Source organism: Quercus robur, chromosome 9 (assembly GCF_932294415.1).
Source record: "Quercus robur chromosome 9, dhQueRobu3.1, whole genome shotgun sequence".
Taxonomy (NCBI): Eukaryota; Viridiplantae; Streptophyta; class Magnoliopsida; order Fagales; family Fagaceae; genus Quercus; species Quercus robur.
This window is the reverse complement of record NC_065542.1, coordinates 47,761,203-47,970,600: the sequence shown is the minus strand read 5'-3', so window position 1 is coordinate 47,970,600 and position 209,398 is coordinate 47,761,203. Positions and strand designations below refer to the sequence as shown.

General features: G+C 37.2%; 4 protein-coding genes and 1 long non-coding RNA gene across 22 annotated transcripts; 1 reads left to right on the top strand and 4 right to left on the bottom strand.

Moving 5' to 3' along the window:
• Positions 1-7,790: 7,790 nt before the first annotated feature.
• Positions 7,791-179,331, bottom strand: LOC126698785 (probable disease resistance protein At4g27220). Of its 9 annotated transcripts, none has more exons than XM_050396221.1 (11): positions 178,876-179,331; positions 178,611-178,792; positions 154,169-154,253; positions 152,431-154,027; positions 86,372-86,663; positions 28,428-29,330; positions 26,745-27,482; positions 21,654-22,391; positions 19,336-20,073; positions 9,110-9,997; positions 7,791-8,252 (listed from the first exon to the last, which is right to left on the bottom strand). In XM_050396221.1, exons 4-11 carry the CDS (start codon positions 153,651-153,653, stop codon positions 8,184-8,186), a joined length of 5,589 nt encoding a protein of 1,862 aa, XP_050252178.1. In that variant the 5' UTR covers positions 153,654-154,027; positions 154,169-154,253; positions 178,611-178,792; positions 178,876-179,331; the 3' UTR covers positions 7,791-8,183. The 9 variants fall into 9 exon arrangements, with proteins under 9 accessions (XP_050252178.1, XP_050252182.1, XP_050252177.1 ...); XM_050396225.1 differs by having other exon boundaries at positions 152,431-154,023; XM_050396220.1 differs by lacking the exon at positions 86,372-86,663 and adding an exon at positions 89,396-89,421 and having other exon boundaries at positions 28,428-31,019; positions 153,854-154,027; positions 178,876-179,329.
• Positions 61,803-65,365, top strand: LOC126698788 (protein PIN-LIKES 6-like). 9 transcript variants are annotated; one of them, XM_050396231.1, is made up of 8 exons: positions 61,803-62,243; positions 62,524-62,578; positions 63,751-63,822; positions 63,904-64,038; positions 64,120-64,236; positions 64,629-64,730; positions 64,890-64,969; positions 65,061-65,365. In XM_050396231.1, the coding sequence occupies exons 3-8, from the start codon at positions 63,820-63,822 to the stop codon at positions 65,098-65,100; spliced, it is 477 nt and encodes a 158-aa protein (XP_050252188.1). In that variant the 5' UTR covers positions 61,803-62,243; positions 62,524-62,578; positions 63,751-63,819; the 3' UTR covers positions 65,101-65,365. The 9 variants fall into 9 exon arrangements, 7 of the variants coding, with proteins under 7 accessions (XP_050252188.1, XP_050252191.1, XP_050252189.1 ...); XM_050396234.1 differs by lacking the exon at positions 63,751-63,822; XM_050396230.1 differs by lacking the exon at positions 61,803-62,243 and having other exon boundaries at positions 62,277-62,578.
• On the bottom strand, positions 114,353-142,263 carry LOC126698786 (uncharacterized). The gene is made up of 6 exons (XM_050396227.1): positions 141,056-142,263; positions 139,159-139,893; positions 125,786-126,523; positions 123,529-124,266; positions 117,101-117,988; positions 114,353-114,703 (listed from the first exon to the last, which is right to left on the bottom strand). The coding sequence occupies exons 1-6, from the start codon at positions 142,139-142,141 to the stop codon at positions 114,635-114,637; spliced, it is 4,254 nt and encodes a 1,417-aa protein (XP_050252184.1). The 5' UTR covers positions 142,142-142,263; the 3' UTR covers positions 114,353-114,634.
• On the bottom strand, positions 148,955-150,518 carry LOC126698787 (uncharacterized). Of its 2 annotated transcripts, XM_050396228.1 has the most exons (3): positions 150,233-150,518; positions 149,754-150,157; positions 148,955-149,672 (listed from the first exon to the last, which is right to left on the bottom strand). In XM_050396228.1, exons 2-3 carry the CDS (start codon positions 150,153-150,155, stop codon positions 149,127-149,129), a joined length of 948 nt encoding a protein of 315 aa, XP_050252185.1. In that variant the 5' UTR covers positions 150,156-150,157; positions 150,233-150,518; the 3' UTR covers positions 148,955-149,126. The 2 variants fall into 2 exon arrangements, with proteins under 2 accessions (XP_050252185.1, XP_050252186.1); XM_050396229.1 differs by having other exon boundaries at positions 149,754-150,518.
• Positions 179,332-183,611: 4,280 nt separating the features above from the next.
• Positions 183,612-185,662, bottom strand: LOC126698784 (uncharacterized). Its single transcript, XR_007646585.1, has 2 exons — positions 185,368-185,662; positions 183,612-183,933 (listed from the first exon to the last, which is right to left on the bottom strand). It is a non-coding gene; the product is annotated as an uncharacterized LOC126698784 (long non-coding RNA).
• Positions 185,663-209,398: the final 23,736 nt, after the last annotated feature.

Below are 209,398 nucleotides of genomic sequence, written 5' to 3'. Positions count from 1 at the left end.
CACGAAAATAAAATCTTAATCGACCCAAAACGAAGGTAGGAGGCCAGCGTACCTTTTAAAGGGAAGTTCTTGTATCCCCTCTCCCATTGACCATCTTTGAGAGGAGAATTTCACCAAAATATTGAGCGTAGCCTTGAGTGATTTGGATTGTTGGAAAACCACAAATACATTAGAAACCTTCAAGAGGCTTTGAAGTATTTGAGAGATTGGACTTGTGTTTGGCGTACTTGACTTGTGTTTGGAGACCAAGAAGAGAAACAACTAATGTGGTTTGTTGCTAGTAGGAGCTGGACACTCAAGTACATGTACATTGCATAACTGGAAGTTTTGTAAGTGGTTATATATTGCAATTTAATTTGGATTTAGTTAATCACTTCGTTCCGTTAATCTGGATTAAAATCTTTAAAAACCTGTACTGGATGTCTAAACATGAACTTTCAATAATAAGTTAATAGTGATGGAAAAAGTTGACATGGTTAACAATGATAAGAGAAAAATTTTTTTTTTATTCCATTAGATTTCCCCATGGACTACCAATTGACCATAATTTTTTTTTTTTTTTTTAAAGGTAAATGAATACTATATTTATAACAATTTCACAACAAATTTTAAATGATAGATTATTATTTGTTATAATTTTGATTCACTACTAATATCATATTTTCAACCATTGGTAATACTCTGCCACCTTAATTTGTTGTGAAAATATTTTCACATACATGACTAATAGAAAACACTAGCAATCACAGCAACATGACCATTAGAAAATATTGAGCAATATCCAAAAAGTGAGGAAGCCGGAAAGGGCGGAGAACGGGAGAAGTGAACAACTAAAAGTCTAAAATAGGGAAGAGATTTGACAGTGGCACCGAAGCGGCCTCATAACTCATTGGAGTGCTTTGTTTTCTTCTTTATTGTGAGTAGCAGTGTAGCACTGCACCAACCACCGCCAATATTATCAGAACAATAAATTAACTGCACCACTCTCTCGACCTTCATTTCTCTCTCATTTTCTTTTTCGTTGATCTCACTCAATGATTACTTTTATAAATTTTATAACACGAACTAATATTGGTCTTCATCCGACTTAGACCAAATAACGGAATGTGCGAAATATTTTAAGTGGCACTTCGGAAGTGCCAAAATTCACAAAAAAAAGAAAAGAAAAGAAAAAGAAAGGAGATTTAAGTTTTGTTGAGAAAAGCTGTAAGGTTTAGAAATAGATTTTCGTTTAAAAAAACAAAAATAGTTTTGAACAGGCTGGTTGAGTTTCAGAATCAATAAGCCTAATTGAGAAATAGGAGAGTTGGATTTGGGCCACGCTGAGGAAAATATTTCAGAATGGAGATTTTTAATTTTTTAAGGCCACATGAGCTTCCACGTAAAAGTCCCATTTGGCATTTTTTTTTAAAATTTTTTTATTATCATCATTAGTTACGTTAACTTTTATCATCTACCCCTTAATGATAAGAATTATATTGACAATGCCAAAATGTAAAGGCTAAAATGACACATTTAAAAAGGTTAGAGACTATTATGACACATTCGACAAATGTTGGGGTTATAATATTTGAGGAATTGACTTTAATTATATTATATGTCAATAGGAAGAGATAAAATTAAGAATATTATGAAACAGTTTCTTGAGTTAATTGAAAAATATTTAATTATTTTCACTAATATAAGAACATAATCATATTTTATATTCTTGAAAAATATTTAACTTTTTTTTGAGGTGTTTCAAGTGAAGGAGCTGAAAAGTTAAGCTACATTAATCCAGAATTGATTTGGAGAAGTCAACCATGGATTGGAGGTTCGTGCATATCGAAGAAGTCTACTAAGAAGAGTAGTCCAATTGGGTTGGAGATGGGATTTGATAGCAGGTCAATAGGTTCTATTGTGAGTAGTTACTTTGAAATTAGGTAACATTACTTGTACTTGTAATCTCAATCTTTGTTAATGGATTATTTAGATTGTGGTGACTTAAATATCACCTGATGGGGTTGATCTTGTTGAGATTTTTTCCATCATGACCATAACAATGTGTCAAATTTATATTATGCTGAACTTTACTATAAACAGTGGCGGAGCCACATGCATGCTTGGGGGGCTTTGGCCCCTCCAAATTTTTTATTTTTATTTTTATTTTTTACAATATAGGTATATTTTATAAATATTTAAAGGTTATATGAAAAAAAGATTTGACCCCCCCCCCCAAAAGAAAGCATTGATAAAATAATCTAGTAATCATTCCAAAAAAAGGGTTTAGAGTTGATATACAATTGCAATAGAATGAAATAATTAGGTAGTAAGTTTTGTGAGTAAATAGTAGAAGTGTGGAATCCCTAATTTTTAACTCAATTTCAAATCCTATTAATGTGTCCAAATCATTCCACATTGATAATATATGCAATTTGGTTGAAATTTTATATTCTCAAGATTTTATCAGGGAAAAAAAGCTCATATGAGACTTCAATTATAACATTATGATTTTGATTTGTCAAACATGGATGAAGTTTTGCAAATAGTTTATATATTGAAAAGGAAATTATGAATTTGCTATAAAAATAATAATTGATGAAGTTTATTATGTGAAGTATTATTGTTGAGCATGACTTTGATGGAAGATACAATATTCGGGTTTTTTTTTTTTGGTTCTATATATTTGTATGTTGTATACCGAAATATACAATGTTTGTATACTTATTAGAGTTTAAGAAGATTATAAGTTTCTCTTGTAAAAAAGATCTTGTGTCTAGGTGTGTATGTATAAATATTAAAGTTGATAATTTTGTCTATTTGTGATTCGAGTTCATTTTGACAAAATAGTTCAGCCCTCTCAAGTTATAACCCAAACAATATGGATTCTCATTTAAAGACAACAGCCTAAATACCAGGTTTGTTAATAATTTATTGAAAAGGACTTGTGAATATATAATATTTCCAAATCTGATAAGGGGTCTTATTCTTCTCCTATTGCATGGGATTCGTTGTGTTGGCCTCTTAAAGAGGGTGGATTGGGATTTAGAAAGTTTTGGAAATTTAATCAAGCTTTGCTTGCTAAACTCGCATGGTGGCTCCTAGAGGGTAGAGATTGCTTTTGTATAAATCTCCTCCGAGCAAAATATAAAGTTAGAAATAATTGGCTTAATCATAAAGCCTTTGGTAGTATTTCTCCAGTTTGGAAAAGCTTAGAGGGTATAAAACAACTCATCTTTCAAGGTGTGTGTATGTTGATTGGAAGTGGGGATTCTGTTCGTATATGGGAAGATCCTTGGATTCCAAATCTCCCTCACTTTCGGCCAAATTTGTGTGAGAATGCATCTATGGATGGAGCTATTGTTGTATCACAGCTGCTGGATCATAGCACGACTCGGTGGGATTTTTCCAAATTGAGGGCTATATTTGATGATGCAACGATAGCCTCAATTTGCCGAATCCCTTTACCTCTTAATGTTCATTATGATAAATGGATATGGACCAAATCTGTGTCTGGAGAGTTGTCTGTTAAGTCAGCTTATTGGCTTGGTAGATGCTCTAACCGTCCTCCAAACCAAGACATGCTGAAAGGGCAAATGTAGAAGACCAGAATTCATGAAAGGTTGAAGATGGTTTTATGGAGAGTAGCTGCAGATTGTCTCCCCACGAAGGATCAAAGGCTGAGGTATGATGCCAATGCAGACACCATTTGCCACCTATGTAATTCTAGGCAAGAGTCAACTATCCATCTTTTTATTAATTGCCCTCTAGCTAGAGCTTTGTGGTTCAGTAGTCAATGGGGAATAAGAATTGATAATTGCAAGCTGTCCATTCTGGCCCAATTCATCCATTTTCTGCTTGCTCCTCCTTTCCAAGAAGCTAGGGAGGACTTGCTTCTTTTCGGGGCCTTACTTTGTGATTTGATTTGGAGACTAAGGAATAAGGCTCTATTTGAGGGTAGAGTAGCTAGCAATGAAGATTTAAGAGCCAAAATTGTTAGATTGTTTGCGGAGCATCGTAAACTCAGATCCTCTCCTCAAATTCAAGGCAATAGTGTTCAAGCTAAATGGGTGAAACCTGAGAATGGTTCTTTTAAATTAAATGTTGATGCTGTTGTAGGTGCCCATCATTCTGTTGTTGCAATCATGGCTAGGGATTGGAGAGGGGAGTTGGTATTTGCTTGCTCCAAAAAAGTGAACACCACCCTCCCTCTCCAGGCAGAAGCAGAGGCTCTTTTATGGGCTTTGCAATTTGCTGAGCCTTTAAATTCAGCTCCAATAATGTTAGAAGGTGACTCTTAAGTTTGCTTCAAATCAATCACAGTGCATGGCATGGTCATCCCATGGGCTATTGAGAATGTCATTCAAAGTGTAAAGTATCTGGCATTCAATCTCCCTTGTTTGTCTTTTAGGTGGGTCCTTAGAGAAGCCAATGGGGTCGCCCCCTCTCCTGCTAAATGGAGTTTGTTGTATAGTGTGTTTGGCTCTTTTGACTTTTGTAAAAGCCCTTCCTGTTTTGTTAAGATTATCAGTGAGGAGGTTGGGTGCCTTGTTGGTTTGTAGTTCTTTCTCTTTGAATAAAATTATCCATTCATCAAAAAAAAAAAAAAAAACCAAACCGTTTCATAAAAAAAAAAAAGATTAAAAAACATATAAAATAATAATCTAGAGATCTGTGCTAACAAATTTATTAATGCATAACATGAATGGTTGGCCGTTGACCTAAAGGCAAACGAAGAAACAGATGTGATTCGTTGACCAGTGGTTTTGGCCCTTTTGGTTTGGGTATGACTTTGACTCTTGGAGCCCATTGATGCATTTGGGGGTTCCAAGTGCACAGATTTATGTAAGGTTATTGTGAGTTGTGATGATTTTGACTAAAAAGAGAAGAAAAAAAATGTATTGCACGAGATAGTAGGTCGGTGGTGAAAGGTGTTCTTTGAAGAAAAAGAGAAAGATCAGAGAGGAGGAAGAAGGCAAGGAAAAAAAGAAAAATGAAATAGGGTGGTGAGTTGAAAAGTATTATTGGAAGAGAAAAAATAAATAAATTTTATTTGGGATTTCGTCTTCCCAAGTGACCAATCTGTAATGACATCATTTATGTTGTTTTATATGTGTAATTCTAATTTTACCAGTCACCTCACACCGTACATATGATCTCTCTCTCTATATATAACCAATAAAAAGAAAAAAAAAAAAAAGTCTATTTGGCTAAAAAAATATTGGGTGGCAAAGCGTTTGGCTATAAGAAAAATACTATTTGTCTAGGTAGTACGGAATTTGTTTTATTTGGGTATAAATATTGGAAAAGGAATATTCCATATTAATCTATTTGGTCAAAAGGTGTGAAATGTTAATTATGTTGAAAATTTAGGGAGGAAGTGTCATTTTTGAAAAGTCGAGTATAATGAGTCTAATTTCGCTATAATTAATTTACCCTATATTTTACTATCGGTTTATGCTTATGTTTTGTTTTGTTTTGTTTTTTTATTATTTTATTTTTTGATCTTGTTCTCACCACTCAGCTGCGTATGTTATATTATATAATATATATGAACATGCATGGCACATTAAATCCTAATAGAATTTAAGAATCAAGATATAGCATGCATCAAATCAAAAAAAAGAAGAAAAGATATAGCATGCAGAATATATAACCAAGATATAAAAGTTAAGATTTGATACTATATTAATTCAATGACTTGCTACTTGCCATATAAATATTAGCGACCAATAATCCTTTACTCCATCTGCAAAGAAGTAAGAGGTTATTGTCGAAGTTCCAATGGCCGTTTCTCTCAACCCACTCCATTTGGTAATTTGAGTTGAACTTGAACTGGAAAATGTTTTTTTTTTCCACATCCACAATCCTTAGATTCGAGCCCATCTTCGAGGCTGATCTTAGTGTGGTCTTTAAAGCTCTCATATTCTGGTGCCGATCTGCTAGAAGTCGACCAAACAGACTTAGTGCACACTTATCCAAGAGGTTTGATCTGCTAGTGGTTTAGATAAAGATATCTTCTTCTTCTTCTTCTTCATTAGTGAGTTGGAGGTGTTGTATACCGTCAATAACTGTTTGATCCATATTGAAGGGTTAATCAAGACTCTATATTCCAAAAACATTCAAAAAAAAAAAAGAAAAAAAAAGAAGGACAAATGAAAATTAAGATATCAAAATAACATATCTATATTTGTGACAAAGGACGATGCAAACAGTGGAAGTGAAGACAAAGCATGAGCTGTAAAACAATATGATCTATCAAAGTCACATCCCAATCACACCACATTGGCAAATATTTTTCAACCCCTACAATTTTCAAAATTTACATCTTAAACCACAAAGCATGGAGGCAGATGTTTCAGTTCTAATATTTATTAAGGGGAAATTACACTTTACCACCCTAAACTATACTCCGGATTACACTTTGCACCCTAAACTATTCGAATGCACGCTTTGCACCCTAAACTATTACATTTGTTACACTTTGCACCCCGATGTTAATTTTATTGTTATGTTGGATGGAAATCTTGAGCACATGACTTGCACATGTGTATTGCTTAAGTGGCACAAAGTCAAATGACCAAAACCCCCTCTTTCCAATTAATTAAAAACAAAAAGTTATTTCTTTAATTTTTTACCCAACTCTCTCTTTCCCTCTCTTGTGCGTGCGTAGCAACTCCTCTTCCCAAATCAAATCATCAATGGCACCACTACTGCTCCACTAGGACCACCACTGCAACGAATGGCCAACTTGACCTCTTGAATATAAATGGTTAAATGGTCTTTACAAGAGCCACTAAACATGTCCCTGAGGGAAAGTGAAAAACAACCTTTTCCTTAATAGTTAATATGTGGCTTTGCCAATTCCACGAGGCTGCCAATTTTATGGCACTGGATCTTTAATTAATATTAACTTGTAAGCCATATATCAGCTTTTTGATAGCCACTTACTGCAAAAAGGAGTGTAGACTTACCTTGAACTTAATTATAATATTCAATGGAAAGACATAATTTCAAATGCTCACTTGATGGTGGAGTGGTGGTGGTGCCATTGATAATTTTGTTTTGGGGATTTAGGGTTTCACAAATTTTGATTGGAGAGAGAGAGAGAGAGAGCTAGGTAAAAAATAAAGAAATAAATTTTTGTTTTTAATTAATTGGAAAGAGGGGTTTTTGGTCTTTTGACTTTGTGCCACTTAAGTAATACACATGTGCAAGTCATGTGCTCAAGATTTCCATCCAACATAACGGTAAAATTAACGTCGGGGTGCAAAGTGTAACAAATATAATAGTTTAGGATGCAAAATGTGCATTCGAATAGTTTAGGGTGCAAAGTGTAATCTAGGATATAGTTTAGGGTGGTAAAGTGTAATTTCCCCATTTATTAATTAAGATCAAATTATATTATATAATATAATATATGCAAGACCTTAGACTTTAACATTTTTTAAAAATTAACTCAAACTAAACGGTATGATCCCCTTTTTAAAAGCACCTCAATCAACCTTTGTTGTGTCTCAATGTCTAAGGTATGATCCCCAATAACTTCATCTAAAATAAATAAATATAAACATACTAAGCAAGATCATTAGCAAAGCAAATAAAAGATAACTTAGAACCTCACCTACTCAAACTAAACGGTAGGCTAGTATTTGTTTTTCACTTCTGGTTGTTTTTTTTTTTTTTTTTAACTCCTTAGATATGACCTTGGGATCCTGCTATATGGTTTTCACCTCTTAGAGATGAGCAAGGATGAGTACAAATTCACTACTTGATTAAAGTAATCCATCAATTTGTCTACTAGACTACAGTTTCATTAATAAAAATTCATATGATTTCTTGGACTATATAATAGCCTTGTCTTAGCTCCAAAGCCCCATGACAAACCTACTATAAGTCCATGAGTCTCATCCTTATCCGTAACACACCAATACATTAAGGTGAACTTTTTGATCCATCCAATAATGTCTACAACTCTAACGTCGCAACCAAAAACAAAAATCACTACATCACTCGTTCAACAATAAAAGTTATATTGTTTTAGAAATCAATCATTAATAAATTAAAAGATCAATCTTCCTTTGAGTCATTCTTGAAGTCATTTTAAGTATTTTTCTCTCCATTTTCACTTGAATCTGTCATCCTCCAAAGCTATCACCTCCAAAGCTATCACCAGTATTTTCCTGTCTCCCCTTACTTGAATCTTACATTGAGTCATCCTCCAAGTCATCAACATCATTTTCCTCTCCGGCCTCACTTGTGCTTGCATTAGTCTACAATAAAAGAGGTTCAAATTAAAGCCCCAAACGAAAACTAATCCAAAAAAAATAAAGAGATGAAAGAGAAAATTAATCCCAAAACAACATATCACTAGATCATGATCTAATCAACAAATATCAAGTCTTTTCTAACCAAATTCCTCAAGAACAAAAATAAGAAGATTTTTTTTTTTCAAACCCAAAAACAAAAAGATTATAATTTTGCTATTATATATAGGAGAAATGAGCACTTCATCACCGTAGAAGAAAAATGAGTTCGAATATAAAATAGAAATTTTTTTATATGAGAACAAAACTTCCACACTTTTTTTTGGTAAACAACTTCCACACTTATAAAATAAAGAAAAAAAAAATGTATACCATATGTGCATGTCTGTAGATAAATATATGAAAAATAAATGTATACCTTATTTATTTGGATAAAACTTGCCAAGAAACCAAAAGCATAATACATGGCAGCGGAAGCAAATTATTCCACCAAAAGCCTTCTAAAAATGATTGCCATAGTGAATCGTGCGTTTGTCAATAACTTTTTCTTTTATCTTTTAATTTAAAACTAGTTGAATTCACTTTTGTTTTAAATGTATAAACAAACTCAATATTAAATAAACTAATTTAAAACTAGTTGAATTCGCGTTCCAGTGCATTGCACCTTTTAACGACCAGTAGTGAAAAAGTTTATTAACAATTGCGAGTGTTATACATATTATATATTATTAACGTTATGTTACCGTGGAATTTAGGATATGTGACCATTGGGTCCGCATCATGTCACTTTCCTTGTGTTAACTCCAACAAAAATGCTTTTAAGAATTACATAAAATAAAAACGTGAGAACATAGTCAACATACCTTCTGAGTGAATAGTTGTCTTAAGCATGGATCATTGTTTTTCTCCCAACATCTTTTTATGAAGGTATTCACATCTTCCACCGGGAACAGACCTTCTTGGTATTTCCACCAAATGTTTCCGTCCAGTCTAACATGGCTTAGCTTCTGCATGCTTAGGACTCCATTAGAGAAGATCTTCAATTCCGGGCATCCGAACACATATAGAAATTCCAGTGATGGGAATTTCATGGTGCGATTACCCAAGTGGAAGAAGCTTCCCAGAGTGGGTAAATCATTAAGCGACAAATCTGTCAATTGATTGAAACAAATCTCATCTCCTGCTTCACCTTCTCCCTCGTTTGTGACTATTTCTCTCATTCTTTTGCATCCAGATAAAGTCAATGCTTTGAGTTGGACCAAACTTTTGACGGTTGAGGAAGTTGCTAAACTAATCAACCCATGACATTCCGATACTTCCAAAGTGTATAAATTTCGGAAACACATTGAGGATGGCACTAAATTTTTTAATCTGCCGCAATATGATACGTGTAGAGACTCCAAATTTTGAATGCCCCTACCTTGTTGAGAGTTTTCCTTCCACAAATGCATCAACTTGGGCATTTTAGATAGATGTAAAGTTGTCAAACGTTCGAACATCTCAGCATATTGTCCTTCGTTATCGACAATTCCACATGGACAAATTTCTTCCAAGAAAAAATTAGAGATGTCAAGCTCCTTAACATTGTACAAACCGTGAACAAATAACCAAGGGAATGCTGTTGACCTATCTTTGCCGTACAGCCCGAGGACTTTTAGTTTGCAAGAGAGCTGTGCTTTTAATCGATCGTATGTCTGATATATGGTATCATCCCAATTTAATTTCAATTCTTCAAAGTTAGACAATGTATCCTGAGAAAGATCAAAGCATTGATCAAAAGAAAGGAAAAGTTAGTATTCTCTAAGCAAGTTTAGGATAATATTCCCAACTATTTCAAGTAGGGATCGAATGTATCTAACCAGTGGTGAAGTTAGGATATCAACTCAATTGGGGAAGATTAAATGACAAAATTGAAAGTATAATTAAATTGGAAAAATAATAATGGGTATGAATAACAAAACAGGTACACAATACTATGATATGCTATTGTCATGCAAATCTCTATGATATTGTGATTGTCGGCGAGTCCATCGACAAGCAAAGTCTATGTCGGCGTACTTCTAGAGTCATCGTGCTACTCGATGATTTCGGTGCGAATGTCGCAGGATTAAGGATGTTCTGTCTTTTATGCTTGAACATGTGGAAACACTTCAACATGCTGCATGATGGACTTGTAGAAGAAATGGGGCTTAGGATTTTGATATGATTAGTTTTAAAATGAGTTAAAGGGAACAAAAGAGATTAGGTGGTGAGGTGGCAGTGTCTCATTGGTCTCTTAGAGATTACCTAAAATCTAATTAGGTAGAAAGTGATTTCATTAAGATAAGAAGGGTGGTCTTGGTTTAGGCGTGTTGAAAAAACAGATGGTGCTGGGTGTGTTCATGAATCCATTTGGGTATTGCGAGATTTCTCTCTCTTCATGACTCTTTGTCAGAAAAAGTTCACTTTATTCTAAAAAATTGAGTTATCGTTCCAAACACAATTTTTGTGTTTTCAGTACTTAAAAAACTAACCTGAAAACATGGTGACAAACACACTTTTTTGTATTATGAGAATTGGAAAACAAATTTTGAATTTACTTTTTGACTGTTTTCACATTGTTTTGAAAACAAAAAACACCAATACTCTAACCAAACAGGAGTGCGCCCACTATGAAAAGACAAAAACTAGTATGATGATAGTTGTTTCTTTCTTCGAGTAAAGGGGCTTTATGTATGTGTTATTAGGGGCAATTTAACATCAGATAATATTATATATGATTTTGGGGAGGTCATGGGGCGATTGCTTATATATGATTTTCTAACATCATTCACTAATATTATATATGATTTTCTAACATCAAATACTAATATGTCATGATTGATTATGTTGGGTAATGATTACATATAACACCATCTCACACTAGAGTAAACCCCACAAATGAATTACTGAGCTGTATGTGAGAGAGGCATAGTATGCAACTCGAGGGATTTGGTTTCAAACAAGATCACTCATGCAAAAAAGTTTTGAGTACAAATATGCACTAGGTGTTTTTCTTTTTAAAAGGAAATATAAAAAGTAAAAAAGATCCAATTCAACTAGAGTTTGCCACTTGTGGTTTCAAAAGTGTGTTTAAAAGTTGAATTTTTTACCTTTTCTTTTTTAATTTTTAAATATGATAGATTTCAATTTATAGTATTGATTGCATTATTATAGTTCCTTATTATCAAGTCAAGGCACCTGGTGATTTTTTGTGTATGTGGAATTTTAACCTAGATCTTTTTCTTTTTTTCTTTTTTAATAATAACGGACTTTATCAGTTGAAGTGGTTGGAACCTACTAGAAAAATTGTAAGCCAAAGACAAAAATAACCAACAAAATATGATGTTAGGATTTAAATATCTTAGTTTGTATGAGCAAACATGTGAATCAAAATTTGTCTTGTTATAGTCTTTAGAGTTTATAGTATGTTAAGACAGGTGCCCAAGGTTTTGTTTCTCAATGTGCAAGAATGAAAATTCGATTCATTTCGATTGATAAAAAACTTATAGTTTTGATCAATTGAAATGCGTTTTCACTAAAATGGATTTTTAGCCTAGCAGCCCCTCAAGTGATTAGGGTTTCAAATCTATTTTTCTGAATATATAAAAAAAAAACCCTAAGAAACGTTTTTAAGAACTTTGGAGCTACTCATTTGAGATCTAAAAGATTTTGTGCCTACTAGGGGTGGCATTAGCTTTAGTCCAAGGTGTTCAAATGAACTCCAAGAGTTGGCAAAAAAAAAAAAATTTTAATTTTCTTTTGTTTGACCTTCTTAAATAAAATTTTGAACACCCTGAGTCCCTAAACAAATGATACATACATAACATTTTCACAACAAATCCTAAATAAGATGTTGTTAATGGCTGTTACAAGAGTAGGCAAAATAGTAATTTTAGTGGTGGATTAAAATTAGAATTGTAACAACTTACCACCTAGAATTTGTTATGAAAATGTTGTGAATATAGCACTTCTCAAGTCTTTGACCTTAAATCTTTTTTAAGTCCAACTCAAATTAGTTTGAATATGATCCTATTTGCAATCTATTCTTACAAATAAAAGTTACAAATTTATACTTCTAACCGAATTTGTGAATGGAATAGCGCTTTTTTTTTTTTTTTTTTTTTTTAATAATTTAGAAACTTTTATTAAACTAAGCAAATTGAATATACATATGCGAGAAAACTTGTATAAGTTCGAGGCCAGCTACAAACAGCTAGCCATAGACTGAGGCTACCACAACGTAGCTAAGAAAAGACACCTACTAAAAAATTAAATCCGAGATGCCATTTGCTTTTGGTATTTATTCAGTAGACCCTCTACACCACTCAAAATAGTCATTGGGTGAGTTTATTTTTGTTTAAAGTAGACGTTATTTTGGGCATTCCAAATAGACCATGCCACTATCGCCCAAAGTAATAGGCCTTGTTGGTTTAAGCTCTGCACCATGAACCCGAACAGCAGGAAGAAGTCGCGAGCCTCATTGGAACACTTTTGAATCTTTCCCTTAACCAAGGCCCATACATTCTTGGCAAGGGGACACTCCCACAAGATATGCCCAGTAGTCTCGAGTGTTTGTTGACACAAACCACACCCCTCCGTAACGTGAACCTTCCTTCTACGCAGATTGTCCCTAGTAGGTAGGTTGTTAGAGCATGTCCTCCACATGAAGGTTCTAACTTTTAGGGGTACATTTAGTGTCCAGAATTTCTTCCAGGTTGGCTTGTTCGACCGGGCCTTCAAGTGCTCCACTACTTCTTGCTGCTTCAGTCAGAGTGTGACATGATAAGCGGTCTTAACTGAGATGGTCCTTGACTTATTCTCCATCCATATAAGGGAGTCCCTAGCTTGTATATTATTGAGGGGTAGAGCTACAATCTCATTTCAAGTTCTGGTCGTGAATAGTGCATGATCCTTGCCTCTATCCCACTGTCTTGTATCAGCATCTATCAAGTCACTAACCTTCAACTTAGGATCGGGTTCACCGTTGAAGATAGGGTTGTGAGACAACCACTTGTGCGTAGTGACACCAATACACTTACCATCGCCTATTTTCCATTTCGAACCAGCAATGATCACGTCCCGAGTAGACAGAAGACTCTGCTATATGAATGAAGGATTATGGCCCAGTGGGGCCTCCAAGAACGTGCTGCTAGGAAAATACTGAGCTTTGTACACTTGATAAAAGAGAGACTGAGTGCCATGAATCAATCGCCATGCTTGCTTAGCCAACATTGCGAGGTTAAAAGCATTGATGTCTCAAAACCCCATACCTCCTCTATTCTTGTCCGTACACAACTTCTGCCAGCTCATCTAATGGATCTTTTCTCATCGTATTTCTGTCCCCACCAATATTTGGCAAAGGTCAAGTTGATGGCATCACACATTGCTTTTGGAAGCCTGAATAAGCTCATGAAGTAAGTTGGTATGGACTGCGCAACCATCTTTGTAAGTATTTCTTGGTCAGCCTTGGAGATGAATTTCTCCTTCCACCCTAACACTCTCTTAGTAACTCGTTCTTGGATCTCCCTGAAGGTGGTTGTCTTAGTTCTACCTCCAACTGTCGGCAAACCCAAATACTTCTCGCAATCCGTCATGATTTTGGCTCTAAGCAAATTTTTGATTTGAGTCTCAAATTTCTTGTCTAGTGTTTCAGCTAAAGAAAAGGGACGTTTTCTGTCAGTTAATGGCTTGTCCAGAAGTCGATTCATATTGTGATAAAATATGTTAAGCAACACTTGGCACTCTTGAACCGTGGCTTGACAGAACAATAGGCTGTCATCGACAAAGAGCAAATGAGAAATGTTTACTCCATGCTAACAAGATACAACTCCTTTAAGAGACCAGTTCGCTTTAGCCCTTCGAAGCATTGCGGACAAGCCTTCACCACAAAAGAGGAACAAATATGGCGAGAGGGGATTGCCTTGCTTGATTCCACGGGTGGGTTTGACCAAACCATGAGGCTCTCCATTGATAAGGATTGAGTAAGAAGCAGTGCAAACCGTTTCAATAGCTAGCCGTATCCAGGTATCATTAAAGCCGAGTTTGGTCATCATATTCCATAAAAATAGCCACTCAACCCAATCGTAGGTTTTACTAATGTCCAGCTTCACCGCCATTTGACCTCTCTTCCCTTTCCTCTTATTTCTCATCTTGTGTTACTCAAATGCTACAGTGGTATTATCAGTGATCAAGTGATTTGGAACAAAGGCACTTTGAGCATTAGAAATAATATTAGGCAATATAAATTTAATGCGATTAGCCAAAACTTTATAAAATAACCGTGATACCACATTGCCTAAGTTGATGGGGCGATAATTTGAGATGTATTGGGGCTCATTCTTCTTAGGGATAAGAATAATGTAGATATAGTTCATCTTGTGTAGGAGGTGGCAAGAGTTCAAAACAGAAAGAACAACTCTAACCACATCATTCCCTACAATATGCCAATATTTTTGAAAAAAGAACAGGGATGTACCATCAGGGCCCGGTGACTTGGAAGGGTGCATTTGGAACAAAGCTCACTTTATTTCCTCCGGTGTGTAGGGTTGTAAGAGTTGGCGGTTCATATCTGGGGTTACTAGTCTATCTACTGGGTCTAGAACAACCTCCATGTTAGTTGGTTGAGACAAAGTAAACAAGGCTTTGAAGTACTGCTTCGCTACATTTGCAGTTCCATCATCCATGTTACGCCACTCATCATTGGCATTATAGGTCTCTACAATGTGATTTTTTCGTCGCCGTTGGCTTGCCCGTTGATGAAAGAATTTGGTGTTCTTATCACCTGCAAGAAGCCAAATGGACCATGACCGTTGTCTCCACGCCTCTCCTCATGGTATAATAATGAGTTTATATCAACCCGTACACCCCGAATGGCATCATTGTTCTTTGCCTTATTCTGGTTGGCCAGTTCTTCCAGTAGCTTGTGTTTTTCCTGGAGTCTCACCTTAGCATTCCCAAAAGCTGTACGGCTTTACTGCACCAGAGCTTGTCTACACTGCTTAATCTTTTCAAAAAGTTGAAACATTAGGCTCCCCTCACATACTGACCCCACCCATGCCTCACGGATGGTGTCTTCACATGCTAGGTGGGTCACTCATTTTTTCTCAAACCTGTGTGAGATTTTCTTCTTTCTTGTAGACATACTCGGGTTGTGAGTGCTAACCATAATTGGGACATGATCAGAGTAAGAAAAGTGTAGATGCATGACTTTAGCATGTGGGAACTGTTCTCTCCATTCCAATGTGGCACAAGCCCGACCCACGCATGCTTGAACAAAGTTTTCGCTCTCTCGTCCATTACTCCATGTGTATATGCTTCCCTAAAAGCCTAAATCAATCAAAGAATGGTCAAATAAAGCTTCCCGAAAGTCCAGCATAGGATGTAAGGGCTTTGGGATACAACTCTATTTTTCTTAGGACACCAAGATTTCATTGTAATCCCCCACACATAACCATGGGACTGAGAATCTAGAAGAAAGGTGGCATAAAAGCTGCCATGTCTCATGTTGCTTGTGCTCTTCGGGTTGACCATAGTGCTCGGTGGGGCTGGCCACCAGCCTCCACCGTTGATGCAATTTTGTCTAACTCATGTCCCTCAGACCGAGGACGTTTTTTGGCTTCCTTGGTGCTTACAATCTCTATGCTAAGTTCAGTTTCTAGCCTTCCCCTTATTATGCCAACCTCATCAAGGTTCATGTCATTATTATGCATGACATTGTTCGTGGGCCTTAGAAGCTTTTTCCACGTACCCTTCTTAGTGTCTTTTGCATGGGATACCTCCTGTGTACATGGTTACACTGTTCCCTTGTCATGTAGCACCCCATCCAATCCCATGGGGACTATAGTTGGTTGCATGAAAGAAATAGGCACACTGAAAAGGCCACTATGCATAGTTGTCATGTCACTAATAACTCCTCCCATGTCTATAGGCCCCAATATAAAGCTAGTTTCCTTAGGTGTAATGTCAACTTTGAGTATATTAGGAATGGGATCCCGTGAATCTCGCTCAGTCCTATTCTTTTGCGAAAATTGCGTGATGGCCATAAAATCTGCTGAGATATTATTCTTACCAAAAGAAGCATTATCCTCAGTTAACACTAAGGTTTGGTTGGTGTTCGTCGAAACCTTAGTGGCTTCATGGCTGTTTAGTGGGACCCTATCATCACCGGTTTCCTTAGTCGAAGTAAAATGTGTGTCTGTTGGGTCATTCCTCGTCCTAGTTTCTATCGAACCACTGCTTTCGGTAGCTCTCCGACGAAACCCAGCTTTCAGCCAATCCCCATAAGGTAGGTCTTCCCCCTCGATAACCAGGACATTGCATTCCTTGGCCTCATGACTGATTTTACCACACTTGAAACACAAACCACACAATTGCTCATATCAAAACGCAATCCAGGTCTTATCTCCCTCAGGGTTGACTATCGGCCCGCCTCTACGAATCGGTTTGTCCAGAGGAGTCACCACACAGACTCGGAGAAAGTGCGCTTGGTCCGTGGTAAGTGCCTTATAGTCGACTTCAACAACTTAACCCAGGTTGTTTCCGATCTCCAGGCCCGCCTCTACATTGATGAGATTGAACGACAAACCCTAGATTTGTACCCAAATAGGTAAGTCAATGAAAGTGACTGAATGTGCCATCATGCCCCGTTCCCATCGCTTCAATAACAGGATCCGATTATCAAAGCTCCAGGGTCCGTTATTCACGACCCACAATACCTAGCTCTCTAATGCAAACTTAAATTGAAGTAAACCATTGCCAACCTCGATTATCTTGAGGTCCGATCTTATCTTCCATATAGATCAAAGGAGCTTCTTGGTAGCTCTCAGGTTTAGCGAATAGGGTGCTAAGCATTTTCTGAGAAGGCTGAGAGAGCACTCTTCTAGGGTTTTATCCCTTCTGTCAGGCCTTACTATGATAACTTCACCTTCCTTTGAAGTTAAGTTAATCTATTGCAAACAATCAATAACTTCAACGTCCATCTCAGTGTTCAAGGTTTTAGCCCCTTGGTCTAGTAACTTCAAAGAATAGTGAGATGTAGGAGAAAGAAAAGGGAGGAAGAAAGAAAAACCACGAGGAAAAAACGTGGTGAAGAAAGGCGGCTCACCCTAGGTGAGAAGGAAAGCTCCTAGCGAGAGGAGAAAAAAAATTGACTTGTGAATGGAATAGCTAATTTTGAATATGTTTTTAATTTGTTGTTTGTTTAATGCGGACTGAGGCATGGGCTAGTCAATTCATCAGTGATTAGCGAATGTTAATACTAAAAGACAATTAAACAATTAGACAATGAGTGATTCTAAAAAAATAAATATAAAAACATTAGACAAGAGGCATAGGACAAGGGAGTGATTGAGTGAAGACAAAAGCAAAAGTTAACACAACAAAAGTTTCCTTAATATAATTACAAAGACCAATAGTTGTTAAAGTTGAGTTGAATTGTTAAATAAAAGAATTGTAAAGAGTAAACATATAAACTAATAGATAAAAATTATAAGCAATAATAATTAGAGTTCACTTAACAACAATAATTAATATGTTTATTATATTTTTATATTTTTAATTTGAGATTGAAATCTTATTCTAGTCTAATCTGAGTATATATGTGTGTTAAGTTTCTTTCTAGAGACTTGAACCCGGCTCTTACTCCCCCCTTCCAACTTCCTTCTATAATTAATAAGTTCATTATATTAAGAAACAATATATCAAATGAACTTATAGTTTATCTTTTATAACCTTGCTATTACTATGAACAAATTTGTAATAAGAAAACCATGTAAACCGCAAGATTCTTTTCCTACTCAAGATTCTTCTTCTTAACGAACCTTATAGAAAAAAAGTCCTAGAGCTGCCTCTGGTTCCTACTGCTTCCAAAATTGCTACCAATGTTCATTCTCATAAAATCAAAATCAATGAATCTGAAGTTGCTATAAATCAGTCATCAAAGATGCTAAGTCTAATCTTCAAGGGAATATTGCATTCGAGGATTAGAGGTTCACATTGCAGCGTATTGCTATTAGATGTCTGTGGATCTCAGAACTTAATTTGATAACTATAGTTAAGTTTACAAAGAATAGAGTTATCCAGTCTGTAAACATTTATTTAATAGTGGACTTGTTCACCTCGGGATTGATAAGGTCAAGTCCTCCAAAGTTTTTCCTGTGTAATTAGTTTTTTTTTTACAGGTTTTTTCCTTGATCATAATATCATATGTTTAAAAAAAAAAAAAAAAAACTTTTCCACTCTATGCATGCTATTGATGTTTATCTTATTTTTAAAGGCTATTCATAATAAATATAATAATCAACTTGGCCTTAAATGTGATTGATAATCATATCTGACAGTGGTCTAAACCCAACATGTGATAAATCGTATGCAAAATTATGGTTAGAATGGGTTGAGATACCCATCAAAATTGTTCCCTAATTCATATGCGTCAACAACTTTTTTAATAAACTAAAACAAAAAATTTGAAACTATCACAAGATCAGCAAAACATATTAGTCAAACTTAAAATTCTGAAATTATTTTAGAACCAAACTCAAATAAAAGTTCAGAAAACTAAACAATAATATGGAATCCGACCTACCAACCATAATTAATTTGAAAATTATCTATTGACTGGTAAAATGAAAGGCTTCTCTATATAAATTATCAAACACAAAAATGATACCCTAATTAGTTTTAAAGAAGATGGTTTCATATAAGGTTTTAGTCAGTTGGATATCTCAATTATGTCCTTCATTTTCCTAAAAAGAAATCTGAAAAATATCGTTAAGGTAGTCATGAACGTATCCAATGTATCTAATTTCTTATTCTGAACATTTACTTGTTAGTTCGTATAGCTTCAACACAGCTCCGGTACAGCTGGAATCTGGGCTACTAATCCTACTACTCTTTTTTTTTTTTTTTTTAAGTTTATTATAGATAGCCTAATCGAACTATTTATATGTAGTCTCACTAGTCATTTTAGTATTAAATTTTTTAATTAAATTTAGTTTTTTGATTATTTTATGATAATTACACTAGCTAGTGTCATATACATGTTAACAAAGAGACAAGTACAAATCCATACCTTTTCAATTGGAAAGAGGGGCTGCTGAATCTGAACATGATGCCCCAACTCATCTCTTTCTTGGAAACTTAACTCATTCGAAGCAATAATCTTCACTTTGTCACAATTCTTTATCCTCAACCTTTTCAATGATGGCCATTCTAAAATGTGTTTTCCTGGATAAAAATACTTGAGTTCAGGCAGCGATTCAAGATCTAGAGAGGTTATTCGTGGGAACACAAACTTAATTGCTGTTTCCACTCCTTCTTCCAGGGCAACAATTTCCTCCAATCCACAATCGTGTATGTTTAGCTTCTTAAGTTGTTTAAGACTTTTGGCCACCGAAGCTGGAAAGAGATTTTTCATACTTTTACAATTAGAAACTTTAACTTTATGCAGATTTTGAAATGTCAAAATTGCTTGGAGATCCAAACTCCATACATGCTTAAGCTTCGGAAGATTAGATAAACACAGGACTCTTAACCGAGTGGATACCATATCACAAATTTCATCAACAATTGCCCCTTTAATTTCAAATACCTCTTCTACAGAATTGCAATTCCGTATATACAAGTCTTCAAGATTCTGGAGTCTTCTCAACATATTAGGCGGAAAAATGTTAATTAGATTTTTACATCCACCAACAAACAAGCTTTTTAGTTTGCAAAAGGAATCTGGTACGAGTTGATGATTGTGCCACAACATCTTCAAGTTATCCATGTCATTGATGTGTATAACCTCCAAGTTAGGAAATGCAGCCTACAGTTCTCACATATTTATTGACTGAGTCAATAACATAGCCTTTATATTCCCAAATAATTGAGAAAAAGAAGATTTATGTTGGGAATAAGAAATAGAGACAGATAAGGGAAAGATTAAAATTAAATTGTATTCTAAAAAACCACGTGGCTAGTACAACATGGAGCAAACTAATGAAAGCATTTTAGAAAAAAGAAACAAACCACCCTTTAATTGAAGAGAAATTTTGTGGGAGTACAGAGGTTAGTTTCTTCAAGTTCAATTCTTTACCAAATGTGATGGCTGTACTCTCGAAATTCAGATAACCAAAAAAATAAAAACAAAAACAATTGAATTGTTTGATTTTTAATTTTATTTTTGAGAATCAATTGAATTGCTTGATTTGCTTTTGTAAGATTTCGTGAGTTTAGGGCAAATTATTTAGGTAAGAGATTCTATATATTGTATGAACTGGCTTTAAATCACATAATGCGAAATGATTAAGCAGTCACAAATTTTTATAAAATTATTTGGGATATTGTTTAACAATTGATTATATTAGTACTAGTATAACATCTACTCTAAACAATAGTCTCTAATGCAATGAGTTCGAAATAGTTGAACTGGTATGAGTTAATTAACCTTAACTCACATGATTGAAATGCATGATTTCCCCTATACTAAGTTTTTCTCCCTTTATTCAGAGAAAAAAAAAAAAAAAAAAAAGGTTTGTGTCTCTTTGTATACTATATCCCTTCCTAACCCTTGGTAAGCTCTCAACCTTCATATGGAAAAATAATAATAATAAAATAAATATTACCTCCACAATATTTTTAGAATAGCAACAAAAATTATGGTATATTCAAAAAGAAAGAGTAAAAAAAAAAAAAAAAATCAATAGAGAGCCATTTTAGGAGTGGTGGTGCACTTTAACAGGAAAGAAAAAAGTCATTTTTTACGGAGGCAGTGTATTTTTCTTTTTCTTTTTTTTTTTTTTCTTTTTTTTTTTTTTTTTTTTTTTTTTGTGAGAACCTGAAGGAAGGGTTTTGATTGTACTGCACGTTAGGATAGCTGTAAAAATTCGGTGGTGTAAAGTGTAACCGAAGTAAAAAAAAAAAAAAAATGATTGGACCAGGACTCGGTGGTGCACATTTAATGGGGTGGGGTAGGGGGGAAGCATATTTAATGAAGGAAAAATTAAAAGCAAGTAAACGAAAGAAATTGATAAAATAATAATAATAATAAATGGAGCAGTTCAAAAGCACCCCAAAAGAATAAATAAAAAAATCATTTTTAATATACAGAGCTCCATTTAGATTTATATGAAGCATTTTTAATGGAAATCATTTTAACAGGAAAAAAAAAAAAAAAAAAATGTCAACCGAACAATGTCCATCATGTATAAAAGCAATATAATTCAAACATTTTAACGTGGTTTAACAAAAAAAAAGAAAATATTCAAACATTTTGGTGGAATTATTGGTGTACCTAGACCTATTGATTAACAAATTGTTACAGTATTAGTTTTAATTTTTGGATAATTACACTAAGTGTTATATGCTTATATACACATTAACGAATAAACAAGTACAAGTCCATACCTTTTCAAACAGAAAAAGGGGTTGCTGAACTTGAACATGATGGCCCAACTCGTTTGTATCTGAGAAGCTTAATTCATTCGATGCAAAAGTCTTTACTTTGTCACATTTAGATATGTACAAATACTTTAGTGAAGGCCATTCTGAAGTGTGTTTTCCTGGATAGAAACACTTGAGTTCAGGTAACGAATCAAGATTTAGATGGAATAGTTGTGGGAACACAAACTTTGTCACTATTTCCAATCCTTCTTTCATAGCAACGATTTCCTCCAATCCACAATCGTGTATTTCCAGGTACCGAAGTTGTTCAAGACTTTTGGCCACTGAGACTGGAAAAAGACTTTTCAAACTTTTACAGTTAGAAACTTTAATATTATGCAGATTTTGAAATGTCAAAATTGCTTGGACATTCAAACTCCATACATGCTTAAGTTTCGGAAGATTGAATAAAGTCAGGACTTTCAACTTATTGGATACTGTATCACATATTTCATCAACATTTTCCCCCCTAATGTCAAGTACCTCTTCTACCGAATTGCAATCCCTTATCTCCAAATTTTCAAGATTTTGGAGTCTTCTCAACATATTAGGTGGAAAAATGTTCATCAGATTTTTACATCTTGCAACGCCTAAATTTTTTAGTTTGCAAAAGGAATCTGGAACGAGTTGATAATTGTGCCACAACATCTTTAGGTTATCTTTGTCACTGATGCATATATCCTCCAAGTTAGAAAATGCAACCTACAGTTCTCACATATTTATTGAGTGAGTCAATAACATACCTTTATATTACCAAAATAATTGAGAAACAGAAGATTTAAGGTTTCTTTTTTTTTTTTTTTTTTTTTGAGAATGAAGATGATTTAAGTTGGTTATAAGACAGAGACAAACATGGGAAAAGTTAAAATTAAATTATATTCTAAAAAACCACGACGCCAGTACAACATGGAGCAAACTAATGAAAGAACTGAGGAAAAATGAAACAAACTAGCGATTGCTCTCAAAATTGAATTTGGTTATGTAAAATCTCGTGAGTTTGGGGCAAATTGTTTAGGTAATATATATAGACACACACTACTACTACTACTATTTAAAGGGCTTTCTCTCTTTAGGATCCTCATTTTTTTTGTTTAAAAATGCCTCTACATCCCTAAGTTTAATTAGAGACAAAAAATAGGGCCACTATCTTGTTGATTTTCAAATTTATTTTATCCAATTATAAATTGATTATCAAAATAAAAATTATATATATAAAATAAAAATACATTTTTTTCTACAATATAGGACCACTAAATAAGAGCATGATAAGGCTAGTGTGTGTGTATATATGTATATATACATAGACACACTATCCATAAGCGCATGATAAGGCTAGTGTGTGCGTACTAAAATACTCTTACACAAATTATTAGACTCTCTAAAATACCTCTATCTTTTAGTTAAATAATTTTAAACAACAAAAACTGTTGTTTAAACACAATACATATTTCTACACATTTTTCACCCATTTCCACAAAACTTAAACAACGACACTAGAAATCTTTTACCAAACGGGCCCATACCTAAGTTTTAGGTTTTTTTTTTTTTTCATCTTTTCTATTAAGCCTAAAATTTAGGACATTATCTATATATATATATATATTTTAAGAAGAATCTTTATCTCATTTTTAAATATTATCTCATGTTATTTTACCTCTTTCTTTAAAAAAAGATACACACAGTTATTTATATATTACTTTTAAACATTGAAACACTAAACCAAGAAAACAAATAAATAAATAAAAGTATTATTGCACGCGCAAAGCGTGTGTGATAAGCCTAGTATATATAATATATGAGAGAGAGAGAGAGAGAGAGAGAGAGAGAGAGAGAGAGAGAGAGAGAGAGAGAGAGAGAAGTTGTTAATGGTCCCAATTTTTTATTAAATTATTTGGTATATCATTTATGAAATGATTATACTAGTATCACATCCATCTATACATTTGTCTGCTAGACTCTTTTTTTTTCCTCAAAAATTATTAAAATATGCTACTAACTTCACATCTTGAACCCTTTCCTCTCTAGATCCTCAAGCACTTTGTGCATAAGACAATGTCAATCTAGCTCTAAACTCTAATGCAAACACTTTAAAATCTTTTAATAGTAATTTAATATTTCCTTACGTTATATATACATCTTTACTAAATATATGATAATTTTCATTATTAAAAATTACTCCATAGAGTTCATAAATAAGTAATAACTGCCCAAGTTCCACGTGATGTGTTTCTAAAAAAAAAAAAAAAAGTTCCATGAAATGTGCGGTAAATCTTTAATATTTGAATGAATTATCGCCTTGCTTATGTATAATATCTATTATGTGGTATAATATTTAGAGAATTAATTTCAATTATATTATATTTCACTAAAAAAATTGGAGAAATTGAATATTGTTAAAATTAATATAACTAAAATGCAAATATTTATTTATATCCACTAACATAAGATCGAGGACAATCACTTTTATTTATATTTTTGGTTGTGTGTTACTAAATTAAATATATATATATATATATATATTTTTTTTTTTTTACTATGGCTTTTGAGTGGAGTTTGTGGTATGTGTTTGTGTTAGAACCCCTTTATCTCTTCTTTGTGTGTGTATGTGTGTTTGTTTCTTAAAAAAAAGATGTCTTTATTGGTTTTTTTTTCCAATTGTTGGTTATATGTATATATATTATATGTCATTAAGAGATGTTAGGAAGTGTAAATTGTTTTGGAAAGGACAATTGTTACAAATATTAACATTTTACTTTGATAAATTCACAAATATTTTTATATTTTGGCGAAATTAAGCACACAAATATTTTTGTATTCTAGTATCATGTGTTATTATATATATATTGCTTTTTGATGAGGAGTTATGCTATACTTTCAAATATATTTTTATAATAAGTACTCCAAATAAATTATTTCTTATATCAATTTTAAAGAATAACTATATAAATCTATTTATAAATAATTAGTTAACCATATACATATAATTAATACATTGAAATAAATATATTTATCCCATTAACATATAGCAATTAATTAATACTTTGTTATAACTGCAATATTTTGATAAGATGCATGAAGGCTAAATGAAGAGAATCTCTTTATGTTTAACCGAATGCTCTACATACAATTGTAGATTGCTATAATTGAGTTTTGCGCCGTTTATTGTAAAATATATATATATATATATATATATATTTGATTTAAATATAAAGACTTTCTACGTACCAATATATAAGACACTCATTTTTCTTTTCTTATACTTTGCTGAAGATTCTTGATAATCAAAGAAAACATCGTCCAAAAAAAAAGTTAATCACTAACATCATTTAAGAAATTTTTTTATGATGCTCCCATTCACTGGGCTACCTCGGTTAATCAAGCCTCCAATGAGTCACTCTTCCTTGACTTATTATAACCTCCTACTCTTTCTTGGTCCTCCATGTATCAATTCCTAATGATTTCCTACGCCTAAGAATATTCCCAGCTCTCACTAACGAATTTTGCTTAAAAACATATATACTCAAACAATTATTCTAACAAAAACAAACCACAACTATCAAAAAGAAATCTAATGTACAGCAACTTGGTAGAGGCATGGTGGTGACATATGGGTTAAGAGTGACTTACTCAAGAATCAAGACTATCACTTTGTATAATATAATCTCTCTCATCCATTAACAAAATTTATCAATCTCGTCAGTTTTCTTGCAAAGAGAAAAAGAATTGCTACACTAAGGTCAAGATCATGGTGACATATGGGTTAAGACTTAAGAGTGAGTGACTCAAGAATCAAGATTATCACTCTTGTATGATCAAATTTAGGACAGAGTGAATCTCAAATATGCTGTAAAATACAGAATCGACCTTCATTTTTATGCTCATTCTACTAACGGTATGATTTAACCTTAACTCACATGATTCTCCCTATGCTAATTTCGTCTTCCTTTGTACATCCCTAACTAACCATATATATAGTGAGCTCTCAATCTTCATATCTCTCAATCACAAACAATTAACAACTGTAATATGAAAATTGCAGAGAATCCAAAAAAAGAGAGTTGAAATACTAAATCACACCTAAAATAATTGGCAAATGGCAATGTATATGATAATGAATAGATTCCAACACCCAAAAGGAAAAAAAAAGGGGGGGGGGGGGGGTGGGAAGTAAATTTTATTGGCTCTAAAGTGATGTGTTTGAGGAATCCTAGAGGAAAAAGAGGAAGAAGTCATAAAATTTGGAAAATTATGGGATGTAGCTATGTCATTATTTTAAACCGTGAGTCAATGCTATATATTGGAGATGTGAAAAAATAGAGGGGAGGTGAGAAACTGAAAGGTTCAAGATTAGAAAGAGACGGAGGAAGCAAGATTGCAAAACAGAGGCAGAAGAATATACATAGACAAAAGGATGAAAAGTATAATGTTTTGTAAAATTTAGGGATAAAAAACAAAATTTTGTAAAAATATAGGGACAAAATTGATATTTTATCTTTTTATTTTTATTTTTTAATCATATGAAGGAAGGAATTTTTTTTTTTTTTTTTTTTGATAATGATGAAGGAAGGATTTTGGTTGTAGTGCAAGTTAGGATAGTTATAAAAATATAAAATCAAAGTTAAAAAGAAATGATTGGACTAAGGACTCGGTGGTGCACAATTAAGGGGGAAAAAGTATATTTCAGGTGGGAAGAATTGAAGGCATGTAACCGAAAGATATTGGTGAAAAAAAAAAATTTTGGAGCAGTACAACCACCCCAAAAAAAAAAAAAAAAACATTTTTACTATCTTCATTCAGTTTCGTAGAGGTTAAACCGCAGAGCTCCATTTAGATTTATATCTTCATTCAGTTTCGTAGAGGTTAAACGGCAGAGCTCCATTTAGATTTATATGAAGCATTAAGTGGAAATCATTTTCCCATTAAAAAAAAAAAAAAAAGTGGAAATCATTTTAACGGAAAAAAAATGTCAAACAAACGATGTCCATCAAGTATAAAAGCTATACAATGCAAACATTTTATATCCATGTCAACAAAGAAACAAGTACAAGTCCATACCTTTTCAATCTGGAAAAAGGGAGGCTGAATCGGAACATCATGGCCCAACCCATCTGTATTTGGGAAGCTTAATTCATTCAAAGCAACAATCTTCACTTTGTCGCATTTGAGTATCATCAACTGTTTTAGTGATGGCCACTCTATAGTGTGTTTTCCTGGATAGAAACATTTGAGGTTAGGCATCAATTCAAGACTTAGAGAGACTAGTTGTGGGAACACAAACTTAGTCACTGTTTCCAATCCTTCTTCCATAGCAACAATTTCCTCCAATCCACAATCGTGTATTTTTAGCTTCTTCAGTTGTTTAAGACTTTTGGCCACCGAAGCTGGAAAGAGACTTTTCATACTTTTACAGTTAGAAACTTCAACTTCATGTAGATTTGGAAATGTTAAAATTGCTTGGGGACCCGAAGACCATACATGCTTAAGATTCAGTAGATTGATTAACTTCAAGACTTTGAACTGAGTGGATACCACCATATCACATATTTCATCACCATTTTTCCCTCGAACTTCAAATACCTCTTCTACTAAATTGCAATTTCTTATCTGCAAATCTTCAAGATTCGGGAGTCTTTTCAAGATATTAGGCTGAAAAATGTTTATTAGATTTTCACAGTCATCAACACGCAATTGTTTTAGCTTGCAAAAAGAATCTAGATCGAGTTGATTGTGCCACAACATCTTCAGCTTATATATGGCATCGATGTGTAGATTCTCCAAGTTAGAAAATGCAACCTACAATTCTCGCATGTTTATTGAGTGAGTCAATAACATACCTTTATATTACCCAAAGAAGAAGAAGATTTATGTTGAGAATAAGACATAAAGACAAACATGAGAAAAGTTAATTAAATTATATTCCTAAAACCCACGAAGCAAGTAGAACATGGAAGAAACTAATAAAAGAAAGGGGGAAAAGGAAAACAAAACACAACTTTAGCACAAACCCATTGCTACCCCACTGGCACAAACCCATTGCATCCGATTTTAATGTTTGCACTCATACCCAAACCACTTTAGCAACAATTTTTCTCTTCCCGTCCCGTTGGGTAATGAGCACCCGACCCAACCAGACTTGTTTGTTTTTTTTTTGTTTTTGTTTTTGTTTTAAACGAGAATGAGAGTTGAAAATGGGGGTAGTTTAAGTTTTATTGAAGCTTAAAACGGCAATAAAAATATATATACAATTTCCCTCTAGATTTCTATGGTTAACAAACTTAGTTTGGACCTTAACACTAGTAAATAAACAAACTAATTTAAACAATCTAATTATATTACAAATGATCAAATAAGTTAAGTAAGGAAATAAAAAGGACATGATTGAAGTAATTTGACATGCACAAAGAAAATCAATTGTTGACTAATAAGAAGATTGGTGTGATACGTGTTTGTCTAACATATTCCCTCATAAGGAAATTTCGTAAGCAAATTACGTCAATCTAGTAATTTGTGGGAAGTAAATGATGTTAATAGAATCAATACTTTCCATCAAAATGAAAGTCCTAATCATGATATCTAAGGGATTTGACTTTGCAATAATGAATAACTAGCAAGTAATTTCCACACAAGTGACAGTCAAATTCATGCTCAACTTTTAGTATAATGCTCAACTCTAAAATGTGTACGTGTGAAGGTTATCACAATCTGTAGAGGATATTAAATCATAAGTCATAAGAATACCTTTTTGTTGAAAAGTGATTGAGAATCAACATTAGAACAAAAGCCCATTAAATTTGGTAATCTTTTCAGATTTAAAGAACGCAATTGAGGGAAGTCAATTGTATCCGTAATGATGTCATCATTGACCTGTATCCCATGTTTTCTTTCCTCTGCAACAATTGCACTTATTACCTTGCAATCCTCAATCTCTATTTCTTGGAGTTGCGAAAAGCACCTGAGCAAGGTTGAGGAGAAGACAAATACCAAATTATCACATTTTCTTATTTCTAACTTTCTCAAGTTGTGGAAAGACCCCATTGCAAGTTGGTTATGGCATATATTTTCCAAATTGATCATATTGACTAGAGAAAGTAACTCTAAAACTGGAAAGGCAACACATATCGAATCAATGATGTATTGAATCTCAACACTGTTTTGAACATAAAGATGCTTCAATCGTGGAAAACCTTCCTTATCAACTTCAGAAAGAATATTTTTAATACCCTTCCCAGGAGCCAAAGTGAGATGTTCGCAACCTTTCAATAAAATTTTAATTCCATCCTCTTCTTGTAAGCTTCTATCAAGGTCAATTTTCAATGTTCTTGAGATTTCAAACTCAACACGGCTATTACTATTCCAATACCAATCAGGGCCTATTAATATTTCATATCTCACCAACTTATCAAAAAGTAAGGCATTTGGTAGAATATTGGGATTCGGAATATGTATACATAATGTCGTCAAGTGTAATAAATGATCTAACTCTGAGACTCTAGCATTGCTTCTTTCTGTAATTTCTCCGCCAACCTGCCATTGATTAAAGCTCTGATTCATGTGTATTTCTTCCAAATTTTTTAAATTTGATAATACATTTGATGGAATGGCTTCAAGTTCGGTGCACCTTCTCAAATCCAACAATTGAAGGTGAGTCAATTGCCTTATTCCTATGGGTAAGTTCTCAATCTTGGAATCAACTAGGACAAGAGCTTTCAAATTCTTCAATTCTCCAATTAAAGCCAAGTCTTCTGAATCGCACTCAACCAAAGCCAATGTCTGGAGGTTCTGAAGAAGTGAAAGGGATGAAGGAAGTGGGAGACTTAGTCTCATCAAAACTAAAACTTTTAAATTTTTTGCCCCTTCAAAAATGTGATTAGGAATCTGCAAAGAATTTTCTTTATCACCCAAAATAATGAAGTTAAGTTGCGGACACTCCAACCTTTGAGGAAGCTCACTAAACTTGGCTTCAAAAAGTGCGATTCCAATGGAGTCTTTCATTTTTTTCATATTGGACAATTTTTCCGAATCATCTGAACTTCTTATGGTTAACATTTTCTTTTCTTTGTCTGCAATATGTATGGCAACATCACGAATGACATCATGCATTTTAAATGTACCACTCCATTTACCTTCTAACAGCAAGCAAGAATCTTTTAGAATTTCGACCAACGTGTGGACCCTATTCCTCACTTCTTCCATTTTATAAACATCTTCAAGGAAGTCCAAACCCACCAAATATCTCCATAAGAGATCTATTTGTATGACCATATCTTCTTTAAATGAACTGCAGAACAAGAATAAAGATTGCGCTTCCTTACTTAAAAAATTGTAACTAAACTTTATACTCAAGTATACCTTCTCGTGCATCCCTTTGATCTGTGTTGGATTTGCCCTTTTTAACTGTTGCAAGGCATCCTTCCAAACATTTGGGTTCTTTTTATTTTTCAATGTATTCGCAACTGTTGTAATTGCAATCGGTAAGCCTGCACATTCTTTGACAACCTCAACCATGGTAGATTGGAAATTCAAGGTTTCAGCAAAATCGCCCACTATCTTTACAAACAAGAATTTAGCTTCTTCGTTTGATAGAACTTCAACTTGGAATATCTTTTCAGCATCCATATCATTGACTAATACATCTCGAAATCTAGATGTTAGCAATAGTTTGCTTCCTTTGCGATCGTCCCCGAGAGAAATTCCAAGAGCATCCAAGTCAATCTTGTTCCAAATATCATCTACAATTAAAAGGATCTTTTCTTTCTTCAACCGCTCACGTAGCAAATGTGCTTGTTGAAAATCAGTGTCCTCATCTTTAAACTTCAACTGTAATTCTTTTGCAATTTCTTTCTGAATCTGTTTCAAGTTTGGAGTTTGGGATACAACTACTGTAACAATCCTTTCAAATAACTTGTCTTTCATGGCTTGTGTTGCAATTTTTCCAACAAGCATGGTCTTGCCCAAGCCGCCCATCCCACAAACCCCAATGGCAGGAATAGTATCATCTTTTAGAGCCTTCATAACTCCGTCAAAAATTGATTTTCTTGATTCAAAGTCCTCATAACCTTTAGTAGAAATAGTAGTACCCCCATCTATAGGGACACGGTGGCCTACTGTATGGAACGTGTCCGCCTCATCCTTGAGTTCCTTGACAGCCAATCCCATCTTGTGTGCTTTTTTTCCAATCTGATAACGGGCCTTCAAATTAAAACACTTCAACTTTGCTTGGCCTTCCTTTTCAAAGAATTCTTCTACCTCTGCAGTGATCCCCTGAACACGTGTCTGCCACCTCTGGACGTTAGCTTCAATTTCTTCTACATTGTAACTAGCAGCTTGAACCTTACGCTGCACACCATCTCTAGCACCTTTGAGATCGTCAAATTTGTTATTTAGATTGTCAACATTTTTTTTGTAGCGAAGATAACCCATCTGACGTCCGACTGCTGCAATTGTGTAACCCACAGTTTTTTCAACGAATACTTTTACGGTCTCCGTAAGAAACTCCATTTTCAATTGCTGCTGTCTTGAGAGTATAGGCAAATAAAGGCCAATTAAAAACGATGGCAACAACGAAAGTGTAAACAAATTTTGTTAATTTTTTTTAGAGGAAAAGTGTAATCAAATTGAAGGACAAAAGAAGCCAACGTAAATGACATTAACATACTGAAGATAATGGTCTCCTACCGTCTTCACACGTGCCGTTAGTGCAACACACAAGAAAGCTGAAAGCTGACAACATTTACAATTTTACAGCTAATTAGAGCATTCACAATAAAAATGGAAAAATTTTTAACATTTAACAACTTAAAAAAGCTATTTTATCAACACAACTTACAATATACCCTGCTTCAAATTTTCTATTTTTTACATTACCTAAAAAAACTATTCATTTTTTATTCATTTCTCTCCCCCATTCTTTTTTTTTTTTTTTCTTTTTTTTAATTATTCATTTCTCTGTTCCTTCTCCTCTTTTCTTCTCTTTCGTCTGAAGCAAGCCACAACCCCACCCCCGACAAACCCACAACCAAACACTGCCACGCTCCAACCGGCCATCCTTCAAAACCCACAACCCCACACTCACCACCTCCACAAACCCATAACCCCACCTCCACAATCCCAAACCCACAGCCCCACCTCCACAAACCCACAACCAGCCACCACCACGCTCCGACTGGCCATCCTCCACAAACCCACAACCAACCACCACCACCACACTCCGACCAGCCCCACCTCTTTTGATTTTTGCTCAGACCCAAACCCAAAATCTCAAGGTTTCCTCTAACCCAAAATTCAATTTCTTTTGATTTTTGCTCAAACCCAAACCCAAAATCTCAAAGTTTTTCTCTTGGGGTGAAAGAAAGCCAAAGGCCGGTGAAAGAAGAAGAGAGAAAGAAGAAAAGAGAGAAGAAAATGAGTACGGTGAGAGGAAAAGAAGGAAGAAAAGAGAGAAGAAATGAGAGAGAAGTATTAAAATATTATTATTATTATTTAAGTGTTGAGCCACAGTAGCCTGTTATTTATACCAGCCAACTGTAGCTCAGTTGTTAAAATTTTGAGTATAGCAACCTAGTGTGTTTTTTGTGAAATAAAAGTTGCTAAAATCAATTTTTAGCGATTGTACCTTCTTTGTTGGGAATGCTCTTAGAGAATTATATTGGGTTATAGTACTAATGCGGCAGATTGTGATAAGCTGTGAACCAATGGACTATTGTCCCTTTTTTTCTAATTTTATTATTACAAAAAATAGATTATTGCCCATAAGATGGTAGGAAGAAGGCATCTACTTTGTTTTTTGTTTTTTAATTCTGAAGGTGCAGCTTACAACAGTGAGAGTCAGAGAGATATAAGGCTTTTAGCTATATCTTGTTCAAAATCTAATATAGCCCTAGGAAGCATGGGTGCAGCTGCAAGGCCTCCACACCCGCACCCGACACGCACGGACGAGCTATGCGGCAGTTGACGCCGCTACACACGGGTCAGTGGCATGTCCTTTTTTTTGTTTGCAGTTTTGCGCCAATTTAGGCAGAATCAGGCCGTATTGGCAAAAACAAGCCAAATCAGGTCAAAGCCGACTTTGAATCAAGTTGAAATTCTAGTAAAAAAATAATAACAATACAAAACTCAGCGTTTTGAACTTTGAAGCAACTTTAAACCAAAAGAAAATAATAAAAAAAACCCTTATCCCTTTCAAACGACAAATTTCTCTGCCTTTCTCGTTCTCTCACTCTCCGTCTTACCTCTCTCACTCCCTAACCCACGGCCACTCACTCAAAATCTCTCCTTTGCCTCATTGCCTAAGCTCACTTGTCATCTCTCGGCCTCAAGCTCACTGACCCAAGTCCCAAGCTTACTCAGGTATTTTGCTTTCATTCTAACTCTCCATTATACTCTCACATGCTCTATTGCTCATTATATATCTGTCTCTCAATATGTATCTACTATCTGATTTTTTTAATTTTTTATATAAGCTGTAATGTTGAGACTTGAATTGATTACTTGATTTCTTATTTAGTTATTATATATTTGTCAAATTATTTGTAGGTCAAACAACTTAAATTGAAATTATTGAATTTTCAATGGATGAAGCTACTAGCACAAAACCTTCATCAAATGAAGGTCTTCTTTGGAAGTATGTAACTAAATTGGAAAAACCTGTTGGTTCTACTTCTAAATCAGTTGGAAACACACATTTTAAGTGTGATGGAACTTTTGTGGGATCCTATTCTAGGGTTAAGGCTCATTTATTAAAAATTAGTGGTAAAGGTATTAAAGCATGTATGAAAGTGACATCAGGCCATAGATTGTAAATGCAGAGAGTGCATGATTAGGTTGAGAATGATAAGTTAGAGCGAGAACGCAAAAGTTGAATTCCCTTACCCACCCCCCCCCCACCTCTCCCTGGGCCTATTCCCTCATTCTAGGGACAGGAAGGGAGTGATAGTACAGATGCAGTGGTTGATGGTAAGAGGAGGAAGATAATTGCGAATTCTCCTTTGGAGAGAGCATTCCAGAATAGTGCTAGAGCTGAATTGAACAGTAGAATTGCTAGGATGTTTTATATTGGTGGGCTTCCATTTCACTTTGCAAGGGACCCAAATTATCGTAATTTCTAAGCATATGCTGCTGCCCATAACATTCCAAGTTATGTTCCTCCTGGATACAATGCCTTGAGAAGAACACTTTTGCAAAAAGAAAGAGCAAATGTTGAAAGACTTTTGAAACTAATTAAGGACTCTTGGCTTGCAAATGGTGTAAGTATAGTTTTTGGTAGATAGTCAAATACACAAAGAAGACCTCTTATTAATATAATGGTTGCATCAGATGGGGATCCAATGTTTATAAAGGCAATTGGTGGGTCAAGTGAGTACAAAGACAAACATTTTATTACTGAGTTGTTGAAGGATGCTATAAAAGAGATTGGATATGAAAAAGTTGTCCAAGTCATCACTGATAAAGCTAATGTGATGAAGGCTGCTGGAGCTCTTATTGATGGTTAGTATCCCAAAATATTTTGGACAACATATGTTGTCCACACTCTCAATCTAGCTTTGAAAAATATTTGTGCAGAAAAAAACACTGAAAAGAATGAAGTTACATATGAGAAACGTAGTTGGATTATACGTGTTGCTAATGATGCATCCTTCTTACGTGTTTTTATCATGAACCATTCAATGAGGTTGGCAATCTTTAATGAATTTTGTCCATTAAAACTGCTCCAAGTTGTTGATACTAGATTTGCTTCAGTTATTGTCATGCTGAAAAGGTTGAAGTTGATAAAAAGAGGCCTTCAAGCCATGGCCATTAGTGACTAATGGGCTTCTTATAGGAAGGATGATGTTGGAAAAGCTCAAAAAGTGAAAGATTTGATTTTTAAGTGATCATCAGTGGGATGTTGTTGATTGTATCATTGAATTCACAAGACCTATTTATGATATGCTACGAAAATTTTTGTAGAAAGGAGCAAGAGTTTAGAGCGATACTTTGAAGATGCAAATGAATTAAGGATGGTGAAAATTGAGTTTGATACATTTTCAGGAGAGAGGTTTCCTGCCTTTAAACTTCTTGGACAACTTTGTTCATCCTCATGTGCTGAGAGGAATTGGAGCACATACAAATTCATTCATTCCTTAAAAAAAAACAAAATGGCTCCTGCACATGCTGAGGATTTGGTATATGTGCATTCTAATCTTCAACTCTTGTCAAGGCACCATGAGGAGTAGGTAAATATAGCAACAAAGATATGGGATATTGCAAGAGACTCTTGGAATAAGAGTGACATACATGAAGGAGCTAGAATTTTTGAGAATGCTACCTTTACACTTGATGAACCATAGTTAGAGGCCATGGTTATTAGGAATGCTAGCACTAGTGTTACTACTAGTGAAAGTGAAGTTCAAAATGAAACTATTGATCTTGAAAATGATGATGACATTTGTATTTGATTATCTTGAACACTTATCTTTTATTTTGTTTTAGTTTCAAACTTGTGGTTGTATTCTAATTTCCGAACATCATGAAATTTTTTAGTTTCAAACTTGTGGGTTGCATTCTAATTTATGAATGTCATGTTTTAATTATTATCTACTATTGCTTTTAAATTGGTATATGTTTACAATTATATGAAAATGTATGTTTACCAAAATATAGAAAATATAAATAAAAATATTTTCAATAATTTTTAAAAAAACATATTCTGCAGCACCACACCTTACTTTTTCAAAAATTGCCAAGTCACCACACCACACCCGCACCCGCACCTGAACCCGAACCCAAACCCGAATCCCCATAGATATAGCCTCTTTTTTTAGGGACACTAATTATTAGCTAATATGGAATCTAAAGTACATGTGGTGGCATTATTTTTCTTAGTTTGAAATACTTATGATCATATATCCTTTATCCGTTCCATCATATTACAGAAGTTGGTCCAAAAATAACAAGAAGTGTGAAAATAATAATTCCCAAAATCAAATTTAATAGGATTTTTTTTTTTTGGGATAAATATGATATCAAATCTAACAGTAAATTACGCTGTTGACAAGTAAATTCTCACACCGTTTGATGTCCTAACTCCTATTTTTACAAGGTTGGTTCAATATTTTGTGGGACCTCATGGAAAATTTTAAATGGTACCATTTTATATATATCTAGATATTAATTAAAAAAATATTTAACTTACTTTTTTCTTCAACGTTAATTTTTTTTTTTTTTTGGTAATTCTTCAACATTAATCATAGTCTAAGAATTCCAAAGGACAAAGGTCACATGGCAATGGCATCCGACACGAGTAATTTCCCTTTTGCCCTAAAGTGTATTGCTGTAGATTGGTCGTTAAATTATTGCTTTCTTGGTTTGTTCTCTCAATGCTCTCACTAGATTGCTACTCTGTTTTATTGTCTATTTTTAGTTCTTTTGGTAATATGATTTTTGCTCAGTTATTTTATGTGATGATTTTTTTTTTGTTATCTACATTCTATTTTGGGTTTTTCATTGTGTTGGTGTATATTTTGGTTCTTGAGTAGCGTTCGTGATGTTATGTTCTTTTGTAGTATATTAATTTTCTTTGAATCTTTGAGTATTCCAGAAGCTAGAACTACTTTTAATCTAATAACTCAGCATAATTTTTTCCCTAGCTTGGCCCATAGAGCATTTGTAGCAGTGGAGCTAAAAAGCTATAATGCTATTTTAACTCCATCAATATACCAAAAAAGGCTTGCAACAGTGGAGCCAAATCCATAAAATTTAGCTGATTTGCTACAGTGCACATCTATTTATAGATGTGCACTATAGCACTCATCTAAAAAAAAAAAAAATTTAATCCAACTCCCGATTAAAATAATAAAACTCACTTTATTTTTTTTCATTCTTTTATTCTATCTCCACCGTGCACTCATCAGAGCTCTCATCTCTCCCACTCATCAAGCACTTATCTCCCTCACTCATCAAGCTCTCATCTCTCTCGCTCATCAAGGTGTCCCCTGGGCAACATAGCTGTTCACCAAAGCAAGCGCATTACTTGTGATTTTATGTACCTTCGTCACCCGATCACACACGTCACTCTTCAATGACCCATTAGCCACATCTTCAAACCCATCCATACAGGTGTCCTCGTCGGTCAAGGCAGCGCTCATCCACGTCTGCACGTTGCTCATTTGAAACCCAAAAGACTCCACTCCCAAACCCGCGGCTCCGAGCTGACGCATCTGCTTTAGCGAGCCGCGGATCTCGTCGACCGCGTCGCCGAAATTGGTGAAGCAGTCGTGCAAAGCCGCGGTGGCTCTGCGGTCTGTTCCATACTCGACCTAGCAAATCAAAGTGGAGACGTAGGTAGCCATGCGGCGAGCCTTGGAGGGACTCACGCCTATGGCGACTTTGGCGAGCTGACCTGAGCTTTGTTGTACGGCGCTGGCGTAACGGGACAGGGAGTGGATTGAGGATTTGGGTTTTTTTTTTTTTTTTTTTTTCTCTGCTGTGGACTGCTACTAGTGGTGGTGGTGGAGGTGGTGGTGGAGGATGTTTGTGCTGTGTGGTAGTGGTGGTGGTGATATATTATTTTATTGTAGTAGAAATATTATTATTTAATTGTAGTAGAAATATTATTTTATTGTGATGAATATATTATTTTATTATGTTGAAAGCTAAAATAGATCCACTGCTGCAGCATGTGTGTAGGTAAAATAGATAAAGTAACTTTTGGTGGAGCTAAATTGCTAAAAATTTAGCTCCACTGCCGTGAATGCTCTTAGAGCATTCACATCTGGACTTGTAAATGGCAAATTATAGTATATTATAGCATCAAAGTACAAATAACATGCATTACCTGGTCTTCTAATTGCAAAAATTTTTACAATAGTGCTATAGTATCGTCTTATATGTATGATGGTACTGTAGCAACTTGTAAAACTTGAACCACACATTTTATTAATTTCTCCTCTCTCTCTCTCTCTCTCTCTCTCTCTCTCTCTCTTTGAAATCTGAATCACTTTTCTCTATTCTCAAGCCAACCTCCCTCCCTCTCTCCCAACACACTTTGTCTCTGTCTCACTCACTCCTTCCCCTCTCTTATATCGGCATGGAGATCAGCAATATTCATTATTTTGACAGCCAAACAGAGAAACACATGTGGGCGAGTCTTTTTTTTTTTTTTGGAAATTGAGTATCATCAAGGGTGGCTAAATGGTGTAATTTTGGGTTGATCGACAACGTCAACTAGTTGTAGCAATTGAAGAATTATGTATATTTTTTTAATAAAAAATTGATTAATTTCTTTTTTATCTTTCTTTTCTTTTTCTTTTTGGTTTCAGTGTTGTGTGTGTGGTGGCTGATGTGGGTTGAGATCGGTGGTTTGGCTTGCTGGCAGTGGGTTTGCAGTGGAGATTCGTGGTGGTTATTTCAGTGGGTTTGATCTATTGTAATTTTTTCTTCTATGGGTTTGATTCTTGGATGGGTTTTGGTATGGGTTTTTTCTATGGGTTTGATTCTTGGAGATTATAGTGGGTTTTGATTCATGTAGTGGTGGGTTTTGGTCCCGATCTGGTATTTGGCTTGATGGCAATGGGTTGTGTTGTGTTTGGATTGCTAGTAGTGGCAGTGGGTTATGTTGGTAATTTGCTGGATTGATTTGGGTGATTTTGGTATGGGTTTGTTGTGATTTGTTGGGTTGATTTGGGTGGTGCAGCAGTGGTGGGGTGGTGGGTTTAGGTGGTGGTTGTGTTGTTGATGATGGTGGTGGCAGGTGGTGGTGGTGGGGTGGTTGGGTTTGAAGGGTGGTTGTGTTGGGTTTTGGGTTTATTCCCGGTGGTGAGATTGAGGTTGAGAGAGAGAGAGAGGGAGAGACAAAGACAGAAATTAAATAGAAGAGAGTGATGATTTTGGGTTATATATTTTATTGGGTAGATATATTATTTTAATGTATTGTATAGGAAAATAAAAGTTGTGATGTTGGATGTATTATAAAATGGTATGATATAATTGATAAAATAGCTTTTGAGATGGTGGTTGTGTTGTTGATGATGGTGGTGGCAGGTGGTGGTGGTGTTGTTGATGGTTGGCAGGTGGTGGGGTGGTTGGGTTTGAAGGGTGGTTGTGTTGGGTTTTGGGTTTATTCCCGGTGGTGAGATTGAGGTTGAGAGAGAGAGAGAGGGAGAGACAGAGACAGAAATTAAATAGAGGAGAGTGATGATTTTGGGTTATATATTTTATTGGGTAGATATATTATTTTAATGTATTGTATAGGAAAATAAAAGTTATGATGTTGGATGTATTATAAAATGGTATGATATAATTGATAAAGTAGCTTTTGAGATAGTAAAATAGAATAATATGAAGATAACGATGTGAATGCTCTTATGTAATATATTAGGTCTATCGCCTCTAAAAAAAGCATTTTCATCTTCCAACGGTTATCATTCAAAATCAATTTAGATGGAAGAATGTCTTCAAGGGTTTGATCCAGTTAAAAAATGACACTAATTAATTAACCATTTCTACTGTTCTTTAAAATTTTATCATTTGGACTTCCTTCTTTATCTTATTTCTATAATTTAAGAAAGTAAAATGCCATAAAAAGCGAACCTATTTTTAAAAATTTATCGTAGGGTAAGTCATTTATACTTTAAATCTAAAACTTAAATCAACCCGGGGGTTTAATATAACCATAAACACCTCCATTTTTTTTTCTCAAAAAAAAAAAAAATAGAACAACTTAAGAACATTGGATTGTATTTTATTTGGTGAAATTATTTTTTATGTGCTCATAAGAAAGAATTGGATGTGTCACAAACATTCATGAATAATTATCAAATAGTGTTAAGGTCTTAAAATTGTGTACACTAGTCATGGATTTGATTAAAATCTTTTGGTTTGGATGATGAATTTAATTGAAAAGATATTAACAATTGCTTTTTTGTTTCAATTTTTGAAAGATTTTGGTTAGTATCTATTCTATAAAGAATTTGATGTGTATTGTTCGACTCTTTTGCATTTTTTTTCTCCATTCCAAGTCAAATATTAAATTTTTATGCTATATTTGTTTTAGTTGTAATGAATAATAGAGCTATAAAAGGCTTTTATATTATTTAAAACAAAATTTTAGTTAATAATATATACCCACAATGCGTGAGCTATGCCTAATTTTAAATATTTATTGCTTAGTAGAACTGCTGGTTTCTCTCATGGGAGAACCCGAATTAAAATTCCTCTATACCCTCTCTTTAAGAAAAAGAAATAGAAAATGATGTTTAATAGGAGAATTTGCTAGATTTTTAAAATTATTTGTTTCTTATTTTGTTTATGCTTAAAAACTTTTTCTTTATTGAAAGTATGTAGTTAAATAATTAAATTTATTATATTTTAATAATTTAAAATTTTGAAAAAATTGGTAATTTAACACTTTTCTTAATCCCTATCTCCTATTTTGCCATTTTTTTATTATAAATTTTTATTTTAAGGGCAGCTATTAGATCCATAATTAAGCACCAAATTAGTAACAGACTACAGTGATTACGACAGCAAAGAACCATGTCAAAGGATGAATGAGATAATAAGAAATAAGAAGGTTACCTCGATCGCCGTACTCTTTAGGATATCGAATCAGAGCCGCAGGTTGTTTTAGACTCGGACAGTCACTATGCTGAGTATCAGAAAATGGGAAACAGTAGATGACATCTTGTTCTTTCCTTTCTTTCTTCCTTCTTTCGCTCTTTCTTAATTTCCTTTCCTTCTTCTTTTTCCTTCCTTGCCTGTCTTGACAAATGATAAGTAGAACAAACTAAAATGAAAATTAAAAAAGAAAAAGTAAATCAGTTAACAAACTGCAATAAAAATCAAATTGAGGAACTAAAAGGAAGTACCTCTCTTATTTTAGCAGATCAAGGATAGTGGCTATAGTAAATGAGAGCAGCGGTGACGATTAAGCTAGCTGGACTTTTCTTCTTCTTCTTTCTTTATTTTATTCTTCTTCTTTTGAGAAGTGATTCAAGTGAAGCAAAGTAAGATTAAAATGATGGGACGAGGATGATAACACAAAAAACTGCAACGAAGATTAAGGTAAAAAGTCGGAAAAATCTCACTCTTTACTATTATATTTTTTTAATTTTTTTAATTTTTTTATAAGAACTAGAGCAAAGCAAAACCAAACTGAGAGGTAAATTAATGGCGTAAAGTAGAAAGTATCAAACTCTTTTTTTCTTTGAAAAGTTGAGCAAAATAAAACCAAAGTGAGAGTGTAAAGATTGACGAAACAAAAGATGATGCGAAAATGATTTTAGAGGACAAGAGAAATGAAGGAAAGTAGAATAGGAAAAGTCTTTTAATGGACCTCAACAGAAGAGAGTTTCTTTTCTTGCTCATTGACTTTTTGTTTTTAAATAAAAATAATAAAATTTTAATCTATATATTTTATGAGCAAACTTTTTATGTAAAAAGAAAAAAATATTGAAAAACGCGATACAAGTAAGCTGGATCAAGTCTATACTCTAACGAGCATATATGCATAAAATCTCTTGAATCCACAATCCTATTTAAATGTCACTAATTTGAGCCAATATTAATTAACTATATACAAAGAGTATTGTTAGTGTTCATATCATTCCCACCTTAATTTAAAAAACATAAGCACTATATAGTGTTTTAAAATGTTGTAAAATTTACGTGGGTTCCAGTTAACTCAACTGGTAAAGTCTCTGATGGTTGTATAAGAGATCTGGGGTTCAATCCCCGCCTACACCAAAACTGATTGGTGTTTTGGTCTGATAATAAAGAGCTATTATCAGAAGCAGACGTCATAGGTTGAAACTCTCTCTAAAAAAAATGTTGTAAAATTTACAAATAAGTGTTGCTAGATAGATATTATTGATGTCATCAACATTGAACTATACTTCCAATTTAAGCTGAAAAATCTTAGGCCTCATTTGGGAGGAGGGAATGGAATGGAATGGAATGGAAAGGAATGAAAAGAATCATTTTAGAATATTCTTTCATTCCCTTGTTTGGGAGTTCTAAAAAAAATGTTGTAAAATTTACAAATAAGTGTTGCTAGATAGATATTATTGATGTCATCAACATTGAACTATACTTCCAATTTAAGCTGAAAAATCTTAGGCCTCATTTGGGAGGAGGGAATGGAAAGGAATGAAAAGAATCATTTTAGAATATTCTTTCATTCCCTTGTTTGGGAGTTTTAATGAAGGGAATGGAAAGTCCATTCCCTTGTTTGGGAGTTTAAGTAGGAGGGAATGGAATGGGTAGGAGGGAACACTCATTCCTCTCTATTCCCTTAAAACCTCAAATTTTCATTCCCCTCGAAATTGGGAGGAATGGGAGGGAATGAAATTAAATTTAATGATTTTTTTATTAAAACTCCCAAATTACTCCTATATATTCAATTATTTATTTTAAAATAGGGGTCTAATAGTAATATTGTCATAAAATGATTCAATTCCATTCTTTCCATGTTACTCTCAAACAAGATTACTTACATTCCATTCATTTTCATTCATTTCCATTCCTTTATTTTAAAACATCCAATCAAGGTTACTTAATTCCATTCCATTCCATTCTTTTCCATTCATTTCCCTTACTTAAATATATTTCATTCCATTCTATTCCTTTCCATTCTCTTATGATTATTCAATTGCATTTCATTCCATTCCCTTATGAACTCCCAAACGGAGCCTTAAAGGATTGGCACAGTAATTTTCTAAAACCTCTTGTGATTCATGAAGTTCTAAATTTAAATATTTTAAGCAACTATTAGAGACACTCATAAGGAATTCATCCTTAATTGTAATTTTCTAATGTATATTAGAAAGAAGATAAAATGCATGTGGAAGAGATTAAGTAACTGTTCAAACTTCAAAGAGTAATAGACATTTACACGTAACAAAAACAATAAATAAGTAAGCATGGAAGTCTTTGTGGTTACCTTATCTATTCATAATTTGGGTGACCAATCAATGCTTTACAATTATTTTTGTTTTGCTTTTTGAAAATTCTAGATCCACAACTTGGAATTAATCTTTTGAATTATTAGATAGTGGGAGGCAGACATGCACTTTTGAATCTTTTGAATTATTAGATAGTCTTTTGGTTCTGGCGTGTAGTATTAAGCCAAAAAAAAAATAATAATAATAAAATAAAAATAGTGGGAGGCAGAATTATTGAGTTGATTAAAGTACTCTGTTTTTTTCTCCCTGATTTTTCCTCTTCTTTCCCGTTGTTTTTCTTGACCATATTTTTATTGGATAGTACCATTGAGGAAGGCTGAAACTGAATTATTGAGTTGATAAAAGTACTCTGTTTTTCTTTTTTGGAACATCTAGAAGTTGATCAAAGCCTGCGTCTGCAGTTCACAAGATTACTGTAAATTGATTTTTAAATTGTGATATAATATGTATTAAAATACTATTTTTTCCTTAAAATTTTAGGTTATTTTAATTTTGGGTCTGGTTAGGTTTTGGCATACACTAATCATCCACTTTAAGAAAGTTTTTATGAAGAATTGAAAAAGTTGTCAAAACAGTTATTCACTTTTTCAGTTTCCCATAAAATGTTTCCTAAAATTATTTACTAGTGTATGCTCTTAGAGTATATGTTAGTAAAACATTTTTATTTTTATCATTTATGTTTTAAATTTTTTTATTTTGGCCATATATATTGGATTCCATTTCATATTACTCATGTCGGTCTATTTTTCTTAATAATCTTGTGACACCTAGTATTGTATAGGTGATTTGTACCTCTTAATGAATTGTACTTATCTGATACTTAACAGTCATATTATTAACAAAAATAGACTTATATGGGTAACATGTATTAATGGACAACATTTATTTAGCACTTAACAGTCAAATTACTGACATAAATTGACTTACATGAATGACATGTCTTAATAGGCAATATTTATTTGGCACTTAAAGGTCAAATTACTAACAAATATAATCATCATGGTCAATATAAAAAAGAAATCAGATGTGATGAGCTAAAATTAAAATTTAAAAATGTAAATAGCAAAACAAAAATAACTTCAATCTTTTTTTCTTAGAACAAATATAAAAGCCATTAACTTAATCAACATGTATATCCAAATTTAGACAGCTAGATAGGAGTGATGGAACATCTTCTAGCCAAACCTGTTGGTCATCTACTAGTCTAGAATACTTAGCACAACTTCTAGCCAAACCTGTTGGCCATCTACTAGTCTAGATTAAATAGCTAAATATTGAACGACCCATTTTTTACTTATTGGTGTGAAAAATTACATTGTACATCGGGAACTGTAGGAACTGGAGAAGTGGTCTTCCAAGGTTCTTTTAAGTCCCAACCAACAAAACTTTGTCACTTATGCAAATATAACATCACCTAGCGATTTGTGATTTTTTTATTTTATTTTTATTTTATTCTTATATCTTAATGTGATTAGGAAACTAAGTCACATTTGTATAAGTGGCATCATCTCATTAATGAGGAAGACACTCCAAGAGTCCTCTTAGTAGACCTAATAATTTCTCAGTATGAGGACACAACGCGCAAAAGATTAGCCATACTCCTTGCTGTTAACTTGTACAAATGTCCATTTTTAGCCATATCAATTTCTTTGGATATTGCGCCCAGTTTGGATGGAGAACAAAAGAGGTGGAGTAGAGGGGAGTTGGCTTAAAATTAGGCTAATTTTTAGCCAACTCTTCCCTACTCCCCTTCCCTCCTTCTCCATTCAAACTGGAGATTAGTGCTTTATAAAAATTCAAAAGCCTAGAGCCGCTAGTGCTTCCGCATCCTTTGCAGAATCCAATTGCTTCCAATGAGCACATTGCCCCATAAATTCTTCATGCTCATTGCTAATAACAAAACTAACACTAAGGGCCTGTTTGGTTGGGATAAAAAGTGGGAGGATGAAAAATAGAGGAGAGAATACAAAAGAAAATAATTTGTGGGGTTGTTTAGTAATGGGGAAAAATAGAAGGGATTTTGGTGGGACCTATGCATTTTCTTCTTGTGCTATCAAAAAGAAACCTCTCCAAATTGGAGTGATTTATAGGAGAATATGGTAGAGGAGAGGGGTAGATGGCAAATTACTAAATGTGCCCTTCCCTTCACTGTGCCGGTGTTGTGTTTTAGGTTCACAGGTTCAGTTCATTTTCTTTTTTTATTTTTTATTTTTTATTTTTTTTAACGTGTTTTCTTTCGTTTCACAAATAGTAACTTTTTTTTTTAAATTATTAGTCTTTCTATTTTCTTTCTTTTATAAAAAAATAGGTTTTTTTTTTCTTTCAACGTGTTTTCTTTCTTTTATCAAACTGTGGCCTTTTTATTTAACCAAGTCTCGAAGGTTGTTTTTGTGTTTAACAATAGCTTTTTTATTTCTTTAAACTTTTTTGAATCAATGGTGGTATTTATTTTTTAACCAAATGATGGAAGGCTCCTCTATAATTGTCATATATAATATAATGTAATTATAAAGAAAAATAAAACAAATTGCAGGAGTATAAGAGTAAATTTATATAAACTATTTTTTCTATCCTCATTTTTCTGCTCAACCAAATAAAAAAGATTTTTTTATCCCTTTACTTTTTCATCATTTTAACTCTTTTTTATCTTCTCACTTTTTCTTGTCCCTCATTCTAACTATTTTCTATTTTCTCACTTTTTCATCTCCTCAGCCCAACAAACCTTAACTCTTTGAATATCAGAAAATATAGCCCCATCCATTATTTACCTTAAATCAGCCATCACGTGAGTAGGGCTACCCATTAGAAGTGATGTACTCCAACATTAAACCATTTAATTTACGTCTGAAGGCTAAATGATAAGAGGGGAAGTTGTTAAAAACAAGCATATTTATAAAATATAAAATAAAATTAAGGACACATATATTCCAAAAACATTCAAAAGAAAAAAAAAAAAAAAAAAAAAAAGAGAAGGACAAATGAAAATTAAGAAATCAAAACATATCTATATTTATGACAAAGGACAATGCAAATTTTAGAAGTGAAGATAAAGCATGAGCTGTAAAACAATATGATCTATCAAAGTCACACCCCAATCACACCACATTGGCAAATATTTTTCAGCCCCTACAATTTTCAAAATTTACATTTTAAACCACAAAACATGGAGGCAGATGTTTTAGTTCTAATATTTATTAATTAAGATCAAATTATATTATATAGTATAATATATGCAAGACCTTAGACTTTAAAATTTTAAAAAAATTAACTCAATTTTCTCATTGTCAAAAATTATATTATATAGGTTAAAAAAAAACACTTTTGCTCCATAATGTTTACATAATGAGTGCTTTTATAGTTCCTAATATTTTAAATGAGTGCTTTTAGCTACTAAATTTTCAAAATGAGTATAATTGGTTCCTTTGTCTAGTCTCTTTTGTTTTCTTGTCTCTATGTGCTTAATGTGTGCACTACCCAACCCAAATGATATGGATCCTCTTCCCCATTTGAAACCCAAATCGGTAATGAGTGCCCTTCAACATCACTACCATTGAATCTTAAACCCAAATTCGAATGATATTGCTCCTCTCAATTTCATTACACAAGACAAGTTCAAGATAACCCTTCAAACTAAAATCCTAAAATCTTTATTGATTCTGCCTTTTAACTATCATTCAATTTGACTGACCCACTAGTTTTTATGGTTGTTGTTTTTGGAAGAACATGAAGCTGCCAGTGATCTCTACCTCAAGGTGAAATTACCCCATTGGTACTTGCTTTTGAGGGCTGCTGCTAGCACGCGCCTTTGCTTCATTTTTAGCTTCCAATCTTCCACTGCCACTGCACTGCCAAGTTGCCAACTTATGTACTCTTGTCGCTTGAAATTGTATTTTTAGGAAAAAAATGCTACAATAAGTTTCAGGGTTTTATTAATTAATTCAAGTCGATATGGTTGCAATAGCATCTCTACATCTTCACAGATTAGTTTAAAAAAAATATTACAAGAACAAATACTATGTCAATGAATCAGAACATAAAAACAGTGAAGAACTAAAGGTATGAGGAAGGGGATAAAAAGGGATTTGGGTGCACTCATTCTTAAGGAAAGTGTCGTTTTCATGGTGTAAGCCCATACAGGGACAGAGTCAGAACTAGAAGTTAGAGAGCAGCTCTATTGCTTGTTGTGTGCAACGTCTCCAGCCTTTGTAACTACTGCTTTACAACAAAGGATTTTTGTTTAAAACTTTTTGAAAGGCCAAGTTGTTTGTTTTGGGTAAAATATGTTTGTAAGAACCAAGTACGAGACTTCTGGGCCTTAAATTACTTGGGCTCAAAATTTATTTGTAGTGGGTTTGAGGATTTCCTACTTTGGGTCATTCTCGGCAGAGAGACTCAAAGCAACACTCAGTTTATTCTTTCTCACTTGATAGTTTTCTCTCAATTTTTCTGAACCCTTTCTTCTCCCCAATTTCTTCTATTTATAGCCAAGGTTAGTGGGGAGATTATGATTACAGTCACCGTTAGTGCTACTAAAGGTCCAATATTATCTGGTTAAAGTGGATGTTTAGGTGAGAGGGCGGTGCAGCATTTATGACCTTGGAACTTGGTTCCAGCTTGATCGATTATGTTCGGCAATTCAGTTTCCCGTGCATATCATGACTTTCCCGGACACGGCCAATTCGCTTGCCCGGGAAAGTTAAACCGATCGTCTGTTGGAACTCAGACCCCAAAACTTGTTTTCACGTTAAGGCAGTTTCAAGAAGGGCGTAGGGTAATTGGACATTTCCGCTAGGCCTGCATCCAAAACCGGTATGGGCCTGGGCCCAGGGCCTGTATGGGCTTGGGCTCAATGCCGGTATGGGCTTTGGGGTCTCGGTGCCGTACATTAGCCCCCCCTTGATTCATACTCGGTGGCCGAGAAGAATCAAGGAGTTGTCTGGGACTTTTGACCTCGGGAATCTTATAGCCTGGGACTCGTGACTACGGCTTCTAATTAATATTCATCTCAAAAGACGCGCCGTTTCGCGGCGCCAGATGCAGTCGCCATTATTGCCTGTCGGTTCGTGAACCGAAGCGGCGCGCGAATCACTTACGTTTGGCATTTGATGGGCCGCTCATAAATCGTGCCCATTTATTGCTCGATTAAACGTTTCTTCTCCCCCTCTTTCCTTTTGGCTCTATAAATAGTCCCCCTTTGAACATCATTTCATTTTTCCTTTGCCTCTGATTTTTTGCGCTTACTCTCTGCCGACCAAATCACTGTGCGCTTACTCGCTTGCCCAGTGTTCCTTTCCTCCTTAGAACCCAAAGTAAGTTTTTCTTCCCCTTCCTGTTCCTTCAGCTATATTTCTTCAAGTTCCCCTTTTGTAGTTTTAGTCGTTATAGATGGGTTACTCTTACCTTCTAGAATCTCCGGCTGCTTTAGCCACCTTTAGGAGTAAATTTAATGTTCCCGATGACGTGGATGTGGCCTACTGCCATGAGAGTGATATTGAACTCCACCGAGGGCGGGGCACAGCCTTTTTCCCTTTGATGTCAATTTTAGAAGGAGGGGTTAGGTTCCCCGTGGATCCCCTCTTAATAAACGCACTCACGTACTACGGGCTGTGTCCTGACCAGCTTCCCCCCAACTTTTACCGGGTAGTTAGCTGTGTCAGTAAGTTGAACCATACCTTTAACTTACAGTTAAACCACCATGACATTAACCACATGTATAGCCTCTGTGGGAACAAATCCACCAACTATTACTTAAAGACAAGAGATAATCGGGTACGGCTGATATCATGCCTACCTAATTCGAACAGGAACTCCGCCGGGGAGTTTGTAAGGGTGCGTGGCAATTGGTTTGCCGGGGACGTCCCTTGCCCCTTTTCACGGCGTGAAATGGGTTCGTACTATTCCCTTGATATAATTGCTTTCCTTTGCTTCTCTTTTTCTTCTTATTGTTAGATACTAATGCGACACTTGCTCTTTTGCAGACGGCAAGGTGTTCGTTTCGGACATCAGACCCGTCCACGTCAAGGATCTGAACTTCGTCCTCCGTTCCGAGATATACGTGCATTGGGACGGACAACTCCGGGCCTCGCACTTGATCCTCGGAGTAGAGCCAGTTTACTCTACCTGACAAACCTTCAAGCAGGCATTATTAGTTGACAGCCCCCTACTATCATACATAGACGTCCGGTACGCAAACTTTTTGCCTCCGAAACTTACAACCGGGGAGGCAAGAGAATTTGGTCGGCGGTTCACTGCCTCGGACGAGCTAGCTCCCTTGCGAGACGAGTCCGCGGAACGGGTATCTCAGCGCCTCAGAGAGATAGCCCACGAAGCCATACAGTAAGGAGACCAAGTCCAAGAGCAGCCCAATCCCGAGAATCCACTTGCCGAGCCTCAACAGCAAGTGATAGAAGCGGCTGCCTTGCTAGCTGAAGCTATCCAACCCGGTGCAAGGATGGTGTCAAGGAGAGTCATGACCATCGACCGGTTTGTGCCCGGTGCCCGACAGCCCAATCAGCCCCCACCTACTCAGGGTCGGGGTCAAGTGTCTCAGCCTCCACCCCCTTCGCAGTCCGGACGGGCCCGTAAGAAGCAAAAAGTAACCGATCAACCTTCCACGGGTCCGGGGGATGCCGCAATCCAGACTCCTCCCCAACCAACAGGAGGAATTGTTATCCGTGAGCCACCGACCCAAGCTAGCACGGGGGTTGCGTCCTCCTCTCAGGTGGCTCCAACATGGAAGCCAAAGTTTCTGTTGGACGGCAAACCACTGCCCTCAACCGCCTGTGTTCGGATGTGGGAGAAGGGCGAGGGCGGCCGTATTGCCCAAACTTTGGCCGAAGGTCTTCTTCTTCCCGAGGATGTGCATGCCTTTGAGGAGGGATCCGAGGAGTCTGTGGGGCGCCGGTTAGAGTGGCACGCCATTGTGGTAATTACTTAGCTTCTTCGTTTTCTTTCCATGCATCCTTTTCTGCCTCTTTATTAACTTTTGGGCTTGCCAGGCTGCTCAACTGGCTCACATAGTAGCCAGCCGGACACGGGATCTGGCCGAGGAAGTTGAGCGCGAGAAGGGAGCGCGGGAGTCTGCAGCCAAAACAGCGAAGGAAAAGCTCAAAGCTGCCGAGTCTGCTGAGAAGAAGGCTGCTGCTGCGGAGAAGAACCGGGCATTGGCTGAGAAGAGGTGTGCGGAGCTCCTGGCGAAGCAGAATGAGACGGAGGTCAAGTTAGCTGAAGCCATCAGCCTCAATATTGCTAACGCCGAGGAGTTAGCCGACCTCAGGGCAGCCTTGGCGGCCGCGGAGCAAAAGTGGTACAACGAGGGCTTCGCCGATGCCGAGAATTCAGCAGAGCCGGTAGTGGCTCGGGCTCGGCATTTGGGTTTTGAGGCCGGGTGGTTTGCCGCTCTCCAAGCAATGGGAGCTCCTGAAGATTCGCATTTGAGAGACCCCGGCCAAATCCCGTTTCCGAGCCCTGTCACTGCCGTTCAGGAAGCTCCGACTGCTATTGACGAGGATGAAACGGCCAGTATGAGGGAGCTGGTCGAACAAATTGATGCTCACGCCGAGCCTGAGGAAACGGAAGCCACCAGCATCCCGACTGTGCAGGAGCTTCTTGGTGAAGACCCGCCTTTCCCCCTAACCGTCCAGGCAGAAGTGACTGATCCTGCCCGACCTTCCAGCTGATTTTCTTATTGCCCTTTTGTATTTTTACTTTGTTTTTATCAGTTTTCTAATTTTAAAGGTTTATTTGCCTAAGGCACCGGGATGTGGTGCATGAACAGTTACCTTTATCCATTTGACTAGTAAAACGCTTTCCTTTTGACTTTTATTTTAATCAGTTGCATGAATTTTTGTCAATTGGTATGTTTCACGGGGATTATGCCAGTGCTTTGGGTCATTTAGCTTAACCGAGAGTCATGCTTTTGTCCTTTGTGTTTTTAGTTATAAGGTCTGAACCTGTTCGGCGGTTCCAATCGAGCCGAGTACCAGGTCTTTGTCCTTAAAGATTTTAGTTGTAAGGTTTCCACCTGCTCGGCGACCTTGATCGAGCCGAGGGTCAGGTTTCTGTCCTTAGAGATTTATTTGTAAGGTTTCCACCTGCTCGGCGACCTTGATCGAGCCGAGGGTCAGGTTTCTGTCCTTAGAGATTTATTTGTAAGGTTTCCACCTGCTCAGCGACTTTGATCGAACCGAGGGTCAGGTTTCTGTCCTTAGAGATTTATTTGTAATTCTCTTGGTATGTGGTCGTGAAAACGGCATATACAAATAAGTTCATCATTATCTTGATTTTAACGAAATACAAGTTCTGGCTTACACGGGTAATTATGCGTAGAATTTCTTTAAGTTGTTGGCGTTCCATGGCCGGGGAAGCGGCCTCTCGTCGAGGTCTTCCAAGTAGTAGGCCCCTGCACCCGCAATGGCTGTAACTCTGTATGGTCCCTCCCAGGTCTGAGCAAGCTTCCCTGCCGCTATGTCTCGCATGTTTCCCACAACCTTTCTTAGTACTAGCTCCCCGGCACTGAATTCCCTCCCCTTTACATTTCAGTTGTATCTTTGGGCCAGTTTCTACTGATACTCGGCGAGCCGTATGGACGCGGCCTCTCTACATTCTTCTAACCAATCCAAACGCTCCATCATCAGGTCGGCGTTCTGGACGGGGTCAAACCCGGCGACCCTTGCGCTGCATAAGCTCACCTCGGTCGGTATCACCGCTTCCGCTCCGTACGTCAGAGAAATGTGGTTTCCCCTGTGGATCTCCTGGGGGTCGTGCGGTAAGCCCACAATACACTGGGTAGTTCATCTGCCCATCTTCCTTTCGCCCCGTCCAACCTCCTCTTGAGCCCATTCAGAATAGTCTTGTTTACTGCCTCAGCTTGACCGTTGCTTTATGGGTAAGCCGGGGTTGAATATTTGTTCCTGATGCCGAGTTCGCTGCAGAAGGTCCGAAAGGCTTTGCTGTCGAACTGTAGCCCGTTGTCCGTTACTAGCGCATCTGGCACCCCAAACCTTGTAATAATGTTTTTCCATACGAACTTTTTCACGTCAGTATCCCGGATATTGGCCAAGGCCTCGGCTTCCGCCCACTTCGTGAAGTAATCTACTGCCACCAATACAAAACGGCAGTTCCCCATTGCTCGGGGGAATGGTCCGAGAATGTCAAGCCCCTACTGTGCGAACGGCCACGGGCTGCTGACGGGATTCAGACGCCCTGCAGGCTGATGGATCAAAGGGGCGTGCTTTTGACACTGTTCGCAGCTCCGAACATATTCAGCGGCATCCTTCTGCATCTGAGGCCACCAAAACCCTTGGGTCATCACTCTGTGTGCCAAAGATCGTCCCCCAACGTGTCCGCCACACACCCCCTCATGTAGCTCAGTCAGAAGCTCCCTGACTTTCTCGGGATGCAAGCACAAAAGGTAAGGGCCAGCAAAGGACCTTCGGTACAATTTGTGGTCCGAGGACAGCCAGTACGGGGGAGCAACCCGACGAATATTCTTGGCCTCATCCTCATCCTCCGGAACTATATCCTCGGCAAGAAAATCTATGATCGGCTTCATCCAACACGGATTAGTCACTGCTGCCTGCGCAACCTCTACTCTGGCTTGGCCGGGGACACGATTCACACTGATACTTGGCTCCCTTATAAGTTCTATTGTGACTAACCGAGGCGTGTCCTCCGTAGCCGATGAGGCTAACGTGGCAAGGGAATCGGCGTGCTTATTTTGTAACCGAGCTACCTGGGATACTTTTACTGTTCCGAATTGGCTGATGATCTGCTTGGCCGTACTCAGATAAGCCTTCATTCGAGAGTCCCGAGCCTCGAAGTCTCCTGTGATCTGATAAACAACCAGCCTAGAGTCCGAGTAAATTTTTACATCTTTTGCACCCAGATGCAATACGGCCCTCAAGCCGGCCAGTAGGGCCTCATACTCGGCTTCATTGTTTGAGGCTTTGAATCCCAGCCTGAAGGAGTGTTCCAATCGTATGCCCTCAGGGGTAATTATGACAATGCCAGCTCCGGCCCCCATAGCATTTGAGGCGTCGTCCACAAATACCCTCCACAGGCGAATTTCTCCAGAGGCAGGTACCTTGTCTCAGCATCTACCAAGATTTTGCTTACGTAATACACTGGCATTTCAACTCCTTGGTCCCTTAGCAACACAGCACTTACGGCATGCTAGGTAACTGAGAGGTACATAAACAAATCCTCTCTAGGCTCCGGGGCCGTCAACCTCGGCGTCTTTGCCAAGTATTCCTTCAGCTCTCGAAAAGCCTCGTCACATCCTTCGTCCCAACGAAACCCCTTCCACTTCTTCAGAAGTTGATAGAATGGCCGGCAGCGATCGGCAAACTTGGAGATGAATCGGTTCAGGGCGGCTAACATTCCAGTGAGCACTTGCACCTCCTTAGGATTGCTCGGTGGTTTGAGGCGATTGACGGCCTCTATTTGGTCGGGGTTAGCCTCTATTCTCCGAGTGGAGATCAGATAACCCAAGAACTTGCCAGCCCCCACTCCGAAAGTGCACTTTTCGGCATTCAGGCGCAATTTGTGCCGCCGTAGTATCTCGAATACTCCCCGAAGGTCTTCGGTATGCTGCGACTCTTTTCTGCTTTTTACCACCATGTCGTCGATATAAACTTCAACAGTGCATCCAATTTTTTCTCGGAACATTCTTGTCATCATACGCTAGTAGGTGGCCTCGGCATTCTTCAATCCAAACGGCATGACCTCGTAGTGATAGTTTGCGTTCGGGGATATAAATGCTGTCTTTTCTCAGTCCTCGAGCGCCAAGGCAATCTGGTGGTAGCCTTGGAAGGCATCCAAGAAGCTCATCCTCGGGTGCCCATACGTGGCATCTACTAGCTGATCAATCTTGGGCATTGGGAATGGGTCCTTGGGACACGCTCTGTTCAAATCTGTGAAGTCCACACAAACTCTCCATTTACCGTTCTTCTTCTTCACTACGACAGTGTTTGCTAGCCATCTCGGGAAGAATATTTCTTTTATGACCCCGGCTTCATTTAGCCGCTGGACCTCCAGGTTTACTACATCGACGTGTTCTTTTGATGCTCTTCTCGGTTTCTGCTTCTTCGGGGGAAATGATGGGTCCACGTTGAGCTTGTGGACAATGAACTCGGGGTCTACGCCGGGCACTTCGTACGGGTTCCATGCGAAAACATCTACGTTTTTCAGTACCTCTTCGGCCACGTCCGCCCCCGCTTCCCCTCGGGGCCTCTGTAATTGTTATGAAGTTTCTTTATCGGCCCGCTCAGCTTGTCCGGGTTGTTCACTTTTCCATGTGGCTGCGGTGACAAGGCACTGCCTCGCCACTTGTTGGTTCCCCCTTACCTCGGCAATTCCATACTCGGTAGGAAATTTTACTTTCACGTGGAGGGTGGACGGGACAGCCTCCATGGCGTGAATCCACAGCCTCCCCAGGATTGCGGTGTACGGCAAGAATTATCGGACTACTATGAAGGTAACTATAACTCCTTTGCCTTCCATATCCACTGGGGGAGAGAGATTTGTCCTTCGGGAATTATGACTCTCCCGTCAAATGAGACCAGCGGCGTGTCATACTTCGCCAAATCTTGGGTCCTTAATCCGAGCCCTTCGAAGAGGTCTGGGTACATGACGTCAGCCCCGTTCCCTTGATCAATCATTACCCTCTTCACCAGGAACCCGCCTATCCGGGCCGTGACCACCAAAGCGTCGTCATAGGGTTGGACTGTTCCTTCCAAATCGTCTTCCCCGAACGAGATGTTAAGCCGTCCAACTTTCTTCTTCTTCTCGGCTGGTCCTCCCCCCGTGCAAGCCACTGTCAATACCCTTTTTGTTGCTGCTGTTCCTCTTGGTGCAACATGGATGACTTCGATTACCCCCAGTGGAGGCGGGAGGGGGTTCCTTTTCTGTTGGACGCCCTGTCCGGCTTCTTGGTGAGCGGAGTCTGCAATGAAGTCTTTCAGGTACCCTGCCTTTACCAGCTGCCCGAGGTGATCCTTTAGTACCCGACACTGCTCGGTGGTGTGTCCCTTGTCTCTGTGGTAGGTGCAGTATAGGTTTTGGTTCCTCCGAGATGGGTTGCCCCCCATTTTGTTTGGCCATCTGAAAAATGGCTCGTTCTTGATCCGCTCCAAGATTTTGTGCACAGGCTCCCTAAATGCCACATTTACCCCTTCGATTTGTACCTCTGGTTCTTGCATTCTGAAGTCTCTCTTTGGTTTTGTCGGCAAAACGCCTTGCCGAGATCTCACAATTAATGGGGCTTTCCCCCTGCTCTGCAGCCGGTCGTCCTCCAGGCGTTTGTACTCCTCTATGCGCCTCATCAGTTGCCTCATATCCTCGGGGGGTCTTTTTGTCAACGACTCCCGTAACTCAGAGTCTTCAGGGAGCCCCATCCTGAAGGTGCTTGCCGCAATTTTCTCATTCCCTCCACCAATCTCGTTGTAAAGTTCCCAGTATCGGCTGGCATAACTCCGAAGGGTTTCCCCGACCCTCATCTTCATGGAAAGTAGTGCGTCAACCGGCTGTTGCACTCGGCTACATGTCACAAATCTACTGCCGAATTCTTGTATCAGCTCGGCAAAGCTGTGTATGGAGCCTTTCCGTAACCCATTGAACCATCTCAGGGCCGTTGAACCGAGGCTAGAGGGGAACACTTTACACATCAGTGCATCATTGTGCGCATGCAAAGACATCATGTGGATGTAATGACTGACATGCTCCACGGGGTCTGTCCTCCCCTCATAGGAATTGAATGGCGGTCGCGTGAATCTGCTCTGCATGGGGGCCCGTTCAATCTCATCGGAGAATGGAGACCGGGTTGCCATCCGCAAGGCTCTGCTCATGGCGTCCATTGCGGCGTTGTGGTGCTGCCGCTCCTCCGGCGACTCTGATCCTCGGTCATCATATCCATGCGATCGGGAACGGTCCCGTTGATGATGTGTCTCCCGGGAGTGCCGATGTGACTCTTGAGAGCGTGATCGGTCTCGGTATTGTTGCGTACCAGATCGGCTGGAGCCCTCCTCGCCCCGATTTCTCCTTTGTTGGGGGTTGCGGTTCCTTTTGTGGCGCTGATCCCTTGCTTCCAGCTCCAAATCCATTACCAACCTGCGTAACCGCTCCAGCTCTCGGTCTCTATCATCATATTGCCGATGCGCCGAGACGCTTGAAATCGTCCGGTGTGTCTGGGCCGATCATTCTCCCAATCCGGACCTTTCCTCTCCTCTTGGATGCTCCCTATCCTCCCACCATTTCTGCCTTCTCTCCCTCCACGTCGATCCCTGAGAAGATCCTATAGAACTGCTCGGAGCACGCCCTCCTGAACGCTCTTCAGACATCTCCCTTGTTTGAGTCTCAATCGAACCACAGCTTCGTAGGAGAGCCCCACGGTGGGCGCCAAATGTAAGAACCAAGTACGAGACTTCTGGGCCTTAAATTACTTGGGCTCACAATTTATTTGTAGTGGGTTTGAGGATTTCCTACTTTGGGTCGTTCTCAGCAGAAAGACTCAAAGCAACACTCAGTTTATTCTTTCTCACTTGATGGTTTTCTCTCAATTTTTCTGAACCCCTTCTTCTCCCCAATTTCTTCTATTTATAGCCAAGGTTAGTGGGGAGATTATGATTACAGCCACCGTTAGTGCTACTAAAGGTCCAATATTATCTGGTTAAAGTGGATGTTTAGGTGAGAGGGCGGTGCAGCATTTATGACCTTGGAACTTGGTTCCAGTTTGATCGATTATGTTCGGCAATTCAGTTTCCCGTGCATATCATGACTTTCCCGGACACAGCCAATTCGCTTGCCCGGGAAAGTTAAACCGATCGTCTGTTGGAACTCAGACCCCAAAACTTGTTTTCACGTTAAGGCAGTTTCAAGAAGGGCGTAGGGTAACTGGACCTTTCCGCTGGGCCTGCATCCAAAACCGGTATGGGCCTGGGCCCAGGGCCTGTATGGGCTTGGGTTCAATGCCGGTATGGGCTTTGGGGTCTCAGTGCCGTACAATGTTGATTGGGCTTAATTTTTTTTTTAAATCTTTATTACTGGTAATTTTTTTGTTGGACTAATTTTTTTGGGCTTGTATATTTTGTTTTAGATTTAATATATTAATTTTTTATGGCTTTTAAAAGGTGGAAAATGATAAGACTACAAAATTTTTACAAATTGCTAACGTGGTGAGTGGTTATTGGTAAGTAAAAAGTGATGTAAGTGTGCAAACCAATAAAAATTTGTTAACTCAATAGTTTATAAATATGTTGTAAAAAGTTTACGGATATAACAATTACCCTAAAAGAATTAATGGCATTATTAAGGGAGGGAAAAGTGTAATTTTATTGAACAAAATTGCTAAACTTAGTACATAATAATATACTAATATTAAAAAATAAAAATAAAATAAAAAAACTTTAGGGTGCCATTACCCCACCTAGTCCATATATAACTCCATCCATGAGCCCACATGTTTGTGAGAGGACCACTCCACTAAGAGATAAATTTCGGAGTTCAGGGCCCTATAAATAGGGATTTGGGTTTGCCTATTTTTATAGAAGGTCTCATTGCATTGTGTGAGTACAAACATTAAACACATATTTAATATATAGCTAGGTTGTTAGTAAAAGGAAAAATGTGTTACAGGTAAGTGTTTCACTATTTGTGTTGTATCAGCATTGAGTAGCGATATGCCTACTAAAGGCCTTGTTACATTGTTTTCAAATTTGGCACTCTTCTGTGTCATTTAAAACATTACATTCTTAGAAATTTTGCTATTTTCATCTTGATTAAGAGTGTAAAGACCCATTGTTTAAGTAATAAGAAGATAGGGTACAAACTTGGGATAGTATTAGGCATCAAAACCAGCTAAATTGAATGGGGTGGCCTCTACCTGTACTACTTAGCCATTTTTTTAACATGGGTTTCACTGAGACCAATGATTAAATTCACATCCTAACAGCTTAACTCAATTCTCACACTTGATTTTTTTGGCCTAACAGCACCTCGATCAACCTTTGTTGTGTCTCAAAGTCTAAGGTATGATCCCCAGTAACTTCATCTAAAATAAATAAATATAAACATACTAAGCAAGATCATTAGCAAAGCAAATATAAGATAACTTAGAACCTCACCAACCCAAACTAAATGGTAGGCTAGTATTTGTTTTTCACTTCTATTTTTTTTTTTTCTTTTTAGCTGAATATTTGTTTTTAACTCCTTAGATATGAGCTAGGGATCATGCTATATGGTTTTCACCTCTTAGAGATGAGCAAGGATGAGTACAAAATTCACTACTTGATTAAAGCAATCCATCAATTTGTCTACGAGACTACAGTTTCACTAATAAAATTTCATATGATTTCTTGGACTATATAATAGCCTTGTCTTAGCTCCAAAGCCCCATGACAAAGCTACTACGAGTCTACGAGTCTCATCCTTATCCGTAACACACCAATACATTAAATCCATCCAATAATGTCTACAACTCCAGCTAACATCACAACCAAAAACAAAAAGCACTACATCACTCGTTAAACAATAAAAGTTATATTATTCTAGAAATGAATCATTAATAAATTAAAAGATCAATCTTCATTTGAGTCATTCTCGAAGTCATTTTAAGTATTTTTCTCTCCATTTTCACTTGAATCTTAATGAGTCATCCTCCAAAGCTATCACCAACGTTTTCCTGTCTCCCCTTACTTGAATCTTACATTGAGTCATCCTCCAAGTCATCAACATCATTTTCCTCTCCAGCCTCACTTGTGCTTGCATTGGTCTACAATAAAAGAGGTTCAAATTAATGCCCCAAACAAAAACTAATCCAAAAAAAATAAAGAGATGAAAAAGAAAATTAATCCCAAAACAACATAACACTAAATCATGATCTAATCAACAATCTCATTCTTATATACAATAATAAATGCAATTGATACCTAAGTCAGAAGATCCAACAAGCACAAGAACAAATATCAAGTCTTTTCTAACCAAATTCCTCAAGAACAAAAATAAGAAGATTTTTTTTTTTTTTTGGCGAAACCCCCCAAAAAAAAAGATTAAATTAGTGTTTCTATATCAATGTAAACGCACTACAAGAAAAATGACTATTAGCGACCAAAAATTTTTGATGGACCCAAAAAGCCCTCTCAAAAAATCTTATTTGCAATGGCAAAATACAGCTCTTGCAAATACTTGGTAAAATGTGAAATATTTGTGACCAACAAGAAAAGCTGTCGCAATTATATGTTATAGCCGTCACAAATACTAACATTTTGGAGGGAAATTTTCCCTCCATATTATTTGCGAGGGACAGTTAAAAATCTCTCGCAAAAAGTGTATTATTTGTGACGGTTAAAAAAAAGCTATCACTAATACTAAATTATTTGCGAGGGCTAGAATCGACCTTCACAAATAATCATTAAAATGTCAAAAATTTTGGAGGGAAATGTTCCCACCAAATTATTTTTGAGGGACAATAAAAATCCCTTGCAAAAAGTTTATTTTTTGTGTGGGTTAAAAATATGCCCTTACTAACACTAAATTATTTGCAAGGGCCACGATTGACCTTCGTAAAAAATCATTAAAATATTAATTTTTTTTGGAGATAGAAGTTATTCTAAAATTCAAAGAAAAATAAAAAGAAACGTATAAACATATAGCACTTTGTATTCTTTAGATGAACCTTTTGTTTACAGTATCAAAAAAAAAAAAAAAAAAAAACCTTTTATATACATCTTATATAAGAAAGGTCTATCCTTATTTTCTAAACAATTGTACTCATAAAAAAAATGATAGCACTTTTCAACTTCAAAATGGTAGCCTAAAATTCAAGAATTTCAGCCTTTTGTACTCTCTCTCTCTCTCTCTCTCTCTCTCTCTCTCAAAAGTGAATAAAAATTTATTCCCATTAAAATAATACATAAAAGATGAGTTTATAGATCAAATGGTAAATTACATCCGATTGGCATAAAAATTGGCATGCATGTTAAGAATATATAGAACATGTAATCCAACAGTTGGATTTTCAAAATATGAATTCAATAAAAAGTTATTGGGTGGTGTAATATTTTTTAGAATTACGTCAAGTGTAACTTGGACCCAACCCTATATTTCTTAATTTGATGTGAATTTTGACAAATCTACCGTGAGATTACATTATCTTCATATATTTTTCATGCTTACAAAATTTCAAGGTAATCAAAAATTAATAATCATGTCATCAATCAATTGTTTAAATTCAAGTTTTTGTAGTTTTAAATAATGCATAAAATATGAGTTTATAGATCAAATGGTAAATTACATCCGATTGACATGAAGATTGGCATGCAAGTTAAGATCATATAGAACATATAATCCAATGGTTGGATTTTCAAAATATGAATTCAATAATAAGTTATTGGGTGGTGTAACATTTTTTAGAGTTATGTTAGATCTAACTCGAACCCAACCCTATATTTCTTAATACAATGTGAATTTTGACAAATCTATCGTTAAATTACATTATATTCATATATTTTTCATACTTACAAAATTTCAAAGTGATCAAAGATTAATAGTCATGTCATCAATCAATTGTTTAAATTCAAGTTTTAGTAATTTAAAATAATGCATAAAATATGAGTTTATAGATCAAATGGTAAATTACATCTGACTAGCATGAAAATTGGCATGCATGTTAAGACCATGTAGAACATGTAATCCAATGGTTGGATTTTAAAATATGAATTCAATAATAAGTTATTGGGTGGTGTAACATTTTTTAGAATTACGTCAGGTGTAACTTGAACCCAACCCTATACTTCTTAATTCGATGTGAATTTTGATAAATATACCGTTAGATTATATTAACTTCTTATATTTTTCATGATTACAAAATTTTAAGGTAATCAAAGATTAATAGACATGTCATAAATCAATTGTCTAAATTCAAGTTTTTTGTAGTTTAAAATAATGCATAAAATATGAGTTTATAGAACAAATGATAAATTATATCCGATTGGCATGAAAATTGGCATGCATGTTAAGAACATATAGAAAATATAATCCAACAATTGGATTTTCAAAATATAAATTCAATAATAAGTTATTGGGTGGTTAGATTTCAAATCTAAGTATGGCACTTGATGGACATGTGTTGTGTACCTATATGGCTATATATATTATCTCAATCTGACCATCTAATTGGTCTCAAATTTCACCAACATCAATATGTTACCATACTCTTCAATCCTAATGATCAAGATTTGAATATGAATTTCACAAAGTCCAATGGTATCAGAACTATCTATTAAGTTTGATCGGGTTTGACCAACTTTGACCACGCATTTCTCTAAATCCAATTGTTTGATTGTAACCATAATTTACTAGAATTAACTTTTCATTATACTCTTCAAATTTAACGATTAGATTTCAAATCTAAGTATGGTGCACGATGGACATGTGTTGTGTACTTGTATGGTTATGTTTGCTCAATCTGACTATCCAATTGGTCTCAAATTTGACCAACACCAGTATGTCACCATACTCTTCAATCATATTGATCAAGATTTGAATAAGAATTTCACCAAGTCCAATGGTCTCAGGACTATTTTTTTAATGGTCATGTTAGCATTTAGTATGCAAACAATACACTCCGTTTGTCATGTAAGTAATTTTCATCAGTGAGATGACAGTAAAAACTAAAATGGAACGCATTTTTCATTTTAGAGACCAAAAACAAGAGAATCAATACCGTACTAGAGACTGTTTCGATTTGGTCAAATAAATGAAATATTTCGGTACCAGTTAATACCGGTGTACTGTTTCGGAATTACCGCTAATTTTATATATTTATATATAAAAAAAATATAAAAATATTTATTTACTTATTTATAAGTTCATTAGTCAAAATCCATAAAATTTATTAAAAATATTTACAATTATAAGTCTATATCTTAATTAATATGCTAAACTTTAGTTAAAAACTTAAAATGTTAGCTCATTTTAATAATAATAGATAGTTTATCTATTTAATAAATACTCAATAGATAGTTTTTTTAGTTGATTTATTTAATAAATAATAATATAATAATAATAGTATTTGTGGTGCACAACACGTTATCAATTTGACAGATGGTAAAAAAATTTCAAAAAAAGTTGAATAAACACTCCATTAAACTTCAGTACTTCACACGAGTGTAGTGATGTTGTCACTGCTCAAGATAAAGAACAGAGGTGTTAGGAAGAAAATTTCCCCCCAAATTTTTTTTCCTTTCCCGCACAAAATTCTCCAAAAAATTGTTCCCCCTTATATTTTCATTTCCCACGCAAAAGTTTCATTTCTCACACAAAGTTTTACTCACAAAACTCTCTCATTTTCTCTCTATCTCTCACATGGCCTCTCACATTCACACACACACACACACACACACACACACACACACAACCCCGCCGGCGCCGACGAGCAGAGCTCAGCTCAGCCCAGTGACGACGCCGACGAGGCCAAGCCCAGCCATCGACTCCTCTCCTCCTCGATCTCTCTACCTTCAACCCATACCCATCGGCTCTCTCTCCCTCACCACAAGATCCTTTCTCCCTTTCTCCCTCTCTCCCCTTACCACCCCCATACCCATACCCATTCCGATTTTTCTTGGTAAGTTATTTATTTGATTTTTTGTTTTGATTATTGTGAAATTTTGGGTTTGGATTTGGATACTTAACATTAGGTTATTTATTTAATTTTCAATTTTGATTTTTGTAAAATTTGGGTTTGGATTTTGTGGTGTAATATGTAGATACTTTATTTAATTTTCACTTTGCTCTTACTTTGATTTTCCTGCATCTAGATCTGAAAAATCGAAGTGGGTATTTGACAATATCAAAGACTAACCCTTTTTTCGTGCTTTTGTTTGCTCTGGTTTTGTATTTTTTAGGTAAGGAAGTGATTTGGGTAGAGTTTTCTTCGTTTTGCAATGGCTCCTGCTAAAGGTACATTTCTCCTTCCAACTTATTCTTTTTATTTTAGTATTTGGGTTATTCCAATATTAATCTATGTACGTTTTGCTGAGTTTTCAATCTAGATAAGGTTTAAGTTTTTTGGTTTCTGATTTTTACTATGGTGAGCAATCTCCATTTCTGTTATCTTATATGTGTATTAATAACGAAAAATGGTGTTGCTTTGCCAGCTACGCCACCCTAATCTGTCTTGAAAATAATAATTTAACAATGATTTTTGTAGGCATAGAAGCATGCTGTTAAAACTTAACAAAACCTTGTCCTGAGCACCTGAGTTTTGCCAAACGATTGGCCATCTAACTCTACTTCCTGTTTTCTTGTCAATCATAGTCCATTTTGTTTGTACAGTTGCATTTTATATTCTTTCAAGACTCTCTGCTTTGCGCAACAATAACTAATCTTTACAAGATGTTAAAATAAACCTGCTCAATTTGTGGTTGGATGTTAGGCACTCCACTTTAGCTATTGTTTGTTCTATGTTTTTGTCACATTCCATGCACTCTAGTGAAGATGCAGGAAGCTAAATGTGGTGTGGAGTGCCAAGGTATCCTACTGTGGTGGTAGTGGTATAATTTACATATGGTGGGTGCCTTCTCATGGCATCTTTGTTTTACTCTGGTCACCTCATACTTCTTTTGGGGTCGTTCTCACCTTCTCTTATCATCTTCTTTATAATATTTTTAATTTATTGTGTCTATTGCAACATTTTCCAAGTCTGATGTTATATCATTTTATTTTATGCCAATTGCGCTATAGAAAATGGAATACTGCATGTTTGTTTGCGTTAGATAGTAAGGTACATGATTCTACCACCCAGCCTCAGGTGGTCTCCACAACTTTCTGGAGTTCATAATCATGAAGTAAGGATAGGAGAAATCTTATACATATAGCAAGACATTTGGTAAGTTAGCTTCAGCAGATTGTTTGCTACAGTCAAATGATCTGCCCAGAATGTTTTGTTGGCAAAACTGAATGTATTATTATTCTTTCTGTAAGACTTTAGCATTTACATGCCACAATAAAAATGGACTATAATTGACAACCGAACCTTTGGCTGTGGATTGAGAGTATCATTTCCATTATGTAATATATGAAGAGAGAAGAATGGGGGAAAATACTAATTATTTGAAAATTTTGATCCTCAGATGAACAAGACACTCTTTCTTGTTATTATTATTATTATGGAGATTCAACTGGCTGGGCTCTCTTGAAACATGGTAGAAAGAGAGTTTGGGATATAAGATTGTGATTTGATGTTGAAATTATTTGAACTTTTGTTGATAATTTTGCTCCTGCAGGAAAATGGACATATTCAAAGAATGACTCCGTTACAAACTCCTTTGATGGGTTGGCCTGGGGTGCAAGGAATTCCAACTACTCCTATTGTAAAGAGAGTTATTAGACTTGATGTTCCTGTGGACAAATATCCAAGTGTAAGTTAATGTGTCCTTGTGGAGTTAATTTTGACCTTTTCCTTTTCAGTACATAGTAGTTCCTAAAATAAAGCTTGGCAGTATAATTTTGTCGGCCGAATTCTGGGACCACGTGGGAACTCACTGAAAAGGGTTGAAGCCATGACAGAATGTAGGGTGTACATAAGAGGCAGTGGCTCTGTTAAGGATGCTGTAAAGGTATCATGAAATGTTTTAAGAATTCCACCGTACACATATGCCTTAAGAGAATTGAAGATGCTCATTTTTTTCTCCACTTGGTTACATATGCTTGCAATACTTTAATGTATTTTAAAAAAAATTGAAAAAGAAAAACCTTGACCTTTCGTTGTCTTTTCCATCTGCCCCTTTTGGGGACTTGGAAAAATGCTCTGTTTTCCTCTATCCAATACCAAAATGAAAATGTTAGGGTTTTGTGGAGAATGGGGTTCTTTACCTTTTCATTATGTTCTAATGCAATCTATCTCTTCCTTTGTATTTTCTTAGTTTGAGTCTTTGGTTGTGTTATTATAAAATTATGAGTTCTGTGTGTTCAAGTTGTTCATTTACAATATTCTATTTTTCGTGACTAGGCTAGACTAGCAAAGGTCTTCACAATGTGCTTTTTGGGATTCCTTATGGCTTCCAAGTATGTTAACATTTTGCCTGCTAGTGGAAGGAAACTTTTAAATGGGGTAATACTCGTTGACTCCAAAATTTTGAGACTACAGCTTCTTGTTGTTGAATATGTCATGCTGATACTCACTTATTATTAACTTACTTTATAACTTAGATTTACCTATCAGCAAATTTGAGCACCATAACTCATTGTTCCCACTATTTGTGTAATGCAGTTGGTCTTTCCACTTTTACTTCCATGTTTGATATTCTCTCAACTTGGTCAAGCTATCACCATTGAGAAAATGCTTGAATGGTAACAATTATACTTTTCAATCTATGATTTCAAAGCACCACAATGATTTTTTTTTTTTTTTCTTTTTAATTACAATTTCATTCGTTTACAGGTGGTTTATTTGGACTATGTGGTTCTGCAAAAGGGTGTAATTTTGATTTGCTTTCTGGTTGATGGTTTCAAATGCTCGTTGATGATATTGGAGACATGACAATTACTAATGATGGTGCTACAATACTAAAGATGCTATAATTTTTTTATGGCTTTTTGTGTACAAAGAACCACATTTAAACAATTGCATTTTTTGGAAGTATTGAAGGATTTGTTTAAATACTTTGGAACTTTGATAATGGTTATAGACAATGTTATATATTTGATAATATATTTTTATGTTAATATAATGTTAGTTTGGAGACATTTGTGGTGTTATCTAGTTACATTTGTGGTATTGTCTTAGTGGAGTTAAAATTATTATAGGTTATTTGTAATAGATGTGGGTTTAGAACCTAGGAGGAAAAGAAAAAAAAAATTACCTATAGTGGCGGGCAAAAACCGCCGTTGGAGGAAAACATTTTAATATAATTGAAGACCTATAGCGGCATTTTTGGCCCGTTGCAATAGTAAAGTTTTTTTGTAGTGCAATTAACTAATTGCAAGGGTATAAAGGTCCTCACAAATAGTTGTTAACGACGATTGCTTTCCCTTGCTAAAAATAAGTCGTCGATATTTCTCGCCGTTTGGTAATATATTTGTGAGGATGGATTTGTTTAATAACGATGGTGGATTGCCCTTGTAAATTATCTATTTGCGAAAGTATGGTCGCAAAATCTCTTTCAACAACAAGAGCAAATACGACGGCCTTCAAGGGTCATATACCCTTGTTAATAACCTTTTGCGACGATATTTGAATTTTTGCGAGGGCATTTTACTCTCGCTAGTAGACTCTTTTGTTGTAGTGACGAGTGAGATATGCTTGTGTAAAAAAATCTCATAATTTTGCTATTATATATAGGAGAAATGAGCACTTCATCACCGTAGAAGAAAAATGAGTTCATATATAAAATGGAAATTTATTTATGTCAACTAGATGGTAAATATGAGAACAAAACTCCCACACTTATAAAATAAAGAAAAAAAATGTACACCATATGTGCATGTCTGTAGATGAATATATAAAAAATAAATGTATAGCCTATATATTTGGATTAAACTTGCCAAGAAACCAAAAGCATAATACATGGCAGCGGAAGAAAATCATTCCACCAAAAACCTTCTAAAAGGGATTGCCAAAATGGCACATGCGTTTGTCAATAACTTTTTCTTTTTATCTTTTAATTTAAAACTAGTTGAATTCACTTTTGTTTTAATGGATAAATTAACTCAATATTAAATAAACTAATTTAAAACTAGTTGAATTCACGTTCCAGTGCATTGCACCTTTTAAGGACTAGTAGTGAAAAAGATTATTAAGGGTCTGTTTGGAATTTGCTTATTTTGCTGTAACTGAAATTTTTTTACTGATAGTATTGTAAATAAATATAAAAGTTAGCTAAAATAGTATAATGGAACCCATAAATAGTATAAAAAAATATTGTGAAACCCATAAATAGTAGAAATAATAAGCTGAATAATAAAATAAGATGGCAAAATTAAGCCATGCCAAATGCACACTAACAATTGTAAGTGTTATACATATTATATATTATTAACGTTATGTTACCTTGGAATTTAGGATATGTGACCATTGGGTCCGCATCATGTCACTTTCCTTGTGTTATCTCCAACAAAAATGCGTTTAAGAATTACATAAAATAATAACGTGAGAACATAGTCAACATACCTTCTGAGTGAATAGTTGTCTTAAGCATGGATCATTGTTTTTCTCCCAACATCTTTTTATAATTTTATGAAGGTATTCACATCTTCCACCGGGAACAGTCCTCTTTGGTATGCCGACCAATAGTTTCCGTCCAGTCTATAACACGCTCTAGCTTCTGCATGCTTAGGACTCCATCAGAGAAGATCTTCAATTCCGGGCATCTGACCACATGTAGATATTCCAGTGATGGGAATTTTATGGTGCGATTACCCAAGTGGAAGAAGCTTCCCAGAGTGGGTAAATCATAAAGCGACAAATGTTTCAATTGATTGAAACAAATCTCGTCTCCTGCTTCACCTTCTCCCTCGTTTGTGACTATTTCTATCATTCTTTTGCATCCAAGCAATCTCAATTTTTTGAGTTGGACCAAACTTTTGACGGTTGAGGAGGTTGCTAAACTAATCAACCCATGACATCTAAATACTTCCAAAGTGTATAAATTTCGGAAACACATTGAGGATGGCACTAAATTTTCTAATCTGCCGCAATATGAAACATGTAGAGACTCCAACTTTTGAATGCCCCTACCTTGTTGAGAGTTTTCCTTCCACAAATGCATCAACTTGGGCATTTTAGATAGATGTAAAGTTGTCAAACGTTCGAACATCTCAACATATTGTCCTTCGTTATCGACAATTCCACATGGACAAATTTCTTCCAAGAAAAAATTAAAGATGTCAAGCTCCTTAAGATTGTACAATCCTTGAACAAATACCCAAGGGAATACTGTTGACCTATTTTTGTTGTACAGCCCGAGGACTTCTAGTTTGCAAGAGAACTGTGTTTCTAATCGATCATATGTCTGATTTATGGTATCATCCCCATTTAATTTCAATTCTTCAAAGTTAGACAATGTATCCTGGGAAAGATCAAAGCATTGAACAAAAGAAAGGAAAAGTTAGTGTTCTCTAAGCAAGTTTAGGATAATATTCCCAACTATTTCAAGTAGGGATCGAATGTATCTAACCAGTGGCGAAGTTATGATATCAACTCAATTAATGGGGGAAGATTAAATGACAAAATTGAAAGTATAATTAAATTTGAAAAATAATAATGGTTATGAATAACAAAACAGGTACACAATACTATGATATGCTATTGTCATACAAATCTTTATTATCCCATATTGGTTGTGTGTGTTTAGTGTTCGCTGTTTATAACCCTAATTTACAACTACAAAGGTTAGGTCCTTTTGTAGTTGTATTCTAATTATATAATGTAGGCGTACTTCTGAGTCATCGTGTGACTCGATTAGTTCGGTGCAAATGTTGCAGGGTTAAGGATGTTCTGTCTTTTATGCTTGAACGTGTGTAAACACTTCAACATGCTGCGTGATGGACTTGTAGAAGAAATGGGGATTAGGATTTTGATATGATTAGTTTTAAAATGAGTTAAAATTAAAATGAAACGAAAGAGAATAGGTGGTGAGGTGGCAGTGTCTCATTGGTCTCTTAGGGATTACCTAAAATCTAATTAGGTAGAAAGTGATTTCATTAAGATAAGAGGGGTGGTTTTGGTTCAGGCGTGTTGAAAAAACAGATGGTTCTGGGTGTGTTCATGAATCCATTTGGGTATTTCGAGATTTCTCTCTCTTCATGACTCTGTCAAAAAAAGTTCACTTTATTCTAAAAAATTGAGTTATAGTTCCAAACACTACTTTTATGTTTTCACAGTACTTAAAAAACTAACCTGAAAACATGGTGACAAACACACTTTTTTGTATTATGAGAATTGGAAAACAAATTTTGAATTTACTATTTTGATGACTGTTTTCACATTGTTTTGAAAACAAAAAACACCAATACTCTAACCAAACAGGAGTGCGACCACTATGAAAAGACAAAAACTAGTATGATGATAGTTGTTTCTTTCTTCGAGTAAAGGGGCTTTATATATGTGTTATTAGGGGCATTTTAACATCAGATAATATTATATATGATTTTGGGGAGGTCGTGGGGCGATTGCTTATATATGATTTTCTAACACCAGATACCAATATTATATATGATTTTCTAACATCAGATTCTATGTCATGATTGATTATCTTGTGTAATGATTGCATATAACACCATCACACACTGGAGTAAACCCCACAAATGAACTACTGATCTGTATGTGAGAGAGGCAGAATATGCAACCTGAGGGATTTAATTGGTTTCAAACAAGATCACTCACGCACAAAAGTTTGAGTACAAATATGCACAAGGTGTTTTTTTTAAAGGAAATATAAAAAGTAAAAAAGATCCAATTTAACTAGAATTTGCCACTTGTGGTTTTGAAGGTGTTTAAAAGTTGAATTTTTTACCTTGTTTTTTAAATATGATAGATTTCAGTTTATAGTATTGATTGCATTATTATAGTTCCTTATTATTAGGTCAAGACACCTAGTGATTTTTTGTGTATGTGGAATTTTAACCTAGATCTTTTTTCTTTTTCTTTTTCTTTTTTTTTTTTTTATAAAATTTTTATAACAAACTTTATTAATTGAAATAGTTGGAACCTACTAGAAAAATTGTAAAACAAACACAAAAATAACCAACAAAATATGATGTTAGGATTTAAATATCTTAGTTTGTATGAGCAAACATGTGAATCAAAATTTGTCTTGTTATAGTCTTTAGAGTTTATAGGTATGTTAAGACAGGTGCTCAAGGTTTTGTTTCTCAATGTGCAAGAATGAAAATTCGATTCATTTCAACTGATCAAAAACTTATAGTTTTGATCAATTGATTAGGGTTTCAAACTTATTTTACTCAATATATAAAGAAAACCCTAAGAAACGTTTTTAAGAACTTTGGAGCTACTCATTTGAGATCTAAAAAATTTTGTGCCTACTAGGGGTGGCATTAGCTTTAGTCCAGGGTGTTCAAATGAACTCTGAGAGCTGGCAAAGAAAAAAAAAAGAAATAATTTTAATTTTTCTTTTGTTTGACCTTCTTAAATAAAATTTTGAACACCCTGAGTCCCTAGAGAAATGATATATACATAGCATTTTCACAACAAATTCTAAGTAATAGATTGTTAATGGCTGTTACAAGAGTGGGCAAAATAGTAATTTTAGTGGTGGATTAAAATTAGAATTGTAACAACCTACCACCTAAAATTTATTGTAAAAATGTTGTAAACACAGTAGTTCTCAAGTCCTTGACCTTAATTTTTTTTTTTTTTTTTAAGTCCAACTGGAATTAGTTTGAATATGATCCTATTAACAATCTATTCTTGCAAATAAATGTTACAATTAATTTATACTTCTAACTGAAGTTGTGAATGGAATAGCTAATTTTGAATGTGTTTTTAATTTGTTGTTTGTTTAATGGGGACTGAGGCATGGGCCAATGATCAATTCATCAGTGATTAGCGAAAGCTAATACTAAAAGACAATTAAACAATTAGACAAGGAGTGATTCTAAAAAAATAAATATAAAAACATTAGACAAGAGGCATAGGATAGGGGAGTGATTGAGTGAAGACAAAAGCAAATGTTAACACAAAAAAACTTTTCTTAATACAATTACAAAGACTAATAGTTGTCAAAGTTGAGTTGAATTGTTAAATAAAAGAATGGTAAAGAGTAAACATATAAACTTTTTTTGAGTAAACATATAAACTAATAGATAAAATTATTATAAGAAATAATAATTAAAGTTCACTTAACAACAATAATTAATATGTTTATTGTATTTTTATATTTTTAATTTGAGATTGAAATCCTACTCTAGTAATCTGAGTATATATGTGTGTTAAGTTTCTTTCTAGAGACTTGAATCCGGCTCTTACTCGCCCCTTCCAACTTCCTTCTATAATTAATATGTTCATTATATTAAGAAATAATATACCAAATGAACTTATAGTTTATCTTTTATAATCTTGCTAGTACTATGAACAAATCTGTAATAAGGAAACCATGTAGACCGCAAGATTCTTCTCCTACTCAAGATTCATCTTCTTACTGAACTCCATAGAAAAAAAATCCTACAGCCTCCATAGGTGCCTACTACTTCCAAAGTCACTACTTCTCATACAATCAAAATAAATGAATCTGAAGTTGCTACAAATCAGTCATCAAAGATGCTGAATCTAATCTTCAAGGGAATATTGCATTCGAGGATTAAAGGTTCACATTGCAGTGTATTGCTATTAGAGATGTCTGTGGATCTCAGAACTTGGTTTGATAACTATATAATTAAGTTGCTACAAATCAGTCATCAAAGATGCTAAATCTAATCTTCAAGGGAATATTGCATTCGAGGATTAGAGGTTCACATTGCAACGTATTGCTATCAGAGATGTCTGTGGATCTCAGAACTTGGTTTGATAACTATAGTTAAGTTTACAAAGAATAGAGTTATCCAGTTTGTAAACATTTATTTAATAGTGGACTTGTTCACCTCGGGAGTGATAAGGTCAAGTTCTCCAAAGTTTTTCCTGTGTAATTAGTTTGTTTTACAGGTTTTTTCCTTGATCATAATATCGTATGTCTTTTTTGTTTTTTGTTTTTGTTTTTGTTTTTGTTTTTGTTTTTTTTTTTCTTTTCCACTCTATGCATGCTATTGATGTTTATCTTATTTTTAATGGCTATTCATAATAAATCTAATAATCAACTTGGCCTTAAATGTGATTAATAATCATATCTGACAGTGGTCTAAACCCAACTTGTGACAAATCATATGCAAAATTATGGTTAGAATGGGTTGAGATACCCATCAAAATTTTTCCCTAATTCATATGCGTCAACAACTTTTTTAATAAACTGAAACAAAAAATTTGAAACTATCACGAGATCAGCAAAACATATTAGTCAAACCCAAAATTCTGAAATTATTTTAGAACCAAACTCAAATAAAAGTTCAGAAAATTAAACAATAATATGGAATCCGACCTACCAACCATAATTAATTTGAATATTATCTATTGACTAGTAAAATGAAAGGCTTCTCTATATAAATTATCAAACACAAAAATGATACCCTAATTAATTTTAAAGAAGATGATTTCATATAAGGTTTTAGTCAATTGGATATCTCAATTATGTCCTTCATTTTCCAAAAAAGAAATCTGAAAAATATCGTTAAGGTAGTCATGAACCTATCCAAAGTACTCCTATCTAATTTCTTATTCTGAACATTTACTTATTAGTTCGTATAGCTTCAACACAGATACGACGGTACAGCTGGAAACTGGGCTCCTAATCCTACTACTTTTTTTCTTTTTATTTTTTAAAGTTTTTTTTATGGATAACCAAATCGAAATATTTATATGTAGTCCCACTAGTCATTTTAGTATTAAAAAATTGTTATTAAATTTAGTTTTTTATTATTATTTTATGGTAATTAGACTAGCTAGTGTCATATACATGTTAACAAAGAGACAAGTACAAATCCATACCTTTTCAATTGGAAAGAGGGGCTGTTGAATCTGAACATGATGCCCCAACTCATTTCTTTTTTGGAAGCTTAACTCATTTGAAGCAATAATCTTCACTTTGTCACAATTCTTTATCCTCAACCTTTTCAACGATGGCCACTCTAAAGTGTGTTTTCCTGGATAAAAATACTTGAGTTCAGGCAACGATTCAAGATTTAGAGAGGTTATTCGTGGGAACACAAACTTAATTGTTGTTTCCACTCCTTCTTCCAGGGCAACAATTTCGTCCAATCCACAATAGCATATTGTTAGACTCTCAAGTTGTTCAAGACTCTTGGCCACTGAGACCGGAAAAAGAATTTTCAGAATTTTACAATTAAAACTTCAACAGTACGTAAATTTTGAAATGTCAAAATTGCTTGGAGATCCTGTAAGGTTGAATTTAATCAATCATCTTGTTGGCTTTATTCCGTACCAAATTTGCTTGTATTTTAGCAATTAGTAACCTTGTATTTAGGTGGAATTGTTGTAAGGGTAGTGAGTGAGATAGAGTGTTGAAATGCTCAAGAGTGTGCAAGAAAACAGAGACTTGCGACTGGATCTCGCGGGTGACTCGCGGCTACAAGCTGCTAGAAGTTGAAGCGTCATGCTAGTTGGAGCACTACAGGACAAAATAGGACAACTGGCCGTTCTGTTATCTCGCGGCTGGATCTTGCGACTCAGTCAAGCCGCGAGGCCAAGTCGCGAGCCAGCCCTGTTTTGAAAAACCTGACTCTTCACATTCCATTCTCACCTCAGTATAAATACCCCTTATACCCACGAAAGAATGAGGGCTTCCATAGAGAATTTTGAGAGAGAAACCCTAGAGTGAAACAAGATTGATTCATCCACAATCTTCACATAAGAGACTCTTCAAATTCCTCAACTCTCTTCCTCTCCATTGTTAAACCCTTGGGAGGTCTTTTACCAAAACCTTTTTCTCACCATATCCATTATTGTGAGAGGGCTGTTTGGTGTTCTGGGAAGCAGTTAGGAAGGAACCAATATACATTGATTGATGCTATGGTCAAGTAGCAGAATCCGGGAAGCTAGAAAAGAAATAGGTTCGGCGCAACCTCGTAGGAGCAAGAAGTTTGGAGGGCTTAGGTACACTGGGTAGATTAGGCTTGGAGGATCTATTACTGTTAATGTATCCCAACTATATTTTCTAGTGGATTACTTACCGCTTGGAGGGCGGCAGAGAGGTTTTACGCCAAGGGCTTCAGTTTCCTATTCGATAACACATCGTGTGTTGTCCTTGTGTTTGCATCTTCCTTCCCTTAATCTTTGCCTTTTATTTTCTGTTGTGGATGTGATTTTAATTGGCTTAGATTGTTTACCAATTCTGTTTATAACTTGTGTTCATTTTCCGCACACTAGTTGTTTGTCATAAAGCTTGAATTGGTTATTTTGTAATTGGGAGTCTAAATGTTCAAGGGTGTTTTATACACTATTTGAACTTTCAGATCCAAACTCCATACATGCTTAAGCTTTAGAGGATTGAATAACTGCAAGACTCTCAACTGAGTGGATATTGTATCACAAATTTCATCAACATTTACCCCTCTAATTTCAAATACATCTTCTACAGAATTGCAATTAATTATCTGCAATTTTTCAAGATTCTGGAGTCTTCTCAACATATTAGGCAGAAAATTGTTAATTAGATTTTTACATCCAATAACAATCAACTTTTTTAGTTTGCAAAAGGAATCTGGTACGAGTTGATGATTGTGCCACAACATCTTCATGTTATCCATGTCAATGATGTGTATATCCTCCAAGTTAGGAAATGCAACCTACAGTTCTCACATATTTATTGACTGAGTCAATAACATAGCCTTTATATTCCCAAATAATTGAGAAAAAGAAGATTTATGTTGGGAATAAAAAATAGAGATAGACATGGGAAAGGTTAAAATTAAATTGTATTCTAAAAAACCACCTGGCTAGTACAACATGGAGCAAACTAATGAAAGCATTTTGGAATAAAGAAACAAACCACCCTTTAATTGAAGAGAAATTTTGTGGGAGTACAGAGGTTAGTTTCTTCAAGTTCAATTCTTTACAAAATGTGATGGCTGTACTCTCGAAATTTAGATAACCAAAAAAATAAAAATAAAAACAAAAACAATTGAATTGTTTGATTTTTAATTTTATTTTTGAGAATCATTTGAATTGCTTGATTTGCTTCTGTAAGATCTTGTGAGTTTAGGCAAATTATTTAGGTAAGAGATTCTATATATTGTATGAACTGGCTTTAAATCACATAATGAGAAATGATTAAGCGGTCACAAATTTTTATAAAATTATTTGTGATATTGTTTAACAATTGATTATATTTTTTTTGAGAGAGTTTCAACCTATGGTATCCGCTCTTGATGATAGCTTTTTATCATTAGACCAAGACACCAATCAATTTTTTGGTGTAGCTGGGGATTGAATCCTAGATATCTTATATAACCATCAGAGATTTTACCAGTTAAGTTAATTGGAACCCACATAACAATTGATTATATTAGTACTAGTATAACATCTACTCTAAACAATAGTCTCTAATGCAATGAGTTTGAAATAGTTCAACTGGTATGAGTTAATTAACCTTAACTCACATGATTGAAATGCATGATTTCCCCTATACTAACTTTGTAACCCTGAGCATTAGCATTGAAGAATGCTAATGCTATATCTAAGGTCTTTTTGGCATTTCATAGCTCAAAAACCTTTGCATCAAAAAATGGTATACCTCACTATTGCAAAATTTTTTGCAATAGTGCTACAGTACAATTCTAAACTTAGAATTGTACTGTAGCACTATGGTAAAAAAAAAAAAAAAAATATATATATATATATATATATATTTTATTCTACCCTTTTTCCGTTGGAATCAGATCCTTAGCTAAAAAAAAGTAATGATGTGAAAGAAATAATAAAGAAAGATTAAAAAAATAATATTTTAATGAAAAAGTAAAATAATAGAGTTTTTGGATGTAGGGTGTATTGTAAAATGGTATGGTATAATTGATAAAGTAGCTTTTTGGGATGGTAAAATAGGATAGAGTAGCATTCTTCAATGCTGATGCTTAGTAAGCTATCAACCTTCATATGTAAAAATAATAATAATAAAATAAACATTACAAAAAAGAAAGAGTAAAAAAAATTTAATGAAGAGCCATTTTGGGAGAGGTGGTGCACTTTAACCCAAAAAAGAAGAAGAAGAAGAAGAAGAAGAAGAACTCACATGATTGAAATGCATGATTTCCCCTATACTAATTTTGTAACCCTTAGTAAGCTATCAACCTTCATATGTAAAAATAATAATAATAATAAAATAAACATTACAAAAAAGAAAGAGTAAAAAAATTTAATGAAGAGCCATTTTAGGAGAGGTGGTGCACTTTAACCCAAAAAAAAAAAAAAAAAGAAGAAGAAGAAGTCATTTTTAACGGAGGATTTTATTATTTTATTATTTATATTTTTATATATATATTTTTTGGAAAACCTGAAGGAAGGGTTTTGATTGTACTGCACGTTAGGATAGCTGTAAAAATTCGGTGGTGTAACGTGTAACCGAAGTGAAAAAAAAAAATGATTGGACCAGGACTCGGTGGTGCACATTTAAGGGGGTGGGGTAGGGGGGAAACATATTTAATGAAGGAAAAATTAAAGGCAAGTAACCGGAAGAAATTGATAAAAAATAAAAATAAAAATAATAAATGGAGCAGTTCAAATTTCAAAAGCACCCCAAAAAGAATAAATAAATAAATAATCATTTTTAATATACAGAGCTCCATTTAGATTTATATGAAGCATTTAATGGAAATCATTTTAACAGGAAAAAAAAATGTCAACCGAACAATGTCCATCAAGTATAAAAGCTATACAATTAATTCAAACATTTTAACGTGGTTTAGCGAAAAAAAAGAAAAGAAAAAGAAAATATTCAAACATTTTGGCGGAATTATTTGTGTACCTAGACTTATTGATTAACAAATTGTTACAGTATTAATTTTTGGATAATTACACTAAGGGCACGTTTGATAGACTGTAATAGGCACTGTAATGTAATAGTTATTCCTATGATTTAGCTATTCAATAGTTTTGTTATGTTTTTATTATAGGGAATGATTATTCCTTATGAATAGCTATTCTTTAAAATGAAGAATAACTATTCCTCTCTAAAAGAGTTGTAATAACTATTCCTTAGTAGATGTAATAATTTTCAACACTAATATATTTCCAAATAAATAAACTTTCCATATCCACTTAACATTTATGGAAATAAAAAATCATTAAAATATAACTCATCTCTCTAAAATTTAAAATATATTATTTTCTAGGAAATATAATTGTATGAATGAGATATTTCCTAAAATAGATCATAAGTTTTATTCTAATGTTACAACTCATAACCAAACTAATGAATAGGTTTAGTTATTCCATTACAACATATTTTATTCTTGATAATAAAGATTACCATTCATGTTGTAATCCACATTCAGTGTACCAAACGTACCCTAAGTGTTATATGCTTATATACATATTAACGAATAAACAAGTACAAGTGCATACCTTTTCAATCAGAAAAAGGGGTTGCTGTACTGGAGCATGATGGCCCAACTCGTTTGTATCTGAGAAGTTTAGTTCATTCGATGCAAAAATATTTACTTTGTCGCATTTAGATATGTACAAATATTTTAGTGATGGCCATTCTGAAGTGTGTTTTCTTGGATAGAAACACTTGAGTTCTGGTAACGAAAAAAGATCTAGAACTAATAGTTGTGGGAACACAAACTTAGTCACTGTTTCCAATCCTTCTTCCATAGCAACAATTTCCTCCAATCCACAATCGCATATTTCCAACCGTTGAAGTTGTTCAAGACTTTTGGCCACTGAGATTGGAAAAAGACTTTTCAGACTTTTACAGTTAGAAACTTTAACAATATGCATATTTTGAAATGTCAAAATTTCTTGGAGATTCGAACTCCATACATGCTTAAGCTTCGGAAGATTGAATAAAGTCAGGACTTTCAACTTATTGGATACCATACCACATATTTCATCAACATTTTTCCCCCTAATGTCAAATACCTCTTCTACCGAATTGCAATCCCTTATCTCCAAATTTTCAAGATTTTGGAGTCTTCTCAACATATTAGGTGGAAAAATGTTCATTATATTTTTATATCTTGCAATGCCTAACTTTTTTAGCTTGCAAAAGGAATCTGGAACGAGTTGATAATTGTGCCACAACATCTTCTGTCACCGATGCATATATCCTCCAAGTTAGAAAATGCAACCTACAGTTCTCACATATTTATTGAGTGAGTCAATGACATACCTTTATGTTACCAAAATAATTGAGAAATAGAAGATTTAAGGTTTTTTTTTTTTGAGAATGAACAGATGATTTAAGTTGGTTATAAGACAGACAAACATGGGAAAAGTTAAAATTAAATTACATTCTAAAAAACCACGACGCTAGTACAACATGGAGCAAACTAATGAAAGAACTGAGGAAAAATGAAACAAACTAGCCATTGCTCTCAAAATTGAATTTGGTTATGTAAAATCTCATGAGTTTGGGGCAAATTGTTCAGGTAACACACACACACCTACTACTACTACTACTATTTAAAGGGCTTTCACTCTTTAGGATCCTCAATTTTTTTGTTCAAAAATGCCCCTACATCCCTATGTTTAAGTAGAGACAAAAAATAGGGCCACTATCTTGTTGATTTTCAATTTTTTTTATCCAATTATAAATTAGATTATCAAAATAAAAATTATATATATAAAATAAAAAAACACATTTTTTTCTACAATATAGGACCACACACACACACACACACGCGCGCGCGCCTTATACACACTATCCATAAGCGTGTGATAAGGCTAGTGTGTGCGTACTAAAATATTCTCACACAAATTATTAGACTCTCTAAAATACCTTTATCTTTTAATTAAATAATTTTAAACAACAAAAATCGTTGTTTAAACATCACAACACATATTTCTACACAATTTTCACCCACACGTATTTCCACAAAACTTAAACAACGATACTAAAAATCTCTCACCAAATAGGCCTATACCTAAGTTTTAGGTTTTTATTTTTTATTTTTTCTTTTCTATTATGCCTAAAACTTAAGACACTATCTCTATCTTCTTCTTTTTTTAAGAAGAATCTCTATCTCATTTTTAAATATTATCCCACGTTATTTGACCTCTTTCTTTAAAAAAAGATACACAGTTATTTATATATTACTTTTAAACATCGTAACACTAAACAAAGAAAACAAATAAATAAAAAAGAGCATTATCGCATGCGCAAAGCGTGTGTGATAAGCCTAGTATATATATAATATATGTGTGTGTGTGTGAGACAAAATGAGAACTTGTTATAATGGTCCCAATTTTTTATTAAATTATTTGGTATATCATTTATGACATGATTATACAGGAATCACATCCATCTATACATTTGTCTTCTAGACTATTTTTTTTTTCAAAAATTATTAAAATATGCTACTAACTCCACATCTTGAACCCTTTCCTCTCTAGATCCTCAAGCACTTTGTGCATAGGACAATGTCAATTTAGCTCTAAACTCTAATGCAAACACTTTAAAAACATTTAATAGTAATTTAATATTTCCTATATACATCTTTACTAAATATATGATAATTTTCATTATTAAAAATTACTCCACAGAGTTCATAAATAAGTAATAACTGCCCAAGTTCCATGTGATGTGTTTCTTAAAAAAAAAAAAAAAAAGTTCCATGAAATGTGCGGTAAATCTTTAATATTTGAACGAATTATCGCATTGCTTATGTATAATATCTATTATGTGGTATAATATTTAGAGAATTAATTTCAATTATATTATATTTCACTAAAAAAATTGGAGAAATTGAAAATTGTTAAAATTAATATAACTAAACTGCAAATATTTATTTATATCCACTAACATAAGAGGACAATTACTTTTTTTATTTTTTTTATTTATTTTTGGTTGTGTTACTAAATTAAATATATATATTTTTTTACTATGGCTTTTGAGTAGAATTTGTGGTATGTGTCTTTGTGTTAAAAACCCTTTCTCTCTTCTTTGTGTGTGTGTGTGTCTATTTGTTTCTTAAAAAAAAGACAATCTTTTTTTGTCTTTGTTAGGTTCTAAAAGTTTAGAACAATTGACAAATCATGAACACAAATTTGTCTAAATATAGATCCTAGAGTCTATAGGTATTATTAGCCAACACTCAAGGTGATTCAAGTCAAAATTATAGAACATACAAGCTGTAGAAAGAAAAATTCAGAATCTGCCTTGTTCGACCGATCGAGAGACAAGCTCGATCAATTGAGAGTTGCATCTGCAGAATTTTAATTAAGCCCGAACAGCAGTTCAAGCCCAAAAAGGATTAGGGTTTCAAATCTACTTCTCCTAGTATATAAAGGAAATCCTAAGCACATTTTTATAAGGCTTTTCAGAGAGAGAAGAGTGTGCCTCCTTTTTATCTAGGGTTTTGTACCCAAAAAACTCTCTCATGTCTTCTACTAGTGTTATTCCTTAAAGAATCTCAAGATCCAGTGTTGTAGAAGTTGATGCCCTCTCTAGTCATCAAAGGTGCTAATGATCTAAACTTTCAAGGGTGGTCTTGGAGTCACAAATAGGAGAGTTTGTATTGATAAACCTTTGAGGGAGTCTTAAAGTCACAAGTGTGGGTGCTTGTGTTGCAAAGGCCAAGGAAAGAAGTAGTCCATGGGTGATCATATCATTGTGTTCTTTATTTTCCGCTACTTTACATGATATGACTTTATTGTTTTAACCTAGATCTAAATAATAAACCTAATTAGTTAATTAATTAGGTTAAACAATCTAGTTTACAGGGATCTAAAACCTAATAGTCTTTTTTTTTTTTTTTTTTTCAATTGTTGGTTATATGTATATATATTATATGTCATTAAGAGATGTTAGGAAATGTAAATTTTTTTGGAAAGGACGATTATTAAAAATATTAACATTTTGCTTTGATAAATTCACAAATATTTTTATATTTTGGCGAAATTAAGCACACAAATATTTTTGTATTTGAGTATCATGTGTCATTATATATATATATATATATTTTTTTTTTTTTTGCTTTTTGATGAGAAGTTATGCTATACTTTCAAATATATTTTTATAATAAGTAATCCAAATAAATTATTTCTTATATCAATTTTAGAGAATAACTATATAAATCTATTTATAAATAATTAGTGAACCATATACATATGGCAATTAACATATGGCAATTAATTAATGCTTTGTTATAAATGCAATATTTTGATAAGATGCATGAAGACTAAATGAAGGGAATCTCTTTATGTTTAACCGAATGCTCTACATACAATTGTAGATTGCTATAATTGAGTTTTGCGCAGTTTATTGTTATAAAAAATAATAATAATAAAAAAAAAGTATTTGAAAAATTTAATCAATAACATTACTTGACCTTATATAAATTTAAGAAATTTTTTATGATGCTCCCATTCACTGGGCTACCTCGGCTAATCAAGCCTCCAATGAGTCACTCTTCCTTGACTTATTATAACCTTCTACTCTTTCTTGGTCCTCCATGTATCAATTCCTAATGATTTTCTATGCCTAAGAATATTCCCAGCTCTCACTAACGAATTTTGCTTAAAAACATATGTACCCAAACAATTATTCCAACAAAAACAAACCACAACTATCAAAAAGAAACCAAATATACAGCAACTTGGTAGATGCATGGTGGTGACATGGGTTAAGAGTGACTGACTCAAGAATCAAGACTATCACTTTGTATAATAGAATTTCTCATCCATTAACAAAATTTATCAAACTCGTCAGTTTTCTTGCAAAAAGAAAAAGAATTGCTACACTGAGGTCAAGATCATGGTGACATATGGGTTAAGACTTAAAAGAGTGAGTGACTCAAGAATCAAGATTATCACTCTTGTATGATCAAATTTAGGACAGAGTGAATCTCAAATATGCTGTAAAATACAGTATCGACCTTCATTTTTATGCTCATTCAACGAACGGTATGATTTAACCTTAACTCACATGATTGAACTGCATGATTCTCCCTATGCTAATTTCGTCTTCCTTTGTACATCCCTAACTAACCATATATATAGTGAGCTCTCAATCTTCATATCTCTCAATCACAAACAATTAACAACTGTAATATGACAATTGCAGAGAATCCAAAAAAAGAGAGTTGAAATACTATATCACACCTAAAATAATTGGAAAATCGCAATGTGTATGATATATGATAAGATTCCAACACCCAAAAGGAAAAAAAAAAAAAAAAAGGGAGGGGGGGGGGGGGGGGAGAAAGTAAAATTTTACTGGCTCTGAAGTGATGTGTTTGAGGAATCCTAGGGAAAAAGAGGAAGAAGTCATAAAATTTGGAAAATTATGGGATGTAGCTATGTAATTATTTTAAACCGTGCGTCAATGCTATATATTGGAGATGTGAAAAAATAGAGGGAGGTGAGAAACTGAAAAGTTCAAGATTAGAAAGAGACGGAGGAAGCAAGATTGCAAAACAGAGGTAGAAGAATATACAAAGACAAAATGATGAAAAGTATAATGTTTTGTAAAATTTAGAGATAAAAAACAAAATTTTGTAAAAATATAGAGACAAAAATGATATTTTATCTTTTTATTTTTATTTTTTAATCATATGAAGGAAGGATTTTTTTTTTTTTTTTGATGGGAATATGAAGGAAGGATTTTGGTTGTAGTGCAAGTTAGGATAGTTGTAAAAATATAAAATCAAAGTTAAAAAGAAATGATGGGACTAAGGACTCGGCGATGCACAATTAAGGGGAAAAAATGTATATTTCACGTAAGAAGAATTAAAGGCATGTAACCGAAAGATATTGGTGAAAAGAAGAAATTGGAGCAGTACAAAAGCACACCCAAAAAAAAAAAAAAAAAAAACATTTTTACTATCTTCATTCAGTTTCGTAGAGGTTAAACGACAGAGCTCCATTTAGATTTATATGAAGCATTAAGTGGAAATCATTTTCCCATAAAAAAAAAAGTGGAAATCATTTTAACGGAAAAAAAAAAAAAATGTCAACCGAACAATGTCCATCAAGTATAAAAGCTATACAATGCAAACATTTTATATCCATGTCAACAAAGAATCCCCTATATATATGTGTGTGTTTCTCAAATAAAAAAAAAATGTCAACAAAGAAACAAGTACAAGTTCATACCTTTTTGATCTGGAAAAAGGGCTGCTGAATCGGAACATCATGGCCCAACCCATCTGTATTTGGGAAGCTTAATTCATTCAAAGCAACAATCTTCACTTTGTCGCATTTGAGTATCATCAACTGTTTTAGTGATGGCCACTCTATAGTGTGTTTTCCTGGATAGAAACACTTGAGGTCAGGCATCAATTCAAGACTTAGAGAGACTAGTTGTGGGAACACAAACTTAGTCACTGTTTCCAATCCTTCTTCCATAGCAACAATTTCCTCCAATCCACAGTCGTGTATTTTTAGGTTCTAGAGTTGTTTAAGACTTTTGGCCACCGAAGCTGGAAAGAGACTTTTCATACTTTTACAGTTAGAAACTTCAACTTCATGCAGATTTTGAAATGTTAAAATTGCTCGGGGGCCGAAGACCACACATGCTTAAGATTCGGTAGATTGATTAACTTCAAGACTTTGAACTGAGTGGATACCACCATATCACATATTTCATCACCATTTTTCCCTCGAACTTCAAATACCTCTTCTAATAAATTGCAATTTCTTATCTGCAAATCTTCAAGATTCTGGAGTCTTCTCAAGATAATAGGCTGAAAAATGTTTATTAGGTTTTCACAGTCATCAACACGCAATTGTTTTGGCTTGCAAAAGGAATTTGGATCAAGTTGATTGTGCCACAACATCTTCAGCTTATATATGGCATCGATGTGTAGATTCTCCAAGTTAGAAAATGCAACCTACAATTCTCACATATTTATTGAGTGAGTCAATAACATACCTTTATATTACCCAAAGAAGAAGAAGATTTATGTTGAGAATAAGACATAGAGACAAACATGAAAAAAGTCAATTAAATTATATTCCAAAAACCCACAATGCAAGTAGAACATGGAAGAAAGTAATAAAAGAAAGGGGGAAAAGGAAAATAAAGGAGCCTTTTAACGAAGAGAGATTTGAGTGGCAGACATGTCTGCTCACAAAATTTAGATAACAATATTGCTTCGAAGATTTAAAAAAAAAAAAAAAAATCAATTGAATTTCTTTAAGTAAAATCTCACTTTGAGGAAAATTATTTAGCTTAGAGATTCTTAAGAGTAAAGACCAATTTTGGTGTTTCCCAAATGATGATTAGTGGTAGTGTGGCACATTGCTACCCCACCAGCACAAACCCATTGCACCTGATTTTAATGTCTGCAGTCATACCTAAACCACTTCAGCAATAATTTTTCTCTTCCCGTCCTGTTGGGTAATAGGCACCCAATCCAACCCGATTTGTTTGTTTGTTTTTTTTTTTTTTTAAACGAGAATGAGAGTTGAAAATGGGGGTAGTTTCAATTTTATTGAAGCTTAAAACAGCAATAAAAATATATATACAATTTCCCTCTAGATTTCTATGGTTAACAAACTTAGTTTGGACCTTAACACTAGTAATTAAACAAACTAATTTAAACATTCTAATTATATTACAAATGATCAAATAAATTAAGCAAGGAAATAAAAAGGACATGATTGAAGTAATTTGACATGCACACAGAAAATCAATTGTTGACTAATAAGAAGATTGGTGTGATACGTGTTTGTCTAACATATTCCCTCATAAGGAAATTTCATAAGCAAATTACGTCAATCTAGTAATTTGTGGGAAGTAAATGATATTAATAGAATCAATACTTTCCATCAAAATGAAAGTCATAATCATGATATATAAGGGATTTGACTGTGCAATAATGAATAACTAGCAAGTAATTTCCGTACAAGTGAGAGTCAAATTCATGCTCAACTTTTATTATAATGCTCAACTCTAAAATGTGTACGTGTGAAGGCTATCACAATTTGTAGAGGATATTAAATCATAAGTCATAACAATACCTTTTTGTTGAAAAGTGGTTGAGAATCAACATTAGAACAGAAGCCCATTAAATTTGGTAATCTTTTCAGATTTAAAGAACGCAATTGAGGGAAGTCAATTGTATCCGTAATGTTGTCATCATTGACCTGTATCCCATGTTTTCTTTCCTCTGCAACAATTGCGCTCATTACCTTGCAATCTTCAATCTCTATTTCTTGGAGTTGCGAAAAGCATCTGAGCAAGATTGAGGAGAAGACAAACACCAAATTATCACATTTTCTTATTTCTAACTTTCTCAAGTTGTGGAAAGACCCCATTGCAAGTTGGTTATGGCATATCTTTTCCAAATTGATCATATTGACTAGAGAAAGTAACTCTAAAACAGGAAAGGCAACACATTGAAACCATATCGAATCAATGATGTATTGAATGTCAACACTGTTTTTGAAAGTTCAATTAGTGTATAAAACACCCTTGAACGTTTAGACCCCCAATTACAAAATAACCAATTCAAGCTTTATGACAAACAACAAGTGTGCGGAAAATTAACACAAGCTATAAACAGAATTGGTAAACAATCTAAGTCAATTAAAATCACATCCACAGCAGAAAATAAAAGGCAAAGATTAAGGGAAGAGAGATGCAAACACAAGGACAACACAACGATGTGTTATCGAAGAGGAAATCGAAGCCCTCGACGTAAAACCTCTCTGCCGTCCTCCAAGCGGTAAGTAATCCACTAGAAAATGTAGTTGGGATACGTGAACAGCAATAGACCCTCCAAGCCTAATCTACCTAGTGTACCTAAGCTCTCCATGTTTCTTGCTCCAACGAGGTTGCGCCGAACCTATTTCTTTTCTAACTTCCCGGATTCTGCTACTTGACCATAGCATCAACCAATGTAAATTGGTTCCTTCCTAACTGTTTCTCAGAACACCAAACAGCCGTCTCACAGTAATGGATATGGTGAGAAAAGGTTTTGGTAAAAGGCCTCTCAATGATTTAACAATAGAGAGGAAGAGAGTTGAGAAATTTGAAGAATCTCTTATGTGAAGATTGTGGATGAATCAATCTTGTTTTACTCTAGGGTTTCCCTCTCAAAATTTTCTCTCAAAGCTCTCTTTCTTTCGTGGGTATAAGGGGTATTTATACTAGGGTGAGAATGGAATGTGAAGAGTCAGGTTTTTCAAAGCAGGGTTGGCTCGCAGCTTGACCGAGTCGTGATCTAGCCGCGAGATAACTGAATGGCCAGTTGTCCTATTTTGTCCTGTAGTGCTCCAGCTAGCATGACGCTTCAACTTCTGGCATTCCTGGCACGTGTGCTACTTCTGGCGGCTTGCAGTCGCGAGTCACCCGCGAGATCCAGTCGCGAGTCTCTGTTTTTTTCTTGCACACTCTTGAGCATTTCAGCACACTATCTCACTCACTACCCTTACAAAAATCCCACCTAAATACAGGGTTACTAATTGTTGAAATACAAGCAAATTTGGTATAGAATAAAGCCAACAAGATGGTTGATTAAATTCAACCTTACAGTTTTGAACATAAAGATTCTTCAATCGTGGAAAACCTTCCTTATCAACTGCATAAAGAATATTTTTAATACCCTTCCTAGGAGCCAAAGTGAGATATTTGCAACCTTTCAATAAAATTTTAATTCCATCCTCTTCTTGTAAGCTTCTATCAAAGTCAATTTTCAATGTTCTTGAGATTTCAAACTCAACATGACTATTACTATCCCAATCCCAATTAGGGCCTATTAATATTTCATATCTTACCAACTTATCAAAAAGTAAGGCATTTGGTAAAATATTGGGATTCGGAATATGTATACATAATGTGGTCAAGTGTAATAAATGATCTAACTCTGAGACTCTAGCATTGCTTCTTTCTGTAATTTCTCCACCAACCTGCCATTGATTAAAGCTCTGATTCATGTGTACTTCTTCTAAATTTTTTAAATTTGATAATACGTTTGATGGAATAGCTTCAAGTTTGGTGCACCTTCTCAATCCAACAATTGAAGGTGAGTCAATTGCCTTAATCCTATGGGTAACTGCTCAATCTTGGAATCAACTAGGACAAGAGCTTTCAAATTCTTCAATTCTCCAATTAAAGCCAAGTCTTCTGACTCGCACTCAAGCAAAGCCAATGTCTGGAGGTTCTGAAGAAGTGAAAGGGATGAAGGAAGTGGGAGGCTTGGTCTCATCAAAACTAAAACTTTTAGATTTTTTGCCCCTTCAAAAATGTGATTAGGAATCTGCAAAGAATTTTCTTGATCACCCAAAATAATGAAGTTAAGTTGTGGACATTCCAACCTTTTAGGAAGCTCACTAAACTTGGCTTCAAAAAGTGCGATTCCAATGGCGTCATTCATTTTTTTCATATTGGACCATTTTTCCGAATCATCTGAACTTCTTATGGTTAACATTTTCTTTTCTTTGTCTGCAATATGTATGGCAACATCACGAATGACGTCATGCATTTTAAATGTACCACTCGTCTTACCTTCTAACAGGAGAAAGTCTAGTGCCACAACCATAATGTATAACTTGTGCCACAACTCGCCACAAGTGTGCATTATGGTTGTGGCACTAGACTTTCTCTTCTAACAGCAAGCAAGATCCTTTTAGAATCTCGACCAACGTGTGGACCCTATTTCTCACTTCTTCCATTTTAGGGATAATTACATATAACCCACCTGTGGTTTGGGCGAAAATCACCTTGCCTACCCGTAGCTTGAAAAGTGTCACTTAACCCACCTGAGGTATGTTCCGTTTGTTTTCCGTAACCCACCTCTGTTAAAATCAGGGTTAAATAAGTATTCTTGCTCAAATTTTATGTCTCTCTCCTCTCAAAACAAAAAATAACACAAAAATACAAAAGAAACAAGATCAAAAAGTGGTATTTGTCTCTCTCTCCATTCACACAAATTTTGCACATGAAGAACATACCCAACTACGATCCACTGCCAAACCCATTAACAAGAAAAAAATCAAAAACAAAATCTAGCAACCCAGACCACAACCACGATCCACCCATCAAAAACAAAATAAAAAACAAAACCCATTAAACCACGACCACGATCCACCCAAAGAGGGGAGACATGGCGGCAAAATCCAGCAACCCAGCTACCACGAAACCCAGACAAAATCCAGCCATCCACCACAAAACAAACCAAAATCCATTACCACAAACCCACTACCACGGCCAAAATCCACCACCATCAAACCCACAAACCATTAAACCCAAAACCCACATTGAACATGGCGAAACCCACGGCTTGGGTTGGCGAGAGTAAGGGTCGGCGGCGAGTGGAGGAATACGTTTGGGTAGGGGAGTTGGGCCGGTGAGGAGTGGAGGAAGATCGGTGAGCTGGGTCGACGGAATGGGCTGTGGAGATTGGCGAGCTGGGTCGGCGGAAGGGCTGGATCGGAGCTGGGGAGGCGAGCTGGGTTTATGGTGGATGGGCTTGTGCATATCGGCGATGGAGGAAAAGAGAGAAACTCAGCGGGAAGATGTGAGGAGAGAGACAGCTGGGATGAAATGAAAGAAAAGGAAGAAAAAAATAAGGAAAAAAATCATTAAAATAATCAGAGTAGTGTGAATGTGCTAATACAATTTTTTTTTTTTTGGTATGTTCTTCATGTTCAAAATTTGTGTGAATATAGAGAGACAAATACCACTTTTTAATCTTGTTTCTCTTCTATTTTTGTGCTATTTTTTGTTTTGGGAGGAGAGAGATATAAAATTTGAGCAAAAATATCTATTTACCCTGATTTTAACAGAGGTGGGTTACGGAAAACAAACGGAACATACCTCAGGTGGGTTAAGTGACACTTTTCAAACCACGGGTAGGCAAGGTGATTTTCGCCCAAACCACAGGTGGGTTATCTGTAATTATCCCTCCATTTTATAAACATCTTCAAAGAAGTCCAAACCCACCAAATATCTCCATAAGAGATCTATATGTATGACCATATCTTCTTCAAATAAACTGCAGAACAAGAATAAAGATTGCGCTTCCTTACTTAAAAAATTGTAACTGAACTTTATACTCGTGTAGACCTTCTCATGCATTCCTTTGATCTGTGTTGGGTTTGCCCTTTTTAACTGTTGCAAGGCATCCTTCCATACATTTGGGTTCTTTTGATTTTTCAATGTATTCGCAACTGTTTTAATTGCAATCGGTAAGCCTGCACATTCTTCGACAACCTCAACCATGGTAGATTGGAAATTCAAGGTTTCAGCAAAATCGCCCACTATCTTTACAAACAAGAATTTAGCTTCTTTGTTGGATAGAACTTCAACTTGGAATATCTTTTCAGCATCCATATCCTTGTCTAATACTAGATGTTAGCAATAGTTTGCTTCCTTTGCGATTGTCCCCGAAGGAAATTCCAAGAGTGTCCAAGTCAATCTTGTTCCAAATATCATCTACAATTAAAAGGATCTTCTCTTTCTTCAACCGCTCACGTAGCAAATGTGCTTTTTGAAAATCAGTGTCCTCATCTTCAAACTTCAACTTTAACTCTTTCCAATGTCTTTCTGAATCTGTTTCAAGTTTGGTGTTTGGGATACAACTACCGTAACAGTCCTTTCAAATAACTTGTCTTTCATGGCTTGTGTAGTTGTGTTGCAATTTTTCCAACAAGCATGTTCTTGCCCAAGCCGCCCATCCCACAAACCCCAATGGCAGGAATGTTATCATCTTTTAGAGCCTTCATAACTCCGTCAAAAATTGATTTTCTTGATTCAAAGTCCTCATAACCTTTAGTAGAAATAGTAGTACCCCCTTCTATAGGGACACGGTGGCCTACTGTATGGAACGTGTCCGCCTCATCCTTGAGTTCCTTGACGTTCAAATTCAATCCCATCTTGTGTGCTTTTTTTCCAATCTGATAACGGGCCTTCAAATTAAAACACTTCAACTTTGCTTGGCCTCCTTTTCAACAAATTCTTGTACCTCTGCAGTGATCCCCTGAACACGTGTCTGCCACCTCTGGATGTTAGCTTCAATTTCTTCTACATTGTAACTAGCAGCTTGAACCTTACGCTGCACACTATCTCTAGCATCTTTGAGATCGTCAACTTTGTTATTTAGTTTGTCAACATTTTTTTTTTTTGTAGCGAATCAGATAACCCATCTGACGTCCGACTGCTGCAATTGTGTAACCCTCAGTTTTTTCAACGAGTACTTTTAGTCTTTTACGGTCTCCGTAACAAATAAAGGCCAATAAAAAACAATGACAACAACGGAAGTGTAAACAAATTTTATTAATTTTTTTTGGAGGAAAAGTGTGATCAAATTGAAGGACAAAAGAAGCCAATGCAAATGACATTAACATACCTCTATGTTTGGAATATTACTGAAGATAATGGTCTCCTACCGTCTTCACGCATGCCGTTAGTGCGATACACAAGAAAGCTGAAAACTGACAACATTTACAGTTTTACAGCTAGTTACAATACACACTATGTCAAAATTTCAATTTTTTACATTACCTAAAAAACTATTCATTTTTTATTCATTTCTCTCTCTCCCTTTTTTTTTATTATTATTCATTTCTCCGTTTCTTCTTCTTTTCTTCTCTTTTATCTGAAGTAAACCACAACCCCACCACCACACTCCAACCAGCCCCAACTTTTTTTTATTATTATTTTTGCTCAGACCCAAACCCAAAATCTCAAGGTTTCCTCTAACCCAAAGTTCAATTTCTTTTGATTTTTGCTCAAACCTAACCCCAAAATCTCAAAGTTTTTCTCTTGGGGTGAAAGAAGAAAGTGAAAGAAAGCCAAAGGCCGGTGAAAGAAGAAGAGAGAAAGAAGAAAAGAAAGGAGAAAATGAGACCGGTGAGAGAAAAAGAAAGAAGAAAAGAGAGAAGAGATGAGAGGGAATAGTGAGAGAGAAGTATTAAAATATTATTATTATTTAAGTGTTGAGCTACAGTAGGCTGTTATTTATACCAACCTACTATAGTTCAGTTGTTAAAAATTTTGAGTATAGCAACCTTGTTGTAGTGTGTTTTTTGTGAAATAAGCTGCTAAAATCAATTTTTAGCAATTATACCTTTTTTGTTGAGAATGCTATTAGAGAATTATTTTGGGTTATAGTACTAATGCGGTAGATTGTGATATGTTGTGAACCAATGGACTATTGTCCCTTTTTTTTTTTCCTAATTTTATTATTAAAAAAAATGGATTATTGCCCATAAGATGGTCGGAAGAAGGCATCTACTTTGTTTTTTAATTCTAAAGTTGCAACTTACAACAGTGAGAGTCTGAGAGATATAAGGCTTTTAGCTATGTACATATTGTTCAAAAATCTAATATAGCCCTAGGAAGCATGGGTGCAGCTCAGGGCCACCACACCTGTACCCGACATGAACAGACAAGCTATGCGGCAATTGACGTCGCTACACGATCGTCAGTGGCGTGTCCTTTTTTTTTTTGTTTGTAGATTCGCGTCGATTTGGGCCAATTCAGGCCAAATTAGACCGTATTGGTCGAAACAAGCCAAATTAGGTTAAAACCAACTTTGAATCAGGTCGAAATTCTAGTAATAATAATAATAATAATAATAATAATAATACAAAACTCAATGTTCTGAACTTTGAAGCAACTTTAAACCAAAAAAAAAAAAACCCTAATCCCTCTCAAACGACAGAACTCTTTGCCTTTCTCGTTCTCTCACTCTCCATCTTTCCTCTCTCACTCCCTACCCCACAGATACTCACTTAGAATCTCTCCTTTGCCTCATTGCCTAAGCTCACTCTTCATCTCTTGGTCTCAATCTCGGCCTCAAGCTCACTGACCCAAGTCCCAAGCTCACTCAGGTATTTTGCTTTCATTCTCACCCTCCATTATACTCTCACATGCTCTATTGCTCGTTCTACATCTGTCTCTCAATTTGTATCTATTATCTGATTTTTTTTTTATTTTTTTCTTATTTTTTTATATAAGCTGTAACGTTGAGACTTGAGTTGATTACTTGATTTCTTATTTAGTTATTATATATTTGTCAAATTATTTGTAGGTCAAACATGCAACTTAAATTGAAATTATTGAATTTTCAATGGATGAAGCTACTAGCACAAAACTTTCATCAGATGAAGGTCTTCTTTGGAAGTATGTAACTAAATTGGAAAATCCTGTTGGTTCTACTTCTAAATCAGGTGGGAATACACATTTTAAGTGCAACTATTGTGATGAAACTTTTGTGGGATCCTATTCTAGAGTTAAGGCTCATTTATTAAAAATTAGTGGTAAAGGTATTAAAGCATGTATGAAAGTGACACCGAGCCATAAATTGTAAATGCAGAGAGTGCATGATTAGGTTGAGAACGGAAAGTTAGAGCGAGAACGCAGAAGTTGAATTCCCTTACCCCCACCTCTCCCTAGGCCTATTCCCTAATTCTAGGGACATGAAGGGAGTGGTAGTATAGATGTAGTGGTTGATGGTAAGAGGAGGAAGGTGATTGCGAATTCTCCCTTTGGAGAGAGCATTCCAGAATAGTGCTAGAGCTGAATTGAATAGTAGAATTGCTAGGATGTTTTATATCGGTGGGCTTCCATTTCACTTTGCAAGGAACCCAAATTATCGTAATTTCTATGCATATGCTGCTACCCATAACATTCCGAGTTATGTTCCTCCTAGATACAATACCTTGAGAACAACACTTTTGCAAAAAGAAAGAGCAAATGTTGAAAGACTTTTGAAACCAATTAAGGACTCTTGGCTTGCAAATGGTGTAAGTATAGTTTCTGGTGGATAGTCAGACCCACAAAGGAGACCTCTTATTAATATAATGGTTGCATCAAATAGGGGTCCAATGTTTATAAAGGCAATTGATGGGTCAAGTGAGTACAAAGACAAACATTTTATTGCTGAGTTGTTGAAGGATGCTATAAAAGAGATTGGATATGAAAAAGTTGTCCAAGTCATCACTGATAATGCTAATGTGATGAAGGCTGCTAGAGCTCTTATTGAAGGTGAGTATCACAAAATATTTTGGACAACATGTGTTGTCCACACTCTTAATCTAGCTTTGAAGAATATTTGTGTAGCAAAAAACACTGAAAAGAATGAAGTTACATATGAGGAGCGTATTTGGATTATACGTATTGCTGATGATGGATCCTTCATACGTGTTTTTATCATAAGCCATTCAATGAGGTTGGCAATGTTTAATGAATTTTGTCCATTAAAACTGCTCCAAGTTGCTGATACTAGATTTGCTTTAGTTATTGTCATGCTGAAAAGGTTGAAGTTGATAAAAAGATGCCTTCAAACCATGTCTATTAGTGACTAATGGGCTTCTTGTAGGGGGGATGATGTTGGAAAAGCTCAAAAAGTGAAAGATTTCATTTTAAGTGATCATTGGTGGGATGTTGTTAATTGTATCATTGAATTCATAGCACCTATTTATGATATGCTACGAGAATTTTTGTAGAAAGGAGCAAGAGTTTGGAGCGATACTTTGAAGATGAGAATGAATTAAGGATGATGAAAATTGAGTTTGATACATTTTCAGGAGGGAGGTTTCTTGCCCTTAAACTTCTTAGACAACTTTGTTCATCCTCATATGCTGAGAGGAATTGGAGCACATACAAATTCATTCATTTCTTAAAAAGAAACAAAATGGCTCCTAAACATGCTGAGGATTCGGTATATGTGCATTGTAATCTTCAACTCTTGTCAAGGCCCCATGAGGAGTACCTAAATACAGCAACAAAGATGTGGGATATTGCAAGAGACTCTTAGAATGAGAGTGACATACATGGAGGAGCTAGAATTTTTGAGAATGCTACCCCTTACACTTGATGAACTAGAGTTGGAGGCCATGGTTATTGGGAATGCTAGCACTAGTGTTACTACTAGTGAAAGTGAAGTTCAAAATGAAACTATTGATCTTGAAAATGATGATGACATTTGTATTTGATTATCTTGAACACTTATCTTTTATTTTGTTTTAGTTTCAAACTTATGGGTTGTATTCTAATTTCCGAACATCATGGAATGTTTTAGTTTCAAACTTGTGGGTTGCATTCTAATTTATAAACGTCATATTTTAATTATTATCTACTATTGCTTTTAAATTGGTATATGTTTACAATTATATGAAAAAATATGCTTAGCAAAATATAGAAAATAAAAATAAAAATATTTTTAATAAATTTTTAAAAAACATATTTTGCCGCACCCACACCTTACTTTTTCGAAAATTGCCGAGTCGCTACACCGCACCCACACCCGCACCCAAACCTGAACCAGAACCCGAGCCCGAATCCCCATAGTAATAGTCTCTTTTTTTAGGGGCATTCATTATTAGCTAATATGGAATCTAAAGTACATGTGGTGGCATTATTTTTTTTAGTTTGAAATACTTATGATCATATATCCTTTATCCAATCCATCATATTACAGAAATTGGTCTAAAAATAACAAGAAGTGTGAAAATAATAATTCCCAAAATCAAATTTAATAGGATTTTTTTTTGGATAAATATAATATCAAATCTAATAGGAAATCACGCTGTTGACAAGAAAATTCTCATGCCGTTTGATGTCCTAACTCCTATTTTTACAGGGTTGGCTCAATATTTTGTGGGGCCTTATGGAAAATTTTAAATGGTACCATTTTATATATATCTAGATATTAATTAAAAAATTATTTAACTTACTTTTTTCTTCAACGTAATTATTATTATTATTTTTTTTTTTTTTGAAAATTTTCAACATTAATCATAGTCTGAGAATTCCAAAGGTCATATGGCAATGGCATCCGATAGGAGTAATTTTCCTTTTTCCCTAAAGTGTATTGCTTTAGATTGGTCGTTAAATTATTGCTTTCCTGGTTTGTTCTCTCAATGCCCTCACTAGATTGCTAGTCTGTTTTATTGTCTATTTTTAGTTCTTTTGGTAATATGATTTTTGCTCAATTATTTTATGTGATGAGTTTTTTTGTTATCTACATTCTGTTTTGGGTTTTTCATTGTGTTGGTGTATATTTTGGTTCTTGAGTAGCGTTCGTGATGTTATGTTCTTTTGCAGTATATTAATTTCCTTTTCTTTTCTTATCCATTTTTTTAATGACAAGTTTCAATTTATGACGGTGTCTAACCTATGAAGAGGGTGATCGGCTCATCAATCAGAAAAGGGAAATTCTTTGTTTTTATGCAGATCCAAAAGGCTATGCCCTTTTTTGGATCGACATATTGTTACTATTTTCTTTTTAAAAAGTGTGTACAAGAAAAGTTTTAAACATATTTGTTACTTGGGATGTGATCAAGTCCATTTTTGTACAAGAAACAGCTGAATCTTTGAGTATTCCAAAAGCTAGACCTACTTTTTAATCTAATAACTCAACATAATTTTTTCCCCAGCTTGGCCCTTAGAGCATTCACATCCGGACTTGTAAATGGCAAAATATGGTATATTTTAGCATCAAAGTACAAATAACATGCATTACCCCGTTTTCTAATTGCAGAAATTTTTGCAATAGTGCTATAGTACCGTCTTATATGTACGACGGTACTCTAGCAACTTGTAAAACTTGAACCACATATTTTATTTTTGGTTTCGGTGTTATGTGTGGTGGCTGATGTGGGTTGAGATCGGTGGTTTGGCTTACTGGCAGTGGGTTTGCAGTGGAGATTGGTGGTGGAGATTTCAATGGGTTTGATCTATTGTAATTTTTTTTTTCTATGGGTTTGATTCTTGGATGGGTTTTGGTATGAGTTTTTTCTATGGGTTTGATTCTTGGAGATTATAGTGGGTTTTGATTCATGTAGTGGTGGGTTTTGGTCCCGGTGTGGTATTTGGCTTGGTGGCAATGGGTTGTGTTGTGTTTGGATTGGTGGTGGTGGCAGTGGGTTATGTTGGTAATTTGCTGGGTTGATTTGGGTGATTTTGGTATGGGTTTGTTGTGATTTGTTGGGTTGATTTGGGTGGTGTAGCAGTGGTGGGGTGGTGGGTTTGGGTGGTTGTTGTGTTGTTGATGATGGTGGTGCTAGGAGGTGGTGGTGGTGTTGTTGATGGTTGGCAGGTGGTGGGGTGGTTAGGTTTGAAGGGTGGTTGTGTTGGGTTTTCGGTTTGTTCCCAGTGGTGAGATTGAGGTTGAGAGAGAGAGAGAGAGGCAGAGAGAGAAATTAGAGAGAGGAGAGAGATGATTTTGGGTTATATATTTTATTGGGTAGATATATTATTTTAATGTAATTGTATAGGAAAATAAAAATTGGGATGTTGGATGTGTTATAAAATGGTATGGTATAATTGATAAAGTAGCTTTTAAGATAGTAAAATAGAATAGTTTGAATATAATGGATGTGAATGCTCTTATCTAATATATTAGGTGGTCGCCTCTAAAAAAAGCATTTTCATCTTCCAACAGTTGTCATTCAAAATCAATTTAGATGGAAGAATGTCTTCAAGGGTTTGATCCAGTTAAAAAATGACATTAATTAATTAATCATTTCTGTTGTTCTTTAAGATTTTGTCATTGGGACTTCCTTCTTTATCTTATTTCTATAATTTAAGAAAGTAAAATGCCATAAAAAGCGAACCTATTTTTAAAAATTTATGGTAGGGTAAGTCATTTATACCTTAAATCCAAAACTTTAAATCAATAACAAAACTTAGGCTTAATGATATTATATATTTTCTTTATTACTACAAATGCCACGTAACAATATATTTCGTGAAATTTTTTTTACTCATATGGCAAGAAGTTTGAAATTAAAATAGAACAACTTAAGAACATTGGATTGTATTTTATTTGGTGAAATTATTTTTTATGTGCTCATAAGAAAGAATTGGATGTGTCACAAACATTCATGAATAATTATCAAATAGTGTTAAGGTCTTAAAATTGTGTACACTAGTCATGGATTTGATTAAAATCTTTTGGTTTGGATGATGAATTTAATTGAAAAGATATTAACAATTGCTTTTTTGTTTCAATTTTTAAAATAATTTGGTTATTATCTTTTCTATAAAGAATTTGATGTGTATTGTTCGATGCTTTTGCATTTTTTTTCTCCATTCCAAGTCAAATATTAAATTTTTATGCTATATTTGTTTTAGTTGTAATGAATAATAGAGCTATAAAAGGATTTTATATTATTTAAAACAAAAATTTTGTTAATAATATATACCCGCAATGCGTGAGCTATGCCTAATTTTATACTATTTTATTGCTTAGTAGAACTACTGGTTTCTCTCATGGGAGAACCCAAATTAAAATTCCTCTATCCCCTCTCTTTAAGAAAAAGAAAAAGTAAAAGAAAAAGAAAATGATGTTTAATAGGAGAATTTGCTAGATTTTTAAAATTATTTGTTTCTTATTTTGTTTATGCTTAAAAACTTTTTCTTTATTGAAAGTATGTAGTTAAATAATTAAATTTACTATATTTAAATAATTTAAAATTTTGAAAAAATTGGTAATTTAACACTTTTCTTAATCCCTATCTCCTATTTTGCCATTTTTTTATTATAAATTTTTATTTTAAGGGTAGCTATTAGATCCAAAATTAAGCACCAAGTTAGTAACAGACTACAGTGATTACAACAGCAAAGAACCATGTCAAAGGATGAATGAGATAATAAGAAATAAGAAGGTTACCTCGATCGCCGTACTCTTTAGGATATCGAATCAGAGCCGTAGGTTGTTTTAGACTCGGACAGTCACTATGCTGAGTATCAGAAAACGGGAAACAGTAGATGACATCTTGTTCTTTCCTTCCTTTCTTCCTTCTTTCGCTCTTTCTTAATTTCCTTTCCTTCTTCTTTTTCGTTCCTTGCCTGTCTTGACAAATGATAAGTAGAACAAACTAAAATGAAAATTAAAAAAGAAAATGTAAATCAGTGTAACAAACTGCAACAAAAATCAAATTGAGGAACTAAAAGGAAGTACCTCTCTTATTTTAGCAGATCAAGGATAGTGGCTATAGTAAATGAGAGCAGCGGTGACGATTAAGTGCCCGTTTGTTTCCACGTTTTGAGCCCAAAAAGGGCTTTTTGAAAAAAGCCAGGCCTAAAATTGCGTTTGGTTAAGCCCAAAAATGCGGACTAAACGCGGAAAATTTATGGACCTCTGAGGGTCCATAAATGAAAATGACTGCACGTTTGATAGGTTACCGTTGCTGATGATGGAATTACGGAAATACCCATGAAATTAATCAGTTCTCTCAACGCCTAACCTCACGCCTCCCATCTCTTCTCTCTGCTCTGCCCTCTCCGTGAGAAATCAACCCAAAGAATGGAGAAATCATAACCAACCCATACCCATGAGAAATTAACCCAAAGAACACACAGAAAAATCATTACCCAAAACACAAACCACAATCCAAAACTACAGAAATCAAATAGCACAAACCCACGGCCAAACAACCATAAACACGCAGAAAGACAGAAAGAAAGAAGAAGAAGAGGAAGAAGAAGAGGAAGACGAAGAAAGACCGAACCCACAGTGTTGGGTTCGGATTCGATTTCGTATCCAATGACTTCAAGGTCGTGAGACTTCTCAATGTTCAGTTCAGGTCCGTGAGCAATTTGCTTCATATAAGTCAAGAAGCGTAAGTGTATAGCGTCAGCAGTGGTTTGTGGAGAGCTTTTGGAATCAAGTGGGAAAAAAAAAAAAAAAGAGAGAGAAGAAATTGAGAGATCCGGAGAGCTTCTAGAATCATCAAGTGGAAGTAAAGGAAAAATAAAAGAGGAAAGAATGAAAGAATGAGGAGCTTCTGGAAAGTGGAGCTGTGGAAGTAAAGAAAAAGAAAAAGGAGAGGATGTGGACAAAATAATGTATACGTGTGTGGTGGACAAAATACAAGAGAAAAAGAAAAAAAGAAAAAAAGAAAAGGAAACGTATGGAGGAAAAAAAAAAGGCAAAGAATTAGAAATCACAATTTAAAAATATTACCACAATATTTTCACAATAAATTTTAAGTAATTAACTAATATTGATGAGTAAAAATATAATTTCAGTAATGGGTTCAAATTAGAACTAGTAACAACTTTTCATATAAGATTTTGTTATGATTCTTGTGAAAGTATTGCAAAAAATATTGTGGATGTAACACTTTTTGTTGAAAAATATAATTGTTGAGAATGAATAGAAAAAGAAAAAAGAAATATTAAAAAAGAATAAATTTGATTACAAAATAAAAATTAAAAAAGTGGATAGGCAAAAGATAAATGTCACTGTTGATTGTCCAAACAGCACAAAAATTTGTCTAACCTGCTGGAGATGCTTTTATATATACATTGTCCTTTTTGGTAATTTATCCCTTAAACTGCCACTTTTATAAGTGCTAGCCAAACACTCAATTTTTTCAAAAATCGCTTTTTAACAGCTTTTACCAAACACTCAGCTTTTTGAAAATGCACTTTTTCAATTATGCACTTTTTCAATTATGCACTTTTTGAAAACTCCATTTTTTCATTATGCACTTTTACAAAAAGCTGAACCAAACTCACCCTAAGCTAATTGGACTTTTTTTCTTCTTTTTTCTTTATTTTTTTCTTCTTCTTTTGAGAAGTGAAGCAAAGTAAAATTGAAACGATGGGATGAGGATGATAACACAAAAAAATGCGACAAAGATTAAGGTAAAAAGTCAGAAAAATCTCACTCTTTACTATAATTTTATTTTATTTTTTATTTTTTATTTTTTTAAGAACTAGAGCAAAGCAAAACCAAACTAAGAGGATGACTGCAACGAAAATTAATGGCGTAAAATAGAAAGTATCAAACTCTTTTTTTTTTTTTTTTGAAAAGTTGAGCAAAATAAAACCCAAAGTGAGAGGGTAAAGATTGACGAAACAAAAGATACTGCGAAAATGATTTTAGAGAACAAGAGAAATGAAGGAAAGTAGAATAGGAAAAGCCTTTTAACGGACCTCAACAGAAGAGAGTTTCTTTTCTTGCTCATTGACTATTTGTTTTTAAATAAAAGTAATAAAATTTTAATCTATATATTCTATGAGCAAACGTTTTATGTAAAAAGGAAAAAAAATTGAAAAACGCGACACAAGTAAGCTGGATCAAGTCTATACTGTTATGAGCATATATGCATAAAATCTCTTGAATCTACAATCCTATTTAAATGTCACTAATTTGAGCCAATATTAATGTTAGAGATATATATTAGACATATTAGCCCAATGTAATACGCTCAAGCCCACTCCTGCTTGTACTAGTAGTCTAGGGTTCAGCAATGCAATGTGTTATACCATATTGTGTATGCTAGAGTGGATGCGGAAGGGGAAGCATAGAATAAGAACATTGAGAACACAAGGGTTACCTGGTTGAGCCTTGTCGGCCTACATCCACGGAGGAATCCCTTAAGGGCTACATCTTTATCATATTAGCCCAATGTAATAGGCTCAAGCCCACTCCTGCTTGTACTAATATATATCTCTAATAATTAATTCACTATATACGAAGAGTATTGTTGGTGTTCACATCATTTCCACCTTAATTTAAAAAACATAAGCACGAACTATATAGTGTTTTAAAAAGTTGTAAAATTTACAAATAAGTGTTGCTAGATAGATATTATTGATGTCATCGGCATTGAGCATCTCCAAGGTTATTTTCACCTAATACAATATTTGACAAATTAATACATTAAAGTTAAAATTTACATGTATATCTTGCCAAAAAGTATGTATGGGGTGCATAGTCACATATAACTTAAAAAGATTAATTATATATATGTGTGTGAGAGAGAGAGAGAGAGAGATTTAACTATACTTCCAATTTAAGCTGAAAAATCTTAAAGGATTGGCACAGTAATTTTCCAAACCTCTTGTGATTCATGAAGTTCTAAATTTAAATATTTTAAGCAACTATTAGAGACACTCATAAGGAATTCATCCTTAATTGTAATTATCTAATGTATATTAGAAAGAAGATGAATGTTCAAATAGTGTGTAAAACACCTACGAACGTTTAGACCCCCAATTTACAAATTACAAATACAAGCTTATAATCAAACAATAAATGTGCAAAATATGAAAATAAGCTAAAACATAATTGGTAAAACTATCTAAACCGAAATTAATCACAATCACGGCAGTAATTAAAAGGCAAAGATTAAGGGAAGAGAGATGCAAATACAAAGACAACACAGCGATATGTTATTGAAGAGGAAATTGAAGTCCTCGGCGTAAGACCTCTCCGCCGCCCTCCAAGCGGTCAATAATCCACTAGAGAATAAAGTTGGGATACATGAATAGCAGAAGACCCTTCAAGCCTAATTTATCCAGTGCACCTAAGCCCTCTAAGCTTCTTGCTCCAACAGGGTTCGCCGAACCTTGTCTTCTCTAACTTACCAGATCCCGCAATCGCCCATTGCATCAACCAAAATGAATTGGCCCCTTCTTAACTGCTTCCCAAGCACCAAAAGACCTTCTCACAGATATGGGTATGGTGAGATAAGAATTTGGCTAATGTACCTCTCAAGAATATAACAATGGAGAGGATGAGAGTAGAGGAATTTGGAGAATCAAAGTATGAAGATTGTGGATGAGTCAATCTTGTTTTTCTCTAGGGTTTCTCTTTCAAAATTCTCTCTGGAAGCTCTCTACATTTCGTTGGTATAAGGGTATTTATAGTAGGGTGTGTATGGAATGCGAAGAGTTAGTTACAATCAAACAGGGTGATCTGGCAACTCAAGCTCGCGACTGGAACGAGTCGCAAGTTTGAGTTGCGAGTTAACGGCCTGGCCAGACTGGAAGTTTTGTCCTGTAGTGCAACAGCTAGCATGACACTTCAGCTCCCCCTGCATGCTTCACACGTGTGCCCTTCTGGCGACTCGCCAGTCGTGAGATCCAGTCGCGAGGCTCTTCATGATTGTACACTCTTGAGCTTTTCTTCACACTCTCTCACACACTACCCTTACATGATTCCCACCTAAATACAGGGTTTCTAAATGCTAAATTACAAGCAAATTTGGCACGAAATAAAGCCAACAAAATGATTGAATAAATTCAACCTTACAGAAGATAAAATGCATATGGAAGAGATTAGTTAACTATTCAAACTTCAAAGAGTTATAGACATTTACATGTAACAAAAACAATAAATAAGTAAGCATGGAAGTCTTTGTTGTTACCTGTGACCAATCAATGCTTTACAATTATTATTGTTTTGCTTTTTGAAAATTCTAGATCTACAACTTGGAACGAATCTTTTGAATTATTAGATAGTGGGAGGTAGGCATGCACTTTTGGTTATGGCGTGTAGTATTAAGCAAAAGAAGAAGAAGAAGAAGATAGTGGGAGGCAGAATTATTGAGTTAATTAAAGTACTCTGTTTTTTTCTCCCTGATTTTTCCTCTACTTTCCCATTGTTTTTCTCAACCATATTTTTATTGGATAGTGCCATTGAGGAGGCAGAATTATTGAGTTAATTAAAGTACTCTATTTTTTTCTCCCTAATTTTTCCTCTTCTTTCCCATTGTTTTTCTCAACCATATTTTTATTGGATAGTGCCATTGAGGAAGGCTGAAACTAAATTATCGAGTTGATAAAAGTACTCTGTTTTTCTTTTTTTGAACATCTTGAAGTTGATCAAAGCCTGGGTTTGCAATTCACAAGATTACTGTAAATTGATTTTTAAATTGTGATAAAAATATATATTAAAATACTATTTTTTCCTTAAAATTTTAGGTTATTTTTATTTTGGGTCTGGTTAGGTTAGGGCATACACTAATCATCCATTTTAGGAAAGTTTTATGAGAAATTGAAAAAATTGTCAAAACAGTTATTTACTTTTTCAATTTCCCATAAAATGTTTCCTAAAATAATTTACTAGTGTATGCTCTTAGAGTATACGTTAGTAAAACCTTTTTATTTTTATCAGTTATGTTTTAAATTTTTTATTTTGGCCATATATATTTGATTCCATTTCATATTACTCATGTCTATTTTCCTTAATAATCTTGTGACGCCTAGTATTGTATGGGTGAGTTGTACCTCTTAATGAATTGTACTTATTTGATACTTAACAGTCATATTATTAACAAAAATAGACTTATATGGGTAACATGTATTAATGGACAACATTTATTTAGCATTGAACAGTCAGATTACTGACATAAATTTGACTTATATGAATGACATGTCTTAATAGACAATATTTATTTGGCACTTAAAGGTCAAATTACTAACAAATATAATCATCATGGTCAATATAAAAACGAAATCAGATGTGATGAGCTAAAATGAAAATTTAAAAATGTAAATAGCAAAACAAAAATAACTTCAATCTTTTTTTCTTAGAACAAATATAAAAGCCATTAACTTAATCAACATGTATATTCAAATTTAGACAGCTAGATAGGAGTGATGGAACATCTTCTAGCCAAACCTGTTGGCCATCTACTAGTCTAGAATACTTAGCTATCTACTAGTCTAAATTAAATAGCTAAATACTGAGCGAACCTTTTTTTATTTATCAGTGTGAGAAATTACTTGGTCCATCGGGAACTGTAGAAATTGTAGAAGTGGTCTTCTAGGGTTCTTTTAAGTCCCAACCAATAAAACTTTGTCACATATTGATGCAAATCACGTTATGAAGAAACAAATAGTTTTTATTGTTTTCCTTTTCCTATTTGAATTAGGATTTATTTACTCTAGTACTTTGATTAAAATCCTTTTCCTAGTTGAATTGGGATTTTAATTGTTTTTCTTTTTCTAGTTAAATTGTTTTTCCTTTCTCAAGTAGAAGTAGGTTTATTATTTCTTTTCTTAAAAGGATTTGGAGAAATTCTATTCCTATAAATACTCTTTATAGAGAGATTATTTATGTTATGTGTGTTTTGAATAAAAGTTTGCTAGAGAAGTTTTCTCTATTACTGTGCCTATTAGCCTAATGTTCTTGTAGAACTTAGGTTTAGTGGAAGAGTTGTAGTATTTGTGTGTTTTAAATTTTGCTTCTACACGCCTACGCTGCATCAGTTGGTATCAGAGCCCAGGTTAGGTTCCTACCATGGCACGAGGATCACGTGGGGGAAGGCACGCTGCTGTAGATGGTGAGTATGAACGCGATGAGATTGCACGCAATACACAACTAGAGGCATGCTGTCAGCGGATGGAAGAGCAATTTGAAGCGCTAACAAAGCAGCTTGCTGCCTTAGCCGTTGTTAACCAGCCTCGAAACCGTAGTCCAACTCTACGTTTTGTGGAGGAAGATGAGGTAGACTATAATGTTGAGGATGAGATGGAAAATCCGTTTGCTGGACATAGAAGGAGGAGGGAGAAACCCTTGGTTTCATACAATTCAAACAGATGGGAATCTGGGTTCAAATTAGATATTCCAGAGTTCAAAGGTTGTTTACAACCTGAAGAATTCCTAGATTGGGTAGCTGCAGTTGAAGAAATTTTGGAGTTTAAGGAGGTGCCGCAAGACAAAAGAGTTTCTTTGGTGGCGACCAAATTCAGAGGACGTGCTGCTGCATGGTGGCAGCAATTAAAGCAAAGTCGTATTCGCCAAGGTAAATCTAAAATCAATACTTGGGAAATTTTTTTGAAACATATGCGTGCTGCATTCTTACCCCATAATTATATGCGTACATTATATCAACAACTACACAATCTTAAGCAAGGTACACAATCTATAGATGAGTATACTCGAGAGTTTTATCAACTTGTAGCTAGAGTTGACCTTGCAGATTCGGAAGATCAATTAGTTTCACGTTATATTGGAGGCATGAGGCAACAATTTCAAGATACTTTGAATTTATTTGACCCAATTTCTGTAACTGAAGCCCATCAGAGAGCTTTGCATTTAGAGAAAACGATGAATAGGAAGACTAACATGGTTTCAAATAGTAGTGGCAACCGACTACCACCAGTAGCTCCTCCTTATGGTGCAATTACACAATCTACACAAAGAAAAGGCCAAGTTAATCAAGCTAATCCACAACCCAACCGCACTGTAGCTAGTAGTTCTAGCTCTCGATGTTTCAAGTGTGGTGAGGCAGGGCATAGAATGGCTGATTGCAAGAAGGGTGGCCGGTATGGTAAGGGTTTATTTATTGAGAGTGAAGAATGTATTGATGATCATTTAAATACCTTTGAGTAAGAAGCTGTTTATGATGCTGAAGAGGAACAGGAGTATGTGCAGGGGGATGATGGCCCTTTGTTAGTTACAAGAAGGGCGTGTTTCACACCTCGCAAATCTGAAGGCGAGGATTGGCTCCGAAGCAATATCTTTCAAACTACATGTACTATGGGGGGCAAGGTATGTAGACTTGTTATTGATTTTGGAAGCTGTGAGAATGTGGTATCAGAAAAGGCTGTTCAAAAATTGGGATTAGCAACAGAGAAGCACCCTAACCCTTACAAACTATCTTGGCTCAAAAGGGGCAATGAGGTAACTGTATCTAAACGTTGTTTGGTTTCTTTTTCTATTGGGTTGAAATATAAGGATAATGCATGGTGTGATGTGGTAGTTATGGATGCATGTCATCTTCTCCTTGGTAGACCATGGCAATATGATAGAGAGGTTCAACATGATGGTAAGAAGAATACATACAATTTCATGTTTGGTAGCACAAAAATTGTGTTGTTGCCCTGTAAGGAGATTGAACCTAAGCCAACTTCAAGAGGGGGTAAGAATCTCTTAGCTAAAAGGGCATTTGTTGAAGAGATGTTTGATTCAGGGTTGGTGTTTGTATTATTGGGAAAGGAGAGCTCAAAGGGTAGGGTAGTACCAGAGGCTGTGCAATCTTTATTAGATGAATTTGCAAACGTATTTCCTAGTGATCTACCTGAGGGGTTACCACCACTCCGAGATATACAACACCAAATTGATCTTGTACCAGGTTCGAATCTACCTAATCGCCCACACTACCGTATGAGCCCAAAAGAGCATGAAGAACTTAGAAGACAAGTAGAGGGTTTGTTGTTAAAAGGGTACATTAGAAAGAGTCTTAGTCCCTGTGCCGTGCCAGCCTTACTAACACCCAAAAAGGATGGATCATGGCGAATGTGTGTCGACAGTCGTGCCATCAACAAAATTACAGTCCGGTATAGATTCCCTATTCCTCGATTGGATGATTTGCTTGATCAGTTGAGTGGTGCTACAATGTTTTCTAAGTTGGATCTAAAAAGTGGGTACCATCAAATTCGAGTACGTCCTGGTAATGAATGGAAGACAGCATTCAAGACACGTGAGGGGTTGTATGAGTGGCTAGTAATGCCATTCGGACTTTCTAATGCTCCTAGCACCTTCATGCGTATTATGAACCAGATTTTTCGCCCCTTCATCGGCAAGTTTGTTGTAGTTTATTTTGATGATATCCTGATATATAGTGCCAATATTGATTTACATCTCCAACATCTTCGTGAGGTACTCATAGTTCTAAGTAGGGAGAAATTTTATGCTGCCATAACCAAATGTTCTTTTATGATAGATAGTGTTTTATTTCTTGGTTATGTGGTGTCCAAGGATGGACTATCAGTTGATGAATCAAAGGTTACTGCTGTTAAACAATGGCCAATACTAACCACAGTCCACGAGGTCCGCAGTTTCCATGGGTTGGTGTCATTCTACCGGCGGTTTATCCCTGACTTTAGCACCATCATGGCACCGATTACAGATTGCATGAAGGCTAGTAAGTTTTTGTGGACAACTGAAGCCACTAAGGCATTTCATCAGATCAAGGAAAAGCTTACTACAGCACCTATTCTAGCTCTTCCTGATTTCTCTCAACCATTCGAGTTACATTGTGATGCATCCAAGATTGGAATTGGAGCTGTTCTTAGTCAAAATGGCAAACCAGTGGCCTACTTTAGTGAGAAGTTGAATGGGTCAAAATTAAATTATAGCACTTATGATTTGGAATTTTATGCAATAATTTGTGCTTTGAAGCATTGGAGTTCTTATTTGGCCTATCATGAGTTTGTCCTCTATTCAGATCATGATGCTTTGAAGCATATCAATAGCCAAGACAAGCTCTCATCTCGACATGCAATTTGGGCTGCTTATATTCAACAATTTTCTTTTGTCATCAAGCATAAATCCGGAGCATTGAATAGAGTGGCAGATGCTCTTAGTCGACGGGCCTCTTTGCTCATCACAATGCAAACCAAAGTGTTGGGGTTTGATTTATTTCGTGAGTTACTTTCTAGTGACCCATACTTTGGCCCTATAATGGATGATGTGGCAACAAGAAAGCGGTTTGACTTCCTTATACATGATGGTTTCCTTTTTAAAGGGAATCAACTATGCATTCCTGATAGTAGCCTACGCTTAAGGGTTATTCAAGAGTTGCATAATGAAGGCCATATGGGACGTGATAAAACCATGAAGCTTGTGACAGGCTCTTATTTTTGGCCAACCATGCGAAAGGAGATTACCAAGTTTGTTGAGAGGTATCGTATTTGTCAAGTTTCCAAGGGCACCACAACCAATGCTGGCCTATATATGCCTCTTCCCATACCAGACCAGCCATGGATTCATGTCAGTATGGATTTTGTCTTGGGATTACCGCATACACAATGAGGTAACGATTCAATTTTTGTTGTTGTGGACCGGTTTTCCAAAATGGCCCACTTTATTGCTTGTAAGAAAACCTCAGATGCAGTTAATGTCGCTCAACTTTACTTTAGAGAGGTCTATCGCCTCCATGGCTTATCACAATCAATTGTTTCAGACCGTGATGTGCGTTTTCTTAGTCACTTTTGGCGTTGCTTATGGCGTTTGGCCAACACCACACTTAATTTTAGTAGTGCCTATCATCCTCAAACTGATGGTCAAACAGAAGTGGTAAACCATTCCTTGGGCAATTTACTTCGGAGCTTGGTGAGTGATCATCTTAAATCATGGGATCAACGCTTGTGCCAGGCAGAATTTGCATACAACCGTTCTGTTAATCGTAGCACTGGCTTCAGTCCCTTTGTCATTACTTATGGCTACAACCCACGTGCACCACTTGATTTGGCTCCTATCCCTGACTTGAAGCGTGTCAATGTGAAAGCTGAGGATCTAATCGCACAAATTCAAGAAATTCATACGGCTACTGCTAAGCGTTTACAGGAGACTTCCGCTAAGTACAAACAAGCCGCTGACAAGAAACGTCGAGTAGTAGAATTTGAGATTGGTGATTTTGTTTGGGCAATTTTGACCAAAGTTCGCTTTCCTGTGGGAGAGTACAACAAACTAGCTGCTAGAAAGATTGGTCCTTTGGAGATTCTTGAGAAAATTAATCCTAATGCCTATTGATTGAAACTTCTAAGTCAAATGCGTACATCTGACGTCTTCAATGTTAAGCATCTTGTTCCATATCGAGGAGACAATTCCAATCCAGACTCCAAACTCGAGGACGAGTTTCTTCCAACCCAGGGAGAATGATGCAAATCACGTTATGAAGAAACAAATAGTTTTTATTGTTTTCCTTTTCCTATTTGAATTAGGATTTATTTACTCTAGTACTTTGAATTAAAATCCTTTTCCTAGTTGAATTGGGATTTTAATTGTTTTTCTTTTTCTAGTTAAATTGTTTTTCCTTTCTCAAGTAGAAGTAGGTTTATTATTTCTTTTCTTAAAATGAGTAGGAGAAATTCTATTCCTATAAATACTCTTTATAGAGAGATTATTTATGTTATGTGTGTTTTGAATAAAAGTTTGCTAGAGAGGTTTTCTCTATTACTGTGCCTATTAGCCTAGTGTTCTTGTAGAACTTAGGTTTAGTGGAAGAGTTGTAGTATTTGTGTGTTTTAGATTCTGCTTCTACACGCCTACGCTGCATCAGTACGCTGCATCACATATGCAAATATAACATCACCTAGTGATTTGTGATTTTTTTTTTTAATATCTTATGTTGATTAGGAAACTAAGTCACATTTGCATAAGTGGCATCATCTCATTAATTAGGAAGACACTTCGGGAGTCCTCTTAGTAGACTTAATAATTTATCGGTATGAGGACACAACGTGCAAAAAATTAGCCATACTCCTTTCTGTTAACTTGTACAAATGTGCAATTTCAGCCATATCAATTTCTTTGGATATTATGCCCAGTTTGGATGGAGAACAAAAGAGGTGGAGTAGAGGGGATTTGGCTGGAAATTAGACTAATTTTTAGCCAACTCTCCCCGACTCCCCTTCCCTCCTCCATTCAAATTGGCGATTAGTGCTTTATAAAAATTCAAAAGCCTAGAGCCACTAGTGCTTCCGCATCCTTTGCATCTAATCCAATTGCTTCCAATGAACACATTGCCCCATAAATTCTTCATGCTCATTGCTAATAACAAAACTAACACTACGGGTCTGTTTGGTTGGGGTGAAAAGTAAGAGGATGAAAAATAGAGAAGACAATACGGAAGAAAATAATTTGTGGAGTTGTTTGGTAATGGGGAAAAATAGAAGGGATTTTGGTGGGACCTATGTATTTTCTTCTTGTGCTATCAAAAAGAAACCTCTCCAAATTGGAGTGATTTATAGGAGAATATGGCAGAGTGATTTATAGATGACAAATTACTAAATGTGCCCTTCCCTTCACTGTGCCGGTGTTGTGTTTTAGGTTCAATTCATTTTCCTTTTTTTTTTTTCAACGTGTTTTCTTTCGTTTCTCAAATAGTGATTTTTTTTTTTTAATCATTGGTCTTTCTATTTTCTTTCTTTTATCAAACAATAGGATTTTTTTTTCTTTTCTTTTCTTTCAACGTGTATTCTTTCTTTTATCAATCTATGGCTTTTTTATTTATCCAAGTCTCGACGGTTGTTTTTGTGTTTAACAATAGCTTTTTTATTTCTTTAAACCTTTTTGAATCAATGGTGGTATTTGTTTTTAACCAAATGATGGAAGGCTCCTCTATAATTGTCATATATAATATAATGTAATGTAATTATAAAGAAAAATAAAACACATTGCAGGAGTATAAGAGTAAATTTATATAAACTATTTTTTCTATCCTCATTTTTCTACTCAACCAAATAAATAAGTTTTTTTTTTATCCCTTTACTTTTTCATCATTCTAACTCTTTTTTATCATCTCACTTTTTCTTCTCCTCATTCTAATTCTTTTTTGTCTTCTCACTTTTTCATCTCCTCATTCCAACAGACCCTAACTCTTTGAATATCAGAAAATATATAGGGATGGCAAAATGAACCCAACCTGCGGGTACCTGGCCTAGCCTGACCCTAATGGGTCGGGTTTTACCTGACCCGTTTAACATTAGGGTCGGGTCTGGGTTTTCATTAAAAAACCCAAAGCGGGTTCGAGTCGGGTTTGGGTATTAGGCATAACTGGCCCGAACCCGACCCGTATATATAATTTTAAAAAATAAAAAATAAAACCCTAACTATAAATGCTCACTTTTCCCCTAAATCCCTCAGACCCATTCTCTCACCCTCTTATTCTCTCCCAAGCCTCCTCCCATTCTTTCCCTCACCCTCACTCTCACTTGAGCAAGACCGCTGGCGTCGCTGCTTCGCCTCCCATGCTCACATCGCCGGCGCCACTTCTCACTTCGTTGGCGTTGCTGTTCCTTGCATACCTCACCTCGCCGATGCCGCTCCATTCTCCCCCTCGCTGGTCTTTCCTCCCTGCCTCCTTCACCTTGCCGCAAGCTGCAGACGCCGCTGCTCCTCCCTCACCTCGCTAGGCCCTCCTCCACCTCACAAGGCCGCAACTCTCTCATCTCCCTCACCTCGTGAACTCAAGCTTTTGTTCTTTTTGTTCTTTTAGTGAAAATCGTTCATTTTGTTCAAAGAATCAAATTTGTAATTTCTAGTTTTAGTGCTATTTTGGTTGAATAGATCGGCTTGTTTGATTTGATTTTGTGGGGTCTTATTGTTCAGACCTAGGGTTTGTATGTTAATTCTTGTTTTTGCTTTTGATGTGGGAAAATATTGTAATGAAAAAAAAAAGGGTTTTCGATCTGTTGGTTGTTGAGAAAATAATGGGTTTTCTTGAGTATTCTTTTCCCCCTCCTGTTTGGTTGCTGAGAAAATCAATATTAGGCAAACATTTTTTTTTTGATTGGGCCACAGAATGGGCCTTGAAGTACCATGGCCCAGCGGGGCCTGGCGGGGCGGGTCTGGGCCTCAGAAAAAATCCGTTTAGTAAACGGGCCGGGTCTTGGCCAGTGGGTCGGGTTCGGGTATGGAAAAACCCGGCCCGAACCCGATTCGTTGCCATTCCTAAAAATATAGCCCCATCCATTATTTAGCCATCACGTGAGTAGGGCTATCCATTAGCAGTGATGTATCCCAACATTAAAACATTTAATTTACGTGTGAAGGCTAAATGATAAGATCGGAAGTTGTTAAAAACAAGCATATTTATAAAATATAAAATAAAATTAAGGACACATATATTCCAAAAACATTCAAAAGAAAAAAAAGAAGAAAAAGAATGACAAATGAAAATTAAGAAATCAAACAACATATCTATATTTATGACAGAGTACGATGCAAACAGTGGAAGTGAAGACAAAGCATGAGCTGTAAAACAATATGATCTATCAAAGTCACACCCCAATCACATCACATTGGCAAATATTTTTTAGCCCCTACAATTTTCAAAATTTACATCTTAAACCGCAAAGCATGGAGGTAGATGTTTTAGTTCTGATATTTATTAATTAAGATCAAATTATATTATATAGTATAATATATGCAAGACCTTAGACTTTAAAATTTTAAAAAAATTAACTCAATTTTCTCATTGTCAAAAACTACATTATATAGGTTAAAAAAAAAAAAAAAAAACTTTTGCTCCATAATGTTTACATAATGAGTGCTTTTATGGTTCCTAATATTTTAAATGAGTGTTGATAGTTTTTAGACCCCTTAAAACACAATTGATTTAACCTAGGTAATTAACCAAGTTGTTACTTAGTCCAATTTAACAAATCTAGGTTATCACAATCAAGAGATCATATCATGCAAAGCAACGAAAAGTAAATAACACAAGAAATGATCACCCAGGAAACCAAACCGGTAAAAGCCTGGGGAGGATTTGACCTAGCTATTCCCAAGATAAACTTGAATCCACTATCTTGAAAGAATCGAAGTTCATACAATAAGACTTACAAGCCCCCACGCTCGACTTCTTATTGCTACCAACCAGTAGAACTTACTGACACGACCACGTGTAAGCTCCGAAAAAAAACATTCTACCCGAGATTCGATCGATCGAAGCTTAGGCTCGATCGATCGAGCCAGGCCGAAATGCATAATACTTTCTGCATTAGCTCGATTCCAACTTTACATAAAACATACAACTTTGAGCAAGACTAAAACACTTCTAAACACATTGTTTGCCAACAATACACATTAGAGTTCTAAATACATAAGTACCTAAGTTTTTAGAACCTAACAAGTGCTTTTAGCTACTAAATTTTCAAAATGAGTATAATTGGTTCCTTTGTCTAGTCTTTTTTGTTTTCTTGTCTCTATGTGCCTAATGTGTGCACTACCCAACCCAAATGATATGGATCCTCTTCCCCATTTGAAACCAAAATCGGTAATGAGTGCCATTCAACATCACTACCATTGAATCTTAAACCCAAATTCGAATGATATTGCTCCTCTCCATTTCATTACACAAGACAAGTTCAATATAACCCTTCAAACTGAAATCCTAAAATCTTTATTGATTCTGCCTTTTAACTTTCCTTCAATTTGACTAACCAACTAGTTTTTATGGTTGCTATTTTTGGAAGAACATGAAGCTGCCAGTGATCTATACCTCAAGGTGAAATTACCCCATTGGTACTTGCTTTAGAGGGCTACTGCTAGCACGCGCCTTTGCTTCATTTTTAGCTTCCGGTCTTCCACTGCAACTGCACTACCAAGTTGCCAACTTATGTACTCTTATCACTTGAAATTGTATTTACAGGAAAAAAATGCAACAATAAGTTTCAGGGTTTTATTAATTAATTCAAGTCAATATGGTTGCAATAGCATCTCTACATCTCTACATCTTCACAGATTTGTTTCAAAAAATATTACAAGAACAAATACCATATCAATGAATCAGAACATAAAAACAGTGAAGAACTAATGGTTTAAGGAAGGGGCTAAATAGGGATTTAGGTGCACTCATTCTTAAGGAAAGTGTTGTTTTCATGGTGTAAGCCTATACAGGAACAGAGTCAGAACTTGAAGTTAGGGAGCGGCTCTGCTGCTCGTTGTGTGCAACGTATCCAGCCTTTGATTCTACTGCTTTACCACTAAGGATTTTTGTTTAAAGCTTTTTGAAGGGCCAAGTTGTTTGTTTTGGGTAAAATATGTTGATTGGGCTTAATTTTTTTTAGCTTTATTATTGGTATTTTTTTTAGCTTTATTATTGGTATTTTTTTTGTAGGGCTAATTTTTTTATGGCTTTTAAAAGGTGGAAAATGATAAAACTACAAAATTTTTACAAATTGCTAATGTGGTGAGTGGTTATTGGTAAGTAAAAAGTGATGCAAGTGTGCAAACCAATAAAAATTTGCTAACTCAATAGTTTGTAAAAATGTTGTAAAAAAGTTTGCGGATATAACATTACCCTTAAAAGAATTGATGGCATTGTTAAGGGAGGGCAAAGCGTAATTTTATTGAACAAAATTGCTAAAATCAGTACCTAACTATTAATATACTAATATTTAAAAAAAAAAAAAAAAAACTTTAGGGGGCCCATTACCCCACCTAGTCCATATATAGCTCCATCCATGAGCCCACATGTTTGTGAGAGGACCACTCTACTAGGAGATAAATTTCGGAGCTAAGGGGCCTATAAATAGGGATTTGTGTTTGCCTATTTTTATAGAAGGTCTCATTGCATTGTATAAGTACAAATATTAAACACATATTTAATATATAGCTAGGTTGTTAGTAAAAGGAAAAATGTGTTGCAGGTAAGTGTTTTACTATTTGTGTTGTATCAGCATTGAGTAGCAATATGCCTACTAAAGGCCTTGTTACATTGTATTCAAATTCGGCACTCTTCTATGTCATTTAAAACATTAAGTTCTTAGCAGTTTTGCTATTTTCATCTTGATTAAGAGTGTAAAGACCAATTATTTAAGTAATAAGAAGATAGGAGGGTACAAACTTGGGATAGTGTTAGGCATCAAAACCAACTTAATTGAATGGGGTGGCCTCTACTCGTACTACTTAACCATTTTTTAACATGGGTTTCATTGAGACCAATGAATAAATTCACATCCCAAAAGCTTAATCTCAATTCTCACACTTGTTTTTTTTCCTAACAGCACCTCGATCAACCTTTGTTGTGTCTCAATGTCTAAGGTATGATCCCCAGTAACTTCATCTAAAATAAATAAATATAAACATACTAAGCAAGATCATCAGCAAAGCAAATGTAAGATAACTTAGAAGCTCACCAACGCAAACGGTAGGCTAGTATTTGTTTTTCGCTTCTTTTTTTTTTTTTTTTTTTTTTTTGGTGCTGAATTTTAACTCTTTAGAGCACTAGCATTGAGAGGTGTAAACACCCCCAGTTGCTATTTTACAATCTAACCCACCCAAAATCCACTCCATGCGGGTTTGTAAACTAAAAAAATTTGCAACCTATGAATAGTATATGCAATCTTATTGTTCATAGATTAAATATATATATATATATATATTATTTTAATATGTGGTTGTGTGTGACGTGAAAAAGTGAGTGGGGGAAAAAGAGAGAGAATAATACTTTTTATTATTTTATTAAGTAGTTTATATTATTTTATTGGGTTAAAATAAGTTGGTAAAATAGATAAATTAGTGTTTGAGAATACAAAATAGTTTTTATTTTTTTTTGGTTGCATCCCCGGATGCTAATGCTCTTAGATATGAGCTAGGGATCCTGCTATATGGTTTTCACCTCTTTAGAGATGAGTAGGGATGAGTAAAAAATTCACTACTTGATTAAAGCAATCCATCAATTTGTCTACGAAACTACAGTTTCACTATAAAAAATTCATATGATTTCTTGGACTATATAATCGCCTTGTCTTAGCTCCAAAGCACCATGACAAAGCTACTATGAGTCTATGAGTCTCATACTTATCCATAACACACCAATTCATTAAGGCAAACTTTTTGATCCATCCAATAATGTCTACAACTCTAACATCACAACCAAAAACAAAAAACACTACATCACTCGTTCAACAATAAAAGTTATATTGTTCTAGAAATCAATCATTAATAAATTAAAAGATCAATCTTCTTTTGAGTCATTCTCGAAGTCATTTTAAATATTTTTCTCTCCATTTTCACTTGAATCTTATTGAGTCATCCTCCAAAGCTATCACCAGCGTTTTCTTGTCTCCCCTTACTTGAATCTTACACTGAGTCATCCTCCAAGTCATCAACATCATTTTCCTCTCTGGCTTCACTTGTGCTTGTATTGATCTGCAATAAAAGAGGTTCAAATTAATGCCCCAAACGAAAACTAATCCATAAAAATAAAGATATGAAAGAGAAAATTAATCCCAAAACAACATAACACTAGATCATGATCTAATCAACAATCTCATTCTTATATACAATAATAAATGCAATTGATACCTAAGTTAGAAGATCCAACAAGCACAAGAACAAATATCAAGTCTTTTCTAACCAAATTCCTCAAGAACAAAAATAAGATCTTTTAATTTAAAACCAGTTGAATTCACTTTTGTTTTAATGTATAAACTAACTCAATATTAAATAAACTAATTTAAAACTAGTTGAATTCACGTTCCAGTGCATTGCACCTTTTAACGACCATCAGTGAAAAAGATTATTGAGAGTCTGTTTAGGATTTATTTATTTTGCTGAAACTGAAAACTTTTTGTTGGAAGTACTGTAAATAAAAGTAAAAGTTAGCTGAAATAGTATAATGGAACCCATAAATAGTACCAAAAAATATTGTGAAACTCATAAATAGTAGCAAAAATAAACCGAATAATAAAATAAGCTGACAAAATTAAGTCATGTCAAATGCACACTAACAATTGCAAGTATACATATTATATATTACTAGTCGTGGACCCGCGTGCTCCGCGTGATAATATTTTTAGGATGATCTCATTAAATTTATTTTTTGCAGTTTAGACTAATTTAATAAATAATAATGTATTTCATAATCATATTTTCATTTATTATAGGAATAATCACAGATGTAATATATATAATATTTTCGTACCAAAATGAAAGCAATACAATTTTTCATGAGAATTCAAAAGTAGTAAAAATATTAATTTTTTAATAAAAATTATTTATAACATTTTGTGTATCATTAAAAAGTATATAAAATATGATTTTTTTTTTTTTAGTTTAAAAAAATAAACTTTTTCAAGTTTAAAAAAAAAAACTTTTTCAAATCCAATTGTATCTACAATACAATCAAAAACACCAAAAAACTTATAAAAAAAATCAACAAAAATTACAATTCAAAAAGAGAAAGGGAAAAATAAAAATCACATCAAAGTCAAACTTCTTCTTCCGAATATGTAAAACATTTCAATCATGATGTGATCAAGCCAAATATCTAATGCATAATCAAATTCAAAATTTTTAATAAGATTTTGAAGTGACACAATAGAAATATGTCATTATTCCCAAGAAAAAAAGTGTTGGTTATAACTTTATATATAATGATGTAACCAAGAGTACAAAAGGGAAATTTAGAGAATTTTTTTTTTTGTAAAAATAAGAAGTATTGTGTTAATACTATCATAATCTAATCTAACACCTAATCCAACATATGAAAAATGAGTAGATAAATAAATAATTTTAAACACAAAATTGATTTTTTTTTTCTTAAAAATCTCAAAGAATACACAAATGAGATAAGGAATATGAACAATACAAAATATTTGTAAATGCTTCAAACAATTACTCAAGCATCTAAAAATATCATATAATAGAGACATAACAATTTGCTGCTAATTTGTTAAACAAAATATTTACAAATAATGAAAGGAAATTGCACAAATACCATCTTTTTCAACTACATTAAATGTTCTTCATTGTATTGTCTAAACTATCCTGCTGTTTTTCAAATAAACTAAAACTTGTCAACAACACAAAATATGGACATATTATAATATGATTTTTCCCTAAATCTGGTCAACAACATTAAAACTATTTTGTGTTGTAAATAAAATGATAAAACAAATACTTGCATCAAATAACACATATAAATTAGTCAATAATAAAACAATGGGAGTACAAACCTCATAAAAAAAATCCAGCAAAAAATGAGAGAGTGAGAGAGAGAGAGAGGGAGGGAGGGTGAGAAATAACCTTTTTGTGTGGGAAAGTATACATAAAATGGGAGAGAGTAACAAATTTATAGTAAGAAGATGAGAATAAGAAAAGTCAAAATAAAGGAAGATAAATAGACAAAATTATATGTAAAGTTAAAACTGTCTAAGAGAAATATGTATAGGCAATACTAAGTTATAATATCAAAATTAAAGTAGGTGAATATGTAAAGTTAAAACAGCCTAAGATGAATTTGTAAAGCCAATTTATATATATATATATATATAATATTGTTAAAAAAATTAAAGGTAAAAAATAAATATGAAAAAAAATAATGATGTGGCAATGACGTGGAGGATGAGGTGGCTTAACAGAAGCGTAGTAACAATAAATGCTACGCTTCAGCTTTTAGATATATATAGATTAACGTTATGTTACCTGGGAATTTAGGATATGTGACCATTGGGTCGCATCATGTCACTTTCCTTGTGTTAACTCCAAACAAAAATGCTTTTAAGAATTACATAAAATAAAAACGTGAGAACATAGTCAACATACCTTCTGAGTGAATAGTTGTCTTAAGCATGGATCATTGTTTTTCTCCCAACATCTTTTTATGAAGGTATTCACATCTTCCACCGGGAACAGTCCTCTTTGGTATGCCGACCAATAGTTTCCGTCCAGTTCAACACGCTCTAGCTTCTGCATGCTTAGGACTCCATTAGAGAAGATCTTCAATTCCGGGCATCGGGCCACATATAGAGATTCCATTGACGGGAATTTTATGGTGCGATTATCCAAGTGGAAGAAGCTTCCCAGAGTGGGTAAATCATAAAGCCACAAATATTTCAATTGATTGAAACAAATCTCATCTCCTGCGTCACCTTCTCCCTCGTTTGTGACTATTTCTCTCATTCTTTTGCATCCAAATAAACTCAATTCTTTGAGTTGGACCAAACTTTTGACGGTTGAGGAAGTTGCTAAACTAATCAACCCATGACATTCCGATACTTTCAAAGTGTATAAATTTCGTAAACACATTGAGGATGGTACTAAATTTTTTAATTTGCCGCAATATGATACATGTAGAGACTCCAAATTTTGAATGCCCCTACCTTGTTGAGAGTTTTCCTTCCACAAATGCATCAACTTGGGCATTTTAGATAGATGTAAAGTTGTCAAACGTTCGAACATCTCAGCATATTGTCCTTCGTTATCGACAATTCCACATGGACAAATTTCTTCCAAGAAAAAATTAGAGATGTGAAGCTCCTTAAGATTGTACAATCCTTGAACAAATACCCAAGGGAATGCTGTTGACCTATCTTTGTTGTACAGCCCGAGGACTTTTAGTTTGCAAGAGAACTGTGTTTTTAATCGATCATATGCCTGATTTATGGTATCATCCCAATTTAATTTCAATTCTTCCAAGTTAGACAATGTATCCTGAGAAAGATCAAAGCATTGAACAAAAGAAAGGAAAAGTTAGTGTTCTCTAAGCAAGTTTAGGATAATATTCCCAACTATTTCAAGTAGGGATCGAATGTATCTAACCAGTGGCAAAGTTAGGATATCAACTCAATTGGGGGAGATTAAATGAAAAAATTGAAAGTATAATTAAATTGGAAAAATAATAATGGGTATGAATAACAAAACAGGTACACAATACTATGATATGTTATTTTCATACAAATCTCTATGATACTGTGATTGTTAGCGAGTCCATCGACAAGCAAAGTCTATGTTGGCGTACTTCTAGAGTCATCGTGTGACTTGATGAGTTCGGTGCAAATGTTGCAGGGTTAAGGATGCTCTGTCTTTTATGCCTGAACATGTGGAAACACTTCAACATGCTGTCTGATGGACTTGTAGAAGAAATGGGGTTTAGGATTTTGATATGATTAATTTTAAAATGAATAAAAATTAAAGAGAAATGATATGTTCATTACATTTTCACAATATTTTTACAACAAATTTTAAGTGGCAGGTTGTTACTGGTTGTTATAGTTGGGGTAAAAAAGTAATCTTAGTGTTTGGTTCAAATTTGAACTAATAACAACTAATCACTTATGATTTGTTGTGAAAATGTTATGGACATAGTACTTCTCTAGAAACAAAAGAGATTAGGTGGTGAGTGGTAGTGTCTCATTGGTCTCTTAGAGATTACCTAAAATCTAATTAGGTAGAAAGTGATTTCATTAAGATAAGAGGGGAGGTTTTGGTTTAGGTGCGTTGAAAAAAAAATGGTGCTGGGTGTGTTGATGAATCCATTTGGGTATTGCAAGATTTCTTTCTTTTTGTGTTTTCAGTACTTAAAAAACTAACTTGAAAACATGGTGACAAACACACTTTTTTGTAATTGGAAAACAAATTTTGAATTTAATTTTTTGATGATTGTTTTCACATTGTTTTGAAAACAAAAAACCCCAATACTCTAACCAAACAGGGGTGCACCCACTATGAAAAGACAAAAACTAGTATGATGATAGTTGTTTCTTTCTTCGAGTAAAGGGGCTTTATGTATGTGTTATTAGGGGCAATTTAACATCAGATAATATTATATATGATTTTGGGGAGGTCGTGGGGCGATTGCTTATATATGATTTTCTTACATCAGATACTAATATTATATATGATTTTCTAAAGTCAGATACTATGTCATGATTGATTATCTTGTGTGATGATGCCAAAAATCGTCAGTAAGTTGCACAATCCTCACGTGCTTGAGACAAAAACCTGCGAAATAAAGAAAGAGAAGACCTCACAGAGAGTACCGGTGTGGTACCAGCCAAATACCCTCCAAAGTTAAGTTAGAGAACTTTTACAACTTTAGAGTGCCAGAGCTGGGGTAAATTATGCATCCCTCGATTTCTTGGGTTTTGGGTTTTTATAGTAGTGTAGAGCCAACCTTCGTTTCTTGATGGAGAAGGTGTTTCCTCCTGGGGAAGATCCTCATTAATACACGTATTTTGCGGGATCCTTTCTTTGTAAAGACTTCGTTGATTAGGGTTAGTCATAGGGTACAATATATTTCCATATGAGGTTCCTTGGAGACCACTTAGACCACGTAGGTGACATGTGTCCTTGCTACCCGTCTCCCTTGTGTCCGTCTTGTTGGACTCCATCCACTACGGAGAGTTCGTCCGTCTTTCCTGCCCTTCCATTCGGGACATGATCCCTTCCACCAGTTATTTGTCTGTCAGTCTGTTTAGACCGTCCCTTTTCTTAACTCCGTTGCTTACAATTGACTCAATTAATTGGGTCTATCTACCTTGGGTTTTATCCCCTTCAGCGTGTAATGATTGCATATAACACCATCTCACACTGGAGTAAACCCCACAAATGAATTACTGATCTGTATGTGAGAGAGGCATAATATGCAACTTGGGGGATTTCGTTTCAAACAAAATTGCTCACGCACAAAAGTTTTGAGTACAAATATGCACAATGTGTTTTTTTTTTTTTTTTAAAGGAAATATAAAAAGTAAAAAAGATCCAATTCAACTAGAGTTTGCCAGTTGTGGTTTTAAAGGTGTGTTTAAAAGTTGAATTTTTTACCTTTTTTATTTATTTATTTATTTATTTAAAATTTTTAGATATGATAGATTTCAATTTATAGTATTGATTGCATTATTATAGTTTCTTATTATCAAGTCAAGACACCTAGTGATTTTTTGTGTGTGTGGAATTTTGACCTAGATCTTTTTTTTTTTTTTTTTTTATAATAGACTTTATTCGTTGAAGTAGTTGGAACCTACAAGAAAAATTTTAAGCCAAAGACAAAAATAACCAACAAAATATGATGTTAGGATTTAAATATCTTAGTTTATATGAGCAAACATGTGAATCATAATTTGTCTTGTTATAGTCTTTAGAGTTTATAGGTATGTTAAGATAGGTGCTCAAGGTTTTGTTTCTCAGTGTGCAAGGATGAAAATTCGATTCATTTCAACTGATCAAAAACTTATAGTTTTGATTAATCGAAATGTGTTTTCACTAAAATGGATTTTTAGCCTAGCGGACCATCAAGTGATTTGGGTTTCAAATCTATTTTACTCAATATTTAAAGAAAACCCTAACAAACGTTTTTAGGAACTTTGGAGCTACTCATTTGAGATCTAAACGATTTTGTGCCTACTAGGGGTGGCATTAGCTTTAGTCTAGGGTGTTCAAATGAACTCCAAGAGCTTGCAAAGGAAAAAAAAATTTCTTTTGTTTGACCTTCTTAAATAAAATTTTGAACACCTTGAGTCTCTAGAGAAATGATATGTACATAACATTTTCACAACAAATCCTAAGAAACAGGTTGTTAATAGCTATTACAAGAATAGGCAAAATAGTAATTTTTGTGGTGGATTAAAATTAGAATTGTAACAACCTACCACATAGAATTTGTTGTGAACATAGCACATCTCAAGTCCTTGACCTTAAATCTTTTTTAAGTCCAACTGAAATTAGTTTGACTATGATCCTATTAACAATCTATTCTTGCAAATTAAAGTTACAATTGATTTATACTTCTGACTGAATTTGTGAATGGAATAGCTAATTTTATATGTGTTCTTAATTTCTTGTTTGTTTAATGGGTACTGAGGCATGGGCTAGTCAATTCATCAGTGATTAGCGAATGTTAATACTAAAAGACAATTAAACAATTAGACAATGAGTGATTCTAAAAAAATAAATATAAAAACATTAGACAAGAGGCATATAGAACAAGGGAGTGATTGAATGAAGACAAAAGCAAAAGTTAACACAACAAAAGTTTTCTTAATATAATTACAAACACCAATAGTTGTCAAAGTTGAGTTGAATTGTTAAATAAAAGAATTGTGAAGAGTAAACATATAAACTAATAGATAAAAACATTATAAGCAATAATAATTAAAGTTCACTTAACAACAATAATTAATATGTTTATTGTATTTTTTATATTTTTAATCTGAGATTGATTTCCTATTCTAGTCTAATCTAAGTATATATGTGTGTTAAGCTTCTTTCTAGAGACTTGAACCCGGCTCTTACTTCCCCCCTTCCAACTTCCTTCTATAATTAATATGTTCATTATATTAAGAAACAATATACCAAATGAACTTATAGTTTATCTTTTATAATCTTGCTAGTACTATGAACAAATTTGTCATAAGAAAACCATGTAGACTGCAAGATTCTTCTCCTACTCAAGATTCATCTTCTTATTGAACCCCATAGAAAAAAAAATCTAGAGCCGCCACTAATGCTTACTGCTACCAGTGTTCATTCTCATACAATCAAAATTGATGAATCTAAAGTTGCTACAAATTAGTCATCAAAGGTGTTGAATCTAATCTTCAAGGGAATATTGCATTCAAGGATTAGAGGTTCACATTGTAGTGAATTGCTATCAGAGATGTCTGTGGATCTCAGAACTTAGTTTGATAACTATAGTTAAGTTTACAAAGAATAGAGTTATCTAGTCTGTAAACATTTATTTAATAGTGGACCTGTTCACCCCGGGATTGATAAGGTCAAGTCCTCCAAAGTTTTTCCTGTGTAATTAGTTTGTTTTACAGGTTTTTTCCTCAATCATAAAAATAACATATGTTTTTTTTTTTTTACTTTTCCACTCTATGCATGCTATTGATGTTTATCTTATTTTTAAAGGCTATTCATAATAAATCTAATAATCAACTTGGCCTTAAATGTGATTAATAATCATATTTGATAGTGGTCTAAACCCAACATGTGACAAATCATATGCAAAATTATGGGTAGAATGGGTTGAGATACCCATCAAAATTGTCCCCTAATTCATATGCATCAACAACTTTTTTAATAAACTGAAACAAAAAATTTGAAACTATCACGAGATCAGCAAAACATATATTAGTCAAACCCAAAATTCTGAAATTATTTTAGAACCAAACTCAAATAAAAGTTTAGAAAATTAAACAATAATATGGAATCCGACCTACCAACCATAATTAATTTGAAAATTATCTATTGACTAGTAAAATGAAAGGCTTCTCTATATAAATTATCAAACACAAAAATGATACCCTAATTAGTTTTAAAGAAGATGATTTCATATAAGGTTTTAGTCAGTTGGATATCTCAATTATGTCCTTCATTTTCCAAAAAAGAAATCTGAAAAATATCGTTAAGGTAGCAATGAACCTATCCAATGTATCTAATTTCTTATTATGAACATTTACTTGTTAGTTCGTATCAAGGGAGTCAAACTGTACCGGATGCTGTGCCGGTTTGGCTAGCAGTACGATATATTTCGGATACCGGTCAATACCGGTGTACCGTTTCGAGTTTTCCACTATTTTATATATATATATATATATATATGTATGTATGTATGTATGTATGTGTGTGTGTGTATATATATATTATAATAAATATAAAAGTTTACCATAAAACATTTCCTCAATTCAGAAGTAATTATTCATGGTTTTAGACTTTAGTATCAATTAAAAAAAAAACACACACACAATATAAAAAATAAAAAGCTTAAAAGTTACCATTACATACTAAGAAAACAAATAATATTAATAAGTTAATACAAATAAGTTACCATTTTACCCTAACAAAAATTTAAAAATTTAAAAATTACAAAACTTATAAAAAAATAAAAAATAAAAAAACTTTTTTCTGTACCGGCCGGTATTTAAATTAGTACGAAACGTTGATGTTTCGATACTGGTATACATACCAGTACGGTACATACTAGCCGGTACCGATATGGTATTGACTACCTTGGTTGGTATAGCTTCAACATAGCTATGGTACAGCTGGAAACTGGGCTCCTAATCCTACTACTTTTTTTTTTTTTTTTAAAGTTTTTTATAGATAACCTAATTGAACTATTTATATGTAGTCCCACTAGTCATTTTAGTATTAAAAAATTGTTATTAAATTTAGTTTTTTGATTATTTTATAATAATTACACTAGCTAGTGTCATATACATGTTAACAAAGAGACAAGTACAAATCCATACCTTTTCAATTGGAAAGAGGGGCTGCTGAATCTGAACATGATGCCCCAACTCATCTCTTTCTTGGAAGCTTAACTCATTCGAAGCAATCATCTTCACTTTGTCACAATTCTTTATCCTCAACCTTTTCAACGATGGCCACTCTAAAGTGTGTTTTCCTGGATAAAAATACTTGAGTTCAGGCAGTGATTCAAGATATAGAGAGGTTATTCGTGGGAACACAAATTTAATTGTTGTTTCCATTCCTTCTTCCAGAGCAACAATTTCCTCCAATCCACAACCATGTATTGTTAGACTCTCAATTTGTTCAAGACTCTTGGCCACCGAGACCGGAAAAAGACTTTTCAGAATTTTACAATTAAAAACTTCAACAGTCCGTAGATTTTGAAATTTCAAAATTGCTTGGAGATCCAAACTCCATACATGCTTAAGCTTTGGAAGATTGAATAACCACAGGACTCTCAACTGAGTGGATACCGTATCACAAATTTCATCAACATTTACCTCTCTAATTTCAAATACCTCTTCTACATAATTGCAATTCCCTATCTTCAATTCTTCAAGATTTTGGAGTCTTCTCAACATATTAGGCGGAAAAATGTTAATTAGATTTTTACATCCGCCAACAAGCAACTTTTTTAGTTTGCAAAAGGAATCTGGTACAAGTTGATGATTGTGCCACAACATCTTCAGGTTATCCATGAAAGTGATGTGTATATACTCCAAGTTAGGAAATGCAACCTACAGTTCTCACATATTTATTGACTGAGTCAATAACATAGCCTTTATATTCCCAAATAATTGAGAAAAAGAAGATTTATGTTGGGAATAAGAAATAGAGAGAGACATGGGAAAGCTTAAAATTAAATTGTAATCTACAAAACCACGTGGCTAGTACAACATGGAGCAAACTAATGAAAGCATTGAGGAAAAAAGAAACAAACCACCCTTCAATTGAAGAGAAATTCTATGGGAGTACAGAGGTTAGTTTCTTCAAGTTCAATTCTTTATAAAATGTGATGGCTGTACTCTCGAAATTCAGATAACCAAAATAATAAAAACAAAAACAATTGAATTGTTTGATTTTTAATTTTATTTTTGAGAATCAATTGAATTGATTGATTTGCTTCTGTAAGATCTCGTGAGTTTAGGGCAAATTATTTAGGTAAGAGATTCTATATATTGTATGAACTGGCTTTAAATCACATAATGAGAAATGATTAAGTGGTCACAAATTTTTATAAAGTTATTTGGGATATTTTTTAACAATTGATTATATTAGTACTAGTATAACATCTACTCTAAACAATAGTCTCTAATGCAATGAGTTTGAAATAGTTCAACTGGTATGAGTTAATTAACCTTAACTCACATGATTGAAATGCATGATTTCCCCTATACTAATTTTTTCTCCCTTTGTATATTTTATCCCTACCTAACCCTTAGTAAGCTCTCAACCTTCATATGAAAAAATAATAATAATAAAATAAATATTACGTCCACAATATTTTAATAATAATTTTACAATAACAACAAAAATTATGATATATTCAAAAAGAAAGAGTAAAAAAAAAATAATAATAATAATGGAGAGCCATTTTAGGAGTGGTGGTGCACTTTAACCAAAAAAAATAAAAAAAAGGAAAGAAAGAAGTCATTTTTAATAGAGGAAGTCTTTTCTTCTTCTTCCTCTTTCTTTCTTTTTTTTTTTTTTTTTTTTTTTTTTTTTTTTTTTTTTTTTTTTTTTTTTTGGAGAACCTGAAAGGAAGGGTTTTGATTGTACTGCATGTTAGGATAGATGTAAAAATTGGTGGTGTAACGTGTAAAAAAAAAAAAAATGATTGTACCAAGGACAAGGTGGTGCACATTTAAGGGCGTGGGGTAGGGGGGAAGCATATTTAATGTAGGAAAAATTAAAAGCACGTAACCGAAAGAAATTGAAAAATAATAATAATAATAATAATAATAATAATAATAATAATAAATGGAGCAGTTCAAAAGCACCCCAAAAGGAAGAAAAAAAAAATGTCAACCGAACAATGTCCATCAAGTATAAAAGCTATACAATTCAAATATTTTAACGTGGTTTAACAAAAAAAAGAAAAGAAAATATTCAAACATTTTGGTGGAATTATTTGTGTACCTAGACTTATTGATTAACAAATTGTTATAGTATTAGTTTTAATTTTTGGATAATTACACAAAGTGTTATATGCTTATATATATATATATTAACAAATAAACAAGTACATGTCCATACCTTTTCAATCAGAAAAAGGGGTTGCTGAACTGGAACATGATGGCCCAACTCGTTTGTATCTGAGAAGCTTAATTCATTTGATGCAAAAATCTTTACTTTGTTGCATTCAGATATGCACAAATAATTTAGTGATGGCCATTCTGAAGTGTGTTTTCCTGGATAGAAACACTTGAGTTCAGGTAACGAAAAAAGACATAGAGAGAATAGTCTTGGGAACACAAACTTAGTCACTGTTTCCAATCCTTCTTCCATAGCAACAATTTCCTCCAATCCACAATCGAATATTTCTAGCCACTGAAGTTGTTCAAGATTTTTGGCCACTGAGACTGGAAAAAGACTTTTCAGACTTTTACAGTTAGAAACTTTAATAGTATGTAGATTTTGAAATATCAAAATTGCTTGGAGATCCAAACTCCATACATGCTTAAGCTTTGGAAGATTGAATAGCGTCAGGACTCTCAACTTATTGGATATCGTATCACATATTTCATCAACATTTACCCCCCTAATGTCAAATACCTCTTCTACCGAATTGCAATCCCTTATCTCCAAATTTTCAAGATTTTGGAGTCTTCTCAACATATTAGGCGGAAAAATGTTCATTAGATTTTTACATCTTGCAATGCCTAACTTTTTTAGTTTGCAAAAGGAATCTGGAACGAGTTGATAATTGTGCCACAACATCTTCAGGTTATCTTTGTCACTGATGCATATATTCTCCAAATTAGAAAATGCAACCTACAGTTCTCACATATTTATTGAGTGAGTCAGTAACATACCTTTATATTACCAAAATAATTGAGAAACAGAAGATTTAAGTTTTTTTTTTTTTTTTTTTTTTTTTTTTTTTTTTTTTTTTTTTTTTTTTTTTGAGAATGAAGATTATTTAGGTTGGTTATAAGACAGAGACAAACATGGGAAAAGTTAATATTAAATTATATTCTAAAAAACCACGACGCTAGTACAACATGGAGCAAACTAATGAAAGAATTGAGGAAAAATGGAGCAAATTAATGCAGCCAGAGTGTTAGTTGTGGAGCATTTAATATGGAGGCATCAGCTTTTCCTGGAATTACTTTACCGCCATGCTCCAGTGTGCTTACTTTCTGTACCTATCTTTTTCCTTAAGGTGCTTTGGAAGATTGTCTTTGTCGGTAAATCAATTTTCTTCTACCTCGGCTTTTGCTAGCCGAGGACAGCATTGTCCTCGGCACGGTTTTCTGGGTCGCGATGATTACCACTAGGGGTGTTCACCAAACTGCACAAACCGCAAAAACCGCACCAAAACCACCTGCAAAATAGCATAACCGCACCGCACCGCAAGTAATAGTGCACCGCACCGCACCACACCGCATGGTGCAGTGCGGTTTGCGGTTTTATAATAAGAAAACCGCACAAACCGCACCGCACCGCACCCTCTCTATATATTAATATATTTAATTATTTTTTATATTAAATATATTATTAACAGTTTAATAACCCCAGTTTTCAAAAAAAAAAAAAAGTTTGATAACCCTAGCAAGTGTTGATTAAGAAAGCCAGCCCAAAAAAAAAAAAAAAAAAAAACTAGCTCAATAGTTTAAAACTTGGACCAAAATAAAGGGAAAAATTAGTTTTGAGCTGGGTAGAAAAAGCCCAAAATTTGAAATATATACTGATTTCAAATCATTCAAACCGCATCTTATACACCGCACCGCATATGTGACCGCAAAAATGAAGTGCGGTGCGGTTATGGTTTTCGCTAAACTTTAAATCGCACCGCACCACACCGCACCGCACATGTGACCGCAAAAATAAGATGCGTTGCAGTTATGGTTTTAGCTAAACCGCACCGCAAAGTACGGTGCTAAAAATGACCCAAAACTGCACCGCACCGCACCGCGAACACCCCTAATTACCACTGTCTTCTTCATACACAATTATGGACCTCAGCATGGGCCTCAGGCCCAGTACGAAAGGTGGATGTATGTCACTGGGCTTTATGACCCCACAATAGCCCCTCAAAATTCTGCTATCTGGCCCCTCGGACAGAAAAGAGGATTTTGATGTCCTCGGGCGTATCTTGGGCTTGTTATGTCTTGTCTTCTGCTGGCGTCAGTGCATTTTTAATTGCCCAAGGCATGTTCCTGACGCTTCGGTATTTGGAGCGTGCTCTTATTAAATTCCTGCGGCTAGTTGTCCCCCACGTTCTACGGTGCGATGGCGATCCAACGATGGAGATTTTTTCCAAATCATGAGTGGGAAAACTCCTGTTGCTACTTCGATTTGGGTATAAATACCCATTTAAATCAATTTGCCCAAATTACCTTTGCATTCAAGAGCTCCTACGCACATACGTTGAATCTACCAATCCTTCTTACTCATTCATGTCTCTTCAAAAGCCTGTCCAAGGACACTTTCCTCATTCTTGTAAGTTATTTCCAAACTTTTCATATTTTCTTTACTTTCCTTTTCCTGTGTCTTTCTTCCTTTGCCTCTTTTCCCGACTTTCTTTAGTTTCTCTGAACTTTTCTTGGGGATGGGTAGATTTAAGAGTTTGGTAGATTCTGAGGAAGGGATGGAAATATTTAGGGCTGACTACAGGATTCCACCCAATGTGGGCCTGAAATATTGTGAGGAGGATGAATGGCATTTTCTAAGGCAAGTAGGTGAGGTGGTGATTCCCATGATTGCCTTAATAGAAGGTGGCGTGAGAATCCCTATGGGGCCGGTGATGAGGGATTACCTTAGGTTTGTTAGGCTAGCCCCCACTCAGTGCGTCCCAAACTTCTTCAGGATACTAGGGTGTGTAGACGCCTTAAATGAGAAAATTGGGCTATGGTTGACCCATCACGATGTGAATTGGGTCTATAACCTTCACCACCCGAAGGGGAAGGGGTACTACCTGAAAACAAGGCAACTTGAGATCAGGCTCATACAATGCCTTCCTAAGTCTAGTAAGGGGCTAAACAAGGATTTTTTGATCGTGTCCGAGGAGTGGCATAATGGCATCTCTTGCCCAACGGAAGAGAGGCAACTAGGTGGGGCTCTAGAGATAGGAGTAGAACTTGTTCACTACTTTATCATGATTTGTGTGGTTTGGCCTCTAACCCTTTACTTTTTATGGTTCTGCAAACAGAGGTGCCATCGAACCAAATTTCAGTTTGGTTAACAAGGAGAGCTTGGACTACATCCTCAAGGCCGAGGTGTTTGTGAACGAGGATGACAATCAGCTCAGGGCGGCAAACCTGATACTAAGGTATACGCCTATCTCTCGTGCCTTCCAAGTGCCAAAGTGTGTTATCAAGGCCTATGATCCACGTCTCCATAGGATCAGTGTTGCCGTTGAGGGGTTTCTGCTCCCTAAGGGTGCTTCAGTTCCGGAGGGCATACCCTTGGTTGGCTTTTCCTCTTCTCATCTAGTGGTAATAGAAGAGGAAGAAAAAATAGAGAAAGAAGAAGAAGTCGTTGAGGTAGGTTCGTCCGAGGACGAATTTGAGGTGTTCAACTGAGCTTAGTCATATGAGGACCCTTTTGGTGATCTCAGCGATCCAAGCTACACTGAAGAAGACTTCCCTTCGGCAGAAAACCTTTTTGAAGACGATATGGGCATTCAAAGGAGGCAAAGTACAAGTTTGCTAGATTTGATAGAGTCCCAGCCGAGGAAGGGGACACAAAGGAGAGCAGCTCAGAGCAAACCCCCTTCCTCTTCTCAGAGGAAGCTCCCTCCTGCTCCATCCAAACTTCCTCCTCCTCCTCCCAAGTCAACCCTACCGTCGAGACCTAAGCCCTCCGACCCCAAACGCAAAAGGGAGTCAAAGGGCAAAGAGGCGGTAGAAGCTGAGAGGCCACACCCTGCACCAGAAGAGGATGCCCAGCGAGCTGCCAAGCAACAAAAGGCTGGGCACAAGGGACTTGAGAAGAGGGTCGATCCTCTGCCTGAGCCCCAAGCCTAGCTCTCGGCTTCAATGCTTAATGGGGCTCCTCTAATGGACAATGCTTCCATCAGGGACTTCTAGGAAGGCACCGGCAGCCATGTGGCCGATGCTTTGGAGAGTGCTCTGCTGCTGCCTTCGGACATGGCCGAGCTGCGATCCTTTAGGAGGTAGGAGGTTTTCCTCAACCTCAAGAGGTACTTGGGCATGGTAAGGTTTCCAACTTAGTTTAATTAGTTAGCCTCTTTTTTTTTTTTTTTTTTTTTTTTTTCCTTTGTTCCCTGTTTACCTTGCATTTGATCTCTTTTTTAGGCTGTTCAGGGCAAAGGAGATAGCCTCCAACTGTAGCAGGTAGCTAGAAGACGAGAGGAATAGGAGTGTTGCGGTTGTAGAAGCCTTTAACATTGCCGACCAATTTACATAGGACCTGAGGAATAAATTGAAGGACGAGGAGAGGGCGAGGAGGAGTGCGGACTCGGTTTTAGAGAGCGCTCAGAAGTAAGCTGAAGACCAGAGGCTGCTCCTTCGCAAGGCCGAGGACCAATTGGCTGCTGCCAAAGGGCAGATTGACTCCTTGAAGAAAAAGTTAGCAGGTGCAAAGAAAGCCAAGGACTCCATGGAGAAAGCCAGGGACGAGGTAGTGTCAGCTTGTGCGGAGGCAGAAAAGGCTAGGAAACTGGTAGAAGAGACCAAAGAGCGGGCCGAGCAGGAAGCTTACGAGATTGGGGTGGCTAAGATTGAGACCAATCTCAGAGCCCAAGTGCCAAGGGTATGCAGGCTCTACTGCTCCTAAGTTTGGGTTAAAGCCCTCAATCAGGCTGGGGTTGAGGCTTCGTCTGAACTTAGGAGAGCAGAGAATGTGTATTACCCCCCGGCTCTCCGAGAGTCTGCTCCCACCAGTTCTGAAGTTGATACTGTCCCCGAAGCGGCAGAGGTAGGTCAAGATAGTGCCACCAATGCTCCAATTCCTCTTGGCACACCTGCCGAGGAGACTGAGCGTCCTGGGGTGCTAGGAAAAGAGAAAATTATTGACCAGGAAGTACCCCAAGATGTGATGAAGCCTCCTGCTGACTCGCAAGCTCCCCTTGCTGAGAAGGAGGCTCCTGAGAAAACGGAGTTAGTTTTGGCCTCCCTTGCTATGCCTCTCAAAGTCACTCCTCCGAGCCAGGGTTTTGAAGCCTTGGACACAGCCTCTCAACAACCTTCTAAGGACAAGTTGACTATAAAGCTGAAGAAATTGGCTATGTCTGTTTATTTATGTTGCTGTTGTCATTTTTTTTTTTTTTTGGTAAATGTACTTGAATTTTTGTAATGAAACTGCCTTTTTGTAATGAAATGTGTGCACTTCCTTTGATGATAAGGCTCTTTGTTTGTGTGATTCGTGTTCTTATTAACATTTGAGTAATCCTAGTAGTGTAACTCATCTTTCACTTTTATTGGGTGGACCATAAGAGAATTTAGGTTTATAATGTAGATCCCATACCTTCTGAATTGGTTACCACAATGGATTAGAGATGCTAAATTCACAGTATTTATGAAAAGAAAAAACTCCAACTTCTGGGCACATACATTATGGCAGGATATGCAAATGGAGATTTTTTAGAAACTCATTGACCTCAGGGAGACACAATAGTATTGACTATAAACGAAAGATAGGCCTAGTGTACCTTGAAATGTTTTAAGTGATGCTCATGGAAGGACATTTGTTTACATCTTTCTTGAATAAGGACAAGGCAGGTGATCCGAGGAGCCAGGCTCCATTTAGGGTCCTGCTTATCACTTAGATAAATGTCTAAAGTAGTTAATTTCCTCAAGGCTTGTGGTCCGAGGATCCCTGCAATGCCTTGGTTCTGTTTAACACTTAGATGGTCACTAAAAGTTATTAGTTTCCCCAAGGTTTGTGGTCCGAGGAGCCATGCAAGACCTTGGTTCTGTCTAATACTTAAATAGTTGCCAAAAGTTATTAGTTTCCCTAAGGTTTGTGGTCCGAGGATCCATGCAAGACCTTGGTTCTGTCTAATACTTTAAATAGTTGCCAAAAGTTATTAGTTTCCCCAAGGTTTGTGGTTCGAGGAGCCATGCAAGACCTTGGTTCTGTCTAATACTTAAATAGTCACCAAAAGTTATTAGTTTCCCCAAGGTTTGTGGTCCGAAGGGCCATGCAAGACCTTGGTTCTGTCTAATACTTAAATAGTTGCCAAAAGTTATTAGTTTCCCCAAAGTTTGTGGTCCGAGGAGCCATGCAAGACCTTGGTTCTGTCTAATACTTAAATAGTTGCCAAAAGTTATTAGTAATAAATCAGAGTGCAAACAAAACTGCTTTCATTAATAATAATACCTTCTTAGGTTATTTACATTCCATGGGCGGAGTACAGCTTTCTCATCTAAGTCTTCTAAATGATATGCACCTATTCCTGCTACTGAAGTGATGCGATATGGTCCTTCATAGTTAGGCCCTAGCTTTCCCTAGGCTGAGTTCTTGGCATTACCCAAAACTTTTCTCAGCACCAAGTCCCCTGGTGCTAATGGTCGTAGCTTCACATTGGCATCATACCCTTGCTTGAGTTTCTGGTGGTAATAGGCTAGTTGGATCATTGCCTTTTCTCTTCTCTTTTAAATTAAGTCCAAACTTTTCCATAGCAGTTCATTGTTGTTGCGCGGAGTGAAGCTACTCGTCCTTAATGTTGGGAAGCTTGTTTCTAGAAGGATGACAGCCTCGGCCCCATAAGTCATGGAAAATGGAGTCTCTTCTGTTAACCGATGTGGTGTAGTCTGATATGTCTATAGGACGTGTGGCAGTTCTTCCACCTATCTTCCCTTCGCATCATCCAATCTCTTTTTCAACCCATTGACTATGACCTTATTAACAGCCTCGGCTTGTCCATTTCCTTGGAGGTAGGTTGGAGTGGAATACCTGTTTGTAATTCCCAGGTCACAACAGTATCTCCTAAAGGCCTTGCTATCAAACTGAAGACCGTTGTCTGAGATGAGGGTATAAGGGACCCCAAATCGAGTGACGATGTTCTTCCAGATAAACTTCTTAGCATCTACATTCCTGATGTTGGCCAAGGGCTCGGCTTCGACCCATTTGGTGAAATAGTCTGTGCCGACCAATAGGTATCTCCTATTTCCTACTACTTTGGGGAAAAGGGCCTACAATATCCAAGCCTCACTGAGCAAACGGCCACGGACTGGAGAGAGGATTGAGGACCCCTCCTGGTTGGTGGATGTTCGGAGCAAATCTCTGGCATTGATCACACTTCTTGACGTATTCTTGGGCTTCCTTGTGCATACCCGGCCACCAATATCCTTGAATGATGGCTCTGTGGGATAGAGATCTTCCTCATGTGTGACTCCCACAAATTCCTTCATGCAACTCCTCGAGCAGCAATTCTGATGCTTCGGGATGTATACATAGCAAATACGGCCCAGAATAGGAGCGCTTGTACAATTTGTGATCCTCGAATAGCTAGAACCGAAGAGCTTTTCTTCACACTTTCTTAGCTTTTGATTTCTCTTCAAGTAGTATGTCATCTTTAAGAAAGCTCACTATAGGATCCATCCAACTTGAACCCACTCTGACTTGATGGATCCAAACCACGTCCTGCTTGACTCCATCTGCTCTGCACAAGTCCTTCACAAGGATGATCCGAGGTAAACCCTGCGCCAAGGAGGTGGCAAGAGTGGCCAATGAATCTGCGTGCATGTTTCCACTCCTAGAGACATGTGATAAGTCAAAGAATTCAAAATCCTATTGCAAGCACCTGACCTGACTCAAGTACTTTTGCATTCTCACATCTCTGGCTTATAGCTCGCCCTTCACTTGGCCCACAACCAATCTCGAGTCCGAGAACGCTTCCACTGCCTTTCCCCCCATTTTCTGTACCATGGCCATTCCTTGCAATAAAGCCTCATATTCGGCTTCGTTGTTTGTGGCTGAGAATCCTAGTCTTAACGATTTCTCTATGGTAATCTTCTCAGGGGATATTAGAACTAGCCTCACTCTAGACCCGCTTTGGTTAGTTGCGCCATCAACGTACATTTTCCAGTGTGAGGGTCCTTGAACGGAAATTGTGCCAATCGATTTTTCACCCATGTTTTGCTCCTCTGCTTTTATTTCTATCGGGGGGTTCGGCAAATTCAGCTATTAAATCAGCGAGGACTTGGCCCTTGATGGAGGTCCGGGGCATGTATTTGATATCGAAAGCTCCTAGAACTGTGCTCCACATAGCAATTCTTCCCGTGTAATCGGCGCTTCGGAGTACAGACTTAAGTGGAAGCTGAGTTAGAACAACAGCTGTATGCGTTTGAAAGTAATGAGGGAGTTTTCGCGTGGCATGCACTACTGCTAAAATTGCCTTCTCCAATGGTATCGTTGCCAAAATTGCCTCACATAATAGACTAGCCGTTGTATGCCACCATCAATTCGTATCAACACCAAGCTTACAGCATGAGGGGCCACCACGATGTAGGCGAACAAAACCTCGTCGGCCTCAGGGCTAGACATGATAGGTGGCTGGGATAGGTATTCCTTAAGTTGCTGGAAGGCTAAAGTGTAATCCTCAGACCATTCAAATCCTTTCCATTTATTCATCAGGAGGTAAAATGGCTCGCACCTATCCGCAGATCTGGAAATAAACCGATTCAAGGCTGCGATCATTCCAGTGAGTCTCTGGACTTCTTTGGGATTTCGAGGAGGCTGCAGATTGTGAATTGGTTTGATCTGATTTGGGCTTACCTCAATTCCCCTATAAGTTACCATATAGCCCAAAAATTTGCTAGACCTGACACTAAATGAGCACTTAGAGGCATTGAGATGCAGTTTGTGTTTCCTTAAGATGTCAAAAATGACTCCGAGGTCTCCCACGTGCTCAGACATCATTTTGCTCTTTACCACCATGTCGTCTATGTAGACTTCAATACTTTTGCCCAACTGTGGCTCAAACATTCTAGTCATCATCCTTTGGTAGGTAGACCCCGCATTCTTCAAACCAAATGGCATCACTTTGTAGTGGTAATTTCCAATAGGAGTCACGAATGCCGTTTTTTCTTGATCATCCAGGGCTAGTGGTATTTGATGATAACCTTGAAAGGCATCTAAGAAACTCATCCGAGGGTGGCCTACAGTTGCATCCACTAACTGGTTTATCTGAGGCATGGGGAACGGGTCTTTTGGATATGCCTTGTTTAAGTCTATGAAGTCCACACAAATTTGCCACTTCCCACTCTTCTTTTTTACAACCACAGTGTTAGCCAACCACTCAGGGTAGGACACCTCCTTGATAGCCCTAGCTTGTTTAAGCTTTCTCACCTTGTCCCTGATAGCGTTAGGGTGCTCCTTGTATGAGCGTCGAGGTGGTTGTTTTTTGGGAGTGGCTAATGGATTTACATTTAAGTGGTGGCAAATGAAGTTCGGATAAATTCCTGGGGCATCATAGGCGTCCTATGCGAACAAATCAATGTTTTCTCTGAGGAACCCTATCAATCACTCCTTTTCCCCAGGGGGTAGTTAAGATCCCACCTAGAAGAACCTCTACGGGTCATCGCCAATGATCACCTTTTCTAAATCCTCACATTTTGCTTCCTCGGCTGGTGCAATAATAGGCAATGCCGGGGTCATTGATTGCTATGAGCTTTCTTCAACATGGGCCGAGGACTCTACTTTAGGCCGATGTGAGATAGCAGACACCAGGCATTCTCTCGCCATAGCCAGGCAACCTCGAATTTTCAGGACCTGGCTCTCGGAAGGGAACTTCACTTTCTGATGTAGGGTGGAGGCAACAGCTCCTAGGGTATGAAGCCAAGGTCTGGCTACAATGGCAATGTAAAGGGAGTAAGTATCCACTACAATGAAGTTAGCCTCCACTATCTCTGGGCTGGTTTGCACAGGTAGTCTAATCTGGCCCTTTGCATGACCATCTTCCTGTCAAAATTCAACAAGGGGGAGCTGTAGGACGTCAAGTCTTTCGGTCTCAGCTTCAGCCCCTTATAGAGATCGGGGTACATGATCTCGGCCCCACTACCACCATCTACCATTACCCTTTTTACGTCGTAACCCCCAATCCGAAGAGTGATTACCAACGCATAGTTGTGGGGTTGGATGGTTCCAATTTTGTCTTCCTTAGAGAAACCCAAGACCGGATGAGGATACACTTTGGGTCTTTTTGGTTCTGGGCCAGAGTTATCGGCGGGTAGTCGACCTACAGACATCACCCTAGTAGGGCATAAGCCCGTCCTCCCCGGAGCGGCAAAGATTACGCTTATCATTCCTATGGTGGTCTTAAGGAAGTGTCTCTCCGGGGCTCTTGGTTTACCTGGCCTTGATGGCCACTAGAAGGATGCAAGAGGTGCCTCAGTTTCCTTTCTCGGACCAGCTGATCAAGGTAGTTCCAAAGGTTTCCTGCAGTCTTCTATAGTATGTCCGTGGTCTTGGTGGTATTGACAATACAAACTCTGATTGCGCTTCATGGAGTCTCCAGCCATCTTATTCAGCCACTTAAAGAATGGCTCATTCTTGATTTTCTCCAAAACTTGATGTACTGGTTCTCTGAATACGACGTTAACCATCTGCATATTGGTTGATCCGGATTGCCTTGTGAAATCTCTCCTTGAATGGTTATCGTTGTATCAGTCTGACCTAAAATCACTCCTCCTTTCCTTTCCCTTGTAGCTGGTCCTCTTCTCCCTTTTTGTATTTGTCAATCCGGTCCATAAGTTGACATACACTGATGACAAGCTTGCCAGTCAAGGATTTTCTCAAGCCGTGCTCAGTTGGGAAACTGCTTTTAAAAGTGCTGATGGCGACGTCATCAAAGTTGCCATCCATCTCATTGTACATTTCTCAATATCTGTCCAAGTATGCTTTCAGAGTTTCTCCCTTATGCATGGATAATGACAACAACGAGCTCAGAGGCCAAGGAGCCCTGCTGTTCATAATGAAGTGAGAGCCAAAGGCTTGGGTAAGCTGCTTATAGGAATCTATGGAGTTCGTCTTCAAGCCGTTGAACCACCTCATCGCTACATGTCCTAGGCTGGACGGGAAAACCTTGCACATCAAAGCTTCGTTCTTGGAGTGGACGACCATTCTCTGATTAAACTGGCTCACATGCTCTACAGGATCCGTTCGACCATTATAAACGGTGAACGTAGGTTGATGGAACCGCCGAGGTAGCCTAGCCCCTTCTATAATGCGTATGAAGGGTGACTTAGAGATCTGATCCAGAGCTTTACTCATGGCATCATTACCCAGACCCCTACTAGATGGGCCCTTTTGTTTTCGTCTATGATGGTGCTCGTCTTTATAAGAGAAGGTCTCGCTTGGAGGAGTTCTTGATCTCTATCTGTAATTGCCGTCCTCTTCATCATTAGAGGATATGTTAGAACCGGAAGGAGATTGCCTCCGCTGTGCATGGCGCAGTTTCTTTTTCAAGTAATCTATCTCCTGCTGCATGGCTTGTTTGTTGTTTTGTCTTTGGGATACGCGACTGCCAACCTGGGAGTGGCTTTTGCTCGTCTGGGTGGTATGCACACTCCCCTCTCGATTCCTTTCATTCTCCCGATTTTGTTCAGGGTCAGGAAAATTACTCTGTCGCTAAGACCCTACGGGTTCTGTCCGTTGGGGATTTGCTTGGTGTGGGTTTTCTTGGTGTGGACTTGATCCTACCATGTTTAACCATTGCACTCACTAACACATAAGTTCCTTCCCACAAACGGCGCCAATTGTAGGGACTGGGTTTGAGCACTTTCCTAAGGGATAAGTGAATTCAAGTCCAGTAAGCCCAATACAATAAATTTGTAGAGAGTGAATGGAAGAACTAGGCTTTAATAAGTGTAACAATAGTTGGAGATGATTTAAAGGATGAACAAGTAAAACAAATATGGACTTTAAGCAAGCAATTCGGTCCTCGGCACTGTTCCGAGGAACTTCAACTTATATATTTCTTGAGTGACAATGATAATGGTTACAAAGTTAGTTTAGATCACTACAGTGTGTCTTCTAGTCAAAAATCCGATCCCTTTCCTTAGGGCTCCTTCTTCCTTATGTACTACTTTCCTTCCTCATCTTCACCGTACATGTGCAGATCGGATTTGATGTTGTTGGTCTTTGTCACATCAACCTCCTCCCAAAGCTCTTAGGTAGTAGCTGTGAGTCTGAAATGCCATTGCTCGGTATCATTTCCACATTAATGCGGTTAGAGTGTTAGTTGTGGAGCATTTAATGTGGAGACAACAGCTTTTCCTGGAATTGCTCTACCGCCATGCTCTAGTGTGCTTACTTTCTATACCTATCTTTTTCCTTGAGGTGCTTTGGAAGATTGTCTTTGTCGGTAAATCAATTTTCTTCTACCTCGGCTTTTGCTAGCCAAGGACAGCGTTGTCCTCGACACGGTTTTCTGGGTCGCGATGATTACCCCTGTCTTCTTCATACACGATTCTGGACCTCGACATGGGCCTCAGGCCCAGTATGTAAGGTGGATGTGTGTCACTGGGCTTTATGACCCCACAGATACTTATTTATTGTTGACACAACAATTATGTTGTCAATAAAATTATGTGTACCAATTATTATTTGCCATGTGGCATTATTTGTCCAACTCATCTAAATGAATGTAGAAATTCGCCATATGTCGAGTGTTGGAAGCTTTATATTTCACAAATGGCAAAGCCATAACCTAGGCTTCTATAATAATATACTATAAGGTAAAATATTATTTTGGTCCTAAATTTTATCAATTTTTCATCCCTATACTTTAAAATGTTTGTTTTTTCTTCTTTAATCTATTGAAAACTTTGTTTTTTGTCTCTAAACATACTAAAAATGTTTTACTTTTGGTCCTTAAATTTTAAAAAAGATTTTTTAGATCACTAAACTATTGGAAAAAAGTTTTTTTTCATCCCTATTTTTGTCTCTAAAGTATTAAAAAAAAAAAAAAAAGACTCTTTACAAAGTTAAGGATGAAAAAAAAAACTTTTTAAATTTTAGGGATAAAAAAAAAAACTTTGGATAAAGTTTATAGACCGAAATAGTACTTTACCTTATATTGTAATTTTATAATAATAAATTGTAATTTTTTCTACATATGAAATTTGATATTTACTATAGTAATTATTCATATGTATTTATTATGGTTATATTTATATATAATTTTATTTATTATACGAGTTGAAGAAGATATGATATGACAATATTCTGAAGTAGGTTTTAAATAAATGAATAATTATTAGGTATTACAGAGCAACAATGATGTAGTGCTTATTTCTTTCACATTTATGTTGGATCCCACTAATTAGGTTCATAGTGGGGTCCATCATAGATGTGAAATGAGGGAGCACCATGTCACCATGCTCTGAGAGCAATTAATCATTTTTCTAAATATAAATTTCAATTTCAAGTATTTCGGATTATTTTAATATAATTATCATATCCATGTCAACAAAGAAACAAGTACAAGTCCATACCTTTTCCATCTGGAAAAAGGGCTGCTGAACCCGAACATGGCCCAACCCATCTGTATTTGGGAAGCTTAATTCATTCAAAGCAACAATCTTCACTTTGTCGCATTTGAGTATCATCAACTGTTTCAGTGATGGCCACTCTATAGTGTGTTTTCCTGGATAGAAACACTTGAGGTCAGGCATCAATTGAAGACTTAGAGAGACTAGTTGTGGGAACACAAACTTAGTCACTGTTTCCAATCCTTCTTCCATAGCAGCAATTTCCTCCAATCCACAATCGTGTATTTTTAGCTTCTTAAGTTGTTTAAGACTTTTGGCCACTGAAGCTGGAAAGAGACTTTTCATACTTTTACAGTTAGAAACTTCAACTTCATGCAGATCTTGAAATGTTAAAATTGCTTGGGGACATGAAGACCATACATGCTTAAGATTCGGTAGATTGATGAACTTCAAGACTTTGAACTGAGTGGATACCACCATATCACATCTTTCATCAACATTTTTCCCTCGAACTTCAAATACCTCTTCTAATAAATTGCAATTTCTTATCTGCAAATCTTCAAGATTCTGGAGTCTGCTCAAGATATTAGGCTGAAAAATGTTTATTAGATTTTCACAGTCATCAACACGCAATTGTTTTAGCTTGCAAAAAGAGTCTGAATCGAGTTGATTGTGCCACAACATCTTCAGCTTATATATGGCATCGATGTGTAGATTCTCCAAGTTAGAAAATGCAACCTACAATTCTCACATATTTATTGAGTGAGTCAATAACATACCTTTATATTACCCAAAGAAGAAGAAGATTTATGTTGAGAATAAGACATAAAGACAAACATGAGAAAAGTTAATTAAATTATATTCCAAAAACCCACGAAGCAAGTAGAACATGGAAGAAACTAATAAAAGAAAGGGGGAAACGGGAAAAAAAACCAGCCTTTTAATGAAGAGAGATTTGAGTGGCAAACAGTAGGTTCATTTCTTCAAGTTCTTTCTAAAATGTGATGTCTGTGCTCACAAAATTTAGATGACAATATTGCTTCGAGGATAAAAAAAAAATCAATTGAATTTCTTTAAGTAAAATCTCGCTTTGGGGCAAATTATTTAGCTCAGAGATTCTAAAGAATAAAGACCAATTTTGGTGTATCCCAAACGATGATTAGTGGTAGTGTGCCACATTGCAACCCCACCAGCACAAACCCATTGCATCTGATTTTAATGTCTGCACTCATACCCAAACCACTTTAGCAACAATTTTCTCTTCCCGTCCTGTTGGGTAATGGGCACCCGACCCAACCCGATTTGTTTGTTTGTTTGTTTTTTTTTTTTTCACAAGAATGAGAGTTGAAAATGGGGGTAGTTTTAGTTTTATTGAAGCTTAAAACGGCAATAAAAATATATATACAATTTCCCTCTAGATTTCTATGGTTAACAAACTTAGTTTGGACCTTAACACTAGTAATTAAACAAACTAATTTAAACATTCTAATTATATTACAAATGATCAAATAAGTTAAGTAAGGAAATAAAAAGGGCATGATTGAAGTAATTTGACATGCACAAAGAAAATCAATTGTTGACTAATAAGAAGATTGGTGTGATATGTGTTTGTCTAACATATTCCCTCATAAGGAAATTTCGTAAGCAAATTACATCAATCTAGTAATTTGTGGGAAGTAAATGATGTTAATAGAATCAATACTTTCCATCAAAATGAAAGTCATAATCATGATATATAAGGGATTTGACTTTGCAATAATGAATAACTAGCAAGTAATTTCCATACAAGTGACAGTCAAATTCATGCTCAACTTTTAGTATAATGCTCAACACTGAAATGTGTATGTGTGAAAGTTATCACAATCTGTAGAGGATATTAAATCATAAGTCATAACAATACCTTTTTGTTGAAAAGTGGTTGAGAATCAACATTAGAACAAAAGCCCTTTAAATTTGGTAATCTTTTCAGATTTAAAGAACGCAATTGAGGGAAGTCAATTGTATCTGTAGTGATGTCATCATTGACCTGTATCCCATGATTTCTTTCCTCTGCAACAATTGCACTCATTACCTTGCAATCCTCAATCTCTATTTCTTGGAGTTTCGAAAAGCATCTGAGCAAGGTTGGGGAGAAGACAAATACCAAATTATCACATTTTCTTATTTTTAACTTTCTCAAGTTGTGGAAAGACCCCATTGCAAGTTGGTTTTGGCATATATTTTCCAAATTGGTCATATTGACTAGAGAAAGTAACTCTAAAACCGGAAAGGCAACACATATCGAATCAATGATGTATTGAATCTCAACACTGTTTTGAACATAAAGATGCTTCAATCGTGGAAAACCTTCCTTATCAACTTCAGAAAGAATATTTTTAATACCCTTCCCAGGAGCCAAAGTGAGATATTCGCAACTTTTCAATAAAATTTTAATTCCATCCTCTTCTTGTAAGCTTCTATCAAGGTCAATTTTCAATGTTCTTGAGATTTCAAACTCAACACGACTATTACTATCCCAATCCCAATTAGGGCCTATTAATATTTCATATCTTACCAACTTATCAAAAAGTAAGGCATTTGGTATAATATTGGGATTCGGAATATGTATACATAATGTGGTCAAGTGTAATAAATGATCCAACTCTGAGACTCTAGCATTGCTTCTTTCTGTAATTTCTCCGCCAACCTGCCATTGATTAAAGCTCCGATTCATGTGTATTTCTTCTAAATTTTTTAAATTTGATAATACATTTGATGGAATGGCTTCAAGTTCGGTGCACCTTCTCAAATCCAACAATTGAAGCTGAGTCAATTGCCTTAATCCTATGGGTAACTTCTTAATCTCGGAATCAACTAGGACAAGAGCTTTCAAATTCTTCAATTCTCCAATTAAAGCCAAGTCTTCTGACTCGCACTCAAGCAAAGCCAATGTCTGGAGGTTCTGAAGAAGTGAAAGGGATGAAGGAAGTGGGAGACTTGCTCTCATCAAAACTAAAACTTTTAAATTTTTTGCCCCTTCAAAAATGTGATTAGGAATCTGCAAAGAATTTTCTTTATCACCCAAAATAATGAAGTTAAGTTGAGGACATTCCAACTGATGAGGATAAAAACACTGGCAAGGGTGACGGCACGTGCCTGACAAGGGTGACGGCACGTACCTGACAAAGGCGACGGTGCAGACCTGGTAAGTGAAGATGCCGACTTAACAAGGATGACGAGATGGTCTTGCCGTCAGCATACCTTCTAGGCTGACGGTGATTTAAGGCAGAAGAACTCCACAGGGCCGAACTTCCTGAAGCTTACGGAGTGAGCATATACTGACGGGATAACATAAACTGACGGTGTCAGTCTATGAAGTTTCCATCTTGCACGTATAAGTAAATAACTTGCTCCCCACGTTTCATGGAACCTAAAGACTCCTATATGGAAAGAATCCCGTAAAATACGCCCAAGGAGACTCCTACAAGGAAAAGACTTCTACTCCAAGGAAAAGAGGGTCAGCCCTCTCTACTATAAAAACCCAAGCACCCTCACAAACCGAGGTACGCGTAATTTACCCTCTCTAGCACTCTAGAGCAGTGAGAATAATTCTAATTTGACCTTCGGAGGGTACTTGGCTGGTACCACACCGGTACTCCCCGCTAGGTTATTCTTTTTCATTGTGCAGGTGCCATTAGTAATCGTACGAGGAACGTGTGACTCATTGGTGGTATTGTTTTCGGTACCATCAGTTGGCGCCGTCTGTGGGGAACGCTTTAGCACGTTCTCGCTTTCAAGACAAGAGAGTTACATGGTACTCACTCGCTCAATGGCGACCAACAACGACATTCAAGAAGAAGAAGCTCCTACAACCGCGCTTGAAAGACAGGTGAGGACGCTCGCCGCCGCCGTGGAGCGCCTCACAAAGCAAAATCACGACCTAGAAGAGCAACTGAGACAGAAGAATGCAGCTCCCAACAACCAAGGAGCAGAGCAAGAAGGAACCAGCGCTGACAGGAGAAACCAGGAAGGACCCCAGGCCAGCAACGCCCCGAGCAAACCTGAACGACAGAACACGAGCATCCCCTCCCTCGCGGAAACCACTCCGCCCCTCGTTCTCGCAGAGATGCAAGCCATGAAGGAACAAATGGAGGTTATGATGAATGCTCTCAAGGGACGGGTATCAAGCGACCTTGACGACCTCGTCAACCGAACGGACTCACCGTTCACCACTACCGTCAACTCCTACCCGTTGCCAAGTAAGTTCCGCATGCCGCAGATAGACAGTTATGACGGGGTCAAGGACCCACTGGACCACCTGGAGACCTTCAAAACCCTAATGCACCTTCAAGGAGTAGCGGACGCCATCATGTGTAGGGCCTTCCCTACAACGCTAAAGGGCGCGGCAAGAATTTGGTTCAGTCGACTGACCCCAAACTCCATCAGCACCTTCAAGGAACTCAGCGCTCAGTTTACCGCACACTTTATTGGAGGCCATCGGTACAAGAAGTCTACGGCTTGCTTGATGAGTATGAAGCAGCGAGAAGACGAAACTCTAAGAGCCTACATCTCCCGTTTCAATAAAGAGGCGCTCTCAATCGACGAAGCGGACGACAAAATACTTGTCGCGGCATTTACAAATGGTTTGAAGAAGGGCAAGTTTTTGTTTTCCATATACAAAAACGACCCAAAAACCATGTCAGAAGTACTTTATCGTGCCACAAAGTATATGAACGCTGAAGATGCACTCTTAGCTCGGGAAGAGAGGCCTGGAAAAAGAGAACGGCAGGAAGACGGTCGGCAGGACCAAAGCCGAAAGAAGTCAAGAACCGCGGACCGAAGGGACGAAAGACGCCCTAAGCCCCCGGGGGGAAGGTTCACAAGCTTCACTCCGCTGACAGCCCCGATAGATCAAGTCCTTATGCAGATCAAGGACGAGGAACCGCTGACATTCCCAGGGAAGCTGAAGAGTGACCCCAACAAACGTTCACGAGATAAGTACTGCCGATTCCACCGCGACCACGGCCACGACACAGCAGATTGCTATGACCTCAAGCAGCAGATTGAAGCCCTTATTAGACAAGGAAAGCTGCAGAGATTCGTTAGCAAGGAGAGGGCGGATCCCCCCGCACAAGACCAGCACCCCCGACGGGACAATGAGCGACCAAGGCCCCCAATTGGGGATATAAGGATGATCGTAGGAGGGATAACCGCTGCCGGGTCATCCAAGAAGGCCCGTAAGACCTATCTCCGGCTGATACAGAATGTTCAACTGACGGGAGCCGTGCCGAAGATAGCAAGAAGAGAAGGTCCCGTGATCGGATTCTCAGAAGAAGACGCACGACGCCTTCACCATCCACATGACGACGCACTCGTCGTCAGCTTGCGTGTAGGAGATTACAATATGCACCGGGTGCTCGTCGACAACGGCAGTTCAGCAGATATCTTATACTACACCGCGTTCCAGCAGATGAGGATCGACAGGGGGCGGCTGATCCCAACAAATGCCCCGCTTGTCGGCTTCGGCGGGAGCCGAGTATTCCCACTGGGCGCAGTCACCTTATCCGTAGTTGTGGGTGATTACCCCCAACAGATAGCCAGGGACGTGACATTCTTGGTTGTTGATTGCTCCTCAGCCTACAACGCTATCCTCGGGCGACCCACGCTCAACTCATGGAAGGCGATAACCTCCACCTACCACCTGATGATTAAGTTCCCAACTGACTACGGGGTAGGGGAGTTGCGCGGGAATCAGATGGCCGCGCGCGAATGTTACATAGCCATGGTGGAGATGGAGGATCAGGTTCAGACTTTAAGTATAGAAGAGCACCGGACGGTAACGGAGCCGGTTGAGAAGCTAGAAGAAATACCCCTTGACAGTTCCGATCCTGGCCGAACGACCAGAATTGGAACACTCGCTAACACCACGACCCGTCAAGAGCTCATAACATTCCTTAGGCAAAATCAAGACGTATTCGCATGGGGTCATGAAGATATGCCAGGAATAGATCCTTCAATCATGGTGCATAAGCTGAATGTGTCGCCCGCCTTTTTACCCATCAGACAAAAGAAGAGGGTGTTTGCCCCGGAGCGGGACCGAGCCATAGCAGAAGAAGTCAGAAAGCTACGGGATGCAAACTTCATCAGGGAAGTGTACTATCCCGACTGGTTAGCAAATGTAGTGATGGTGAAGAAAGCGAGCGGAAAATGGCGAATGTGTGTGGACTTCACCGACCTTAACAAGGCCTGCCCCAAGGACAGCTACCCCCTTCCCAGGGTCGATGTCCTAGTAGACTCTACGGCCCGACATCAGTTGCTGAGCTTCATGGACGCTTTCTCAGGATACAACCAAATCCGGATGCACGAGGCCGACCAGGAGAAAACGTCGTTCGTGACCAGCCAAGGCCTATTCTGCTACAAGGTCATGCCCTTCGGCCTGAAGAACGCGGGCGCAACATACCAAAGGCTCATGAACAAAATGTTCGCGCAACAAATTGGGAGGAATGTCCAGGTCTACGTAGACGACATGCTAGTCAAAAGCCGAAGGGAGGAAGATCATCTAGGAGATCTCAAAGAAACATTCGACACCCTTCGCTCTTACAACATGAAACTCAATCCGGGGAAATGTGCCTTTGGAGTGACGGCAGGAAAATTCTTGGGATTCATGGTGTCTCAAAGAGGGATCGAGGCAAACCCGGACAAGATCCGGGCCATTATGGATATGGCACCACCAAGAAATGTGAAGGAGGTGCAAAGCCTCAATGGAAAGATAGCGGCACTGAATAGGTTCGTGTCAAGGGCGACGGACAAGTGCTTGCCCTTCTTCCGAACATTGAAGAAATCCTTCGAGTGGACTGACGAGTGCCAACAAGCGTTCGAAAGATTGAAGGCTTACCTCTCCTCCCCACCACTGCTAAGCCCGTCGCAGCCAGGAGAGGAACTTTTCCTCTATCTAGCCGTCTCCCCCGCAGCCGTTAGCGCGGCCTTGGTCAGAGAGGAAGAGAAGGTGCAGAAACCCGTGTACTACGCAAGCCGAGCGCTTCACGGTGCAGAAGAGAGATACCCGCCCATGGAGAAACTTGCCTTCGCATTGATTACGGCGGCCCGTAAGCTCAAGCCATACTTCCAAGCTCATACTATAAACGTCCTAACGGACAAGCCCTTACGACGGGCGATGAGCAGCCCTGAGACGGCGGGACGATTAGCACTCTGGGCCATAGAACTAAGCGAATTTGACATTCAATATCGCCCGCGGACCGCCATCAAGGGACAGATCGTCGCCGACTTTATAGCTGAGTTCACCCATGGGGAAGATGAGGGGGCAGCAGAGTCCCCTCAATGGAGCATATATACGGACGGATCGTCCAACAGACAAGCCGCAGGGGCCGGCATCGTGCTGCTATCGCCCGAGGGAGACACCATCGAATGTATGGTCCGTTTCGACTTCCCTGCCACCAACAATGAATCAGAGTATGAGGCTCTGATAGCAGGACTTGACCTTGCCAAAGCAGCAGGAGCCGCCGGGGTAGTCATCTACTGCGACTCACAGGTCATCACTAACCAAATAAACGGAGATTACGATTGCAAGGGCGAAAAGATGAAAAGGTACCTTGACGAAGTAAAGACAAGGGTGGGAGACCTAGAAGCCAAAGTCGTCCAGATTCCCAGAGAAGAGAACCAGAGAGCCGACCGTCTCGCGAAGGCCGCTTCAGCTGAACAAATGGTCATCCCTGGTAATGTACTCTCTTTCGTACAGCTTTCCCCGCTAATAGATCTCAGCAACATGCAGGAAATATGTTCCGACAGCAGCTGGGCAGCACCGTTAGTTTCGTACTTAAAAGACGGGGTCTTACCAGACGAGAAGGACGCCGCAAGGAAACTTAAAGTCCAGGCGGCAAGGTTCGTCCTGATAAAAGACGTCCTATACAAGAGAGGTTTCTCCCGACCGTATCTGAGGTGCTTGGGCGCGGAAGAAGCAGACTACATCATGAGAGAAGTACATGAAGGAATCTGCGGAAACCACTCAGGGTCCAGATCATTGGTACACAAGCTTGTACGAGCAGGGTATTATTGGCCCACCATGCAGAAGGACGCCGAAGCCTATGTCAGGACCTGCGACAAATGCCAACGGTTCAGCAATATCATCAGACAACCGCCCGAAGAGCTGACCCCAATGACAGCCCCATGGCCATTCGCACAATGGGGATTAGACATTATGGGACCATTCCCTACAGCTATACGGCAGTTGAAATTCCTGGTTGTAGGCATCGACTATTTCACGAAATGGGTGGAAGCTGAAGCTTTAGCCACGATTACGGAGAAAAACGTTCGGAGCTTCGTCTGGAGATGCATCGTATGCAGGTTTGGCATTCCTAGAGTCTTTGTCTCGGATAACGGGAGACAGTTCGACAACGACCATTTCCGGGATTTTTGTTCACAGTTGGGAATAAAAAACCACTACTCCTCCCCCGCCCACCCTCAAGCTAATGGACAGGTCGAAGTCACAAACCGATCCTTGCTCAAGATCATCAAGACTCGGCTCGAGGGGGCAAAGGGTATATGGCCCGAAGAATTGTCAAGTGTGCTATGGGCATACAGGACGACGGCAAGAACACCCACAGGAGAGACACCGTTTCGCCTGACGTACGGAAGCGAAGCAGTCATCCCGGCCGAAGTTGGACTCGCAAGCTACAGGGTACACAACCACGATGAGGGCAGAAACGATGAGGCTATACGACTGCAGCTTGACCTAGTGGACGAGATCAGGGCAGCAGCAGAACAGAGGCTCGCTAGGTACCAGGATCGCATGGCCAAATGCTACAACTCTCGGGTCCGACACAGAGACTTCCAAGTCGGAGACCTTGTTCTTAGAAAGGTCATGGGCGCCGCTAGGGACCCTACCCAAGGGAAACTCGGCCCCAATTGGGAAGGTCCTTACCGAGTTTTGTCGTGGCAGAGAAAAGGTACTTACCACCTTGAAACATTGGAGGGACAGAAACTACCACATCCATGGAACACCGAGCACCTACGGAAGTACTACCAATAGGAGCAGCAGCATGAAGACCAACCCCTTTTTTATTTTTTCAGCAAATTATAGTTTAACTCCTCAGATTTATCGTTTATTTTAGTTTTTTCGCAACAACTTTTTTAGCCCAAGGGGCAGGATTTGGTTTTAATTATTTTTATGCATGACAATAAGAGGAGTTCTATTCAGAAATTGCTGAAGTGTATTTTCCTTCCGACGGTCCACTAAGTTTGCAGCCCAAAAAACGACTAAGTCCATTACACACGGACTAAAGAAAAAGCCGACGGTCCAATAAGATGGAGTAACCATCACAGGGCCCAGGCCTTAATAGTTGACGGACTAATGAAAGATGTCAAGGCATCAAGGCTAAAAAAGCCAAGAAAACAGTGGTCCGAAAAGGCTAAAAAGCCGACGGATCGACAAAGATGTCAAAAGACATCAACACCTAAAAAGCCGACGGATCGAAAAAGATGTCAAAAGACATCAACACCTAAAAAGCCGACGGATCGAAAAAGATGTCAAAAGACATCAACACCTAAAAAGCTGACGGGCTAAAACGATGTCAAATGACATCAGGGCCAAGGCCAAGAAGGTGACGGCCCAAAAAGACTAACAGCCTAAGGGCTGATGGTCCAATAAGGTGGAATAACCATCTTAAAGGCAAGGTCCTCAAAACTGACGGACCAACAAAGATGTCAAAAGACAACTTGTAAACCAACGGTCGTAAAGTTGACGGGATATTCAAACAGTTTAAAAAGCCGGGAATTTCCAACGTTTGTCTGAGAGAGATAAAAGCGACGGAAATGAAATACGTGCAACTATGCATAAACGTCAAGGGCACTTAAACATTACAATTGTTTAAAACTACAATTGTTTAAAACTGTTTAAAACTAAAACTGTCTAAAAATTACGACTGTTTTCCAGAAGAGATGAAAAAAGAAAAAAGAAGCAAACTACAAAGCCATAATTAGGCAGCAGGAACGTCAGCAGGATTGCCGTCAGCAAGACGGTCTTCAACGTCCACTATAACAGCAGGAGAATCGGAAGCAGTAGGATTAGCGGCAGGCTGAGCCAGGACGACGCTGCCGTCATGCTCCGGTGTGGGTTCGGGCTGAAGAGAGACGTCGTCTCCATCGTCCATTGTAATCCCAGACAAGTCCAGATCCGGGAAGGCCGACGCAACCTGACGAAGGCAATCATCAAACCCAGTGCCATAATACTGACCACATGAGTCGATGAAAGACTGCGACGTTTTGAAGTCCCTGATCGCGTCAGCCCCCGCCGTCTGTAGCCTCTCCTCCAGAGCCGTCACCTCTCCTTGGAGCTTGACGTTCTCGCCATTGGCCGCCGTCAGTTTAGCATTAACATCCTGCAGCTCCTGGTTCAGGATACGGACGGCTTCCTTATACTGAGCCTGCTGATTCAGCAAGTTCTTGTTATGGCTGCGGACTCGACTGACGACCCCCTCCTTCGCCACGCAACGGTCACGGAGGGCTTTGACACGAACCAAGGCCTGAAAGAGCATATCCGTCAGATAAAAAGTACGCCAAAACAAGATACGGCATGTTCAACCCAAAAAATGTGAGAAACTTACCCTGGAGAGATCAAAGAGGGCCGACGCCCCTAAATCCTCCGTCCCTACTTGATCACAGGGCTCCATGTCCGTTGGTTTTATCAGGGACTCAACCTCCCCGACGGCATATTCTTTGTGGGTTAGGAGACGGCACGGACCCTCAGGGACGGGACCAGCGGAAGTCATCACCCCCTTTCCCGCACCATGGCCAGACGTCGGAGGGGACTTTTCCTTCAATGGGTCGACTGACGGAGTAACGGCAGGCTTTTTTGAGGGTCGGCCGTCACTCCCGTCAGGTTTCCTCTTCGCCACTTTGGCGACGGCCGTGGGGGTTGACGAGGCTTCCCCCCCTGCTTCCTTGGCCTTCCTCTCCTCCTTCTGACGAGCTGCGGCAGCCCGTATCCTTTGCTTCGCAGAATCCATCTCTACAACACAAAGAAAACACTTTAGGAAAAGTGACGGAAATAATGAAACTGACGGAAAAATAAAAGTCTACTTACGACGTCGCGCAAACTCCTCCAACCTGCGAGCTTCCGCTGACGGATTTGGGCCCCCACAGTATAGATGGAGGGTGTCAAGGGTAATCAAATCCCTGCACTTACGGTCCTCCAAAGGAATTTCTAGAACCCGATGGATGAACTCCTCCTGCTCGTCAGTTATATGCGGACGGGTATAAGCTGAAAAAAAAATAATAATAATAATGTGTTAGCACCGTCACTTCAAAAAACGCACGAGCCTCGTGGGTGACGGGATTAACCTGAATCCTTGACAAAGGCCCAAGTATTGTCAAAGTAACCACTGGGCATCGTCACCCACTCCTCCTGACGGCACACCCAGTCTGTCCCTTCAACGAAAAAATACCTACTCTTCCAGTTCCTATTTGAGTCAGGCATATCTGACACTAACCGTAGCCCTTTCTCTCGGGCATTAAAATGATAAGTCCCCTTAGACGAGGCAATGTGATGAGGCCTATAACAATAAAAAAATTCTCCAAGTGTAAGCTGACGGTGCCCTCCACTAAAGCTGCCCCACAGGATTTCAGCTCCTATAAAGGTCCTCCAGGCGTTTGGGGCAATCTGGGTGACGGATATTCCTAGGAAATCAGCTAGCTGACGGTGCAGAGCCGTCAACGGTAACCTCAGGCCCGCAGCAAACATGGCGTCATACATACCGACGTCAGCTGTCCGCCCGGAGTAACACCTCTCACCCTCTCTAGGGAGACGGATGGGAATGTGGTCTGGGATCTGATAGCGAACCCGTAACTCTCTAAAGACCTTACCACTCATCCCGGGCAAAAATTTGTTGACGGCCCAATCCTCAGGAAGAATGAAGGGACGGTTATCTCCGGAACCCTCTGAACTCCCTTCACTGGATCTCTCAGCCCCGTCACTATCATCCCCGTCAACATTTATGCCATCCCCGTCAACATCCAATCCAACCCCATCATTTTCATCCCCTCTTCTCTCATCCCCCTCTCCCTCAGCAAAACTCTCTTCACTGTCAGGAGATTGGGCTGACGACTCTCTCTCTGACGGGAGGGAGAACTCTGACTCATTTCCAGAACCAAAGGCCTCGTCGTAGCCCGCTCCCTCGCGGACTGACGACTCGTCACAAGACGCGTCACTCGACATCTGACTACCTACAAGTGACGGGTTCAAACTAAGTACCTAGGATGACGGCCTCACTTATGAGCCAGAAAATAAAAAGAAAAAGGAGAGAGGATGAAAACTCACCGGTATGGAAGCCTTCTGGATGGCTCTAGAGACAGCAACGGTAAAGTGACGGTGGTGAAGCTGACGAAAGATGAGCGACGGTCTGTCTCTCCACAAATTCAGCAGGGTTGAAATAGTGAAAAATGACTGAAAACGCTGTTTATATACATGGAAAAAATGGCGCGGAAGACGAAGCGACATCTCGTCAGGAGTAAGGCCAATGGGAACGAGCCACCTGTCCAGGGCATTAAATGCTCAGATCTACGCGATGTTTCTGCCTCTTTTGAAAACAAACTCCATAACCCGTCAGTGCAGAGGGTGACGGAGATATGGAGTAGGGGGCAAATGATGAGGATAAAAACACTGGCAAGGGTGACGCCACGTGCCTGACAAGGGTGACGGCACGTACCTGACAAAGGCGACGGTGCAGACCTGGTAAGTGAAGATGCCGACTTAACAAGGATGACGAGATGGTCTTGCCGTCAGCATACCTTCTAGGCTGACGGTGATTTAAGGCAGAAGAACTCCACAGGGCCGAACTTCCTGAAGCTTACGGAGTGAGCATATACTGACGGGATAACATAAACTGACGGTGTCAGTCTATGAAGTTTCCATCTTGCACGTATAAGTAAATAACTTGCTCCCCACGTTTCATGGAACCTAAAGACTCCTATATGGAAAGAATCCCGTAAAATACGCCCAAGGAGACTCCTACAAGGAAAAGACTTCTACTCCAAGGAAAAGAGGGTCAGCCCTCTCTACTATAAAAACCCAAGCACCCTCACAAACCGAGGTACGCGTAATTTACCCTCTCTAGCACTCTAGAGCAGTGAGAATAATTCTAATTTGACCTTCGGAGGGTACTTGGCTGGTACCACACCGGTACTCCCCGCTAGGTTATTCTTTTTCATTGTGCAGGTGCCATTAGTAATCGTACGAGGAACGTGTGACTCATTGGTGGTATTGTTTTCGGTACCATCACCAACCTTGCAGGAAGCTCACTAAACTTGGCTTCAAAAAGTGCGATTCCAATGGAGTCATTCATTTTTTTCATATTGGACCATTTTTCCAAATCATCTGAACTTCTTATGGTTAACATTTTCTTTTCTTTGTCTGCAATATGTATGGCAACATCACGAATGACGTCATGCATTTTAAATGTACCACTCCTATAACTTTCTAACAGCAAGCAAGAATCTTTTAGAATTTCGACCAACGTGTGGACCCTATTCCTCACTTCTTCCATTTTATAAACATCTTCTAAGAAGTCCAAACCCACCAAATATCTCCATAAGAGATCTATTTGTATGACCATATCTTCTTCAAATGAACTGCAGAACAAGAATAAAGATTGCGCTTCCTTACTTAAAAAATTGTAACTAAACTTTATACTCGAGTATACCTTCTCATGCATCCCATTGATCTGTGTTGGATTTGCCCTTTTTAACTGTTGCAAGGCATCCTTCCAAACATTTGGGTTCTTTTGATTTTTCAATGTATTCGCAACTGTTGTAATTGCAATCGGTAAGCCTGCACATTCTTTGACAACCTCAACCATGGTAGATTGGAAATTCAAGGTTTCAGCAAAATCGCCCACTATCTTTACAAACAAGAATTTAGCTTCTTCGTTTGATAGAACTTCAACTTGGAATATCTTTTCAACATCCATATCCTTGTCTAATACACCTCGGAATCTAGATGTTAGCAATAGTTTGCTTCCTTCGCGATTGTCCCCGAAAGAAATTCCAAGAGCGTCCAAGTCAATCTTGTTCCAAATATCATCTACAATTAAAAGGATCTTCTCTTTCTTCAACCGCTCGCGTAGCAAATGTGCTTTTTTAAAATCAGTGTCCTCATCTTCAAACTTCAACTCTAATTCTTTTGCAATGTCTTTCTGAATCTGTTTCAAGTTTGGAGTTTGGGTTACAACTACCGTAACAATCCTTTCAAATAACTTGTCTTTCATGGCTTGTGTTGCAATTTTTCCAACAAGCATGGTTTTGCCCAGGCCGCCCATCCCACAAACCCCAATGGCAGTAATAGTATCATCTTTTAGAGCCTTCATAACTCCGTCAAAAATTGATTTTCTTGATTCAAAGTCCTCATAACCTTTAGTAGAAATAGTAGTACCCCCATCTATAGGGACACGGTGGCCTACTGTATCGAACGTGTCCGCCTCATCCTTGAGTTCCTTGACGGCCAATCCCATCTTGTGTGCTTTTTTTCCAATCTGATAACGGGCCTTCAAATTAAAACACTTCAACTTTGCTTGGCCTTCCTTTTCAACGAATTCTTCTACCTCTGCAGTGATCCCCTGAACACGTGTCTGCCACCTCTGGACGTTAGCTTCAATTTCTTCTACATTGTAACTAGCAGCTTGAACCTTACGCTGCACACCATCTCTAGCACCTTTGAGATCGTCAAATTTGTTATTTAGAATGTCAACATTTTTTTTGTAGCGAATCAGATAACCAATCTGACGTCCGACTGCTGCAATTGTGTAACCCACAGTTTTTTCAACGAATACTTTTACGGTCTCCGTAAGAAATCCATTTTTTGCTTCTTTTTGGGTTGGGCTGCTGTCTTGAGAGTATAGGCAAATAAAGGCCAATTAAAAACGATGGCAACAACGAAAGTGTAAACAAATTTTGTTAATTTTTTTTAGAGGAAAAGTGTAATCAAATTGAAGGACAAAAGAAGCCAACGTAAATGACATTAACATACCTCTGTGTTTGGAATAATACTGAAGATAATGGTCTCCGACCGTCTTCACACGTGCCGTTAGTGCAACACACAAGAAAGCTGAAAGCTGACAACATTTACAATTTTACAGCTAATTAGAGCATTCACAATAAAAATCGAAAATTTTTTAACATTTAACAACTTAAAAAAGCTATTTTATCAACACAACTTACAATATATCCTGCTTCAAATTTTCTATTTTTTTACATTACCTAAAAAACTATTCAATTTTTATTCATTTCTCTCCCCCATTCTTTTTTTTTTTTTTTTTTTCCTTTTTTTTAATTATTCATTTCTCTGTTTCTTCTCCTCTTTTCTTCTCTTTCGTCTGAAGCAAGCCACAACTCCACCCCGACAAACCCACAACCAAACACTGCCACGCTCCAACCGGCCATCCTTCAAAACCCACAACCCCACACTCACCACCTCCACAAACCCATAACCCCACCTCCACAATCCCAAACCCACAGCCCCACCTCCACAAACCCACAACCAGCCACCACCACGCTCCGACTGGCCATCCTCCACAAACCCACAACCAACCACCACCACCACACTCCGACCAGCCCCACCTCTTTTGATTTTTGCTCAGACCCAAACCCAAAATCTCAAAGTTTTTCTCTTGGGGTGAAAGAAGAAAGTGAAAGAAAGCCAAAGGCCGGTGAAAGAAGAAAAGAGAGAAGAAAATGAGAACGGTGAGGAGAAAAGGAAGGAAGAAAACAGAGAAGAAATGAGAGAGAAGTATTAAAATATTATTATTATTTAAGTGTTGAGCCACAGTAGGCTGTTATTTATACCAGCCAACTGTAGCTCAGTTGTTAAAATTTTTGAGTATACCAATCTAGTGTGTTTTTTCTGAAATAAGTTGCTAAACTCAATTTTTAGCAATCATACCTTCTTTATTGGGAATTTTTTGAGAATTATATATACCTTCTTTGTTGGGAATGCTCTTAGAGAATTATATTGGGTTATAGTACTAATGCGGCAGATTGTGATAAGCTGTGAACCAATAGACTATTGTCCTTTTTTTTTTTTCTAATTTTATTATTAAAAAAATAGATTATTGCCCATAAGATGGTAGGAAGAAGGCATCTACTTTGTTTTTTGTTTTTTAATTCTAAAGGTGCAGCTTACAACAGTGAGAGTCAGAGAGATATAAGGCTTTTAGTTACATATTGTTCAAAATCTAATATAGCCCTAGGAAGCATGGGTGTAGCTGCAAGGCCACCACACCCGCACCTGACACGCACGGACGAGCTATGCGGCAGTGGACACCGCTACACATGCGTTAGTGGCGTGTCCTTTTTTTTGTTTGCAGTTTTGCACCGATTTGGGCCGAATCAGGTCGAAACCACCTTTGAATCAAGTTGAAATTCTAGTAAAATAATAATAATAATAATACAAAACTCAATGTTTTGAACTTTGAAGCAACTTTAAACCCCCCCCCCAAAAAAAAAAAAAAAAAAAAAAAAACCCTTATCCCTCTCAAACGACAGATTTCTCTGCCTTTCTCATTCTCTCACTCTCCGTTTTTCCTCTCTCACTCCCTAACCCACGGCCACTCACTCAAAATCTCTCCTTTGCCTCATTGCCTAAGCTCACTCTTCATCTCTCGGTCTTAATCTCGGCCTCAAGCTCACTGACCCAAGTCCCAAGCTTACTCAGGTATTTTGCTTTCATTCTCACTCTCCATTATACTCTCACATGCTCTATTGCTCATTCTATATCTGTCTCTCAATATGTATCTATTATCTGATTTTTTTAATTTTTTATATAAGTTGTAATGTTGAGACTTGAGTTGATTACTTGATTTCTTATTTAGTTCTTGATTTCTTATTTAGTTATAATATATTTGTCAAATTATTTGTAGGTCAAACAACTTAAATTGAAATTGTGATGGAACTTTTGTGGGATCCTATTCTAGGGTTAAGGCTCATTTATTAAAAATTAGTGGTAAAGGTATTAAAGCATGTATAAAAGTGACATCGGGCCATAGATTGTAAATGCAGAGAGTGCATGATTAGGTTGAGAATGATAAGTTAGAGCGAGAACGCAAAAGTTGAATTCCCTTACCCCCCCACCTCTCCCTGGGCCTATTCCCTCATTCTAGGGACAATGGAGTGGTAGTACTGATGCAGTGGTTGATGGTAAGAGGAGGAAGGTGATTGCGAATTCTCCTTTGGAGAGAGTATTTCAAAATAGTGCTAGAGCTGAATTGAATAGTAAAATTGCTAGGATGTTTTATATTGGTGGACTTCCATTTCACTTTGCAAGGGACCCAAATTATCGTAATTTCTAAGCATATGCTGCTACCCATAACATTCCGAGTTATATTCCTCCTGGATACAATGCCTTGAGAACAACACTTTTGCAAAAAGAAAGAGCAAATGTTGAAAGACTTTTGAAACCAATTAAGGACTCTTGGCTTGCAAATGGTGTAAGTATAGTTTTTGGTGGATAGTCAAATCCACAAAAGAGACCTCTTATTAATATAATGGTTGCATCAGATGGGGGTCCAATGTTTATAAAGGCAATTGATGGGTCAAGTGAATACAAAGACAAACATTTTATTGCTGAGTTGTTAAAGGATGCTATAAAAGAGATTGGATATGAAAAAGTTGTCCAAGTCATCACTGATAATGCTAATGTGATGAAGGCTGCTGGAGCTCTTATTGAAGGTGAGTATCCCAAAATATTTTCGACAACATGTGTTGTCCACACTCTCAATCTAGGTTTGAAGGATATTTGTGCAGCAAAAAACACTGAAAAGAATGAAGTTACATATGAGGAACGTATTTGGATTATACGTATTGCTGATGATGCATCCTTCTAACGTGTTTTTATCATGAACCATTCAATGAGGTTGATAATGTTTAATGAATTTTGTCCATTAAAACTGCTCCAAGTTGCTGATACTAGATTTGCTTCGGTTATTGTCATGCTGAAAAGGTTGAAGTTGATAAAAAGATGCCTTCAAGCCATGGCTATTAGTGACTGATGAGCTTCTTATAGGAAGGATGATGTTGGAAAAGCTCAAAAAGTGAAAGATTTGATTTTAAGTGATCATCGGTAGGATGTTGTTGATTGTATCTAGGGCTGTCCATGGGTCGGTTCGGGTCGGGTTTGTGCCCAACCCGGAATCGGGTGAGAAAAAAATGCACCCGCTGCCGACCTGCCGGAGTAATCGGTTCGGGCGGTTCAGACCATCAACAGGTGGCAGGTAGGTCGATCGAAGTCATAAATCTGAGAAGACGGCGAGAAAACAGTGAAAAAACACAGATCTGGCGAATAAACACAGATTCCGGCGATAGTTATCCAGATTCTAGAGAGATTTCCCTTAGATCCAGCAAAAATATTACCGGATTTGATGAGATTTCTCTAAATCCAGTCAAAATCTCACTAGATCTAAGGGAAATATCATCGGAATCTGGGTTTCTTCGCTGGATTCTGGAAAATTATCGTAAGATTTTGGAAATTTTGGCCGAGATCTGGAAATTTTGGCTAGAATCTGGAAATCTTTCGGTCGGTTTGGGTGTTTCGAGTTTAGAGGAGGAAAACCGAAACCGACCCGCCGGGATCGGTTTCTAGTGGTGAAGACCCGCCACCGACCCGCCGGAGCAATCGGGTCGGCCAGATTCGGGTCGGGTCCGGTCCGGTCGGTTCTTCAGGTGGGTCGGGTTACCGGATCAATCTGGACAGCTCTAATTGTATCATTGAATTCACAGGACCTATTTATGATATGCTACGAAAATTTCTGTAGAAAAGAGCAAGAGTTTGGAGCAATACTTAGAAGATGAGAATGAATTAAGGATGGTGAAAATTGAGTTTGATACACTTTCAGGAGGGAGGTTTCCTGCCTTTAAACTTCTTGGACAACTTTGTTCATCCTTATGTGCTAAGAGGAATTGGAGTACATACAAATTCATTCATTCCTTAAAAAGAAACAAAATGGCTCTTGCACATGTTGAGGATTTGGTATATGTGCATTCTAATCTTCAACTCTTGTCAAGGCACCATGAGGAGTACGTAAATGCAGCAACAAAGATATGGGATATTGCAAGAGACCTTTGGAATAAGAGTGACCTACATGGAGGAGCTAGAATTTTTGAGAATGCTACCTTTACACTTGATGAACCAGAGTTGGAGGCCATGGTTATTAGGAATGCTAGCACTAGTGTTACTACTAGTGAAAGTGAAGTTCAAAATGAAACTATTGATCTTGAAAATGATGATAACATTTGTATTTGATTATCTTGAACACTAATCTTTTATTTTGTTTTAGTTTCAAACTTGTGGGTTGTATTCTAATTTCTGAACATCATGGAATGTTTTAGTTTTAAACTTGTGGGTTGCATTCTAATTTATGAACGTCATGTTTTAATTATTATCTACTATTGCTTTTAAATTGGTATATGTTTACAATTATATGAAAAAGTGTGCTTAGCAAAATATAGAAAATATGAATAAAAATATTTTCAATAATTTTTAAAAAGACATATTCTGTCGCACCCACACCTTATATTTTCAAAAATTGCCGAGTCACCACACCACACCACACCCGCACGGGCCACAGCCACATCTACACCCTCACCCGCACTTGAACCCAAACCCGAACCCCCATAGATATAGCCTCTTTTTTTAGGGACACTAATTATTAGCTAATATGGAATCTAAAGTACATGTGGTGGCATTTTTTTTCTTAGTTTGAAATACTTATGATCATATATCCTTTATCCATTCCATCATATTACAGAAGTTGGTCTAAAAATAACAAGAAGTGTGAAAATAATAATTCCCAAAATCAAATTTAATAGGATATTTTTTTTTGGATAAATATAATATCAAATCTAATAGGAAATTACGCTGTTGACAAGTAAATTCTCACGCCGTTTGATGTCCTAACTCCTATTTTTACAGGGTTGGCTCAATATTTTGTGGGACCTCATGGAAAATTTTAAATGGTACCATTTTATATATATCTAGATATTAATTAATAAAAAATATTTAACTTACTTTTTTTTTCAAGGTTTTTTTTTTTTTTTTGGTGGTAATTCTTCAACATTAATCATAGTCTGAGAATTCCAAAGGTCACATGGCAATGGCATCCGACAGGAGTAATTTCCCTTTTGCCCTAAAATGTATTGCTGTAGATTGGTCGTTAAATTATTGCTTTCTTGGTTTGTTCTCTCAATGCTCTCACTAGATTGCTACTCTGTTTTATTGTCTATTTTTAGTTCTTTTGGTAATATGATTTTTGGTCAGTTATTTTATGTGATGATTTTTTTTGTCATCTACATTCTGTTTTGGGTTTTTCATTGTGTTGGTGTATATTTTGGATCTTGAGTAGCATTCGTGATGTCATATTCTTTTGTAGTATATTAATTTTCTTTTCTTTTCTTATCTATTTTTTTAATGACAAGTTTCATTTTATGACGGTGTCTAACCTATGAAGAGGGTGACCGCCTCATCAATCAAAAAAGGGAAATTCTTTGTTTTTATGCAGATCCATTATGTTCCACAAAGGCTATGCCCTTTTTTGGATCGACATATTGTTACTATTTTCGTTTTAAAAAGTGTGTACAAGAGAAGTAGAAAACATATTTGTTACTTGGGACGTGATCAAGTCCATTTTTGTACAAGAAATAGCTAGAACTACTTTTTAATCTAATAACTCAACATAATTTTTTCCCCAGCTTGGCCCGAGCACTAGCATTGAAAAATGCTAAAGCCATATTTAAGGCATTTTTGACATTTTAGAGCACAAAAACACTTGCATCAAACAATGCTAAACCGCACTATTGCAAAATTTTTTGCAATAGTGCTACAGTACAATTCTAAACTTAGAATTGTACTGTAGCACTATGCTAAAAAATATATATATATTTTATTCCACCCCTTAGTTGAAAAAAAGTGATGATGTGAAAGAAATAATAAAGAAAGATTAAAAAAATAATATTTTAATGAAAAAGTAAAATAATAGAGTTTTTGGATGTAGGGTGTATTGTAAAATGGTATGGTATAATTGATAAAGTAACTTTTTGAGATGGTAAAATAGGATAGAGTAGCATTCTTCAATGCTGATGCTCTAAAAGCATTCACATCTAGACTTGTAAATAGCAAACTATGGTATATTTTAGCATCAAAGTACAAATAACATGCATTACCTGATCTTCTAATTACAAAACTTTTTGCAATAGTTTTACCAAATTTTTTTTTTTTTGCAATAGTGCTATGGTACTGTCTTATATGTATGACAGTACTTAGCAACTTGTAAAACTTGAACCACATATTTTATTAATTTCTCCTCTCTCTCTCTCTTTCTCTCTCTCTTTGAAATCTAAATCACTTTTCTCTATTCTCATTTCTCAAGCCAACCTCCCTCCCTCTCTCCCAACACACTTTGTCTCTGTCTTACTCACTCCTTCCTCTCTTATATCGGCATGGATATCGGCAATATTCATTATTTTGCAGCCAAATGGAGAAACACATATGGGCGATTTTTTTATTTTATTTTTTATCTTTTTGGAAATTGAGTATCATCAAAGGTGGCTAAATGGTGTAATTTTGGGTTGATCGACAACGTCAACTAGTGGTAGCAATTGAAGAATGATGTATATTTTTTAAATAAAAAATTGATTAATTTTATTTTATCTTTCTTTTCTTTTTCTTTTTGGTTTCGGTGTTGTGTGTGCGATGGCTGATGTGGGTTGAGATCGGTGGTTTGGCTTGCAGGCAGTGGGTTTGCGGTGGAGATTTCAGTGGGTTTGATCTATTGTAATTTTTTTTTCTATGGGTTTGATTCTTGGATGGGTTTTGGTATGGGTTTTTTCTATGGGTTTGATTCTTGGAGATTATAGGGGGTTTTGATTCATGTAGTGGTGGGTTTTGGTCCCGGTGTGGTATTTGGCTTGGTGGCAATGGGTTGTGTTGTGTTTGGATTGGTGGTGGTGGCAGTTGGTTATGTTGGTAATTTGTTGGGTTGATTTGGGTGATTTTGGTATGGGTTTGTTGTGATTTGTTGGGTTGATTTGTGTGGTGCAGCAGTGGTGGGGTGGTGGGTTTGGGTGGTGGTTGTGTTGTTGATGATGGTGGTGGCAGGTGGTGGTGGTGCTGTTGATGGTTGGGAGGTGGTGGGGTGGTTGGGTTTGAAGGGTGGTTGTGTTGGGTTTTGGGTTTGTTCCTGGTGGTGAGATTGAGGTTGAGAGAGACAGAGACAGAGAGGGAGAGATAGAGACAGAAAATAGAGAGAGAGAGGAGAGAGATGGTTTTGGGTTATATATTTTATTAGATAAATATATTATTATAATGTATTGTATAGGAAAATAAAAGTTGAGATTTTTTTTTTTTTTTTGACGAGAAAAAGTTGAAATATTAGATGTGTTATAAAATTGTACGGTCTAATTGATAAAATAACTTTTGAAAATAGTAAAATAAAATAGTTTGAAGATAACAAATGTAAATGCTCTTACGTAACATATTAGGTCGTCGCCTCTAAAAAAAAGAATTTTCATCTTCCAGCGGTTGTCATTCAAGATCAATTTAGATGGAAGAATGTCTTCAAGGGTTTGATCCAGTTAAAAAATGACATTAATTAATTAACCATTTCTACTGTTCTTTAAGATTTCTTCATTGGGACTTCCTTCTTTATCTTATTTCTATAATTTAAGAAAGTAAAATGCCATAAAAAGCGAACCTAGTTTTAAAAATTTATTGTAGGGTAAGTCATTTATACTTTAAATCCAAAACTTAAATCAATAACAAAACTTAGGCTTAATGGTATTATATATTTTCTTTATTACTACAAATGCCAGCTAACAATATATTTCGTGAAAGAATTTTTACTCATATGACAAGAAGTTTGAAATTAAAATAGAACAACTTAAGAACATTGGATTGTATTTTATTTGGTGAAATTATTTTTTATGTGCTCATAAGAAAGAATTGGATGGGTCACAAAGATTCATGAATAATTATTGTATGGACACAATTTGTAACGACCCATAATAACATTGGGTTCGCACGTAAAAAGACCCAAACAATATCATTTATAGAGCGTGGGTTTGAAAGGCTAGGCCTTGGTCACAAGACAGTAGTTTTCCGTGGTGTTCATACATAGTTAAATCGTGTTCGCTCTAGGAGTTTTTCTCCAGGAGGCGGGCTGGGAGGCTCTGGTTTTTGGCCATTTTTCCCAGCCTCCTTTCTCTGGATTGCTTACTTTTCCTTTTATACTAGCCTGTATCCCTTATCCAACGTCCACGTGTGGGTTCGACTTTCCAGGACTGATACTTGTCCCATCAGCCCATACCTAGAGTGGTTGGGGGTGGTTGTAAAAGCTGAAGAGTATGGCTCTGTCAGGTGCAGAGTATTGAATGGCAGTAAGGGCAGCTTTCCCTTTGTCCTTGGTCGTTATACTATCCAGCGTACCCTTCTCTATTGACATAGATATTTTAGATTTTTTCCCAAACTGTTCCTATACCGTTTTTGCCCTTCCTTCCAGGGGGACCTCGGATATGCCGAGGACAGAATCATCCTCGGCTGTGTCTTAAGACTATTTGAACTTTTATTACTTATCCTCGGCCACAACCTTCCTTGGGTCGGGCCTTGGGCCCCAATATAAAAATGGGCCAGGGCCACAACTTATTGGACCCCACAATAGCCCCTCAAAACCCTGCTGTCCGACCTCTTGGTCAGAGAGGAGGGTTTTGGTAATGCCAAGCCTTTATTACGGCTCGTTTAGCTCTGCCCTTCATCAATGTGGATGTCTCTTCATCTATCCAGGAAACATACCGGGCTACGAGACATTCCTTTGAATTCATTCATGATGCGTTCCTGCCGTTTCATTATCCGAAACGCGCCTTTAATGATTTCCCTTTACGAGACCATTTAAATTCGACGGTTATTGACAGCGTGGGGAAGTGGAGTGGGCATATTCTCGTTTTACAGAGTTTCTTGGAAATTTGGACAGATTAAATGCCTCCCGTTTTGCCCTTCATATAAGAAGGAAAGCAAGAGGTTACCTCTCTTACACAGAGACCTTTCAATCCTTTTAAAGTCTGTAAACCCTTAGCCTCCCCCAGAGTTTCCCTTATCCGCTCGCTTTCACCTTGAATTGTGATACGTCCAAGATAGGAGCGTGAATGAAGAGACCATACCCTTCCAAAAAATGCTACGTTCTTGTGAAGCTCAAACTGGCTCGGTCAGGGCAGGGATGGCAGAGACTCAAAATACTTCTTATTCTCCTTTCAGCCAAAATCCGAAGCAGGGGCTCGTCGCGTCAAACTTTTGGCGCAACTGAGCTGGGGTTACCCATTATCAGTACCAGCTGCTCTCTTATGAGCATAGCTAATATGACACCAACGTGTTAGGAGTCAGGACTGACGCGGGGACAAAGTATCCCTGCTTCTTCCTCTCTTCCTTCACTGGTGCCTCCTTTTGCCTCCCCTTCTTCTTCTTTCCCATCACCAGATCCATCCTGGTGCTTTTCCTTCTTCCTCTTCTTCTCCTCTTCCACCAAGGAAGGTTCTCCTCTCAATATGGGTGCCACTGGGGCCGAATTTGGAAAGACTTGGGAGCAGAGCTTAAAAAGATTTCTGGTTGTTTGTTTGTTTTGTTTTTTATTGATTTTGTAATTCGTTTTCTATATAGGTTGGTTTAAGCCCTTCATTGTACGCTGTAATACCACTTTATATTAATAAAAATCATCTTTGCTCTATTTTGTATATTCTATCTCTTCCTTTTGAAATGGTTATGCCGTGAATAGACGTACTATCCTGTGACTTCTTTTTTATTCTTATTCTATGAACGATGCTTAGGGCCGAGATCCCAGTTAACAAAAAGACCTTGCTCTGTGCTTATTGAAACTATCTGGCATAATAATGCCGATTTGAACAAATGATACTTTGGGCAGAAATCATTATTAAGAAGGAAAGAAAAAGATATTATGATGAGCTTATTAGAGCTGTCTGGCATAATGACGCTGACCTGAGAAAACAATACTTAGGACCGAAATCCCTTACTAAGAAAAAAGATGTTATTATGAACTTATTAGAGGTATCGTGTACAATAAGACCGACCTGAAAATGGGTTGTATACCCAAAACTTGAACGAGGTGATGGTTGAATGCTCTATGCCCTGTAGGAAGTAATCATCCGAGGATATATAACCCAAAAAATGTACAGCCCCTGTAGGTTGCTGAGTAATAAGGCGTTTCGCCATCTTCCTAATAACTTTCATAGCCTTAACCTTTTCTGGTAATTGGTCCGAGAACTGAGCGACTTAGAATTCTTCTTAAGTAGCTGACTTCTCCATAGGTTTGAGTCCGAGGACCATACAATACCTTGGTTCTGTCCAAAACTTAATTTCTAAGTAGTTGGTTTCCCCATAGGTTTGAGTTTGAGGACCATGACCATGCAATACCTTGGTTCTGTCCAAAACTTGATTTTTAAGTAGTTGGTTTCCCCATAGGTTTGAGTCCGAGGACCATGCAATACCTTGGTTCTGTCCAAAACTTGATATTTAAGTAGTTGGTTTCCCCATACGTTTGAGTCCGAGGACCATGCAATACCTTGGTTCTGTCCAAAACTTGATATTTAAGTAGTTGGTTTCCCCATAGGTTTGAGTCCGAGGACCATGCAATACCTTGGTTCTATCCAAAACTTGATATTTAAGTAGTTAGGGGAATTAACCCCTCGGCTAAGGCGTGGGACCTTGGTTTAAGGGGAATTAGCTCCTCGGCTAAGCCCCTAAAACCATCCGTGCTGCTGACGCTACGAAGCGCAGCCCCTAGTAAAGAAACATAGCCCCTAGTGGAACTTTACGCTAGAACACTATAACCGGCTGCTAGAAATAATAAGGGGACTGTCTCAACCTACCTCCTGTGCCAAAACACAAGCCTTTCCCACAGACGGTGCCAATTGTATGGACACAATTTGTAACGACCCATAATAACGTTGGGTTCGCACGTAAAAAGGCCCAAACAATATCATTTATAGAGCGTGGGTTTGAAAGGCTAGGCCTTGGTCACAAGACAGTAGTTTTCCGTGGTGTTCATACATAGTTAAATCGTGTTCACTCTAGGAGTTTTTCTCCAGGAGGCGGGCTGGGAGGCTCTGGTTTTTGGCCATTTTTCCCAGCCTCCTTTCTCTGGATTGCTTACTTTTCCTTTTATACTAGCCTATATCCCTTATCCAACGTCCACGTGTGGGTTCGACTTTCCAGGACTAATACTTGTCCCATCAGCCCATACCCAGAGTGGTTGGGGATGGTTATAAAAGCTGAAGAGTATGGCTCTGTCAGGTGCAGAGTATTGAATGGCAGTAAGGGCAGCTTTCCCTTTGTCCTTGGTCGTTATACTATCCAGCGTACCCTTCTCTATTGACATAGATATTTTAGATTTTTTCCCAAACTGTTCCTGTGGGGCCCGAAGTCTAAGGTCCTAGCCTACTTTGTATTAAGGGCCCAAAGCCTAGGCCGAGGAGCTCTACTGCCGAGGACGCGCGATGAAAGCTCCTTGAAGGCCGAAGGATGTGGCTGAGGACAATCTCACGCTCAACACCTCATAAAAACGCCTGAAGAAAAGGATAAACTCAGTATAATAGCAGTACAAACTAGAAAGCTGCCAACACCATAACGTGAGCCCAGCACCTGACAAGCCCATACCCCATACCATGCTATCCAGCTTTTCCCAACCATTCTGACGTGAAGATTGATAGGACGAGTAACTGCCCCAAACAAGGAGAAACTGACACGTAGATGAAGAAGGGAAATCGAATATTAGTATAAAAGGGAAAAAAGGAGGAAAAAGGGGGGGGGGGGGGAGAGGCCCCGGAAAAAGAAGAAAGAAGAAGGAGGAATGGAGAGAATGTGATGCTCCTCGGATTAATTCCGAGGAGTCAAACCTTCCAAACTATATTGATGCAAGGCTCAGCTATGTAGTCCAAACTCATCTTTGTATGATTGCTCATGAAACCGAGACCAGACCGAAACCCAGCGCCCAAAGGCAGGCCTTTCCAAACCCACTCTTTACAAATCATATTGTTCGGGCCCTTTACACACGAGCCCAACGTCAACCTTGAGTCGTTAAAAATCGTGTCCCTACAGTTCCTATACCGTTTTTGCCCTTCTTCTAGGGGGACCTCGGATATGCCGAGGACAGAATCATCCTCGGCTGTGTCTTAAGACTATTTGGACTTTTATTACTTATCCTCGGCCACAACCTTCCTTGGGTCGGGCCTTGGGCCCCAATATAAAAATGGGCCAGGGCCACAACTTATTAGACCCCACAATTATCAAATAGTGTTAAGGTCTTAAAATTGTGAACACTAGTCATGGATTTGATTAAAATCTTTTGGTTTGGATGATGAATTTAATTGAAAAGATATTAACAAACGCTTTTTTGTTTCAATTTTTAAAAGAATTTGGTTAGTATCTTTTCTATAAAGAATTTGATGTGTATTGTTCGATGCTTTTGCATTTTTTTTCTCCATTCCAAGTCAAATATTAAATTTTTATGCTATATTTGTTTTAGTTGTAATGAATAATAGAGCTATAAAAGGCTTTTATATTATTTAAAACAAAATTTTTGTTAATAATATATACCCGCAATGCGTGAGCTATGGCTAATTTTATCTGTATATATTATGAAAATTCAGAAAGTTAGTTATTGCTTTATTTTTACTGTCAAAAATACCCCCAAATTAATTAACCAATAATTTAAAAATAGGCTTAAAATAGTAAATTTACAAAAGAAAGTTAGTTATTACTTTTTTTTTACTATCAAAAATATTCTTACCTAAAACTTAAAAATAGAGTTAAAATAGTAAATTGACAAAAATAATAAATTCCTACTTCTACGTTGAAATGCCTTCCTATTTCTAATAAATTCATATTTCTACTCAATAGCTTAAAAAACTCCCCACGTATTTACCTTCCCTACATTTTTTGAATAGAATTTCTCATAAAAAAGAAACGTGTACAATAAAACTTCCCCACATATTATTCCTAATTGAAATAGATTTTTTGTCAGTTGCACATCAGCAACAAACACATAATACTTATCAGATTTTTATTACACCCCTAGGTTTTTTATTTATTTTTTTTATTTGAAAATTTATAATCCTAAATTATAATGAATGTAAATTTTTAAAATTTACCCAAAAAATAGAAGAGTCTTGTGCGTGCCCAGAAGCTAGTATATTTTATTGCTTAGTAGAACTGCTGGTTTCTCTCATGGGAGAACCCGAATTAAAATTCCTCTATCCCCTCTCTTTAAGAAAAAGAAAATGATGTTTAATAGGAGAATTTGCAAGATTTTTAAAATTATTCGTTCCTTATTTTGTTCATGCTTACAAACTTTTTCTTTATTTGAAGTATGTAGTTAAATAATTGAATTTACTATATTTTAATAATTTAAAATTTTGAAAAAATTTGGTAATTTAACACTGTAGTTGCACGATTTTCCTGGCCCAAACCCTATTGATCAGGCCTTGGCCCAAGGCGCAACACACAATAAATACTTGTAGAGGATGGGTCAAAGAACTTAGCCTCAGTGAGCTTAGTCGGTCTGATGCATGGAGAATATTGTTGCAGGAATAAAAACACAAGAATGGGTATTCAGCAGAAGATTCTATTTCCTGAGTGCCCAATACATTCTCCGTCCCCCTCTTTGAGGGACTCCATTACATTATATAGCTCTCTCATTCTTATCTGAATCTTACACTTGTTGATCATCTAAGCCTCCACTTGAGCACCTGTCCTATCAGACACCTTTATCACTCCCTTGTGAGTAGCAGTGGCCAAGGTAGTACTGTTCAGGGGTCTTTTCCTCATTAATGCGGCCAAGAGGGTGGTTGTGACACATTTAATGTGGTGGTAGCAGCTTTCCATGAGATATTTTGGGTTTTATTCTTTTTTATATGCTTGGAGGACGAGCTGCAGTGGTTAAGGCGAGCTCTTGGTCTGGACTTCGTAGTGCCTGAGGAGGTGTTACTCCTCGGACAGGTTTCTTTTACTGCAGTTGGGCTGGAATAATGTTTTGGCTATGACTTCTCCTCGGACACGATGCTTCTCGGACGGGCCCGTATTTAACTAGCCCATTATTTTGGGCCTGGCCCCACAATAGCCCCTCAAAACTCCGGTTTTTATCTCCTTCCAAGGAGGGAAGCGGGGTTTTGATGTCAGTGAGAGGATGGAAGTAAGGAGGGCTTGGGGCGTGCGTGCGGGCAGTTACTTTGGACGCGCTACAATTTACGAGGCGCGGCCATTTACTTCCGGAGGCTTCTTGTCCCCTTCATCCAACGGTGAGGCGTGGATCGAACGGCCATCATTATTTCTCGACTTTTTAGGCAAGATCGATCTTTTCTCTCTCCTCCCGGCTATATAAGACGTCAGACAGGCTCCCTTTTTCTTTTTTTATCCGTACATCAGAATAGAGACCTCTAGAGAACTCCAGCGCCCAGAAATCCTTGAGCACCTCCTTCCTTCAGATCTTCATAGTCGTTTCTGCGAAGCACCCTCCATAGAAGAGCTTTCCGATCACCTCATCGGTCATTTGAGAAGATATCTGTAAGTTCCGTTCGCTTTGTCGCTTCGATTTCTTCCTCGGACTTTGTTTTTCTCCTCGGTCTTTATTTTCATTCTTCCAGTACAGCTCAGATGGGTAGATTCGAAAAATTAGTAAATACTCCGGCCGCTATGGAGGCCTTTAGGGCAAAATACCACATTCCCTCGGGGGTGGGGCTGCAGTACTGTCCTCTTGAAGGAGTATTGACATGTAGAGGCGAGGGAGAAGTTGTTATCCCCATGATTGCTTTCATAGAGGGAGGGATGACACTTCCCATGCGTAGGATTACAAGGGAATACCTGTTCAACCATAGGTTGACGTCGCATTAGTGTGCCCCAAATATGTTCAAGATACTAGGCTGTGTAGATGTCTTAGACGAGCAGATGAATCTAGGCCTTACTTGGCACGATGTGGTTTATCTGTACGAGTGTCACCGCCTCGAGAGCGGAGGGTATTATCTTAAATCCCGATCCGAGGTTGTTAGATTGATCTCTTGTCTTCCAGTATCCAATAAGACCGTGAAGAATGATTTCCTTATGCTTCGGGGGAGTGGTTTGATGGTATTCATTGTCCGACTCGGGCAGGAATCCCAGGTGCGGCGTCTTTAGGGCCAATCCTTTTGGGGAAAGGGTTTAGTATTGGGGGGGTTATTTTTCTTGCTTTCTTTACAATTGGAGAATTTCATGAACTAATCCCACTTCTCTTGGACGTTTGCAGATAAAGTTCACGTCGCTCCTCGGCTAAACTTCGTGAATGTGCCGGCGCTGAACTACCTTCTGAGGTCGGAAATTTACGTTACTGAGGACGGACAGTTACGTGCGGCTCATTTGGTTCTGGGCTATCAACCTCTAAGCCGCTCTTTCCAAGCCATCGGTCACGCCATAAGGGCTGGCAGTTCGAGGTTGGCTAGGATTGACGTGTCTAAGACCGGGTTCCTAGCTCGACGTGATCTTCCACCAGTCGTACTACCCGGCGTTCGAGATCCCTATCTAGCAGAGCAACTACCTCCGCCAGTCGAGCCTGGCGTTGCTGTTCCGGTTGAGGGGCAAACCGAATCATCTCGTCTTTCCCTTGAGGAAGAGATAGACGAGTTTTATTTTGAGGAGGAAGTTCAGCAAGACCCCGTGGTTGAGCTTTCTGATCCTGAAGGAGAGCAGGACCGCAATTCCGTGGCTGGCGGTCCAATCATAATAACCTGCTCGGACGATTCCTCGGACGGAGAAGTAGGTGATATGGGAAAGTCTCTGCGAGAATTGATGTCCAGCCGAGGAAAGGGTCAGTCCTCAAAGGCGCCTGCCAAGGCACAAACCCAGGACCCTCCTCCAATCGCCCCTCAGGTCCCTACTGATCCTGGCCTCAAGGTTAACCCCGACCTCAAAAAGAAGAGGCAGGTTGACATTCCTGAGGAGGGTGAACTGGTTTCCCGACCTGCTAAGCAGCAAAAGGCTACAAAGGGACAGAGGAGTAAGAGGGCAAACTCCTCGGAGAGCAGGGATGAGGAGAACCGTGCTGAGGTGCGCGCTACTCCGCGTACATGGAGCCCTAAGTTGGAGTTAGATGGGGTTGCCATCCCCTACAATTCGTCGATCCGAGAGTACAACCGGGGCCGAGCAGGGTACGTGGCTGATGCCTTGGAGCAACCCCTACTCCTTCCTCGGGATATGGAGGCCTATAGGCGGTTCTCTCAACCCGAGATTTTCCTATCCCTCAAAAGGGATCTTGCGATGGTAAGTAGTCCTTTTACTGTTTTATTAATTTATTTAACCCTGTTAAATTCTAAATCGATCTTGTTTCGTTCGCAGATTACTCAGCAGGTATTTGTGGCTGAGGAATTTTGTCGTGATAATCGCAGTCGGGCTGAGGCTGAGGCCCAGTCTCGGACGGAGATGGAGAAAGCCTTGGGGTCCCTCAAGCACGATCACCTTGAACTCACGGAGAAGTTCAAGGAGTCGGAGAAACGGCGCAAAAGTGCAGAGGCTGGTTTGAAAAGTGCTGAGACCTAGGCGGAGGACCAGCGCAAAGAGCTATACTCGACCCAGATCAACCTTGCCACCGAGAAGCAGGCAGTGCTGGATCTTAAGACTGCTCTACAAAAAGTCGAGGATGAGCTGCGGCGGGTCAGAGAGGAGGCTCAGCTGATCCGAGAGGCCATAGAGGCTGAAAAGAATGCTGCTCGCCAGCTCGGGGTCCAAGAAACGGAGGCCAGGCTATCCGAGGAGATCCCCGAGGTGTGCAGGGACTACTGCAGCATCTCATGGGCTCAGGCCCTTAATGCTGCAGGAGTTCCTGCGGATTCGGCGCTAAGACTGCCTGAGAACGTTTTCTACCCTCAGGAGATCCGAGAGAATCCTGACGGCGTCCAAGCAGCTTCTGAGCAGGATTTGGCGGTGCCTGATGCCGTCCCCGTGCCTGACAAGTCGAAGGATCTTGCTACGGACCCCACCATCGAGGTTCCTCCTCCCCAGCCAGAGCAGAAAGAAGATCCTCCTGCCAAGGCTTAGCTTTTAGGCTTTTTAATTTTTATATTTCCTTCCTCTCTTTATTATTATTATTTTTATTTTGAATGAGAGTCGTCCTGTTTTTGCGCTCTTTTGTAAGGACCTCTCTTTTTGTATTGATCTCGGAATATTAATATAGAACGTTTCCTTCGTTTTCATGGATTCATGCTGGTACCATCCCTTTATTTAACGCTAGTAATGATACAAACGGTCAAGGTGAAGAGGATGTCATATAGCGAATTTGAATGAGGGTTGCAATGGTGCTAGACTGCGCGCACACCTTAAAATGATTTGCCTTAGGCAATAGTTTTCCAAATTGTCATAAGTAATAATTTCCCCTAAGTCTGTGGTCCGAGGATCCATGCAGGACTTAGGTTCTGTTTAAAACTATGAATAGTCGCCATAAGTGATAATTTCCCCTAAGTCTGTGGTCCGAGGATCCATGCAGGACTTAGGTTCTGTTTAAAACTTGTATAAGTTGTCATGAGTAATAATTTCCCCTAAGTCTGTGGTCCGAGGAGCCATGCAGGACTTAAGTTCTGTTTAAAACTATGTATAAATTGTCATGAGTAATAATTTCCCCTAAGTCTGTGGTCCGAGGAGCCATGCAGGACTTAGGTTCTGTTTAAAACTATGAATAGTTGCCATAAGTAATAATTTCCCCTAAGTCTGTGGTTCGAGGATCCATGCAGGACTTAGGTTCTGTTTAGAACTTGTATAAGTTGTCATGAGTAATAATTTCCCCTAAGTTTGTGGTCCGAGGATCCATGCAGGACTTAGGTTCTGTTTAAAACTATGAATAGTTGCTATAAGTAATAATTTCCCCCAAGTCTGTGGTCCGAGGAGCCATGCAGGACTTAGGTTCTGTTTAAAACTTGTATAAGTTGTCATGAGTAATAATTTCCCCTAAGTCTGTGGTCCGAGAAGCCATGCAGGACTTAGGTTCTGTTTAAAACTATGAATAGTTGCCATAAGTAATAATTTCCCCTAAGTCTGTGGTCCGAGGAGCCATGCAGGACTTAGGTTCTGTTTAAAACTATGAATAGTTGTAGATAGATCAGTAGGCAGAGGATAATCACGGAACAAAACATGGGCTAAGCCATTTTCATTAATAACAATATTTTCTGAGGTTATTTACATTCCATGGTCGAGGTACGGTTTTTTCATCCAAATCTTCTAGGTAGTAAGCGCCTATCCCGGCCACGGATGTGACACAGTATGGTCCTTCCCAATTGGGCCCCAACTTGCCCCAAGAGGGGTTTTTTGCGCTGCCGAGAATCTTCCTCATCACGAGATCACCTGGAACTAGAGGCCGCAGCTTAACATTGGCATCATACCCTTGTCTCAGCTTCTGGTGATAATAAGCCATATGAATCGTTGCTTTTTCCCTTCTTTCCTCGGCTAGGTCTAGACTTCTTCCCAATAACTCGTCGTTACCATTTGGGGTAAACGAGTTAGACCTTAGTGTGGGAAAGTTATTCTCGATTGGGAGCACGGCCTCAGCCCCATAAGTCATCGAAAAGGGGGTCTCACCGGTTGAACGTCGCGGCGTTGTCCGATAGGTCCATAAGACGTGCGGGAGCTCTTCTACCCATCTCCCCTTTGCCTCATCCAGTCTTTTCTTCAGCCCGTTCACTATGACCTTGTTCACGACCTCGACTTGCCCATTTCCTTGGGGGTAGGCGGGGGTGGAATATCGGTTAATGATCCCAAACTCGCGGCAATACTCCCTAAAGCTCTTACTATCTAATTGAAGACCGTTGTCGGAAATGAGTGTACGTGGAGTTCCGAAGCGGGTGATAATGTTCTTCCAGATGAATTTCTGGGCATCCATGTCCCTAATGTTGGCCAAAGGTTCAGCTTCCACCCATTTAGTGAAGTAATCGGTTCCGACTATCATGTATCGCTTGTTCCCCGCAGCTTTGGGGAAAGGTCCGACAATATCAAGACCCCATTGTGCGAACGGCCATGGGCTAGAGAGTGGGTTGAGAACCCCTCCGGGTTGGTGGATATTCGGGGCAAATCTTTGGCACTGATCGCACTTTTTAGCGTATTCTTGGGCCTCCCTTTGCATGTTCGGCCACCAGTATCCTTGGGTGAGTGCCCTGTGCGCCAGCGACCTTCCTCCGGTGTGACTTCCACAAATTCCCTCGTGTAACTCTTCAAGTAGAGACTCGGATTCTTCTGGATGTACGCAGAGTAGGTACGATCCAGAGTAGGAACGCCGATATAGTTTGTGGTCCTCTGATAGCCAGAACCGAGGAGCATTTCTACGTATCTTCTCGGCCTCTAGTTTTTCTTCCGGTAAGATGTTGTTTTGGAGGAAGTTCTTTATGGGGTCCATCTAGCTGGGACTCTGTCTGATCTGATGGACTTGGGCCGGGTTTCTGCTGATGGGACTTGCCTGGACTAGATCTTCAACAAGGATCATTCGTGGCAAATTATGCGCCGAGGACGTGGCAAGAGTGGCCAGCGAGTCTGCATGAGTGTTTACACTTCTGGAAATGTGCGTCAGATTGAATGACTCAAAACTCATCTGCAGGTGTTTGACTTGTCCTAGATACTCTTGCATCCTAGCATCTCTGGCTTCCAGCTCACCCATCACTTGTCCGACGACCAACCTGGAGTCCGAGAATGCTTCTATTACTTTTCTGCCTAATCTTTGAACCATTGTCATCCCTTGAAGTAAGGCCTCGTATTCGGCTTCATTGTTCGTAGCCGAAAATCCGAGCCTCAGTGATTTTTCAATGGCGGCACCGTTCGGTGATATTAAAACTATCCCAACTCCAGATCCTCTCTGGTTGGCCGCGCCATCCACGTAGACCTTCCAATGCAAGGTCCCCCCTGCTGAAATTACACCAACCGATTTTCCATCCATGCCTTTCTTCTCGGTTATTGTTTCTATAGAGGGTTCAGCAAACTCTGCTACCAGGTCTGCGAGGACCTGACCTTTGATGGAGGATCTGGGCATATATTTAATATCAAAGGCCCCCAGAAGCGCACTCCACATGGCGATCCTTCCTGTGTAGTTAGCGCTTCGAAGCACTGCTCGAAGGGGAAGCTGAGTTAGAACGATGACCGTATGCGCCTGAAAGTAATGAGGGAGCTTCCGGGTGGCATGTACTACTGCCAGAATTGCCTTTTCTAGAGGTAGGTATCGCACCTCGGCCTCATGTAGTGATTTGCTCACATAGTAAACCGGTCGCTGCACCCCATTATCATCCCGTATCAATACCAGGCTTACAGCATGGGGAGCTACAGCGATGTATGCGAACAACACCTCGTCTGCCTCAGGGCTGGACATGATGGGTGGTCGTGACAGGTATTCCTTAAACTGCTGGAAAGCCCGAACACAATCCTCCGACCATTCAAACCCTTTCCACTTATTTATCAGGAGGTAAAAAGGTCGACATCGATCCACTGACCGCGATATGAACCGGTTTAATGCTGCGATCATACCAGTGAGCTTCTGCACTTCCTTCGGGTTCCGAGGAGCCTGTAGGCTGTTTATTGCTTTGATTTGATCGGGGCTCACTTCTATTCCCCTGTGGGTTACCATGTACCCTAAAAATCTCCCCGACCCGACCCTGAATGAACATTTGGAAGCATTCAACCGCAACCGGTGTTCCCTTAAAATAGCGAAGATTTTTTCGAGGTCTTTCACGTGCTCAGACACCCTTTTACTCTTTACAACCATATCGTCTATGTAAACCTCAATGATCTTGCCCAGCTGTTGCTCGAACATCCGGGTCATCATCCTTTGGTAGGTTGAGCCTGCGTTCTTCAGCCCAAACGGCATCACCTTATAGTGATAATTTCCGATGGGCGTCATGAAAGCCGTCTTCTCTTGGTCTTCTAGCGCAAGGGGGATCTGATGATAGCCCTAGAAGGCGTCCAGGAAACTCATCCGAGGGTGACCCACGGTTGCATCCACCAACCTGTCGATTCGGGGTAGGGGGAATGGGTCCTTTGGGCACGCCTTGTTCAGGTCCGTGAAGTCCACGCAGACCCTCCACTTCCCTGTCTTCTTCCTTACCACCACCGTGTTTGCCAACCATTCGGGGTAAAAGACCTCTTTGATAGCTCCTACTTTTTCCAGTTTTGCCACCTCGTCTCTTACGGCACTAGCGTGTTCCTTTGAAGGGCGTCGGGGTGGCTGCTTCTTCGGAGTGGAAGAGGGGTTGACGTTCAGGTGGTGACAAATAAGGCTAGGATCGACTCCCGGGGCGTCGTAGGCGTCCCATGCAAACACGTCGACATTTCCTCTGAGAAATCTGACCAGTTCCTCTTTTTCTTGAGAAGGCAACTCAGAGCCGACCTGAAAAAACTTCTTCGGGTCGTTGTTGACAGCGATCTTATCTAAACTTTCACACCTTATCTCCTCGGCTAGCCCATCCCCTTGCCTGGCCGAGGAGGCTGGTTACTATAAGCTCTATGGGGTAGAGGACTCAGCAGCGGGCCGATGTAAGATGACGGCAACCATACACTTCCTGGCTACGGCCTGATCTCCTCGGATCTCTTCTACTTGTCCTCTGGATGGGTATTTTACTTTTTGGTGGAGCGTGGAGGATACGGCTTCTAGGGCGTGGATCCATGGCCTTGCAACTATTGCGGTGTAGGGTGAGTAAGCGTCGACCACGATAAAATTTACCTCCACCACCTCCGACCCAGTCTGCACGGGTAGTCGGATCTGCCCTTTTGGTGTAACAATCCTCCCTTCGAAGCTGAGAAGGGGGGAATCATAAGCTGCCAAATCTTCCGGCTTCAGGTTCAGCCCCTTGTATAGATCAGGGTACATTATCTCTACCGCACTTCCCGAGTCTACTAACACCCTTCTCACATCGAAGCCTCCAATTCTTAACGTAACCACCAAGGCATCGTCGTGAGGTTGAATAGTTCCTCTCTTATCCTCGTCCGAGAATCCCAGTATCAAAGAGCTTCGCTTTTTTGACCTCTTGGGTTCCCTATGCCTGTCCTCGGAGGGGAGCCGATCAACAGCCAGTACCCTGGGGATGGGTGGCCCAGTTCTTCCTGGTGCAGCGAGGATGACATGTATCGTTCCGGTAGGGGGTCTTAAGGACACATCCTTTCGAGACTCTTGTATTGCTTAACCGGGATGGCCGCTCGAGGGGTGCAGAAGGTGACGTAACTTCCCTTCTCGGACCAACTGATCTAGGTGATTCCATAGATTCCTGCAATCCTCAGTGGTATGCCCATGGTCCTGATGGTAGTGACAGTACAGGTCCTGGTTACGTTTAGAAGGGTCTCCGGCCATCTTTCCTGGCCATCTAAAATAGGGCTCGTTCCTTACTTTCTCCAGCACCTGTTGCACCGACTCCCTGAACACGGCATTCACTGTTTGTGGGTGGCTCTGTCCAGCCTGTCGCGAAAAATCCCTCCTCGGCTGGCTAGGGTTATACCGTTCCGACCTAAAGTCATTTGCTTTGGGGGGGACGACCTTCTCCTTTCCCCTTCCTTACAACTGATCTTCCTCCACCCTTTTGTACTTGTCGATCCTATCCATCAACTGATGAACGTCGGCAACTGGTTTACCAGTGAGGAATTTCCTTAAGCCATGTTCGGTGGGAAGGCCACTTTTGAACGTGCTGATAGCAACATCATCATGGTTGTCATCTAAGTCGTTATACGCCTCCCAATATCTATCCGAGTATGCTTTCAGGGTCTCTCCTTCGTGCATGGATAGGGACAATAGTGAACTAAGGGGTCGAGGGACTCTGGTGTTTGTGATAAAACGGGAGCAAAAAGCTTGAGTAAGCTGCTTGTAGGAGCCTATGGAATTTATCTTCAGGCTGTTGAACCACCTCATCGCCATTGATCCCAAGCTGGATGCAAAGATTTTGCACATTAGGGCTTCATTTTGCGAGTAGATTGCCATTTTCTGGTTAAACTGGCTCACATGCTCTACCGGGTCTGCTCGGCCGTTATAGATGGCGAATGCCGGTTGGTTGAAGCGTCGAGGCAGCTTAGCCCCTTCAATTCTATACGTGAAGGGTGACCTTGAAACCTGGTCCAGCGCCTTCTTCATAACATCGTTCCCCGAACCCTTGCTGGATGGGTTCTCATACTTCCGTACAGGGCGTGGTTCCCTTTCGTAGGAAAAGGTTTCACTTGGGGGGGTCCTTGACCTCCGTCGGTAACTCGCATCCTCCGCATTAGAAGACTCGTCTGAGTCAGAGGGAGATCGTTTTCGCCGCACACGTCGTAACTCCCTTTTCAGGTTATCTATCTCTCGCTGCATGGCCTGATGACTATTTCGCCTCCAGGACACGTGACTACCTGTCTGAGTGTGGCTCTGGCTCGTCCGGATAGTATGCACACTTCCCTCACGATTCCCCCTGCCGCCTGGGTTGGTGGGGTTATTTTGCCTCTGGGACTCGGCAGGTTGTGTCTGTTGGGAGTTAGCCTGGTGAGGATTCTCCTGGTGTGGGCCTAGTTCTGCCATACTCGACCATTGTGCTAGCTGATGCCCTAGTTCTTCCCACAGACGGCGCCAATTGTAGTTGCACGATTTTCCTGGCCCAAACCCTATTGATCAGGCCTTGGTCCAAGGCGCAACACACAATAAATACTTATAGAGGATGGGTTAAAGAACTTAGCCTCAGTGAGCTTAGTCGGTCTGATGCATGGAGAATATTGTTGCAGGAATAAAAACACAAGAATGGGTATTCAGCAGAAGATTCTATTTCCTGAGTGCTCAATACATTCTCCGTCCCCCTCTTTGAGGGACTCCATTACATTATATAGCTCTCTCATTCTTATTTGAACCTTACACTTGTTGATCATCTAAGCCCCTACTTGAGCACCTGTTCTATCAGACACCTTTATCACTCCCTTGTGAGTTGCAGTGGCCAAGGTAGTACTGTTCAGGGGTCTTTTCCTCATTAATGCGGCCAAGAGGGTGGTTGTGACACATTTAATGTGGTGGTAGCAGCTTTCCATGAGATATTTTGGGTTTTATTCTTTTTTATATGCTTGGAGGACGAGCTGCAGTGGTTGGGGCGAGCTCTTGGTCTGGACTTCGTAGTGCCCGAGGAGGTGTTACTCCTCGGACAGGTTTCTTTTACCGCAGTTGGGCTGGAATAATGTTTTGGCTATGACTTCTCCTCGGACACGATGCTTCTCGGACGGACCCGTACTTAACTAGCCCATTATTTTGGGCCTGGCCCCACAAACACTTTTCTTAATCCCTATCTCCGATTTTGCCATTTTTTTATTATAAATTTTTATTTTAAGGGCAGCTATTAGATCCATAATTAAGCACCAAATTAGTAACAGACTACAGTGATTACAACCGTAAAGAACCATGTCTAAGGATGAATGAGATAAAAAGCAATAAGAAGGTTACCGAATCAGAGCCGCAGGTTGTTTTAGACTCAGACAGTCACTATGCTGAGTATCAGAAAACGGGAAACAGTAGATGACATCTTGTTCTTTCCTTCCTTTCTTCCTTCTTTCGTTCTTTCTCAATTTGCTTTCCTTCTTCTTTTTCCTTCCTTGACTGTCTTGACAAATGATAAGTAGAACAAACTAAAATGAAAATTAAAAAAGAAAAAGTAAATCAGTGTAACAAACTGCAACAAAAATCAAATTGAGGAACTAAAAGGAAGTACCTCTCTTATTTTAGCAGATCAAGGATAGTGGCTATAGTAAATGAGAGCAGCAGTGACGATTAAGCTAGCTGGACTTTTCTTCTTCTTTTGAGATGTGAAGCTAAGTAAAATTAAAACGATGGAATGAGGATGATAATACAAAAAACTGCAACGAAGATTAAGGTAAAAAGTCGGGAAAATCTCACTCTTTACTATAAATTTTTTTTTTTTTTTTTTTTTTGAGAACTAGAGCAAAGCAAAACCAAACTAAGAGGATGACTGCAACGAAAATTAAAGGCGTAAAGTAGAAAGTATCAAACTCTTTTTTTTTTTTTTTTTTGAAAAGTGGAGCAAAATAAAACCAAAGTGAGAGGGTAAAGATTGACGAAACAGAAGGTGCTGCGAAAATGATTTCAGAGGACAAGAGAAACGAAGGAAAGTAGAATAGGAAAAGTCTTTTAATGGACCTCAACAGAAGAGAGTTTCTTTTCTTGCTCATTGACTTTTTGTTTTTAAATAAAAATAATAAAATTTTAACCTATATATTTTATGATAATTATTTTTTACCATCATCTTAAAACATCAATTGAATTTTTTATTTAGGTAAATTTGAATACCAAATTTTTTATTTGAAATTAAAATATTTTGCCAATTGTGCTAACTAAAACTCATCAGCTCAAAAACTTTAGATCTTAAGCACCCTTTATATTGTTATATATAAAAAATAAATTCTATAAAAAAAATTAAAAAAAAAAAACTCTCTCTCCATTTCACTTAATCTAAATCACATAATCCTATTGTTGGTCAGTTTTCTCCTGTCATCAGCCACCAAACCTAATAACTGTGTGGTTTAGGATTTTGAATTTGACAATCCAATCCTTTTCCGAGTTATCTTCCATAAGATAGAGTAATTCTACTGTACCCCCCAAAAAAAGAGGGGGTACGGTACCCACTAATAGGTAACCTGCTATACCAGGTTACTTTTTTCTCACATTTGACGGTTCTATCTTTACATTGTACAGTTTCAACATCACATGTGACAGTTCTTTCTCACATTTGGTGGTTCCCTTACTTTTTTTTCACATTTGACGGTTTCATCCTCACATTGTGCAGTTCTAACATCACATGTGACAGTTCTTTTCTCACATTTGGTGGTTCCCTTACTTTTTTTTTTCTCACATCTGACGATTTCATCTTCACATTGTGCGGTTCCAACATCACATATGACAGTTCTTTTGTCACATTAGGTGGTTCCCTTACTTTTTTCTCACACTTGACAGTTCTATCCTCATATTGTGCAGTTCCAACATCACATGTAACAGTTTTTTTTCTCACGTTGGGTGATTCTCTTATTTTTTTTCTCACACTTGACGGTTCCATCCTCACATTATGCAGTTCCAACATCACATATGACAGTTCTTTTCTCACATTTGGCAATTCTCTTACTTTTTTTTAACATTTGACAGTTTCATCCTTACATTGTGCAGTTCCAACATCACATGTGACAATTCTTTTCTCACATTTGGTAGTTCCCTTAATTTTTTTTTTTCACATCTAACGGTTTCATCTTCACATTGTGCGGTTCCAACATCACATATGACAGTTCTTTTGTCACATTAGGTGGTTCCCTTACTTTTTTCTCACACTTGACTGTTCTATCCTCATATTATGCAGTTCCAACATCACATGTGACAATTCTTTTCTCATGTTGGGTGGTTCTCTTACTTTTTTCTCACACTTGACGGTTCCATCCTTACATTATACAGTTCCAACATCACATGTGACATTTCTTTTCTCACATTTAGCGGTTCCCATACTTTTTTTCTAACATTTGACGGTTCCATCCTCACATTGTGCAGTTCCAATATCACATGTAACAGTTTTTTTCTCACATTTGGTGGTTCCTTACTTTTTCCTCACATTTGACGGTTCCATCCTCAAATTGTGTAATTCCAATATCAAATGTGACAGTTCTTTTCTCACATTTGGTAGTTTCCTTACTTTTTTTTCTCACATTTGACGGTTCCATCCTCATATTGTGCAGTTCCAACATCACATATGTCAGTTCTTTTGTCACATTCGGTAGTTCCCTTATTTTTTCTCATGTTTGACAATTTCATCCTCACATTGTGCAGTTCCAATATCACATTTGACAGTTCTTTTGTCATATTTGGTGGTTCCTTTTTTTTCCCCTCACATTTGACAGTTCCATCCTCACATTGTGCAGTACTAACATCACATTTGATAGTACTTTTATCACATTTCGTGGTTTCCTTATTTTTTTTTCTCACATTTGACGGTTCCATCCTCACATTGTGCAGTACCAATATCACATGTGATTGTACTTTTGTCACATTTGGTGGTTTTTTTTTCCCACATTTGATGATTCCATTGTCATATTAGGCAGCACTAACATCACATTTGACCGTATTTTTCTCACATTTTGTGGTACTTTATTTTTCTTTCTCACATTTGACAGTATTATCCTTACATTGTGCAATACTAACATCATATGTAACTGTACTTTTGTCACATTTGGTGGTTTTCTTAATTTTTCTCATATTTGATAGTTTCATTGTCACATTAGGCAGTACTAACATCACATTTGACCGTACTTTTCTCACATTCGGTGGTACTTTAATTTTTTTATCACATTTGACAATTTCATTGTCACATTGAACAATACCAATATCACATGTGATTGAACTTTTGTTACATTTGGTAGTTTCCTTCTTTTTTTTTTTCTCACATTTGACAGTTCCATCGTCACATTAGGCAATACTAACATCACATGTGACTGTACTTTTGTCACATTCAATGATTCTTTTATTGTTTACTCGTATTTGACAGTTTCATCATCACATTAAACAGAACCAACATTACATATGGGCATAGGCAACCCAACCCAACCCCGTCGAATTACCAAATAATCAACGAATATATATAACAAAAACATTCCTAAAACCTCTAAAATTGCCGAAATACCCTTAAATATACTAAAATTACCAAAACGCGTCTTAACACTTAAAAATGACCAAAATAACCTCGAAACTCTCAAAAATGACTAGGATATCCTTAAAACCTAAAAAATGACCGAAATGACCCTAAAACCTAAAAAAGAAAATGACTGAAATATCCTATAAACCTAAAAAATAATTGAAATATCCTTAGATACTAAAAAAATTGACCAAAATGACTATGAAACCAAAAAATAATTGAAATGACCTTGTAACATACACTTTGTATTTAGCCTTCACCTTCAGCCAACATTGAAGCCTTTTATATATATATATATATATATATATATATCCCTTCAATTCTTCACCTTTCATCAACAGCGTACTCTCCTAGACAATCACAAAGGTAATTTTCTTGTATTGTGTAATGTTTGTATCTGTATTTTTTTGAGTATGTTGTTTGTCTTTTTTATTTGGGCTCCATATATTCTTGTAAATCTACAAAATATTTTGTCTTTTGATCCATTGTATATATTATAAAAAAGGTTATGTTATTACATGTAAAGCCAACTATACCTACAAACTCAAATCAATCCACTGAAGATGCAAACAAATACAAAACGACATGTAACATTAGATTGAAAAGCTAAAGGTCATTTAGTTTCTAATAATAGAGTTAGTTTTATTGTTGTGCACATGTAATACTCTTAGTGGTTCTTAACTTCTTATAATTTGTAATACGGTTAGTTTAGGCACCAATGTTGGTTATCCTTATATGTAAGTATATATATTGTGTAGTTTATCAAAAAAATAATGTCAACCCGCCCAACCCACCTAACCCATCGAGTTGAAACTGCCAAAATTTGTAACTAATTTGCTGGATTTAGAATTCGGTGGGTTGATAGCAGATTGAAATTTTCCCAACCCGTTAGTGGTAGAGTAGATAGAAATATTGGCCTTTACCTGCCCAATCCGACTTGCGAACACTCCTACCCTTAGTACCTCAAAAATGATTGAAATGACCCCCAAAAACTTTAGGATTAAAATACCCTTGAAACCTAAAAAATGACCAAAATACCCCTAATTCCCTCTAAAATTACCGAAATATCCTTAGAACCTAAAAAAGGACTGAAATGACCTTGGAACCTAGAAAATGACTAAAATACCCTTAGAATTGATAGCGTTTAGGTCTATAAGATATTGATGATTTGTTTTATATTTTATTTCCATTGCTTAAATGATAAGAAAAAAGGGTTAAAATTGTTAACTTATAAAAAATATAATTTCTTTTAAGCTTGAGATTTTTTTCTTTTGGGGAAACATTTAAGCTTGAGAATTTAGATACCCACCTTAATTCCTTAGTGTAAGCAAGACCTATTTACTAGGAGTTGAAACTTAGTTATTTAATTTATGGCCTTGTTTTCTTTTAGTTGCTTCAATCTCTATCCCCTCATTTATATATATATATATATATATATATATATATATATAGACACACACACACAAGCTCTTATTGTAATGGATACTGAAAAATAGAGAAACATTGATAGTAGTGATAGTTTTCCTCCATCCAAAAATACAACATTAAATTTTTTGAATCAATCCAAAGAGGCAACTTAAGGCCCCAAAATTTTAGATAAGGCTCTAGTGTTGTTGTCCTTAATCGTATGCTAGACAAGTTGGCATCATACCTACAATTCATTATTTCAGTGTGAATGCATAATAATGGAGCTACATGCATCATGTACCCCACAAGAAATCACTAAGTTTAGGGATGATTGAAAATGTTGGGAAAATAAAAAAGGTAGAAAGATTTTAATCTTTCAAAATTCATCTTCCGTTGATGTAAATGGTGTATATACAAGTTACAATGTCTTTGACAAAACCTTAAACATAATCTCTTTCTCCCTCTCTCAAAATCCAATGAGCTTTTGCTCACTGGGTTGACATCTTTAAAATACTAAAATTTGTAAAATTAACAATATCAAACAAAGCCAATTTCTTAGCTATTTGTATTGCAAAATTTCTCATCCATCTGTATCTAATAAACAATTTTGACAAAAGCAACTATAGCAGTAGTGGCAGCTTTATTTGCAGCCATCTCTGCAATTTTTCTCCCAGCCTGCAATTTTATCACATAAAGAAATGTGACAGTGTGATTAGGAACAACACTTGATAATAAGGAACATGAAAATGATGAATCAATGGGATATTAATGTCAATAAATACTTAAACTGCTCAAAGGACTGTATTAGTTAGTGGGGGTAAAACATGCTTAAGGGTGCCAGCATCTTATTAACCACATCTTTTTCTACCTTTCAGAATGTATACATACCATATTCCTGCTTAAAACTTTCATGCCATGGCCCCTCATAACAGTGACCATTAGCAAAGTGATAGATGCCAAATACATGGATATCAGTTGTCACAATCATTATATCTGATAATGAGTTATGGGCACCCAAACAAATGGTGAATGAAAGACCAATTTAACAGGATAGACATATATGTTTATGTCTGAAATGGATACCAAAATGAGGCAAAGTATTATGTAATGGATAGGTAGTCAAGGTGTCATCATAGAAAATTACTAAAACTGTATGGTCAATATAAGGTACATGGACATTAACTATGTTAAATGGCCTTTAACATAGATCTGCAGCTAGTGTTTTGGACATATGTTATGCTATGATATTTGAACCAAGACTCACTAATTTTCTAAGGTCAGTATCATATTAGAAATCTGTCCAAGTCTAAAATCCCTCCCTACTGCAAGTCGTGCCAACACAAAAGCATGATCTCAAGATTAAGCATCTAGTTTTGTGAGAGTGTCAACACAAAGGCATCTACCATAAACCCAAATAACAAAACCCAACCTTAAAGTGTATTTACTTCAGATCCAACCTCCCTTTGATTAGGCTCTACACAAAAACATTATGGTCTTCTATGAGAGGTTCCCCAACTTCAAACACATTCTCATAAAGATTTGCACAATCTATATGACAATACCCAACTGACTATGTCTTTTTACAGCTTCTCCACAGAGTTCTCCATCGCTCTTCCATGATCCAAGTCCAATAGCTGGAATTCTAGTTCTTGTATTAATACAAAGTAACATCCTGCTATTCCACTAATTCCTTTTATTTCCTCAAACTTTTCAGATTGAATAAATGACCAAAATAGATAGCTATAATGACCCATTTGCCCCAAATCACAAAGATCCAGTAATCAACTTCTAATTCCAACAAGTCAAGCTATTTACATAGATGGTATATTAAATAATATAATGAAATACATCTCCTGTCCAAGATCTTAAGAATGGAATTTTGATATGAAAGGAGTCTCCTTTCACCCACCCTGTACCCAATAGCCGCAAGAAAAATGAAGTATTCTATCATGTCGAATGAAGTATTTAAACAGTACTAAAAATTTGAAATTAAAACAAAAACAAAAACAAAAACAAACAAACTTGCAATCACATATATTGCTCCAATAATCCAACAAAGAAATAGAGAACAATAGCAGTGAAATTAGGGTTTGTTATTTTAATCTTTACCTTTAATAATAGTCAAAACGATTTTGATCTTTTTGAAAAACCTTCAATGATGGGTAAATCGACGGGATATTGAAAGGAGATCGATGAACACAAGAACGAATCTGAGAAAATTTGAACACAAGAGAGGAACACATTTGATTTTTTTTTGTTTTTTGTTTTTATACCTGACCTGCTAAACCGGTAATTGGTACACACAAAAGTTAAATTAACGGTCAAGATTAAAACATTAAAAATTTAATGGTTATGATTTGGGTGGGTACCGTACCCACTAAAAAAAAGTGGAGGTACCATAGAATGACCCCCATAAGATAATGCCTCATGGACAAACAGTTTACGTAAAAGGAAAAAAATATTGAAAAACGCGATATAAGTAAGCTGGAATCAAGTCTATATTCTTATGAGCATATATGCATAAAATCTCTTGAATCTACAATCCTATTTAAATGTCATTAATTTGAGCCAATATTAATTCACTATACAAAGAGTATTGTTGGTGTTCACTCATTCACCTAATACAATATTTGACAAATTAATACATTAAAGTTAAATTTTACATGTATATCTTGTCAAAAAGTACGAATGGGGTGCTTAGTCGCATATAACTTAAAAAGATTAAGTATACAACTATATGAAAGAGAGAGAGAGAGAGATTTAACTATACTTCCAATTTAAGGTAGAAAATCTTAAAGGATTGGCACAGTAATTTTCCAAACCTCTTGTGATTCATGAAGTTCTAAATTTAAATATTTTAAGCAACTATTAGAGACACTCATAAGGAGTTCATCCTTAATTGTAATTATCTAATGTATATTAGAAAGAAGATAAAATGCATATGGAAGAGATTAGTTAACTGTTCAAAAAGTTATAGACATTTACATGCATCAAAAAATAAATAAATAAATAAGCATGGAAGTCTTTGTCGTTACCTTATCTATTCGTAATATGGGTGACCAATCATGCTTTACAGTTATTATCGTTTTGCTTTTTGAAAATTCTAGATTCACAACTTGAAGCGAATCTTTTGAATTATTAAAGATAAGGAAGCAGGGAGTGGGACAACAGTACAACTATCAAAGATAAGGAGGCAGAATTATTGAGTTGATTTTTCCTCTTCTTTAATTTCTCGTTGTTTTTCTTGACCATATTTTTATTGGATAGTGCCATAGAGGGAGGCTGAAACTGAATTATCGAGTTGTTTAAAGTACTCTGTTTTTCTTTTTTTGGAACATCTAGGAGTTTATCAAAGCCTGCGTTTGCAGTTGACAAGATTACTGTAAATTGATTTTTAAATTATGATATAATTTATTAAAATACTAATTTTATCCTTAAAATTTTAGGTTATTTTTATTTTGAGTCGGGTTAAGCATACATTAATTATTCATTTTAAGAAAGTTTTTATGAGAAATTGAAAAAACTGTTAAAACAGTTAATTACTTATTCAATTTCCCATAAAATATTTCCAGAAATGGTTTACCAATGTATGCCCTTAGGGTATATACATTAGTAAAACCCTTTTATTTTTATCATTTATGTTTAAATTTTCTTTTTTTTTTGGCCATACATATTTGATTCCATTTCATATTACTCATGTCGTCTAATTTCCTTAATAATCTTTTGACACCTAGTATTGTATGGGTGAGTTGTACCTCTTAATGAACAGTACTTAGTTGATACTTAGTTTGCGTTTGGCACAAATTAAAAAGTCAATTTATTTTATTATTTAGTTTATTTTTACTACTATTTATAGGTCCCACTGCACTTTTTGATACTATTCATGGATCTTACTGTATTATTTTAACTAGTTTTTTCCTTTATCTACTGTATTTCAGCAAAAAAATGTCAGTTTCAGGAAAATAAGCAGATCTCAAACAGACCCTTAACAGTCATATTATTATAATCCGTTAACATTTCCCTATTAACAAAAATGGACTTATATGGGTAACATGTGTTAATGGACAACATTTATTCAGCACTTAACAATCAGATTACTAACATAAATTAACTTCTATGGGTGACATGTCTAAATAGACAATATTTATTTGGCACTTAAAGGTCAAATTACTGACAAATATAATCATTATGGTCAATATAAAGAGCTAAAATGAAAATTGTGTCCTTTAGTTTCTCTGACCTAGGGCGAATCCAAAACCCTAGCCGTCAGTAGAATTGTAGTGCCTACTCTTACGTTAGGCTTTGCTTCTTTTCCTTTGTGTTAGCCAGTAGGAAAACTCGTTTCTCCCAGGAAGAATGGACAGGCTCTCGGTTATGTGGGAAAGGTTTTCACTCTCGGATGCTGAAGGGAGTAGTTTCGTGGTGCAGGATAGCATGGAAGAGGGTGAGTTCTTTGTTGCAGCAAGATTTTATACTGGACGAGTTCTTAATATGGAGGCAATAGCACGTACCTTTAAGATGCTGTGGAGGACTAGGAAGGGTTTTGAAGTACGGGACATGGGGAACCATAGAGTTCTTTTTGTTTTCTTGGACAGGGCAGATGTGGATCACATTATTCTGGGTGAGCCTTGGGCCTTTGACAAACACCTTGTGGCACTAAAAGAGGTGGAGAAGCATGCTGATATTAGAAACCTTGTCTTTGATCATACAAATATGTGGATTCAGATTCATGATGTGCCTCTCGGTCTCCCTTGGAAGGCAGCAAAAGATATTATTTCTGTGGTTGGAAAGGTGGACGAAAGTATACAGGAGGAGGAAAAGTTTGAGGGCAGCAACTTTCTGCGTTTTAGAGTGGCTGTTGATGTGTCCAAGCCGCTGTCCAGAGGAAGGAAAATTGTTCTGGGTAATGGCAAGGAGAGCTGGGTGAGTTTTAAATATGAGAGGTTACCAAACCTTTGTTATTGGTGTGGGAACCTGACCCATATGGATAGGGAATGTTCTATTTGGACGAAGAGGAAGGGTCCTCTGTTAGAAATAGAGCAACAATTTGGCTCGTGGTTGAGAGCCACTACTCCTAACCGGGCAAGAAAAACAGTGGTTCGGGTAGCAGGTTTTGAGGAAGAGGGGAATGGGGTTGGTGATCAAAGCACGGTCAAAATTCCAGGAGAGGGAAGGAATATGCAAACCGAAAGGGAGAATGACACTGATTCAGCTAGTGTTTTCGAAGCTCACAACCAGGATTTTCATGTTGAGGGTGGGTAGGGAGTTTTAGTGGTTGAAGGTGTGAAGGAGGGTGAAGTTCATAGCTCGTGCATGGCTGCTTCTGGTCCGTCGAACCCATACTTAGTAGCTCGGACTATGGTGGATAATGAACTCCCTGTTTCTGAGGTGGGGATGCAGAGGAGGAATACTGATCAGGATTTTCAAGAGCAATTGGATGACATTGATGCCGAGTTGTCGAGATTTGAGACTAGGCAGGGAATGGGAGAAGGAAGTGGACCTGAATCAGAATCTGGTGGGGCGGATCAGTCTTGGGCTTTGGTGGACAATTCAAATATGCCATTTCATATGGGTGTCTCCCAACAATTAGATAAGACAAAGAGAAGGTCAAGCAGGGGTAGAGGTGGTAGGAAATCAAAATCCATAACTAGGAAGGAAGTGACCAAGCCCACGGACACAAATGGGACAGTTTTGAGGAAAAGAAGCCATCAGGAATTAAATACAGAGGTGGTAGTAGAAGATGGGTGTAAGAGAAGTAGGAATGCAGGTTTTACAGATTTAACGGTGGAGGCTGGTTGCCAGCCCCGCCAAAGCCAATGAAACTCTTAGCTTGGAACTGCCGGGGGCTTGGGAACCGCCGTGCAGTTGATGAGCTTGGTGATTTAATCCAAGCAAAAGATCCCGAGATAGTTTTTCTATCGGAAACATGGTCGACAAAAGAACAGATGAAGGGAGTTCGAGATAAGTTTAAGTTTGATGGGTTATTTACTGTTTCTAATGAGAGTAGGGGAGGGGGTTTGGCTATGTTATGGAAGGGAAGTACAAATGTATGGGTTGATAGTTTTTCGAGTTATCATATTGATGTTATTGTTAATGGAGGATCTGAGAATGCATGGAGGCTTACAGGGTTTTATGGTGAGCCTGATACAAGTATTAGGAATGAAGGGTGGAATATGTTAAGGATGCTAAGTTCCAAACCAAGGCTGCCATGGTGTTGTTTTGGTGATTTTAATGAACTACTACAGCTACAGGAAAAGAGGGGTGGTCCGCCAAGGGCTCATAGTCTTATGCAGAGTTTCAGGGACGTTCTTGACCTTTGTGGATTTGTGGATTTGGGATTTTCAGGTCCAGAGTTTACATGGCATGGTCGTCGTAGAGGGGAGTTGATTTGGGAACGACTAGATCGGGGTGTGGCCAACTATGAGTGGTTGGCAAGGTTTCCTACAAGTAGAATTAAACACTTGCATTGTTATACCTCTGACCATCGTCCAATTCTCCTTTCTTTAGATTCAAATGGTGAAAATCAACGGTGGAAGAGAAAGCCATTCCATTTTGAGGCAATGTGGTTGTCCGATCCAGAGTGCAAGGGGGTTGTTTCAACTGCATGGGCATATAATCCTGAAGGTACACCAATGGTAGTGGCAACTAAGAAAATTAAGAAGTGCAAAAAGATGCTAAAGACCTGGAATAAAGACCATTTTGGGAGTGTTTTGCAGAAAATTAAAAAAACTAAGGAGCTGTTATGGGTGGCAGAAGAGGTCTTGGCCAGAACTGGGTGCTTGGAAGAGGTGAATCGTTTGAAGAAGGAGCTGAATGTCTTATATGATAGAGAGGAAAAAATGTGGCAGCAATGGTCTAGGCTTCAATGGTTGCAAAGCGGGGATCAAAACATGAAGTTTTTTCATGGTTTAAATCATCGAGCCCACATGATTTGGATAGAGTGTTAGACGGTGTACAATGTGTAGTGAGTGAAGAGATGCAAGCCGACTTGGCTAGGCCTTATACGGTGGAGGAGGTTGAGCATGCAATTAAAGAGATGGCTCCTTTAAAAGCCCCGGGACCTGATGGAATGCCTCCCTTGTTCTACCAAACATATTGGACCGAGGTTGGTATGGATGTTTCTTAAGCTGTATTGTCTTGTTTAAATTCTGGCTCTTTGTTGAAATCCATTAACCATACTTTTATCACTTTAGTCCCAAAGGTCCAAAGCCCTGAAAGAGTGACGGATTTCAGACCTATAAGCTTGTGTAATGTGATTTATAAAATTGTTAGTAAGGTGATTGCAAACCGTTTGAAGCCTCTACTAAACTCTATTATCTCTAAAGCTCAAAGTGCTTTCATTGCTGACCGTCTGATTACTGATAATATTCTCATTGCTTTTGAGTCCCTTCACCACATGAAAACCACTTGCACAGGGAAGACAGGTTTTATGGCTCTTAAATTGGATATGAGCAAGGCTTATGACAGGGTGGAATGTATTTTTCTTGAAAAGATCCTTTTGAGGATGGGTTTTAGGGAGGATTGGATGGCTTTGATTATGGAGTGCATTACAACGGCATCTTACTCAATTTTGGTTAATGGGGAGCCAAAGGGCTTGATTAAACCTTCTAGGGGCTTGAGACAGGGTGATCCCCTTTCTCCATATATGTTTCCCTTTTGTGCGGAAGGGTTGAATGCCATTCTCAGGAAAGCGGCTTTGAATGGGGAAATTCAAGGATTTTCTCTAAGTCGTAATGGACCTAAGATTACTCATCAGCTATTGGGTCAAAAGAACAAAAACGAAACAAGAGCTAGAGGGAAGATTGAAAGAGGGTGTAAGAAGATTATGAAAATTGGGTCAAAAGAACAAAAACGAAACAGGAGCTAGAGGGAAGATTGAAAGAGGGTGTAAGAAGATTATGAAAATTGGTTTACAAAATATACAACTAAGAAGAGATAAAAGATTACACAAAAATAAGGAATGGAACACAGAACTAAATACAGCAAACTTAAGGATATTATTAGACTTAATAACTTTTTTACATTGGATATGCTAGTGGACATCTTACAGGGATTCTTTCTTCTTTTCTTCACTCTGCCCTTTTACAAAGCCCTTTGGGGGCTATTTATAAGGAAAAACTCTTACAAGTAGAGTACAATAATGCTTGAAGAGAGAGTAGGGGCTGGCTCCATGTTGACACCTGGCTGAAGGGGCAGAAGCCTCAGTTTGGCTTGATTAGGCTGTGAAGCAGGTGTATGGTAGGGGTCCTTACTGCAGAAATGGACAGCTGGGAAGATCACTGTAAGGCATGCTGTAAGGATAAGGATGAAACGTCTGAAGACGTTTCTAGGGTTTTTTTTTTTTTTTTTTTTAATATATTAGGAAAGTCTAGTCCCATCCGTCTCTTCCTTGGAACCATTCTTCATCTACATCAGCAATTACATCTGGATCATTGTTATGGTAATAAGGATCATCATACCCCTCAAGAGGGTTTGGCATTTCCCAATGGTCTGCATGTGGTAATTGCTTTCTACAGGTTTCTGGATCCATGGGTACTGCTTGAGATAAAATCCCTTTATTTAGAGATTTTGTCAATGTGAGAGCATAGTAATAGGATACCCAAGATGGGTCTCGATGTGTGTGCAAAGTGCCATCTAGATTGGTAAGCCACTGTATTTCTGCAGGGTTGAAAAGTCCTTCTGTACGAACATCATTTTTGGAGTTAAGCTTAACAATCAAAGTTGCTGAAGTAATCTTGCTTGCAAATCTTGGATGTTCTGTGGAAGGATATTTTATCCATTTTCCATCATAGGCATCATTTTTCAAAATGTTAAACCAGAATTTATGAAAATATCTATTTTCACGTGGGAAAATATATTTGTAAAATTCTGGTTCAAAATGGATACACAAATGATACTCATTAAGTAAGTACCACATGTAGAGATAATGTGCAACCGTCCAGTTTGTTATCCAGAAGGCAAAAGGGGTTTTCCATGGTTGGTCAATATCAGGGAAAATAGCAAGGAAGTGGGGTTGGTGATTTCTGAGATAATTATGGAGGATTCTGATAATTCTTTTGGCTCTGGCTTGAAGGGTTAAGGTCTTTATTTGGTCTTTTATTTCTAGAGGGAGATTCTCTATCATGTTAAGGATATCACTAGGAATTGCAGGAGAAGGATTTGATGATGAGGAAGGATATGTAACAGGGTATACACATAAGGGGGAAGGAAGAATTGTGGTATTGAGGATTTGAGGCTTTCTGGAAAGATAATCAGTGATAAGGTTATCTCTTCCTTTGATGTGCTTGACTTGGAAGGACCACTGTGAAAACCAATTTGACCATCTGAGTAACTGGGGGTGTGGAAGCATTTTCCTTTTGAACTGAAGCATTTTGGGAAAGGAAGACATATCCATTTCTACCAGGAAGTGATGCCCAAGAAGATGAAACTGGAATTTTTCAATTCCATGTTTGACTGCAAGAATCTCCTTAAAAGTAGAGTGGTAGTGTAATTCTGAAGGTTTAAATGCACCACTTTTATACCCACAAATATTTCTTTTACCATCAAGTTCTTCAAACAGAGCTGCTGCCCAATACTCATCACTTGCATCTGTTTGCAAAATCCATTTACCTGTTCCTGGGATTTGCAAAGGAGGAAGCTGTTCTGCCAATTTTTTCAACTGTTGGACTGCTTCTGTATGGACAGAATCCCATTCTGGGGGAGATTTTTTCAGCAGTTGGGCTAGAGAATTTCTATACTTTGAGATTTTAGGAATAAAATCTGACATGTAATTAACAATTCCAAGAAACTGCTGTATCTGTTTAGCACTTGTGAGCCTATCTGGGAATTGACCAAGAGAGGCAGCTATGTGAGGTTGTAGTACATACTTTCCATCTGAAATATTTACCCCCAAGAAATCTATAGAGGATTGTCCAATGATCATCTTCTTTTCCGAGAGCATGATCCTTTGTGATTTCACTAAATTATAGAATTCAGTGAGCAACTTCTCATGGGATTCTTCATCCTTGGAAAACAGGAGAATATCATCGACGTAGATCAATGCATTGTTCAGGAGTGGCTGGAACAACGTTACCATTGCCTTTTGGAATTGGGATGGAGCATTTTTAAGATCGAAGGGCATAACAGTCCATTGATAGTGGTGATCAGGGATACAAAAAGCTGTTTTGTATCTTTCTTCTGGGTGGATTCCCAATTGCCAAAATCCTGCTTTCAGATCAAACTTTGAAAAAAATTTTGCACTCGAAAGATGTTGAAAGAGTGCACTTTTGTTTGGCAGGGGGAATTTATCATCTGCAAGGAAGTGATTGAGATCCTGATAATTAATCACCAATCTGAGTTTTCCTCTGACTTGTTCAGAATGCTTATTAACATAAAAGGCTTCACATGCCCATGGAGAAGTTGTTGGTTCAATAAGGCCTTCGGAAAGGAGGGTGGCAAGCTCTTGTTTGGCTAAGGTTAAATGTTCAGGATTCATTCCCCGATGACTGGCTTTTGTGGGATTAACATCTTCATTTTTCTTGAAGGGAAGGGATATGAAAAAGTTGGGGTTTTTCCACAGAGGATTTGAATTCTTAAGAAGGAATTCAGAGTGGGTATTTGCACAACAGTCATGGATAATCTGGAGTTTTAAAGACTAAAAGGGGTCAACTGTGAATAGATGAGGAACTTGGGTCCATGTCAGAAGGTGCTGCTTGTGCATGAGTCCTTTTGAGGACCATCTAAGGTTAGGAATTTGGTGTAGGAGATCAAATCCTATGAGAAGGTCTCTACCTGTGAGAGGGGATCCAAGGACTTGGTGTCTAATGATGAGAGTCGGAAAAATTCTGATGAACAGAGGTTTGCTTTTCAAAGTGATAAGGAATGTTTCACCATTTGCCGCTCTGAACATTTGATTATGGGGTAGCCAACATTCTGTAGGCAAAATTTTGGGGTGGAGAATTGTGGTTGCTGCTCCCGTATCAAACAGGGCTATTACTGGGATAGGTCTGGAGTAGGTGTCTAGGAGGATGTGTACCTGGGCTATAGGGGTGGGATTGGTTAAAGGAGCTATAATAGGCTGGGATGTATAGATGGTCTGGATTTCTGGTTCTGAGTCTTCATCATTGTCTAGATCTGTATCTTCCTCTGAAGTGGAATAAGCCATGACAACCAAAGCTTGAGGGGAATACTCATCATCCAACGAGAAAAGTGATTCTACATCAGAAAATGGAGTATCCTCTGCATGGATCTGGGCTTGTTCAAGAAGCTTGGCTGCTTTCTCCTTCTTCGGGCAATTTTTTGCAAAATGTCCTGGTCTTCTGCATACAAAGCAGACTTTTGAAGTTTTTCCTTTAAACTGCTTTCGTCGAAGAAACTTCCAATTTTTCTTTTTTGAAAATCTTTTCTTGGAACTTGCATAATGTTTTTTCTTCCAGGAGTATTTCTTGAAATGATCTCTTCTTTTTGTTGAACAGGAACAATTCTTGTCATAACACTATCTGCAAATCTTTTCTTTTGCAATTATCTCTGAGCTTGCTATGAACTTTGTCTATTTCTGAAAGAAATTTTCTCTGATTGCAGAGTTTTTCAAGGGCTATGAGAGCATGCTGATAAATTTCTCCCAAGGAGGCTTGTTGCAGAGTTATTTTCTGAAGATTCATCATGCGAAGTGTCTTGTCCCCTAATGGTTCTGGGAGAGAATTGAGGAAGGTATGCTTGGCATAGACATCGTCCATACCATTGAAAGAGTAATATCTTCTAGACATCTTGTCAAAATGTTTCTCCAAATCTTTTCTTTGAAATGAGCAACATTTCATCAGCAAGAATTCTTCTCGTGCTACCTCCTTATAATGAGTTGGTGAGCCCAAAAATTCATTATGGACAATTGTAAAGAAATCCTCCAATGTATTACATTGGGCTGCTTGTCTCTGTCTGTATTCTCCCAAATTGATCCACCATTCTCGTAATCTTCCTGTAATCCTTGCAACAAACTTAGCAATAATCTGTGAAACAGTGGCATTTGGAGTTTGAAGTTCAGCTATGCACCAAGAGTACATATTAAAAAACTCATCATGCCATTTAGAGGGAGGAAAATTATCAAGGGTAAACAAATGTTTTGAATCTGTAGTTGGTGAGTAAGACAATCTGGTTTGGTGATCTGGGACAAAAGGTGGTGGAGAAAAGATTGGTGGCGGAGATGGAGGCCTTTGGGGACGGAGAACATCATCTTCCTCTTCTTCTTTTGGATCAGTCATGAATATTTCCTCCAAACCAAGACCAGACAAGTCTAAGTCTGAGTCTTCTATTATAGGAAGCACAAAGGGTTCTTTGGGATCTTCAAGGGTGTGAGTTCTGAGAAATGAAGAAATTGGGTTTGGGGGATCAGGATTTATGGCTAACATATTCATGTCTGGGGGTTTTGAAGAGGCTCCTATGGTTGGATCTGGAGGTTGGTATAATGGTTCTTTGTCCCTTTTTATTGGGGAGGACTCATTTTGTGTTTTAATTTGGGACTCTGGTAAGGTAGAATATGTGATGGCCGGAAAGATTCCACTTGGTTTGAAGGGATTGTAGTCAGGATGTGTTATAACCAGTGGCTGGAGATTTTGGTAAGGAGAAGTTGGTGAAAATGGGGAGGTCGGTGGTTCCGTCAAGTCTTTGTATAGTGATTGTCGTGGCTGGAGAGGTGTTTGGACATGTATGGGAGGAGTGAGAGTGGGTTCTTTCTGGGATCTTTCCATAGATTGAAGCTGTAGCAGCAACTGCTTCCTTTCTTTTTCTTTTTGTCCAATGAGAGGAAAAGAAACAGACAAGTCTTTGACTGTGGATGTAATTGTGGCCAACTCCTGTTCAATAGTTTTAATCTTTTTCTTCAAGTCTTGGACCAAAGCGTTTGAGGCTGAGAAGGTGTGAGTAACCACCTCTGCCATCTTTTGCTGATTATCAAGTATCTTTGAGAGGACTTTATTTTGAGCCACAGCATTTTCTGCTTGCCAGTTTAAGGCTGCTTCTGCAGAAGAGACTTGTTTTTTGGTTCCATCTGGATTGGTTCCGACAAGGTTTTTGATTTTTCAGATATGTTTGGTATTGGTTTGGGGATGATCAAAACTTTCTAGTGGAGGAAAGTTCTGAGAATAGGAAGGTGAGGCTTGGTCAAACATGTAACAAGATGGTGGGTTATGTATTTGAGCAGTAGGGAGTGACTGGTATTTTGGTATTTGTGGAAGGACCTTTTGGTAATATGGGATCAATGAAGGTTTCTGGTGCTGGTTTAGATTTTCTTTGCAAGAAGGGAAGGAGGGAAGGGTTTGTTTTCTGGTTCTAGGGTAAAGAACATAATAGTCAAATTTTCCAGATGGTTCTCCAAGAAGGTCAACTTCTGGATCTCCTGCCTCATATCTTTCTTTAAGTTTTTGCTGGAAAGATTTCTTCTTTCTTTGTGAAGGATCTGCCTCAAACATCTCTTCTTCTTGGCAATCAATACAATCACAAACATCCCACCAGATGTGTCCAGTGGATGATTTTCCTTCATAGCAAGGCTTCCCATCTTCCCGAAATCCTTGGATCTCAAGGCCATCTTCTTTAACATACGAGACTGGTTGGAGCATAGCAATCTGTGTTGGAAAGACTGTTACATCTTTCTTTTCTGAAGGATCTGTCAGGAATTTTGTCTCTACTTCCCCATTCTCTTTTCTGATAAAAAGAGGAGTCTTTGATTGAATTGGTTTAGCCGCCTGATGGAGCATCTCATATTTTGTAATCCATGACTCTGGAAAAAGAGAAGTCATCTGCTCTCTATTGAGTTGTCTTGGAACAAACGTACACATAGGCGTCATTCCAGGATCCACTTGAATTAATAAGGCATCATTAGATTGAGCCATATCCGGAACCGCCATGTCGAAATCATGATTCTGTAGTCTATAGGCAAGCTGGTAGTAAAGGGTGGCAGCAAATGTGTCTTGCACCTGGGAGGCTCCTGTAATTTAGACCTGTACCTTAAGAGCATCACAAAGATGGGGATCTTTAAGGGACATATTAAAATTAGGGAAAAGTGTAACAAAGACTGTTCCCGCATTTAGAGTGGTTTGAACTGTCCTTATAACTGCATTTTGATATTCCAAGAATCTGGAATCAAGAAGTGAAATTCTAGAGACTACTGGGAGTCCTTTTCTTCCATGGAAAGTCAATGCCAACCTAACTGCTCCAAAATGAAGATGGGTATATCCTTGTTTCTGCCATGGGATTATAAACTCTCTAGGAAGGGCAAGGGTAATGAAGTTTTCTATTTCACTTGCTGGGATGTTATACTGGTCAAACTTGGAGGCTTGGACATATTCTTTTACTGTAGAAGGTTGAGAAGGGCCTAGAAGTTTTTTTATGGATTTTTTAAAAGAGACTTGGGGTTTATCAAATACTGTATAAGGATTTACAATGGGAAATTCGGTAATAGGGATTTTACTATCTTCAGGAACATGGGAAATCTCATACAAGTAATCTAACCTATTTGCAGTGGATTTTCGAAGGGAAAGATCAAAAGTAGGTTTGGTGGTATCAATGACTTCTAAAGATGAACTTGCCATGATAGTTTCTTTCAGATAGAACTGTTTACCAAAGACCTAACAGGACTAAGATGCCAATTTTAGGCTGAAACGTCCACAAGGTTACTATTGGAGAAGCTAATACAATCTTCTCATGTCCCTTAAAGATCCCCATCTTTGTGATGCTCTTAAGGTACAGGTCCAAATTACAAGAGCCTCCCAGGTGCAAGACACATTTGCTGCCACCCTTCACTACCAGCTTGCCTATAGACTACAGAATCATGCTTTCGACATGGCGGTTCCGGATATGGCTCAATCTAATGATGCCTTATTAATTCAAGTGGATCCTGGAATGACGCCTATGTGTACGTTTGTTCCAAGACAACTCAATAGAGAGCAGATGACTTCTCTTTTTCCAGAGTCATGGATTACAAAATATGAGATGCTCCATCAGGCGGCTAAACCAATTCAATCAAAGACTCCTCTTTTTATCAGAAAAGAGAATGGGGAAGTAGAGACAAAATTCCTGACAGATCCTTCAGAAAAGAAAGATGTAACAGTCTTTCCAACACAGATTGCTATGCTCCAACCAGTCTCGTATGTTAAAGAAGATGGCCTTGAGATCCAAGGATTTCGAGAAGATGGGAAGCCTTGCTATGAAGGAAAATCATCCACTGGACACATCTGGTGGGATGTTTGTGATTGTATTGATTGCCAAGAAGAAGAGATGTTTGAGGCAGATCCTTCGCAAAGAAAGAAGAAATCTTTCCAGCAAAAACTTAAAGAAAGATATGAGGCAGGAGATCCAGAAGTTGACCTTCTTGGAGAACCATCTGGAAAATTTGACTATTATGTTCTTTACCCTAGAACCAGAAAACAAACCCTTCCCTCCTTCCCTTTTTGCAAAGAAAATCTAAACCAGCACCAGAAACCTTCATTGATCCCATATTACCAAAAGGTCCTTCCACAAATACCAAAATACCAGTCACTCCCTACTGCTCAAATACATAACCCACCATCTTGTTACATGTTTGACCAAGCCTCACCTTCCTATTCTCAGAACTTTCCTCCACTAGAAAGTTTTGATCATCCCCAAACCAATACCAAACATATCTGGAAAATCAAAAACCCTGTCGGAACCAATCCAGATGGAACCAAAAAACAAGTCTCTTCTGCAGAAGCCGCCTTAAACTGGCAAGCAGAAAATGCTGTGGCTCAAAATAAAGTCCTCTCAAAGATACTTGATAATCAGCAAAAGATGGTAGAGGTGGTTACTCACACCTTCTCAGCCTCAAACGCTTTGGTCCAAGACTTGAAGAAAAAGATTAAAACTATTGAACAGGAGTTGGCCACAATTACATCCACAGTCAAAGACTTGTCTGTTTCTTTTCCTCTCATTGGACAAAAAGAAAAAGAAAGGAAGCAGTTGCTGCTACAGCTTCAATCTATGGAAAGATCCCAGAAAGAATCCCTGTAAGATGTCCACCAGCATATCCAATGTAAAAAAGTTATTAAGTCTAATAATATCCTTAAGTTTGTTGTATTTAGTTCTGTGTTCCATTCCTTATTTTCGTGTAATCTTTTATCTCTTCTTAGTTGTATATTTTGTAAACCAATTTTCATAATCTTCTTACACCCTCTTTCAATCTTCCCTCTAGCTCCTGTTTCGTTTTTGTTCATTTCCACTGTTTTCGTTGAGATTAACCCATAAGAGGGCTAAAAACCCAAGACAAATAAATTCTCTGGACGCAAGGATGTACTGTCTAAATTCTCATGCTCGTCCAAACCATGGGCGAATTGAAGAGCTTACTTATCCTAATCATGGACGAGCTAAAGTCATAGACGAATGAAATTACAAATCGTTTGAATAATGGGCGAGTTAAAGCCTATTGCATTAGTTCAACCCATGAACGAGAAAATGCATAAGCAAATGTTTACTTTATCTATTAAGATCCCAACCAAACAATCCAACCTATGGACGAGTAAAAGATTGGGCCTTGTCTTTATAAAACGTGAAAATCAGTCAAGTCTAAGGACGAGTAAGGCTGACAATTACCATTTCATGAAGACGAATCATACTTAAGAAATTCAAGGAATGAAAAGTATACGTTTGTGTTAAGAAGGGGGAAATTCCTTCTATGGACGAGCCAAAGTTCTAAACCTATCATGGAAACAGAAATTCTCGTCCATATTATAATAGAAAACAATAAATATTCATTCAGTTAATTAAGGGCGGACGACCAACGTCCAAACACCCTTGTGAAATGAAACTTAATTGTTTTAACAACTTGTCCTAAAATCATGGACGAGCTTAATGTACTTGAGTTAAAAAAAAAAAAAAAAAAAGGGCAAGAGAAAGATCCTAAACAGTGGATCGGATAAAAAAGGAACACAAACATTGAAATAGTTTCTAAGCAGGGGGAGCATCAACATTAGGGTCGTCCTGAGGAGGCAGAGTTGTAGCGTCATCCTCAATATTAACGTCCTCAGAGTCGGTTTGAAGGAGAGAGCTAGTGGCAGTAACATTCAGATTAAGCTTAATGGAGCTAAAGTCCACTTCAGGGAAGTTTTCTATGGCGTCCATTCTAAAATCTTCAAAACCTGCTGCATAATTAGTGTCTAGAAGATTAGTGTATTGCTTGGACGTCTTGAATTCAGCCACTGCATCTTTTTTCGCCTTAGAGAGAAGAGTACTCAGCTCATCATTCTTTTTCTGTAAATGATCAAGACGAGTATCTTTCTCCACTGCATCAGTTCTCAACTCCTCATTCAAGTTTTGTAGCTCCTTTATCTCTTCCTTAGCCTTGGCAGCTACCTCAGCCCATTTCTTAGATTCGTTCTTTAGCTCCTGATTCCTTGTCTCTAACAAGACCCTTGTCTTGTCCAATTCTGTGGCCTGTCTAGACACTGCTATAAACTTTGACATAGCCAATAAAAAGGTAAAGAATAAATGATCAAAGTTAAAAAAAAAAAAAAAAAAAAAAAAAAAAAAAATTTATAAAGACGAGGCAAAGACAATTATTCACCTTAAAAAGATCATGAACACCAGAGTGTTCAAAATCCTTTAGGGACATGTCATAGCAAGTGTTTATGTCCTCATCAGAAACAGCGTTCTGAAAGCGTTCCCAGGCTAGATCTTCATTTTCAATAATGTTTGAAGGAACCCTTTAAGAAGGTTGAGACGAGGCAGACACAGTCATCTTGGGTGGAGGAGTCTTGGACGAGATGGTCTCAACCGGAGTGGACGAATCTACATCAAATACTTGGGCAGGCTATTGGGGTGAAGGAAGATTTGGCTTGATTATTTGGGACGAGCCATGCTTAGCCTTTTTGCCTCGTCGACTGGGGAGATTTCCCAAATCCAAGTTCTTAGACAAAGGTTTCCTTTTGTCCCTAGCCAATGGACGAGCCTGAGACTCAGTCTCAGGACGATCCCCCTCACTAGCTACATCTTTTCCTTTGTTCCCTTTCATTGTTTCCATTCCTAAAAAAAAAAAAAAAAAAAAAAAAAAAAAAAAAAAAAAAGGAAAAAGAGTTTTTAGAATTAAAACAAAAAGTACACAATGTAAGGAATGTTTGGAATTTAAAACTTACTTCTTCTTACTATAATTTCGTGTGCTAGTGCTTCTTCAGACGGGTTAGGGCCTAATCCCCACTTGGCAAGTCGTCTAAGCATGACCAAGGAATGGAAGTCCCTATCTGCGTGTAGACGAGCCCTATGGACGCGGTCACGATGAAATTTACTCAAAGAAGGTCGTCCAACGACTGAAAGGAAACAAGTAGAGGTTAGACATGAATAAAAAATAATAAATAAAAAAAAAGAAGAAAAAGAAAATGGGTAGGGACTTACCCTCAGGACGAAGGTTCCCTAGGTCCCTAGTGTAACGACCAAACGTGTCCCGACCAACATCCACAGGATTCCCAACCCAGAAGCCGGAGACGAAGAAAAACTCCGTCTTCCATTTTCTGTCAGATGAGGCTAGGGACTTTAGCAATCTATAGTCTTTACCCCTAGCTGTGAATTGGTAAAATCCAAGGGATTGGTGTATTTCTGAAGGTTTGTAACAATAAAGGAACTCGTCCACAGTAAGAAGATGGTCCCCTCCAAATACTTCCCTCCACAAAATTTGCATAGAGGTGACCAATCTCTACGCATTAGGGTTGAATTGACATAACCCCAAACCTAGCCTAACCAATAGCTCTCTAGTAAAAGCATTTAAAGGAAATCTCAGACCCCCTCAATAAATAAGCCTCGTAGACGCCTATCCCAAAATGAGGATTACAACACCATTCTCCATGGACGAGCAACCTGGGGTTACCCTCGTCCGGGATCTGGTACCACGGCCTAAGATTATTAAGTCTTTGCTCATCTGTTTTGGAAGGGATATCTACCGCGCAACTATAAACAGTAATCTCCGCCTCGTCCAAAGGACTAGACAGAGGGATATTGGACGAGATGCCTGCCTGGGACCCCGAAGCCTTCCTAAGCTATTCTTGGACGACTTCCACAGGGAACCTAGGGATGCCAGAAACATACTCTTCGTTCGTGGTATTCCCCCCACTACTATTACTAGTACCACTAAAACTAGTGCTATTATAACTACTCTCGTCGTAATACTTGTCTATGGCTCTTTCTGTACTACTACTAGACGAGGAAATAACTGTTTCAGACATTTTTGAAAAACAATTGAAGAGAAACCTAAAAGACGAGAAAAGAGGGAATACCTGGCTCTAATACGAACAGAGGCTATGGTCATGAGGAAACTCCTAGACGAGGCTCTAGACGACAAATGTCAAAGACGGAAAATCTCAGAAATATGAAGGGTACTAGAGGAATTCCACTATATATAGGCAGCTGACCTGGGCACATGAAACGACACAACAAATCAGGAGGTGACATGTGGCGTTTACCTCGAAAAAGCTAATTGACGGGACTAGTAACCAGTTAAATTATGACATGTGACACATCAACTCATTGATACCAAATGCATACATCCAAAGGAAATGATATCTGGTTACCCATCCTCTTGACGACCCATGTGGACGAGGGGGCAACTGATGGTGTAATGAAAATGCACAAGTCTCATCTCATCCATACAGGTCGTCCATGAGAAAAGAAGGAAAAAGTGAATGCATAAGGAAAAATCATCCCTAATAACCTCGTCCGTCCTTAATAAAGGATGGACGAGTTCATTGGACTCTGAGAGTGTTGAGCTTTGGACAATTTTGATTTCCACCAAGTGTAAGGGACGAGTTGAACTGCTATTAGCCAAGTTCTCTATTAACCATTATGAAACACAGGCCCAAATAAGGTAACTTCCATGGTGGTTATGAAAGTTACCTCCAAATCCTCCGAACTCCTCAATAATAGGAACGATTATTAAACAAATAACCGTTTCACGTATGCTATGTAAGCATTTATTGATGAGAAGGTAAAAAAATTCAGACACTTTTCACAGAATACTCCCTTTTTACTTGGAATCACAAATCCACTGACTTTACCATCGGAGGACTTTTGGCCGGTCTCCTCTGACTTAGTATTTGTTTCTTTCAGGATCAAGCCCTAAGATCGTCAGCGCCTGAGACTTTCAACCTACTGATTTCCAAGGAATCATCAATGTTTACATAATGAGTGCTTTTATAGTTCCTAATATTTGAACAAGCTGGGAAAAAAAAAAATTTGAAGAGAGACAACATTACAATTAAGGGTAAAAAAAAGTTAAAGAGAAAGTTCAGGCAAATGCCCTTAGGATATTGGTTAACATTTCCCTTCAAAGATAATGATATTTTTATATCCACTTTTTACAACCAATTTTTTAACATCTATTTTGATGTTTTAAATGGAGACATTTGCTTTTCTTTTCTTTTTTAACTTTTAAGTTTCGAAAAAATAATGACCTTAAAACATATAAATAAATAAATATATATATATATATATATATGCAATATTCTACTTCATTTGCTAAATAAGATCATTAGAGTAATCATCCAATTAAGGTAGGATGTATTGGGATACCGCTTATTTTGCTAAAACTGAAAAATTATTGCTAAAAGTTCTATAGATAAAGCTAAAAGTTAGTTGAAATAGTACAATGCGACCCATGAATAGTGCCAAAAAGTGTAGGAGGGAGTAGAGTAAAGGGAGGGGGAGTAATTCAATTACCTTATTTGGAAGTTTTTTAAGGAAAGAGGGGGAGGGGTTTGGAGGAGTTTGGAGGGGTTTCAACAACCTCTAACCCCTTATTTTTAATTATCCCAAATTGGAGAGATTTGGAGGGAGAGTAGAGTAGATAGATTATTGACCAAATGAATTCCCCAATTTACCCTTTCTAAATTAACAAAATTACAAACAAAAAAATTAACATAAAATGAAATGAAATTAGAGAAATAATAACAGTAGATCGTAAACTTATACTATACCATTTGATATTACACCATCTGATATGATTTTTTTTTTCCAAGGGTAAGATACTAAACTTTACTATCTAAAATATTTTAATATTAATTTATGAAAAAAATATTATAAAAATTATTATTTTCCTAAACTTATTATAAATGACTGTATGGCATATAATATCGCTAACGTCGGTTTTTTTTTTTTTTTTTTTTTTTTTCACCTCCAAGAATAAATGAGTGGCGTGGGAAACAAATGCATTGTCACAATTATCATGTTCCTGAGCCTTTTCAAGACCATGTACCAAATATCTGAATTTGAGGGTCAAAAAAGTTAATATCAACTTTTGCAGTTGATTTTTAAAATCAAAAGATTTATAAAAATATTAAAAATAATAATAAATGAAAGAAACACTCAAAATTCAATATTTTTGTTGATTTTTTCAGTAAACAAACAAATCAAACATTTTTTTTCTTATTTTAATTATTATCAATTAAGGATGGTTTTTTTTTAGTATAATAAAAAGGCAGAAAAAATATTTAATCATAGACCAATGTTGATTATTTAATTCACATAAAAAAAAATTATCAAAAAAAAATATTGCATGCTATAGTCATAATTATTTAATTTAACAAATTAATCATAGACCAATGTTGCAAGTCCATTTTCAAATAGGGGTAAATTTGTTTATTTAAATCATTTCCTCTCCTTTCCATCCCAATTTTTGAAACATCCAAACAAGAGGAAGGGCTAATTACTCTCTTCCCCTTACTAATTTTAAAAACATCCAAACAAGGTGGAGGATAACTATTCTCCTCTACTCTCCTCCCCACTACTTCCCTCTACTCTCCTTCCTTTCTAAACTTCCAAACAGACCATAAATCTTCAACATTAAGTCGTTTGTCATGTAAGAATATACATAGACCTTGCATGTTCGAAGATGGAAATTTGCTATTTTAAGGAATTTAGTCAGTCATGTTTCCCCTCGTGAACACTTACAGGTTAGGATCATGTCAAAGTTGAAGTTGAATAGAGGCTTCGCTCTACTCAGTTTGGATCGGATGGTTGACGGACGAGAAAAGGAATGGCAAGAGGCTGGAGAGGTCAGGGTAGAGGAAATTATAGGTAAATATTATGAGAAATTGTCCCACGTCTTTTTAGTTATATCCACAATCATTGCAACTCTTAGCTTCACAGCAGCGATCAACCCGCCTGAAGGATACAAAGACAAAGGCATAGCATTTTTAAGAGAAAACGGAAAATTCAAAAAATTTATGCTATTTGATTTGCTGGCTTTTGGTTTCTCATCTTCCCCCATTATAATTCACTGCCTAGCTGCACATCTTTCGGCTACCCGTGCCACATACCTAAGACAACTTGCTTATCTTTTAACTTTTGTTTCCATTCGAAGCATGATCTTGGCCTTTTGGAGCGGCATAATAGCAGTCTATGGTGCAAAAATGAGGTTTACTTCGATGGCTATGATTATATATTTCTTACGCTCTGTTTGTTTCGTTGGAAAACCTTCTGTAAAAATAGTTTTCCACATTTTCCAGTGTTTGGTAGCACAAAAAAAACTGGTCAACGGAAAACTATCTTTAGTCAATGAAAAATCTTAATAAAAATAAGACTTGTTTTCTATAAGTTGTTTTCCAAAAAAAAATTTTGGAAAACAATCTCTCTCTCATGGTACACTCTCTCACTCTTTCTCTCTTCCCTTTTCTTTTTCTTTCCTCACACCCTCACTGTCACTAACTCTGGTCTCCCCTCTTCCATAGATCTCTCTCTCTCTCTCTCTCTCTCCATGTTTCTCTTCCCCTTTATAACATAGTTCTCTTATTAGATTTTTCTTTTTCCCCTCATTACTCAGTAATTATTTCATTCCTCTCTACCAACTTGCAAAGGAAAACATATTTGCAGCGGTAATTATTTTATTCTTTTCTACCAAAATCCCAATTCTTTACTTTGAATTTCAAACTTGATTTTATTTTTTTCTCTAAGAAATTTTTGGTTTGATGGATTGCAGGTAGTTCTTTTTTGTACATAAAAGTGCTAAAAAATATAAAAATTAAAAAATAAAAAATAAGAAGAAAGAATGAATGAAGTAAAAGATGAAAATTTTAAACATAGTACCTATAAGGCTCTAAATTGCTTTTACATAGGATAATCTTTATAGTAAATTAATAATATTGTTATATAATAAATGATAATTGTTCAGGAGAATTTTATTTGTTGGTAGATACATTATGCAAATACTATGCAGTGATAATATATTATGTAGATACATTATATAAATACATAATTTCGGGTAATATTAAAGACGTGGTTGACTATAGTAGACAGTTAGTGTACCAGCAAAAAGAATAGACAATTAAAAGTTATTTGTTATTTGTACTTATTAAAAATGTATTCCTATGTCAATTTTATGTATATAGACAAATGGTTGATATATATATATATATATGTATGTATGTATGTATGTATGTATGTATGGACGTTACTGTCCATATATATGAGCAAGATGAGTGGTAGAGATTATGAAAATTTGACAACTAATTTTGATTGTATTTATTGTCAAAATTTTAGTATGAAAACCAAATATATATATTGATTACATTAGTTGCTTTACATAATACACATGTTTTAAATTACACAAGAAATATAAAAAATAAAAATAAATAAATAAAAAATTTGCATACCAAACACCAGAAAACATTCTTTAGCTTATTTTTAAGGTTGTTACCAAACAATGGAAAATGATATAGTTTTCTAGAAAATGCTCTTTGGAAAATGAACCATTTTTCAAAAAACGTTTATGTTGAAACAAACAAAGCGTTAATTAGATCTTTATTTGCACTACATGTAGCCTTGTACTCCCGTAAAACCAAAATAATACTGCAGTTCTTGGATTTCTGTCTTTGCTATAGGTCCAACGCTGACCCAACAGCCATTAAATGAAGTACAAACGTGCTCGCATGTAAACATTTCATTATCTCATTGAAGGACTCAGAGTCGTACACCTGAAATTGCCCTCATCTTCTCTCTCAACACTAAACGATTCCTTTTCAAACGTTCTGTAGCCAATATGGTCTCTTTCCCGCAACTACAAAGTGCTCTGGCAGCTTGTTTCGTCCTTTTTTGTACCTTTTCACTGTATCTGGGTTTATATAAGAAACTGCAATGCGATTATGTGTATTGGCCTCTACTATCAATCACACTATTTGTATTTGTTTAAGAAAAATAAAGGATAGATTGGAACTATGAGACTGATTCTGTTTGTTTTAAATGATTTTAATTTTGCCTGTTGATATGATTGTAGGTGTATAGATGACTTTTGGCAAACTTCGATTTGTTTGCTTAAGATGTTGATTTGGGAATTTGATTTTTTTCTAAAATGAATGTGGTTTGGTAATGTCTCAATTAAGAGAACTTTTGAAGTATAGATTTGGAATCTACGTAACTGATTGTGTTTGTTTGATGATTTTAATTTTGCCTAATCAATATGAGTGCTGGTAGGGGTGTGCAAAATATCCGCTTAACCCGCCGACCCATCCGACCCACAACCGACCCACCCGCCATGTGCGGGTCATTAAGTTAGGCGGTTTGGGTTGGGCGGGTTAGACCCCAAAAATTGCGGATTGGATTGGGTTATGGATTGAAAAATTGCCAACCCGCTACAACCCAACCCGCCCGCTTAATTAATAATTTTACATACATAAAAAAAAATATTAGTTGAAATTGTTAAGTATTTAAAGTTAATCAATTCACCTAATAAATTTTTACAGCTAATTAATCATCAATTCCCTAAACAGAACCAGCCTTCAAAAAATTCCTTAAACAAAATCTAAAAAGTCAATATTGAAACCCTAAACACTCTTACCTACCACCCACCCCATTTACTTCAGCTGTAAATACATTATATTTATACTATTGGTATTTATATGCTCTAAGTCTCACTTTTTCTTCTCACTGCCGACACCTTCAGTTCAGCCACTGTTTTGCCCTTTTTCTTCTTTAACTTTTTTGAAACTTATTTTATATCCTTTCAACTCTTCACCGGTAGCACAAAGGTAATTGCTTATTTGCTTTCTTGTCTTTTATTGTTTAGTTTTTGTGTCTTTCTTATTTCAGTTTCCATCATTTGAAATATATATAATATAAAAAGTGATAATAGAAACCTATTTTATATCCTTTCAACTCTTCACTGACAGCACACTTGATATTGCCAATTTGCTTTCTTGTCTTGTATTATTTAGTTTTTGTGTCTTTCTTATTTCAGTTTCCATCATTTGATTAATTTATATAATATAAAAAGTGTTAATATATTACATGCAAAGCCATTCTATTTCTGGCAGAGGCAATTCATTGTATATTCAAGTATCTATTGTTCATTGTATATTCAAGTTAATATGTTATATTGTTATATATTACATATTCTTACGGTTCATCTTATTCTTTGTCTTTGTCTAATTTTTTTAATAGGTGATGGAGGGTGAAACATCTGGTGCCCACAATGAAAAACCCAATGACAAAACTGAGTCTCCAACCACAGGTAATACTAATGCACTTCCTCCTAAGCGTCCTAAAAAGAAAAAATCTGAAGTTTGGGATCACTTTTCAATAATGGGTGATTGTGATCCTAATAACCCTAGAGCAGCATGTAATTACTGTGGTAAAGACTATGGATGTCGTGGGAAAAGGGATGGGACTAGTAATTTATGGAATCATCTTTATAATCAATGCCCCACATCCCCTTATAAGGTCGTAGACAAAAAACAAAAGACACTTTGTTTTCTTAAAAAAGAAGAAGGGCAATCTACTCTTAAAGCAGTGGGGTTTAGTGAAAAAATTGCTAGGAATGCCCTAGCAAAGATGATAATTGTTGATGAGTTACCTTTTAGGCATGTAGAGAAGGAAGGCTTTAAGTTTTTTGTTGAGGTTTTGGAACCTAGGTTCACTATCCCTTGTCGCACCACTGTTGCTCGTGATTGTATGAATCTTTATTATGAAGAGAAGAAAAAATTGAAAAAAGCATTTCAAAAGCAACGAGTATGCCTAACCACTGACACTTGGACATCAATTCAAAATCTTAACTATATGTGTCTTACTGCTCATTGGATTGATAATGATTGGAACTTGCATAAAAGAATCTTAAATTTTTGTATTGTTCCTAATCACAAGGGTGTCACAATTGGCAAGCATATTGAGAAGTGCTTGCAAGAGTGGGAGA

What these genes read in the sequence shown, in the direction of transcription:
- LOC126698785 (XM_050396218.1), bottom strand. Translation starts at nt 31,187, where the DNA reads ATGGAGTTTCTTACGGAGACCGTAAAAGTATTCGTTGAAAAAACTGTG. An exon ending in CCCTTTTTCTGTTTGAAAAG is followed by an intron (nt 20,074 to 21,653) that starts GTATGGACTTGT and finishes TGAGAACTGTAG; the next exon opens with GCTGCATTTCCTAACTTGGA. An exon ending in CCCTCTTTCCAATTGAAAAG is followed by an intron (nt 9,998 to 19,335) that starts GTATGGATTTGT and finishes GATCTTTCTCAG; the next exon opens with GATACATTGTCTAACTTTGA.
- LOC126698788 (XM_050396231.1), top strand. An exon ending in CTGTGGACAAATATCCAAGT is followed by an intron (nt 64,039 to 64,119) that starts GTAAGTTAATGT and finishes AAAGCTTGGCAG; the next exon opens with TATAATTTTGTCGGCCGAAT. An exon ending in ATTGAGAAAATGCTTGAATG is followed by an intron (nt 64,970 to 65,060) that starts GTAACAATTATA and finishes ATTCGTTTACAG; the next exon opens with GTGGTTTATTTGGACTATGT.
- LOC126698786 (XM_050396227.1), bottom strand. Translation starts at nt 142,141, where the DNA reads ATGAGAGCAAGTCTCCCACTTCCTTCATCCCTTTCACTTCTTCAGAAC. An exon ending in AACCACTTTTCAACAAAAAG is followed by an intron (nt 139,894 to 141,055) that starts GTATTGTTATGA and finishes TGAGAATTGTAG; the next exon opens with GTTGCATTTTCTAACTTGGA. An exon ending in CCCTCTTTCCAATTGAAAAG is followed by an intron (nt 117,989 to 123,528) that starts GTATGGATTTGT and finishes GATCTTTCTCAG; the next exon opens with GATACATTGTCTAACTTGGA.
- LOC126698787 (XM_050396229.1), bottom strand. Translation starts at nt 150,155, where the DNA reads ATGGATTCTGCGAAGCAAAGGATACGGGCTGCCGCAGCTCGTCAGAAG. An exon ending in CCCTCTTTGATCTCTCCAGG is followed by an intron (nt 149,673 to 149,753) that starts GTAAGTTTCTCA and finishes ATGCTCTTTCAG; the next exon opens with GCCTTGGTTCGTGTCAAAGC.